The sequence below is a fragment of the Talpa occidentalis genome, unplaced genomic scaffold (genome assembly GCF_014898055.3).
Source record: "Talpa occidentalis isolate TD23 unplaced genomic scaffold, MPIMG_talOcc4v2.1 talOcc4.8, whole genome shotgun sequence".
NCBI classification, from domain to species: domain Eukaryota; kingdom Metazoa; phylum Chordata; class Mammalia; order Eulipotyphla; family Talpidae; genus Talpa; species Talpa occidentalis.
The window spans coordinates 96,817,018-97,105,375 of NW_023605194.1; the positions used below are offsets into that span (position 1 = coordinate 96,817,018).

General features: G+C 41.3%; 4 protein-coding genes across 6 annotated transcripts; 2 read left to right on the top strand and 2 right to left on the bottom strand.

Moving 5' to 3' along the window:
* The first annotated feature begins 8,894 nt into the window (after positions 1–8,894).
* DOCK5 (dedicator of cytokinesis 5) lies at positions 8,895–184,228 on the top strand. Its single transcript, XM_037497137.2, is given in 53 exon segments — positions 8,895–9,097; positions 55,208–55,291; positions 70,535–70,575; positions 77,034–77,089; positions 79,479–79,575; positions 89,433–89,581; positions 92,144–92,279; positions 93,656–93,813; positions 96,144–96,225; positions 98,750–98,879; positions 101,466–101,538; positions 103,871–104,013; positions 106,088–106,213; positions 108,951–109,075; positions 110,526–110,624; positions 114,082–114,154; positions 116,380–116,483; positions 117,477–117,657; positions 124,898–124,995; positions 125,223–125,312; positions 126,723–126,823; positions 129,105–129,239; positions 134,872–134,983; positions 135,943–136,013; positions 137,410–137,516; positions 139,567–139,703; positions 140,559–140,654; positions 141,979–142,077; positions 145,299–145,393; positions 146,870–146,948; positions 147,753–147,853; positions 150,720–150,778; positions 151,121–151,275; positions 152,360–152,445; positions 154,288–154,447; positions 155,464–155,504; positions 156,221–156,311; positions 157,073–157,192; positions 160,791–160,880; positions 162,349–162,453; positions 167,241–167,382; positions 167,900–167,981; positions 168,960–169,044; positions 169,477–169,563; positions 171,368–171,515; positions 171,518–171,543; positions 172,490–172,573; positions 173,213–173,350; positions 175,595–175,761; positions 177,807–177,975; positions 178,611–178,749; positions 179,665–179,753; positions 180,381–184,228. Coding segments are annotated over 53 exon segments (5,589 nt in total). The 5' UTR covers positions 8,895–9,054; the 3' UTR covers positions 180,486–184,228.
* A 3,953-nt stretch (positions 184,229–188,181) lies between these two features.
* On the bottom strand, positions 188,182–191,455 carry GNRH1 (gonadotropin releasing hormone 1). The gene is made up of 3 exons (XM_037497235.2): positions 191,252–191,455; positions 190,113–190,205; positions 188,182–188,370 (listed from the first exon to the last, which is right to left on the bottom strand). Exons 1-3 carry the CDS (start codon positions 191,390–191,392, stop codon positions 188,329–188,331), a joined length of 276 nt encoding a protein of 91 aa, XP_037353132.1. The 5' UTR covers positions 191,393–191,455; the 3' UTR covers positions 188,182–188,328.
* Positions 191,456–196,443: 4,988 nt separating this feature from the next.
* On the bottom strand, positions 196,444–218,962 carry KCTD9 (potassium channel tetramerization domain containing 9). Of its 2 annotated transcripts, XM_037496060.2 has the most exons (12): positions 218,882–218,962; positions 215,380–215,501; positions 212,879–212,922; positions 209,152–209,248; positions 208,488–208,546; positions 208,174–208,302; positions 206,055–206,122; positions 205,872–205,967; positions 205,048–205,197; positions 199,863–199,968; positions 199,036–199,169; positions 196,444–196,658 (listed from the first exon to the last, which is right to left on the bottom strand). In XM_037496060.2, the coding sequence occupies exons 1-12, from the start codon at positions 218,927–218,929 to the stop codon at positions 196,542–196,544; spliced, it is 1,170 nt and encodes a 389-aa protein (XP_037351957.1). In that variant the 5' UTR covers positions 218,930–218,962; the 3' UTR covers positions 196,444–196,541. The 2 variants fall into 2 exon arrangements, with proteins under 2 accessions (XP_037351957.1, XP_054546613.1); XM_054690638.1 differs by lacking the exons at positions 196,444–196,658; positions 199,036–199,169; positions 199,863–199,968 and adding an exon at positions 200,818–201,087.
* Positions 218,963–219,226: 264 nt separating this feature from the next.
* CDCA2 (cell division cycle associated 2) lies at positions 219,227–260,457 on the top strand. 2 transcript variants are annotated; one of them, XM_037495841.2, is made up of 15 exons: positions 220,024–220,116; positions 220,526–220,592; positions 220,691–220,861; positions 222,499–222,653; positions 230,099–230,249; positions 232,072–232,271; positions 234,159–234,243; positions 236,339–236,547; positions 238,555–238,639; positions 239,098–239,342; positions 240,489–240,567; positions 240,998–241,086; positions 243,975–244,112; positions 251,789–251,960; positions 254,555–260,457. In XM_037495841.2, exons 1-15 carry the CDS (start codon positions 220,075–220,077, stop codon positions 255,736–255,738), a joined length of 3,072 nt encoding a protein of 1,023 aa, XP_037351738.1. In that variant the 5' UTR covers positions 220,024–220,074; the 3' UTR covers positions 255,739–260,457. The 2 variants fall into 2 exon arrangements, with proteins under 2 accessions (XP_054546612.1, XP_037351738.1); XM_054690637.1 differs by lacking the exons at positions 220,024–220,116; positions 220,526–220,592 and adding an exon at positions 219,227–219,614.
* Positions 260,458–288,358: the final 27,901 nt, after the last annotated feature.

Sequence of the window (288,358 nt, forward strand, 5' to 3'; positions counted from 1 at the left end):
TGTTATCTCCAAGGAAGTTAAGTTCAGAAATATTGCCTGAAATGAAGCCAAATTATTCTGAGATGAAGCCATACTTACAGATTGGAAGGCTACATAATAAAAATTACTTTAATAACATGGCCTAGATTTTAGCATTAAAAGTTTGTTGTTTAGCTCTCATTAATAGGCTTTGCAATCACATAGTTGCTTGCTCCAAAGAACTTTCAAATTTAAATTTTGCTATCCAAGTGGACAATTCCTAAAACTTTGAGTCTTTTATTGTGACAATAACAATTCTCTACTAGGGCCTCCCTGGTGGTGCAAGGTGTTAAGATGCAACCTATGAAGCTGTCTGCAGCCTCTACAGCATGAGTTCAATCCCCGGCTGGCCAGGGAGCAACCCACACGGCGCAGTAGACCTCTTCTGACTCGCCTGCTGCTCCCCTCAGCAGTGTACTTCAGTCAATCTGTCTGTTCTGTGTTCCCCACTGTCTCTCTGGTGAATCCTCTCACCTCCCCACAACTTTGGCCTGTACCCCAGCTCTTGTATGCATAAATAAATAAATACATTTTTTTTAAAAATTCTCTACTAAATGTAGTTTCTCCCAAAGGATAAAAAGGTTGACAGTCAAAAACACAGATTTTGAGGCCAAGGACCCATTAAAGTATTATTAGCTACCATCACCATTCTGTGCAATAGAAGTTTATACCCTTTAACCTACTTCCCCCTCAATTTGCCTGCTTCACAGCCTCTGGAAATCATCTTTCCTATTCTCTATTCCGAGGAGTTGGGTTCCTTTTTAGATGCCACATATAAGTTCTATCATACAGTATCTGTCTTTCTCTTCCTAACTTATTACTAAGAATAATGCCCTCAAGGTCTAACCATATTATTACAAATGGTAGCATTTCCTTCCTTCTCATCACTGAGTAACATCTGCTGTGTCTGCATACACGTCTTTTTTTTTTTTTTTTAATATATATATATTTTTTTTTATAGAGGCATGTTTTATTTATTTATTTATTTGTTTGTTTGTTTGTTTTTGTTTATACATGCACTGGGTACAGTCAGAAGCGCGGGAGGGTGAGAGAATTCACCAGAGCCAGAGCGGGGAGCAGAGCAGGCAGAAGGACCGAAGTACACTGCTGAGGGGAGCAGTGGGCGCCAGGAGAGGTCTGTGCGCCATGTGGGACCCTCCTCCGGTGGCCGGGGAGCAGCCAGGGATCGAACCGGTGCCGCAGAGACTGCGGGCAGCTTCGCAACCCAGCGCTCAACCGCTGCGCCACCGGGGAGGCCCCTGCATACACGTCTTTATCCAGTCATCATTTCCACGTCCTGGCTGTCGTGAGTAACGCCACCGTTAACGTTCTTTGCTCCCCTGGTTAGAAGTCTGCTTGGTTTAGCAGGTGTCCAAGCTGTAGCTTGTGCCCTAGGGTCTTGTAGAAGTTTAGTTAAGTTTTTATTTATAATTTCTATCATTCAGAGAGGCTAGGCCAGTAGACAAGTCCCCAACACTTGCTATTCTCAGAAATGCCCACCCTTTGACATCAAAGGCAATCTTTTGGAAAACCTATTTGGAAAACTTCTCTTCCCAAGACATCTATTCCAGAAGCTTTTCCTTATATATACAGACTTCCAATGGGAAAATTCCACATTGATGCCTCCCTTTCTATTCTGCATCCTTTTCTTGGAGCTCCTCCCCTCAGCCTCCTCATCTTCTATAAAGGTGACAGTGGAGGTTTAAAGCAGAGGTTGGTGTATATGGCACCTCAGGCCAAATCCTGCCCATCACCTGTTTTTCTATAAACTGTAAGTGACGGATGTTTTTTACATTTTTAAGTGACTGGAAAAAATCCAAACAAGAATAGTATTTCAGGATACAGGAAAATTACATGAAGTTCAAATTTCATGTCTACAAGTGGTTTTATTAGAACACAGCCATACGCTTTCATTTATATACTATCTATGTCTGTTTTCCCACTGCAATTGCAGAATTGACTGGTTGTAAGAGACCATATGGATTATAAAGCCTTAGCTATAGATCAGTGGGCCCCTTCCAGTAAAAAGTACACTGACCCCTGACTCAGAGCATGGGCCAGCAAGCCAGTCTGCCTGCAGTTTGAAATAATTCTGCCAAAAACTGACTATGCGGGCAATGTGTTAATATTTTCTGAGCCACAACTTCTACATATTTAAGGTGAAGATGACAATAGTTATTTACCTCCTTAAGTCAAATGGGGAGTAACCAAATCAATTTACAATAGTGCCAGGCATAAGCCATAAATGTTAGTTATTATTGTTCTTTTGCAGCTGGTGACTATACAAAATATTAAATAAAATATTAATATTTTACATATTAATATTTAAAATTTAATATTATATAAAAATTCTGGATCGAGTATTTTTGTTTCTTCACTGACCACAACTTAACAGGATGAAAAATCAGCTGAATAGGATAGTTATCTAAACAATATAATAGTGTTAGTGTTATTTATCAAAGAGTTGCAAAATAAAACTATTCCTGTCCCCCCCAAAATTCAAATTTAGGCTTAAACTAACTTGTTCCTTTTCTACATAATCCAGGGATTTCAGAACCAAGTAGTTTTGTTTTGTTTTGTTTTGAAGAAGATTAAATAGAATTTTTCATTTTTATGAACCTCTATGGTGAATTTCCATGTAAATATATAATTTTATATAGTTAAATAATATCGTGACACATACTTTTAAGCACTGTTACAGTTTACTTTCACTTAGTGTATTTCATAATTTTTTCACATTGCTTCTTGGTTTTCAACATCTCTTGTTTAGAAGAGTTTTATGACGATAATTTTTCACCATATGTAGGAATTTTTCAAAGTATATATAGTCTAGAGAAAATCAAATAATTTTTATATCTTCTCACCTAAATATCAGTCCAGTTTTCATCAAACTAATGACTTCCAATTACTCGCAGCATCCACTTTTCTCAAAAGTGAGCTTCGAACCCATATAAAGGTATGTATGCCCTGTTTATTTTAGTTTGTATTTATACCAGCTTGCTTTTTTAAAAGATCTATATTATATCTGTATGCATTAATTGAAAGAAATCCAAAGAGGATTTATCAGCAAATACCATTCAGCAGTGGGTCTGGAACAGCCATTCTAGGGGCAGTGACAACCCCCACCCCCATCCCCAACCCAAGCAGCCAGGGAGGTCAAGTTCCTTCCCAGGGAGCTGCTTTACGACGATGGTGTGTTTATCACATAGTTCCTGCTTTTACTTCATATGATTTTTCTTTTAGGTTTTTTTTTTTTTTTTAAAAGATTTATTTATTTATGCATACAAGAACTGGGGTACAGGCCAGAGATGCTGGGGCGGGGTCGGGGGGTGGGGGAGTGAGAGGACTCAACAGAGACAGAGCGAGGAACAGAACAGGCAGACTGACTGAAATACACTGCTGAGGGGAGCAGCAGGCAAGACAGGAGAGGTCTGCCTTGCTCTGTGGTTTTCTCCCTGGCAGACTGGGGATCAAACTCCTGCTGCAGAGGCTGTGGATTGCTTCATAGTGCGGTGCTTAATAACCCCTTGCGCCACCAAGGAGGCCCTTCTTTTAGGTTTTACTTGTCATTTGGTATGATTTGGTTGCGCCACCAGGGAGGCCCTTCTTTTAGGTTTTACTTGTCATTTGGTATGATTTGGTAGGCTATACTTTGGGTCTGGAAATGCCCAAAAAGCTCCGTGTAAATGAATAGTAATTGCTTGTTGCTTTACTCTGTTTCAAATTAAAAAAGACTTCATAGGAACATTTTACTTTCTGGGAGTGGGGGACACCCGTATTTTCAGCACAAAACATTCTAGAAACAAAACTAAAAGCTTTTTGTTGTGCTGATGAAAGGATCAAAGTGGTTATGATGTGTTTTGCAGTTTGGGTTTGGAGCTAAGCAATCTCAGTGATGGGGACAAGGCTATGAACAGCATCAAGGCACTGAGCAGCCTCTCCCCACTTACCAGGGAAACCAGACTTCCAAAGCCACATGGCAGAGCCAAGGACAGATCCAAAGACATTCACCAGCCAAGTCATTTGAACACTCGTGAGTAAATAGTGATGTGAGTTCCGGGGGTATATGAAGGAGTTTCTGGGGCTGCAGAAACCATTTCCTTTGCCCTGTTTAGCTCACAGGCCCCAAATGACAATGAATAAAGCCCACCCTGTCCTGAAGCATTTGCCCTTAGAGGCTTGCAAGGTACTGCTTAGAACCAATTACATTTTCTTTTTTTGGATTTCCAGCAACTATTCAGCCTTAGGTAGGATCAAAGAATGAGCCCTATCCATCTAGGGGGAAAAAAAAAATGCTTTTTAACCCACCCATAGCTTCTCCCAGAGAGGCAATCAAGCTGACAAGATTTGGCAAAATAAACTTGGTAATCAGCAGAGGAGGTGAGGCAGGAGCCAGTTGTCTTTACATGTCTTTAAGGGAAAGAGGGAAAGATGTCATATTCAAGTCAAACTAACTTCCAAAACCATTTATCCTCACTTCTTTCGCCATGCCACCTTAAAACAGAGCACGTAAGGGACTGTGTATAACTGTGTTTGGGGTTTTGGAATCTGATTATCTGGGTGGGACATGCTTTATGTTTCTTCTGAAAAGCTATCAGAAGAGAAAGAAAAGGCTATTCCTGGGAATCGTGCTGTCATTCCACCTATCCATCTGGTTGGCGCTAATTTTAAGCCTCATTATAATAAAAGACTTTGAATAGCTCTGCTTTTATGATTTAAATGGACTTTCAAATTGGGGTTTAACCATCTGATATAAAAAAGTGGGTGGACTTCAAGCTTCAGAGGGAAACGAATAAACATAATGAAAGCTGTAATTAAAATTTTCCCGGTTTCCTCCAACCCTCTTAGCACAATTATTGTCAAGCTTGAAATAAACATTGCCTAAATTCAAACCTCAAGTTTGGGAAAAAGCCCACAATACAAGGGTGTGGTGAGGCAATTGAAATCATTTAAATATAAATCCAATTCCATGGATGAGCATTAACACCCAGATGTGTATTAAATTTAAAATTTGCCAGTGGTTAGAGAGTATCCATCACCCAATTTCTTTGAACACAGATGACAGCAGAAACTTTGGGAAACCCCTATTCAATAATGTAAAATGCCACAGCTCCTAATGGCCATGTGGAGCAGTTGCCAAGGAAGGTGTGAAGTGAACCCTACAGACATAGGAAGGAGAAATTCAATAAAGAACAACTTGGTGAAGAGTTGACAGAGATGTCATTACAGATGACAGAGAAAGTGGCAACTCTTCAACAGTTGCTCAAGCTCCAAATCTTATAATCATCGTTGGTTCATCTTGTGTCTCATAATCTGAGGGCAAGGTACAAGATTTCTGAGATAATGAGGTAGTTTTGGTGGGGAGCAAACTTTTTAAAAGCATATGCTTATGAAAATGTGCACTATGGGGCCCAGTAACTTCAGAACACCCCCCACCAACACACACACACACACACACACACACACACACACACACACACACATTGCCCTCCTGCTGGTTCTCCCTTCAGTATATTCTGGAATCCAACCTCTTTCTACCTCTGTCCCCAGCATCTGGATCAAACTACCTTATTTTTGCCTTAATCACTGAAGTAGCTTCCCATCTCTTTCACGCTCCTACATCTCCCTTGTTCCTTCACAGTCCAGTCATACCACAGGAGGCAAATTATATCATGTTGTTGGTTGGCTCAGAGCCATCCAAACTTCTCTACTAATAATAGAGAAAATCCTTGCTATGTCTGTCATGGTCCTGTAACAGGGTGGTCCCCAGGAAAGGGGGAGGTTCCAGGTTTCCTATCACACCCAAGGGAGGGTGGAGCTGAGCAGGGAGCGGAAGAAGCTGCAGAGGAGACTGAGGAAGGAAGGAAGCAGGATGGGGAGCCAGAAGGAGACCTGGAGGAGGCACATGGAGCCGAGAGACACAGGAAGAAACTACACTTGCCTTTTGGTCGTGGACGGGGTGACACAGATGTGGGTGAGAGACCTGTGGGGAGGTGACAGTGGCGGTTTTTGTCTTGATTTTGATTTTGCTCTTTTTCTTCCAGACTTTTGTGGTTGTTTCTGATCCTTTCCTGTGGGTCCCCACTGGAAGATGCTTTAGACTTGTGACAGGCTTTGGGGCCTTGTTCTGGGCCAATCCTGCTTGGGTGGACTTTTACCCACGAGGGGACCGGTGACTTTGGGTGCTTGACTTAGAAACTATATTCTTTGCCTTTTCTGTATTGTTTCCTAATTGTGTTAAAGTTCCTTCCCATTAAAGTCTCATATGTTTTGTGTTGATGCAGCAGATGGCAGAACCTATTTAGAGCAGGCAGATTTGCGGGGTCTGGAGTGCCCCTCTCCCCTCCCTGTAACAGTCCCATGAGTTACCTCTTGGACCAAGTTTCCTCCCACGCTCTGCCCCTTACTCAGCTTTCATCACCCAGGATTTCTTGGGGTTTAGGGGTACCTGCCAAACATGCCTGCAGGCCATTGCATTTGCTGTTCCTAGAATCCTCACTTCCTTCAGGTTTGCGCTTCAACTCACCTTTAGAGATGCCCCCGCCCAGCCTATTCAATACAAAACAGCCCCTCATGCGCCCTGTCCATTTTGCTTCGGGTTTTTCTCTGTAGGCTGAAAGTGACTTGGTAGAGGCTTGTCTACTGTCTTACTCCACTGGACTGTAAGCGCTATGAGGTAGGGGCTGGACTCTGCTCACTGTTGGGCCCTATTCTTAGAACAATTGTCTGGATGAGCATTTAACACTTGGATATGTATTAAATTTAAATAATAGGTACATACGTGTGGAAAGAAGACAGAATTATGTAACCTGGGAAATAAGGTTAATCATAACGTCACTGGCAGAGAATGAGAAATTATTTGGGGGGAAATAGTGGAATTCCTTCTGGATGTTAAGTCTAAAATGAGAGATGTCTTAAATTAATTATCATTATACTTTGTGAATAAATGTCTATTTGCTGGCAGCAAATAATTTTAGTCCTGGGTGTTACCCACTACTAAGGGGACTTTATTTTTCAGTTTCAGGCCTACCTTTGCAAAATGTTACCAAAATTCAAATACACTGATTCTTCAACCAAGTTTCACTATTTTATTATATGTTCATTTGATCTTCCTTCTTTCATGTAGAACATGAATAGGCAAGAAACCTTCGCAGACTCCAAGGACAATACCTTTCTTTCAAGCTACATTTTCTCAATGAACAAAAATAAACTGTTCATTGACTCTGACATTTTACTTCTGTTAAAAAAAATTTACAGAGTTAGAGATCTAATTGGCTTTATTGAAGGATTCATGAAACAGATAGCATCCCATCTAGATCTTGCAAGGACTTAGACAAAATGGGAAAGGTGGGGGGGGGGTAAGAAGTTATTTAGCAAAAGATTATTTCATGTAGTCTCCTTACCTAGTGGGCAGTCAGGGAGGTCTTATCATGCACCCTGGTGCTGGCTAGCAAACTCCAGATTGATTTAAGAATATACTTAGGGAGGGCCTCCCTGGTGGCACAAGGGGTTAAGTGCAACACTGTGAAGCTATCCACAGCCTCTGCAGCACAAGTTTGATCCCTGGCCAGCCAGGGAGCTACCCACACTGCGTAGCAGACCTCTCCTGTCTCGCCTGCTGCTCCCCTCAGCAGTGTATTTCAGTCGATCTGCCTGTTCTGCTCCCCACTCTCTCTGGTGAATCCTCTCACCCCCTGCACCTCTGGCCTGTACCCAGCTCTTGTGTGCATAAATAAGTAAATCTTTAAGAAAAAAAAAAAGAATATACTTTGGGGGGGGGTTTGAATCTAAGACTCCACCTTGGGTGTGTTTTTTCTATTTTAACACTTCATGTATGGGGCAAGGGAGGTCTTGTACCTCAGATCCAAGTTTCCTTTTTGAGGAGGAAGTGAGTTCCAGGAGGGGAGATTGACACAGGACAGGGGCTGCCTCCTCCTTTTCATCTTTGTCAACACAATATTCAGTGAAGGAGAAAAGACTGGAACATGCCAGGTCCCTGTCGTGCAGGGCTGCTTTTTGGATTGCTGCTCTGCTGGGAAGCAGAGGTCAAGGGGTGTATTCTACTCCCCCCCAGCAAGAGGATTTGAATTTCTTCAGTTGGGGAGGAGGCCTGAGGTTTTGGGGGTGCAAGATTTCCAAGTTAGGGTTCTCTAGTGATTTGCCCAAGGAGGATATACACTCAGAAACTCTCCGGCGCTTCCGAGGAGACCGGGTCCCTCGTGCCAGTTGTCCACTCCCAGGAAGACACTCGCTCCTGCTTGAAGGCCGCCAGCAGTGGCCCCGGGGGCGCGGTCCGCCCCGGAGTCCACCAGCTTCCGGCTCTCCCGGAGCCAGTTAAAGCTCTAGGGGGTGAGCGCAGCGGGCAACTGCTCCTTCATTCAACAAATATTTACTAAGCGCCCGCTGAGTGCCAGGCACCGGGGTGCCCCGGGGCAAGCAGCCACTCTTACTAATTCATTCCACTTCTTCAGCCCAGGGGCTCCGGCGCGCCCCGTGGGAGCGGACCCCGTACTCCTCGCCCACCCGCTGCCCGCCGCCCGGGGGTGCCTGGAGCCCGCAGCGCAGCCCTCCCGGCGCGCGCGGGGGGGACGGGGCGGGGGAAACGCGCCCGGCGGGATCCAGCCTCCAGGGTCTAATCCGGGTGGAAAAGGAGGGGTGGAGGGGGTGGCGGGGGACAAAGCACAAAAGGGAAGAAGCTGCGCCCCAGTGCGCCCTGGACGCGGCTCCCGAGCCCGGGGGAGCGCGCAGGCGGCCTCGGCGGGCGGAGGGCGCGGCGCCGGGAGGGGCCGGGGCGGCGCCGGGAGGGGCGCGCGGGGCGCGGCCGCGGGGCCCAGCAGGTGATCGCGGCCGGGACCCGAGCCGGAGCGAATCCCGTGCGGGCGCTGGCGGCGCCGCGGGGCGACGGCTCGCGGGGTCCGGAGAAGTTCTCGGAACATGGCGGCGCAGTCCGGGGCGCGCAGGAGCGCGGCGCGGCGGCCGCGGGCGCCCCAGGAGCTGTAGCCGCTGCAGCCGCCGCCGCGGGGCGAGGCCGCCGCCATGGCCCGCTGGATCCCGACGAAGAGGCAGAAGTACGGGGTCGGTGAGTGCGCGCCCTCCGCGCCCCGGGGCGGCCGCCGCGAACTTCGCGGGCGCGGCTCCTGCGGGCACAGGCGGGCGGCGGGCGGCGGGCGCGGGGCCGCGGGGGGCGCGCGCGGGCGCTCCGGCTCCCACCGCCTGCTGCTGCCCGGGGGGCGCAGTCGAGGCGCAGTCGAGGGGTCCGAGCGCTGCCCAGAGCCCTGTTAGGAAGGTCACCCCAGGATTTGGGGAGTGAGGGTGCCTAAGAGCGAGGTGGGGCTCCGGGACGGGTGATCCTGCAGCGGAACCCCGGAACGTCAAAAGCTGGGCGCTCGCCTGCTCCTGATCTGGGCGCCCAGCTCTGGCGCGCGCCTCCCCGCGCGCCCGCGTGGGTTGCTCCGCAGCCTGAAACCGCCGCAGAAGGCGGGATGCGAGTGTGGCTCGCTGGCCCCTGCTTTCGGGTTTTCCTCCCTAAAGCCCCTAAGTGAGGAGTTGAGGAGACAGGGCCCCCCCCCCTGTTTCCTGCCAGGGACTGGGGTCCTGATAACAGTTGGGGGCCGAGTGGGAAGCTGAGTTGCGGTGTGGGGTTGATGGAGAGGCAGGAAGTGTGTGGCGGGGCGCGGGGTGGCCACCCCGGCGCTGACGGTGCGGACGCTCATCCCCCTGAAGGCGCCTGTATGGAGAGGTTTGAAGATCTTCTGAGTCTAGGTTTTGCCCTGGGATGAGAGGAGGACATTGTTTTCCGAAAACTCTGGGGCAGCTCCGGTGCTGGACACTTGGCATTCGTGCCAGGGCTAAGGGGTAGCTGTGGGCTTGGTTTGATGGCGACTCGCTGCAGGATTTTGACTCAGGTGATAGGCTTGGTCCTTCCCTTTTTATCCTGGAGGAAGGCGCCTGGAGTTTCCTTCTGGTTAGACTTTGCCTTCTAGCGGGGCGTCTGCTGTGACGGTGCAACTGCAAGCACTTCCCTAATGTCAACACAGTTGAACACACTTTCCCACTTCCTCTCAGGTTCATTCATTTGGCCTATTTGTAATTTAATCTACTTCAATCCCTTCCCTGCCCCCAGTTTTCTTCATCTCACCGGTGAGTAGGAAACTGTCCCTGAACTTGCTTTCTGCTTTCTGAGAGCAAAGTTTCAGAGATACTTTTGACATCTCTAGGTGCTCTTCAGCTGTAACTATGAGTGGGTTATGTGTGTGTGTGTGTGTGTGTGTGTATATATAAAACCACAACAAAAAACGCTTGTATTAAAGAATTCTTGCACTGTGATCCTTTATGTGTGTATGTTGAAATTTCTCCGAATGGAGGGAAAACTAGAATGTAGGTGAATTAAAGTTCTTTGTTTTATATGTGTATGTATATGTAGATATAAGATTTTTGGAATAAATGGAAATTTTTCAGGAATGCGTGCACTTTGCTGTGGCCACACTCAGAACCTGGTAGGTGCTGTTTCTCCTGCCCCTGGCAACCACTTTATATGATTTGGTCACAGGACGACACACGCGCACTCACACACACATGGTTGCCTAATCAGGTGCAGGTTAGTAAGCAGCCAGCAGTTATGGCAGTGAACACACACACACACACACACACACACGGTTGCCTAATCAGGTGCAGGTTAGTAAGCAGCCAGCAGTTATGGCAGTGAAGTGCTCTGAAATGGAATCCATGTCTTCGCTTTTTCGTATTATTGAGTACTAACTACCAAATGAAAGCATATTTAGCAGCGCCTCATCGTTAGGTTACTTACCGAAAGAGTTATCAGTTCTAATTCTTGTTTGACAAGATAAAAACCTGTTTGCAAAACTTTCATGACTTTGGCCTAATTTAGTGCAAAGCGTGTTTTTTAGTGCCATAGCCATAGGAGCAAGTTCAGTTTATTTTCTCTTAAATTTTCATTTCCTGTTCTGGAGTCAGGTTATGGAATTACTTACCATCAGTCAAGAAAAATATTTGAGCTGCATTTCTAGGGTATGGGTGGTAGCAAGATTGCCCCAGTACATAGTTGGGGCACTTATGTCACTAGACATAATTAGATAATTCATCTGGATTTGACAAAGGACCCATTGGGAGGGTGGATTAGCTGATGAGCTAAATCTCCATTGTTTACTCCTAAAACACCTTGATTTTTTTCCCCCTCCCTGCATGGAGTCCTTGCTGGGCCTTCTTGGGTAAAGTCTAAACTGAGCTCAACTTTCAAGGTTCCTCTAATCTGGCGGAACATATCTTTATCAGCCTTATCGCTCAGGTTTCTTTCTTTAACCCTCCAGTGCAGACACTGCCCTGTTGCTCTTGTGTAATATTACCCTGGGGAGATTCCCTTCTTTGGAACTTTGCTCCTTTGTCCTCCTTCCTTGTCCAGAGTGCCCTCCACCGCTGCATCCCACAATCCATTTCTCCCCCCAGGCTTAAATCCCTTCCCAGTGACTCCAGAGTTGCTGCTCACCTCAACCTCACAGACTTGCTCACAATTCCTGCATTGTCCATACCTTATTTTGTCACCTGTCCTCTTACCCTTGGGTTCAATGAATCAGAAGGTTATGGTTTTGTATTCCTGTCACGGAAGAGGTCTATGGCACACCTCGGAGATCTGTCACGTGGTTTCCAAGTCACTGCAATGAAGCAACTGTTGTAGTAAAGCAAGTCACACAAATTTCTTGGTTTCCCAGTGCCTATAAAAGTTATGTTTACACTATACTGTAGTCTGTTGAGTGTGCAATAGCATTGTGTCTTAAAAAACAATGTCTATACTTTAATTTAAAAATACTCTATTGCGAGGGCCTCCCTGGTGGCGCAAGGGGTTAAGCACAGCACTTTGAAGCTATCCGCAGCCAGTGCAGCACGAGTTGGATCCATACAGGGAGCTAACCCACATGGCGCAGCAGACCTTTCCTGTCTTGCCGACTGCTCCCCTCAGCAGTGTATTTTCGTCAGTCTGCCTGTTCTATTCCCCACTCTGGTGAATCCTCTTACCACCACCCCCACCTCTGGCCTGTACCCCAGATCTTGTATGCATAAATAAAACTTTAAAAAATAAAAATACTCTATTGCTAAAAAATGCTAGCCATCATCTGAACCTAATTTTTTTTTGCTGATGGGGAGGATCTTATTTAAAAAAAAAAGCAGTTATCTTTGAAGTGCAATAAAACAAAATGCAATAAAACGAGATACCAGGAATACAGTGTTACTGCTTGTCCTTTGCATGGGGTGATGTTCTAAAGCTGATAAATTCTACTATCCTTTAATGCAGTGGGTATTTTTTGGTTTTTTGTTTTGCTTTTTTTTTTAAGCTATTTAGGCTTTAGCATCTCACTTGCAGCAATAAGAGTTTTATTCAGTTAGGTGGATGAAGTGAGAGCCTTCAGACTTTTTATTTTTGTAAATTAAAAAAAATAGGTATGCCGCTGAGAAAACAAGGAAGCATGGAATAGATGCTTTTACAACTGGGAAGATTGACTTCTTGGACCTTCTGGGGGGGCAGCTGCCACATCTTAGAATCTGTCAATCTGATTTTGTTTCTGGATGAAGGAAACCTATGATAGCCATTTTGAATCATTTTAATGGTTCAACATGTGAGGGCAGTGCTCTGGTCTCAATTTGACTTGTGCCCAGCAGTTAACTGTCTCTACTGTCTTATTTTATTTTGGTGCCGTTATTGGTTCTTCCTGCCATAGCCTCGATTTTCTCCAGGGGCTGAAATGCAATCTGTCTGGGCTTCCTTAGTACTTAAACAGCACTGTTGGCTCAATCTCTAACATTAAGTGGGTCTAAATGACCAGTGTGTGTTGTCAACATCAGGCAGTGAAAGGACCAATGGTCTTGCTTCTTTAAAATCTGGCCCATTAGCAGCCAGTGTGAAGAGCTTAGAGCTGAGTGCTTAAGAACAGGTGCTCTTCCCTGGAGTATGGGCAACTTGTTTCTTACTTTTTCTTTCTTCTCTTTATTTTCTTTTCCTTTATTCTTTCCCTTTCTGTCTCTCAGTTTTTGTTTGTTTGGTGGTGTTTGAAGATGCAGAGATATAAAATACCTGTTTAGATTGTGTGTAAATATTAATGATAAGTATGAAGATTATGCTTCTGATTCTTGAAATATTTACTTTTAATCTCCCAAACAAGCTACTAACTATATCAAGAACTGGTCCAGATTATATTGATGACGGCTTCTTTGCAAAACAATTTATCATTTATTGGAATTTGGGATAGATATTTTTATAATGTGATAAAAAGTAGTTGGGTTTCTTTTACCATAACTCATCATCTGCGTATGCCCACTCAGTCTAAAAGCATTTAACTCTGTAGCTCCTGAAATGCTGGTGTAAAAATTGAAACCAGTTCTTGTAGCTCTTTATTGATGCATTCAGATAAATCTTTTAGTTCCTTGCTGTTCTTCCTCTCCTTAAGCACCGTAGTCAAGTACTACAGGTGCAGTGCTGGTGGTGAGATGGGTCTCAGATGTACTTCTGTTTCCTTTGCAAGATAAGAGTTTGGTACCTCAAGAGTAAAGTGAATTGCTTAACACAGTTCTACCAGTTTGGTTGCATGGATCCCTTTTACCATCTGGTTGAGCCATTGGATCCATTTCTCAGAATAATATTTTCAAGTTCATAAAGTCAGCTACAAAGCACTGAAAATTAAACTAGTTGTATTGAAATGCAGTTACCAAGATATTTTTTAAAATCTGTGATACTGTAATATATGTGCTTCTTTATTATTGCACTACATAGCAAGATCTGGTGACAGGTCCATGAACTGTAATACTCTTGGATTAGTAGTATAAGCATGTATAGTTTTCCAGGATAACCTAAGTATGTGTGGTTTCCCTTGGTGACACTATCACAAGTATTGCTCGTACAGCTATGATTTATGGTGTATAGTCATAATTGAAGTAAACACTAAGTGTCAGTTAGGAAATAGGCTCTTTTCGTCTATGGATCCTCTGAATTTGACACAGACTGAAGAGTCCTTGGCTGAAGATCACACAGATGATTATAGAATCAGAAGAAGCAACAGCAGTTACAGTTACTGATCATCTCTGTAAGAGGCATTATGATCTATAGTAGTGATGAACTGAAGACATAATATGTTTTGATAACTTTGAGACTAAGAATCCAAGGAAAAGAATACTAAAAGCTTACCTTCTGACAATCATTATCCCAAAACTTTTATTTCAGGGATTCCCTGACCTTAAACATTTTTTAGCAGTACACATTTCTCCCATCACCCGAAGCCAGAACATTCCTATGAAGCTTTGTGTAAGCCAATGTGGTGTAAAGTGAAAAAGCAATTACCAGTAATTTATATGGGAAGCTTTTTGAATGTTTCCAGAATAAACCTATCAAATCATACCAAATTGTACAACAAATCTAAAACCACACTAACATGTAGTCTATATAAAGTAGTTCCAGGGAAGGAAGTCTAGGGTGTTATTCTGGCTGCCTGGGATGCCTCTGCAAGGGCTTCCTGCACAATCGACATTAAACGCTGTCTTCACTTTTCACCTGTTGTAAATGCAGAAGTATCTTCGATTTCTTTTGGGGCAAAAAACAGGTATTAATGTAGGACTTTCATAAAGCAAAGTGTCCATGGTACAACTTTCAAGAAGCTGGGGATACCTGTACTTATAAGACATTACTGAACTGTTTTTGCTCCTTTTCCTGAGCGTATTTTCCCAGATGCTGTATGAAGTGTGATATGGCAACATACTGAACATACTGAAGGCAGACACAAATAAAAGAATCTGACTGCCTTGTTAGAAGTCAGACATAGAGGAGATTTACAAATGTGCAAAACTCAGCCACTTTAATAACTTTTTGTATGGAAAGTTAGTTTTTGGTAATAAGAACATAGTACTTTGTGAAACTGTATTAGGTGTTTTATAGTTACTTTAATGCACAATTAAGTATTTTTAAATGTCATTTTGAATGTCTAGTGTGGTAAAATAGAGATCGATGAAACCCAGGTTAAAAAAAAAAGATTCTTGAGCTTCTTAGTAACTTTTAAGAGTGTAAGGGAGTTCTGGGCCACAAAGTCTGAGCAACGCTGCTGTTTTCCTTTGTTAGATCATGGAGTAATGCTGTGATTCTCAGGTTGTCCCCTTGTCCAGATAAGAATACTGAGGGTCATAGAAGAAGATAAATTTCTCATCTGTGGCCACATGATTTCACTGTTAAACCAAAACTCCATATGTGTTTCCTGGATTTTATTGCCAATCTGTCACTGTGTGTCTACTGTGTTCATGACCCTTGGTAGAGGCTTCATGCCTTTTTCCATTTGCCTTCCATTTCATTATTTCCCGTGTTCTCTATGTTGCCTGTTTTTTCTTCCTTTTAACCTAAAACAATTATTAAGCAAAAAAAAAACCAAAAAAACAAAAAACTTTACACCTTTCACATTAAAGGAGAGCCAGCATCATTTGCTAAAGAAAGAAGCATCTGTAAAAATGCAGGTAACAAAAATAAAATGGCAGTGGAACAGATACTGTTGGTAGTCAAAGCTTGAGTGCAAGGAAGGCCTGCATTTTCTCTCCTAAAGAGAGAAAAAGTTTTATTTGGTGCCCAAATAAAACTTTCTGCTTGCTGTACCCTTGATTTTTATTACTTGTGGTAGTCCTGATCAGTTATGTCCCGTGAGCGCTGGGTAAGTGCATTCTGGATGCTGCTCTTAGGGGACGAGCAAGGTCCAGTTCCTCTGACCCTCTGACCGCATTGCCATCAGCTGATAGTGCATAACCTTATTTCGTGTGTGTTTCTGTTTAAGCTTGGAGACTTTATTTATGTATGCATTGATTCATGGCCAACAGCAATATAACTTGTCTGAACAGAGCTTATATAACAAGCATTTTTTCTATTCAGCAACCTTTAGCCTTTTCGTACTTAGGAACACTACCCAGCACTTCGACACTGTGCTTGGGGGCTATTTCAAACAGCAAAATCATCAACAGACAGCACAAATGAGAAAAACATGGCACTAACTTGAAGGCAGAGAGGTGTTTGTTTACAATGCAAAACAGGAGGCCAGTGTCACCTTGTTTGACCTCAAGCTGGAGGTGAGACTTGTGTCATTTTAGCCCTTCTTACACTCATTTGTGAGTGAATGAGAAATCACCAAGAGCATTGAAGTTGGGAGTGTAAATTCATTTTAGCAAGTAGGAAAAATTACAAATACAGAATTTATGAATAATGAGGGTCAAGGTAGTTAGTTAGATAAAAAGAGGATTGACAGTAGAATCATTTCCTTGTGTTGCTCCGGTCTCCATATGAATTATCACTCATTAGAAAGCTCCTTCTGAGAACCTCAGCTACAGGTAGTGTTACAGAGCAACCCCAATATAAAATGGGTTGCCTGAATGTGGGTCCTCACCAGCACGCTTAAAGGGGGGACTTATTAATGCTAAACTGCAGACACACACGAAAGGAGAAAAAGAGGGAGATAAGTTCCAAAATGCATCCTACCTGTTCTGCTGACCTGGAATCCCAATGACCCACGAGCTGGCAAAAAAATGGGCTATCAGGCCAAGAGAGACCCCGGCCACATGGCTGGTTAAATACTCAAGCAAAGAATGTAACTGCTTACCTCTGCCCTCAGGTCCTCGCAACCTTCCCTTTGGTGATCATGGGATTTGTAGTTCCCGGTGTCTTCATGGAGTGGGGTGGAGTCCACACAGCCTGTATGGAGTTTGCTCAGGACATCCTTTCCCCCTAGCAGTAGTTCTGTCTTTGCCCACACTCTGCCTGCCAGTACCTGTCAATGTCTAGCCTTTCCCCCATTTTCTTCTCATGATCTATAATTATCCTAGTTGTCTGTGTGTGCTGTTTCCCATGGTAGGAACTTCATCTTCTTCATTGCTGTACCGCAGTCTGGGAAATAGCACTTGGTACATGATCAGCACTCAGTAAATAAATGATAAAGGAATAAATGAATCCGAAGCCATCATCTACCTAAATGTGCCCTGTCTACTCTAATTGGGAATTTCCTCTACAGAATAGGCTGCGCATGCTTCCGATGAGATAGAATCAAAAACCACAGGAAAATGGGCCTCTCCTGGTGGCGCAGCGGTTGAGCGCTGGGCTGCGAAGCTGCCCGCAGCGTCCACAGTGCCGGTTCCATCTCTGGCTGCCTGGGAGGGTCCCACATGGCGCGACAGACCTCTCCTGCCGCCCGCTGCTCCCCTCAGCAGTGTATTTCGCCAGTCTGCCTGTTCTGTTTCCAGCTCTGGTTCTGGTGAATTCTCTCACCCTCCCGCGCTTCTGACTGTACCCAGTGCTTGTATAAATAAATAAATAAATCTTTAAAAAAAAAAAAACAACACAGGAAAATGAACATTAAAATGACATATAGGGCCTCCCCGGTGGCGCAGCGGTTGAGCGCTGGGTTGCGAAGCTGCCCACGGCCTCTGCGGCGCCGGTTCGATCCCCGGCTGCTCCCCGGCCACCAGAGGAGGGTCCCACATGGCGCGCAGACCTCTCCTGTCGCCTGCTGCTCTCCTCAGCAGTGTGCTTCGGTCCTTCTGCCTGCTCTGCTCCCCGCTCTGGCTCTGGTGAATTCTCTCACCCTCCCACGCTTCTGACTGTACCCCAGTGCTTGTATAAATAAATAAATAAATAAATAAATAAATAAAATAACATATAAATTAGATTTAATATGTTTAAGCAAAGGCTTGTGAACACTGAGGGATGAGAGGGAAATTGAAATCTTATATGTCAAATTATTAGGTAGGAAGGGATCCATGGGGATTTATAGCTGCTTCCTCCTCCTCCTCCTCCTTTTTCATTATTTATAGATGCTTCTTGGAGGGAGTTGCAGTGTGTGATTGTCTCAATGGAAAGGAAAGCCTTGAACACAATGGTGAGTTGGGGTAGGAGGTTCTGAGCCTGTCTCTGTTGAGCACATAAGTTGGAAAGGAAAGAAGGTGTGGTCTAATCTGTATTTCAATTCATTTGTTATTTCCCATTACTAAAAAAGAGTTGAGATGCTTTACAATAAGTACAGATATGCTGTGTATGGAATAATTAAAGGAAAAAGATAAGAGGACACAAGTAATGTGGAAGAGAAACAGGAATTTAGTGTGTTGCCAAGAATTTTGAAGCAAAAAGTAGTAGTTTCTCAAATTTTACTTCATCTAAATTTTTTTTTTTAAACTATTTTTTTTTTTTTAATAGAGGCATGTTTTATTTATTTATTTATTTGTTTGTTTGTTTGTTTATACATGCACTGAGTACAGTCAGAAGCGCAGGAGGGTGAGAGAATTCACCAGAGCCAGAGCAGGGAGCAGAGCAGGCAGAAGGACCGAAGTACACTGCTGAGGGGAGCAGCGGGCGGCAGGAGAGGTCTGCGCGCCATGCGGGACCCTCCTCCGGTGGCCGGGGAGCAGCCGGGGATCGAACCGGCGCGGCAGAGGCCGCGGGCAGCTTCGCAACCCAGCGCTCAACCGCTGAGCCACCAGGGAAGCCCTACTTCATCTAAATTTAAAGAAGGTTTTTTGTGGTGGTCATATCTGTCACCATGTTAGCTGAAACTTTAATTAATTGTGGTTCCTCCTCATTTAAACTTCAAGTGACAAACCCATGGTGTCTGGGATTAAGGAATCAAATCTCATTGCGATGTCTTTTTCCATAAAGCAAAATTCTTTCCCAGCAATATTCAATATATAACAATATAAGCCTACAATTATAAAATATTTAGTACTGTCAAAAGGATAAGAAAGGAAATTAATTTTCCTTTGAAATTTGATTTTTCTTTTCCATTTCAATCCTTTAAGAGTTGTAATTGATTTATAATAGAATAGCAATAGAATTTGGAATTTGGCCCATAACTGTGGCTCGACACTAAATACTTTCAGTGAAGGGAAAAATGGTTTCACCTTGATCAAGAAGGTGAAATCACCCAGGTATGTCTGCTCTCTGTAAATATTAGAGGATGTTAAAAATTTGGGGGGGGGGGTCCTTTTGGTCTGTAAGTAGTTTCCAGCATACTTTAGGAATAATGGGATTTTATTTTAAGCTTTAAAAAAATGCTTTTGAGGCAAGGTAAGAAATTATTTTGAGGCAGAAATATGGGTGAGCAAGGGAAAGCAGAGGAGGGTCGTGTTAATTTTATTTTTCCCAGTGATGATCAGGCCATGTCCCCTGGGAGGCTGGGCCTGCAGTTGGGACTCAGTCAAAGGACATCTGAATTGTTGGCAGCCAGTCCCCAGAAAGAGACAAAAATGGTCTTTGTGTCTCACCATGCTCTGTGCCATGCAAAGCTGCTGTTGTTCAAATGGCTTTATAGTCATGGATCTCCTTTTCCAAATGGTGCCATTTTCGCTTAGATTTTCATACCTGATTAAACTCTGGGACAGTCCGTGGCAGATGAAGTAGTTGTGCCTCTCTAAGAATCTTAGGTGTCCACTCTTTGTCCTTTAAGCCAACTTGAGGGAAGGAAATTGCAGCAGCGATTCCCAGTCAAAAATAGCTCTGTGCTGACTCACCAAGGTGAGTAAGAACAAATCCTGCTGATGGGCTTGCACCTGGGGCAGGATGCCCTGCACTATTTCTTTCCGTGAACCTGAACAGCACAGCCCTGGCTGCATACTAGCCTTTCCTGCCAGGACTTAAGAATAAGTGGTAAGACTCAGCTACAGAATTGAACATTTTGTCCTTTCATATGTAGAATCACACCATGTTAAGAGCTCAATTCTCTACCCAGTACCTCTTGGGGAAAAAAGGTGCCCCACAGGCACAAAATGACAGTGAATGTCACATGGCTAGTAGCAGATTTGTGTTTCAACTTGTCTTCCTGCTGCTTCCTTTCCCTTTATAACTCTATGTATCTTCGTCATGTCTAATTCCAGGTCTGAAGAGTTAAGTCCTCCCTTCTCAGTCCTAAAGGGAAAATTCTTGTGTTTTACCTCAATTTTTCCCAGGTGGAAGTTTCAGATAAAGTCCAGCTATTAAATTATATCCCTCCTTTTTTTACACTGAGGTATAATTGACATATTAGTTTCAGATATACAACATAATGATTTGCTATTTGCATACACAGGTTTCCCCTGTTATCAGAAAGTAGAGTTCTTATGAAACCTTTCATAAGCTGAAATGATGTAAAGTGAAGCAGCAAATACTATAATTTGTTTGGAAAAAAATTTGAGCAGCAAATATTATAATTTATATGGAAAAAATTGAATGTGCCTAGACTCAAAAAATAATTTACCAAATATTAATTCCTGAAACCTAAATCACACTAAATATACACAGTCTGTGTAAAGTAGTTTCCAGGCAAGAATTTTGGTGGTCCTTGCTGCTTCTAGAAGACTGTTGCCAACAGTCCTGGTGTTATTGGTACTTTTCAACTTTCGTTGTAAAAGTGAAAATCCTCTTTGGGTTTTTTTTTTCCCCACTAGCTAGAACAGGTACTAATGTAGGTGTTTTGTGTAAGCAAAGTAATATAAGAAGTTTTGAAAACTTATGTATTATCAAAATGATCACTACAACAAATCTGGTAACATTGTCTTACATAGTTACACATTTTTTTCCTTGTGAAAGAACTTTTAAGATCTACTCTCTCAGCAGCTTTTCCATATACAGTACAGTATCATTAACTGTAGTTGCCATGCTAGATATCCCATCCGCATGAGTTACTTACGTTATAACTTGACGTTTTTATCTTTTGAACTCCTTCAGCCATTTTGTCCATCCCCCACCTTTATCAACCATCAGTCTGTTCAGATCCCAGTTATATTCTCTGTAACTATGAGTTCTTTTTCAGATACCAGTTATATAAAATGATACAGAACCTGTCTTTTTCTGTGTGACTTATTTCATGTAGTTAATGCACTCCAAGTCACCCACGTTGTTGTAAATGGCAGAATTTCCTTCTTTTTATGACCGAGTAATATTCCATTGCATATATGAGTGCCATATTTTTTTTTATCTATTTGTCTGTCAGGGGATATTTAGATTTTCTTGTCTTAGCTATTGTGGATAGTACTGCAGTGATCATGGGGGCGTATAAATCATTTCAAGTTATTGTCTTTATGTTCTTTGAATAAATACCCAGAAGAGGAATTAATGGATGATAGGGAAGGTCTATTTAAAAATTTTTGGGGGGGTCTCCCCTGGTGGCGCAGGCGGTTGAATGCCGTGCTGTGAGCTCTCCGCAGCCTTTGCAGCACCGGTTCGTTCCTGGCCGGCTGATGAGGGTCCCAAATGGCACAGCAGGCCTCTCCTGTCTCGCCCGCTGCTCCCCTCAGCAGTGTATTTCGTCGTTCTGCCTGTTCTGTTCCCTGCTCTGTCTCTGGTGAATCCTCTCACCCTCCCGTGAATCTGGCCTATACCCCAGTTCTTGTGTGAATAAATAAATAAATATTAAAAAATTTTTTGGAGGAACCTCTGTACTGTTTTCTATAGTGACTACACTAATTTACATTCCTAGCCGTAGACAAAAGGGTTCTGTTTTATCCACATCCTCATCCATACTTATTAATTCTTCTTGATTATGATTCTTCTAATGGGTGTGAGATGGTATCTCATTGTGGTTTTAATTTGCATTTCCTTGATGATTAGTGATGTTGAACATCTCTCCACGTACTTGTTAGCCAACTGTATGTCTATGGGAAAGTGTCCATCTAGCTCCTCTACCCATTTTTAAATTAGATTGTTTGGGGGGTTGTTTTTTGTTGCTGGTAAGTTCTTTATATATTTTGGATATTAAGCCCTTATCAGGTACTTGTTTTACAAATATTTTCCCACATTTGGTAAGTTTCCTTTTCACTTTGTCGGTTTCCTTGGCTGTTCATCTTCCCCTTCTTAAGTGTTCTTGGAAGGAAGTGTGTTTTAGAGGTTTGGGCCTGCAAAGTGGAAGTCACATCGTGGTTACAACTTTCAGTCCTATTACTGGCCCCAGTGGCCTTTGGTCCAAGGCACTTTTGGACATGATGTTTGTTGCAAAATGAAGTAGAGTGACATTCTTAGGACATTGCAGCATATTTGAGAATGAATGTGACTGGGATTTACACATTATAAGGGGTGAAGGGAGGGTGATATATTGATCATAAAAGATTGTGATACTGACTGGGAAGTGAGAGTAGGATACCTGGGAGTGGTATTTTTTTAGACCTGTATTTTGAAGAAAGCGAAGATGCTTTATTCTGAAGACTTGACCTAGGAGAAGTTTGAGTAAAACTCCCCACTCTCATGGTGAATTCAACTTCGCCTCCTTTGTTCTCCTGGTGAGAATAGACAGCTGGCCCCTAGGAAAGAGATGCAGCCCCAAGTCATGCAGTCAGCCTTGGGGACAGAGAATGTGTCTGTCTGCCTGGTTTTCAGGGTGACCCAGGGGGGCTTTGAGCTTCCTGCAGAACCTGAGCAAATGTATTTGGCATATACCCTTGTTCTTTCCTATGATGCACTGAGAAGGCCTATTCTTCAAACTGTGACATCATGATTCATTTTAGATAGTTTCTGCCTCATGGGATTCTGAGGTAGTTTCTGTGATCTTACATCATTATATAAATTTTCTCAATCAACGGATATTAGAAGCACAGTTATATATTTTTTTATTTTTACAAAGGGATTGTGAGGCTCAAAATATTGGAAACTTTGGAATAACTGACATTTTAGTGTACTGTGTCTTATAATAATGTTGTGGTTTGAGTCTGTTGTGGTTTGAAAAAATTCAATTAGAATCAGTGTAACCTCTATCAATATTGGTTAAAATGCTCATTTTGAGATTCCATTTTTATGAGTTTGTCCTATAGATGTACTAACATGGGGAAAGATCTATAGACAAGATTATTCTTTACAGCATTATAGCAGAAACATGAAGAGAGCTTAAATGTTAGTTAAGAATGGTTTTAGTACTTTATGGAACACATGGTAGAATACTATATAGTCATTAAAAAGAATCAGACTTTATATAGCTGAGGAATGTGTTCCTGTACCTCTAACTCACAAACAGTGTTGTAAGCTAATGTTACTGCAGATGTAGACACAATGCCAGCTTATAAGAAATAGTAGCTACTGGCCAGGATGTCTGGCTATAGGAAGATTCATGCACTTGTGGGGTATAAATTGGTACAGTCTTGTCACATTAAAGGGCAGGGCACGGAGGAGATACGGTGCTGAGAAGGGTGGGGACCAAGACTTTCCTGAGATGGGGAACAAGAAGCAAATGATTTATTTACATCTCCGAATGGTCATTGTTGGACATCCAAAGTCAGTCCCCATGGAGATTATCTTTGATTACAGATTTCTTCTGGGGTATAACTGAGTTTCTGGTTTTATTGCTTCCAGGAAGCCCTGCCCAGAAGAATGGGTCAAATTAATCATCTACATGACCCTAGTCCTCCTTCACTGGCTGGTGGATGAGGAAAGTAAATGTCTGTTTTAAGAAGCAGACAAGTGGACATGCACATTCATAGCAGAAGGAAACCATCCAGGAGTGGAGGCTGACTGTGATGGATGAGTAAATGAAATGTCTGAACAAGAACTGCTCTGTGTCTTCCCAGATGAATGAGGCTGTTCCCTGCACAGGGATCTGACACAATGGATAGGCAGTTCTGTAAATGCCTATGTTTGTTTCATCTTTTTTTGTATTGTATATTAAAGCATTAATATAGTTTTCAGAAGTATTTTCAGAAGTAAATATAAAAGCAACTTCTCATCTTTATAGTTAAAACAAAACTCTGAATTTGATGAGAAATAGAAGACCGTGTATTCAGTAAAATAAACAAACAAACAAATAAATAAATAAATACAATCAGTTTGGAAAACTGTTTCATAGTTCCCAGCAAAGCTAGGCATAGCACACACCTGCCCTATGACCCAGTGGTTCCACTCTCAGGAAATGAAAATACATTTTCACAAAAAGTCTTACACGAAATGTTCATAGTAGCTTTTCAGAATAGCCCCAAGAAGGAATCCACACATATTTCCATCAACAATTGAATAGGTGTGTACATTTAATGACCCCATACAATGAAAAACCATCAGGCAGTGGGAATGAAAGATTTGCTTATGCATGCAAATAGCTAGATAAATCTTAGAAAAATAAGGCTAAGTGAGAGAAGTCAAACTTATAGAAGTAATCTGTGCTATTCAGTGTGTGTGTGTGTGTGTGTGTGTGTGTGTGTGTGTGAGAATAGACAAAGCTAATCTGTTTTTAGAAGTTAGGATCGTGATTACCGTAAATGTCTGCAGGGGACGGAAGAGGATGGATGTGCTGGAAAGGACGAGTAGGGCATCTTGATTTTTGTGTTTCTTCTGTTTCTTGACCTGAATACTGGTTAAGTGGGTATATCCAGCTTGTAAAAATTTAGTGAAATGTACATATATGTGTATTTTTTGTAGCATATTAAACGTAAAGCTTTTAAGTTTAAAAAGAAAAAAAATGAGGCAGCTTTATATACAAACAGTGTACATAGTATTAATTTTTTCATTAAACTAGTACCCATGTAGTATCCACTATGTGTCAGGCACTGTTCTAGGCACTGAATACAGTAGACAAAAGGAAGTGTGTGTTTGTGCACTTCTAAAGGCTTGGCTGTTTCTGAGCATATACATAAGAAATTGTCCATTGTTTTTTGGAAGGAATGGTGACTGGATATCAAAATAAAAAGGAGAGTTTTATTGAATATTTTTGTACTTTTTTATTTTAGAATTTGGGCACTATGGATATATTACCAGTTTAAATGAATACATAAGTTGAATTAAAGAATCCTATTATTAATGTATATCATGACTTAAAGGAAGCAGCTGTTGTCACCTCTGCTTTTTGGATCCAGTAACTGAAATTGACCCTTTTGATGGTTTGCCCCACACAGGATGTCTTGGCTATGTTTGGAAGTAGGTCTTCTACATTCTCTCAAACTGTGCAGAATCTTGTTATTCTAGCAGAAATCTTACTTTTTTGTTCCTGTATTCTTGGTGACCACCTATAATTTAATGCACTTGCTTTCAGTTCTTCTTTGACAGACTCCATTGTTTGTAATTGGGAGCCAAATGCAAAGTTTCACTTCGATTTAAGGGAAAAATGAAATTTCATGTTTATACTAATCTCATCTCTTTATAATACTAAAATTTTAAACTTAATAGATATCACATCTCAGTTTTAATTTGTTGGTTGTTTTGTGTGTCTAAATGGCTATCTCATGGTGCATAAATTTTTAGTCTTAGACTGTGAGTCCTCCATCTGTTCAAAGACAATCGAGTATGATGTCACTGTCTTATTTTGATAAGGTCATGGCGTACACAGCACTTGGTTTACATTACATAAATTTAAGGATTTCACTAAAGAAGCAGAACATTTATGTATAATTATTTCCATAATGACATCACTAATCTGATATCCCTTTAAAAAAGTCATGCTCTAAGTTATTAAGGAGTTTGAGGTATAGATGTTGATTTGCTCAAATCATATGATAAACCAACATCAGAACCATGACTAGGGCTTTTAGTCCTATAACCTAGAGCTAGCGCCTGATGGTCAAATCAGGCTGGAAATCAGAACTGTCAGATAGATGCAGGAGCCATTTGCTGCTCAGTGACATTTTTTAGAGCAACTTCTATCAGCTGGGAATTTTGAAGTGTAAGTCTCCTAAGTTTTATTACTCTTTGACTCTGTGAAGTCATACAAGACTAGAAGCCAAGTGAAAAGGTAGGGGTAAAATCGGCACACTTCCTGGTACAACGGGCCATATGTGATCATTATCTGCAAGTCTGCTGGGCAGGAGCCAAACAACGCCCCCCATCAGCCTGGCAATCAGGCACCCTTGTTTGCAGACCATGTTTGGTTACTAAGTAGTTAATGTTGTTTGACTTTGAGCCAGTCCAAAGAAGTCCAGACTGGATTCTAGTGTATTTCCAATTTCAAAAGACTTTATGACCAGGTGGGGTCTGCAAAGTCAAAGTCAAGTCCAGGAAGATATTTGAACTCCCAGGACCTCAGTGATGAGGGTTTTGTTCTCTGGTCCTTAGTTTTTGAGGGCCCACTCACCCCGTGACTCAGAGAATCTGGGTTCCTAAGTAGTATAAATAAATGATAAATTCACACAGAATGAAATAACGAACATGGATGTCAGGCCAACTGGAATTTGAACCCCAACTTGCTGTGGCTAGCTCACCTCACTGTTCTGAAGAAGCACATGTTTGCAGAACATCTGTTACAGTTCAGTGGTTCATGTTTGGGTGTGTAGTTTATGTAAGATGAGGAATGTGTAGAAAACATAGAAAGTAGGCTGAGCCTCGTGAAGGCTGCTTCTCTCCCTGTGGCCTGACAGAGTGCCACAAACAGAATCTTCACCCTCGTGAACTCATAGGTGCCTGTGACCAGTAGCCTGGACCAGCCATTCCTGGTCTCACCACATAGATTATCATAACATCTGAGGGCGGGACTCTGTTGAGGTTATAATCCTGAGGGACGTGCTTGTGCATCTGTAAACCTTTCATAAAGAATACTGATGGCTACGGGAGCTGAATACTTGTAACCGGGCAGGGTGAGGGGCATCCCAGAACCACCAAACTTGCCTGCTCTAAGTGGGTTCTGCCATCTACCTCATCAAGACAAATCATACTCTAGTGTGTAAGGCTTTAAGGGAAAAGAATGTTGTGTGCCACAAAGACAAGGGAAAGAATAAATAAAACAGTTTGCAAATCGAGCACTCAAAATTACCCTCCCCCTCGTGGGTAGATGCTTAGCCAAACAGGGTTGGCCCAAAGCAGGGCCACTGAGACCCAAAAGCCTGCTACAAGTCTAAGGTACCTTCTGGTGGGGATGCATAGGAAAGAGGCAGAAAGGGGCCCAGCACATCTGGGATGGAGTGTTACAGAGCAACCCAGATATAAAACGGGTTGCCTGACTGTGGGTCCTCACCTGCACACTTGAAGGGGACTTTTTAATGCTAAACTGCAGACACACACAAAAGGTAAATAAAAGGTCTATTTACAAGGAAAGGGGAGGTGGGGAAATGAATAACTCAGGGAGAAAAAGAGGAAGGTAAGTTCGTAAATGTGTCCTACCCATTCCACTGACCTGGAATCCCAATGACCCACTGAGCTGGCGAAAAGCAGAGCGCACCGCGTGGCCAAGAGAGAGACCCCCAGCCACATGGCTGGTGACATACTCAAACAGAGAACATAACTGCTTAGCTCCGCCCTCTGGTCCTCGCAGCTCTCCCTTTGGTGATCATGGGATTTGTAGTTCCCAGTGTCTTGATGGAGTGGCGGGTGGCATCCACAAAGCCTGCATAGAGTTTGCTCAGGACATCCTTTCCCTCTAACAGAAGGAGAAAAATCAAAATCAAGATAAAAGCTGCCATTGTTGACCCTCCATAGATCGCTCACCCCTGTCTGTTTCAAGTGTTTCCATGTCAACCAAGTCTCTGGTGCCAGTCCAAGGGCGAGAAGCAAGCACAGCTTCTTCACATGTCTCTCTACTCCTGTGCCTCCTCTAGGTCTCCTTCTTGCTCTCCATCCTTCCTTCCTTCTCCCTGCTCAGCTCCACCCTTCTTGGGGTGGGGCAAGGAACCAGGAATCTCCCTTTTCCCTGGGACCACCCTGTTACATACCTAGTTATTTTTTAGACCCTGCCATGCTTGGGGAGAGGCTGGTACCCCGTTCCTCTCTGACCACGTGAGGGTTGCCACTCATGCTTGTTTTCAGGTTGCCTGAGCTCACAGATTCAGAAATGGCTTGTGTCTGTAGAATTCTTTTCATGTTTGAACTCTGATCCAATCCACAAGTCTGGGAAATTTTGAATCTGTCTCTTGATTTTTTTTCCCTGAATTAGATAAGAGTCTGCTTGTTCTGGTCAGATTTTGACATGACTTATTTTAGAAGCAGGGGCTCACCTGGTGAAGCACACCATCCTCTCATCTCCTTTCTCCTTTGGTGGTATTTTGATTCTGATTTAATGCAGTGACATAGCACACGCTTTAGACCAAGAAAAGAGAGACCCTCTTATTTGTTGCCCCAAAGACTAAATTTTTAAGAATCACATCAGAGTTTGTTGGGGGGTGGGGGTTTTATGGACGCATGGAATTCTGCTTTTTTTTTGCTTTTCCACTCCCTTCTTCACTTTTGTTTTGATTTCTGTTCAGTCTCAGGGGCTAAATTCCATGTTGGAGAGGCTTTACCTAACAGTTACAAAACCCCAGGGAAGGGATAGTACCCCTGGGTGCCTATCAAGAAATGGCAGCTGGAGGAAATGAAATGATATCTAAAATGAAACATGTATTCTGCCAGAGTATGGCTTTATCTTCTTGCATTTATCTTCAGCCTTGAGTGACAGAGTTTTATACTTTTGAAAGATTAGAGGGCTGTTTTGTTTTTTGCTGTTATTAGGCAGTCTACTGTATTCTTTTGTTTGCCTTAGTTCTGAGAATTTTTATTGTACTAGTTTTTAACTAGTTTGAATTACTTCAGCAATTATCCATTTCGTAAAGGTCACTCCCTTGTCTTTTATATTCTGGGGCATGTAGAGTTTGGGGAATGATGGGTGAAATGAAAACAACAGAGAACTATTGAGACCAGGATTAGGGAGCTGGGCATGTATTTCTGTCTCTGTTACAAAGCGCAGTCAGCACTTGACTCTAGCTGAGTTTTCCCATCTGTAAAATAGAGATAATGTTTTCTACTACCTTCCAGATTCTCAGAGTGTGAAGAATCTTCAATTAAAAAAAAACCCAAATTAATTAAGCACTGCTAATAAAACCACATTCATTGCCCCCCCCCCAAAAAATCATCTACAGTTGATATGCCATTGAATTTTCTGCCCAAGGCTTACTCAGGAGACTGTCTAGAAAAGGCTTCCTGGAAAAGAAGCCTTTTCTTCATATGTCAATTGTCATTTGATCCATTTCCTTCTAACTCCTCGGCAGCTTTTAATGCCTTTCAGACAGTTAAACGATCCATAACATGAAGGTACTAATTTTCTCCACTTGACACTGAACTTGTGATCTCGTTCATCTGGTTTCTAGTCCTGAGATTCTCCCAAACACTCCGAGTCATCTTTCCCATAGTCTAAAAGGGGATCAATTTTAACAGAGGATTGAGTGTTATTTACAGCATGACCTTGCTGTTGCCAGTTCCAAGTTTAAGCCCTGACTTCTCCCACCTCTCGTAGACCTTTGCACCTAGTGAAAGTCATACACACACATACACCAAGTCTTACTGTTGCTGACTGGGTTGTCAGGGCTGTTGGGGAACTCAGGAGTTAGCAGGGCTAGAGCTGTAGAAGCACTTCTCCATCCCTCAAGGCAAGGGGAAGATGTGTTTTCAGTAAACTGAGGAAATTAGCCCTCTCTTTTCATCACTTCTTACTAGGTGCAGGATCACCAGGAAGATGCTCCAGTTTGGTGCCAGACTCGGCAGTAAAGCCTGTCACCTATTTGTGGTTTCCTGTTGCTTCTAGAAGTTCTTTAGACTATTGCAAGTCTGTTAAGTGCACTTAATTTAAAAAATACTTTTTGCTTAAAGATGCTAAACTAACCATCACCGGAGCCTTCAGTGAGTTGTAATCTTTTTGCTGGTGGAGGATCTTGTCTGTGTTGGTGACACTGACTGATCAGGGTGTTGGCTATGAAGGTTGGGGTGGTTGTTGCTAGTCCTCAAAATAGGACAACAGTGAAGTTTGCTGCGCTAGTTGACTAGTCCTTTCAAGAAAGAATTCTCTGTAGTATGTGCTGCTGTTCATAGCATTTTACTCACAATAGGACTTTTTTGAAGTCGGAATAAATCGGAGGCATACAGCAGGGCAGGGGGTTGGGGCGAAGGAGGGGGGTTAAAATGGGAGGGAAAAGCACAAGGGTCTATGGTGATGGATCATGGGTGCTACAAAACTATGGGGATTACACATGAGGGGAGAAATCAAATACTTACAAAAAGTAGCAACTATGTAAGAAAAATAAATAAATTTAGTTTTTAAAAATGATAATTTTAAGAAATGATAATTATCTAGTGGAATGGAGATGTTAGCTAATGTTATAGTAATCATTTTATGATATATAAATCTATCAAATCATGATATTGTGCACCTTAAATTGATATTGTACAATTTCTATGTCAATTGTGTCTTAATAAAACTGGAAAGAGAATAAAGGAAAAAGAAATGAAAAATAAAGCTGGTTATCAATCAAAAATGTAACATTTTATATAATATTCTAAATCTCTTATTGTCCTATCAGTAGTATTCACAGCAACTCACCGGGAATAGATTCCATCTGAGGAAGCCTTCTTTGCTCATCCAAAAGAAGTTACTCTTCATCCATTAACCCTTTGCACTCCGAACCATTCTGGACATTGGCTACCAATGTCCCCTGAGAGGGGACAGCGGAGTGCAAAGGGTTAAAGTTTTATCATGAGATTATAGTAATTCAGTCACATGTTTGGGCTCCACTTGTAATTCTCATTCTCTTGTATTGTTACTTCTAACATAATTATAATGGTAACGTGAAAAATCACTAATCTCATATCCCATAACAGATATAATAATGAAAAAGTTAGAAATCTTGTGAGTTACCAAAATGTGACAGACATTAAGCACGTTTATGCTCTTGGGAAAATGGTACTTGCTCAACATCGGGTTGCCATAAATCTTCAATTTGTAAAAGACACAGTATCTGCAAGGTGCTAACCAAGGAGCAGGTGTATGCTTAGCACTTGGAAGGCTACAGAAAGCAAGGGAACATATATCCTATTCAAGGGATCCTGATTATAATGAATCAAAGGACCCCAGAGCATGAAGCCATAAATAGCTCTGGTGAAGGGCTGAACAGGAAAAGGGCCACAGAAAAGTACATTTTAAATTGCACGGGTTTAGCGAAGCAGCCATTGTTCAAATCGAGGGAATTGGGGAGGCTTTAGGGAAGAAGTTGAACAAGATGGGTGTGCAAGTCTGGGAAGCCTGGGGTTATGGCCCCGTATGGGCACAGGCTGGCATGCAGGTATTTGTGGCAGATGGGTAACGAAATTCTTCATTCTGACTGGAGCAAAGGGTGGGTGAGGGGAAAAGAGGGAAAAGACATAGATTATATAATGTCAGATTGTTGGGGAGCATTGTCTGCCTTGATTTTTTTTCTTTTCTTCCTCTTTAACTATTAATACTGCCGTATGGTGCTGATAAACTGGCGCCTGGGGGGTGGGGAAGCCCTAATTTGTAGCATCTGCCAGTATCTGTAGTGTAAACACTCCCACTGTGGCCAATGTCAAACTACCAGTGGGTTAACAAATATTCACAACATTCCTGAAAATTTAACAGTTGACTGTAGCGTGGCATAGTCTCTACACTGGTCCGGGCACAGCATCTGGGAGACCTCAGGAAGGCTGAGGTAGCCATGCTTTGCTGCATGCTCAATTCCTGTGGCCATGGCTGACTGGTGAGTGGTGAGCATGCCACCCCGGGGAGGCCAGTCATCTCTGGGCCGAGGACAAATGGTGTGGCACAAAGGAAGTTGAGTCAATGAGAGCCCCTCTCTTGGGAGTTTGTTTATTTTTTTATAATTTTTTTTTCTTGGTAGCTTGAGCAAAGGAATTCCAAGATCTGATTTGCCAGCAAGGCAAAAACTGAACGAAAGTCATTTGAGAGAGTTGTATCCACAGCAAAGTGAAGCACATGGTGTCCAAAGATTTGAATGTAAAAAACCATGTGGAGACTAAGGAAGCTGATTGTTGGAGAAAAAGGAGCAGGACCTCCCTGTTGACACAAGGGGTTAAGACGCAGTCTATGAAGCAATCCGCAGCCACTGCAGCACAAGTTCGATCCCCAGCCAGGGAGTTACCGACATGGCACAGCAGATGTTTCCTGCCTTGCCCGCTGCTCCTCTCAGCAGTGTATTTCAGTCAATCTGCATGTTCTGTTCCCCACTCTGTCTCTGATGAATCTTCACACCCCCCACATCTCTGGCCTGTACTTCAGTTCTTGTGTGCATAAATAAATAAACCTTAAAAAAAAAAAGGTGCAGATGTGGAAAGAGACCCAATAACTTAGGGGAGGAGACCTCCTAGGCCTTAGAACTGTCCTTGTTCTCAGCAGCTTTCTGATTCTGGGTCCCAAACACCCCTTGTCTCTAGGAAACCTGAGTGGGTCTCTGTTGTAGTAAGTTAACTAAAAAATTGCTATGACCCCCTCAGAGAGTCCCCAGAACTTTCTGTGAATGTTATTTCTCAAGAGGAGAGGCTAGCTGATGTGCTTCTGACTGAGGCTCAAATGTGCCTCTGTCCTTTTGTTTCTTTACACACCCTCCCTCCTGTACCCGCTCCCAAAATCCTTGTTCATTATATTTTTTCATTCTTTTTTATTCCAGTAGGACTGGTTTGGAGTTCACAAAGTTGAAAAAATAACCAGTAGGGCATGTGGTGGTGATATTTCGTTGGCACTTACCATTATAGAAAATCATGAGAAAACTGGAGCCTGTAGCAGCTGAAGGAAAAGGACTTCTTTATTTGCTGAGGGCATCTGGTGAGTTAGAGTATCTGAAGATGCCCTGTACTGCACTAGTTTGAAATGCCATTTGAAAGAGGCTTAGGGCAAATTTGAGCCATACCCCTCTCTCTGTTCTCACCACACGCAAATTTGTGAATAATTAAATTGTTAGGAAAGGAAAGGAATGGTTAGCTGTTTTTGCCTCAGGCTTAGTCATACCCATAATGAAGTGGCTACTCCAAAGTCCAGTGGTCCACATGGCAATCGGGCATTGTGAGGATGGATCCTCCCTCTCTAAAGGATACGGGGGAGAGGCACTGCTTGGGAACCAACAAATAGATCTTGCTTTACAGCTTTGTCACCAATGGTTTGACTTTATGGAAGTTGCTTCTTTGAGGGCCTCAGTTTCTTCATCCATAATGAAGAAATTTGCTGAGAACTTTTTTTTTGTTTGAGAAATAAAGCTCCTTTGAGATTAATAAGAACTATAAATCCTTTCCACTGAAAATTGTGCATGTATCTGTAGACAAATTTAACTTAATTTTAGGGAGTTTATAAATCTTCTGGGATTTGTGAACTGCAGATTAAGAAGAAACCTGTTATTAGATGATGTCTGAGCTTTATTCTCTCTGTAAGATTGCATTTTTCTAAGATTTTTAGATCCTGGAAGGAACCTGAAAGTCAGTAACGACCTTTTCTGTCACAATGAGAGGCAAGACTCTTTGAAGCACTTCGAGAAGAAGGCTTAAAGAGCAGGGCTGGCTTGTCTATTTTCCTCAGAATTCATAACCTTTAGACATGTGTTTTATAACCAGGAAGGAACACAGTAAATTAATAGCATATGTAGTATAATGTGAGTTAATGATAAGGGTTATGAGCTATTGATAAAGGCTCTTAATATTACAGAGAGGGATGGGGAGACAGCTATATTTCAGTCATGGTCAGAGGTCATTTCTCTGAGTTGTTGACATTTGGAAAGAGTTCTGAATCAAAGAGAATGAGCATGCAGACTTGGGGTAAGAACCTTCCAGGGAGAGTGCGTGGCACAGCTGAGGAACAAGTAAGAAGGGCTCGTGTGACTGGGACTGAATTAGGGAAAGGAGCAGGAAGTGATTGGTAGGAGGGATGGGCAGACTTTGGGTGGGGGCAGTTCTATGTCCACTTGACAAACAATTGCATATACCTAAATGACATCTAATAGTTCATGCTTATTCCCTTAGTCATCCATTCCTTTGATATATTTTGTTCGTTGTCTTGTTGATACAGGCCATGAACTAGTTGAACAAGACAGGGTCCTCAAACTTTGTGTGTCAAAAAGTACCCAGACAGTTTTTGAAAAGCAGCTTCCAGAGCTCTAGTTGTGACCAGAATCTCCGTGGTGTGGAGCCAGGCATCTGCTGTGTTTTGTTTCAGAAACTTCCCGATGATTCTGAGATGCAGGTCTGGACCTGCTTTGGGAGTACGTTGGAATAAGAGACCCCCATCTTCAGGGAGATGCAGTGGGCAGAGGGGCAGAATGATGCCTCAGATGCTGCGTGTATATGGGAGAATGCGCCGTGTTTAATGAGTGAGCAGAAAACGTGCTAAAGAGGGTTTCAGACGAGGAAGTGAATACTTTATTTTTAAAAAAGATTTATTTATTTATGCATACAAGAACTGGGGTACAGGCCAGAGGTGCGAGTGGTGAGAGGATTCACCAAAGACAGCAGGGAACAGAACAGGCAGATTGACTGAAATACTGTTGCTGAGGGGAGCAGTGGGCGAGGCAGAAGAGGTCTGCTGTGCCATGTGGGTTACTCCCTGGCTGGCTGGGGATCTAACTTGTGCTGCAAAGGCTGCGGATAGTTTCACAGTGCTGTGTTTCAACCCCTTGCGCCACCAGGGATGCCCCACAAGTGAATACTTTCTTCTGGAGAGGTCAGGGAGGGCTGAGAAACAACTAAGCCAGATAGCTCATCCTTGCAATGGGGATATCAGAAACTACCAGCGAGGGCTATAAGGACAACGTGAGTAAGTGCCCGAGCACTTTCCGGACAGGGTCTGGCACACAGTAAATGCTCGGTAAGTGTGACCAATTGCTTGAGTGGTGTCTTAAAGAATGAATAGACTTTCTGAACTATAAAATACTGTCTAGTTTATCATCTAAGAAACTTTTTGAAAAATAAGTCTTCCATGTAAAGAACCATTCATATAGAAACAACCATTTATTAACAAATAAAAATACTGGCTGTTCATGTGACAAATGGTCCTGGTTAGCAAGGGGATCAAATTTTTCCAAACCTAAATCCATCTGTATAACCTTGTGCAGGAAACATTTTGTTCCTGACACTGATTGGTGTTTAATCCAATCCATCTGAACCTTCGTTCTTTATTGTTTCACTTACTTTGAAGACCAGCTGTGGGCCAAGCATTGTGCTCAGGGCAGTGGACAGATACTTTGTGCCCAAGATTTGGAGCAAGTTATTACATTCTCCCAGGGAAGCAAGAAGTACTCACAAAAGTGAAATTAAGTGGGGTCATCTTCATTGCCTAGGTATTGTCTAGAAAGAGGGCTAGATATACATCTGTCTACAACATCTGGATCCCATTTCAGTTGGAAGGTCTGTTTTGTAAGGAAATATCCAGATGTGTCATGTGACCGTGACCAATTCCTTCAAAGTAGTTAGAGTGTCTGAATCATTTTGCTTATGTGGATGTTAGCAAGTGAGAGAGTTGAAACCCCCCTTGTGCTGGACTGAGGGAAACCCCAGAAGGAAGGCTCTGAAAGGCCCGTATGGGCTTCAGCACTATCCTCTGGCTAGGCTGACAGAAGCCAATGCCCTCTTCCGCTTTGCATGTAAACGCTTAGCTGAAGATGTTAGGATTTAGCTTTGTTTAATTCACCCCTGAATTCTGACTGCCAGGACTCTGAATATGGTTCATCTGCAGTTTAGAGAATATTCCCGGTGGTTCAAAGGATAACTTCTTGATTCCAAGAAAAAGGCACGGTTGATTCTTAGCATGAGCTTAGCATGAGCATTACAGGTTGCCCACAGTGCTGTGGGTGGGCGAGTTTGTTTGAAAAGGCCCCAGACTCGGCTCTTGGTGGTGTGTGGGGTGTGTGGGTTGGAATGCAAGATGGAAAGTTAAACCCTGGGCTCAGTGGGAGTCTAATCAAGAGAGAAGTTTCCTGTGGATAGGGCCAGGCCCACAAGCGGGGGAGGTCTCTCTATTTCTGGCCTGAAATGAAATGGCAATATAGAAGCCTGAGTTGTTACAGCAACTTCCTCCGGGTAGCCATCCTGTTCAAGGCTCCTCACCTAGACACAGCTGTTTGCTTCACCCAAATATCAGGAGCCTGAAAAAGGCATGAATGTAGCAAAACCAAGCATAATCCCTAGGTCTCTCGCCCTTCTGGCTGGGAAGGCCCTTCTGGCTGGGAAGACCGTAGCTTTTCCTTTGTATTGTGCTTAAGTTGAGCCTCTTTTCTGAACCCTTTCGAGACAGGAGAAACTGGAGACCTGGGAGGCAGAGCTCATTTTTATACTCTAGTTTGGGTTTTCCTCTTGCTACATCAGGGCTTAATTAGAGCTGTCTTTCAAGTATCCTTCTGGGAGGAATAAACTTTCTTCCTGAATACCTCCCAGCACCCCAAGGAGAGGTAATAATGCAAATGAAATGCATATCCAGAATTGCAGTCATTCTAATCCTGACATCATAAACACATTGATTCTTGAAAGTCACTGCAGTGGACCTGGCAAATGTCATGCCTCTTACAGTGCCCGTGCAAAGCCACCTCTTTAGGGCTTTAGAAGGGAGGAAGGGGTTGTGTTTGAGGAACAAACCTGTTCACCAGGTGATTTGCTCCCCCACCTACTCCTGTGCTTATAGAGAACAAATTCTTCACTTCATCTTGCTAGTTCCCCTTTTGATTTTAACCTGGGTACCCTGTTTGTGCTCCCAGTGAGCTTGGCGAGCAGGAGGATGTAGAAGAATGATACAGGACACCACGTTGGTCCTGCAAGTGGGAAGTGGTTTCAGGATAAGCACTCTGGGGGTGTGAGCAGGGCAGATGGTTTCTGAATACCTCTGTAAAGGAGAAGTGGCATTTTCACACCTGAAGGTAGGTTCTGTTTGATCGAGTAGTTCCTGATTTCAGTCTCATGTTGATCTCTTCAACCTCTGCTGTATGGTGTTCAGCCTTGGCATCTTGACTTTCGCACAGTGATTCTCATTCAGGAGTGTCCAAAGCAAGCCCTCGCTGGGGTCCTGTCACTTGCCAACCCCCTCCAGCTGACTCACAGATAAGGTTTCTGATCTTGAGGCCCCTTCGCTAATGGACATTGGGTTGAGCCATGGGAGAGGCCCGTCCATTACAGCTGCTCTCTGAGGTGATGCCACCGGTCAGAGGACCAGAATAAAATGCCTTGTCAGTGTCTGAGCCCCTTGTCACTGTCTCCCTGTGGCCAGCTCCTGATGCCTTTTTACCAGCAGCAAGCTAGTGATGGGAATGAAGGACGCTCTCTGATTCTGGCTGGCTGTCTCTCCCGCACCACCAGACAGAGCTTTGGGAGGAAGTAGCGTGATCTATGCCCGGGGCTATGGGGAAATGTGCAGGTCCTTGAGCTGGGGAATTCCTGGACACTGTTCTGAGAGGGAGTCGTCCTCTGCGAAGACTACGGGTATGGTTGACCAGACCAGGGAATGTCCTAACAATGGTTCAGCTGGACTCTTTGTGTTAGTTTGAAAAGCCTGGGGGAACTGGGTGGCCAGTTTGATTTCAGCTTTAAAACCTGGATAAGCTAGAGTGACACGGGGATCAGTATACTCTGTGGGAACAGAGCTCCTTTCAAGAAGAGTTACTGTGGGGGAGTGCAGGGGTGGGCAAGGGGAGGTGCCTTTTCTCCTGTGTCCTGGATCCATAGAAATTGAGGAGATCGTGGTTTTGAACTCTCAGTTTTCTGAGTGGAGGCGTTGCTGTGCCTGTCTGTCCAGCGCCCAGCCCATCCTTAGGCACAGAATAAGGCCTTCATGGTGACTTACACATTGTGTTATGGTAAAAATTCATGGAAATTGATGGAGGGAGCACCTCTTCAGAAGGCCAAAGATAGGAAAGAGAGGAATTATCCTTCCCAAGCAGCTCAGGAGAGCAATTTCAACCTATTGAATTTCTTAGACTTCATGTTTCTGTCTCCAGCATTCCTGACTACTGTGTATATCACCAGGACACAGCCTTTTTTTTTTAATTTTTAAAAAAGACCACTGACTAAGGTAATCTTGTCGTATTGTTAAAGAACTTAAACAATAATTGAAATTGACAATTACTAACTTCTCCCCCCATTTGGGTAAAGTCAATATTTATTGTAATTTATATATTAAGTAATTAAAAATAATAAATCTCAAATTTTTTTCTTAATCTTTTGGACCTTGGGGACATTTCATATATACATATATGAAAACATTTCTCATATATTATTGAAAGCATTTGATACACATACACATAATTTCATTAAATAATTGGAAGGAAATTTTTTTAAACCTTTTGTGTATAAATAAGTAATTACATTGATGCTCTCCATACTCCTTAATCATCAGCATGTTAGAAAGGAGCAATTGAGGTTATTGAGTTTACTGAGGTTACTACCAGTTTACTGAGCTTGGTAACTCATAGGACTAGTCCTGATGAGTGGGATTATCTTGTGTGAAAGTTTTGGGCTCTTCATGTGCTTTGGATAGTGACCTCCAATGTGCTAGATTGCAGCATATAGTGCAGTTCTATTGCCTTCAGTAACCCAGAACACAGAAGTCAAGTGTGGGTGCTGGGGGAGGATGTGTTGGTGGAGGATAATGACTCAGGTTGGCTGGAGAGAATACTGCTGTCCAGGCCAGCACTTGCAAGGAGGGGCCATGTCTTGCTCCCAAAGCGCCAGGAGATAATTTTAGACGGTGCAGTACACAGTGTTCATTCAACATTGAATCATATAGCGAGACAGCATTCGGCTTAAATTATCTTCCAGTACTTCCAGTTTCACCAAACAGAAAGTCTGGGTGTTATGTGTAAGTGATACATCTTAAAATTCACAGTCTCTGTCTTGCAGGCCTGTAGCTACTGAGACTGCAGGTGTGATACTAACGCTTTTCTCCTCTTTCCAGCCATTTTGTCTTTCTTTTTTCTGTGCTGTCATTTTCATGTTGGGAATTTCCCTGCAAATGGCAGCTAATCCTTGATTGTTTGATCATATGGAAGGATGAGAAATTCAGAACTGGCCATTTTTTGTGAAGAGCTTCAAATGCCTTTATCTATAGAATTGTCTCTGAGCAATTCAGAGTCCCCCAGAAAAGAAAATCTCATATTTGTGCAGAATAAGCCTGGCTTCTAGGGCTCTTGGACATCGGTGGGAGTAGAGGGCTGGGAGTGGGACTTGGGGAGGTGGGGCGCTCATCACGAGCACAACTTAGTATGGAAATTTCTTTGCCCTGTTTCACTCTAGCACCTTTCTTGCCTGGTGTCCCTGAGTTTGGGAACATTTCTCATTCGGTTTTAAAGAGCATAAGCTTCTGTCTCCTGTGGGGGTGGAGAAGGGATTGCCATCTGGAAGTGTGGAGGGGTAGGGATGTCACTCATTTATCCAGCCTCTCAAATTTCCCCCTTTTGACAGCCTGCTTCGCTAGTCCCTCCACAATCAGGGTCAGTCAACCCGTAGAGCTTTATGGATTTGTAGGTTATTTTTCAAGGCCTCTACTATTGTTAGGTTTCTATTTTCAAAGGAAAATATCCAATAAGTGGAATTACTAAATCAAAGAGTAAGAATATTTAAAATGCTTGAACCTTTTCAATAGCTTTTAGCTAGATTTTGCCACTTCGATTCCTTTTTTTTTATTTTATTATAAATTTTATTTTTACATTCCCCATACAATTGCGACCCCCTTATTTTGACCCCAATCCCTCCCCTCCCCGCCCCTCACCCTCCATAGAGTGTCTCTGGTTCATAGTTGTTTGTTGATTTTGGTTTTTACTTTCTTATAGTTATTCTTTTTCCTGATCCCTTACTTAAGTTTTCTAGATTCCTGCTATGAGTGAGACCATCCGGTATTTTTCTTTGTCACTTAGATTCTAATGCCACTGCTAATCATCATTATAGCCATCACTGCCATCACCACCATCACTACTATCACCACCATGTCCATCACCATTATCATATCTGTCACCATCATCACCACCATCCCCACATATCCGTCACCATCATCATCATAGATGATCACTTGCAAGAACTCATTTCACTCTACATTCTCATCTCATCTAATGCTCATAACAATCGTGTGCAAAAGTCATAGCTGTTGGTCAGTTTGGCAGAGGAGAAAATGAAGGTTTCAGAGCTGAGGTTTGTATCTGGAGCCACCTGACTGCAATTATGCTGAGCCTATCAGATCACCATCCTCGGGGCTGGCCTGTGCCCCTTTTTTGCCAGGCCTTATCTTCAGTGAGTGATTCATTTTGGGAGTGAAGAAATATGCACCAGGTCTTATTCTTCCTTCCCTTCTCCTTCCAAGTCAGCAGGAAGTGTTGACTTAGTCTGGGGGCTCCTTGCCATTCCCTGTTTTCCTACATATAAAAATGATGTGTTTGTGTCCTCGCTTTCCTCATGCTGGTCTGGTCTGCACTGCACTATCGGAAGAATTCCTCAAGGGCCTGGCATGTGGATAGGACTTTGGTTTGTAGCGTGGATGCAGACTTTGCTTTTTCCAATACTATTATTATATAAGAGGGGTCTGAAAGGCAGATTATACCCTTGAGGGGCCCCCCACTCTACCCCTTGCAAATAGTTCCCAGACCTCATCTTTAAAATAAATGGGAATATAACACATTTGGTCCTATCATGTTCACTTCTGGATGGGTAGGTTTAATGCTGCTAGGACACAGGTGGGCTGTGTCTCCCCTGGCCTCGGCCCTTCGTTTTCTCCAATATAAATAAAAGAATTATATGTCCTGTGTCTAGCAGTTTCACAACAGTTCCGTGAGAATAAGTAAGAGGATCTCTATAAATTTCTCTTTTCCCCTCTAATCAGATAGGATGAAGACCAGGAATCATAATTATTGCCACATTAGCACACCAAGGTAGAATGCATTAGAAGCCATTCCTTTTAATCTAATCTCTCTTTGTTCCACCTGTTCCTACTTTCTCCAGAGCTCCTACTCCACCCTGGGGTGCTATTATGTATTTTTAGCTGCGTCAGCTGAAGGCTTTCGTGAAGGCCTTGGGGCACAGTGTGTCCTTTCCTGGAGCCCACTTCCCATCTACAGGAGGGATGACATGTTAGAGGATATTTGCCAAGAGGTGTCTTCCTACCTGGTCCGCTGACAGCCGCCTGCTCAGCCGACCACACACTGTGCGGTCCTTGGCCGATTCCCTGTCACCCACCCCAGGAGTTCTGCTGTGGGGCCTTTGCTCTGCTCAACCGAGTGTTGCCCTAGAAGGCCCTGACCTAGGGGGGCTAATGGATCCATTATTGTTAGGGCTTAGTTGTTTGGAATATGCTTTCTAAACTAAGTATGTGTGCCACAGTGTTTTAGACTGAAAAAGGGACTTTTTAATATTCTTAACAATAAAGCAAAACGGATGAAGTAAGATGAGTGATCGGAATGACTCGCTCTTACCATCGAGAGGAGCCATGTTTTAGTCTGCTCAGGCTGTTAGAACAAGCCCTGTAGACTGGAGGCTTCAACAATGAACTGTCATCTCTCACAGTTCTGGAAAGTTGGGGAGTCTGAGGTCAGGGTGCCAGCTTGTCGGGTTCTGGGCAGGGCCCTCTTCCTGGCATGCAGATGGGCTCATCTCTCTGTGTCCTCAGTTGGCAGGAGGGTGAGGGTGGAGAGAGAGCTGGAGAGTACCTCATGATTTCATCTAGGCCCAGTTATCTCCCCAAACCCCATTTCTAGATACTATCATGTGAGAATGAGGCCTTCAAAGAGTATGTCTTTTGGAAGAGACACAAACACTCATTCCACGGCAGATAACTTCTTTTGAAAAAAAGGTCTTTGAATCGGTCAGAGGGCAGCTGGAGAGCAAGATGGGAGGGCTCAGTAGACTGGTGGAGAACTGTGGGTGTCCTGACGACGGGTGTGGTGCATCTGAAGAGGTGTGAACCTGTACCTCCGAATCATACAGTGTTGTAAGCCAACATTACTACAACCAAAAAATGCTAATAAAAATATTTTAAGTGTATCTTTATGTTTTAAGATGGACTTAGGTCCTTTTTGGTAAATGGCTTTTAGATGCATCAAAACCTCCTGAAAATTAAATTTCTCTCTAAGTGGAGAGACTGTGTGTCACATGTATGAAGAACCCGGACCTACGCAGCCTGTCACGGTTGAGACTGGTCATATGTGTTTCCCTGACCATCTGCACACACATCATCCCCTCCTCTTGCTCAGCCTTGCTCTCTGCAGCATCACCTTCTCATTCTGTTTTGGTTGCTGCTGTATCTCCAGCAACTAGAACAAGGCGAGGTTGCACTCAGTTATTATTTGTTGAATGACGCAATTTTATCTTTAGTGGTTTTCACCTGTCCTACATTGTATAATATCCTTGAGTTCTTAATATCCTTAGTAGTATCTATGTATTTACCAATGCTCCTTTCTAACCCTACGACAAATATGAATGTTAATTTACCCATAAGAAAAAGAGCAAAGAAGTGTGGCCACTCAGAATCTTACTCCCTTGTGATTGTAAAAAGCACAAATGGAGTAAGAACGAATCTGTTTTTGACTACGAGAGAAACTTTAAGATGGGAAGGAACTTGCAGGGATCAGCTTAAGGCTCTTCTGTATTGAGAGATACAACTTCATCTTTTCCTCTATAATTAATTAGATATAAAAAGTTAGAGCAACAACCTGTGTTATGTAACAAATCAGACAATATAGAGATGTATAGAAATAGTGGCTTTAGCACCCTGTCCCCTCCCTGGGCCACACCCGCACACCCCTCCTCCATTGACTGATGTGAGGAGGGTAGTCTCTCTGGCAATTTAACAACAAAAAGCCTCAAGTCACCAAGTTCAGCAATAGACAAAGGACTTGAGTACAAAGAGGACATACACTTGGCTCTCAAGCATATGAAAAGGTACTCAACATCACTAACCCTTACAAAAAAAGTAAATCCAAACCCAGTGATATATTACCTCATACCCACCGGGAGGGCTACCATCAAAAAATAAAAATAAATAGAAAAAAATAACAAGACTGGTGCAGATGTGGAGAAATTGGAATGTAATATGGTGCATCCACTTTAAATAAGTTCCTCAAAAATGAAAAAGACAGTTATTGTCTTAGCCAGCAATTCCACACATAGGTATATGCCCAGAAGAATGGAAAGCAGGGTCCTCAAGATGTCCGCACACCCGTGTTCATAGCAGCATTGTTCACAGCAGCTAGAGGGTGAAGCAACCCAGTGTCCATCCACCATGAAATGGATAAACAAAATGTGTCTACCTACAGTGAATCACTATTCAGCCTTAAAAAGACGGAAATTCCCCCTGGTGGCACAAGGGTTATTAAGACACAACTTATGAAGTTGTCCGCAGCCACTGCAGCACGAGTTCAGTTCCCGGCCAGGGAGCTACCCACATGGCATATCAGACCTCTCCTGTCTCGCCTGCTGCTCCCTTCAGCAGTGTACTTCGGTCAATCTGCCTGTTCTGTTCCCCACTCTGTCTCTGGTGAATCCTCTCACCAACCCCTGCCTCTCTGGCCTGTACCCCAGCTCTTGTATGCATAAATAAATCAATCTTAAAAAAAAAAAAAAAGACGGAAATTCTGACATGTCTACATGAATGACTCTATGGACTATGCTGAGTGAACTAGGCCAGCCACAAAAAGCAGATTCCTTTACATGGGTTATCTGGACTCAAATTCGTATAGAAAGGAGATGCTGGTTATCAAAAGTTGAGTGGGGAGATGAAAGGGGGAATTAGTTAATAGGTACAGAGTTTCAGTTTTGCAAGATGAAAGAATTCTAGAGACTGGTTGCACAACAGTGTGAAAATGCTTATTAACACCAATGAACTGTACACTTAAAAATGATTAAAATGGCAAATTTTATGTTATATGTATTTTACCACAATTCAAAACTTTTTTATAAATTAAAAAGGAAGGTAGTCTGTACCATCCATACTGTCTCAGTGCTCACGTGAGCCAAATGTGGTATATAGGCTGCTTTTTGCTTCCTGCTTACTTGGAAAAAAAAGTGGGGTGATCATATTACGTGTATTACTCAGCAACTTGCTTTGCATTTTGTCTTTCTTTTTAATCCATTTAACGACATATTACATATGTCTTTCCAGGTCAGTGAATATACATCTGACTCATATGTTTTTCAAAAATGACTCATTCTCCATAGGATATGTGTACTGTGATTTATTTAACATTTCCTTTCCTCAGACCTTCAGTTTATTTCCAGTTCGGCTGCCACTGCAAACAATGCTTCATTCAGTCAGCAACTTTATTTGTATTTCCTTACATATCATTGCTATACTTCTGCTGAATCCAAGAGCAATTGCTAAGAGTATTACCAGGTTATTTTCTAAAATGTTTATAAAGTTCACATTCACACCAGGACTGTGTGACTCGTTAGCTTTTTACTGTAGTACAGGCAGCCCCTGCTTTTCCAAAGTTCAGATTTCACCACTTTGATTTTAGTAAAGACCTAGATTAGTACCTGTCTTCTCTAACAGAAAGAAATCCAAGAAGGATTTTCGCTTTTACGAAGAAGGGTAAAAAGCAAAAATGAGAGTTCAGTGTCTGCTTTGCAGCTGAACACACACCCCGCAAGGCAGGGGGGGCGTCAAATAGACCCTAAGACACCTTCTGTAGGTTGTGCATTTACCATATTCATTCTTGCTCTTGCATTTGGTGTTAGGATTATGCAGAATAGTGTTTTAATGCTGATAATAGCTGGTTCTCCTCATGGTAAGTGTTTTAGGAATATTATTCAGTCTCCACAGCAGCCCTGTGATATAGTTATTACTCATCCCTTTGACATGCGGAGACACTCCAGGCAGGTGAGCAGCTAAGAGCCCAGTGTAACTGCCCGAATTCCAGATGGTGAAGGAAAGACTAATGGTAGTAGCAGCAGAAACAGAGCAAGTAAGAGGATTCCACAGATGTCAAGTCTGAATGACTAAGGAATCAAGTTCCCCATCATCTAACTAAAATAGACTCATTGAGTTTTTCCTTACAACACCATGCTCTGACATTGTAAAAGGTGTCCTCTGGGCACAAAAACATTAATTTGAAAGGAAACCTGCATTAATTTGAAAGGAAACCCATATTTATAGCAGCATGATTTACAATAGTTAAGATATGGAAGCAACCTAAATGCCCCCAAACAGATGACTGGATCAAGAAGAGGTGGTATATGTGCACATGGAATATAAACTCATGCCATTCGCAGAAACATGGGAGGAAGAAGTATCAAAATGGGAGGGGAGAGCACAAGGGACCATGGTGAAAGTTCATGGGTGATGTGGCGATGAGAGATTTCTGGGACTACACTTGAGGAGAGAAATCAGATACCATTAAAAATGAACAATGATGTAAGAAAATTAACATGTTTAATAAAAAAAATGTCCTGTGGGGAAAGAGACTAGTTTGGGAATGTGAGTAGGGAGTGGGGATATGATATAATAAGCATGTGATATGTGGATCATAAAATGTGTTACCTCTTGGAGGTATGTGATTTCACCCTTCTCTATTTGTGCTTCACAGAGTAAGAGTAGAAGTTAGAATGGAAACACTTTCCATTGGGAACAAATATAGTGACTGAAGGTCACTGTTTAATGACTCATTGTATTGAAATAAAATATACCACACTAATGCCAAAGACTAGGAAATATATTTTCCACTAGCTTTCTAATTTTAAATGCCATAAAAAGAGCAAGCCTAGATTTCTGGCTGGAAAATGTTATTTTGCTATTAACATTTAGATTGGGCTGTAAATTAGGTTGTTAAATTTTATGGACCATATTTTCTTCTTATGAACACTCATGCCTAAAATATTTTGATGCTTTGAGGATAACTTGAGAGGCATGCTGAATTGGCAAAACTTTTCCATTCTACTTTTAATTATTTGGAAATGTATGTGAAAAGAAAGTTGTATTCACATGCACTTTTTAAAAAAATAAAATGATTGAGTTAAATACAATCTGAAATTAAGAGTTTTCATGTCCTCTAAAATTATATCTTTTATTTTAAAAAATATTTATTTATGCATACAAGAACTGGGGTACAGGCCAGAGGTGGGGGGTGAGAGGATTCACCAGAGACAGAGTGGGAAGCACAACAGGCAGACTGACTGAAATACACTGCTGAGCGGAGCAGCAGGTGAGGCAGGAGAGGTCTGCTGTGCCATGTGGGTAGCTCCCTGGCTGGGGATTGAACTCGTGCTGCAGAGGCTGTGGATAGCTTCATAGGTTGCGTCTTAACCCCTTGCACCACCAGGAAGGCCCTAAAATTAACTCTTAAAAATGATGTGTTCACCTTTCTTCAGGCTAGAGGAAGAAGTGAGACTTAAAGAAATTTTTCTGTCTTTACATTAGATTGATGTCGTCTATTTGTAGCATGAAAGAAAATTTTGATTGCATATATATATACCTATGAAGATAAGTAAATCATAAAGTTCACTCCTCATGTGCATAGACCTGATGCTGGCTTGCTTGTCTAGTTAATTAATTGAATAAGTGATAATCAATCTTTAACTCTACTGTTTTAATTTGTTTTGTTTTTTTTTTTTTTTTTTTTTTATTTTCTAGAGGCATGTCTTATTTATTTTATTTATTATTTGTTTGTTTGTTTGGTTTATACATGCACTGGGTACAGTCAGAAGCGCAGGAGGGTGAGAGAATTCACCAGAGCCAGAGCGGGGAGCAGAGCAGGCAGAAGGACCGAAGTACACTGCTGAGGGGAGCAGCGGGCGGCAGGAGAGGTCTGCGCGCCATGTGGGACCCTCCTCCGGTGGCCGGGGAGCAGCCGGGGATCGAACCGGCTGCAGAGGCTGCAGGCAGCTTCGCAACCCAGCGCTCAACCGCTGCGCCACCGGGGAGGCCCTACTGTTTTAATTTGAAGTAACAGTTCAAGTACCATTGCCAACACTGAGTATTGTTGTTTTAAATCTTGCTGATTTTATTTCCTAAATTTTATTTTAAAAAGTACAGTAGTTTATTATAGAAATCACTAATTTGAGTCTTGACAAAAATTATTCCAGCTTACTCATTTCTGTTTGCCTTTAACATGATTGTAGCAAGATGCTTCATTTTGATTCTTAGTTTTCTTGTAAGTGAAAAGAGCGATTGGATCTAGAATTTCCATTAAAGTCTTCTGGCTTTGAAAGTTTCTAAAGTTTGTTTTTTAAAAAGAAAGATTTTGTGGGGCTCCTCAGGTTGTTTTGTGGTATCAGAAGGCACTTTTATTGAGAATGACTGAAAATGAATATGATTTCAGTTTCAGTTCTGCCGTGTACTCATGTAATGATTGTAGAGTTAGTTAACATTTACCCAAGGGTTACTATGTGGAAGGCATAATTTAAGTGCTTTATATTCATTATCCCTTAATCTTCACAAGAACCCTGTATATGAGATGCTGTCATTATGTCCACTTAGGGATGAGGACAATGAAGCGCCAAGTTAAATGCTCTCCTGTGAGAATCAGTGCACGCCGAAGGGTTTCTCAGATCACCTCAGTTTCTAGCTTTCTCCTCAGTTGTTGGCTCTTCTCATGCCCCCTTCCCTCCTGCCGGATGTACATGCATTCTCACTGTGCTTTCAGTAGGATGAGCCTCTGGTGTAATAACACTGAAGGAACTCGGACTCAGGTCTGAGCCCTCCTGAGTGTGACTCATGGGGTCCAGGGGGCCTCACTGAGCTTGTTCAAGGGCAAGCCCTGTTGGGAAGTAACTGCTGTTGCATTAGCATTTTCAGGTGGATGGTTTTTAATTTTTTTTAGATTTATTTATTTATGCATACAAGAACTGGGGTACAGGCCAGAGGGGCAGGGGGTGAGAGGATTCAAGGGAGACAGAGTGGGGAACAGAACAGGCAGATTTACTTAAATACACTGCTGAGGGGAGCAGCGGGCGAGTCAGGAGAGGTCTGCTGCACCATGTGGGTAGCTTCCTGGCCGGGGATCGAACCTGGGCTGCAGTGGCTGCAGACAGCTTCATAGGGTGTCTTGCGCCACCAGGGAGGCCCCTGGTTTTTAATTTTTAATTGATAATTTATTGATGGGTCCTTGACATACAACATTGTGAGTTTCAGGTGTGCAACGTAATGATTGACATTGTGTGTGCCACTGGAGTGATGTCCCCTCAAGGCTGCTGTCTATTCTTAGTCTGCTCATGCTTGCAAGACTACACCATTGCCTGCATCCAGGGACTTACTGATTTTCTTTTTTTTAATTAATTTATTTTTTAATATCCTTTTACTTTATCACAAAGTACACACAACAGTACTCTTAGAAAAACATGACTAGTACTTCCACCACTAATGTAATTACTGAGAATAGTTTTATTTCATATTTTCCATATTCAACTAATCTATTTTTATGGTAATATTATGAACAATCTGACATAACAGTCATATACTATATTCATAGCTTTTTAAAAAATTTTATATTTTTACATCATTGTTCATTTATTTTTAAGATTTATTTAAACAAGAACTGGGATACAGGCCAGATGTGTGGGAGGGTGAGAGGCTTTACCAGAGACAGAACGGGGAACAGAACAGGCAGACTGACTGAAATATACTGCTGAGGGGAGCAGCAGGCGAGATAAGAGAGGTCTGCCGCGCCATGTGGGTATCTCCCCGCTGGGCAGGGTCAAACCCACACTGCAGAGGCTGCAGACAGCTTCACAGCCCTGTGCTCAACCACCTGCTCCACCAGGGTGGCCCTCATTGTTCATTTTTAAGCAATGTTTGCTTCCCCCTTCTCCCTCCCCATCAGGTGGACTTCCTGATTTTCTAACTGGATTTTTGTGCATCTTGATCACCTCACCCATTTCACTCCCTTGAGGTTGATATTTTTTGAATAATGGGTTTTCCAGTTTGACTGTGACTCATTCCTTTTCTCAATGGTCTGTGTTTTGTCTTCAATCATGAATGTGTGGAGAAAGCAGTCACTGGCCATGCTGGCTGTCATTGTTCTAGATTCCACAGTGATCTCTGACATTATCTTCATATTTTCTATTCCTCAATTAAGATTTTTGCCCATAACCTAGATGCAGGAAATGTATTACAATGTGAGATCTGACCAGTTTTATCTTAGATCTGCTCAGTTTTTATTGAATCAGAACATATATCAAGAAAAAAATCTGATAGTAATACCTTACTGGACGGAGGAAAGATGTTCAGACTTGTTAATAAGTTCGTTTCCCTTTTTGTACTTTAGCATAAAACTCCCTTAATTGCATTTATATATTTTACTCAAGAAGAAAGAGATCAATTGGAAAGAATATAAGCTAATGGAACTATAAGTGTGAGTGGCATTAGAATGTGTACCTTTAATTTTATACTCAGATTGAGCACCCTTAAGTGAATACAAGATTGAGGTATTGTTGGTATTCTGACAATACCCTAGTTCCTCAGTAGAATCACTGCGGAGGTGGTTGGGAGGGGCAGCAAGAAAATGGTTAAAAAATTAAAATATTCCCTGACTTTCTACGCTGCTTTCTAGGGGAGATCTGTATTTAGCTGCCTGCAATAGTATGGCTCTACTATCATTCAGGTTGCCCGCACTTCATGGTCAACAACAGCCTTTACCATGGAAGTGCCTCGGAGGCCAGCTTGTTCTGTTACCTCTGCAGTCCTTCCTGACTCCTAGTTTTCATCAAATGGCTTCTACTGGCTTGTTGGTGAAAGTCGAGTGTCTGTCTCTGAGGATGTGGGTGTCAGCACACTCAAAGTGGGAAGCTGGATGGGATAAGAAAGGGGAAGGGGTTTGGGAAGGTGGCTGCATTCACCCCTCGTGTCTACTGGGTTTTAGTCATAGACCTCGGGACTCTGCTTATGTTGTTCCCTTTAGGTTTCACAAAACCACATGAAGAGTATAGTGTTACCTTCATTTTTAGATGGAGAAGCTGTGGGCAAAAACTGTGTCTGTAAAGCATAGACTCTTGTACTGTAATTTTGAATGGCCTTGTTGGATCTTTCCTCCTTTAAATATTTCATGTAAATTTAATTTCATACTTTTTTTTATTTATTTTATTTTTGTTTTAAAGATTGATTGATTGATTGATTGATTGATTGATTTATACGTACAAGCACTGGGTACAGTCAGAAGCGCGGGAGTGTGAGAGGATTCACCAGGGCCAGAGCAGGGAACAGAACAGGCAGACTGATGAAGTATACTGCTGAGGGGAGCAGCAGGCGGCAGGAGAGGTCTGCGCACCATGTGGGACCCTCTCCGGTGGCCGGGGAGCAGCCGGGGATGGAACCAGCGCTGCAGAGGCTGCGGGCAGCTTCGCAACCCAGCGCTCAACCGCTGCGCCACCGGGGAGGCCCCTCATACTTTTTTTTATTTTTAAAGATTTATTTATTTTTTATTTATGCAATAGCTGGGGTACAGGCCAGAGGTGTGGGAGGGTGAGAGGATTCACCAGAAACAGAGTGGGGAGCAGCACAGGCAGAAGGACCGAAGCACTCTGCTGAGGGGAGCAGCGGGCGTGACAGGAGAGGTCTGCTGCACCTTGTGGGAATCTCCCTGGCCGACTGGGAATCAAACCGGTGCTGCAGAGGCTGCAGGCAGCTTCACAGTGCTGCGCTCAACCCGCCGCGCCACCAGGGAGGCCCTCATACTATTTTAAATGAGATGACTTATAGGGAGCACTTGGTACTTGTGAGCCAGTCAATAAACAATAGTTGGGTTGTGAAATACCTCTCCAATTTAAATATATTTATCTATTCCATCCATAAATCTGTGCAATTCTTGAGTTAGAGATTTCTAAGGAATAGCCAATAACTGGGTTTATTAAATTTTCTATTCTTCTAAATGGTCTAGAAAACAAAGTTAAGAATCCTGTGAGAGCTTGCGCCTGTGGTGTGCTGTGGTTAGGATGTAGAAGTTTCTGTCCTCAGCAGTTGCTGCTGGCATGTTTACTTCTGTGTATAGAGGCATTTGAAAAGATTAGTTTGGAGCCTAAATGGAATTATCAACATAAAAAAATTTTTACTTCTTGGGGTCATACTCGCTATTGAGTCTGATTCTCTGATTCATATAGTAGAATAGAATTAAAGAACCAGAGAGAAAAGTCCACTTGGCTTTTTTAGGACACCATTGCATTAAATCCAGGGTAAGAATCAAAGGTGAGATCGACCTGATTTATTATTCTAGTACTAGTGGCCAAAATCAGGAAGATTAAGTAATAATAAAAGGAGTAAATTTGATCTTTTTAATATCCTGAATGGATTACATCTCAAATAGTATACAGTACCTCAATTTATGTTGGCTATAGCTTTGTGGAGTCTACCCAATGACTAAAAATATTGTACTGTAGTTATTTTTCAGGGTGCTATCATTTGAGGATTCATGAAAAAACCTAATTTATTAGAAAGATTATATCAGTAACCCACAGTCTTAACATCAAAAGTGATCCTTAGCTGGGACCTGCAAATCTCTTTTACTGGTTTCTTATTGTATAATTCCAGGACCTCAAGTTCTTTCCTTTTTTTTTTCTTCTCATATAAACATGGCAAGAGAAAAAACCAAAGATTTGGTAAAGTGCAAGCTATTTCACATTTGTAGACATAATGTCTTGTCTGCTCGGCTCTGCCAAATTATACTTTTCCTGTTATAAACAGTAAGCTGCTCGGGAAGAATTCCAGCTATTCGTCTTTCCCAACCTTGCACCCAGCAGCCAGCAAGGCGATTTATATACAGCAGCTCCCCAGTCTTGTTTAATTTCCTCAGACAAAACAAGAGATTGCCGTGGTGCCTGCTAGTTCAAAGTGGGCACATCTTGTTTCTCTTGCCTCTTACCATCACCTCGTGAGTCAGAGTTACTGGTCCAGAGCCAGGTCTACAGATGAGAAACTGAGGCCCAGACTGAGTAACTCATTCATGGTCGTCCATGTGTAAGTGCCAGAGTTGAGTCTAATTCCATTTTGTTTAACACTGAGTGCTTGCTTTGCTTCCCCTTTATTTTTCTCTGTACTAGTCATTCACATTCTAGGGAGAAAACATTATCTGCTGAGTGTGTCAGTTGTGTGCCTGTTCTCAGAATAGCATAGACTGACAGCATGACCACTCTCACTGATTTATATGATGAAACTTATTTTGCGCCACCTCCCTGGTTAGGTGTCAGCACTATGTAGCCACTGCAGCATAAATTCGATCCCTGCTCGGGGAGCTGACCCACATGGCGCAGCAGACCTCTCCAGTCTTCGCCTGCTGCTCTTCTCAGCAATGTGTTTCAGAGGATCCACCTGTTCTTTTCCCCACTCTGTCTCTGGTGAATCCTCTCACCCCCACACCTCTGGCCTGCACCCTAGTTCTTGTATTCATAAATAAATAAATCTTTAAAAGAAACTTATTTTTGGAAATAAGCGTCTCATTTAATGAGAGAAATCTAAGCTCAGACAACATATTGAGAGACTATTAGATGCTTCTCTTTGTTTCCAGGTTATTCCAGGGTATATTTTCCCCATATGAGTCCCTGGTTATCACAGGATCTGCTGCTTTCATAACAGCTTGTTGCTTATAAAGCTGATTTACTTGGAAGCAAGATGCTTACCCTTCTCTTTCCTCAGATGGAAACTCAGTTTCTTCATTAAATAATGGGACACATGACATCTATTCCATGCAGTGAGTATATTTATTATATATGGAAGTGAGACCATAAAATACCATGGAAATTGGAGCGTACTAGAGGGCGAGAGAGGCCATGCCCTGCAGTGTAGAGGTGGCATGAACAGATGACAACTATATTTTGTTGGTACTTGGGTCCAAAGACATGAAACAGATCCTATATATGCCCTCTGACTTGATTTCTCACTCTAGTAAAACATTGCTGAAGAGATGAACTTCCTATGTGAGTCTTTTAAAAAAACCTGACTAGAAAAGTTAGCTTCTCTTATGTACGACTCATAAAGTGGCAAGAAAGGTGATTTGGATACACCTTTCCTCAGTGCTGGGAAAGTCCGGCTGCTGCTTCTGAGAAAAGCAGAAGTGTCCTCGAGTTTGGAGAAGCGGTGAATAATTTAAGAGACTGGCGGATTTTATAATGTTACTTTTGGGCCTTGAGCACCTTTTGGGGATCTAATCCAGGGCCTTAAAATGTGAGACACAGAAGTAACATGTGGTGGGTCCCTATTCATGAGGGCTTGCCTTCTTGTAGATGGCAGACTGTGACACCAGGTTACCTGTGATTAAAAACTCAGTCTGTGCTGGATGGAAAAATTGAGTGGGACATGAGAAAAATAGCCTTGTAGGGTGATAGGGAGTCAGTCGTCATTGTTGAACTGAAATGTTGATGTGAATTTTGAGTTGTTAGGGAGAAAAAGGTGAGTTGTTGTTTCAGGTGGAGTAAACCAAGACTTGAATGCATAGTTTAGGAGAGAAGGTAAATGTCTTGATTGAAGCAGAAGGTAGAATGTGGCAGTTAATGGCAACAAGCATGGGTGGATAATTAGGACTGGGATTAAAAAAAAAAAAAGATTATCAGGCTTAAGAATCTAGGATTTAAGGAGAAAAGTTGAACTCTGTATGGAGGGTGGGAGGGGAAGAAACAAGGCTGTGTGTGTTTATAACAAAACTTGGTAGGTATTTTTACCTGGAGCTGCTTTTGAGAACCTCTGCTTGCTTTCCTAATGACTAAGAATGAGGAAGAGTCGATGCTTGGTCATTGCATGGGACATTGTGACATAGGGACCTCTACTTCCTCTTGCATTTGAGAGGCGGGCAGGTAGACGCAACCTGTTCCATGGAAGACAGTGAATGAGAACCAGGGAAATCCAAGAATGTGAGGACTACCTTTTCTGCAGAAAACCAGCCAAAAACTTAGTGGGCGAAACATTTGAGTCAACTAGCAGATAGTAGAGGTGAACCTCTCAACTAGCAGCCATGGCCTAGTGACCCATGAGCAGGTCCAGGAATCAGAAGCTGATTCTTACTGTTAAATTTTGTACAGTTTCTCCAAATTCACCTCATCAGCCGATCCTTCCTTGTTCTGAATTCATAGTCTAGTTCAAAGTTTAATGGTAAACAAATTCCAGCATAATTTGCCCAGGTCTCTGTGCCAAGATAACAGAGGAACACCATTTGAGTGACTCCCTTAATGAAAAAGAGGCCACTTGAAAAAGATGTGGCTGCAGTTAGTCTCCTTCCTGTTCACTGATAGACTGTGATGTAACAGGCAACTGCCAAGCTGCAGATATAAGATGCACTGCAGACCCAGGAAGGAGCGGGGGATACCATCATAACCGGCAGTGACAGGGATATCTTTCTCCCCTTTTGAATGATCCTTATGGGATCGGTCAGATGGAGTGAGACCCCGTCCTCCAGTGCTCATCAGAACTTCAGAGATGGGGGACATCGTGGGTCCCTTGGATCACTGAGTGGCTAGAACCGAATTTCTAAGGTGGCCCTTTTTTCCTGGAAGGAGCAAGAAAGCAAGGGCAAGAAATAAAGCTACTTTAAAAAAAAAATCTTAATTGAAGTCTCATTTACATACTTGAAAATCTACCCATTGTAAATATACAGGTCATTGTATTTCAGTAACTCACAGAGTCGTGTACCCATCAACTCAATCCAGGTGTAGGCTTTCTCCATCTCCCCCAAAACTCTCTATTCAAGACATTGCATAGAAATGGGAACCTAAAATAAGGGTTTTTGTGGTTTGTTGGTTTGGTTTATTTTTTTGCATATGGTTTGGATTTCCATGTCCCTGATGACTAATGTGTTAAACATCTTTTCATGTGTGTATTAGCTACCCTTTGTGTGTCTTGGTAAAATGTCTATTCAGACTTCTTACTATTTGTCCTTTGTGTGTATGTGAGTTATAAGTGTTAATCTATTGGTTTTCTTGGTCTGGCCTAGTCATTGCCAGTGTAAGAACCATGATAATTGAGGTCATCTTGATCTGGAAGTACTGGGGCAACCCAGTTCCCCTGGGTACCTGGAAATGGAACAAGGGGCCACCCCTGCACTGCACCTTGTGTCAGTCTGTAATTGGACAGTATATGGATTGAAAGTGGTCATTTGGCTATGAATTACTGTGTCAGAGGCCAGGAGATGGCTTGCTTTATATCCTTGAGAGCCTAACCTCTGTGGTGACACAGGCTGGCTTGTGTCAGAATGACAAAGGGACCATCGACAGAATCCCACAGTGTGTTTTCTTTGTAGCCTGATGTTTGCTATCATAATTATCACAATTATTTCTGTGATAATATATTTAATATCTTTCTTCCTCTAACAGATCGTGAAATCTCTGGGACAGGAACCACAGCTGTGTGTTCTGTCACTTTATTACTGCTCTCTAATACAGTATGTTGTTCATAGCAGGCAACTAAGCCAATATTTGTTGGGTGGAGAAATGACTGTAAAACACCAGTAGTGGGGCTTGGAAAGATATTCTCTGCTTGAAAGTGGGTGACTCACTTGAAATCATTAAGGAAAGAGTTACTTGTTGAACAAATACTTCATTAACTACTGAATTGTGATCTAATGATTTTCACTGTCGCTGATGCCATGTCCACCTTTTATCTCTCATTTCCAGCGATCTACAACTACAATGCCTCTCAAGATGTGGAGCTGTCATTGCAGATTGGAGACACAGTTCATATCCTGGAGATGTATGAGGGTAAGTCTGGATGGCCTTCTGCCAGGCTTGAAAACAGTGGAAATTACTTATTAATAAGATACTTAGAGCAAACATCAACATGTTTTACTTCCTGAAGTGGTGCTAGTAAAAATTCAGGAAGTACTTGGCTTATGTGATTTTGTACTAAGGGTGATTTCAAAATAGTCTGCAGAATGCGTAAGTGCAAACATGCCCAGACACCAGAATAAAGAATGTGAATTTGTGAAGGTGGTGATTGTGGAGCCTCAACCACTGGATGCAGGAGACCAGACCAGGGCTGTCTCCAGAGGAGACATGTGGGCCACTGGGCTGGCAGTAGCTCAGAAAAAGTGCTGCTGATTAAGTGGGTCTTTCTGCTCAGTCCTAAATGTTGCCAGGTTGGGGGAGAAATAAGGCTGGGACTTACTGGTGTTGCTGAGATTCTTTCAGAGAATTAGGTCAGGACTGCAGCAGGTCCAGAAAGCCCTAGTACATTTCCTCCAACTGGGTCAGCCTGGGGGAGATGGTTCCAGTTAACCTGTTAGTGGCCTATGGGGAAGTACTGGGGACTCTTCATTTGTCTGAAAAGCAGAGGTTGTGTCTGTGTCTACCCCAACACACCTTCTAGCTCCAATTCAAACTTTTAAAGCTAATTCCTCCACTCTCCCACATTTCTAATCCAACGCATTTAGACCAGAACAGCCTACTGAGGTTGAGTATCAAAACAAAGAACAAATTTTTGCACCCATTTTCTCTCTTAAAATTGGTGGGAAATTCTCATAATGAGTGGGAAAGCTTGGCAAATTTTCTCATGAGATAAGCCTTGTTAGAACAGAAATTCTAGATTTTCAGGGTCTGGCTCCCCATGTAAATGCATATGATGGTGGAATGGGAAAGGTGGTTGTCTAGAATCTAATGCAAATTCCTAGGGCAGGACAGGAGAATGCAGCCTATAGGAGAGGAGGTAGGAAGCCAGAAGGAAAGTAAGCTGTCTGCTGATTGTACAGAGGACTCTGTCATTATTGTTCCTCCCTTTACTTTTGGGCAGAGGGCTAAAAATAACTTTCTCCTTTCTATACAACTCAAAGTATAATGATACAACACCCAGGGACAGGAAAAGAGAGGGGCTGTTCCCACTCTGTCCTCTCTTTTGCTTTCTTTATCACCCTTAGATTCAGACAAACAATAATTTCATGGCACCCCCTTTCAGCAAGACGCTAGGTCAGTCCAAGTATTTTGTAAGGACCCCTTTGCATATGGAAACCATTGTTCCCTTAAGCCTTACTAGGTTGTATCTCAGATTAATCCACTCTATCTACTCTCTGTGCACACACACATTTTTCCATTATATAGGTAAAAGGCTTATTTCAGTTTTTTTAGTTCTTCAGTGTGAGCTTGAAAATAATGAATATTTGAGGATTGGTGAGGTTCAATGTTCTATGGATAACACATTTTTTCAAATGCTAACTTTTTTCCTACTTTTTGTGTTACTGAAATAACTGTTAGATGTTACACCATGATTGCAGTTTATGTCTCTTTACAATGATGTCAATTTTTTGCTTTATATATTTGCAGACCTGTTTTAGTTGCATACAGTTTTAGAATTGTTATATTAAATAATTCCACCTTTTACTTTATATTTATTAAACCCTTTGTCATTATCTCCCTCTAAGTGATACTTTCTGCCTTGGTTTATTTTGTCTGAAAGCCCTCTCAGGAGCTGTGCAAGAATCCAGTTTTTGTCCTTCTGGCTCCATGAGGCCATCAGAAATGCTGCTCAGCTTCTCAGCCACTCAGAAAGCTTTTCTTAATTCAGCAGAGGCCCCAAGATGAAAATCATACCAAATGCTGGCCTCAACTTTATAACTTTATAACTGCTAATTCTTTACTTTACAATGTTAGCTCTTCAGTTTGTGTGTGTGTGTGTGTGTGTGTGTATTTTCTAATTGTCCTGTGGCATGTGGAAGGGAAGTGTAGAGAGTAGATCTGAAATAAAGCAAATAACATCTTGTAAATACATATTTAATTTTTTTCTTTTTTATGTGACCCCGACATAGTATTTGAAGTAGCTGCCTGAAGCACTTTGTCCTCATAGGATTCACATTAACGGTAATTTTAAGTATGTGTTTTCATTGGCAGTCTCCCGACTGACCAATGAACATTTTTAACTAAAGGTGGGACTCCTACAGACCAGGCTAAGGTGGTCATTGAACTTGGTTGAATGCAAATATAAATATGAACACACACACACTCACATACAAATGCATCCAGTGCCAATACCCTCCAGAGCTTGAGTTCAAAAGCCACAGTCTTCCCAGTGGATTGCCACGCTCACAGTGGTATGCTTGCCCGCAGTGCTGGCAGTCTCACAAAACTGTTGCTTTATCAGTGCTGCATCTTGAATATGACGATTCAGGTACTGTAGGTCCTGACAGCAGGAAGCTGATTTTCTTATTAGTTGCTACAATATAGTATTTCCAGCTGTGTTATTCTCTCATCTCAAGGAAAGATGTCAGCCAGTGCCTGTTCTGTAAAAGCAGACATGTGTCAAGGTGAGAATGGACAGATTTAGAGTATGAGCCTACTCATTTTATTCTGCACCAAGGGGCATGTCAGCTTTACAGAGATTATTATATTGGGTTAAGTTTAAAATTGTTAATTTTTTAGAATTATTTTTGTATTAGTGGCTGCCTTTCCAGATGCCATGATGGGTTCACAAATCTGCTAAGGACTTAGAATTCTTGGCCGGGTTCTCAAATTCCTTTAGTACTTCAGGTCCTTCAGGACTCAGTGGGGGCAGGACTGCTTTGCAAACATTAAACACCATGGAAATGCTGAGTAATAACTTGTGTTCTATCCCTCCTCCCCTATCTCTTTTTTCCTTTAAAAAAAAAATAAACAAAATGGAAAACCGGAGTACAGCCAGGTGGAATTTAAGAGTAATGCTGGCTTGGTGTCATGGCCTGTGGGTTTTTGTCTTTAGCTTCCGTCAGATCTGACTCCTGGGCCACCCCTCTGCACACTGTGCTCCACCCATCTTTGAGATATTTGCATACCAGACCTGTGTGTGTATTTCCGGTGTGAACATGAGCCCACCCCTCTGAAACCCAGACATGAAGCATTCTTTTTCTGCCCACCACCCACAGCTGAATACCACTTAGATTGTTCCTTTTGCTGTTTCCTGCCTGTGGTTGCATGAATCATTTTGAAAGTGGTAGCTCCTTGAAGGTAAAGCCTTTTCTTTTATCTGCAGTGTCATGTCTTGCATAGCCCCTGGCATACAATGGGTGCTCATTGAAAGTCTGTTGAATGAATGAAGATAAAGTAATAGACCAAAGCAAACTAATATTAGAGTAAGGCAAACTTGTAGAGAGTTAGAAGTGAAGAAGTGTGTGCAATGGAGTAAGGGGGAGGGGGATCACTTTCACAAAACTCCATGAATTACAGGGAAGAAATACCTTTCTTCCTCTGTGAGGGAAACACAGGGTCTCCAGCATTTCTCAGTCCTTTGCAGATCGCAGACTTTGGAAGGATTTGGTTATTGTATAGACAAATGTACAAATTTTTGTGTGGACATATGATTTCATTTCTCTTGGGTATATTACTAGGAGCAAAATTGCCAGGTGATTTGGTTGACTTTGTGTTTGATCTCTTGCGTAAGTGCCATACTAATTGCTTGAGTTTTGGCTCTTTAACAGGAGACCAGGATCTATAAAAGAGAGAGCTTCGATCACTAGTTTCTTTCTGTGATCTTGTCCTTGAACTTTGCTTGTTACTAAAAATTGAGGAAAGGGAGTAGAATTGACTGAGAAGCTATATTTGGCTCATCCTTTATAGGTGCCCAAGTATTATTTGCCTTTAGTGACTTTTTCAGAACAGAAATTCTTAAGAATCGAACTAGGTGTTCTTGCTCTTCTTCTTGGCCTGGCCTGCCTGTAGACATTGCGATGTCTTTATTTCCTTAACCATGTAAGGGACTGGTAGAGAGAAAACTGTTCTGGACTTTCAGTGTTCTTTTCTACTGCGGATGAAAGAGCATTGGCTGAAAGAGCATTGGCTGAAAGAGCATTGGCTGAAAGAGCATTGGCACCTGGAGATTCCAGTGGCGGCCATTTATTCATACAGCAATACTTGCTAAGCGCTATGTGCCATGTGCACCTGCTGAGCACAGTTCTACACACTGAGATCACCTGAGTGACAAAGCAGCAAGGTTCCTGCTCTCATAACCTTATTTCTATCCTTCCTTAGAGGGCTGGAATAAAAGCAAATGAATAAAATGAGTAAATTTAAAAAAGTTAGATACTTATAAGAGCAATGGGGAGAAAAGGATGGTCTCACAAAGATCAGGGGTGGGTGAGGGTAAAGGAAGGAGAGGAGAACTTGAGATGAGATGGTTTTTTTTTTTAATTTTTTTTAATTAATTTATTTTTATTTATTTATACAAGCACTGGGTACAGTCAGAAGCGCGGGAGGGTGAGAGAATTCACCAGAGCCAGAGCGGGGAGCAGAACAGGCAGAGTGATGAAATACACTGCTGAGAGGAGCAGCGGGCAGCAGGAGAGGTCTGCGCGCCATGTGCGACCCTCCTCCGGAGGCCAGGGAGCAGCCAGGGATCAAACCTGTGCTGCAGAGGCTGCGGGCAGCTTCGCAACCCAGCGCTCAACCGCTGTACCACCAGGGAGGCCCTGAGATGAGATGGTTTTGTTCCTATCTAGGTTTAGCAAGACTTGGCGTGCAAGACACTTAAATTTTCTATATATTTATGGTCATTTCATCTAAAATTAGGCCACTGTTTCAATTGAAACTGCTTTCAAAAGTAAAGTTTTAGCATCCCTATTACCAAAAGCCCTCCTCTGCTGTGACTAACCAAATTCTAGTCACAAGTAATCCTATGCTCATGGTATACTGACCCACTAATGGGCACTGATGACTTGTGTTTGGTTCATCCATTGGTTAACTCATTTTCAGTTGCAGAAGCCACTCTCATGTGCGAGGGAGAGGGTGTCTGGCATCAGCAGTGGTTTCTGGGAACAAACATAACACCAGTGGAAATATCTAAATGAGACGATGTTGCAAAGACATTCTTACTCTACAGAAGGTAGGCACAGCATTAAGTTTCATGTTATTTCAGTCAAGTTTGTAAAGACCTACAGGGTAGAAGTGATAGCATTGGAAGCAGAGGAAATGAACAACCTGAGAGCTGAAGGAAATAAGAAGCATTTGTGTATATACAGGAGATCCCTGGTATACCTGAGTTTCCTCTGTATAGAATGAGGCCTCCATCAATTTTTAAAATGCACCTTAATAAAGAAATCCACTTCAGGGCCTCCCTGGTGGTGCAGTGGTTGAGCGCTGGGTTGCGAAGCTGCCCGCAGCCTCTGCAGCGCCGGTTCAATCCCCGGCCGCTCCCCGGCCACCAGAGGAGGGTCCCACATGGCGCGCAGACCTCTCCTGCCGCCCGCTGCTCCCCTCAGCAGTGTACTTCGGTCCTTCTGCCTGCTGTGCTCCCCGCTCTGGCTCTGGTGAATTCTCTCACCCTCCTGCGCTTCTGACTGTACCCAGTGCTTGTATAAATAAATAAATAAATCTAAAAAAGAAAAAAAAAATATATATAAAGAAATCCACTTCATTCTAGTATGAGAGGAAGTTAAATTGGATTATTAATTGAGCACTACATGTTTTCAGTCTCATCTTTATAAAGTAGGCTTTTTTGAATAAGGACTGACAGCAGCGTTAGGACAGATAGGTACAGTTACATGGCCCTTAATTTTGCCTCCGGGCTGACAAAACTTTTAACAGAGGGATGAAAAGGAAGAGAATTTATTTGATGATTTTTGCTAATGAGATGCTTAATAAGTATTTTTCTGAGATGCAGTAAGTGGAACTGAGCCTTGAACCATGTGATACAGTCTGATCTCATCAAACTAACTCAGAATGTCCTTTAAGAAAATGAACAGTGGGGCCTCCCCGGTGGCGCAGCGGTTGAGCGCTGGGTTGCGAAGCTGCCCGCGGCCTCGGAGGCACCGGTTCGATCCCCGGCCGCTCCCCGGCCACCGGAGGAGGGTCCCACATGGCGCACAGACCTCCCCTGCCGCCCGCTGCTCCCCTCAGCAGTGTCCTTCGGTCCTTCTGCCTGCTCTGCTCCCCGCTCTGGCTCTGGTGAATCCTCTCACCCTCCCGCGCTTCTGACTGTACCCCGTGCTTGTATAAATAAATAAATTAAAAACCAAAAAGAAAAAAAAAAAGAAAATGAACAGTTATCTCCTACCATCCTGTATCTCAATCAGCCTGGTAGCCTTGACATCCCTTCATTGTTTCTCTTTTTATTCATTCCCTCTTTATTTGGTCATAGATGAATGAGAGGCAAAGGAAATCAAATTTGATTTTTAAAAATCAGTTCTTGATAGCATGTGTAAAAGATTACTGAGTATAGACTGAAATAAGGTATTCTGTGTATTTATAATTTTCATTGACTTTTGTTACCCCATTAGTCAAGATCACTGGATGTTATTATAATACAGGATCCATAGGCTCACTGCGTTCAAGATAAAACAACCACGTTTCACAAACAGAAATGGCAGTGAGCCCCACAGCGTGGATGTGATGATGAGGACCCAAGGCAGGCACTTTGGCACATTTACCTTAAAGCACATTTGGCCGTGGGGCACTTTGTTGTGTGTGTGCTGGTCACTTCCCACATCTGTTTGACCTTTACCTTAAGTACAACTTGTCAGCTGCTACTGCTGGCGACATATGTTCCTGAGCTGTGTTATTTAAAAGATGTATGCACAGTAGGAGTGTGTTTACAAGAAAAACTAATTAAAATGGAGAGCCTGCAAAAAATCTATCTCAGATGTAATCTTATCAAAAGAGAGAATGCCTTCTGCTTTTCTTTTCCAGATACTTCTGAGTGTGGAATCTTCTGGGATGGAGGTCAGAACCCTTATCTGAGTGGTGCCTTCATTCAGTTACTCATTCATGACTGGTATTTGAAATTGGCCCATTTGGTCAGCTGCCCATGAACCTAAGGAGACAAAGTCAGCCTGAAAGCAAAGATGTTTGCAGGAATGTTCTGGAGGAGTGTTCCCACAAGCTTTTGGGGTCCTATAAGTTTTGGTCTCCAAGGGGTTTTGGAGGTTTTTTTTCCATCTCATGCACACATGCATGCCCTCTCATGGCTGCCACGCACTGCTGAGTCATTCACGTTATTTGGTGTATATATATTTTATGAAAAACTCCTTAGGTGTCTTATCCCCATTGGAGAACACAACGAACACATTAAATCATTGTGGGGCTGGGTCAGACTCAGGTAAGAGCAGAGTAAGAGAAAGTCCTTGAGGAAAGTTCAAAATTGAAGAATAAGATGTTTAGGGTAAGAGAAACAGGAGTAAGATATTTCTCTTGGTGCTTGTATTTGGAGAGAGAAATTTAAAGGGATGCCTCTGATTTGCTTATAGTGACATAAAGAGTAACTGATGATCTTGAAGAGCATGTAAGGAGATTTATGTATCATAATATTCATTCTGGGCTAGAGTGCCCCATTTTATTCGACCCATTTTATGGAAAGTGTTGTAGGAGCTGAAGGTACTGCCTGAAAAACTTACATGTTGACAACGAGTCTCAGAACTTCTGTGTGTTCCCTGCCTCACCTCCATGCACCATCCAGGCTGCAAACAGGTGTGAACTAGGCAGGATGGGGAAGATTCTTGAGAGAGAAAGCTTGTCAGCCTCACCTTTCATTTCATGTATGTATCCCCAGTGTTTGTCATTCAAACAAGTATACTGAAGGTCTGAAACACTGTACCTTGCCAATTTTGTCCATCCTCTAAGTGACAGGGACAGTGAACACTAAATTCTTTTATATATATATTTTTTTTTACATCATTTTTCATTTTTTTACAATGTTTGCGTTCTTTTCTCAGGTGTCGTCCCCATAGAATTTCCACCAGCAGTTCACCCGTGCACCATCACTATAAGTGAAACCATCCAATATTTTTCTTTTTCTTTCTGACTTATTTCACTGAGCATAATCCCTTCTAGATCCATGCATTCTTAACTTTGAATACTTGTTTAGTTTTCACCATGTGAGTTGCTATGATTTGAATTGAAAGATATGGGGCCTGTGGAGAAGAAGAGTGGATTTTAAAGAAATTAGCACTACTGTCCAACTGACGGCGCACTGAACATTTAACCAGGCCTGAGATCATAGCCCTTAGTGCTTTGTGGGCTGCATTCAATCTCTGTTTGGGTCCATGTTTCTCCATGATGCTAGCCGCTGTCATATGGTTTCTCTATCACTCAGGTTATTTCTTCTGTTTTTTTCTCATTCTCTTTTCCTTCATTGTCTTTTCTGTCATTTTTCTCATGGCAAAGTACTTACTCTGTTGGAAAATTAAAATTTACCTTAGTCCCTGTGCCTCTGGAGTGAAGCCCCACCTGGCTTGGTATTCCAGCTGCTTTGTTTGCTTCAGTTTGTTGTCAGTAGTTTAAGAAATAACTTAGAGAAGGTTCTGCCCCTTCCAGAGAACACAGACACATCCCTCAGAAACAACAGAGAGCTCCAAATAACCCCCTGTTGCTGGCGGCACAGCCCCTCTGAGTGAGGGACTCTCCTGGCTCTGTCATTGGGGCCCATCAGTGCCACATTTTTCTGACCTTTTTATACTCCTCTGTGTGCCAGACATGAGCTAAGGGCTTTCAGACACTGAATGTCAGTGCTTATAATTAATTAGAAATTAGACTTACTGAACCTTCTTTGATAATGTGAAAATCAAGGTCAAGATACTTGAGGGTGTTCACACAGCTGTTACATGGCAAGCAGTGGTTCCCACGGGGGTCTTGTGGGCGTCAGGTGAAGGGTTCTTGGAGGAAAGAACACTTATGTTTTGATTGTAACAGTGGGTTTTCCAAAGGGGGTAAGGTTCTTTTGCTCTTTAGATAGCTGTCAGGCAGGCTTAGCTTCACCCCAGATGTGCCTGAAGTGGGATGAGCTTTCTGAACTGACCTTCCCCCCCGTGGCTCCTCTGCCCTGACCAGGGAGTCTCCCCACCACCCTCCCAGCACACTGTAATCCCAGGCCACTTTACCTCTAAAACCTGGATGCCTCGTCTGCCCTCCCTACACATGGAACCCCTGCCTATTTTCAGTTGCTGACTTGGCCGAGCAGGTAGGCAGAGCTTTCCTACGGGAGCACAGCTGAATCATTCTCTCACTCCCACCCAGACATACTGGTCCTCCTCCCCTAAGCCACACCTTCCAGGTAAGAAATACTGAGGTGGTGGGCTACCATTGCCGACAGCTCCTCCAACCCCATGGGTGTGGCAGGCAGGTCAAAAAGGAAAATATAAGCAGAGAGGTCTCTGGAGTGACCTGACATCCCCAACCTGAAGCAGGCTCTTCCCTGAGCATTCATGGCAGTGAATGTGCAACTCGTGTCCCTGATTGTTTTCTGCTGCCTGTGCTCCCAGCCGGGAGGATGTGTGAGTTGAACCCAGGGGTCATGGCCCTTACCCTCTAGGAACGGTCCACGTGGCTCCTGTTTGTGCTCTTGCTTCTGATGCTTTGCCATGGGGACTCAGTGCTGTCACTGCTGCAGCCTCAGACAATCTCGTCACATCCTGGACAGCAGATCCTCACCCCTGACTGGTCAAGTCCTCTAAGTGAGGCCAATGGTTCTCTTTCAGAGTCAAAAAATACAGCCTCGCTCCTTTGTTTTCAGGGTGCATTCCTTTAAGGAACTTGAAGCAAGTGTCTGGTGACCCAGGCTGCAAGGGCCCAAGGGGCGGTTCTGAGTGTCATGCTGAGTGTCACTCTGGAGGACATCGCTCATTGCACTGACTCATGCTCTAAACTAAGCATGAGGTGTTGGAAATTTCCAACACCTCACCCGGGATGAGTTTCCTGTACACTGGGGCCTCCACTCTCCTTGAGAAATTCAGGGAGCCTTTGTTTCTCCTCTCTCTAGCTCAGTATCCTTCTGAAGAAACTTAAGTGGTTTCATGAAAAGAGCAGCCTGCGCTGAAATTCTAGAAATCCTGTAAGCTAAACATGCATATTGGTGTCTTTGTCACCTGTTGTTGCTCTTCCACTAGGCATTAGATTAGAAATTCTTCAAGATCAGGGGTTGAAGTTTATATAGTTGCTTCTTGAAGAATATGGGAGTTAAGAGTGCCCAGCATACCCCCAAGTCAGAAGTAACATTTGACTCTCCCCAGACTTACCTACTGCTAAGTCTGTTTTGACCAGAGGCCTTACAGATAATACAGTCAATACGCATTTAATTTATATGTTGTGTGTATAATATACAGTATTCTTACAATAAGCTGTAGAGAAGAAAACCTTACCAAGAAAAGCATAAGGAAGAGAAAATACTTTGTGAGTTTTATATTGAGAGGACTCCATGGCCCAGTTTCCCTTCTCTGGGTGGCAGTGCCTTGAGTAGAATCCTGTTTGCTGTCTCCCCAGCATGGCGTTGGACACAGAGTGGTGTAAGGGAAAGAGCAGACCTGTGTTTGTATCCCAACTTGGATAGTAAGTCCTGGTTGGCTTTGAACAAGTCTTTACTATCTTTCGCCTATGTTTCCTCTTTTTCTAAATAAGGGCATTAGATTTCAGTAAAGTCTGAGTTCCTTTCTCAAAATTCCATCATCTACTGGCTGCTTATCTTAAAGACAACCTTGCACTAAGATAACCAACATGGAAGATGGATTATTTCACAAAAAGGTACAAAGGCATACACTTATCTTTAACTCTCTTTGTATTCTTTTGTTTTCTACCTTTGACTTTATTAAGTCACCAGTGAGCTGATCACTGCATTTGCAAAGTGAGTTCCTGGAACCCGAAACTCTAGGAGGTAGTAACTATGTTTTACCCACAAAGTTCCAGCCACTAAACCATTTCTCTCTCTCTCTGAGGGTTTTGCATGGTCTCTTTCTGCTTACTAGCTTCCCTGGAGGTACCCTTGGCATCCCTTTGAGGGACCCTCATTGGGGGGTGGATAACAGGCTACATCCATGGAAACCAACTGGTTTGCATGGCCCACAGGGGTTGGAACCTTTGACATTAGCCTAATTAACTGTTCTTTACCCACTGATCTACCAGTCCAGGGACACTAAAAGAGAAGCAACAGGATTTAACACCTGCTTCTCTGCAAGCCCCCCAATTTGCTCCCCCCAATCCTCACACACACACAAAGTGGGTGCATGTAAACAGTGACTCCCTATCCGACTCTTGCCTTTAATTCCTAGGAGGTGAAAGATAATTTATTTCTGAGTACACAGTGTGAATGCCCTTAATGCCAGTGAACACTTCAAAATGGTTAAAATGGTAAATTTTATATTTATATATATTTTACTCCAACTCAAAAATAATTTCCTAATCTGGGAGGAGAGACACGTAGCATGGGGCTAGAAATAAGGAGAGATTTCACAAAACACTCCATGGCTTACATGTCTGAATGATGCTTTCCTGGTTCAGAAAATCTTCAGAGGCCCCCTCAGTAATTGCCTTCCCAGTCTTCAGCATATACATAATCCTCTCTTTGTGTGCCAGTGTCTCCAAGCACTACCATTAAAGGCCCTTTTGTATTTAATTATTTGTTTACAGATCTATTTCCTTCCTCCTTGAAAACAGTGTCTGGCACACTGGTGTTCAATAAGTGTTTCATGCATAATGAATGACCACATCAGCGATGTAAAGTCCTACTCTCCTAGCGTCTCTTTGTTGAATGAATAAACAAATCTTCAATCCGTGATCGAACTTTTGGAAGTAACAAAACTCCTTCACAATCGGTTTTAGAACATGAAGCCAGTAATTAAGAGGAATAATATTTCACAGAGGCAAAAAAGTAATGGAGAAATTGTTCTATGATTTTTCGCACACGATGCACCTTGGTTTCAGAGGTCAAGTCAAACAAAATTATTCAGTAATATTTGAGCAAAGCCATTATCATTGAATTCTGTTATTTGAAGGTGTTTACTTTTTATACAAGCACTGGGGTACAGGCCAGAGGCGCGGGAGGGTGAGAGAATCCAACAGAGACAGAGCAGGGAGCAGAACAGGCAGAAGGACCGAAGTACACTGCTGAGGGGAGCAGTGGGCGAGACAGGAGAGGTCTGTCGCGCCATGTGGGAATCTCCCTGGGCTGGGTGGGAATCGAACCTGTGCCACGGAGGCTGTGGACAGCTTCACAGCACTGCGCTCAATCCACTGCGCCACCGGGGAGGCCCCTGATAGTATGAATTTTTATAGTTTTTAAAAATTGCAGTCAAGAATCTCCCTGGTGGCGCAAGAGGTTAAGACACAACCTATGACGCTATCTGCAGCCTCTGCAGCATGAGTTCAATCCCTGGCCAGGGAGCTACCCACATGGCACAGCAGACCTCTCCTGACTCGCCTGCTGCTCCCCTCAGCAGTGTATTTCAGTTAGTCTGCCTGTTCTGTTCCCCACTCTGTCTCTGGTGAATCCTCTCACCCCCCCCACACCTCTGGCCTGTACCCCAGTTCTTGTATGCATAAATAAATAAATCTTTTTAAAAAATTGCAGTCAAATTTATATATAACAAAATACATTCATTTTAGAGATACAATTCGACATTTTTTTTTCTTTAGTGAGGTAACATTAGTTTACAACATTGTGCATGATTTAGGGGAATAGGTTCTCCCCCCTCAGATTTATGTTCCCACACACCCCCCACCATCAAAGCACACAGAGTCCTTTACCCCACCCCACTTTGTTTCCACCCATCCTCCCTCCCCCTCTAGCAGCCTTAATTCTCCAGTTAAGTTTCTAGGGTTTGCTTTGCTTTAGTTTTGTCAGTTTCTTTTTTGTTGTGGGTTTTTTTTTTCTATGTATATTCTACATATGAGTGAAATCATCTGGTGTTTATGTTTCTGCTTTGGATGTAGTTCACTTAGCATAATCCCTTCCAATTCCATCTGTGTTGTTGCAAATAGCAAGAGTTCATCTTTTTGCATAGCTGAGTAATGTTCCTGTGTGTGTGTGTGTGTGTGTGTGTGTGTGTGTGTGTAGATAAACAAACAGGATGTGATGTGCATATATATGTAGAAGTATTTGTCTATTCATCTGTTATTGGGTACTTAGATTGTTTCTATAACCTGGCTACTGTAAATAGTGCTGTGAGGAACATAGGCGTGTATGCATCCCTTCAAGTCAGCGATTTTGGATTCATCAGATAGATATCTAGCAGTGGATTTGCTGGGTCATATGGTAGATCTATTTTTAATATTTTGAGGGACCACATAAAATAAGCAACTCTGACAAAGGATTTAAGAATAGTTCACATCAGAGGAGACAGATTTTTATATAGATTCCACAGTCTCAGAAAAACAGAAATGACTGGGTCTGGATAGAGGAACAATCATTATCATAGTATCACTTTTGATATTCATCTGGGTTGTTATTAACTTACTTTTTTAAACTGTCATTTTACCTAAATGTAGGTAAGAGAAAATGAACCCACCATCCCCACTTACTTTATTTTAATAATGCACTAAGTTAAGCATGTGAGATTTCAACCAGTTCACGTTCCTCATTGCTTATAGCTGCTTGTTGATATACCTCACTACCTCTTTGCTGCATCCAGAAGCACATCATATTTAACTGTGATTTTCTTGCTTTAACTACTGGAATTAATTGGAAAAGTGTGTTCTTGCTTGTATCCAGATTTGTAATGTGGAAATAAGCAGATAGACTCTTGAACTATTATCATATTCCTTGCAGTTATTAACAAACTTATGGAGTCCTCCTGGCCATATATGACTAAAGCTCCATAATGTTCTGCTTTTGTCTACCTCCAAGGAACATGCACTTCACTTTTACAAATTCAGCATGGTAATTTTGTGCTTTTAGGTAGGGGTTAAACACTACAATTTTACAGAAGGTTTTTAGAAGGTAAGTCTTTTTTTTTTTTTTCCTCAAAAATGACAGGTTTAGGAAGCATAATTCTGTGATGAATAGCTGTAAAAAAAAAATACTGCTTACTGAAGTAAAGAAACATTCCTCTCTGAAGGTGGAGCAGAGTCTGCATTGTACCATCTTGGCCACCGAGAGCAGTGTGTAGCATGGCATTCTTACAGCTGGCCTCTGCACCCTTTTGCACTAATTTGGACACATAATGGGCTAGTGTTTCCTGTTCAGATATCTTTTTTAACTGGGACCTTGTTGCAAACCTGGAACAATTCTGTAACTCCTAGAACTCATTCTGCCTGTAAAAAAATGACAATTTATGAAAATATTAAATCTGTACCTAAAGAAGGTAAATTCAACTTTCTACCTGTAACATGTCCGGATAGATTGTGTTTCTGTTTTCTGGATGATTTCGTATGGAACAAATTACAAGAGTGTACTGGATCTCTATTGGCAGGTGCTTGAAGTTTCCATTACAGCTCACATCTGCTCATTGTGTGTATATGGCTGCTTTACACTTTGTATGACTTACATCACCGTTTACTTAGGCAGGATAACCACACCGATGCCTGATGAGATGGGGAATGGGGAAAATTATTACAGTGAATTACCCATAATAGGTTTTCAATAAATATTTAATATGAAATATCTGCTATGGGCAGATTTAATTGTATATTCCATGAGGTAGATGGTGGGGAAGTAGCCAAAGGAATATGAGTATTTAATGGTATTTTAAGAAAGAAGTTGAAATCTTTATTTATAGCCTCATTAACTGAACACATAAATTTATTTTTTGTTGGGCGGGTGCTTATAACAGTGCTAAGAATTGTTTAAAATATTGTACTTGAAAAGTGGATCTTAACCTGGTAAACTGAGAGGAGGGACTTGGGGAATGAGAAGGAGAAAATAAGAGAGTAACCCAGCCTCTCTCAACAGCTTAATAAAGTCCTTCAATAAACGTTGCTGCATGATGAGCATGGACTTCCATCCATTCTTATGCATTCTGCAAGGCACCCAATACTATGAACATGGTCATTTAAAACTTCTCCTCCCTCCTCCCTCTCCTTTGTCTTTGTTGCTCTATCCTTTTTGCAATGGAGTAGATATGAGACATAGTTGCAAATGAATTTTAATTCTCTATTAAGGAAAAAAAGTCTAAAATAGATGCAGATTACTACTGTGTAATGGCTCAAAATGTGCATATTCTCATATATTGTCTTCTAATTGTTTCTTGGACTCCTTCCTAATATTCTAGCAGAATACGAGGATGTACGTTGTTAATATCTTTGTGTTTTCCCAGATAACACAAGGCTTTGTTTTCTCTTGTTTCCTAACAGGTTGGTACCGAGGATATACCCTCCAAAATAAATCTAAAAAGGTATGATTTGTCATTCAGTTCTTTCACTTTGAGCCCTGTCAGCTAGACTTGTGTTGTGCTGATCCCTTTATCTGCTCTCTGCAATCTCTAGACCTAGTTTACTTTCTCTTTGGTGACTAGTCTTTAGATTTGAAAACAAATTCTCTGACCTCAATGCTCAAGTAAAATAGTGCAAACCCCAAAGACCATATATCCCATCAGCCAACTCATGGGTAATGGCCCAGGGGTGAGTTCACACAGCAGGGAGGGCCTCTGTGGCTTCTCCTTGTCTCTCAAGCTCAGCGGGATGGTGACGCAGTGACACTAACACTAGCTGGATCTCTGTTCCAGGGAGGGGCCCCTGTTTTGCCCTTATCCTCTCCATTGAGTTCCACTTGATTCTTACCTTCCTTGCAGAAGCAAAGGCCTCCTATGATTTCCTAGCATTAAATTCTGTCTAGGCAGTGTCTTTGTCTGCTTTGAAGAGTGGATAGGTGGGTGCCTAGTGAGGCTCTCAATATCAGAGTCTGGTTTGTGTTTTTAATTTTTCTCTATTTTTTTTTTGAAAGCCCTTAATTAAGCTTCAACTCACGCTTTAGGAGAATTATTTCAGTAGGAGTTTCTTTCAGTTCTATATTATAAACTGTTCTATATTACATTAGAGTAGTTTCAAATTGAGTCACTGGCCTCCCTGGTTGAGTCACTGGCAGCGGTTGAGCACTGGGTTGCAAAGCTGCCAGCAGCCTCTGCAGCGCCGGTTCGATCCCCGGCCACCGGGTGAGGGTCCCACATGGCGCACAGACCTCTCCTGCCACCTGCTGCTCCCCTCAGCAGTGTACTTTATCAGTCTGCCTGCTCTGCTCTCCGCTCTGACTCTGGTGAATTCTCTCACCCTCCTGCACTTCTGACTGTACGCAGTGCTTGTATAAATAAATAAATAAATCTTAAAAAAACGAACAAACAAATAATTTGAACCCACAACCCTGGTAGTACATCATGAAATCAATACGGCATGCAAGGACCAGTATTTCCCCCCCAAAAAACAAAATCGAAAATGAAAAAAGAATGGAAAGCTATGGTAAGTATTGTTTCATGAAACTTTTGGAAGTGAATATATTTTTGTGTGTTTTTAATTATATTTTATATAGAGTACGTACTGAGTGGCTGTAAAAATTTATCTCATCATAGTCAAAAAGTTTGAAAAACACTGACCCTAAGGATTCCATTCTCCAGTGCCAGAGCCACTAATAATCAAGCGAAAGAAAATATATCAATTATGTTAATACCCCTCAGTTTATTTTTTTTTAAAGATTTATTTATTTATTTATTTATACAAGCACTGGGTACAGTCAGAAGCGCGGGAGGGTGAGAGAATTCACCAGAGCCAGAGCGGGGAGCAGAGCAGGCAGAAGGACCGAAGTACACTGAGGGGAGCAGCCGGCGGCAGGAGAGGTCTGTGTGCCATGTAGGACCCTCCTCTGGTGGCCCAGGAGCAGCCGGGGATCGAACCGGCGCTGCAGAGGCTGCCGGCAGCTTCGCAACCCAGCGCTCAACCGCTGCGCCACCGGTGAGGCCCCCTCAGTTTATTTTAGGTGAGAGCAGCACTGTTGCTTTGACACTGCCTTTGGGTGACTTAGTATGTCAGCACTTTTCTTTTGAAAGAGCAAAGTTGATATGCTGAATTATCTCATAGTTCATATGCAAAATAGAGACTCAGGAAAGGGGTGAAGAAACATTTTGGAATCAATAGGTGAGTAAAAAGAATAATAACCCAAGTTTTTTTTAATTAATTTTTTAAATTTTTTACATCACTGTTCATTTTTAAACAATATTTGCTTCCCCCCCACCCCCTCAGGTGTAGTCCTCATAGAGTTTCCTTCCCCAGTGCACCCGTGCACCATCACCTCAGTCCCCTGTGCTCCTCCCTCCCTCCCTCTCATCCCTCTCCCACCTCCTCTCCTGCAGGACGTCTCTGATTTATGATTGTCTGTTTTGGCTTTGTTGTGTTTTGTACTGAATAACCCAAGTTTTTATCCTTGAAACATAACATGACAGAAGTAATCCTAGTACACACCTCATGAAAGAGCTTGGGACCCAGAAAAATCCCTTTCTACAGGTCTAAGCCTTGAAAAACCAGAAGTGTGCTGGTCAAGTTTTCTACCTGGTTGACTATTAAGTCACACTGAGTCTTTACACCTGCATGTGTGCACACACACACTTTGTTAACTTTGGGAATTCAATAATCTACCTAAATAAAGGAGTGTTTGCTTGTAATGCAAGTATCAACTCCCATCATTTTAGTCTTTTATCACCCCCCCAAATTCTGATGCTGAATTTTTCTATCCATATTTACATTCTTGGGCCACATGACTTCATTAACCAGCTTAATTATTTTTGTTTAGTTGCTGTGGACTTTAATTTAGTTCCAGGGGAGCTAAAAATGGCAGATGTTCTGGAATGAAGGAGCGCATGAGAAGATTAAGGCAAAGACTCCCCTTTCTTTTGAGGTCCTTGCCTAGATACAAGTGCCCACTGAGCAGCCACCCCTGCTGCTTGGTTTGGGGTTACCCTACCTGTGTTTATTTTGCTCATAATGATGGAGGTGGTAGTTATTTAAAAGCACAGAGTTACTCATTTTGAAGTTCTAAATTTATTAAAGGGCAAGAATATCTCTGTCAGCTAATTTTTAATCCTTATTTAGAAAAACTTCATTTTAAAACATAAACCAGAAATTACTATCTGTTGAAGTTCAAGAAAAAACAAAATTCTTGATTTTTAACTGGTGAACATCAGTTGGGTTGAAAGAAAGTCTCAGACCAAGTTTCCTTTCCAGAGAGTCTACAGTGTGTGAGGGTCCTTTTTGAGGACAGAAGACCTTGGTGTCTAGAGCATCCTGTGGTTTTCTGGCATCAGAATCCATCCAGCCAATACCATACCATTGTTGTCTACTTTGAAAATTGGATAGGTGGGGCGCCCCACTAGGATCTAAAGGACAACTTCTGAATGTAAAAAGACTTCTTTCTGTATTCATTTTCTTAAAAACCTTATTTAAGCTTTTAGCTCACCCTTTCAGTTAAAACTTCTCTTAGTTCTTGGTAATGAAATGCTATAATTCACTGAAATGATGGCATAAACAGGGGCTGTGCATTTACTTGTAGATTTTAAGTGGAAAAAAACTTTTTTTGTGGGTAGATCCAGGAAAAATACAGGGAATTCAGTCCGTTGTCAGGAGTCATGCTTAAATTTGGACATCCCTTCATTAAAAGATCCAGTCTATTTGAAATGTTTTCTGAATGCTGGTCTTTTTGTTTTGTTTTCATCTCCCAGTCTTTTGGAGAAGAGTTACTTGAAAGGGTTATTATTTTAATGGAAATTTTTGGTTTCACTTGTTAGCAAACCTACCCATTTAGAGTGGTAATAAAATGAGCTTGTGGTTTTACAAATTGAAGAAGCAAAGCGCTTTGCAGAAACGAATTATTGATCCTGGCAGGATTGTGGGAGGGTGGATAAAGGCAATCACTACAACATCATTTGTTCATTTTTTAACTCAAGTGAGTAGGTTGCATTGAGAACAGAAAAGCAAAACGGGGAGATATGCTATAAATCAGAAATCTGTTACCCAAGTTTACTTTGATTTTCTCTGTGTAGATTAGCTAAGAAAAATTACTTTACCAGATCAATTCAATGATTGTCAGTGGACATTTGCTCTCCTGGAAAGATGATGCTTACAAATGACAGAGTAGTAATACCACAAAGTAAATATTCTCTTTTTTTTTTTTTTTTTTTAAAGATTTATTTATTGATTGATTGATTGATACATACAAGCACTGGGTACAGTTAGAAGCGCGGGAGGGTGAGAGAATTCACCAGTGCCAGAGCGGGGAGCAGAGCAGGCAGAAGGACTGAAGTACACTGCTGAGGGGAGCAGCGGGCGGCAGGAGAGGTCTGCGCGCCATGTGGGACCCTCCTCCCGAGGCCGGGGAGCAGCCGGGGATTGAACCGGCGCTGCAGAGGCTGCGGGCAGCTTTGCAACCCAGCGCTCAACCGCTGTGCCACCGGGGAGGCCCTAAATATTCTCTTAATAAGAAAACCAATATGTCTTTACACCAATAAAAATTCCTTGCTTCAGTGCCACTATTTATAATCCGGAATGCTTCTGTCTTAGATCCCAGTTATTATGGAGAAGCCAGTTGTCAGATTTTTAATGTAATTTTAATTGGTCCTTTACCATCTTGATTTGAAAAAAATCTCTGCAAAGACATTCCTTGGGAATGTTACGTTCATCTTATTAACCCTACCCAACACTCTGCTTTTTTATGTATTATGGACTTTTTTTTAGAATGTTGTGGAATATGCATGATGTAGAAGTTATTTTCACCTAGTTTTATTTTTATTTTTTTAAAGATTTATTAATTTATTTATACAAGCACTTGGTACAGTCAGAAGCGTGGGAGGGTGAGAATTCACCAGAGCCAGAGCGGGGAGCAGAGCAGGCAGAAGGACCGAAGCACACTGCTGAGGGGAGCAGCGGGCGGCAGGAGAGGTCTGCGCGCCATGCGGGACCCTCCTCCAGTGGCCATGCGGGACCCTCCTCCAGTGGCCGGGGAGCAGCTGGGGATCGAACCGGCGCTGCAGAGGCTGTGCACAGCTTCGCAGCCCAGCGCTTAACCGCTGCGCCACCGGGGAGGCCCTATTTTTACCTACTTTTAAATGTACATTTCAGTGGTATTAAGTACATTCACACTGCAGAGCAGATACTGCAGCCATCCCCACCCCCAACTGTTTCATTATCCCCAACTGAAGCTCTGCCCATTAACTACCCTCTAACTAATATTCCTCATCCCCCACCCCCACCCCTAGTACCTATCATTCTACTTTCTGTGTCTATCAATTTGACTACTCTTGTTACCTCATACAAGTGAAACCCTACAGTATCTGGTATTTTATGTCTGGCTTATTTCCCTCTGCATCATGTTCTCAAGATGAGCTCTGGACACCCAAGTCTGCTTTTCCACAAAGCTAGTAACCAACAAAACATTTACCTCAGCTTAGCAAACAGAAAAGCACCCTTAGCAATTCACTGCTCCAGAAATCGGACCCCAAAAGAATTATAAATATGTCGAATTTTTGTATTGAACAATTTGATCAGTTTTCCATAATTGCTCTGAATCCTGACTCCGTGATAAATGAGATCAGTGTTGCCTTGCGTCAGCGTGTGTTCTGGGTCTTATCAGTACCAGGACTGGCATAGTGCTTCTCACTCACGCCCCACGCCTCCCCTTTCTCAGAGCAGAGGGGGAGGTCTGTACTTTTTTGATTCTGCCTGCCTGGAGGGGAAGGATGGCCATTTTGCTTCTGACTCAGGCAGTGTCAGGATCCACCCAGCATCACCCATGCTGGGAGCAGCTCAGTCTCAAGTTTTCTTGTTGTTTCCTGTTTTACTGGCAAAGGATTAAAAGGGAGAAAGAAGAGTGCTGTACAGCTAAATACAGTGCATGGTGAAGCTTACTCGTTTTCTGTCTCTGATTACAGGTCACTGGGTAGACTGCATCTTTGACCCAGTCCTCCAGGCATTGGGGTGTCCCTCTTCCACCATTGTGGTCAGCCACCCAAACACAGAATGCCCATAGGGTCACCCCAACTTTTGCAGGCATAGCGCTAAGAGCCATTGAGCCAACAGTGCCCATTAAATGGGATCCTTGCCCCCGCCCCCTGGCCTGGCACACCAGGTCTCTAAAACAAAGTGCCTTTTCCAGAGGGCAGTTTCTCTGTTTATGGACAAGCCCATCATACATATAAACAGCAGGAACACTTGGAATTTACTAAACTTCATATCCATGACTTGCTTCCTGTTAACAATTTGATCAGGTCTTCCATTTTTCAGTTTCTGTGGACTGACTTTTGTCTTTCTCTTAAGCCTTTCTGGGCCTTCGATTTCCCTTGGACCTTGTCACCTCATAGGGATTTCGAATAGAGAGCAATTTGAGACCGAGAAGTACTGAAAATAATCAAATAACTAGTACTAATTGATTCTGGGTGCATTTGGTTTATGTGAAAGTGCTGAGGAAGATTTACTGTAGGAAATCACTGTAATTTTATGTGGTCACTAAGTACATAGCCCTCCATCTAGGAATTCTCTGAAACTCTTAAAGGGAAGCATCTGTGGCATAGAGGATCTGCAGAGCTCTTAGCAGCTGACTCCTCACTGACTCTCAACTGACCCAACCATGGTTGCCTGTCCTCTTACGAAGCATTTGTCTCTACTCTCTGAACCCACAGCTTAATTGCTGTCTTCTCAGTGTTTTAGCTAGGCTTTCATTTGATTGCCAGCGCAGGTAAGTGACATCTGGCAAGCCCAGTGGTACAGGTGAGCAGTGATCCAGGTGTGCTTTCTTCCCCCTACCTTCTTGCTCCTGTTGTGCTGCTTATTTTGGGCTGAGATTTTTATGGCTATGTAACCAAATTTCTTCTCTTTGTAGGGCATTTTTCCTGAAACATATATCCATTTGAAAGAGGCAACTGTGGAAGATCGAGGGTGAGTTCTAATCTAGAGGACTCCTAAAAAAATGGTAAAGATGTAAAATTATCATTGAGAAACACCTTATGTACATTACTAGTTCACTTACCTCCTCAGTTCCACTTCTTATTATGAGAAATGAATAAAAAATTTTTCTGGGCCTCCCCGGTGGCGCAGCGGTTGAGCGCTGGGTTGCGAAGCTGCCCGCAGCCTCCGTGGCACCGGTTCGATCCCCGGCTGCTCCCCGGCCACCGGAGGAGGGTCCCACATGGCGCACAGACCTCTCCTGCCGCCCGCTGCTCCCCTCAGCAGTGTACTTCGGTCCTTCTGCCTGCTCTGCTCCCCGCTCTGGCTCTGGTGAATTCTCTCACCCTCCCGGCTTCTGACTGTACCCAGTGCATGTATAAACAAAACAAACAAACAAACAAATAAGTAAATGAATAAAAACATGCCTCTATTAAAAAAAAATTTTTTTTTCTGACGTAAATCCTTTCTCTAGTTATCATTCCTCCTCTGCCCCCTTCCGCAGAGTAGCAATGACAGAGGTAGTGATCAATTTTTCCCTCCCTCCTGCCCTGCCTGTTCTCCATGTGTGCACACGTGCAAATGAGTATTGGGTGCTCTTGTGCAGATTAGACCCAAGTGTCCCCAGTCTAGGCACACTGGGAGATAGATGAACAAGCCACATCCTGTACTTACCAGCTCAGGACCTCGGGCGAGTATGTCAGCCTCAGTACCCCTCAGACTTTTCCTCTGCAAATAGAGGAAACAAATCTGGCCACATATTGGTCACAAACTTGATGTGAAATTATGAAATAATGTGTGTGAACGTGCTCTGCCAACACACTCCACTAAGTTTTGGATGTGCCTATTTCTTATGTATTTTGCCATTCGTCCTGGCAAGTGCTGTCTCTGTGGCAGCTAAGAAGGGCGAGGCACTCGGCCTGCAAAGGGAGAGAAAGGCCACCGAGTTGGCCGGTAGCAAGCATTAAGAGGTGAGAGTGAGAGCTGGGAGCAGAACCGCAGGCCTGGGGTGATAGAGAGCAGGCTGCTCACGGAGTCACGCAGACTCAGAATCTACAGAACTTGCTCGATCATCAGGTCTTCACTTCATTTCACAGCCAAGAGATGGAAACATGCCCTAATTCACACAACTCATGGGGAGCAAAATCAGGACTGAAAACCAGGTGTCCTGCTTTCCTGGAGAATCTTTTCAGTAGGTCATTCTTATGCTATCTCCAGTATGACCAGCACATTGGTGGCATTTTTTCATGAATTAGGGTTGTCACGTGAAATGCAAAATGCCCAGTGAAGTTAAACATTCAAAGAATAGCAAGCAATTTTTTTTTTAAAAGATTTATTTATTTATTTATACAAGCACTGGGTACAGTCAGAAGCGCCGGAGGGTGAGAGAATTCACCAGAGCCAGAGCAGGGAGCAGAACAGGCAGAAGGACCGAAGTACACTGCTGAGGGGAGCAGCGGGCGGCAGGAGAGGTCTGCGCACCATGCGGGACCCTCCTCCGGTGGCCGGGGAGTGGCCGGGGAGCAGCCGGGGATCGAACTGGCGCCGCAGAGGCTTTGGGCAGCTTCGCAACCCAACGTTCAACCGCTGCGCCACCGGGGAGGCCCACAGCAAGTAATTTTTTTCAGTATGTCCTGGATATTTCATGAGACATACCAAAAAATTATTTTAATATATCTGAAATTCAAATTTAACCGGGCGTCTTCTGTTTTCACTGAATGCATCTGACAAGCTTACCACGAATCCCCATTCATTTGCTTGCTTTCATTTCTTCTTTTTTTCCTTTCGCTAATCATAAAAATACCAGAGAGGATTTATGTAAATAAATGTCAAGCCTGCCTTGTTATAAATCTTCCATGAGTAAGTAAGGACTTGGGTACATGAACATTTTCTGTTCTGTGAAGTAGCTGATGAGAAGAAAACTGGGTAAGATTCTAGAAGTGGGCACCCCCTCCACCCTCACAACTGGTCCTGTGTGCAATCACAAACCTCAGGACCCTCATGCCATTCCTGCTTCTTCACCTGAATTCCCTAATGTTAGCTGCTGGGCAGAACCAGCTAACATACAGGATTTCGCTTCCTCCCTGCAAGTCACTGACGCCTGCCTGACTCCCTTAGAGAAATGAGGAGATCGAGGCTGAACCCCAGCCAGTTTCATGGCAGAAAGTGGGTTCATTTTGAGACCTGTGGCACTGAGTTCCTTTTCTTGTCTCAGATACTTAGATGTAAGTATCTGAGAGTGACCACCCAGAGTGACCCCAGCGGACAAGTTTTACTTGATTTCAACTCAGCCAACCCATCCCCATCTTGGAACTTGGGGAACAGACTCCAGGAGGAAAGGATCCACCCTGAGTAAAGGGAGCCTCTGTCTGCTTCTCTCTAGGCAGAACGAGACAGTGATTCCTGGGGAGCTGCCGCTGGTGCAGGAGCTCACGTCCACGCTGCGAGAATGGGCTGTCATCTGGCGCAAGCTCTACGTGGTAAGTTTCCCCAGGCTGGGTGCTGGCCTCGTGGTTCCTGGGTCCCTAGCCTGTCTGTTCTGCTGTGAGGTGCTGGCCCCTTGTCACTCTCAGTATGGAGTGGGGTGCATAACGCCAGGACCCCACAATGACTGATAACCAGCGGTTCCCATTTCCGAGGAACTGGGTCACTGGAGATAGGGGGTGATAGAGGAAGTGGATGTAATCATTCCGTCAGTCTTTGCTCTGCTGACAAGCAGGTGGATTGCAGAGTAATAGGGATGATGACAAACTCTTATATTCCGTACTAAGTGCAGGAGCCATGATTGCTCACAGCACTCTTACCCAGCAGTACAGTTACTCGCGGCAATTTATCAGCAAGGATCCTGTGGGACCTGCTCTTCGCCTCTGTGTGTGGTGTGTCCCAGTGAGTAGGAACAGGCCAGTGTCTCAGTGCCCAGCCAGCCATGCGTGGCTCCTGTGAGATGGCATCACCTTGGCCAGCCTGCCACAGCACCCCACACAGACACCAGCATCTGAGTCATGTTCGAGAGCCCCAAGACCAACTTCTTTTCCCAACCAACTCAGTACTGTTTCTCACAAACATTGATTTGACCTCAGAAAACTAATAAGGTAGCCACTTGGGTGGGCCATTTTCCAGGAACCAGTGTGTTCTCTCCACGCTGGACACACGCAGTATGGTCAAGATAAGGAGGCTTTAGCATTTAATCCTCAGACCGTGACTGCGTGGGGTGGCCATCGCAACAGACCCAGAGCGCTCCATGTCGGTCGGCGGCAGGCTTGTACTTGTCTCCACTTTAAGAAGCTCCTTCCTTGACATTGCAGTGCACAAACACTGTTTATGAACTGTCTCCCCCTGCCTGGACACCTGGAGGATAGGTGTCCCAGAGGCGTCATTCTGGAAGCTTCTCCCAGGTCCCACGGCAATCAGGATTCCCTGAGATGGATGTGTGTGCTCTCATTCCATGTGAACGAGTTCAGTGTGGTTATAGACCCTGGCTGGGAACCATTATCTTTCTCTTTTGTGGCTTTGTTATCTAGGTTTTTGTTCAGTTATGTGTGGATTCTCTTTGTTTTTCTCTGTTGGTTTTAACTCTCAAAGGCCAGTCTTGATAAGTTATGGAAAAACCCCACTCTGGACCTTAAATTCTAAAAAGGGTAAGCAGCAGCTCTTTCTAGCGTAACTTCTAAGATTTAATGTAAGATATTTCATTTTTATCCAGGGCTGTTGTTTCCCATAATGGATTGCAGCAGTAGCAATTACCACCCCCTGGGGTGGACAAGCACATGATTTCTCCCTGCCTGCCCATCCTTCAAGGCCTAGTTTAAATTCTTTCTTCTTTATAATGTGTCTACTAAAAACAACAACCCCTAATGCTTCCTTCTGGACTCCAGGAACCCTTACTGCTGAATCCATCATCTGGTCCATGGGCATCCTGCCATGTAATGCAAGTGATCTTTTTATCTCTTTATGTTTAATTGGGGAGAGAGTGATCTGTAAGTTCTTAAATCACAAACTTGGGAGGCCAGACATGTTCTTTTAAGCCCTTTGGCCTACATCGATAATCTTGTATCGAAAGCACTCTCTGGTTCTGGTCAATTGATTGGTTAGTGGTGGATATAACAAGTTTGATGGATGAGATATTGCATTTGCATGGCTTAGTTCCTTAATATGTTCTTTCTGGAAATTGGTGAGTGGTGAAAGATATGAGATAATAAGTACTGGGAAATGAGATTTTTTGTAGGAATTGAGAGTATGAAGGAGGTAGATGTTTCTTCTTGCTAAAACACAACTCTTGTGCTCAGTTATCTCTGTCCATGCACATCCACAGGTAATTGTGCCAATCCTACTATCTAATAGAAATGAGAAATAGGTGAGCTGGGGAGGAAGAAATATGATTCATATATTTGGGTTTTCAGAATTCTTAGAAGTTAGTGAGAAGTGTGGGCTGGGAATTTCCTGTCAGTTTCACTATTTAATAGCAGAATTGGGTTCTAAGCGAAAAAATATCCATGCTCACTCAGAGGGCAACATGCCTCCCATCTAATTCTGGCACCTAACAAAGTACTTATTTTAAAATGTCTTGAGTTACTATTGGTTGATTAGATTAAAAGACATTCATTCTGAGAACTTTGTTCACTTGATAGGGCTAAATAGTCTGCTTGATACATGCTCATTCATTAAGAAATTCAATTAAAATGGATTTGTTATTCATTGTGACTCTCTGTTTTATTCCTGTCCCTTGCTAAAACACTTCATTTGAGATAGAGTTTCTGAATTTCTTTCTCAAAAATTTGTGTAAAAGTAGTAAGTTTCAAATGTTATGCCTCCCTGGGCAAATAAAACAAAAGGAACCCAAATCTATAGTTTCCATCTCTCCCCTCCCCTATTCACACTTCTTAAGGTGTTTTTGTTATATGATTCTGTGTGTAAATTCCATGAGTCTGTATAAAGATAAATACAGCTTTTACTATGAATATCAGTACTTGAATTATTTCTCTCATGCCTTTCCTCCCAAAGATTAAGAAATCAGGTATTCTAGTTGATGTCCTAAAGACAGCTCTGGCGTCTCAGAACCTCCATATTTCTCTAGAATACATTTCCTAATTCCATTCCTTTCAGCATAAGTTCATGAGAAATTTATGTAACAGATCCAGAGTTTTATGTAAGGGGAAAATGCAATCCACTAACTGGATTAAACCCAGCTCTGGAGACATAGGTAGTTATCCTGACATGGAAAGATGTTTGTATAGCTACAATTTGTTTTCAGCAGTCACTTTGAAACCTCAGGAAATAACCATAAATAGGTTTTAAGTGGAGGAAGAGCACTTGTTCAAAGTAGAAAGAATAAATGAAGACCCCTTCCACCCCCTGCCATGTTCCTTCTTCTCTTTTTTTGTCTCAAATTTAATTGAATTGCCAGTCATTTACATAACTATGTCATCTGGGGGAGTACAACTTCATACCTCCATGTGTGCACATACTTCTCTTACACTGTACCGTAGCTCTACCTTTCCTCTCTATCCCCCTCACCACCCCCAGCTCCAGTATATTTTTCACAGTCTCATACTTATTTTTGCCCTGCTTTGCCAGTTTATTTTCCTTGATAAATGGTAAATAACCAAATAATATATTCTTCCAATGAGCGAAACCATCCGGTATCTGTTGTTCCCTTTCTGATTTATTTCACCAGTGTAACTACCTTAAGATCTATCCATTTGGTTCCCAAAGCCACTATTTCATTTTTTTATAGTTAGTAATATTCCATTGAGCATATATTCCACAAATTTCCCACATTCCTTCTTTCTTTTTTGTTAGTATTTTTTGTCCATTTGGTTACATATCCTGGGTGGATATTGACCTTATGCTTCTGGAAAGCTTGGTTTCTTGCTGCAGACCCTGCCCACCTGGCTCTATGAACTTGAGCAAGTCACTTCCAGTCTCCACGCATCTGCTGGATGTTGTCTGCCTAAGTGATAATAAGTCTGCCTTGTTTACTCCCTCGAGTTACAAGAGGTGGCTCTGGAGTCATTGTGCAGAGTGATCCTCAAGGACTCTGCACATGTGAGCAGGACATTATTGATGTGGTCGCTGTCGCTGGAAACAGTAGCCACTCTGCTCCTCCTCCCTCTGCCCAGCCTGTGCTTGGTATCTCACTGGCCAAACTCAAGACTCTGAAGCTCCCTTCACGTCCCCCCTTATCCAAGGCCCCTTCCTTTGTCTTGTGTTATCATCTTAGGTGGAGTGACCTTGAGCACTCAGTAACAGACTGTTACTCACCATAGATACTGGCTCCTTCGTTCAGGTTCAAGTCTAGAAGGCATGGGTCACCCTCACTGCTGTTCTTCAACTGGAGCCTGTGTACTGGGTGTTTTCAGTGGTAGATCAGAAAAGGAAATTTTGTGAATGAGGTGGTCACTGTAAAAGAGCAAGCTGAGGATGTCAAGGTTAGGCAAGCAGCCAGTGCTTTAAATGCCGGCTCCCTCCCTTACTTGGTATGTATGTTTATATTCACAAAAAATAACAAACCCAATAATAGTTACTGCAAACAGACCGGAACGGAAATAACTCAGATTCTGAAGACAAGGATTTTAATGTGGGATATACCACTAGCTGATCCTATGGCTTGAGACAAGTCCTTTGTTTGATCTCCTGGTTTTATTTTCCTCATCTTAAGTGGCAATAATATGTTGGGAATATTTGCTGTAAGAATTCAATGGATAACCGACAGCGCCTAGCACACTGTTGTCAATAAATGACAGCTCTGACCATCCCCTTCCAGCATTACTTCATGAAAAAGCCGATTGGTGATGAAAGTGTTAAGAGCCGAATTAGGCTGCACTGTGGAATTTTGCTGAGGTCATTTAAGGGTGTGCTTCCCCCTGTCCGGGGGTCATTCACTTGTCCTCCAGCTTGAGATGGAATGGACTCCCTTTTAGTCCTGTAAGGACTTTATTGCTCCAAGTCGATGGTCAGTTAAGTATTCTCTCCATTATTCTCGCTGTCTCAGGATCTTTCAATTTTTTAAACCTCGGTAAGTAGATCCAGTGAACTGAGCTTTGGCCTTCTCTTCTTTCTGGCCCCATACCTCTCTGTTCCACATGAGTTCCCCCAGCTAGAAGGGCAGATGCTTATGCATTGATTTAGATACAATTGGATTAATAGAAGACTTACGTTTATTCCGGTAGCAACTCAGAAAATACACACAAATCTACATCCCACATCATAACATCAAATTACTCAACTTAAAAATTGACAAGATTGTGTATATCTTTAAAGACAGTGGAACAAGAATTTTGAAAGAGAGACTGTCTTGGAAAATGCTGAGATGTTTGGTTGTTACAAGCATACTCTATAACATTACAACCTGAGATTTAGCCCAGTGCTGTACTCCAGTTTCCAGTTGGAAAAATGATTGGTGAGTTGTCAGTGAGGCTAATTTGTCCATATAAGTTTGGGAGATAATTGTGATCCTGTATTCTTATGGCAAACAGATTCAAGAAGAACATGGTTATAGCAGATGGTTAATATACATTGTTGAATCAAGTGAATTTTATTGCTAAAATATAGCTCATAAAAAGGACAGATATCCTCTCATTTAAAATTTGCTAGCAAGCTAGAACTATGTACTGGTGCATATTTCCATGAGGCTCTCCAGCAGAAAGAGTGCCTGTAGCTCAGGTGGGGGCAGGGAACTTGCCCAACACATCAATCAGCCCTTCTTCCAGGCCTTGCATATCCAGGCAGATTAAAGCCACTCAAGTCTAATCTTTTTGAACTGGGAGTTATTACTGGAGGCTGGAGCACATGCTCTGAAGTGTAATTAAGCTGATCTCCTGGTCTGAAACCATCATCTGATTGCTTTTTACCAAGGACGGAAAATTCCCATAGAAAACTTCCTTTTGTTTTTGGACATTTTATCTGTGAACTGCAAGCCCTTTGCAGCTTGGCTCTCACGAGAAGCACAATGAGGAGACTTGGCAGTGAGCGGGACAGGGCAGGGAATTGGGGGGCGGCTTGTGGGTGGGCTTCAGTTTCTCTGACTTTGTTGCCTAGCTTTCAGGATTTCTTGCACTACTTCTAGAGGCAAAAATTATGTCTTACTGGCACTTTTTTTTTTTTTTTTTTAAGTAAAGCCTTTGTTAGGCAATGCCTTCTCCTGACAGAGGAAAGGCACTAGAACAGGCTGGGAGCATGGCGGGACAGAGGCTTCCCACTTTCCTGGAGCTGGAGGTGTCAGCGCAGCATGAGGACATGCAGCAAGTCATCTGTGTGGACCCAGGAGTTACATACGCTCACAAAAGTCATGCGATTCACTGCAGAGTCGCCCGAGAGTGTGGGTACCTCAGGGGTGAGATGGTTCAAGTCAGATACAGTTAATCAGGAAGTTGCTTGGAGGAGTAATTGAGTTTAATGTCTCAATCACAGACTTGAAGGCGACACTGATCCTTGCAAATGGACCTTGGTGCCTGTCCCTTTATTTTACAGATGGTCATATCCTGGAGGGAATAATTTGCCCAAAGCCAAGTAGCAACTTAATGATACAATTAGAGTAAGAGATCAAATCCCCATATTCCAGTCCAGCACTCTTGTTTCTAAATCACAAAACTTGCACTGAGGAGAAAAGGTTAGTGAACAAAGGAAATATTGGCTATTTTGCAGATAGACAGGTAGAGCACCAAAGGAAAGTCTTGTGAACTGTGGTCTGCATTTTGGAGGAAATTGCAAAATAGAACCCAGGTTTTCTGACAACCAGTGAGGTGGCATCATTGTCTAAATAGCCCCAAGATTTTGAAATACCCAATGGTTGACTTCTGTATTTCAGAGTGTTAAAGGCAAAGCTCCTTTTTCTTTTGACTTTGTTTATATCAGATATGAATAAATAAATATATACATATGAAACAGAAATGTTAGAAGTGAGACTTCAGAGATCTATAAAAGGGAGACATTTAAAGCAAATCCTGGCAGAGGCCATGACAGGAGCAAAGATGGAGACACAGAGGCTCATGGTCTGAGGGGCAATGCCTGAATCCCATGCTTCCCCAGGTTCCCTGAGTGTCAGAGGCCAGCTATTGCTGAGCATTCTGCTTATAACAATCTTATGAATGTGGCAACAAAATCCATTTCTTTAAAGTAAACGGGATAATTACTTCCTTTGGTGTGTTCCAGCTTGTGTCTTCAGAATTAATTTGGCACAATGAGCCAGAGAAGAATGGCTGTCTTCATCCTTCTTTGGTGGGAGAAACTGGCAAACACGGCTGATATGGACAGGCAATAATTAAATGCCTTAGATGGTGTCTAATGAAATTGAGGCTGAGAACTTTTGAACATGTGCCCCAAACAAAGCACTGTCTCTATTAGAGGATCCTGAGCCCTTAATCCCTCCCCCCACACTTTTGTTAAACAACATTATGAGAATATCTTCATTAAAATTGGAAAACGTTTAGGGCCTCCCCTGGTGGCGCAGTGATTGAGCGCTGGGCTGTGAAGCTGCCCACAGCCTCTGCCGCGCCGGTTCGATCCCCAGCCACCAGCGAGGGTCCCACATGGCGCGCAGACCTTTTCCTGCAGCCCACTGCTCCCCTCAGCAGTGTATTTCGTCAGTCTGCCTGTTCTGCTCCCCGCTCTGGCTCTGGTGAATCCTCTCACCTTCTCGCGCTTCTGACTATATATACCCAGTGCTTGCATAAATAAATAAATAAATAAATAAATAAATAAATAAATAAATCTTTAAAGAAAAAAATTGGAAAACATTTAAAAAAAAATTCTAACCAGGAATAAACAAGTAAGTTGTAAGAAAAAAGAAAGAACCTCTTTTCTGTCTAGATGTTTTGGAAGGCAAAATTTTATGGGCTTAATTTCTCAGCCTTTTTTTTTTCAGTTTGTAAGACAGTGAGTCGGAAATACTTAATTTAAAATTAAATGGAAAAAAAAAAAGGGCAGGATTTTTACCATTCCTTACTAGAAATAGGGCTTTTAAAAGTCTGATTTTTCTGCTTTTCTAAAGATTGGCTGATGAGAAAGAAGCTGTTTAGAAAATTCTTAAGGGCCTCCCCGGTGGTGCAGCGGTTGAGCTCTGTGTTGCGAAGCTGCCCGCAGCCTCTGCAGTGCCAGTTCGATCCCCAGCCGCTGGGCGAGGGTCCCACATGATGCGCGGACCTCTCCTGCCACGCCTGCTGCTCCCCTCAGCAGTGTACTTCGGTCCTTCTGCCTGTTCTGCTCCCTGCTCTGGCTCTGGTGAATTCTCTCACCCTCCCGCTCTTCTGACTGTACCCAGGGCTTGTATAAATAAAAAAATAAATCTTTAAAAAAAAAAAAAAAAGGAAAGAAAATGCTTAAAAGCATTAAATGTAGGTAGTTTCAAATTTTTAAGAAGCTTCACATTCATTGTTTTGGGATAAAGTGTTACTAGAACATATTGCAATCACAGATAAATGAGTTCTTTCCTTTCCTCTGTGTACTCAGAGAGCTTCCAGCTTCCATTAGGCTTTATCGCATTCTGCTAATCTCACTGCCAACCTCCCACTGCCCCTGCTTCTGGGCTGACAGCTCCTTACATTAACTCTTTGTTCAGGAGTATCTTGGGTCTATTTGATGGCTTGCCCAGGAATTTGTCCTTGGAGTGGGGAGCATCAGTGAAGAGGAACAAGTTGCTCAGCCATCAACAAGTGTGAGTGTGTTTATAGTAGATAATATTGCCCTGTAGCTCAGAAGCATATGATTATATAAATATACCATGACAGTTCACTTATCAATAAAAATAAAGTGGACATAAGTAGGTAGAATGATAATGGATTTATTTCAAATAAATATATCTCAAAAGTGATTGCCAAAGCAGTTTCTCCTAATCACTATCTTCAGTGCCCCCTTCGCCCGTACACACCCTATCAAGCTGCCATGTTTATTTTCCCTGTTGTACTTTTTATTTCTTTTTTGTTTTTAATAAATGAATTGATAATTTCACAAATGAATGCCACAAAGAATGTCCACTTGTGTTGTAGGTTTTATTCTTTTATTTTTATTTATTTATTTTTAAAGATTTATTTATTTATTTATACAAGCACTGGGTACAGTCAGAAGCGCGGGAGGGTGAGAGAATTCACCAGAGCCAGAGCAGGGAGCAGAGCAGGCAGAAGGACCGAAGTACACTGCTGAGGGGAGCAGCGGGCGGCAGGAGAGGTCTGCGCACCATGTGGGACCCTCCTCCTATGGCTGGGGAGCAGCCGGGGATCAAACCAGCGCTGCAGAGGAGGCGGGCAGCTTCGCAACCCAGTGCTCAACCAATGCGCCACCGGGGAGGTCCTGTTGTACTTTTTCTTAACTTGAAATTATCTTGTATATATGTTTCAGCATTTACTTACTTGTTATTCTTTTTTCCCCTCTCTTGTGTGGCAGGATCATAATTTCCAGCACATAGTAGATGCTCATTGACTATTTTAAACAATATATAATGGACTGAAACAATTGTGTACATAAAACCAAGACTGTAGGACACAGACACCAAGTATTAGTCTTTTAAAATGATTGAGGTACAAATAATTAGTTGTTCACTGGTTAATTTGGTTCTGTTATAGGGCATTCTTACTGGAGCCCAAAATAATGATTTAATCTTTCTAGGCGTAACAATTTTCTGGATGGTCCATCATTATTCTGGGGAAGCAGATTTAAAAATAAAATTTTTATTTTTATTTTCCCCTCTTCCTTACCTCTGAAACTGCAGTTCTTTTCTATGCAAAAGATATTGGTGCATTTCACTCATGTACACTTTGTAGAATGTCTACTTGGTACCAACTCCTAGAGATACGAAAACAAACAAACTCATTGTTCCTCATTGTCCTCTTGCAACTTACTCTCATTGCGGAGAGTAAAACAGGCTGAGATGTCCAGGGTTCTGGGTGCTGGGACAGGAATAATTTTCCATCTGTGGGAGGGACAGCCACCCCAGAGTTATGGTTTTGAGGAAGAGACTTCTAAATTGAAATTGAAGAAGCCAGAATTAGCAGCTGGTTGAGGGTATAGTGTGAGAGGTGTGAGGAGGAATGTGAGTTTGGAGGGAGAGAAGAAAGTGGTTCCCTTAGGGTGCATGAATGGTTTGACCTACTTAGGAGTTCCAACCACCTGTTCCTGCTGCAGGTGCTTATCCACTTCTAACACAGAGGAAGGAGTAGGAATCGCTCATGGGAAAGCCATCCTTATTAATATATATATTTTTAAAAGTCCCCTCTAAATGCACATATTACTGTTTGACAAGATTAATTGGATAAATAATACCTTACAAAGAATCAAGTCTACAGGTCCTCCCATCCTCATCATACTTTTTTTTTCCTCTTTCTTCCACCTCATTTTCTCATCTTAGAACAACAAGGTCACACTCTTCCGCCAGCTGCAGCAGATGACGTACAGCCTGATCGAGTGGCGCTCCCAGATCCTGTCTGGAACACTCCCCAAGGACGAGCTGGCAGAGCTCAAGAAGAAGGTCACAGCCAAGATCGATCATGGGAACAGGTAAACCAGGGATGACTTCTCCCCGAGAACTCAGAAAACAGTGCTTGCTTCATGCCAGGGGCTCATTATGGCTTTGGAGTTTCCAAAGCATCGTGTTTACAGCTCTCTTTTTGAAACATATTTAATATCATTGGGAAAAAAGTTGGCAGTGGCCTCCATGGGCCAGCCCTGCACTGGGTTTCCGACTCCAAGGAGATGACAGATGAACAGGGGTGATGGGGATGAGATAGAAGTGAGTTCATCACTGAGCAGATCAAAAGGCACTGAGCAGCTTGAGCCATTTCCAGAGACCTGGGGCTCTCTCTAGTTTTCTTCTGTCAGACTCATTCTCTTTCTCTCTGTTTTCTTCTAACGGACATTGTTTACAGCATGTAAAAACCAGATTTACCAGAATCATGAAATGCTTTTGACCTTTGTGTGTGTCTCCACTAACCTGTCAAGGGCTCCTCACATCACTAGTCGTCTGATAACCTCAGGCAGATAACGTAGGTTCCAGATATTATTGCCTTTCAGAAAAAAGAGGAAATTAGTCAATTATCAAATCTTATGGTGACCTGGGACTCCTGACTGACTTTTTAAAAGACTGGGATAGTTCCTCATTAGTTTTTGTTAATGATTCATTTGACATATTTGGTTTCATTTTCTGTATTTCTCGAACTTGTACACATCCAACTTTTTCCTCCCCATTTACCTACTCTCCTATTTCAGAACTCTGAGATATACTTCAGAGAACTGTTAAAATATGGCTCTTTATTTCGCTTATTTAAATGTTATAGACTCAGACAACTATATTCAAAAATAGCTGGCATAAACATAGCACAGATGACTCAGATTCAGCTATTATTTGTGAAATATCTCCTATGTGCACTTGACATGTATTACGTGATTCTATCCCCTGTGAGGAAACCATTATTCCCATTTTATGGTTAAGGAAACAGACCAAGTGAGTGTAAGTGATTCACTTTCAAGTCATATAGATAATAGGTGGGGAAGCTTAAATTTGAATCCTGGACTTTTCGATTCTATGTCTGATGTTCCCTATGTAAGGTAAGAATGTCACTGGTCCAACCATAGACCTCTAATCATGAGGGCTGCATTGCCAGTTGGGCAGGGCAGTAATGGGCCTCCTTAAAAAGCTGGCTAACGCGAACCAGGCAGCTCCCCCTTGCACATATTTTTTTGGATCTGGCCACAATATGGCATCACCTTGAAGGACCCTAATCTCTGGCCCAGAAAGTTAATGTCCCACAAATAGCAGAGCATGCCTGGCTGCTTTCACATTCCAGCCCTTGGAAGCAGCTCAAGGAATTAAGCTGTTCCGTCAGTGCGTCAGTGATCCCATGTCTGAGCAGCCAGCGGGACACGTCGCTCATGAGTCTGGGTGGCCTGCGGGTCTGACTGCCATGGAAGGGAACCTGCCAGATTAAATCAGATGATGAAGATGCTATAAAAGGAGGAGGGGAAGTCGGCATGTTGTTTTCTTCCCAGAGACTTGGCACATTTTACTGTCATCCCTGAGCTTGCTGTTGCACATCCCCACTCCCAAATCGCTGGTGGCTGGAATGCACGCTGGGCACTCGCAGCAATATCCTGTTTCCAGCATCGTCCCGCTTCCTTGGAAGCAAGCAAAACTTTTTTTGCATGTACACTCTGGGCACCAAAGCCTTGGTGAGGATGGCACTGTGTATAGTCCACATGGCTGTGTAGCCCTCAAGGCTGCAGCTGGACACAGCAGCTGCTTTCTTGTGCCTGTTGCTGCAATAACAACAAACACCTATCCAGAGTGCACTGTAGCTACATGTAGTTTATGTGCTTTACACATATCTCATTGCATTCTTGCAACGTAGGGAAATTGAGTTTCTGTGGACCAAATGATTTGCGTATCACTATATGAGTTTGCCTAACATTTTCATTAGTTTTCTAATGTTGTTATGTAGGAAAGGGCAGAAATTGAAAGAAGAAAGGGCAAGTGAATTGTTCTTGACTTTCCAGCACCCACCCATTCTATGATTCTTCAGGACTCTTTCATGGGCACTCTTCCTTCAAGAGTCTGTTCCTGTGAGGACTGGCTGACCACGCCTTTCTTTTTTTTTATTTTTAATTTTTAACTTTTTTTAAACAACATTTGCTTCCCCCCACCCCCTCAGATTGAGTCCCCATAGAATTTCCTTCCCCAAGGCACCCGTGCACCATCACCACAGTCCCCTGTGCTCCTCCCTCCCTCCCTCTGATCCCTCTCCCTCCTCCACCCCTGCAGGATGTCTCTGGTTTATAACTGTCTGTTTTTGCTTTGTTGTGTTTTGAACTGTTATTATTTTTTTACACTGATGTCCTATTTGGTTCCCCTATATTCCTGCTGTAAGTGAAACCATCCGATATTTTTCTTTTTCCTTCTGGCTTATTTCACTGAGCATAATTCCTTCTAGCTCCATCCACGTTGCTGTGAATGGCATGAATTTATCTTTTTTGATCGCTGAATAATATTCCATTGTGTATATATGCCACATCTTCTTGATCCAGTCATCTATTTTTGGGCATTTGTGACCACTCCTTTCTTTCTAGAATGCTTGGATTAGATCTGGTCGTGCGAGATGACAATGGGAACATCTTGGACCCAGATGAAACCAGCACCATTGCCCTCTTCAGGGCCCATGAAATGGCCTCAAAAAGAATTGAGGAAAAGATCCAAGAGGAAAAGGTACACTTCCTCACATGAGCAGATTTGGGCCACTGAGGTTCTGTTTTTCTTTGTTTTTTTTTTTAAATTTATTTATTTATGCATACAAGAACTGGGGTACAGGCCAGAGGTGCAGGGCGTGAGAGGATTCACCAGAGACAGAGTGGGGAATAGAACAGGTGGATTGACTGAAAACACTGCTGAGGGGAGCAGTGGGCAAGTCAGGAGAGGTCTGCTGCGCCATGTGGGTTGCTCCCTGGCCGGGGGATTGAACTCATGCTGCAGAGACTGCAGACAGCTTCATAGGTTGCGTCTTAACTCCTTGTGCCACCAGGGAGGCCCTTTTTTCTTTGTTTTTTAATGAGAGAAATAGAGTCATTGACAACAGAGGTAGAAATACTGTTAAAAAAAACTATTCATCTTCTCATTTGAAGAGCAAAATAAAAAAAGAATAAAGAAGCTGTGTTCTGACATGGAAAGATCATGCAGATATATATTCAGTGAAAAAGAGCAAGATGCAGTATAGTGTGTACCGACATTATTATTTGTGTTTCACAAAGGAACACATGTGTATCTCTGCACACATGTGGACTGGCTCTGGAATGATGGGCAGGAAATTGATAATGAATGGATGCCCCTGGAAGAGCAAGGTTGGCGGGACCTTCTTACTTTGTAACCTTCTGCATTTGGGGCACATTTTACAATTTCCAAAATAAGTAAAATTTAGAAAGTGTTGGAAAGATTTTGACATTGGTAATTGGACATTAAATAAAAATAAGAAATGTAGAGAAAAAGTGAAAGTAGAAATTCAGCCATATTATGACTGCCCAGACACAACCATACTGATATTTTGGTTTCTAGTCTTCCACTGCGTAAAGTAAAAGATTTTTTCATTCCTGTGCATTAAGGAAAAGATTTCTATTTTTCTTTAGTTTCTAGGTTTTTGTTGTTTTTAGCACAATTGTGATAATATTTAATTGTGTTTTTAAATCAGTGGTTAACCACCCTTAAAGGTACAACCTTTCTAGTGGAATCTCTTCTTTGCAATGAGTTATTCCCCCCAAAAGAGATAGTGAACCAATGATTTCTGTGCTTTTGTGGTTCATCCAGAAACTATCACAAGAGATGAGAACTTCTTGAAGCTGCTAAAAACATGAGCTATCACCTTAGCATTATTGCATTACTTGAGATCAAGGCCCCAAACAGGACAGTCTTGGCATCTAAATAATAGTGATTATATTTTGCTTAGTCAATCATTTATCCACTTACATGCATGTTCTCAGTAAGTGCTTCTCTTCTTGGTGGAAATTATTTTTGTCTCCCATTTGCAGGGTAATGTCTTGCCAGTATCTCTCATTTGCTGAAATCAAGGTGCTTTTCTCGTCCTCTTTGTTCAGTCAATGTTGCAGAGCCTGGATCTGAGGGGCCAGTCCATCTTCAGCACCGCCCACACCTATGGCCTCTACGTGAACTTCAAAAACTTTGTCTGCAACATCGGTGAAGATGCTGAGCTGTTCATGGCCCTCTACGACCCTGACCAGTCCACCTTCATCAGGTAGCAGACTCTGAGGTCATCTGCTGCAGCCTTGTGACAATAGCCGGCCTTTGCCTACCCCTACCAGAGGGCATCTTTGCTGAGTTTGAGAAAGGAAGGATTTCTAGGCAGAGGAAAATAACTTTCTTTGGGCTCTAATCCTTTCTACATGGCTGCTGAAGCAGGGCAGCAACTGCTTGTGTTCTCCTGGGTCTTAGAAATCCTCTAACACTCATCAGACACAGAGGCAGCACAGAGAATTCAAAAGACTGCAGGATGCCCAGGCTGCTGTGGCAGAGTCGAGTCCCAGCCTCACTAGACCACCAAGGGCTGTTGTCTCAGGAAGCCGCAGCAGGAACTGCGCTGACCTGATGCTCAGGCAAGCAAGGGAAAAGCTGAAAAGCGGCAAATTGCTTGCAAAAATGGATTTAAGGAAAAATGTATTAAGGAGAAAAGGAACAAAGTGAGAAACAAACAAAGTGAGAGACTCCCAGCTCCTGGACCAGGGCAGGTTGGGGCAAGGAAGCTCCAGTGAGTTGTGCCTCAGGGAATATGCACCTTCTTTCCCTGATTAGTCTAAAGCCCCATCAGTTCCTTTGTGATTGGTTAGTGCTGGGTGGTCTCACTCACTCTGCCTTAAAGTCTCTGTGCCCAGAATTAAGCCTCTGTCCCAGCCCATTAATCTTAGCATCCTTTTTCTTTATCGTCCTTGTTGGGCAATATCTTGTTACCCCTAGTCCTGGGGTGTTTGATTAGTTCCTTTGGAATTTGTTGCCCTTATCTCTGGAGCCTTCCTACTCCTCCAGGGCCCTTCCTATTCTATTCTGATCCTAGAAGCTGCCTCTTGCCCTATGGCTCAGGATCCCAGACTGCTTCTGGGACCCTCCCTAGAGCCTGACAAGGTCTGTGCTGAGGTCTGCAGAGCCTACTGTGGACCACCGGCTTCCTGACCCATGCAGACCTTGCTGAGGTGGGTTAAGCTTAACCCTGCAAGGGGATTGCCAGTTCCACAAGGCAGACTGCAGGATGCCCATGGCCTCTGAGCCTTGCCTTGCCCACCTGGCTGGGCTGCAAATTCGGCATTTTCTAAGGCAGGTGAGGTCCCCCTCCTCTGGACTTCACTAATTTTAGCATGTGCTTTTATCTGAGTTTCCCTTACAAAGTGATTCACTTTGTTCTGTGACTACCTTGCTGTGGGTACCTGGAGGAGATGAGCTCAGCCTCCTTACTGGGCTGCCCTCTTGCCCACCCTCACTAAGTGCTGCTCTTTTATCACTTAAGATCCAGGACTGTGGCCCTGCCTGTTATTATTAGCATTACAGTGAAGTGGATCCCTGAGACTATAGCAATGAAATGGGCAAGGGAAAAAGGACTTGTTGCCAAAGAAAAAAAGTGAGAAAGATGCACAAAAGAAAGATTAAAGGGTTCAGATATCTCTGTTTAATTTACCTTTGAGGTGAGGGGTGATCACAGAAGATACCCTTTTTCCTTATATTTTTTCTCAATGATTAAACAATAGGAGGATAAAGTGTAATATTCACTCTTAATCCCTTCTGCAAGTTCCCTGACCACCCCCCAAAAGAATCACAGATTATCATTTTAAAAATTTTCTGTGCAGTTAACGTATATATGCAGTTTCTGCTCCATTCTTCAAAAAAAAAAAAAACACATTTAAAAAACTACAAAAGTATTTTGTGAATTTTTTCACTAAGAAAATATCCTAGTGATTATTCCATATAGTTTCTTAAAATGTTGTCAATTTTTAATAAATAGTTGCTGGCATTACATTTGGTTTGCATATAGCATAAACATTCATTAGTGTATATATAAAGATTAACAGACTTATTTTTTTCCAATGCATTTTTAAATTGTTTCTTAATGTTGCTAAAAAAAACTCTTTAGGAGAAATTCCTGAAACAGTAAAATTTTTATGTTAATAATATTTTAATATTATTTATAAATACTGGTATATCTGTTTCAAATTTAAAAAAAAAAAAAAAAACCAAAAAAAAAGCCAAAAGACTGCAGGATGGGGGACAGGGGAGGTGAATTGGCAGAGCACAAAGGATTATAAGGCAGGGAACTACTCTATATGGTGCTATAATGGCAGATAACGTGCCATTAGACTTTAGTCCAGAGCCACAGAATGTATAACACCAAGAACACACCCTAATGTTAACTATGGACTTTGAGTGATTATAATATGTCAGCTTAACTTCATTATTGTTACAGATGTACAACTCTGGTGCAGGACTGGTTACAGTTGTACAACTCTGGTTGTGCTGTCTGTGCTGAGGGCAGATCCATCCCCAGGTAGCCCCTCATTAAGACTTTTCTTTTCTCTTCCCCAGTGAGAACTACCTAATTCGCTGGGGCAGTAATGGAATGCCCAAGGAGATAGAGAAGCTCAATAACCTTCAAGCAGTCTTTACTGTAAGTCCTGCCTTGTGTTTAACCATTTTCTTTATCCTGTTAGCAGATGCACATAAGTATGTGGAGAACATAAAAAAATATGAAAATTAACATTATCACCCACACTCATTCATTATTAACACCTGTTTTAGAGCACCTGTAAGTAGCCAGGCATTGGCTTGGGCTCTTGAGACCTGTGTCAGTGAATGAACCAGAAAAAAAAGTCCCTGTTAGGCCTCCCCTGGTGGCGCAGCGGTTGAGCGCTGGGCTGTGAAGCTCTGCAGCGCTGGTTCTATTCCCAGCCACCGGTGGGGGTCCCACATGGTGCGCAGACCTCTCCTGCCACCCGCTGCTCCCCTCAGCAGTGTATTTTGTCACTCTGCCTGTTCTGTTCCCCTCTCTGGCTCTGGTGAATTCTCTCACCTTCCCGCACTTCTGACTATACCCAGTGCTTGTATAATAAATAAATAAATCTTAAAAAAAAAAAGTCCCTGTTGTCAAGGTGCTTTCATGCTCATAGGAAGATAGTAATAGACAATAATCAAGTAATGAATGATTGTGTAAGATGTCAGAAGTCCCAGTGCTTTGGTGGAATGGAGAATTTCCGGGTTGCCCTTTAAAGGAGGTGGGTCAGGGCAGACCTCTGTGTGAGCTACTTGAGCAAGAACTTGAAGTTGATGGGAGTGAGCTTTGCAGATAAAGGGAAGAAGCATTCCAGGTGGGGTTACAGCCAGGTTACAGCTGGGGCAAAAGTGGACCTAGCTGGATTTTTGCTTTTAAAGATTTCAGAAGACTTGTCCTTCTTTTCCTGCACTTCTCCAACGTAGGAGGAATGTTGCTATATATGGATCAAGAACAAGGAAAAGTACTGGACTGTGGGTGGGGCATGGGGACTCTCTTTCTTTTAGATTAGACACTTTCTAGGAGTTCTCTTACTTTTTTATGATATTGGTATTTAAAGAGTCCTGAAGCTGTGGCCCTCTGGGTGGACAGTTCCACCCATAGGCCTCAAGGAGATACTTGCTTCCTTTTATCCTTTTTTCCTGATGCCCACATCATATTTATCTCCTTATTCTCTCACCATGTTTATGGCAAGGGAAATGATAGAATAGTAGCCCCCATAGAAGTTCACTTCATTCATTCATTCATTCATTCATTCATTCATATTTCTGTTAACAGCCCATCCCAGAACATACGTGGTCTGATCACTGTCCTTGCACTGAACTATCTATTCTTTACCCCATGGTAAAAAAAAAAAATCATGAAAACATTGGGTATGTTATTAAATTATTTCTGATGTTTAAATAAATGAGATATGTGAACTCATTCATAGAGTATCTTGTCTGTTCTTAGGAATACGGGTAAGTTAGCACATAAGCCACAAAAAACAGATAGTTCACCTGCACATGTCCCATTAATCAACACATCCAAAAACTCTCAATGGAAATTCCTCATAAAAGAGATGTATGATTACAGAAAGCAATTCATGTAAATGTCTGTGTTACAGACGGGATTATTTGGAAAATGAAATGAAATATCATCAGTGTGTGTGAATGCCCAATAAATGTCAATGTTTTGCAAGTTTAATTTCATTTGACACTGAAATGCATCCTATACTCAGACATGTCTGGGCAGGATATGAAGTAGCAATGATAGGTGTCCTGGCTTTTAAAACACCCTGCTTAAGTTGATAAAGACTTTAGCTTGAATATGATCTGATTTCTAAATATGAAGTAGGAACTGGGAAATAAAAAATCCTTTTCTGGATGCAAAGTTACTTTTCTCTGACACTATGGTAGTTCTTCGGTGGGTTTGGGGAAGAGAGGATTGTTTCTGGTATTTCGGCCTTAGGAAGTCTCGTCTTGTTATAGGACAGGGAGAGGGTCAGCCCAAACCCCGCAAACCTGCCTATTCTAAATGGGTTCTGCCATCCGCCGCATCAACACAAAACATAGGAGACTTTAATGGGAAGGAACTTTAATAAAAACTAGGAAACAATACAGGTGAGGCAAAGAGTCTAGTTTCTAGATGAAGCACCCAAAGCTACCCATCCCCTCGTGGGTAAAAGTCCATCCATATGGGAATGGCGCAGAGCAAAGCCCCAAAGCCTGCTACAAGTCTAAAGCACCTTCCAGTGGGGACCCACAGAAAAGGGTCACAAACAACCGGACAAGCCCGGAAGGAAAAGAGCAAAATCAACATCAAGATAAAAGCTGCCATGGTCACCTCCCCACGGGTCTCACCCACATCTGTGTCACCCAGTCCACGACCAAAAGACAAGCACAGTTTCTTCACGTGTCTCTAGGCTCCATGTGCCTCCTCCAGGTCTCCTGGCTCCATCCTGCTTCCTTCCTCAGTCTCTTCTGCCGCTTCTCCTCTTCCTGCTCAGCTCCACCCTCCCTTGGGTGGGGCAGGGAACCTCCCCCTTTCCTGGGGACCACCCTGTTACAGTCTGAATGGCATTCTGTTAGAGGGAAAAGGAAAGTGACACACTGACAGGTGACACAGGGTGATCTCCTTTCATGTGTTCTCTTCCTCCCCTTAGGACCTCAGCAGCACAGACCTAATCCGGCCCCGCATCAGCCTCGTGTGCCAGATTGTCCGGGTGGGCCACATGGAGCTGAAGGAGGGCAAAAAACACACTTGTGGACTCCGAAGGCCCTTTGGGGTAGCAGGTACAGAAGGACCCACAGACAAATGTAAAGGGGTGCAGCTACTTGAAAAACAGTGTGGCAAGTCCTGAAAAAATTAAACAGAACCCATGATCGAGCAGTCCCACTTGTGGGCATATACCCAAAAGAACTAAAAACAGGGTCCTGAGATATTTTTACACACATGTTCATAGCAGAATTATACACAGTAGTCAAAAGGTAGAACAACCCAGATGTACATTAACAGAGGATAGATAAACAAATGTGGTATATCCATATAATGGAATATTACTCCACCTAAAAAAGGAAGGAAATTCTGACATGTTACAACGTGGATGGACCATGCAGCGAGTATGTTTAGAAAAATAAGCCAGTCACAAAGACAGATACAGTATGATTCCACTTACACAAGGTACTGTGAGTAGTCAAATTCATAGAGACAGACAGTGGGGTGTGGTTGCTGGGGGTTGGAAGCTGGTACATGGGAAGTTAGTTTTAATGGATACAGAGCTTCAGCTGGGGAAGATGGAAACATTCTGGCTGCAATTAATGCATTTTACTTAGAAATGATTAAATTGGTAAATTTTACCATGATTAAAATGTTTTTAGAGAAAAATAGAGATGAAGAGAAAAGGGAGAGAGAGAAGGATGCAGACCCAGAGACAGTACAACATGCACCTGCTTCTCATCATCAGAATTGGACACCAGCATTTACTGCCTGGGGCTGCAGTTACCTTCCCTTGGATTCTAAGTCCTCACCTGCACTTCCCCCCTCATGTTTTTTTCTCCCTCCTATGTATGCCCAGCAGTCCTACATACAATTGTGTATATTCAGTCTAAAACCTCAGTTGTGACTATTGGAATCTCCCTGCCTGAGGCCACATACTGATTTCAATGGAATAAAATACTCCCTGAAAAGTAATTTGCCTTTCTAGGAAATTACTTTTCAAAGGCAACCTTGTTTCTAACTAGTTTCTAACTATTTTCAAAGAGGGTCCTTAACTTCAGTCAAACCCCCACACCCTTCTAAGAGTCCCTATGTTTTGCTCTGTAATTTGTTAAATTGAGGAAATATATTCTTAGTTTTACATTGACATTTGCTCACTAAGAAATTTTGACAGTTATCTGCAAAATATCCTAGTTCCACTCTTGGATCGGGGACCCAGAAACTCCATGCTGTCAGGTCAACCTTGTAGGTTACGTGCACAATGAGGTGGCTTCTCCTCCCATAAGGCCCTTGGTCTGTGCATCCCTTGAAGCCTGGTGCACCCCACCTGCTGTTCAACCTGTCCCAATCTCTGACCAGAGAACTAATTCTCTGACTAGAGAACTAAAATGAAATCTCAGAAAAGGCAAGGAGCCCTAACCCAGACCAATGTAATCATCTCTCCAGCAATTTCTTTATTGTTCCATAAAAGAATTTAAGTCATATTCACTCAAAATTGACCAGGGAAATTCCAACATCAAGTTTGAGACCTTTGTTTTCTCTGTGTGTGTGTGTTCAAGGTGTTGATAGTGGTGGAATGAAGAGGAGATAAATTTACTCTGCACGTTGATGCTGAACATCAGCAGAGTTTGGGTGTAACTAGATAATGTTGACAAGCCGTGTGGTTGGAGGAGTCAAATACAAATTTTGTGATTTTTTTTCAGGGTTCTATTAAGAGCTGAATGTCATGCCTGCTTCTACACCTTCCTTTCACCAACATTAGTATTCCCTAAGCCTTGCACACTGTGCTATTTGGTATACTTTGAAAAGGCATTACCCTCCCTTAGTTTTTCATATGAAAGTTGTCTCATATCTCACTATTTCTTTTCATCTTCAAACTGCTTATAAGTAAAGTAGATTGTTAGTTGTGTTTATGGCCAGATTGTAATTTACTAACCAAGGGATTCCCTCTTGCCTAGTTTCAGCAGCTATAGAATAATGCTAATTGTTTTCCCACTGGTAATAAGTAGGCCATACCTGGCTTTGCTAGGTAAAACTTCTGACCTAGGATAAGATACTTACCTCTCCTGTTCTCAGTTTCCTCATCTCTTAATTTAGGGCCAGCACTAATGTTTGTAGAAATAAGATAATATGTGCCATAGGCTTAGAACAATGATGTATTAATTGCTCTTCTTGAACATGAAGAAGTAAATCACTGGGCCATCAGTTCTATGCTGCTACTGCCCTGGCTTCCCCTCATTTATGTGAAACCAGGTGAGAATATGTCGAGTCGAAGGGAGAGATGACCACCTCAAGTCTTGAGTTTCTCCCCAGATCTTTAATTCTTTTGACAATCCTGCCAAAAATGTTTTCTCTGGATCTTACTCAAAAGTAATCCAGTTACAGGTTTCACAAGAATTAGCAACTCAGTCTTGTAGGGTTTTTTAAAAAGGGGTAGTCTGCAGGATGAATATGAGAAAAGCTCCTGCATGAGCTCCTAGTGAATTCCTCTTCTACTTGGCTGGGAATATGGAATCACCATTAGCAAAAAAATAAAAGAAATGCCCCTACTTGGTCTCTTTCTTCCTCCAGTGTTTTGTGTTTGCCGAGACTGTAATTTTCCATAGTAACTTAGTGAGGCCTGAAGCAATTAGTTTCTTCAATTACATTTATCTTTTTCCTAGTGATGGATATTACTGATATCATACATGGGAAGGTGGATGATGAAGAAAAACAGCATTTTATTCCCTTTCAGCAGTAAGTACTTTGGCATTTCTCCCAGGTGACTTGAGACCTGTATTAGCCCTTTGGATGATGTGTTAACACAGAATCAGGTGCTAGGCATCATTTGCTCAGGCAGGGAAGGAAAGCTTCAAGCTAGAAGATTGTCAGATAGGAGCTGACAGGAGACTTCATGCAAAATCCTTTGTACTGGACTCTAAATTTAAGAGGGTAAAGTGAACTTTCCTATTTCTATAGAAATGACCGTAAAAGTATTAAGTAGCAAATGGGGATCTGCATGGAAACCAGAGGATAGTACCGTCTAATTGTCAGAAATGTCAAAATATAGCTGTGCTTTATCTTATGGAGCAGGGGTTATAGAAAAACAGGAATCACATTGGACAGTCCGGGGCTTCTCAAACTGTAACACACATGACTCCCCCTGGGAAAAGGCAAAATGGCACCCAGTACGTCTGCACCCAACAAACTTCTAGGTGGTGCTGATGCTGCTGGCCTGGGGACCACACTTTGAGTTGCAAGGATTTTGGAGGTGCAGGAGTGAAGGACTGACTCATCTCCAAGTGGAGGAAAAGCCAGCCTGGGGGTCCATGATATGAAAGCTATATAAAGTATGTAATATGTACATATGATGTACAGAATGATAGGAATGATCACATTCATAGATATAAAAGTTATTCTGATTGACATACAATATTTAATTACAAATATATATATATATAAAATAACATTCACAGGTACAAAAGTTATTCTGCTTGATATGTATATTTGACTATCAAGTAGGACCAGCATTCATAAATGAGAACATTATTCTGCTTCATATACAATATGTCAAATAGCAATATATATAGATATGAAAGCTGTTCTATATATATAATTATATACATGATGTTTCCTTATCAATGTATCTAAAATAGGAGCAGTGTTCATGAATATGAAAGTATCTGAAATAGGGCCTCCCCAGTGGCACAGTTGGTTGAGCGCAGCACTGTGAAGCTGTCTGCAGCCTCTGCAGTGTGGGTTCGATTCCTGGCCGGCCAGAGAGATACCCACATGGCGCAGCAGACCTCTCTTGTCTCGCCCACTGCTCCCCTCAGCAGTGTATTTCAGTCAGTCTGCCTGTTCCGCTCCCCACTCTGTCTCTGGTGAATCCTCTCACCCTCCCATGCCTCTGGCCTGTACCCCAGCTCTTGTATAAATAAATAAAATCTTTAAAAAAAATCTCTAAAATAAAAAAAAGTATCTGAAATATGTACCAGTATATTTGTTTCAGCTTTGAGGTGGGCTTCTTCTCTGGTTGATGTGCCGCCCTGCTTGGCCCCTGTGCCAGTGCTTGTCTGGCAGCCATGTTGAAATCGCCCTGACAATGCGTCACCCACAGAATACAGTGCTGCATTTCGGAGGAGCTGAGTCCTAATGTGATTACAGCTCGCTGTGCAGCCAGCAGCCTCTCTAAAGTGTTTATGATGCAAGTTTCAACCGCTGGCATTTAACTCTCTAAGATTTATGGTAAAGTTTTCCTCCATTACTTACCTCAAGAGCTTTCTAGAGTATTCTATTTGGAGAATGTGATATGAGTATCTACCACACTGTCTAAGAAAACAACAGCTGAGATTATAACAATCCCAGTTTTCAGTAACACATTGCAGTATGATTCCCCCTACTGTAAGGGTACAGATCTGAACCCTCTGGGAAGCTGGCCCGAGAATAAAACCACCACAGAGAAGACTAGAGTCTTTTGTCCTGCGCCAGGCTGATACTAGTTCCTGATAGCATGTGTGCTGTTAGTAGAATGGGGGCTTTGATGGAGCCTCAGCCTGATTTGACCATTAAAGTGAAGCTTGTTTGCTGCTACTTGTCCATTGTCATCATAAAGGAACCGAAGAACACCCTCTAGATGTCTCTGCATGCTCTGCTCTCATATGTTGACACAGCCTCAGAGGGAGACTTTCAAGTCACATGACCCAGGTCCATGAAGCCAGGAAGGGGACTCTTGTGGAACTCACTGTCAAGTGAAAGCCAAACTGGAGGCTGGGTCTCCGGTCTCTCTTCTGGCCCTTCTATCCCATTGCAGCAACCCTCTTCCACCTTGTAAAGGCAATCAGCCATTGCCTCTGATTTTAGTGGCTAACATTTTGTTTGTTCTTGTTTTCCTTCATTGCTGCAAGTCATTTCCTAGATGAAATTGGGGTCTAAGATAGGCGCCCAATGAAAAGTAAAAGAAAGTAGATAATCTTACAATTAAGAATGTTTAGTATTTCTGTTTCCTAATTATTCCCTTAGGAGCCACCACTCTGAGACTGTGCTACAAACTTCCTTTTTTCTTACCTCTCATTTCTGTCTTTCCCAGAATTGCGATGGAAACGTATATCCGGCAGAGGCAGCTAATCATGTCACCGCTGATAACGTCCCATGTGACTGGGGAAAATGAGCCGCTCACTTCAGTCTTGAATAAAGTGATAGCAGCAAAGGAAGTGAATCACAAAGGACAAGGTGCACAGTCCTGTGTTCTCAGCTGAGAGGGGACCTGGGGGCGGGGGTGACATTCACAGTGAGTTTTTGGACTCCTGCCCCTTCATGATGTGTCTCTGATACAAAGCAGACCTCAGCTTGCTGCTGAAACCATTGGACACTGATGAGCTCTGAGAAGGTGCCAGCACTGAACTGAATCACAGCTGTAGTTTCTGAATTTTATGGAACAAATTTTTACCCCATGAATCTTTCCTCATTTTTTTTCTACCCTACAATCCCAACACTGACCTACATAAATGCACGAAGATATTGATGCACAATTATGTTCCACTCTCTGAATATGTTTATTCCTTTCCAGTTCCTAAAATTGATAGGAAGGAGACCAAAGTAATACAAATGAATATGTATCGATATAAAATAATAGACTAACTAGCAAAACTTAGTATTTTTAGTAATTCCATTTATTGTTCTGTTGACACAGTTTTAATTAAAAGAAGTTCTATGAATTGAAACTGCATTTTAAATTCAGATAATAAAGAAAAATAATTCAAAATTTTAATTTAAATCCAAGGGTGGTGAGGATTTTGGGATAAGTTTGATTTTGAATATAAGTCATTTTTCCCCCTACCATCCTGTAACTGCCTTCCCAAGTAGAAGCAATCAGGACACATCATTTTCAGCATATTTAGTTTCCCATGCATTTATACCTGTTCAGCGCATGTCGGTAATCATTAAAGAATCTGAAAACTACTTAAAGTATTTCTGTTACTTTAGAGCTCGTACTCTAACAGTATATTCAGTTAGGGTGGAAAACCTTTGTACTAAATAGATTGCTGTGTATGTGCAATTACTTAAAAATCAAACAAAAAATAACTTCTGTTTCTTAACAAAACAAGCACTTTTCAAATATTTTTATGCTCTTCAAAAATATTTTTTGTGGTTATATATTATTCCATCATTTGGATTTAAGGTAATGAAATAAACACTTGAGTGCTTCCTAATTTGTCATCACTATATATTTAGATAGCTGTACTATAACTACCTTTATAAATGAAGTTTTTTCCATACTTTGAACTGTTTCCCCACAAAATCTCCAGAAACTGGATTTCTGGGTCAGATGATTAGAGCAACCTTAAGCCCAGAGATATACTATCACCAGATTGTTTTTCATAGATTTCTACCAGTAGATATTAATTACCATCTTGCCTGCTTTGGTAAGTAGTATTTAAAAACCTTTGCCAGTTTGAAAGGTGAGATGTAATCTTCATGGTTCTCTTGCATTGTAAAAATCTACTTAAAGATGAACTATCTAGTTTCATATGTGTTTGTGAGTTTTCTAAAGTTTTTATTCTCAGTTTTATGAGCTCTTTATATAAATGAAGATTACACTGTCTTATTTATTAGCACATTTCCCATTTTTTGGTTTGCCAAGTATTTATAAGCATCTTGTACATTGTTGTAGATTGTCTATTTATGTTCTATTTGTTTGCCTGCATTTCAGTGTTTTTCTTCTAATGAGTATAAACTCATAATATCCTATGAATTTTTGTACCATTTTACAGTATCTTTTACATTTTGATGAATTTCAAAATTTTCAGTTTGTAGATAATTCTTTTGCTTTTGTGATTTCATCATGTTTCTTAGGAAAATGTCTGATTCTCAGTTTTAGTAAGAATTTTACCATATATTTGATTGATTACTATTTGATTACTATTTTACCATATATTTGATTGCTGTAAAATACTTAATCCCATTGTTTTTACTAATTTTTATATCTTTTCTACCACTACTATCATTACATTTTCTATAAATAGTATTGCTATAGTTGTATAGTCCTTGATTTTCTGATAAGTGCTGTCTTTACTACTTGTTTTTTCCTCAAAGCAAATATCTGTTTATGTCTCAGTCTAATTGTCTAAGAAGTCCTGGTGTGCTTTTGATTGGAGTGTCATTAAAATTATAAGTTAATTGAAAGAGACTATCATCTTTATAATAAGACACCTGTTTATCAATACAATGCACATACTTTCTCAGCATTTATGGTATGTTTATTATTTATTACACAGAACTAAGCTTATCTTTTATTTCTTTAAAGGACTTTGGGTGTCTTTGAAGCTATTGCCCGGGGACCTCACGCAGGTTCAGAAGAATTTTTCACACTTGGTGGACAGATCAACTGCAATAGCCCGGAAAATGGGCTTTCCGGAAATAATTCTTCCAGGTAAATGCTTTGCTTGGCACTTATTCTGCATCCTCTAGGGCATACTTTCATGCAGCAGCTACTTGTAAGAGGACAGTGGCAAAGTGGATCTGGAGATTTCATTATCTACAGTCAGACTACCAAGCTAGTGGGAGAGACCAGCAGGGTTGATACCTCTCTTCGTGGCTTGTAGATGGCCACCGTCTCCCTGTACCTTTACCCTGTATCTTTTTTTTTTTTTTTAATAGAGGCATGTTTTCTTTCTTCCTTCCTTCCTTCCTTCCTTCCTTCCTTCCTTCCTTCCTTCCTTCCTTCCTTCCTTCCTTCCTTCCTTCCTTCCTTCCTTCCTCCCTTCCTCCCTTCCTCCCTCCCTCCCTCCCTCCCTCCCTCCCTCCCTCCCTTCCCTCCCTCCCTCCGCACTGGTACAGTCAGAAGCACCGGAGGGTGAGAGAATTCACCAGAGCCAGAGCAGGGAGCAGAACAGGCAGACCGAAGTACACTGCTGAGGGGAGCAGCGGGCGGCAGGAGAGGTCTGCGCGCCATGCGGGACCCTCCTCTGGTGGCCGGGAAGCAGCCGGGGATCGAACCGGCGGCGCAGAGGCCGCGGGCAGCTTGCAACCCAGCGCTCAACCGCTGCGCCACAGGGGAGGCCCTACCCTGTATCTTTATCTCTGTTCAGATTTCTTCTCCTGATGACATAAGTTATATTAGGTTAGGACCCATCGTGTGCCTTAATTTTACCTTGATTACCCTATTAAGGCCTCTCTCCAAATACAGTCACACTCTGAAGTCCTGGAGGTTAGAACATCAACATAAGAATGAGTCCTCCATCCTTCGCTCCTGTATTCTCTCCTTGGCAATCTCTTCCACTCATTTGGCTTCTGTGGGTTACTTACCTCTAAATTCATATCTCAGGCACTGAGACCATTCCTTTGAACTCCATTACCATAGATCTGACTGCTTTGCCTACCCCCAGTGGGATTGCTCTTGAGCTCTAACTGGTTAATTCTAACTGAAAATCCCAATTTGGAATTCACAATCCTGTGCTTCTACACCTTGCCCTTCTATTGAGTTTTATCTAATAGAATGGTACCTGCATCCATCCAGGTGCATTAGTAAGACACCTGAAAGTCACCCTTGACACCCCCCCTTTTTCCTGACACTTCATCCAAAATTAGTGGCCAGTTTCACCTTTTAAAGAACTTTCAAATCCATCCCCTTCTCTTTATCTCCATTGCCACTACCTGAGTTTTAACTGCTATTATCTCTTTCCTAGACACCAGCCTTAGCTTCATAACTAGTTTTCCTGATTCTGTTCTTTCTTTTATAATCCTTTTTTTTTACACTGTAGCATGAATGGTCTTTTATGAAAACCCACCTGATTTTTCTCCATTGCTGAAAACACTTTGATGACTTCTTTTTAAATCTAGGATGGAGATCCAAATTCTGAACTTGGCCTGCAAGTCCCAGAGAGATTTGTCTTTTGTCTGTCTCTGTAGCCTCATCTCATTGCAGATCTCCCCTTTCCTTGTCAAGACTTCTGTCAGTTTGTCTTCTACCTCTGGGCCTTTGCACATGCTACTCTCTCTTTTACTCTCATCCCTCCAGTATCAGCTCAAAGGAAAGATTCCCACATCCTTCAGATAAGGTTGGAACATAGTGCTAGCTTGTTCACAGAGCCTGGCCTGTTCCTTCATTTGTTATGATACATTTAAGTGTGTTATTATCTCAATACTTTTCCCCACCACTAGACTATGAACTGTATGTTCATAGTGAGACTCACCATCATCTTCCAACAGCTAGCACAGTTCCTGGTACAGAGTGGCTGCTCAGTCAAGTTTTTAAATGAGTAGATGGACGCATCATTCTCATCTGATTGTACTATCATTAATTCAACCAATTGTCAATGGCTATCTATTGAGAATGTTTCCAAGTTTTCACTTTCATCAAACACACCACAGAGGATATCTATAAATATTACTCATGGAGTTACTGTAGCAGACTTTTAATATAGGTTGTCAGTATCTTCATTGACAAAAATATGTCAATTAAGATTCCAAATTGTAACATAACTAAGTCCCTTTTCTTCACCCTCACTGAATGTGGCAAAATCTTAGTTGTTTTTCCACTCAGATAATGATGAAAAACCAATGCCCTGAAAGTGAACCCCTATTTTCTGATAGTGCTGTCAGGTTTTATTTCTTACACTGGGAGACACCTTAATATAGTACAATTAAATGTTTGTGCTGGTAAAAAATGACTCTGGAATTGGTAAAACAATTAAGCTCAGTTATATAAACAGGAAGTAAACTACAAGTTTCAGAAATTATCTGTTTCATAAGGTTGTTATATGAATTTTAACAATTAATGCGTATAGACACTTTGAACAGTGCCTGATACATAATAAGCATTCAGTAAGCATTAGCTTCATTATTCTCAGATGTGTTAAAATATCACTCTCCAAGGCATTACTGAACAAAAATCTGCCACTATAAACTAATAAGATATGTTATTATTAGGTAATAATTATTTTAAATAAAACCAAAAATTACTACTAGAAAGCATTAATCTTTTTAAACTATATTTGAAAGACATCTAGGCAGGTAAGCAGAATTGAAGTAAGCTGAAGAGAACAACAGTACATATAAAAAATCACTGTATGAAGTCAGGGCCTTTCATATTTTGCCCATCTATTATATCTGTTATGTGCTAAAAATTAGAAATGACTTCTCTCAGCACGTTTGGTTGTTATTTGTAGGAGATGTCCGGAATGACATTTATGTCACCCTGATCCATGGCGAGTTTGACAAAGGGAAAAAGAAGACGCCAAAGAATGTAGAGGTCACTATGTCTGTGTATGATGAAGAAGGCAAGCTCCAGGAGGTGTGTGGTGTCACCCGAAAAGTCTGCTGCCATCACATGCTTCTGTACAGGACAGTGGACTTGACCTGATGTTAACTGGGTGCATTTGGTTTTTCATAATGAAAAGTATGAAATCTAGTCAAGATGTGATAAGCAGTTACCAATTTTGCCTATAAGCCCATTTAGATTCTTCTTTTCATATTTCTCCTGTGTTAAGAAATACTTCAAACCACTGATTATTTTATGTGTAAAATTCTGGTGCAGAAGTTCTGTGTTATTTTCAAGGTATTTAGCAACACTTACAAGCCAGGTCAGTTCCTCTGCGGCTTGAGGGAAGTGGTATGCATGCCCAGAGGCACTGAAAGGCACATTCCTCAGCTGGTGACAGAACCGAAGGAGACTTGTGCAATAGAGAGCTATTAAAGCAGAGGAGCTCTGGGCTAGCATTCAGCTACCACTGCTTTTTATTTTTGTCATCAGGAAACTCCAGTCCCAAAAGCATCCGTTACTTTCTCAGGAAAAGACAGGAGTGGGTAGAAGAGCCAGGAATGGACCCAGGTTCCCTGACTTCCAGTGCAGAGCTCCTGCAGCTCTGTCCTAGGGAGTAGTTAGTCTTGATTCTGAGACATCAAAGTGAAGCATGAAAATGTGGTGGCTACAGGGACCTCTCATTGTCCCAGCTGAAATCTGGCTCCTCTTATTGAGTCATAGTTATCTGGTTTGGAATCCAAGAATCAAGCCCTCCGTCCACTCATGTAGGTTCTTGAAAGCACAATGAAGTACACAACCTCCTCGCTCCCCAGGGAAATGATAATAAAACAATTGGCTAAGTCAAGTCATATTCTGTGATGAAGTGATTAATAGAATGCTGTGAGCCCTGGCTGCAGCTGACTTATTACTATAGCCCTTGGACCACTGAGTTCATTTCAGGTGCACACCTTCTCCTGGTTGGTCATTTCATCACTGTCCTAGCTGGCTGGACGGCCCCTTTAGAGGCCTGGGTGTACTAAGCTAGCGTTTCATTGCTAGGAACAGACACAGCCTAAGTTTAAATTAATGTCCACCAGGTACTCAGAAAACCGTATAGACAGGAGGAAAGAATCATTTCCCTCGCAGGGCAGTGAGTCTGCACATGTCTGTCACTCCCGGTCACCTTCACTAGGCCTGCGGGTCCTCAGAGAGGAATGAAAGAGGGTATCGTGTAGGATGGAAGAGAAAATAAAAGTTACAGCAAAGAGGAATGTTAAGATGGGGCTGGGTTCCTACATGACTATTCCACTTGTCTGCTGAGATCCTCACAGAAAGTAGTACAAACTTATTCTTTCTCTACTCTTGTCCTTCAAAGGTGATCCTTGCATGCCTCAGTGCAAGGCACGTGGCGGTCATATGGTGGGCAGGAGACTCATGTAGAGTGCAGTATCTTTTCTAGATGATGTTTTCCCCTCCTAACTTTTTTCCTTTCCATCCAAAGAAAGCAATTCACCCTGGTGCTGGATATGAAGGCATTTCAGAGTACAAATCAGTTGTGTATTACCAAGTCAAGCAACCATGTTGGTACGAGACAGTCAAGGTGAGAAGGTGCCGTTTGTACCCCTGTCCTATGTTAGCCTTGTTTAGATTCATTTCTGTTCTTCACCCGCACGTTATTCCTACCTTATCCTACCTAGTTCTATGGTGTGAAATAAGAAAGGAATCTGTAGCTATAATTTTGTATGAGAGCATTGATCTTTATTAAACTCAGAACTTTTTTTTGTTTTTATTTATTTTTTAAATTTAATTATTTTATTTTATATTTTACATCCTTTTACATTTTTGCTTAATATATGCATTTTCATCTTGGTTATATTCCCCATACAATTCCCACCCCCCTTATTTTGACCCTCTTAATTCTCAAAATTAAATGTGTAGAGACTGGAATAGAGAAAGTTGTGGTTCTAACAGGCTGCCAGGATGGTCCAAAACAAATGGAAATTTTCACCCTCTGCAGGCAGTTCCCTTGGCCTTTGACCTTGGCCAGTTTCTTCTTGGCCTTTGACCAGGCCTCTTTTCAGTTTAACTGTATGTATTAGCAATTCCAAAGTGCTTTTCAAGTCAGTCACAATAGCCCAGCAGCTAAAACAATCAGGTGTTGTAATGCCTGCTAACTAATTGGGCCCCAGGACTCCAAGAAGTTTAGCAACTTCCTAAGATCCCAGAACTACTTAGGGTCAGACCTGAACTGGAGCCCACTTCTGAATCCCTGGCTGCACCGGTTCCTTCTGATTGTCAGGGTTTTATGAGCTCTTTCATAGAAAATGCAGGGGGGAAAAGCCTCCATTAGGGCCTTCCTGGTGGCGCAGCGGTTGAGCGCTGGGTTGCGAAGCTGCCTGAAGCCGCTGCGGCACTGGTTCAATCCTCGGATGCTCCCCGGCCACTGAAAGAGGGTCCCTAATGGCGCGCAGACCTCTCCTGCCGCCCGCTGCTCCCCTCAGCAGTGTACTTCGGTCCTTCTGCCTGCTCTGGCTCTGGTGAATTCTCTCACCCTCCCACGCTTCCGATGGTACCCAATGCTTGTATAAATAGATAAATAAATAAATCTTAAAAAAAGAGAAAAAGAAAAAGACATTTCTCCTTAAAAAAAAAAAAGCCTCCATTAATATCTCATTTCATGGGTGACCATTTTTTTTTTTAATAATAAATTTTATTTTTATATTCCCCATACAATTGCAGCCCCCCCATTCTGACCCCAATCCCTCCCCTCCCACCCCGCCCCCTAAAAGTGTCTCTGGTTCGTAGTTTTTTGTTGATCTTGATTTTCACTTTCTTATAGTTATTCGTTTTCCTGGTCCCTTATTTAAGTTTTCTAGATTCCTGCTATGAGTGAGACCATCCGGTATTTTTCTTTTTCTTTTTGGCTTATTTCGCTGAGCATGATCCCTTCCAGTGCCATCCATGTTGCTGCAAATTGCATGTGTTTATCTTTTTTGAATGCTGAGTAATATTCCATGGTATATATGTACCACATCTTCTTGATCCAGTCATCTATTTTTGGGCATTTGGGTTGTTTCCAAAGCTTAGCTATTGTAAACAGTGCTGCTATAAACATAGGGGTGCAGGTGTTCTTTGGAATTGATGTTTCTGTGTCCTTTGGGTAAATACCTAGGAGTGGAATTGCTGGATCCTATGGAAGCTCTATGTTTAGTAGGTCCAGAAATCTCCACACAGCTCTCCACAGTGGTTGGACCAGTTTGCACTCCCACCAACAGTGCAGAAGAGTTCCTTTTTCTCCACACTCATGGGTGACCATTTTAACACAATTTTATATACGTCCAATGTTTTGAATTATGGTGTTTATACAAGCATATTGTACTTTAAGAAAAAAACCTTGTTTTGAGGCATTAGAAGTCCTGCAGAAATGTATTTTTAGATACTTACATAATATTTTATTATATAATAGGTCCTCAGTTAACATCATTGATTGGTCCTTGGAAACTGCCACTTTCTTTTATTTTATTTCTTTTTTTAAATATAAACCAGAGACACACTGGTGGGAAGGGGAGGAGAGAGTAGGGTCAAACTAAGGGGGGGTGGGAATTGTATGGAGACTATAACCAAGATGAAAATGTGCAAAAAAAGTGCAAAAAATGAAAAATGATGTAAAAAATATATAAAATTAAAAAAATAAAAAGTAACATTTCAAGAAAAAAGAAAATGCACTTTAAATGAAAAAACATAATGAAATCCGGTCCTCAAATAACATTTCATAATGTTGTTTCATTCAGCATTGGCCTGGGTTGTTTTCTTCCTCATCAATATTAGAACAGGATGACGAGTGGACCCGCTGCATGATTATGCCACAGTTTACTTAACTGTTCACCACAGTTGTCTGCTCTTTTTTTGCCCTGTGCCTCCATTTTCCTTGTCCCCAGTGTTCTACATTTTCCTTCTGTTTTAAAGACCCTAATCGTTACCACATCGGCAGTGTCTTACAACCTGAAATGTTCTTTGTGGACTTCTTTTTCCTGTGTCATACTTGAGAAAATACTAGAAATTTGAAATATCTTAGAATATATCCATTCTCAGGATCTTAAAAATAACAGATGATCTCCTCTTGAGATTCTTTTGGTTTGAAATTGCTAAACTTCCTTTGAGTAAAATCTCATGTCAAGACTTCTCTAGAGGAATTAGTGCTGTGATGAGAAACTAAAAGCAAGCCTGGTTCTATGAAATACTGTGAGCATAAAGTAATGTACGTATATGTGTGTGTATATATACATACATATAAACTGTTATATATATTAATTATATACAAACTATTAAGTACATGTAACTGTTATAGGACAGGGAGAGGGGCAGCCCAAACCCCACAAACCTGCCTATTCTAAATGGGTTCTGCCATCCGCCGCATCAACACAAAACATAGGAGACTTTAGTGGGAAGGAACTTTAATAAAACTAGGAAACAATACAGGTAGGGCAAAGAATCTAGTTTCTAAATGAAGCACCCAAAGTTACCCATCCCCTCGTGGGTAAAAGTCCATCCATATGGGATCGGCCCAGAGCAAGGCCCCAAAGCCTGCCACAAGTCTAAAGCATCTTCCAGTGGGGACCCACAGAAAAGAGTCAGAAACAACCAGACAAGCCCGGAAGGAAAAGAGCAAAATCAACATCAAGATAAAAGCTGCCATGGTCACCTCCCCATGGGTCTCACCCACATCTGTGTCACCCTGTCCACGACCAAAAGACAAGCGCAGTTTCTTCACGTGTCTCTAGGCTCCATGCGCCTCCTCCAGGTCTCCTTCTGGTTCCATCCTGCTTCCTTCCTCAGTCTCTTCTTCAGCTTCTCCTCTTCTTGCTCAGCTCCACCCTCCCTTGGGTAGGGCAGGAAACCTCCCCCTTTCCTGGGGACCACCCTGTTACATAACTATTAATATATTACAAATAAATATTATAATTAAATGTTAATTACATGAATACATATTACATATTATATATACATATCTATTAATTATATTAATTATATAAACAATAATTACCTATTTTGCGCAGGTATCTATTGCTATAGAAGAAGTTACTCGCTGCCATATAAGATTTACCTTCAGACACAGGTCGTCTCAGGAATGTGAGTATTAGGAGATCTGTGACATAGTTCCATTTAAAAAGTATCTGTTATTGCTTGACAGCACTTTTGTTCATCTGCAGAATAAGATACTTAGAAACTAGATACTTGGCATCTTTATTTCAGGATTGATTGGTGCTAAGGAATCAGAAAAATGAATTTTTCTGGCCTTCCAAGAACTGTTTATCATTTATACCAGAATTTCCCGCAAATGTTCTGTGAATTATATTCTATGAAGATGAAATGTTCTGTGAATCCTAAAGTCCCCTGCTATAGTAGAAGCTCTATGAATGACAAAAAGGATTTTGTAGAAGCTCTATTATGACAAAAAGGATTTCGTAGTCAGCTGGGGTAGAAAACACTGTGTGTTCTCTCCTCCCAGACTCTGTTGAAGATTCCATATTCCTGCAGCAAGAAGGCAGCTTAATTAACTATCTCCAAGCTAGTGTCTTTCTTTCTTGAAAGATTATTTTGAGTCTTAGATCACAGTTCAGAAGATGCTGTTCTCAAATATGAACAAAGAAAATTGATTTCATATTGATCTTGAAATTACTTGACATTCCGTAAGATTGCATGTAAATGAAATCCTTCATTCCAAACTGAATGTATTGAACACCATCTACATAGAAAGCGCAGGGTAGGCCCAGGGTATGCAACTTCAACTAGGACACAGCCAGTTCTGTGAAGCGGCTCTATGATCTACTTACAAAGGTGAGCAAGGAAATAAACACTTAATCTCCGAAAAGTATGAGACATGCTGCCAGCAGAAACCAGCACACAGGACTTATCCTTTCTGAGGATTTATGCATGAAATTTTCCTACCTCCTCAATAGTGTGTAGAGGTTAGTCCATTGAAGGGTGATGGTGGAGAAATATGTTTGATAACTACAAAATAAACTCAGCAGGACTGACAAGGGGGCAGTGAATACAATCATAATATTAGTTGAGCTTTATAAAACTGCCAAGTTTGTAGTTCGGCATAGTCAAATACCAGCAATTTCATACAGCTCCACATAATGCTAAGAAAACACTTAACAAATATTAAGTCAAACTCTATTTGTACACTCTTTTATATATAACCATAATAATCTAGTAAAGTTTGTTCTACTTTTATCCAAATTTATATATAGAAAAACAGATTAGCAACTTGTCCAAGTTCACAGCACTAGTAAGTGACAGCACCTGCATCAGACACCTTGGCAGACAATCAGACAATCAGGCAGTCTGATTCCAGGTGGACCTGAGCCAGATCATGAATGATGAAAGTTATTTTGAGACAGGTTATGGGGGATCCATGTAAGGTTGTTGAGGTGGTGGTCGTTTGGTATATGTTTATAATAGCTTTATTCATAATACCTCTCCCATTGGACATGCCCAAATGGCATCAATAGAAGAATGGATAAACAAATTATAGTACAATCATACAATGGAATACTACTCACACTGTTAGTGTCTGAGACTTTGATAACAGGTCATGAGTTACCCCAGCCACCAGCATCCGAGTAGGGAATACCTGAAAACCAGGTATCCTGCTTATTTAGGAAGCTAGGCCCTCCTCTCCAAATGCTGCAAGATACACATACCCACGCTTCCTTTGTACCTAGGCCAATATTTTGGAAGGACTAGAAAGGCAGAAGCTGTAGATGACATCATAAACCTTAGTGCATAATAAATATTTCACTGAGCCTGTCTTAAAGCAGGAGAATTGGGATATCCCATGAATGGGTTTTGGAGCAGGTAGTAGACCTTATTTGATATGATTTTGGAAACGCATTCTGGTGCAGTAGTGTTGGGTAAAAAAAAAACAGTGACAGGGAGTATAATTATGAAAATCTCACATACAGAGAAGAGATGAGGGTGGCTTGAATGCAGCTCAGAACAGAAGGGATGTAGAGAAAAAAACACTGGCTCCAGGGTGTTTAGTATAGAGAGTTAACATGTGGATGGAGTCAGTACCCACATTTCTGATCGGGATGTTTGGGTGGATGGTGGTCTCACGCATTCAGAAATGTAGGAAAAGGAGCATATAGAAGATTTCAGTTGGGGAAATGTGTCTTTGAGGAATCTGTGACAGTCACAGTGTATATGACTTATTGTAGCCTGCTAAACTATGCTAATGAAAGCATGATTCAATGTCACACCCCAGAACAAATCGTGACTCAGCCATGCTAGTCTTCACTTCCTTGTTTCTTTCTTCTCTGCTCAGACACATATTTCTGTCTTTTCAGCCAGAGATAAATCGGAGCGAGCATTTGGGGTGGCCTTCGTGAAACTGATGAACCTGGATGGCACCACTCTACAGGATGGGAGGCATAACCTGGTGGTATATAAGGTGCTACTAACAAAGCAAGGCTCAGAGAAGGCTGAGGAAATTATGTTCCCTCTGAAACCAGTTCTTAAGGCTTCCTTCAATTTTGTGTATATAAACATCAGAAACTTCTCTAGAGTTATATTGTATAGCTGCATTAATGTGTAAACTCTAGGAACCCAGATGGTTAAGGTCACGTCCACTACACAGTCTCCCATTTCCTTTCTGGAAAGGACAAGTTGCATTGTTACTCAGTCTCCTAAGGAACATCTCTCCTCATGTGCAAATGGTATCTGTGGTGGTAATAATCAAAGGGCTGCCCTCCTGCCTTCCACTCTGGATGTCATCCTGTGCAGTGTGGACGGTTGCTGTTGGACTTGTTTAGGGTGTGTAATGGGTGTGATAGGATGTGGTTTTCTTATCACAAGAGCCAGGCATCATTTCTTTGCTATGGAACCTTTTTTCCTTCTCTAACAATTTTGTCTACATTCTTCCCTTCTAACAGCTGCAGCACTATGGCTTCTACTGAGATTTTATAATCTAAAGTGTAATAGATGCTAGAAGGTCTCATTTTTCCAACAATATCACACAAATTTTTTTGACATGCATCTATCTGATGTTCATTTTTCTTAACAACTCTGTAGTTGATAGTCTTGGAAGGCACGGCAACTTAATTCTACCCAATCAAGCCATCAACTCCTTGAAGTACAATTGAGACGAGTTACAAGTTCAGAAAAATGAAATCCAACCTTATTCTTTATTACATTTATTTACTTATATCAGAGATAGGAATTTTCTAGTTTATAACTTATTCTACTTTCATTCGGCATTGAAATTATTTCTGGATTCAAACTCTGGAAAAGTATCACAATGTCTGGGAGTTGGGAAGGATCTAAGCATAATTTAATAAACCCTTTTTATATTGGAAATGAATTGTGCTCACAATAGAAATTATTTTTATTTGCATGTAAGAGATTTTGCCCATCATTTGGTCTTCTGAACATATTTCATTTTCAGGGTGACAACAAGAAAATGGAAGATGCTAAGTTCTACCTGACCCTTCCTGGAATCAAGGTAGAGACGGATGATAAAGAGGCTCCCAAAACCCCGACCAACTCTGCTGCTGCAACCAAGGATAGCACAAAGGACAGCTTTCAGATTGCCACCCTCATTTGCTCTACAAAGCTCACCCAGAATGGTAAGTGTGGGGCCGTCTTCCTGGGCTCTGTTGTTACACTCTGGACCACATGGGTCCATGTCTTCTGAGAAGAGTGCTGGCTGTTTTGGATTCTTCTCAATGCTCTTCAAATGATATTGTGGATAATACTAATCGAATAGGTAAGCTCCTTTCTAGGCTTCATTGTCTCTTTCTTTTTTTTTTTTTTTTTTTTTTTTTAAAGATTTATTTATTTATTTATACAAGCACTGGGTACAGTCAGAAGCACGGGAGGGTGAGAGAATTCACCAGAGCCAGAGCGGGGAGCAGAGCAGGCAGAAGGACTGAGGTACACTGCTGAGGGAGCAGCGGGCAGCAGGAGAGGTCTGCGCGCCATGTGGGACCCTCCTCCGGTGGCCGGGAGCAGCGGGGATCAAACTGGTGCTGCAGAGGCTGCGGGCAGCTTCACAACCAACGCTCAACCGCTGCGCCACTGGGGAGGCCTCATTGTCTCTTTCAAACAGGATAAAAGCATATGGTCTTTTGGGGTTTTGTTTTTTTTTTTTTTTTTGTTTGCTTGTTTGTTACCACCTATCATACTCCTTCACAGAGGCAAAAGAAATTCAAAAGTGTTATATTTCTTTCTTTCAAAACAGCAAAGAGCTTTAATAACGTGCTGTGTGTAATATATGTAACAAGAGATGGCAAGAAGGGGGGAGGATACTGGCAAGGAAATACCAGTTTCCTGCCAAAACAGGTAGGGCCCAGAGCAGGGAGGGTTTCCTGGTAGAGTTCCATTTGTCCCCCATATAGTTTCCTCTTTTCCCTTTTTTCCCCCAAGCAGTCACGAAATTTCCATAAAACTGAGTCATAAAATTGACTGCTGAGTAGTTCAAATAGGGCTCCATTTTGGTCTTCCTTGAAACCTCTGCTCTAAGTTTCAGCTTCTCTGATGTGATCATGGCGCTTGCTTGCCAGTACCAGCTTCTTGTTGATTTAAACTATGTAATGTATAAGGGGTTCTGCGGAGCATAGTGAGCCAAGAATTAGCTGCCCAGGGGACATGCGTTAAAAATTGTACATCTCGGGCCTCCCTGGTGGCGCAGCGGTTGAGCGCTGGGTTGCGAAGCTGCTCGCGGCCTCTGCGGTGCCGGTTCGATCCCCAGCTGCTCCCCAGCCACCGGAGGAGGGTCCCACATGGCATGCAGACCTCTTCTGCCGCCCACTGCTCCTCTCAGCAGTGTACTTCGTCAGTCTGCCTGTTCTGTTTTCCGCGCTGGCTCTGGTGAATTCTCTCACCCTCCCGCGCTTCTGACTGTACCCAGTGCATGTACAAATAAATACATAAATAAATAAATAAATAAAAAACATGCCTCTATTGAAAAAAAAAAAGAAAAAGAAATTGTACATCTCACATGCTGTATAGGGGATCCATTCCTTTGGCCTCTTAGAAGATTTGGGTGAGGAAACTGGTAAGGGCTGTGCCTTAGGGAAGTGCAAAGATAGACAAAACAGTTTAGATATCAGGTACACGCAAGGATCAGGTGTTGGTTGATCCTTAGAGAGTGTTAATATTGTTTGTTTTGATGAATCATGGTTGACTAGGGAATAAGGATAGAATTTCCACCTGGACAAGTGGCTAGACTCAACAGAGTGAAGTTTGGAGCTGACAGAAAGTAAAAACGGGGAAGTAAAAATGGGAAAGTGAAAGTACGGGAAAGTAAAAACACATGCACCAAAAATTAATCTAGAAAGAAAAGGCGAAAGTGTGTAGATAGTGAAAAGATCCTGGGTTGCAAAGGGCTTGAGGAAAGGTAAGAGAGGAAGGGGTGAATAGGCAGAGCACAGGGGATAGTTAGGTCAGTAAAACTAGACTATGTGATGCTGTGATAGATGTATGGATACATGTTCTTAAACGTTTGTCACAGAACATAGCACACAGTCAACTGTCATGTAAATTATGGACTTGGCGTTCACAAACTAAGTCATATTTGCTCAGCAGTTGTAACAAATGTACCAGCGAATGCAAAGTGTCAATACAGGGGAACCTGGGAAAGTGGAGGGGTATATGAAAAGGCTTCGTACTTTCTGCTTAATTTTTCTGTAAACCTAAATCTGCTTAAAAAATAGTTTCTTCATTTCAAACAAACAAAAAATAAAACCAGAAAACACTGTGAGCTTCACAGAAGACATGCCACAATTGCATTAGCGACAGCACAATAATAATAAGTGCGTAATAAACTGCTGACATGGGATTAAATGGTACAATATTTATGAAAGATTACTTTGAAGGTGTATTAAAAACTTTTAATTTATTCAGATCCTATAATCCAGGAATTTGATCCTAGAAACTGAAACTAAGTAAACAGAGAGAGAAAGGTGCAAGGATTTATATGTGAGAGTGTTTTCCTGTTAATTCCCAATAGGAAAATAGTGAATCAGACCAAAAATCCTGTAGTTCAGGTCAGTTTAAGTTATATAATGATATAATGATAATTATATGTATACATTATATATAATGCATGTATTTCATATACATGTAACATACAACATGTATTTATGTTCTATATCAATATATTAAACAATGATAAATATATGTATAATGTTAAAATAGATGCAGATGTCAAATATATTTGAAAACTTAATCAAAGACATGAAATTTTTAAAACTGTTGTGTATAATTCCAGTATTGGAGCCAGTTGCCTAGCTTCAAATCCAAATTCTGCCTTACTAGTGATTTTATCTTGTCACTTGATCTCTCTTTGCTTATCTTCAAAATGGGGGTAATAATGGTATATATTTCAGGGCCTCCCTGGTGGTGCAGTGGTTGAGTGCTGGGTTGCGAAGCTGGCCCCAGCCTCTGTAGCTCTGGTTTGATCCCCGGCCACTGGGTGAGGGTCCCACATGGCGAGCAGACCTCTCCTGCCACCTGCTGCTCCCCTCAGCAGTGTACTTCGTCAGTCTGCCTGCTCTGCTCTCCTCTCTGACTCTGGTGAATTCTTTCACCCTCCTGAGCTTCTGACTGTACCCAGTGCTTATGTAAATAAATAAATAAATCTTTTTTAAAAAATGGTATATATTTCAAAGAGTGAAGTAAATTTAAATAAGTAAAAGCAAAAGAGCAGTGTGTCATCTATCACAGAAACTACATGAGCTATTAGAAACTAGAATTACATAAAAGCTATTGTTATCATCATCATCCATACATAGAAAAACTCCAAAATTTTGAGCAGTTTTTATTTTGATCACTCTTTTTGGTATTTTCCAAAATTGTGAATATGAAATGTCAAATGATATATTTAAAAATATGGTCGTAGACAACATAAAGCTTTAATGTACTTGGGAAGGATGATCTGGGACAGTCCAGAGGAACAGCCTTTATCATGCATCTAATAGATTATCCTTCCCAGAGCCTAGAGTTCAAGAGCAAGTAACAGAAGTTTGTAAAGTTATAATGAAAAGCAAAAGGAATGTCTGCTAAAGATAACCAAATTGATACAGTGTTTATTATCTCCTAGTAAAAAAATTAGCATGCTTTGTATGACCACACCTTACAGGGGAGATCCTCTACTTCCAAAATACTAACGGTGGCGTAAAGCCAGTGGTGCTATAGAACAAAATTAGTTTAAAAAAAACGTACTAAGCTTATTGACAGTAGCAAGACACTTGATCTGTTTTTACATACGTCAACCATCTTCTGCATGTTCTAAGCCTGTGCTGTCTCGCCATAGCAGCCTTAAGCCCTTTGTCACTTGTGAAATTTAAATTAATAGGATAAAATCAAGGCTAGAAAGATAGGGAGGACAAGAAAGGCACCGTGCCGTGTGCACCACAGGGAATGGAGCCTTCTAAGGGACAAATAATAACCCCAGGCAGTTCTTGTGTTTGCTCTCTTCTTCGTGGATGCAAATTATAAAAAACCAGTTTAATTTATTCTGAGGAAGAAAGAGCTGAAGAACATTAATAAACCACTAAGTATATCAGGGCGTTTACTGACCAAGAGGGTAGCTGTTTGCCTTTCACACAGGAACCGTGACCACAGGCGTTTCCCCTTAGTCTTAGGAGGGCTATTTAGACGCAAAAGGTTAAAAGCCATTGACCTTTGGTACAAACAGATCTTGTCAACTCTTTATTATTTTTTTTTCAAAACTAGGACAGACTGATTTGATGGGATCCTTTGTTGCTCGCCCATACGGACATTGAGAATAGATTTGCTATTCCAGGCAAGGAGAGAGGAATTCAAGACCCTGCAGGGATGGGGCTCGAGGGAGAGGGGCAGTGTTGTTCACAGCAGCATCTTGTTTAACCCCCCCCAACACTCTGGCATATGAAGACTCCAACTTTGCCATTATTAGCTTCACTTTATTGAAAATTGAGTCAAAGGACTCGTATTTTGCTTAAGCTCATTAAGTGGTCGATTGGGTCTGAAAATAGACATTTAGAACTACAAAGCATATATTTTCCCTTGTCTTTCTCTTTTTTAAAATTTCGATTTCCTTGATCCTCTCCCAAATCCTCTAATCTAACGTGGGTGTCACTGTTCAGAGTATCCTGGATTCTTACATACTGCAGACGGGAAAGTAAATTAGGACTACTTGGGATAACATTGAATGCTGTCTAATGTGCTTAAAGATGGTCCTGACTGATGAGCCAGTTCTATACCCCAGAGAGCTGGTAAATCTGGGCACCATGGACATGGGAGAATGTTGTCTCAGAATTTTTGTGGTAGCAAAAAAAAAGAAACCCAGAACCCCAAATGTTTATCAACAGTGGAATAAATAAATCCCATTTAGTGCAGTGCACGCCATACAATGGGATAAATGCTATTCGGCCATGAAAATAAATAGAGCGATATGCACCAGCCTGTATGAATCTGAAAAACCCAGTAAGTCCAGGACTCTAAGATTGTGCCACTGCTTCAGTAGCCCTGAGGTCTCTGATTGACCAAATATATTCCTAAGCTGAGCCATGTAGGATGCAGATGTCTCTAGGCAGCAAATGTCTGGGCTGGGGAGTGAATTCTTTTCAGGCACTTGACTGCAGAGTTCCTAGGTCACCATTCACCCCAATGAAGTATCTACATCCTTTTCTTTTGGCAGCAACAAGCCCTGTGAAGTAAAGAATGGAGTGGAATCATTAACTAGTCTGTGTCAGAAATAGGAGATGGGAGATAGAAGCTGACTGTCTAGTGGCTAAGCCTAGCACAGTGCCTGTTATGTACTTACTGAATGAATATGTTGAAGAATTGTATCGAGCACACCGCAAGTGTCTTCACTGAGACTGGTTCCCCTCTCCATCTGTCTATTCATCCATCCATTCTCTCTTCACACTGGCACAGAGCACCGACTAGTGGCCTAGCACTATGCTGAGGTGTCAGAATGAGTGACTTATGCTTCCTGTTCCCAGGGGATTCAGAGCTGTAGGAAGAATCAAAGAGATGCCAAGTATATCTTTATGACTCCAGAAGGAACAAAGTTTGAGATGGGTCTTGAAATATAAGTCGGTGCTTACAAATACATAGAATTATAGTATTTCTGGGCAATTCAGACGAAGGGGAAAATCTATGCAAAGACACAGAACTATTTCAGAATATGGCCACTGAAAGGTAAAAGAGAATGGTGGGTTTGGGGGCTCACAAGAGGGTATCAGTAGGGCATTACTGCTCTTTGGGTGGTGTTGGGACTTTATTCTATTGATAAGTGAGAGTCTTAGGCACTGGGTTTTGGGGGCTTCCAAGGGACTAGACAGTATGCAAGCCAATAAAGCAAACCTCAAGCAAATTTACTATACAAATGAGCGGTATTCATTTGCTACCTTTTATATATATTTATACAAGTCTATTGATTAAAAAGGGTATATTTCTCCTTTCCTTGGGTAATGCTCTGTGTAGTAGCCGTAGCTGGGTATACTAAACAGCATGATAAAGGAGCTGCAGTCAGATGCCTGCTGTTTCCCCGACTCTCTCAGTAGCTCGATTTTCATTAAAGCTGTCAGTGACTTAAAGATCCAAAATCCCACATTTTTAATCTACAAGCACCTCCAGATTTTTGTCCTAGACTTACCCTAAAGGCCACAAATCTGTTCTGCCTTCTTTTGAAGCAGTAGTCTATCTGATTTGCTTATCTATTTACTTCTTTGGAGAACTTTTGGGCAGGGGTTAAGGTGGGCAGAATTTGAGAGAATATCAAGGACTTTTTTTTTTTTAAAGATTTATTTATGCATACAAGAGCTGGGGTACAGACCAGAGATGCGGGGTGTGAGAGGATCCACCAGAGACAGAGTGGGGAACAGAACAGGCAGATTGACTGAAGTATACTGCTGAGGGGCACAGCGGGCAAGTCAGGAGAGGTCTGCTGCGCCGTGTGGGTTGCTCCCTGGCCTGCCAGGGATTGAACTCATGCTGCAGAGGCTGCGATTGCATCATAGTGTGGTGCTTAACCCCTGGCGCCATCAGGGAGGCCATGGACTTGTTTTTTTAAATCAGATAAATGTAATTAAATTGTTTTTATCCCACTTGCTGGGAGTTGTGTCACCTAAAGCAAGTAATTCTGTTTCACAAAATCTCAGTTTCTGCATCTCAGAAATGTGAATGGATGTGATGTTTAAATAATGCATGTATGTAAATTACCTATTCCCTTTGAATTCACCAAGATATGTGTGGTGATAAGGGACAAATTAAACCATGCAGCAAATTAAAGGTAGGAAAGTTACTGAAAAGGGTCTCTTTAGGTTTAGTCTATGTGGCTGTGATGTCATTATATGAGAAATGTGAGGCCTGCTCAGGTAGCATTTTAAGCTCTTGACATTGGTGGTAATTTTTTTCTCTTTGAATTTTGAGGAAGACCACAGGGTTTTCTCTGATTTAGACAGAAGACAGCAAATTAAAAGAATTCACACGACATTAGCCACCAGAGTGATGATCTTTTCTAAAGAGTATTTTTCAGAACTGTGGGGTTTTTTGTTGTCTCTTTGTATGTTTGTTTTTAAAAGTTATTTATTTTTGCATAGAAAAACTGAGGTGTAGAGTTGAGAGGATTCACCAGAGACAGAGTTGGGAGCAGAACAGGCTCCCCACTGCAAAGGGGAGCAATTGGCAAGACAGGAGAGGTCTGCTACACCGTATATGGATTATCTCCCTGGCTAGGGATCGAACTCAGGCTGTCCTGGTTATAGCTCTAAGACTTAACCCCTAGGCCAACAGGGAAGCCTGTGTCTTGAAATGGTGTGGGCTGCTCTTCCTGATCAGTGTCTAATATTTATGGTTTCTGGTCATTCTTTGTAGTTGACCTGTTGGGCTTGTTAAATTGGCGTTCCAACTCTCAGAACATTAAGCATAACTTAAAGAAGTTAATGGAGGTGGATGGAGGAGAGATTGTTAAGGTATGTTTATATACTCATAATAATAATTATACCCACTGTATCATTAGTTCAACATTTTTAATTAAACTGATCTTGCAAATAGAAAATTTACTCACATGGGAAAGCAAGTGTGCAATTTTTTAAAAATGCTATTTTTCAACCTAGTCTGTTGAAACCTACTTTCCCCCAATTTTCTGCAGTTGGAGCTGAACTGACAGCACCAAATAACCTGTTTTTCTTATCTTCAGTTTTTGCAGGATACACTAGATGCACTTTTTAACATAATGATGGAAATGTCCGACAATGAAACTTATGACTTCCTTGTGTTTGATGCACTGGTAAGCAATTATACATATTTACTAGTATTTATTCTATAAATGTGTAGTTTTGATATTTCACTATTATTAATATTGTGATGAATAACCTCTTGCTCAAATATTTATATGCATCGCTTTGATTATTTCTTCAAGCTAAAGTCCTAGAAGAAAAATTAGAAACAATTGACATATTCACAGCTTTTATTTCTTTGATTTTTGTTACACCACAATTTTGATATTCTTTTCTCATTATGGAAAAAAATGTGTCTTTATTAGAAATCACAAACAACATTAAGTCTCTTTAAATTGCCTAGTCATTTAAAAAAAAAAAGCAGAAGATTGTGGCTTGCTGTGTTTCCTGCAAGGGAAACTGAGTTCATGAGTCACTGGTGAACCTTAGGCTCATGATTTTCAATATACAACCCAGCAGACAATTAAATTTGTCACACAAACTACATAAACACACAATCTGTTCTAAAAGCTGAAATCCAGACAGGGATAGGCGATGTCATAATTTGGGAAGGCCAGGAGAGATGGTGGAATGAAGAAAACTGACATATCGAAACAAAGCATCGTTTTCTTGTTTGGGGATTCAAGAATAATGCCGAATTTTATGGGAATGTGGCAGCCATGGGAGAAGGTAAATTGCCGCTTTAGGTCACTCAGCAGTTGGGAGGAACTTGTAAATTCAAGAAGTAGATAGAAAGTAAAACCTAAGCATGTGAGATAGGGGGTCAGTGCCCTCAGCCGAGATCATGCTGGTCAGGTTTATGGGGAAAACTCCGGGTCCTGGGCTCCCTGGGATGAGAGAAAACTGGAGAAAGCTTCCTGTGGTGCAGAGCAGCACAGTGGGCATGTGTGGGAGTCCCAGGCACCTCTTCTTTTGAACTCTTCTGTCATGAGTGGGTGCAACCCAGTTACTTGTAGGCTGGCCCTGGTCATGAGAAGAGGGTCAACACACAAGGAGGAAACTGAGCCGGGGAGTGGGGCAGAAGCCTGGTGCAGCTCAGTTATTGGAGGGATGCACAGTGTCCTCAAGAGAAAAATGTCGTGGGATATTTCTGAGCTGCATCCTTGAGGGGCAATGTATTATGCCCCCAGAAAACCTCTTTCCGATCCTCCTTCCTCCTGTCCCACTTTCACCCCAGGCTTACCTGCCGTGACTGCTCTCTCTGAGATAGTCAGCGTGCTGAGGCCAGGGACATTTTCTCCTATCGGTTTCTTCATAGCACTCAGCACAGTGCTTGACATAGTTGACTTTCTGTTTGTGTTATATTAAAAAAAAAAAAAGACGGAGACTTTTCATTAGGTCTGAGTAGAGAAGAGGGAACTCTGCAACACTGAGGAAGAAAGAAAAGGCACCCCTTTCTAGTGACAGAATCCATGGGGGATGTACATTGTTGCTATTTATATTTTTCATCTCTGGCGCAGGTATTTATTATTTCACTGATAGGAGATATCAAGTTCCAGCATTTTAATCCTGTCCTTGAAACCTACATTTACAAGCACTTCAGTGCCACTTTGGCATATGTGTAAGTATGACACCGGGATCTACCTGCGTTGCGGTATTGGGTGTGTACTCCTCGGGCTGAGGATTGACACAGGAGAGGGACACAGGCCTAGTAAATGTGCCTTAAAGTGCAGAACCATGCTCTATGCTTGCTGATGGAAAGAGGGGACCACCAAACATTCTGTCCCTGGAAAAGGTGCTAAGTTTAGGACTTGCCTTCAAGAAGTTACAGAAGTGATAAGGCTAAATTTCTTTAAGAATCCAGAAGAGTGTTGGCACCAGTCAGAAGCAGAATGTCGGACAAAGGCCTGTCCTCAGGTTCTGGGTATCTACAGGATTAGCATGAAGCCTCAGGGGAATCAGACAGTGGACTGAGCAGGATCAGGTCTGATGGGACTGCAGGTCTTGTCCTCGCCCTAAACATCCAGTGCTTTGTAGAATGTATTAACACAGAGGATGTGAGATAATTGAGGTGTTTTGGGTTTTTTTTTCCTAGAACAGAATGGCCTCTACCTTTCCTGTAGAGACCCTCTATTTGTCTTTGGTTTATGAGTCCCACCAAGGGGAGCATCTTGTGCTTACGCTGCACTTGCCCTTGAGCACTCTACTCACCACGACCCATGTGTGCGGCCCTGCACCCACCCCCTTGCATTCCAAGGATTTTCCAGAGCAGTGTGATAAAGAGTGACAGGAATGTAGAGATTGGGTGATCTTTCTGACTGTGAGTTACACCAGATCATCCCCGTTGCTATCGGCTGGTCCATAAGAGCAGCTGCTGACCTGACCAGTTAAGTCAGACCGCTGATCCCTGTCTCCTTTCCTCAACTAAACAAGAATGTTCTTAATTTTATTTGCAAGGAGGTTCAGAAAGGTTAAAAAAAAAAAGAAAACCCAACAACATAAATGAGGTGTCATGTAGCATAATTAACGATTAACACAATGTGTATCCTGCCCCCGGGCTGCAGAAGCAGCAGATACACGCGTGATGAAGTCAGTAACCTGACTTTCCAAGCAGTGGTAACTTCCAGCGAGGAGTCTTCTCTGTGGTCTTCATTACTCAGAACCAAATGCAACACTCAGGTGTTAGTGACTGGGACTTGGTCAGTTTTCCATGTTTCCTGTGGGATGTTCTTAATCCTAGGAAAACTCAGTTTCCCTTCAAAGTGCAAGTTAGCATGAGCTTAAGACAATGCCTAGTGCAAGACTAAAGTCCCACAGCACTTTTATCTGCTGAGAGGCCCAGAACCATGACTGCTAGTCAGGTGGATCCAGAGTCACAGGAAGTGCCTCTTTGACATTCAGTGCAATTTACCTCTGGCTCCTTTTTTTTTTTTTTTTTTTTTTTTTTTTTAAGATTTATTTTTATTATTTATACAAGCACTGGGTACAGTCAGAAGCATGGGAGGGTGAGAGAATTCACCAGAGCCAGAGTGGGGAGCAGAGCAGGCAGAAGGACCGAAGTACACTGCTGAGGGGAGCAGCGGGCGGCAGGAGAGGTCTGCGCGCCATGTGGGACCCTCCTCTGGTGGCCGGGAGCAGCCGGGGATCGAACCGGCGCTGCAGAGGCTGCGGCAGCTTCGCAACCCAGCGCTCAACCGCTGCGCCACGGGGAGGCTCTGGCTCCTTTTTTATGCATCCCAAAGGGTTTGGCCAGATTGCAGGCCATTAGACTTCTTTTAGGTGGCTCCTTAGGCCATCCCTTACTGGAACAGCTGAAAATGTATGTGTAACATACCAGTGATGAAAATATCCTTGCAATTTGAATCCATCAACTCTTTAATTTCTTGATTGTTTTAAAAATTCTATTAAAGGAAACCATCCTCTCTCTCTTTAAAAATGTATTTATTTATGCATACAAGAACTGGGGTACAGGCCAGAGGTGGGGGGCGGGGTGAGAGGATTCACCGGAGACAGAGTGGGGAACAGAACAGACAGATCAATTGAAATACACTGCTGAGGGGAGCAATGGGTGAGTCAGGAGAGGTCTGCTGTGCTATGTGGGTAGCTCCGTGGCCGGGGAACTTAAGCGTGCAGCGAATAGTTTCATAGGTTGTGTCTTAACCCCTTGCTCCACCAGGAAAACCCCATCCTCTTTCTAAGTGGAAGGGAAACTCCAAACCCAGACTGCACTGAGGAAACTGAAGTTCGAAGTACTTAATTTCCTCATTTAGGGCATATTCTTGAAGAGCTAATTGTAGTTGTGATCTACTTCCCCTGTCAGCCAAGTTCCCTTCCCATATAACTTACCCCAAAACTCAGAGTGCCACTTTGCCTCACTGACATTTTTTCTTTCCCTTTTTTAGGAAACTCTCCAAGGTACTGAACTTCTATGTGGCTAATGCAGATGACTCCAGTAAGACGGAATTGCTTTTTGCTGCTTTGAAAGCCTTAAAGTACTTGTTTAGGTTCATCATCCAGTCTAGAGTACTCTACCTGAGGTAATGATGACAAAAATAAGATGCTTCTGCTTTCAATTCTTTCCTTATATAGTTTTCTTTAAACCCCATGCTCATGTTGAACTTTGTGAGCAGTTTGGTTATGCACAGAATTGCTAAATTTCAGAATTTTAGAGCTAAAGATGGAGAACTATGAAACTGTTAGAGGCCATCCATGTGAAATCCTTTTGGATCAATGGAATTTCCAGAGCAGTAATAGCAGCAAGACCTGGGGACCCAGGTGGCTAAAATGTGTAGCTTCTGGAAGCCTTTGGTGACACAGCTCTAGAGAGCAGGTCCCCTTGGCAGGGTTGATACGGTAAGGGAATTCATTGCAATGTTGAACGTGTAAGTGTAGAATCACGACCCATCATTGGTGATAGAGAGGATGGAGACAGATGTTTGGGATGCATAAAAAAGGAGCCAGAGGTAAATTGCACTGAATGTCGAAGAGGCACTTGCTGTGACTCTGGATCCACCTGACTAGCAGTCATAGTTCTGGGCCTCTCAGCAGATAAAAGTGCTGTGGGACTTTAGTCTTGCACTAGGCATTGTCTTAAGCTCGTGCTAACTTGCACTTTGAAGGGAAACTGAGTTTTCCTAGGATTAAGAACATCCCACAGGAAACATGGAAAACTGACCAAGTCCCAGTCACTAACACCTGAGTGTTGCATTTGGTTCTGAGTAATGAAGACCACGGAGAAGACTCCTCGCTGGAAGTTACCACTGCTTGGAAAGTCAGGTTACTGACTTCATCACGCGTGTATCTGCTGCTTCTGCAGCCCGGGGGCAGGATACACATTGTGTTAATCGTTAATTATGCTACATGACACCTCTTTTTTTTTTTAATTAATATATTTATTTACACAAGCACTGGGTACAGATGTTTGGGAGAAATGTTTCCTGCCTTGTGTGTTTCTTTGTTGAAACCATGTTTAGCTACATTTGTTGAAACTAAACCATAAAGATAAAATAATTCCTAGTTTGAATTCCAAAACCAACAACTCCATAAAAAAAAAAGAACAAAAAAAACAAAACAGAAGAAACCAAGAATGAAGAAGTAGCTAAAAATGTCTACAACTCCAATGCCATCCTGACCCTTCAGTAATAACTGGGTTTCCAAACTGTTCAAATTTATTTTTTCAGGCAGAAGGTAATTTTCTTTATATTTGAGCATTTTTTGAAACTTTGGATATTTTAGAAACCATAAACAAAATTAAAGGTAAATAACCTGCAAAAAAAGCATGATGAGATCAAATTGTAAGCTTTACTGATTAAAGACTCTAATATATCAACAAAAGAATAATAAATATCCTTATATAATACAAAGCAAAAACATAATTTGCAAAAGAAAAATATATAAACAGTCAATTAAATTGTAAGAAATATTTACAGTCACTATAAAAATGCATATACACATACTGTCTTTACTTATATGGTGGCCCCTTGGTGGGGATTGGCTCCAGGATTTCTGTGAACACCAAAAATGTGCGTGCTCAGGCCTCCCCTGGTGGCGCAGCGGTTGAGCGTTGGGCTGCCAAGCTGCCCGCAGCCTCTGCAGCGCCGGTTTGATCCCTGGCTACTGGCGAGGGTCCCACATGGCATGCAGCCTCTCCTGCTGCCCGCTGCTCCCCTCAGCAGTATATTTCATCACTCTGCCTGTTTTGTTCCCCTCTCTGGCTCTGGTGAATTCTCTCACCCTCCCATGTTTCTGACTGTACCCAGTGCTTGTATACATAAATATATTAATTAAAAAAAAAGAAATGGGCAGAAGAACCCATTTTATAAAAAAAAATGTGGGTGCTCAAATTCCTTTTATAAAATGTATTTGTATATAACCTGTAAACATCTTACCATTTACTTTAAGTCATCTCTCATAATACCTAACACAATGTAAATATTGTGTAAATGGTTACTTTATTGTTAGGAAATAGTGGCTAGAAAATTTTTCTCTATGTTCTGTACAAACACAGCCATTGTAGACCTAACTACCTGTATATATTTTCAGTGCTTGGTGGTTTAAATTGCAGATGAGAAAGATTTTTAAAAATCTTTGTCCTTTGATGGACACTGGACAGAAATTGACCCAGGTATTATGGTGGTGGGAGAGAATACAGGGACTACATCTGAGAAGAGAAATCAAATACTGTCCAAAAATTAACAGTGATGTAAGAAAAATAGTACTTAATGTAAAAATAAACTTTAAAAAATTGATCCTGTGTAGTAATGCTAATAGGTACATAAATTCTTAAGGACAGGAATTTGACACTATAACCAAAGAGAAGAAAAATACAAGAAAATATCATTTGTTATTTCTCCCCCTACCACCACCACCACCCACCATGTTTCTCATTAAAGAAACGCAGGGACTGGGAACAGTTCTTGTGGTCAGCCTTCTCCCATTACTTAGATCTGATGGGCACAGCAGTTTTCTGGCTCTGCAGGGGATGCAAATGAAATGCCACTGGGTCCCCACCCCACTGTTGCCTTCACAGAGCTGAATTCCCCTCCTGAGTGCCTTACTGGAGTTGACCTCAATTAGGGTGACAATAGGGGAACATTTAAGTTGTGAACTGCCCTCCATAGGACTTTAAGAAACTTGATCTTAAATCCTCTCAGGGTACCAGGTATTGTTCAGGCCACTGGGGATCTAGAAGCCCATGAGACAGGTTACTGCTGCGATGGGGCTTGTGGGTTACATAGAGGTTATCAAGGCAGATAGTAAAGGAAGAAACCCCTCTCATCGGTTCAGATGAATAAGGGCCACCAGGGGAGGTGTGATGTGACAGTCACAGGATCCCTGCTTGAGCTGAGCTGGTTACAGGAGGCCTCTCTGGTCACTGACATGCTTGAAATATCTCTGTCCAGACCCTTCATGCTTGAAAAATGCATTTTGGGGGTGCCTCACTGGTGGCGCTATCAAGCTATCACCAGCCACTGCAGCGTGAGTTTGATCCCGGGCCAGTGAGCTGACCCACATGGCGCAGCAGACCTTTCCTGACTCGCCTGCTGCTCCCCTCTGCAGTGTATCTTAGTAGATCTGCCTGTTCTGCTCCCCACTCTGTCTCTGGTGAATCCTCTTACTCCCCACACCTCTGACCTACACCCAGTTCTTCTGTGCATAAATAAATAAAAAGAAATCTTTAAAAAAATGCATTTCTGCTGAAAAATCTACTGATAATCTGATTGGTGTTCCCTTATATGTTATTACACTTTTTCTTTTGTTATTCTGTCCTGATTGTTGGTTCTCGACAACTTTATTATTAGGTGTCCTGGTGTAGGTCTATCTGGTATTATTTTGTTTGGAACTCTTTGGACCTCTTGGATCACAAGTTCTGGTTCATTTCCCAGAGTGAGTTATTTTCAGTGGTTATTTCTTTAAATAGGTTTTCTATGCCTTTCTCTTCTTCCTTGACTTTTGGGATCCCCATGTTATGGATATTATTATTATTTTTTTTTTATAGAGGCATGTTTTATTATTTATTTATTTATTTATTTATTTATTATATTTGTTTGTTTGTTTGTTTTACATGCACTGGGTACAGTCAGAAGCGCGGAGGGTGAGAGAATTCACCAGAGCCAGAGCGGGGAGCAGAACAGGCAGAAGGACCGAAGCACACTGCTGAGGGAGCAGCGGTGGCAGGAGAGGTCTGCGCACCATGTGGGATCCTCCTCCGGGGCGGGGAGCAGCCGGGGATCGAACCGGCGCCACGGAGGCTGTGGGCAGCTTCGCAACCCAGCGCTCAACCGCTGCGCCACCGGGGAGGCCCATGTTATGGATATTATTTCGCTTTAACGTTGTCCCAGAGGGCTCTTATACTGTTTTCATTTTTAAAATTTTTTTCTCTACCTTATTCTATTATTTTTTTTGTTCTCCAGCATTCATTAATTCTCTCCATTACTTCAATTTGCCCAATATTAAGACCCTCAATTGTATTTTTTAAGTCATCTATGGTATTGCTTAACTGCATTAGTTCTGAATGTAGCTGTCTTGTATTTTTATTGCCTTTATTCTATTATTGCTTTATATTCTCTGTTGTTCTTTCAAGTTCCATCAGCATTGCCAGGCTCTGCAGCTCTACCCAGTCAAAGCTCCTTGTAGGGTTTTTTTGTTCTGTCATTTGTACTGTGTTCTTCTGTCTCCTCGCTTTTCGTTTTATATGGGTTTTAGTAAGGATAAATTTTCAAATGTTGGTTTTGCACTTGTTGGAGTAATTGGGGATTGGTACCGTTAAAGGGTAGTATTTTAAAAAGAGAACCCGGGAATAGGCATGAAAGGATCAGCTCCTAGAATCAAGAATCTCAGGTTCCTGTTGAAAAGATTTTCTTTGGGGCTGGGGGTGGAACAAGTGTTCTGGATAGTTCAGCCTGGACTTCAGCGATAGTCTCGTCTATAAGCAAGTTCAGGTTCTCTGCCATGGCTTAGGCTACAGCTGTTCTGTGTTGTGAGCCTCAGATTCAAGCCAGTGGCCCTAGCTCACTAGCTCTGTGCCCTCACCTCTGTAGCTCTCCCACAATGCACCTGCAAGTCACCTCCACCCTGGGTGTCTGCCCAAGCACCCGCTTATCCAGTGCAATGCTGGGTCTTAGGAGCCATGATGTTGGGATGTGCCCAAGTCAGTAGCTGCAGGGGGGTTTGCACTGCGGCCCCTCTTCCTCTTATGGCTTGTACTGCCCCATTATTACTTTAAACAAAGTTTACTTAGAGTTTTCCGACCCCTTTCATTCAGACTGCTGCTCCTACTGTGTGTGCTGGTTATAACTTTTCCCTGAAGGGTTTTGTCTTTGTTTTGCATCAGTTTTGTTCACGTCTGGAGGAGCCAGCCCATTGTCTTCATGCTACTGCCATATTGGTGGACCCTCCGGGCAGGCTGCTGTCATCCAGAGTAGCCTGAGTCAGTGCGTCTAGGTGCCTTGTATCCTGGGAAGGCCCTGCTGGGCAGCAGGTCAGCACCAGCCACACAATTCAGTGGCAGATACTGGCTGACTTGTAGGCTGGGCTGGGTTTGGAATGGTTTCTGGACAGAGGAGCTTCTCTTCCCATTATCAGATACTTCAACTCTAATGATAAGGGCTGGCTTATTTGAGGCAGAATTAGAGTAAGATAGAAAAGGAGGATGAGGGAAGAGGGGCGGAGGGTGCTGGAGGCAGGAGTGTGGCAAGTATGGTCATCAGGGAAGTTAACTGGAGGGAGTCCCCTGCTTCTTGCACATTTTACTGTTGTGCTGAGGAAGACAGCAAGGTGGGGCTCCTCATACTCCAGGCAAACCAGCTTCCTGCCATTCTCTCCTCCATGTCAGAGATGCCCACACACGAGTATGCTGGAGCCCACACCAAGACTGGGGCCTCAGACAGCTGTAGGGGGAACTTACCTGACTGGTCCATCCTAACGGACCAAGCAGAGAACTCTGCGGTAGGGTTTTACGTGCAGTGACTTCCCTGCTTTTGTCCAGGTGATAAAAACTTCTCGGCCAATAGGGCTTCTCCCTGACACCACCGTCCAGCACCCCCTGCCTTCTCTTCACACAGCTTGGAGACCATGAGGCACGGCCCTTCTGACGTACGGACAGCAGCCTGATTTGAAAATTTCATTAAAGACAGAAAATCTGACTGCTTTTCTCTCTTTCCTGTTTAGATTTTATGGGCAAAGCGAAAATGGAGATGAGTTTAACAATTCAATCCGTCAGTTATTCCTCGCTTTCAATACGCTAATGGACAGGCCTCTGGAGGAAGCTGTCAAGATAAAGGTCAGCGCTGCGTCATCATGTGTAATGTTTTTAATGCTGTTGCAGAGGAAGTGCTAGAACCGCCTAGACTGGCCATGGCGGGAAGAAGATAAAATGAACTATAATTCATGGAAAGCTTGTGAATTTTAGGGTGACTCCTGAGAAGTAAAGGGAAAACCTCAAGATTTAACTTTCATGTGCATTTGTATTTTCAAATGTGAGTTTGCCAAAGGCAGGTTACCCTCGTGGACACCCTTCAGTGGCTTCCTGGCCATTGATTGTGGTGATGTTACAGGCAGCAGGTTTTTATTTGTTTGTTAATTTTTAATATTTATTTTATTGGAGCATTCTTCACAGCAAAATAAAAGACATCTGAGAAGTTGACAGACCCTAAAGTAAGGAAACATTTCATATTTTAGGACAGTTGGCAGCACTTTTTTCCAGCTTTTTGAATGAGGGTCTCCACATTCTCATGTTGCATGGGCCTTTACCAACTATAGGCTTTGACACACCGGGTGCACAGACAGCAGGTTTTTATTCTAAGTTGTCCCATCCTTCCCAGCTACCCAGTGACACCATCTTCATCATTATCAAATTTTTTAATATAAAATACATAATCTCTGAAGATGCTTCCTTGAACTTTATTACACTTTGCTTTTTATGATGAGGTTGTGAGTGAAACATCGAGATTTTTAACCTCCTCCTGGAGGTTAAAAAAAAAAGGTTAAAAAAAAAGAAAAATAAATTCCCTCTGGATGGTGCCTATTGGTAGTTAAGAGAAGAGGCTGTGCCTCCTGACTCCGCAGGAGAAAGAGTTAGGGGCTCACAGAGCAGCCTCAGCTTCCCTCCCCATTGTAAGAGCATCTGTGTCCAGTTCTCTGTGATCCAAGCACAGCCATCTCTTCCTGGGGTCAAGCAGAAAATTCTGTATTTGTCCTGCTTGGCAACTAAATGTACCTTTCATGTCTTTTTTTTAACAGGGGGCAGCTTTGAAGTACCTTCCTAGCATAATTAATGACGTCAAACTTGTGTTTGATCCTATGGAGCTCAGGTAAGTAGCAAAAGCATTTTTTCTCAATCGTTACAGAGAAGCAGCGCCCCTGCTTGCTGTACATGCTCTTGGTCTTTCACTGAAAGCCTTTTTTTCTCAGTTCTGTGAAAGATATAAAAGGAGATACAAAGCCTGCCCCTGAGAGAGGTTTGCACTTTCTCCAGGGGAGCAAGACACACAGACATAAAATTAACTACAGAAGAAAGTACATAATGATACACTTCGAGCCCTATTCCTCAGTACCCCAGGAATGCAGAGTCAGGCATTCATGGACATCCGGGTGGTTAGTGAGAGAAGTTCTGTGTAGGGTGAGTGTGGAGGCTGGTCTGCAGAGCAGGCATGAGCCTGGATGTGCCTGGGCAGTTCATTTACTTATTTATCTATCTGTCTATTTATCTGTTTATTATATTTATTTTCTTACGTCATCGTTAATTTTTTGGACAGTATTTGATGTCCCCCTCAGGAGTAGTCCTCGTAGTTCCCCCCCCCCCACCACAGCACCCTGCTCCGTCACCACAGTCCCTTGTGCTCTCCCCTCCCCTGTTTTGTTTCTTCTCCCTCTCCTTCCCCTACTGTGTGCCTCAGATCTATGGTCAGCTTGCAAGTTTCGTCTTTTTCCTGACGCTTTGGTTTCTCTATATTCCACATGTAAGTGAAACCATCTGATATTTATCTTTTTCTCTCTGACTTATTTCACTTAGCACAGTCCCTTCCAGCTCCATCCGTGATGCTGCAAATGGCATGAGTTTGTCCTTTTGACCGCTGACTAGTATCCCATGGTGTATATATAGCACATCTTGTTCCAGTCATGTGTTTCTGGGCATTTAGGTTGTTTCCATATCTTGACAAATAGTGCTGCAATAAACATAGGCGTGCCTTATGTTGAGTGTTGAGGCTGGTCTGCAAAGCAATAAGGCTGAGCCCTCTAGTGAGCCTGGAATGCAGTCTCTGCTTTACTTCCTAGAGTTGGGCTCTCAGGTCATTTGGGAGAAAATTCCAGGTAAACCCCTCCATGGCCACACCTCAGAGTAGTGGGAATTGTGTAATGATGCCTTCAACTTCACAGTATGAAAACACTGCTGGGGCCTCCCCGGTGGCGCAGCGGTTGAGCGCTGGGTTGCGAAGCTGCCCGCGGCCTCTGCGGCGCCGGTTCAATCCCCGCTGCTCCCCGGCCACCGAGGGAGGGTCCCACATGGCGCGCAGACCTCTCCTGCCGCACGCTGCTCCCCTCAGTAGTGTACTTCAGTCCTTCTGCCTGCTCTGCTCCCCGCTCTGGCTCTGGTGAATTCTCTCACCCTCCCGCGCTTCTGACTGTACCCAGTGCTTGTATAAGTAAATAAATAAATCTTTAAAAAAAAAAAAAAAAAAGAAAACACTGCTGGGCTTTCTCTTGCAGTGAGCTGTTCTGCAAGTTCATTCAGAGCATTCCTGACAACCAATTAGTTCGCCAGAAACTCAACTGCATGACCAAGATAGTAGAGAGCAACCTTTTTCGGCAGGCAGGTAAGTCTCCACTGAAACTGCTGCTTACTGAGATTCCAGTCTTGCTACTTCTTCAGCCAGCACTTGGCTTTGAAAATAAAAAAATGTCAGTAATGTCCTTGCCAGTTCCTTGTTGGTACTTAAGGGCCTCCTGGGAAACTGGTTTTAAAGAGAAGTTGAAATCATTATTTCCAGTCGTTTCTAAAAAAGCAAAATCACATGGTGTTTAACCCTTTATTGGGACAATCAGCAGTGTTTCACTGACTGGAGATCTTTGTCTTCAAAATAGAAACTTGAGAAAGTAACAGACAAACAGGAAAGATGGACCTTTTACACAGACATCTTCCCCTGTACTGACTGGTACTTGTACCAGGGGCAGTAGAGAGCTAGATGCCTCTGTGCTGACCCAGAGACTCCCTCACTCCATGCTTAGTCATGTCACATCTGTAGCTGGAAATCAATCACGATGGAAATATTTTTACATCAAGGAGATTGGCAAACACTATAAATCAGAGGATTTGGGGAGGGAGCAGTGGCAGGTCACCAGCATCCTGCTGCTGGGAGAGCAGGCAGGCATGGAGGGGAAGATGCTTGCTAGCATTGATACCTTTCATTTGGTAACTAGAGTGAAGCATGTAGCCGTTAAGTCTAAATCACCATGTCCTTGCCCCAGAAATGATACAGGTAAGAAGTTCAATACCCAGTCTTTCCCCAATAATCCTGAGATTGCTGGAGTGGGCAACCAGGGAACTTCTGGGGCTGCCACAGGTCAGGGATGTCCTCACATTTATATTTTGTGGAGGGTCTGAGGGCTCCTCTGAAATAGGTCAGGTTGAGTGGATGGGTGGTGGCAGACCTTCTTGGCTGTGCCCCTAGTTAGTTATGTAAAACTGGACAAATAAGTGACTTCTAATTCTCAGCTTCCATTTCTATTGAAGCAAAGACTTGAACTAGATTCAATCAGTGGCCTCTTTGGTTCTGATGTTTTCTGACCTCATGAATTTGTGCTCAACACTTTCAACTGTTACAACACAAGGTTGGAGGTAGTGTGAAATGATAGTGAATGTTCTTCAGTAGAAATCATCATTCCTAGGGTCTCCGCTGGTGGCACAGGCAGTTGAGCACAGCACTGTGAAGCTGTCCGCAGCCTCTGCAGTGCCAGTTTGATCCCAGCGGGCCAGTGAGGGTCCCACATGGCATGGCAGGCCTCTCCTGTCGTGCCCGCTTTTCCCCTCAGCAGAGTATTTCAGTCAGTCTGCCTGTTCTGTTCCCCACTCTGTCTCTGGTGAATCCTCTCACCCTACCACGCATCTGGCCTGTACCCCAGTTCTTGTATAAAGAAAATAAATCTTAAAAAAAAAAAGAATCATTCCTAAACATCTCAATATACCATGATAATCTGCCTCTGAGGATGTTGAAGGGACAAATGAAACAGTAAAGGTGAGGCATTTGAGCATGCGCGAATAGTTCTCATCAGAGGAAGTGATCACATTGTTGACAGTCATTTCTATGAGTGTCCAGACTATCTGTCATCAAAATAATGTTTCATAATAGTGAAGATTTCAGAAGGAAAACATAGTAGGAAGATAGGACCCTACTTTACTTCATGAAGTCCGTGTGCCTCCATGAACACAGAGTATCTCTCTATAAAACACATTGAAATGAACTAATGAAGTTCAGTATTTATAGGAATTTTATAGTAAACATAAACTACTACGTGGGAAATTTTCAAAAAAGGTTTTTAACAAATCACTTGCTTACTGTATCTCATTTCATATATATACCTTTTAAATATATAGTTGGCAATTTTTTAAAAGCTTAAGAAACTGTTAAATATGCTTAATATTTTGCACATGTACCTATGATTGGATAATTTTTATAGTTCCTACAATCCAGTTAAAGGGCGGAAGTGCCATAGCCTGAGCGCTTCTCTTACCCTGGAGGGACTGTGCACCCCAGGACTGATCCTAGCGCTCTAGGCACTCACTGACCCAGAAAGAACTGTCGTGGGGAGCCGGGCCCACCAGCAGGGTCTGCTGCTCCCGGTGACTGTCCGTGTGTTCTCTCTCAGAGTGCAGGGATACTCTGCTGCCACTGCTGATAGACCAGCTCAGCGGCCAGCTCGATGACCGCTCCAGCAAGCCTGACCACGAGGCCAGCTCGCAGCTCCTGAGCAACATCCTGGAAGTGCTGGACAGGAAGGACGTGGTGAGTCAATTTGTCACTGACACAGACCACGGCACACACGCTAGTCCCTTTGCTTATGAAAAGAATGACTCCCTGGCCGTGCTCTCAGACTTGACCCCGCTGGCTTGGAATCTGGGCCCTGGAGCAGGCTGCACCTGCTCTAGAGGTGATTCCGGAGGTTTCTCTTGCTTGAGCCTGCTCTGCAGATCTAGGGAAGGCCTTGCTGCTGGTGACCTTTCCTTTGTGTGTGGAGAGAGAGGGCCAGCCCTCTGCTGTCTCTTCTAGAAGGACACTAATCCATCTGACCAGAGTACTGCCTTCATGACCTGCTGGACTGCCAAAGGCCCCAAATCCAAAAGCATCCATCATAACATCCACACTTAGATTTTGAACATAAACATTCCATCTATAACAATCTCCTTCACTTAAATTTCTTGCTGTTTTTCCTTCCCACACAGAAGGTGCCAAGAGCTTTGTATTTTTGCCTTTTTCTTTGTACACATCGGCCTAATTGTCCTGGAAACCTGACCTGCTTAGTGTCAGAACTGAGTACCTCATGCTCCTGGGAGTCCCCCCGCAAAAGTGTCTGTTGAGTCAGTGGTTGCCATGAGCTCACAGAGGGGGGTGATCTGGTGATTAGGGGAGCCTTCTTCCCTTGCCTCCCCATGCTCATCTTTTAAATGTTATAGCTAATTATTTTCAACTGATTCCTTACATGATATATTCTGTGAAACCATTTGCTCCTTGTGAAAAAGAAACTGCTTTGTCAAGAAGAGCCAGAATGAGGTGTGAGGGGAACGCATGTTTCCAAGATTCCTGAAAAAAAGGTGACACTAACGCTGCTTAGAAGTGGTGACATGTCTGTGTCTCCCTCAGGGCCCCACAGCGAACCACGTCCAGCAGGTGATGGAACGGCTTCTGAGAAGGATCAACCGGACCGTGATTGGAATGAGCCGGGAGTCTCCCCACATTGTGAGTAACTCTGCAGGAAGACCCACTGCCTCAGCTGCTTCTCTGTATCCTGCTAGTCTGGGGGGAGACTTTTGGTACCAGAGTCTTGAGACCAACAACCCCTGGGCCCTCAGTGCTTTGTTCTGTGCAGCACAGTTCCCTTGGGAAATATGGAGATGGGGGCCAGGGAGTGTCTAGGAGGTGACAGGCCACCCGAATCTGGTCCATCCTGAAGTTGCTCTTGATTCTAACACTGATTTTCTGTTGAGGGAAAATGATCCAACAGTGTGTCAGGAGGCAAAGGGAGGAGAGTTACAGGCTTTTGTAAATACAGAGCACGAGGCCCATTCCTGGGGAGTCTGCTCAGACATAGTAAAAGTTTAAAAAAAAAGAATGGGCAAGACCTGTTACACATTAAAGCAGAGACCTGCTGAGACATAAGCAGCCCCTAGGTCGGCTGCTAAGTCTGTGCCCCCGTGGACTCTAAAGTATTTGTTTAAAGAAATTTAAATATTTTAGTTAAGGAAATTGTCTGCCTTTGTGACCAGAAAATGAGGGGTTTGGGGGCTACATTCAGCATTTCCTCTATTAGCCCTAGTAATTTAGTTCTAATGTTCAATGTATGCCCGCTCTGTCTGCATCTGCCCTCAGTAGAATGATACTAGAAGTGGTAATACTTCAGCTGTCATGATAGCAACAGTAGTAATTAGCTGGTGTGTGTGTGTGTCTCTGCTCTCTGTTTTTGTGTCTGGGTGTGCATGTGTGCATCAAAAACTGTTTTAAGCACTTTAGGTTGAAATTTCATTGAAACCTCCCTCCAGCCCTATGAGATAGTTCTGCTAGCTCGGTTTTGCAAATGAGAAAACGTGCAAGCAGAGGTTCAGAAACCTGTCCCAGGTTTCCAAACTACCAGATGACAGAAGTTGTGTGTGGAACCAGCAGTCAGTCTGGCTGCAGAGCACATGCATTGTTGTCAACCATCCCCGATCCCAGGCAGCTAACAAAGTATCCTCCCAACTGTAGTTGCCATAGCAGAACTGTGATAACCCAGCACCCCTAACACTGCCCCTGTGCACTGGCTGAGGTGGCAGAGTCAGTGTCCCTTGACCTACAGACTCCACACACCATGGCCCTGGATGGGATGAGTGAGTCCTGCATACTCCTTAGCTCAACCTGGAAAGGAGGTCATTTCAATGAGGGCTGCAGGGCACGCGTGCCCTGGGGACCTTTTAATAGGGTCCTTGCTGAAGTAATTGGATGGTGAATGCTGAAGTTTATGCACTCGGGTCTTGCTTGCTCAGTTGGTGGTCAGAGGAGTCTTGCATCTGTGTGCTCTATATTCCAGGGGAGTTTCGTGGCATGCATGATCGCTGTCCTGCGGCAGATGGACGACAGCCACTACAGCCACTACATCAACACGTTCAAAACGAGGCAAGACATAATGGTAGGTTGTTCTCCTTGGGTTCTGCTGGCTTTAAAATTTCTTATATTCAGCAAAAAAAAAAATAATAATAACCAACTGAACTTCATGAGTCCGAGCTGCTTTTCCCAGTCCTCATCAATGCTGTGTGACTGTCCAGTGATTACAAAAAGGAAAGTGCTGATTCTTTCTCTGTGTGATAAGATTTAAAGAACTTATAATATGTATACTATGTGGTCCTCACTCACCCCAGAAATGTCTTGAATTTAGAGAGAGCCTGTATTTAGAAATATTGGGGAGATCTTTCTTTGATCTCAGAAGAGAATAGTGTCTCATATTTGAGGACCAAGTTACTCAAGCTAAGGCAAGGGTTTTAGGAGGCAGAGGTGTGCAGTCTCCTGAGATTGATAACATCACTTTCAGTATTCTCAGAAAGAGAAAAAAGAAGAGGTAACACTAGTCCTTTGTAACATCTATAAGTCATCTTCTGTTGAAAAAGAATTCTTTTTTTTTTTTTTAAAAGATGGGTATTTTTAAAAATATTTATTTATTTATACATACAAGATCTGGGGTACAGGCCAGAGGTGTGGAGGGTGAGAGGATTCACCAGAGACAGATTGGGGAGCAGAACAGGCAGATCTACTGAAATGCACTGCTGAGGGGAGCAGCGGGCAAGTCAGGAGAGGTCTGCTGCACCATGTGGGTAGCTCCCTGGCCAGGGATCAAACTTGTGCTATAGTGGCTGCAGATAACTTCATAGATTGCGTCTTAACCCCTTGCGCCACCAGGGAGGGCCTGTTGAAAAATAATTCTGTTCTCCTATGCTTTAACCTCAGTGAGCCTCAATTTCCTCATCTTTTTAGACAGTACCTTTGGGGTTACTGTGTTGATGGAATCTATACTTGGAAAATGCCTACCTTTGTGCATGGCATGTAGTTAGTGCCCATGAAGACCAGCTATTTATAATTTTTTTATTGTAAACTAAAATTAATATGAAAATTGTTTAGTGGCTTTGTTTTTCAGATTTCCTGCAGGAAGCAGGTAGAATAGGGGCAGTACTAAATTCAAATAGTTGAGCTCTAGTATTTAAGGAAAACACAGGCTAAGTCTTGTTTTCCAGAATAGTGGTGAGCTCATCCCTTTGTATTACTTGGTAACCGAGCATTATTATGCCCAGGAGGAAACTAATCATTGGTATAGAACTGCTGTGTTCAGCTAGGCTTTCTGTCTTTCAGTACTTTTCACTTTCTTATGCTGCCTGCTGAATAAGTCACTTGAAAGGCAGATGTTGGGAAGTGGAGATAAAATGAGGTCTCAGATTTTCTGTGAGTTGCCTCTATTATGCCACTACTGTTTGCAGTATACTTAGCTTATCTTACCAAGAGTTGGATATAGAGTGAGCTTCAGAAGCAGAAAACTGACATCTAAACCTAACCCTTGCCTTCAAAACTGAATTCTCAGGCCTCCCCAGTGGCGCAGTGGGTTGAGCGCAGCGCTGTGAGGCTGTCTGCAGCCTCTGCAGTGCCGGTTCGATTCCTGGCCAGCCAGGGAGATGCCCTCATGGTGTCGCAGACCTCTCCTTTCTCACCCGCTGCTCCCCTCAGCAATGTATTTTGGTCCGTCTGCCTGTTCTGCTCCCTGCTCTGTCTCTGGTGAATTCTCTCACCCTCCCGCGCCTCTGACCTGTACCCCAGTTCTTTTTTTTTTTTTTTTAAATTTTTATTTTTTATAGAGGCATGTTTTATTTATTTATTTGTTTGTTTGTTTGTTTATACATGCACTGGGTACAGTCAGAAGCGCGTGAGAGAATTCACCAGAGCCAGAGCGGGAAGCAGAGCAGGCAGAAGGACCGAAGTACACTGCTGAGGGGAGCAGCGGGCGGCAGGAGAGGTCTGCGCGCCATGTGGGACCCTCGCTGGTGGCCGGGAGCAGCCGGGGATCGAACCGGCACCGCCGAGGCCGCGGGCAGCTTCGCAACCCAGCGCTCAACCGCTGCGCACCGGGAGGCCCTGTACCCCAGTTCTTGTATAAATAAATAAATCTTTTTTTAAAAAAAAAAAGTGCTATGAAAAAAAAAACTGAATTCTTGTTGATTCGAAAGAAAAAGTTAATAGGTGGACACACTTAAAATATACAATGAAAAAAAGTTAAAACTCAAGAACTATGTCTATGATCTCAGGCCTGAGGATGAAAGAGATGACTTGCAGGGAACCAGAAGGTTTGAGGGTAGCACAGACTTCAGAGCCAAAGTTGCTCCCTTCCCTGTGCTGCTTGGCATCCAATGTGCATGTAGCTAACAGGCCTGACTGGTGTCTCAGAGGAATATTGTCAGAAATAGAACCAAGGATTCCTGCCTCCCAGTAGTAGGTTCTAAGCTTCAGGATACCATAGCTCATAAGCTAGGCCTGCATGGTTGCACCAGAAAAATGGGATTGGATTTTCACTTCGGGGATCCCCTTGGAAAATGTCCAAATTTAGTAAACTAATAAAAAAGCTCTCAAAATTTTTTAGCTTTAATTTTTAGTTCAGTTCTATTTCTGAGTTAATTTTTTGCTCACAGTCCCCTTTTGAGTAGAAGTTTGTCTAATTTTTTCACTACTGTGTTCTGTGTGCTGATGTTTTAGTTATCAGAGACATCAGGACCCACTGCGATAATCTCTTTTTAAGGACCATTTAGGGCCTTGTATAGCCAGGAATAAACATTCCTGGAATAGATAGACCCATAACTCTGTTTCTTATTTATAGCATTTTTATTCTTTTCTAAATAATAGAGGAGAATTGGACTCAGAGTTTTAAAAGTATCAGTTTTCTCCCAGTTGTAAATGAATTCATTTTTAAACATGACAGATATGCTGCTACACTTGGCAGTACAAAACTAAAGACATTATCCTCTAACCTTGGGGTCTGGAGCCCCAGGTTTTCTTCCTAACTCTCTTGGTTCCTAGTTTCCATGACCCTTAGCAAATCATTTAATTTTTCACAACTCAGTTTTATCATTTGTAAGATGTAAACAATTTTCTTGTCCCTGCCTTCCTTATCAGTTTGTATGATGTAAGAATCAAATGGTACGGTGGCTGGAAGAAGGCTTTTGCTTTTCCCTAAGTCCTTATTGAGGAGGTCGGTGGCTGTTGTGGGACTAGGGCCGTATTGTTCTGATGTAGTGGTGCTTCTTGTCATGTGTTAGGGGAAAAGCTTACGCATGTAATCCAGTTTCCCCCCAACCATTCCTCCTCTGTTCTCTGCAGGACTTCCTCATGGAAACTTTTATCATGTTTAAGGATCTGATTGGAAAGCATGTCTATGCCAAGGACTGGATGGTGATGAATATGACCCAGAACAGGTGAGACTCTGCCTGCGAGGGTCTGGTATCTAACCGTGTGACCTCTTAACTAGCTGTTAAAACTCTGACTCACATCTCCTCTCTGTAAAGACTGGATCTTTCTTCTTCCAGCTTCCCAGTTTATGTGCTCATGTTCTGGTTTCCCCTGGAACATGTTCATTATCACGCTTATGTTCATTATCAACAACAGCTCAACCATGGTCTCTTTTGGTGGTTCCAGAGGGCCTCCTTAAACCTGGCAATCAAGGCCTCTGAAGTCCAATCCCCTTGCTCTATCTGGCCTTATTTTCACTATTTCCCTCTATGTATACCTGTGCCCCAACCCAGCTGGCCTATTCCTGGTCCTTGCATTGCCCTGCATGTTCATTTCTTTATACTGATTCTTCTGCCTGTGGTATCTTCACCACAATCTCTGGTAATCTACAGACCACCCACCCATTCCTTCAGATCCTTCTCCAGTGCTCTCTCCAAAGGGAGTCTTTCTGACCTGATTGTCATCTTCTCTGCCTTTTATTATTACCTTTTTCACACCCCTCACTGAATTTTCCAAATTCTTGGTTGGGTCTTGGGACGCTCCCCTCCAAGTTTTAATTTCTTAAGATCGAGAATCTTGTCTTGGGCCTCCCCTGGTGGCACAGGCAGTTGAGCGCCGCACTGTAAAGCTGTCCAGAGCCTCTGCAGCGCCGGTTTGATCCTGGCCGGCCGGCGAGGATCCCACATGGCACAGCAGACCTCTCCTGTTGCGCCTGCTGCTTCCCTCAGCAGTGTATTTCCTTAATCTGCCTGTTCTGTTCCCTGCTCTGTCTCTGGTGAATCCTCTCACCCTCCCACGCATCTGGCCTGTACCCTGGCCAGATGTATGAAAATAAATAAATTTAAAATCAATCAATCAATCTTTAAAAAAAAAATCTTGTCTTACTGGGCAGAACCTGAGCCATACTCTGCAGTTGATGGTCTCCAACAAATATGTGTGGGATGGAAATGAATTGAAACAAATATTGGAATATTTTAAAGATTATATTAAAAGATCTTGAGAATTTTTAATGAGATAAATAAAGCAAATCTTTGTTAGGAGTATCATTGTTAATGATTTTGATACCGGATTAGAAAAACCCTTCTCAACTATGTACAGATTAGAGGGAAAAGTTACATCAGAAATCCTAGACTTTAAGAGAAGCACCAGAAAAGAGTTCATGGAGCCCTGGTCCCAGGCTCTGGAGACCTGGTGTCTTGGCTTACTCTGTCCTTAACTGCCTAAATTTAGATGCAGCCTTGAGTGGCTCTTGAAGTCTGTTATAGAAACTGACCTTTAGTGTCCTTCTTTGTGGACTGTGTTCCATCATTGGTCTCTAAGTGGAGATCAAAAGGTCTTCTGTTGCCAAATCCAGGTTTGATTTGGCTTATTTCTTAACATGGATAGAAAATATCTCAAAGAGCATCAAGCTGCCATCTTGACCCAGCATTTTCCTCCTCCAGGGTTTTCCTCCGTGCTATAAACCAGTTTGCTGAGGTGCTCACAAGACGCTTTATGGATCAGAAAAGCTTTGAACTTCAGGTAAGCGTCTCAGCCAAAGAATGAGAACTGCTTCATTTAAAAACAAAATCATCTCAGATTTCATCATGTTCAAAATGGAAAGTCAAAAGTAGAGATTAATTATACATACATACACATACAGGTAGATGTATATGTAAATATATATGTATGTAATACATACAGATAGATATATGCACACCCATATTTGTATGTGTCTCAAAATGGAACCAGACTGTAGAGTTCCTTGATAAGCTCTTAATTCACTTACTTTTTTGCTAATCTCTTCAGTGATGTTAAATATTTTCACAATATTTTTAATGGCTGAATACGGTCTATTATATTACTGGCCAAGATTAGTTTCACTGAAATCTTAGGAACATTCATATTGTGTCCATCTTTCTGTTATGTTAAATACAGGGTGAAGGCCTACCTTGCCTCAAATATTTTTAAATACCCATAATTATTTTGCCAGGATAAAGTCATAAAGTATTTACTAGTTCGAAAGTTGGGCAGAATTTTAAGGCTTTTAATAGATATTGCCAAACTTCCTTCTATAAATAGGTACATTTCTCGGCAACAGTGTCATTTATTCCAGAAGTAAAGATAAATAGAATAGTTTGGATTTCTTTAAATGCTTAATGTTAGTATTAAGTATCAAAACTTTGGGAAATGAATAATTGAAACACAAGGAAGAAAAAGAAGTCTTCTAGATGTTATTTTATTTATCCCTGGTGAGTGACTTCCTGCCATGTGGCACTGGTTTACTGTGGTCCTCATTAATGTGATTTTCCATCTCTTTTCACCCACACAATGCATTTTGAACAGCTCTGGAACAATTACTTCCATTTGGCAGTAGCATTTCTCACCCATGAGTCCCTTCAGCTTGAAACCTTCTCACAAGCCAAGCGCAACAAAATTGTTAAAAAGTAAGTGTCCTCTTCTGTTTGCTTAAGATAGGGAAGGTGATTCTTCCATTTTATTCAGAGCAGGTATTTGCGTTTTATGGACATTGCTGTTCCATCGTGACCCCTGTTGCCAGTAAGATAGGTCTTAAATGATTATTTAATAGACCTCAGATTTCCCCAGAGTCACATCTCTTTTCTCAAGGCAGTCCATTCAAAACAGGCCATTCATTTTCCCGTTAACCACCTATTTCATAGAATCTGTAGCTGGAGAGGCGGAGATGCTAGCCAGGACTCCCATGTCATAACAGCCCCTCCCATCTGCTGGCCCCTTATCCAAATTGCAGACTTGGTGCCTCTCTCTCTGCTTTGATGCAGAAGCTCTATCTCTCAGGCATTTCTGCAGAGAAGCCAAAACTAACACATCCCTGAAGAATGCCCTCCAGAGTCCTGGCTTGGAATTCATAATGGATTTATGTGCAAGAGTGTTGAGGGATTTAGGGAAGCTATTCATTGCTTTCATCTCAGGTCTGTTTCCAAGTTCATTGAGAACCTGGAAATTCAAAGACTATGTAGTTAAAATTACAGTGTGTAGTTAAAATAAGACAAGCCATGGAGTAAAAAAAAAACTAATGATAAATTTCTCACTTGAGAAATTTATTATTAAAGGCTGTGAAATTTTAGTTCCCCTTACTGGAATGTCTGGGATACTATGCAAAGTATTTTGGATACCACTTCTTCTGGTTCCTCCCTAAATCACTGAAATTCGGTAGCTAGGAGATTGAGATTTATTGACTGTGCTTTCAAAGATAAAAGCAAAACCTGTTTTTTTTTTTTTTTTTTAAATATTTACCTGAGGGGTGTGGGAATTCAGAAATAATTGATTTTTAAGATGGATCCCTTGATCTCATTCTTTAGAATATCTTAAAAATTTCCCCACAGCAATATCATTTTTTTAAAGGATAGGTTTAATTTTGGTTAAACCCACAAGTGAAGTTAGCTCACACTAATTCTGATAAGTGAAGTAACTAGTTGGATTAATGATTTAGGATTTGGTCAAAGAAAAGTGTGACTGTAGATACAGTTCATGTAAAAATACATATTCATATGGGTTAGAATAAACATTGGGAAATAAAAATCAATTATATTAAAGTTATAGAAATGTGGATGGATTTTTTTTCAAGGCCTCTCTTAATTTTAGTGAACAGCAGCACCAGTGGTATCATGTGTGATCTGTCATGTGTCCAACATTGACCATATATATAACAGTGAGATTAGATTAGGCACTTTTTTAAAGATTTGTTTATTTATTTATGTATACAAGAACTGGGGTACAGGCCAAACCAGAGGTGCAGGGTGTGAGAGAAGTCACCAGAGACAGAGTTGGGAGCAGAACAGGTGGATCTACTAAAATGCACTGCTGAGGGGAGCAGTGGGTGAGACAAGAGAGGTCTGCTGTGCCCTGTGGGTGAACTCAGGGGATCAAACTCAGGCCATAGAGGTGACAGCACTGAGACTTAACCCCTAAGCCACTCAGGAGGCCTAATTTTAGGTATTTTTGTTAAAATGGAATATTAGGAGAAATACTTAAGTATATATACATTTTTTACTGGTTTCTGAAGGCATTTCCAAAGGGAGATTTTGGAAAAAAAAAAAAAAAAAGAACTGTTGAGTACATGAGTAAAAATTCTGTCAACACAGTTACAAGACGGGCCCATCATAGGCCATTAGAGTTCCCTGGACGCATTCAGTATCTACTTTGATCCACCTATTTCCACATTTCCAAGCCTCTAAGTGACTCATGGCAAGTGGCAGGGAGCCCCCGAATATGTATCCTTAAGGAATTTCCATGTGATTCTGATTCACCTCCATCCAAGACTAGTCTAGTTCTGTGTGTGTCTCTGCTTCTTTTTTCATTATTAACTGCTATCAGGAGGCTTTTTAGAATATTTTTCTAATCATATCCCCCATGATATATTAATACCCCGGATATGCCTTCTGTTTGTGCTTTATATATAAAAACAGTAAACTATCTGTTTACAGTATCACCCACCTTGAGATTATATGGTCTAGTGCTTCCTAGTGTGAGCCTTGTGAAGAACATACTGGCCAGGACACGGGCCACTCAGTTATAAGTGAATAAAGTCAGCATATTTGTTGGACGTCGGTCACATTACTGTAGGATTTGCACCTCGTGTGCCGTCCTTGTCATTGGTGTAGTCTATGTTTTATTTCTTTGTGTAATAACAACTGGAGTTTTTCTCACCCTTGTCCCATCAGGGAGTCTATGCTTTTGTCTTTCCAGTTACTTCTCAGCATTTGCATTTGGCCCTCAGACTTTTTTTTTTTAATTTTTTACATCATTGTTCATTTTTAAACAATATTTGCTTCCCCCCACCCCCTCAGGTGTAGTCCCCATAGAGTTTCCTTCCCCAAGGCACCCGTGCACCATCACCTCAGTCCCCTGGGCTCCTCCCTCCCTCCCTTGCATCCCTCTCCCTCCTCCTCCCCTGCAGGATGTCTCTGATTCATAATTGTCTGTTATTTCAAGTCTCCTTCCCTCCTTGTGGCTGGGTTTTCTCTGCAGAGGAGGGAAGGTTTGTTTAGGTATTAACCTCAACTCCCCCCACCTTTTTTTTTTTTGGTAAGACGCCCTTTTATTTGATTCTCACTTTTCTCATTTATGAACTAGTGATAATGTCCCCTTCACAATATGTTAGAGCTAAATAACATTTAGCATCTTCTTTTGACCTCATCTCTCTAAGTGACCTCAAAACTTGCCTTAAATGGGACCTAGGGGAATAAGGACTCTTTTTAGTCTTCTTGCTTTTTATCATATATACCTGATTCCACTGCAAATTCCTTTCTTGGTTTATGATCTTCTTCCTAGATATGGAGACATGAGAAAGGAAATCGGCTTTAGAATCCGGGACATGTGGTATAACCTGGGTGAGTGTTGACCTTGGATGGGCATCACAGCTGCTGTGTGATGGGCATCCCCATGATGAATTCTTTGTTATTTTAATTCCAGGAATCCTGAGAATTATTAGTCTCTGTCTGAAAGTGAAATCTGACTTGTGGGTTTCACACCCTCATCTCTACTGGGACTTTGACAATGAACTGTCTCTTAACTATGACACCCACATGTTTTCAGAATACCATATTTAGTCACTCACCTTTGAATTGAGTTAATTTACCCACATAAACATTTTTCTTTTCTTGTGGGCGCTGTGGAGGAGGTTTGTAACCTTTTACTTCCAGCTCTTAATGTTGCACTTATTTTCATTTCAGGTCCCCACAAGATGAAATTCATCCCATCTATGGTGGGATACATTTTGGAGGTCACACTGACCCCTGAAGTAGAGCTCCGGAAAGCCACCATCCCCATTTTTTTTGATATGATGCAGTGTGAGTTCAATTTCAGTGGAAATGGCAATTTCCACATGGTAAGAATGGCAGAGCTATAATCTTACTAATGCACATATAGTCCACGCTTACTCATTTTCTTTCCATAAAGAAGCAGTTGTCCGAGTAATACATATCAATGTAGATCTTGAAGCTCTTTTAATTGATTTTCATTTTGTAAATATTCCCTCCAAGGCTACGAGCCATCTTTTTTGCTGGACATGTTTCCTACAGCAGCAGCCAGTCACTGGACAGTTAAAATTTGACATCATGCCTTGCAATCCTCTGTTACAGTGTAGCTGGGGGAATAATATGGATTGAGGAAAAACCTTCTGTAGTATAGCTGAGAGAATGATGCAGAGATTTCTAGATTTCTTTAAGACCCCAGTTTGCCTGCTAGGTCTTATCTGTCCCTCAGTTTTCTTGCCTATACAGCATATCAGTACTGATGGGGAGATTTTTGTAGTTTCGAAGCTCTGTAAAAGCAATTCTAATGCCAACAACTAGACCAAAAACAAAAATAAAATACAAAATTAGAATCCTTCAATTATGTTTGTATGCATAGTTGAGACAGGAAAATAATTTTAATACATTAAGTGTATTAAGTATAATTATAAGTAAATAAAGTCAACATAGTTTCTAGACACCATCCACATTGCTGTGGGAATCATACCTCATGTACCTTCCTTTTCCTTAACATTAGTTAATGAAACATTATGTTTTATTTCTTTGGTTAACAGCAACCAGAACATTTGTCAGTCTTCTCCCTTCAGGAAGTTTATCCATCTCATCTTCTTTTAATGTATTTTATGTTAATTTTAATTTAATAAAAATTAAATAAAATTAGATGTTTATGTAAATTAAAAATATGTTAAATTGTGAATTAATCATTTAATATATGTAAAAGTAATTTTTTCTGTAAATGTGAATCAAACAACAAAGGCTGGTTTAGAAAGTAGGACCTTGGGGCATAATTGATGGGATGCCGGGAAGTGGGATCTTCTGTGTATTTTGGGAAACAGCTCACAATTCAGTAAAGAAATTGAACCGAATCTAAAAGGTGGCAGGTATCGTTCATGTCCTTCTCGAAGGATACAGTCTCCTTTGAAATTGTTCTGCTTTCAGTTTGAGAATGAGCTGATCACAAAGCTGGACCAAGAGGTAGAAGGGGGAAGAGGAGATGAACAATACAAGATCCTTCTGGAAAAACTGTGAGTATTTCAGAATCCAAATATCACATTGATTGTACCATGTAGTGATGGAGAAAAACAGTCTTCTGCTGTGTCATAGACTAGCCCAGGGGTCCAGAATCACCAGGGTCACTGCACAGGGGGTCACAGAGTTTACTCCATCCGCTGCTAGTGCTAGTTTATCTGATGTGCTGATTCCTGGGCCCGCCCCGCCCGGGAGAGCAGAGCAGATGGAGGTGAAGCAACGTGTGCAGAGTGGTGGCATTGTGCCCGGTATGTGAATTGCTCAACTTCAACAAAAGTGCTCTCACCTCTAATTATGGCTCCAGAGCAACAATTTAAAGGAAAAGGGGGAAAAAAAATAGGTTTCAAGGTCCACTTTACATTTCAAAATACTTTATGCCTCTTAAGGACCTCTGAGAACAGGGTTCCATCTCCAGCCAGGTGGGTCTTTGATCTTTCCACTGCCCTGCCCTTTCTTACTCCACTCCCCTCTCCAACATATTCTTCCTTCTCTGTGCTCACATTATCACCACTGCTCCCCACCCGCCCCACCCACACTGAGACATACTCACCCTTCCCCCTCGTGCCTCCTAATTCTCCTGGCACGTCTGGAATTACAAAAGAGTGGTTTCAAATATAAAAAGTGATTTGAAAACACTTGCATGTTAGGATTAGAGAGGAATTGTGCTTCAAATCCTGTTTCTCTACACACTAGTTTGATTTTGGATGGTGGGTTGACCTAATGTCACCTCTTTTTTCACCTACAGAAATGGCATCTCTAGCTGGTTTCGTGGTGAGGGTTAAATGAGGAGAGAGCATCTGTTACAGGGCTCCTGGTGAATCAGTGCTGACTGCTCTGGTGTTCATGGTTGTTACTCTAGATGATTATTATCTATAAATTGTGCCGTCACCCAAGGTTGGACTCACTTGGACCACAGCTGCTCTGAATTATTCATTTCTTGTTTTCTCAGAACATTTTAAGATACTGACCCACCATATCACCTGCTGGAGTATGTGCTGATTGTTTTGTTACCTGCCTCTTTGGAGGGAGTAGGATTTAAATGGAAACATCACAGACAATATATCCAAAATCTACAGTTAATTCTTGACATAAAAGTCTTAATGTTGTTTGCTTCATCCCTCCTGGATCCACTCACTGAGAAAAATATACACTAATCCAGCACCCAAGAGTTTTCCTAGACTGGACTAAATCCTTGGACCCATTTATTTTTTTTTTTAATATTTCCTATTCCCCAAGTTTCCTTCCAATTATCTGAACTAAGAGATCCTTATAGAATCTTTGTACTATGTGTGTCTAAAGGGAGGGAACTTAGACCAAAAGTTAGCCTTGGTCTAACTAATTTACAACTGCATGTCTTTCCTGAAAGTAACATTATTATCTGAGGAATCCATGCCCGAATGTTTACTAGATTCCTCTTAGGTGGGCATCAGTCCCAGGTTTTCCAGAATGGCCACAGGATGCCTTGCAGTGCAGGCCTTAGGGAGAAAAATGACATAGGAAAGCTGGTCTCCTTCAGCTTGAGTGGGCAAATAGCAGACACAAACCTTTTGAGCAAAGGTTGTCCTTTCTGTCGTATTGACAAAACATAAATACAAATAGGAGTTCCAAGAAAGACACTGCTCTGGGATTCTAGTGAAGGTGCATTTGTACTGTACCCAAAGAAAATGTAGAACTTGAGTCACTGAAATGCAACAGAAGTGAAGGCCCTGTTGAGGTAGTGTTTCCTGAAGCCCGTGTGCCCACTTGTCTGACGCTGCCTGCTGTGTAGACCTCAAGGGCTCTGGTCTGGAATGAAGTATATGACAGATGGGCAATTGCCTCTACCTCTGCCTCCCCAGGCTCCTGGAACACTGCCGGAAACACAAATACCTCGCCACTTCTGGAGAAATATTCGTGCTCCTGGTCAGCAGCCTCCTAGAGAATCTTCTGGACTACAGAACCATCATCATGCATGATGAGAGCAAGGAAAACCGCATGAGCTGCACCGTGAACGTGCTGGTACGTGCCAGTCCCCCGGGGTGGTGGGAGGGCGCTGCCAGGCCACCCCGCGCCCTACAGCACAGCCCTGTCAACCTCACAGACACAGCGGTGCCCTGGAGAGCCCTCTATGGAGTCTCCCTCGTAGATAAGTGGAACAGTGGACTCCACTTAGGATTCAGAGATGCCAGCAGCCACTGACCTTTGATAAAATTGGAAATGGGGATGGGAAAGGCAGCATAAACTCAGGACTCCACTCTTTTTTTTTTTAAGATTTATTTATTTATGCATATATGAACTGGGGTATAGGCCAGAGTTGTGGGGGGTGAGAGAATTCGCCAGGATTCACCAGAGTGGGGAACAGAACAGGCGGATCTACTGAAATACACTGCTGAGGGGAGCAGCGGGCGAGTCAGGAGAGGTCTGCTGCACCATGTGGGCAGCTCCCTGGCCAGGGATCGAACTCATGCTGCAGTGGCTACCCACAGCCTCATAGGTTGCGTCTTAACCCTTTGTGCCACCAGTGAGGCCCTCCATTCTTTCTAAAGACCATCCTCAACCAATCTCTTTTGTCTTGGTTATTTGTGGCTGCTTTATTGTTGGAATTCCTGGGCATCGATGAACTTGTGTCGGGACATACCCCATCAGGTCAGCACTGGTTCCTGAAGTCCCTGCAGATGTATAACCCTGTGGCCTGGACTCTCCCTGGACACGAACCTGTGACCGCAGACCTCTGAGGTTTAGGCTGCCTTGGTATAATCCAGAAACCTCCCTCCCCAACTCCCTAAGAAACAGTATCAAGTGATTTGAGTTCAGCAGGCAGTCAACACCCTTAAAAGATCTCCCTCACATGTCTTAGAAACATGGTTTTAAAAAGCAGTTCTTAAACTTCTTTTTAAACTATCACTTCCTTTGCTTGGTGAGGGGAAAGGTGGTGGTATTTGTTCAAAGGAAAGAGTAAACTCTTCAGAAAAGTGACATTGGTGAAAACCAATAACCTTTGACTTTGACCCTTTGACTGGGATCTTCTTTTGTAGAATTTTTATAAAGAAAAGAAGAGACAGGACATATTCATAAGGTAAGTTGAAGAAAATTTCTGCTTTTGTAAAATTTTGTGTTATGGTTTTATTACTTGTTTCTTCAAGAAACAAATAACTAACCCTAAATACCGTGCTTGTTCCTCTGAGAGACTCCAAAAAGTATGTGATATGCTAGGTAGGTTCTGATGGGAAGATCATTTTTCAAGGGACAACCTTTCTTCAAGAATATCTTTATATCTAAAAGGGCCAACTCTTTAGTCACAGATAAGTGCATTCCGAGGGAGCATCTTGGGAGGGTGGTGTCAAGATTCATGGGCAGAAGAGCGGGCAGGTGATCAGGCAAGGCTGCTGGAAGGGGGCGAATGGGGACGTTCATGAAATTCTCTTCTATCAAGAAAGGTTAGCCTGGGGTCTATGACAGGCTGAAGCAAACTTGGACATAAACTCTATGTATTTTCTCAGAACAGATGCCCTAACTCTCATTAGCTTCCCATGGGGGTCCATGACATAAAAAATTTAAATGCCCCTCCTGTGGACACAGAGCTCAAAGCAGAATAGATGGAGTAGGAGAGACACACACAGAAAGCAGGTCAGAGCTCAAAAGAACAGGAGGTAACACATTCCTTTTCATAAGAGAAATGTGGGCTCAGATGAAGCTCAGGAGAGAGACAGGAAGGCAGACTGAGATCTGGTTGTAGGATGAGCTGAACGCCAAGCACTGCCTTACAAACGGCCTCCCTTCTCTCCTAACTAGGTACTTGTACAAGCTGCGGGATTTGCACCGAGACTGTGAGAACTACACGGAAGCGGCCTATACACTTCTCTTGCACGCTGAGCTTCTGCAGGTAAGAGCATCAGGGGCACTCATCTTAGAGGGTGGAAGACAACACACTGTAGCTGTCTTTTGGGACTAAATCCTGTAGACTTTGTGGTTCTGATGGGAAGATCATTTTTCAAGGGACAGCCTTTCTTCAAGAATGTCTTTATATCTGCTAAATAGGCACTGCTAATTTTCAGATCCAGGTTAAGAAAATGTCAGTAATTTATTTAGAAATTCTTAGGAAACAGAACTTAACTTATAGGTCTCTAGTAATTGGCTCACTGATTAAAGAAACAAAACATACATCAATAAAAGATATAAATAGATTCATCTCACTGCAGAAAATGAGTTGTAAATGAATGTAGTACCATAGGAAGGTTTTCCTATTTATAGTCTCTCACTAAGTAAAATTACACTACAAATAATAAATACACGGATACATCAAGGATCCTAAACAAATATTTCTAGCTCCAAATATTCCTCTAACTTTAGGTTCATGTATAATTTATGAGCAGCGGCCATGGAGGCTGGCTGCCTGACTTTCCTGGGAATGCCTGGAGAATTTGTCCATTTAGGTCAACACTTGTTGCGTGGCTGGCATGTCTGTGTGTGTATGTGGTTTGGGTGTTTGATAAATAAGCTACAACACTATGAATCAGTCAAAGATATACTGAACTATTTCTATAACTTTTTTGTCTGAATATTTGTTACACTAATCTCCTTTGACTAACTTAATTAATAGACTTGTTACCTTAATCTCTTCTGTTCCTTCTATTTGTCTTCCAGTGGTCTGACCAGCCCTGTGACTCCCAGTTGCCTCAGAGGGCCAATTACAATGTTTCTACCCAGCAAGAGCTTAAAGAGAAGTTGTATCAAGAAATCATATCTTATTTTGACAAAGGCAAAGTGAGTGTTGGGCTGTTAGTCTTGTAATAGGGAAAAGGAAAGTGACTGCAGTGCTGGATGTGGTTCTGGTGCTAGTTACCCAGAGTGATCCAAGACCCCCCCCCAGGTTAGGGCACATTCCCCAGCCCTAAAGCCTCCCTTCTGGTGCCAGCACAGGTTCCCAGGCCACCCACTCTTCTGACTAATTGACTATAAATTTGGGAGGTTGTCCCATGACTCCCTCAGGTTTGACAGTATGCTCCAACAACAAACAAAACTTGGAAAGATGCTGTATTATGATAACAGTTTTACTATAAAGGATATAAATCAGAACCAGCCAAATGAAGGAGCATAAATGGCAAGATTTAGGAGGGTCTGGACTACAAAGCTTCTGTGTCTTCTTCCCATAGATTTAGGACATAACCTGATTTGGCAAACTGATGTGTTCACCCACCAGGAAGCTCATTTAATCTTTGTTGTGCAGTTTTTATGGGGGTTTTATTACATAGGCTTGATTGACTGAATCATCAGTGGTGTGATTAAACTCAATCTCTGACACCCCCTCCCAATCATCTAATCACATGAGTGATGAGTCTGCCATGACTAGTCCTCATCCTGAGAGTGTCTAGGGGCCACCCTGTGTCACCTTTTTTAGGGTAAACTCAGATGTGGTAAGTGGTCCACCATGAATAACAAAGACACTTCTGTGTCTGGAGACATTCCAAGAGTATAGAAACTCCATCCCTGAAACTCAGGACCAAACTCTTTATTATACAACAGTGACTGATGACTTATTTTTTTATTCCCTGTGTATCTTTGAATTCTGATATTTTAGTGGGAACAAAAGTGACTACGTAAGGTAACAAAGGTAATAAAGATCAGTTATCTTGAGAACACTAAACTCAATGGAGACTAGAATTAGCAGCTTAGAACCCCACTCTGCACAATCATAATTTTACCTCTTAAGAAGGTGTTGCTGGGGCCAAGAGCTGGTACCATCCTTTACTATGTATTTTCAAGAAATTGTTTGCTAGCACCAATTGCACATCCCATATCCAGGTTACTGTCTTTCTCCATAGACTGTAGGGTAACATGCAAGTTAAATGCCTGTGGGAGCAAGAAGGTAAAATGAACATAAGATGTGTACCAGGAAGTTGTAGTCTGTGATCTGCTGGAGAAATCATGTCTAATTGATTGGCTTTTAAATTAAAAAAAAAAAAGAGGGACCTCCCTGGTGGTGCAAGGGTTTAAGATGCAACTATTGCAGCACAAGTTTGATCCCCAGCCGGCCAGGGTGCAACCCACATGGTGCAGCAGACCTCCCCTGACTTGCCCACTGCTCCCTTCAGCAGTGTACTTGGTCAGTCTGCCTGTTCTGTTCCCCACTCTGTCTCTGGTGAATCCTCTCACCCCAACACCTCTGGCCTGTACCCCAGTTCTTGTATGCATAAATAAATAAATCTTTTAAAAAATTCTAAAAAAAAAAAAAATGAAAGGGCAGGGAGAGAAAAGAAAAAATTGCTGTGCTAACCTAGCAAAACATCCCAGATTAAGGTAGTTAAAGGAACCTACATAGTTCCTGTGGTTTCCTGCCACCTTATCTGTTTTATCAGTGGAACATGTTGGTTAATTAATAAATAAGCCAATAATCATCATGATAAAATAACTAGCATGTGTTTAGTGCTAGTTACTATCTTAGGTGATTCCCAGACATTTTTCCTAATTTAATTCTTCCCCTAACCCTACAGGTAGATCACTGTGTTGTGTATATTAAGTACTTGGGACTTAGAGAACAAGTTTGTTGGGTTCATCATTTTTTGGTCTCTGCATTCCTTTATTTTCAAAATCATCGAGGATCTCAAGGAGAGCTTTTGTTCTATGGGTTATATCTTTTGATACTTGTAGGAATTTTAAAAAATTAAATATTCTTGCTCTTTTGTTATAGTAATTTATTGCATATTAATCATTTATTTTATGAAAAATTACTATTACTGTATTTTCCAAAGAATTAGTGTGAGTGGTATTGGTATTGTTTTACATTTTTGTGAATCTTTTGAACTTCTCACTTAATAGATGGATTTTTATAATCTGCTCCTGCATTTAACTGATAGTGACATCATTCATTCTGTACCCTTTGGGAAGCTCCACTGTATGCACATGAGAGATGAACGTAGAGGAAGGCAAACAGTATGAGTTTTTTAAAGAAGATAGTGTTGACCTCATGAGTCCCCTGAAAGGGCCTGGGGTACTGTCAGGGACCAGGGACCACATGTTGAGAACCACTGTGCTAGGAAAACTCCCTGTCTCTTACACAGTTGGTGTTTTCTGAACTGAGGAGAAAGCTGGACCCCAATTCTGCTGCCTCTGGCTCCCCATACCAGCCCCAGCCCATCTGAAAAAGGTTTCCATTAGGAACATTTCACAGACTTTTCAGTGACCTAGGCTGTGATATTTCACAGGGGGCAAATTCGGCTGATGATAGTTTTACACTTGATCTTAGCCAAAAGGCTGAGAAGCAATTGGCTAATGATGATTTTAAAATATTTAATTTTAAAATGTTCTACAACTGTATGTGAACTTCACATACATTGCTTTAGCAGTCAAAAACAATGGAAGGAAAATAGCATCCTTTTAACAAGAATGAAGTAGAAAATGACCGGATATTATGTTTTAATAGTACCTAAGAAATCTTATGAAATACCAAAGTGATTGGCAGGCCCAATCTGGGATGCAGCCTCAGACACCAGATTGTGTATCATGCTGTAACTTACATGATCACACATGCTCTAAGTTATTTCCCAAAACTCTGCTTGACTGAGTAGATAGTTTAGTTGAAACAGAGAATTAATGTCCTAAATTCAAAGTACAATTTCTTAAATTCCAAACAACAGTACTATGAGCCTCTCTTCGATCCCCCCACCCCAAACAGCCTAACTCCAAACACAGATTTACACACCCCAGGACCAGAACTAGAGCCCACACTAACTTTACCCTCTAATAAAACTCTCACATGCTCAGGGCCTAGGTTCAGAACCGGTTCCCTGGCTTTAGTGCTTTGCCCTTTAAACATGCTTTGGAACACTCAGTGTTCTTTGTGTTCTTATAAACTTATTTACCAAAGATGCACCCTAACAAAGCAGCCAGTCTATAGTAACTTTATATTGTCAGCAAGAGGATTAGTTGATCCAAGAGATGAAGCTGGCTGGAAATATTTGCAGCAACTCACCTCGCAGATTGCTCCTAGCCAGTGACTCTCAAATGGCTTTTGCTGCCAGGTGAGTGACTACTTTGTTCTTTGCTTTTTTTTTTTTTTTTTTAAAGATTTATTTATGTATGCATACAAGAGCTGGAGTACAGGCCAGAGATGAGGGGGGTGAGAGTATTCACCAGAGACAGAGTGGGGATCAGAACAGGTAGATGTACTGAAGTACACTACTGAGGGGAGCAGCAGGCGAAACAGGAGAGGTCTGCTTTGCCATGTGGGTTTCTCTCTGGCCAGCCGGGGATCGAACTCGTGCTACAGAGGCTGCAGATTGCTTCATAGTGCAGTGCTTAACCCCTTGCACCACTAGGGAGGCCCCTGTTCTTTGTTTTTAACCTAACTTTTCTATTTCTAAAGATGTGGGAGAAGGCGATCAAACTTAGCAAAGAGTTGGCTGAGACTTACGAGAGCAAAGTGTTTGACTACGAGGGCCTTGGCAATCTCCTGGTGAGTCTGGGTCAGATTTCCTCATGCCAACAACAGCCTCGCTAAGATCAGTGAACACAAAGCTGTTTCTGTGAGCTTAGGAAAGTCAGGATAAATTTTGTCATTTACAATGGAAACAGAAGCCTTGTGAAAGGAAAAGTGAAAAAAGATGAGGTCCCAAACCTGTTCCCAGAGCTGGTCCAGGTTATCCTCCACAGAGGGTTCCTGTCTGCACGCCTGCCCTTTCCCTGTGCTTCTGTTTCTCTCCGGCCCCTCCTCGTTCCCAGCCCCTGTACTCTTTACCTCTCAATTACTCTGCCTCTGAACACCGCCCATATTTTAGATGACTTCTGACATCTTCTGTTTATCCAAATTACTCATGTGGCCCACATCCTCAGGACCCGGCTAAATGAATGAATTGTTCACCTTTGTGCCTTGTTTTATTTTTTTAAGAGTCCCACTCTGCACATTTGTTTCATTGGGAAGTACTTCTACCACCAGCATACTCTACTTTTACTGTTCCCCGAATTTATGTATTATACCTGGCTGTAGGCACAGGCCAACTACTTTGGAAAACAAAGCAAAACAAAAATAGCCTTGTAAATGCCCAGTGGTAGGTAAGCACAATATTCTGTTTGAAGAGTCAAAAAAGGTAGGGTCACCCATTGTCATGTAATATTAATGTATTTGGGGAGATGGCTTGTCAAGGTCACTTTGAAAAGAATTTGCTAATATAATGTATTAGCTCCTACTGTCACAAAAGAATAGCTCATTGGTTCCATAAAGTAAATTGAGCTGAGCTGTTAATAATATAACATGTTACTTTTGTAAGGAGACTACTGTGATAAAAACTTGCACCTAGATGGAGTGGGAACAATCATGCTGGCCTTTGTAGGTGGGAGGGACTCGGGCATCCCTCAAAGGCCTTGGTCTGCTGCCTGTTTCGCTTTCCTTAAGAATGACTGAGCCTTGTCTGGGAAGCCTCTCCCGTGTGAAAAATTAAAGACAGGGTGGTATGAAATATTGAGAAACAGAACAAAGCTCCCACCTTCTGGCTACCTGTAAGTGAACCAAGGACTTTAATCCAAATCACCTGCAGGAAATGGAAGGTTCCTTATGTGGTTTTCTCTGTCTCTGCTTAAGTACAGCCACCCTCTGTGAATCTCAGAAAGTGCTTCCTAACATTGTAGGGGTCCTGAACCCCTTTGAAGAAAGCAGTGAAGTGTGAACACTGTCACCTTCACAGAACACTTGCACACACATCTTTCTGTGCACAGCGTCAGAGGTTCCCAGACTCTCCAAAACCCCGTCTTGGATCCCAGATCCAAAACCTCTGCCTCAAGAGAAGGCTAACTCTTTGACAAGATGTTTCCCAAAGACCTTTTATTTCTCTGTGTTAAGTGGGAAACAACAAAGCAAATAATCTATTTTTTTTCCCCAATAGCATCCTTGTAACCTCTCTTGTAACCTCCTTTGTTTTATTTTCCAGAAAAAAAGAGCTTTGTTTTACGAGAACATCATTAAGGCAATGAGGCCTCAGCCCGAATACTTTGCTGTTGGATACTACGGACAGGGCTTTCCTTCTTTTCTGCGGGTAAGAAGCCCCAGGGTGGTCTCCAAAGCCATTAAGCTGTGGAGTCTGAAGGAGGGAAGGTCTTCACCTCTTTTCCAGATGGGCCTAGTGTGTTAGCAGCTGCTGACCCGTGTTCTCACTGTGGGAGGTCGCGGAGGGAAACCACTTCCTGAGCAACCGCCTCTTCACCCCACACCCCGCCTCTTCACCCCACACCCCGGCTGCCTCTGCTCTTCTGGCAGCTCTTTTGTTAAGTGACTTTTCCCAGGTGGAATGGAAAGGGAAAAACAACCATCCTCTCCACTGGTCTGCTGCCACGGGTCAGGCTGGGGAGAGTGTGGATTGATATATTCAGTTGTTTATTTTATTTCCAGCCAGAGCTAGTTTAAAAGCAAAAAGCCCAAGGACAAGACTACAAGAGTTCACAAAAATAAATAAAAAGTTTTGTTATAATGGTGAAAAGACTGTGTTTTCCCTCCTTTCCTTCCCTTAGTTTTCTCTAATACTGATTCTACAATCTAAAAAACAAAAAAAAGCCTCCTGTTTCCTACCAACAAAAAAAAGCCTCTTAGAACTGAGCTATGTTTAAAGGCTATATTTTTTTTAAATATTGATTTATGTATGCATACAAGAGCTGGGGTACAGGCCACAAATACACTGCTGAGGGGAGCAGCAGACAAGACAGAAGAGGTCTGCTTTGCCATGTGGTTTCTCCCTGGCTGGCGGGGGATCGAACTTGTGCTGCAGAGGCTACAGATTGCTTCTTAGTGCAGTGCCTTAACCCCTTGCGCCACCAGGGAGGTCTAAAAGCAATTATTACTTATCTTACTTCCCCTAATTGAAAAAAAAGTGGGGAAAAACCAATTTATATTCCTTTCAGGTTGTTCAATCATTCATTCATTCATTCATTCATTCAATAACTTTTTTCTGTAGATACATACTAGTCATTTGAGGTACAGTGCTAATTGTAAGATTCCTCTCCTCTAGATTTTATACCCTAGTAGGTGAGGTGTTAATTAAATAATCACACAAACAGGGCCTCCCCAATGGCGCAGCATTTGAGCGCCGTGCTGCGAAGCTGTCCACAGCCTCTGCAGCGCCGGTTCAATTCCCTGCCGGCCAGGGAGAACCCCACATGACGCACAGACCTTTCCTGCCTCACCTGCTGCTCCCCTCAGCAGTGTCTTTGGTCCATCTGCCTGTTCTGCTCCCCACTCTGGCTCTGGTGAATTCTCCCACCGTCCCACGCTTCTGACCTATACCCCAGTTCTTATATAAATAAATAAATAAATCTTAAAAAAAATAATCACACAAATGTATACTTGAAACAGAACAGGTAAAATATTCTGTGCTATAAGAGTCAGTTAACCAGTGAGTATTCACCCAAGTGAAATAAAAACCTATACACAAATCTTGTAAGGGAGTGTTTTAGCATCTTTATTCATATTCATCAAAGATTACACACTACCTGTGTTTCTCAACAGGTGACAGTATAAACAAACTGTGAATAAGTATATAATGGAATACTACTGGGTAATAGAAAGGAATGAATTCCTGTCCACCCCTGTGGGTGAATCTCAGCTGCTTTGTGCTTAGTGAAGGAAGATAGAGTTCAAAGATTTCATTCATTGATTTTATTTATATAACACTCTGCTCAAGCCAACATTTGCTTGAGGGACAGAGAAAGGATCTGTGCTTCTCTGGTGGTAAGAAAGGGTAGGCTACGAATTAGCATGGGAAATATTTAGTGGCAATGAAACTGTTCTGTGTCATGTCATAGCCATGACTATGGCTACATTGACCAAAACTCACAGACTCTTACCCTAAAAAAGGAAAATTGTGTAAGTTTTCACTGAGTTTTGTAACAGTCAGGATAGACATAGCCATTTGAAAGGTGAGCTGGGAGTTAAAGAGGTAAAAGGGAAGGAAAGAGCATTCTCGACAGAGGAAACAGCAGGCAGAAGCTGTCAACAGGGAGAAATGAGAGAAGATGAGTGTGGTGGGAATGGAGGGAGCTGGGGTGAAGCAGGAAGTATGCGAAGAGCGTGAAGAACCTTGGGGTCATGTTGGGTATTTTGTCTGCATCCTGAGAGTAACAGGAGTCACTACAGACCTTTCGTGTTGGCAAGGTTATCTGGCTTCAGGATGGAGTGGACAGGAACTGGACAGATTAGCTCCCAGAGACATCGCAGGTGTTCAGGCAAGAGATGACCACTTGGAGAAGGGAGGTGGTTTTAGAGAGAAGTGGCAACAGTGGTGGAGACTAACTGATGGTGGATGGGCTCTATGGATGACATTCTGGAAAAGGGTGTCAAGAATGATTCTGAGGTTTCTAGCCTGCATAGTTGGGAAAGCAGTGACAGCATCCACCAAGGGGGCAGATTTGAAAACAAACCAAAATCCCGGAAATTGTGGATCTTATATCCTAAGTAGATCAAAAAAAGAAAAAGAAAGAAAAAAAAGAAGTAAAATATTCAGTGTGTCAGATGATCCAGAACAATGCCTCATACAGGAGAGGAGTAAATAAGCATTAGGGAGAAAAAGAGAAAGGTGGATGGAGAGGCTGGCACCGGGGTGGTGTGCAATTTTAAATGAAGGGACTAGGAAGTTCTTTACCGAGAAAGTGATATTTGAGCCCAAACCTGAAGGAAATGAAGGAATGAGCCAGGTGGCTGTTAGGATGAGCAAGGATACCAGCGAGAACAGCAGATTCAAAGGCCGTGAGGCTGGAGAGCAGCAGGGACATGAGGGTAAATAAGAGAAGGGCGCAGAGGGCTACAGGGACTAGATTGCAGAGGGGCATTGAAATATTTATAAGTTGATTATAAAAGTTGGTTTTGGACATACTCCATGTGAAATGAATTTGGAACAATTCAAAAAATGTGGGTCAGCAATTTGATCTATGTATCTGAAACTCAAAGGAAGGTTCTCAGGTGGATAGAAAAGTTGGAGTCATTTGTATGCAGTAAAACGGTGGTTGTGGTTTTTTGACCTGTAGGTTCGAGAAATAATGCCCACAACAAGGACTGTTTTGAGAATTAAATATATAGCATATACTCTATATACTCTATAAAGTGTCAAGTGGTTTTTAGTTGTTATGTGTTGTCAAAGTCTACTTCAACACATAAAATTTGTAACTTAAATGCCTCTCTATGTCAGAGACTATTCCCCCAGATTCAGAATCTTCTTCCTGTTCCAAAGCTGCTAAGCTCAGAATAATTGTTGACTTTCCTATCTCCTTTCCCTTCTCCAAATGCCACATCCTGTAGCTTCTCCTCCCCCATCAGCTCTGTCTCCCCAGATTCCTACAGTTGGACACACACGTACTCCCCTGTGTCATATTATGTTATCTATGTTATCTGCACTCCTGCTTCCATCATGCTGTTCTCCCCTTCTAGAAGCTCTGTGAATTCCCTGCAGCCTGTCATGTTCTGGCTCATCCTTCCAGCCCAAGGTTCTTTCTTCAGACTAACTCCATACTTTATGTCCTTGAACCTTATCCTTTCCACTTCCCATGCCTGATTGTCCTCCCCATCTGTCCTTCTGTCCATCTGTCAATCAGTCACATGCGTATCTTCCTTAAAGCTTCTTTCTTTCCAGTTGAGCCCACTCGTGCTGAGTTTCTGGATCTCAGTTCCTTCCACAGCCACTGTCTGTCTCATACAATCATGTCTTCTTTACCCTCTGATCCCCTGCCCACCACATGTTGCCTGAATGTTAGTACATGTTAGTACTGCCCAGTACATGTGTCAGTCACATGAATCTTTCTGAGTTTGGAAAAATATTCCAATATATATGTCCATTTTCATTGTCTTCAGTGTTTAGCCAAGAAAGTATACTACTTATGCTAAGATAATCTTGTTTACTTGTTTATTTCTCTTCACTGGGAGGTAAGTTTCTGACAATGAGGCCACCATTCTATCCCGAGTGTCTAGCCTGTTTACTGTTTACTCCATACATATTTGTTATATAAATAAACAAGTGCTTTTTAAAACACATTTAACAGGGCAACATCAGCCCAAGTTTTCATTAAAAATGCATGTTGCATCTGAGTGACTAGCAGACAAGCAGAACCCTCAAAAACCAGCTAGGAATTAACTAGACCGGCAGCAACATCTTCCCAGACTTAGGAGAGTTTTTTAAAAAAAATCCAATTTTACTAGTTTTATAAAAGAGAAAACAAACTCCAGCTAGAAATGGAGAAAATAAGTGTTTAGTGCAGTTATTTTCTATGAGGTATTGATGTTGCTGTTCTTCTTGTGTTTTAAGACTGGCCAAGGGACTGTTGGGGATTCTTCCTGGCCTCTTACCTGTCCCTTTGCTGTCTTCTATTTTCACGTTCTCAAAGGCAGCACTTCAAAGTGCTGTTACTGGATCATGATGAGATGAGAAACTTGTACCTGAATGTAAATGAATGCTCCTTCTTCCCTCATTCAGAGTGTTTGGCTCTGAAAAAGGCAGCTAAATTAACAACATACCCAGTGAGGTCATGGAGCTCCTTTAGAACACAATCTGTATATTTCCTTGAGGATCAGTGTAGACGGTTTGTAGCCCTGCAGTTGGCACACTGGGGTGTGGGCCGCACTGTGAGAAGAGCCGCTTGAGGTTGTTTTTCATGCTCATGACTTAACTCTGCAAAAAAAAAGTGAGCTCTTGTCAGTAGTAATGGTTGCTGTGGGGCACATAGTAGGTATTCAGGGAGAACTTGACTATGGATTGCCCTTTGACTAGGGAATAAGTGACTTGCCCAGCATCAGAATCTTCACTCTTTATTTGTAATTATTTGTCTTGCCATCTCTGACCTGCAGAATAAAATCTTCATCTATCGGGGGAAGGAGTATGAGAGGAGAGAAGACTTCAGCCTGAGGTTGCTCACCCAGTTCCCCAATGCAGAGAAGATGACCAGCACCACGCCCCCAGGAGAGGAAATCAAGACATCCCCAAAGCAGTGTATCCTTGCCAAAGGGAGTGTGACCTAGATGCTCCTTAGCCTGGTCAGGCTGTGGCGTGCCCAGCTTCTCTGGCAGTTGTGTTTGTTGGAGGTGACTATCAGCATCCCTGGTGCAGTAACCCGCTGTGGTCCTGGAGAAGCAAACAATACCCAAAGATACACTTCCTACTGCTGGCTTTGGAGTGTGGCTATTTCAAGGGGATGCTTGACCCAAAGAAATTATTTCAGACAGATTCTAATCACCCATATCTAGTCATCCTGATGTTTCATGGATGTCTATTTTCCTGTGGCCAGGTTGTTTGCCAGCTTTCTGACCAAAAAATACCTTTGGGTTAATTTTTAAATAATGCATCTTAGTGATACAGAGGGAAATTCCATTTTCATTGTGGTTCTGGCATTTAGTAGAAAGGAATGATTGACCCCAGTTCCATCTCCGTGTACAAAGCAGGAGGAACAGGCATCTGCCTATGACAGCTTCAAGGCTCAGCCCTTTCTCCTCCTTAACCAGTGACTCAGATATGCAGTGTTTCACAGTGAAGCCAGTCATGAGCCTGCCACCCAACTACAAAGATAAACCAGTTCCAGAGCAGATCTTAAAGTAAGTGGGCCTTTTTATTTTGACTTGTTAAAAACATTTTTCACTCTTGCTTTATTGAAAACTACATCAAAACCAAAGCCTTAGATGCATTCTCATTTGGAAGACCTTCTGTTGTCTCAGTCCACTGGGACTGCTCTACCAAAACACCACAGACTAATGACTTACAAACAACAGACATTTATTCTCACAGTTCTGGAAGCTGGAAGTCCCAGATCAAGATAACCAGCAGATCCAGTGTCTGGAAGGCAGCTTCCTGGTTCATAGACAGCCACCTTTTCATTGTGACCTTACATTGTGGAAGGGGCAAGGGAGCCCTCTGGTGTGTCTTTTTTATAGGAACACAAATTCCATTCATGAGGGCTCCACTGTCTTCACCTCTTAAAGGCCCCAGCTCCTAAGACCATCACACTGGGCATTAACATTTCAACAGATGAATTTCTGAGTGGACACAAACGTTCAGACCATAATAATTGTCCATTCCATTTTTAGCATAAGCGCTTGTTGGTACTCAGAACAGTTTGAGGGTTTTGGGCAGAGGGCGGGAAGTCAGGAATCTCACACTTAGATTTTGGACCTCTGGCTCTTATTTCCACTCAGAAGCATTCACTGCCTAGGGCTGAGCTCTCCGTGCCTGCTGGGTTCCCCAGCAGAAGCCCTAATTCCTTCTCCTGAGAAGCTGCTGAGGTGTTACTAGGATTGACAGAACTGTTATAAAACTATACAAGTGAGATCATAAATATGGACATAAATATTATACCTGTTTAAATTGTGAGCTGTGAAATAACAAAATTAAATTAACATGTCATGAAGTCAGATTGCACACAGCCTCCAGCGACCTTGTTGAGGAGACTGTCAGTTTTGACATAGCTCAGTGAATCTGACTCAGACTGTGTAAGAGGTAGTACAGGTTTTGTTGAAGTCGTATCAAGGAGTGCCTATTCCAAAAGAAACTATAGCAAGTGGCTGTATCTTTCCCAGTTACTACAGAGCCAATGAAGTACAGCAGTTCAGCTACTCTCGGCCGTTCCGGAAAGGAGAAAAGGACCCGGACAACGAATTTGCTGTGAGTCCTCCCCTTGTGTCCTGTAAAACAACATGAAATTGACATCCAGACTGGAGGCCTTTTGCCTCACTGCAGAAAAGAGCAGAAAGCTGACAACCCTGGGAGAGAGATTACATGCTGACTACTGGGATGGCACACTGTGATTTCAGTGGAAAACTCTAGATTGGGAGTCTGGAAACTAAACAATACCCCTAGCCTGCTGCCAATGTGATATCACCTGAACTAGGCTCATCTCTCCGCTCTTCACATTTCTACCTAGAGGGTGAAAGGGCCCAAGTAGATGATCCCTTGCAGCATCCAGAATCCTTACATCTTTTGAGAAAATAAAGTCTGTTCCCTAAGGAGTCATTTGAGAATGAAAGCTCTGCTGTACCAGGGATTTTGCTGTTTTACCTGAAAACTGACCAGCATTTTCTGTCTTTCCTCTGCCAGACCATGTGGATCGAAAGGACCACATATACAACTGCATACACCTTTCCTGGGATCCTCAAGTGGTTTGAAGTCAAACAGATTTCAACAGTGAGTCATTTGAAATTGGAACTGGAAAAAAAAAATCTGTGGCCAAATATAATAACAGCCTTTGTTAAAAATCCTCCTACTAGCTGGCCAGCCTCCTCGGGCCAACTTCATTTTCCAAAAGAGAAATAAAGACACACTTGTGTGCTAGAACTCCTTGTAACACTGATGTGACAACACCAGCGCTATAGGTTCCTCACAGTGAATGACTCTTTGATGACCCAATGAGTATTGTCTCCCATGGGGCCTGCCAGCGCCCAGACACATTTTTGGGATGTCATTCAGATTCTTCTCTCCCAGAATCTTTCCTCTTCTTTTATTCTCAGCTAATCACATCACCAGTCACCCTGGACTCTTCCATCTTCATCACCCAAAAGCTGCCCAATTTACCATTTTAACACTTACTAAAATCTCTTCTTCATTTCCAGCCATCTTACTTTTCTCATCTTCCTAGTACCTCGTTCAACCCCAAGGCTCCCGATTGGCCTCCCTGCCTTGTCTTCTTCAGGCTCCCTTCCCTCACTTCCTCAGGGTGTGAACTCTGTGGGGGCAGACCTGATCACGGTATCTCTGTGCTTAAAACCCTTCCTCAGCTCCCCATGTCTCTAGGGTCCCATGTTCTTTTGCAGACACTACAGGGTCCTTGTGACCCAGCCCTTCTACCTTATCTTCTGTGGAATCTGCTGGAACTAAAATGTTCATTCCTTGCTATTTCAGCTGTCCTTGACACTGTTCATTTTTTTCTGCCTAAAATGTCCTCACATCACCACACAGATTACCTCCTGTCCAGATTCATTTTAGGCACCAGCTTCCCCAGGAAATCACTCCTGAAATTCACAAGCTGGATTTGATGCCTTTTCTTTATGGCCCTTGATAACTAAGGCTTAATTCTAAGGCATTACCTTCCATATCTTCATGTCTTGAGACCCCACTAAAATCATAAGCCTGTCCCAGCCATGATTTATAGGTTCATCATGTTTGAAACCTTGGTGCACACCACAGTACTCTGATAAAACAGCTGTTCAGGAATATGTCATGAACAAGTCTGAATTGCAGTTCCACGTGTTCCACATCAGCCATGATAAGTTATTATTCTTCAGGTCAAGTATAAATGATATTTTCAAACCAGCACTTATAGATGAAACTTGAAATGTCATGCTGGCTATAATAGGTAAAATGAAGAGGTCGTGGGGTTTCTTGAAACCTGTTTTGAAACATTTCCATAGAAGGACACGTCTCACTAACTCCATATTGCATCTCACTTCATTTTCATCCAAAATTCAGCCTATTACAATCCATCCTATTATTTCTTACTTCTGTTAAGCACGGGACCTATACTGAAGTCACTTGTGTATCCTCTGACTGTATGACTTTTAGAATCACTTTCTTCTTCTCAGGGAAGAAGCATTAGCCTCTCACCAATGAATGTTTTTTCTGTGCAAAAATATTTCCAATTAGATACTTGTTATTCTATTGTTACTGAGCTTCTCAAAATCAACCTAGGAAGTTTTGCACAAGAAACCATCATTCTGGCTCCATTTTTTTCTCTCAATATTTTTAGAGAGACTTTGCCCCAAGCAATAATTAGTACTGTAAGTCCAGTTTTTAAGTCATCGTTGTACTCTCTCTGGAGACTTTCAATAGCTTATTTTGCAATTTACATAAGTGTGGTGTCCTTGAAAGTAATCCTGACAAGCACAATCACTCTGTAGGCTGGTGGGTGTTTTATAGCTTTGGAGGGGAATATACAGGCTCCTTTCATTCTTTGCTGGGGGGCCGACTAAGTGCCCTGCCTGCTCTGTCACAGGAGGAAATCAGTCCTTTGGAGAACGCCATAGAGACCATGGAGCTCACCAATGAGAGGATCAGCAACTGCGTGCAGCAGCATACCTGGGACCGCTCCCTCCCCGTGCATACCCTCTCCATGCTGCTCAGCGGCATTGTCGACCCTGCTGTTATGGGGGTTTTTCCAACTATGAAAAGGTGGGTGCAGGCTGGCATCCCTCCCAGACTCTAAGCCCCTGTGAGTCTCAGTACCTCCCACAGAGGATGGTGCAGCTGGTGAATTTGTCTATCACACCTTCTCAGAGATTTTCATTCTCCCTTTTTTAAATGGGGAGATGAGATGAATGAAAAGCTCAACTCCTAGAGACCCTCAATCACCCAACCACTGTCTGCTAAAGAGTTACCCCAATATAATTGAATGGTCGACCTGGTAAACCTGAGGTTGACACCCCACTACTGCCTTTCTCACTCCCTTTCTCCCCTGAGAGGTGGAAAGCTTACAAGTGGACTCCAGACCTGAGGGTGCTCCAGAATCAGGCAATGTCTGTGGGAAAGGCAGAGCCACGTTCCATCAGAGTTAGCTTCTAGCAGCCCCCACCTGACAAGGTGTGCCATAGCTGTATGGACAGATTCCAATTTAACTGTTACTACACTTAAATGAGTTCAACTGAGTCTTGCTGTCCATTTTTCTGGAAAAACATGCCAGGAGTGCTCAGGGCATGTGAATCCATCACATAGGGTTTGGATGTGGCACCATCTTAAAAGGGGGTTGTGCATTCAGTAAGAAGAATTCAGTTAAGTATAATTAATAGAGACAGGATTTTTAATTATTAGGTATATCTTTATGACCAAATAATTTTGGGGTCCTCTTGAATATAAATAAATTTGACAATTACACCCCTGTGGGCTAGCCTGGGGAGTGGGAAGGAGACAAATGAGAAGGCGACTGGGCATCAGTGGGCTGACTCTTGCTTCCGTCACACACAATATCCTAGCAAGACCAGGGGATCACCTCTCTGAAGCCTGCCTTCCACTGACCACTCTGTGTTCTTGGACCAGATGCTCAACCTGTCTGGGCCCCAGCCTTTGCATCTGAGAAAAAGGAGCGTGTGCTAATTCTCACTCGCATGTCTTCTGCTTTCAGGCTTTTTTCACAGAAAAGTACTTGCAGGAGCATCCTGAAGATCAGGAGAAGATTGAGCTGCTCAAGCAACTGATTGCATTACAGGTATGCCTCGGGCAGGTGTGGGGCAGACAGGGCTCCTTGGTAGTGGCCACAGTGCAGGACACCAGTGGCGCAGTGGTTGAGCGCTGGGTTGCGAAGCTGCCCGAGGGTATAATGTACAAGCCCACTTTTAGGCCTACTTTTTTTTAATGCCATAAGGAAACACCACCTATATTTATTTGTTTGGCCTGGAGACCTAGGAAGGCACCTCTTTAGAGTGCATGCTGTTGAGAGGTGCCATCCAGATTCCCCAGTTGGTTTCCCAGCCTGTGCCTTCTGCTGAGAAATGTTGGCTCCTTGGCCTCAGCTTTCCTCCCTCGCTTTTGTGAACAGTGGGAGAAAGTGCAGCCAGGAATTCAGTCTGAGGCTGAAACCATCCATTGCTTCTCCATAGAAGTGGCCTTCAGCTCAGGGAGATTTGTCTAATCTGTTGGCCTTCCCTGTCTGGGGCCTGCTTGTGACCTTGGTGTGTAGCTTCTCTGCATCCCTGACCTGAGGGCCTCCATCTCCAAGCCCGACATGGAGGAGCAGCATTTCAAAGCCTGGGCCTGCCACTTTACCTGCTCCTCCTTTCACAACCCCCAAATCTGAATGACCACTCTTCCTAAATCATATTTCATTCATCTCATGTCCCTTTCTAAGATGCCTTTGCTATCAGAGGGAATCCGCATCCACGGAGAGAAGCTGACGGAGCAGCTGAAGCCGCTGCATGACCGGTTATCTTCCTGCTTCCGGGAACTCAAGGAGAAAGTTGAAAAGCTCTATGGGGTTATAACACTGGTAGGCACAGAATTGTCTGTTTGTTTTTGTTTTGTTGTGTTGTGTTTTGTATTGTTATTATTTTTTCCCCTGACATCTTATTTGGTTCTCCTATAAGTGAAAAACATCCGATATTTTTCTTTTTCCTCCTTATTTCACTGAGCATAATTCCTTCTAGCTCCATCCACGTTGCTGCGAATGGCATGAGTTTATCTTTTTTAATTGCTGAATAGTATTCTACTGTGTATATATACCACATCTTCTTATAAACCAGAGACATGCTAAAGGGGAGGAGGAGGGAGAGGGATCAGAGGGAGAGCCACAGGGGACTTTGGTGATGGTGCACAGGTGAAGGAAATTCTATGGATGGTGCACGGGTGAAGGAAATTCTATGGACTCTACACCTGGAGGTGGTGGGGCTAGCAAACATTGTTTAAAAATGAACCATGATGTGGTGGCACAGTGGTTGAGCACTGGGTTGCAAAGCTGCCCGCAGCCTTTGCAGCACAGGTTCGATCCCCAGCCGCTGGGCGAGGGTCCCACATGGCGCACAGACCTCTCCTGCCGCCCACTGCTCCCCTCAGCAGTGTACTTTGTCAGTCTGCTTGTTCTGCTCTCCGCTCTGGCTCTGGCGAATTCTCTCACCCTCCCATGCTTCTGTCTATACCCCAGTGCTTGTATAAATAAATAAATCTTTAAAAAAAAAATGAACCATGATGTAAAAAATATATAAAAAAAATAAATAACACTGGCAGGTTTTTCCTAATTTCTTTACCTTTAGTGCTATTGACTCATTTTGCAGATGCCAAATGAGTCATGGTAGCATGGGCTTGGCATGCCAATATGGGGGCAGGTAGGAGAAAACTAGTCAACATTGACCTTCAACTGCCATTTTGCTAGATAGGGGTTCTCAAACTTGACCCACCTTCAGAACCACCTGGAAAGCTTGTGACAAGACAGGTTTCCAGGCCACCTTCCCAGAACATTTCATTCATTAGGTTTGGGGTGGGGCTCAAGAATTTGCATTTCTAGTGTGCTCCCCAGTGGAACTGATGCCAGGGTCTGGGGTCCACACTGTGAGAACCAACCACCTGCCAGAAGAGGGTGCTTTCTAACCCCAGACACTGGTATTTGTCCTGTCTAACCCAATTCTTCCCCCCCCCCCCACCTTGGGGTGGAAAATGACTTAAAAAAAATAATTTACTGTAAGAAACCCAATTCTAAAATTTTTCCAAATCTTCTATTTTTTTATTTTGATGAAAACTTTACTCTTTTCACACCTTTGAAGGAGAGAAAGACTTGTTAGATCCACTTGCAATGCATATTGCTGATTTCATGATTTTTTTTTTGACAGTTCTAACACCATTTTTCACAGTTACAATTTTTTTTCCTCTTGAGAAGTTGGGTGGAGGAGTGTATGTGCCAACCTCTTCTCTCCAAAAGTTGGCTGTAGGCTTGTTTCCAGCTTTATTTATCTGCTCCTTCACCTTGCTCTCTTTAAATGTCCTAATGTTTCATTCCCTGATGCTCAAATTCTCTTTCCTCAGTTCCGAGCTCTGAACTACTTTTCTGTACTCTTCTCCCTACCCCATACTTCCATCTCCACTCCCCGTTTTTCCCAGAGTATCTTGTTGATTATCTTTTTCATTTGCCTGAGAGTTTCTTCATGTCTTCCTAAGAATTCGCCTCCTGCCTTACTGCCAATAAAGGCTTTTCTTCTAGGAACATTTGACTCCATCACAAAGACTCTAACTTTGACCCAATGAGTTTAGCTGTTAGTAAAATGAGGCCAATCTTAGCATGTAAATCTGATAGGGTGGCATGTGAAGATAATCATTTCTTCTGGTGCCATCTTTTAAGAGAGATCAATGCTCCTTTATTCCCTAAGATTCATCAGATTGAGTTTCAGATCTGTAACTTCACTCTAAAATTCTTCTCTTAGGCCAATATTCCATTTTTTACATGACCAAAAGAAGCTAAACTGGAGAAGCAAAGGTTTTCCTATTTTATTGATAAATAATGCACATCTTTGTCCTCTTTCATATGTCTGACAGTAACTGATGATGCATTTTTCCTTAATCTTAGAAACAAAGTAGGTTTAACTGAAGTTGTATTTATAACTGAGAAAATAGGTCTCTATGGTATTTAGCCACCGAGGCAGTACAGGCACAGACCAATCGGGATGAGGTGCCTTTGCCACAGACAGCGGGGATGGGTGCTGCACCAGTTCTTCTGGGCTGAGCAGCAGGATCGTATCTTCTTCAGCCCCCCAACTTGACTGAGAGGAAGCAGAGCCGCGCGGGGTCTATGGTGCTGCCCTACATCATGTCGTCTACTCTGCGAAGATTGTCCATCACCTCGGTGACTTCCTCTGTGGTTTCCACTTCCTCAAACTCATCAGATAATGCTCCTTCCAGACCTGGGTCTGATGGGTAAGAGTTTGACCTTCAGCCTTCAGGAGGGGTGGGATGACCTCTAACTGAGGTTTGCTTTTGGCCACTGCAGTGGCATATGGCCAGTGTGATACATCTTTGCCTTCAGGGAAAGAATTCAGGGTAGGTGGCTTATTCTCATGAATCTTTTGTTTCGTTCATTCTCATGAATCTTCGTCATGAGGAATATTTTTACTTACATAATGATGACAACAATTAGGATAAATGAAAAAAAAACCTCACCCATAACACACATCCTGTCACCCACCCTATCACATATCAGTTCAATATTCTGTGTTAATTTATAATTATTGCTTGATTTTTTTAATCTCAATTTTAAAGACTTCTGTAATTTTGAATAGGTAATGTAATCACATGACATAAAACTCGAAGGTTCAAAGTCATGCAGTATGAAAAACCCTCTTTCAGTCCCCAACTCCCAATTACCAGTTCCCATCTCCAGAGGCAAGTGATGTCAGCCTTCAGGTGCCCAATGTGCTCCCGGCAGCTCTGTATCCACACACAAGCAATGCCTCCAGGTGTGTTCTCACCTGCAGTGTTTTCTATGAGTAGCACCATGTAATACTCCCTACCCCTTGCTTTTCTCACTTATGTACCTTGAAGATCAAGCATTTCACAATTTCCGGTACTTCTGCACCTTGACACATTCAGCAGGTCCCGTGGAGGGGCCCTTGGTTGATTTTAATCTTTTACTCGCACAATGGTGTCAGTGAGGAACCTTTCAAATAAGTTAGTTTGTGTGTGTGTGTGTGTGTGTGTGTGAGAGAGAGAGAGAGAGAGAGAGAGGGAGAGGGAGAGGGAGAATAGTAATATGAGAAAATCTGAGAGAGAGAGAGAAAGAAAATAGTAATAGGAGAAAATCCCAGAGTGCAGTTGCTCTATCAAAGACATATAGTTGCACTTTTCAAAATTATTCCCAAAGTGACTCCCACAGTGAATAGCAGTTGTGCCAGTTCACAATCCCTTCAGCAACGTGCAGAGTGCCTGGTGACCCAGACCTTGTCACCCTTGTCACTTGTTAAGGTCTGGTTCATCTTTGGATGTTTGCCATTCTGGTGTGAATTTATAGTTGTGTTATTTCTGTTTAAGAGTAAAATAGTTAATATTTTACCAATTGTAAAATTAGTGTATGTATGTGTAAGAACTTTTCAAAGTACTAAAAACTTTTAAAAGAGCAAAATGCTTGTAACGACAGCACTCAGAGATAAACACTGTTAAAGTTTAGTTATATATTATATGATATGAATCAGTATATACACATACATTGTATGGAAGTGGAACAGCATTGCATATGCCATTTTTTTCACCTACTACTTAATATACATGATGATGATTTAATGTCATTCTTTTATTATTAGATATACATCAAGACAGCTGATTATTCCTAAATTTAAAATTCCCTATTATGGCAATTACCTGTCCATATGACCTGTCCAAATGGCCCCTCCCTGGAAATCAAATGTTTAGCGTTTCTTAAATTATTTATCCTTCCTTTTCCATTGACACAGATATCTTTACATAATTGCAACTATAACAGATATAGTTTAGTGATTGGCTTTTCTACCTTTTTACTATAAGTAAATCCCATGTTGCTGAATAATCTTTACTGTCAGTTTTTATGGAGACAAATAAAGAAACTGAGGATGAAAAGATTATCTGCCTGGGGTCACCCAACAAGTAAGTATATGTAGGATTTGAACACAGGCTGTCTGGCTCCCAAGTGTGTGCTAAGTACATAAAGCAACTATTTATTTTTACTATGTGAATTCTCTGCCTGTAAGTTTAAGTAGACCTTCTCTTACTGGGATAGAATAAACATTCACTAATATTTTCTCTCAGTACTTTAATGGTCTCATTTCTGTACATACATGCCTTGAAATGTTGAAATGATTGTTGGCATTTCAGGCTTAGACCCTGAGAGGGAAGTGATAGGTCAAGATTCAGTTGAGTAGGCTTTTCAGGAGTAAATGCTGACTGCCGGCTGACCAGTGTTTTGTGGCTTTGTCCTTGGTCTTGGCTGGTAGGTCAATTCTGGAGCCACTTCTGGAGCGCAGGGCCTCATCAGGTGCCAGAGTAGAAGATCTGCCCCTCAAAGAGGACAATGAGAACCGGATCAGCAAGTTGAAGAGAAAAGACTGGGGCCTGAGCAAGTCCCAGGTCATTGCTGAGAAAGCACCGGAACCTGATCTGATGGTAAAAAAAAAAAAAAATGTAAAGCCCTGGAGGTTTGCCACCTCCTCCCTCATAGCCAGGCACCTTGCCAATCACTTCATAGCCTCAAGTCATGAGACAGAAGCCTGGCTCTGGTCTCAGGACACAGCAGCCTGTGGTGGCGTCAGAGCTCAGAGGGGGCTAAGAAAAGCCAGCACAGAAAATCAACTCTCTAAATCAATATTGCTGCAAGATCTTGTCTTTACAACATAAACATGTGGGTGGATGCTTGGAGTTGCCGTTCTCACCGCGTTCCATGAGTCAGTTCAAACGTTGTCATTTCTCGTCTTCTAACTTTAAAAAAATAAAAATAAAAAAATAAAACCTACTTCTTCTATAAACCACATCAAGTTGTTAAGTGTGGCAAGACCACCCTTCCCTGAGAATCAGAGCAGCTGATTTCCAGTCTAAATGACACAGCCCAACTGTGGTCAAAATCAAGTGTGTGGCCAATGAGAAAATAATGCCTACTAGTGTCTCCACCCTGGGGCCCAGCACACTCTGTGATAGGCTTAAAAATGGCTCCTGGAATGGTGCCTTTTAACAAGGTCCCATCTAGCAGCCAACCTTTGTCACCATAAGAATATTGTGTTGTGTTGTGTTTCCCCCTGTACTAGAGCCCGACCAGAAAAACACAAAGGCCAAAGAGTCTCCAGTTGGTGGACAGCCGGCTGACACCATTTCATGCTTCTTCACCTTCTCAGTCAATGCCCCTGAGTCCGCCTCCACTCACTCCTAAAGCTACCAGGACCCTAAGTAAGTTTTCCTATATCCCTCACACTCCATTCCATCAGGAATAAATAGAATGTGTTGATGAAGCTGGGGAATTTTTAACCACATCTGCCACAAAATATATGAGACTGTTGTAAAGTTGGTTCCGTTGGCGTGGTGGGAGTACACAATTGGACTAGAATTTGGCAGAAGCCCTTGGGTTGCTAAGACGCATTAATGTGTTCAAATCATGATCCGAAGGGCTCACTGACCCTTGTCCAGCTGTGAAGTTATAAATGAGGTGGATCTGGACAAGGGCCAGACAAAAATCAAGTAACTTATGAACTATTAGGTAAATAGCCTGTATTTTATAAAGAGAATGGTTCAAAATAAGGACGTGTAACAGATCTGTTGCATATACTACTTAGAGTCAGGCTTGGAGAGTGAGCAACACACAATGCTTGAGAAGAAATTACAAAGTACTTTTGAAACAAAGGCATAAAGGAGGGGTAAATCACTTGTGCCAAATGGGAGGCAGTGGTCAGCCGTGAATTAAATATTATCACGTAGCTTCCTGGAGGGAATGGATATTGTGCCCTTTAAATGACCAAATTCAGTTTGTTTATAATTAACCAATAGTCACGTAACAGGACTTTTTCTGAGCACCTGGGACAGAAATGCCAGAGAGCAGTGTAAAAAAGCTTCATTCTAGAAAATACTCTCATTTTCATTATAATAGTGAAAACCTTCGACAAAAGATTTTTAGTTCAGAACTTCTTGTAAAGCCATTTGATGAATGGACATTTGTTACAAGGGGTAAGAGCTCCTTTCCATTCAGAAACTGCAGACATGACCTTTGTAATTTGGCCAGGTTGGTGTAGGTGTTACGATGGCAAATGGGTTCTGTGAGATTTCTTATAAATTCTCCTCTCTGCCTTCATTGCTTTTTATCATTTCCAGGCTCCCCATCTTTGCAGACAGATGAGCTGATGACTGCTACTCTCCCACCTCCCCCTCCCCCCAAAAGCAGCCAGAGGAACTCCGCAGAGGTAGGGGACAGAGCTGTCATGGGAATATGACATGGGAACACAGCATTGGGTTTCCCAAGCTTTTGAGTAGGCAGGTTTTTCCAGAACTTTGTCACTCTGATTGACTCTTGGTTCATTCCTGAAATAACAGGAATGAATAGGATAGCAGCAACATGCAGTTATCCTGAATAACAGGATAGGGGAATTGTAAATGAGAAAGAAGATGGACAGGTAGACCTTTTCATCCAGGTGAAGGGAGAGCTTCTCTGTACCTTACCTGGGTATGGGTGGTGAACTAAGAAGTGAGTGCTGGTTCACATTGGAAGAATTTACTTCTTCTGAGTGAGTTTTTCTGTAATGATCCCTGATGGGTTTCCATCATTCATTCAACAAATACTTGATGAGTGTCTGCTCTTTGCGTGCCTGGCACCCACGTGCCAGGCTACAGCAGTGTTGGTATATTTATGATTAACTCAAGGAGAACAAGGGAAGACACGTCAGTCTTATTTCCCTCATCACTTTGCAAAGACTGTGCAGATAAATTTAGATCAATTAGAAGCTAAAGCAGAAAGTGAGAAATGTGGGCGGAAAGACAGAATTGGTAGAAAGATAAGACGCATTAATGCTTTCCTGTGTCTCCCCCTTCAGATCGCTCCCCCACTGCCTGTCCGAAGAGACGCCAAAGCCCCACCCCCACCCCCTCCAAAAGCTCGGAAATCTGGCATCCTTTCTGCTGAGCCTGGATCCCAGTGAGGATCTTGTCTTCCCTCCTGGGCTTAAAACACCTGGGAGAGCTGACGCCGGGGAATTCGCCTCCAGGGGGCAGTGTCTGCAACTACAGTGCTCCCTGCTCACTTCCTTTTCTGCCTGGGATGAGGTACACCAGCTCAAAACTGGTTTTGTTCTTTTGAAATCTTTCTCTTTGATCTGTGCCTGATGCCAGACCACGTGTCTGGTCCATGTGGAATTTCAGAACTTGCCACATCCTGCGCATTTCTCAAAGGAGAGACCTTCCTCGCCATTATGAAGTTGCAGTCTCCATTGTGGAGGCCATAGGTCCTTTCTGTGCCAGAGAAGTTTGGTGATGGCGGCGGAGCAACCCATTGGTGTTTGGAGGAATTTCTTGTTTCCTTCTGAAAAGCTGTCCCTGAGACATACTCAATCCTATATAAGTACTGGAAGAGACAGATAACAAATACACTTTGGGTCTCAAATTAGTAGACCCTTCTAATGTGACTCCTTTGAGGAAAACAACTTTTTATTGGAGAGTGACTGCTTTCAAATGTTATTGAAAAAATATGGACTTTGTCCTGAGCCCTGAACTCCTACATCCCTCCGACCCCACCCCTCCCTGGCGTCCGACCTCGTCACACTCCTGACTCATGGCCCTCACTGTACCACAGTCGCTCCTACTTATAGGGACTCCTGAAGCTCTTTCTTTTGCACACACTTTTCTTATCCTTTTGCCTCCTTTGAGCACAAATCACTGGATTTAAGGAACTTAGAAGCCTGGGATCAACAGTTTCTCTTCCAGATCCCATTTGGATGACTCTGCAGCCCCCATCTGCAGCCTGATTTACCCTGGAGAATACAGTGCAATATCCCCCTTTGATTATTTATTCGTCTTGACTGTGGAGTTAATTTGATGACATGTTTATGGTACTATTGCCAGTACTTCTTTCAATAGACAAAAGGGATGATGTAAATGAGCAAGTATTATCTACACAGACACAAAGCAGCCACACAAAGTTAAAGGGCATTTTGAGCTGGAAAGGCTTTAAAGCAGATACAAGCAACCCCTGTGCCTTGGAGATAGTAGTAATTAAGTCTAAACACAGGAAGTCATACTCTAGAGTCTCACTAATAACCCAGCTTGCTAATTTAGACTTTATCCTGTTACCACTTAGACCCAGAATGCAAATTTGACAAACACTTTACTACCTTCCTCTAGGTGGGGCAACAGTGAGAATGTCCCAGATATGTCTATACTCTTAGGTATTTATAGCAAATAGAAAACTTCTTGATTGTGCACCCCCCTACCAGGGGTCTCTCACAACGTTGCCCAGAGCCCCCTGTCCTTCTCGGGAGAGAAGGGATAGTGCTTTCAGCTCCGGGAGTCTGGACCTGCTTTCTGGCCTCTATGTGTGCCTACTTCACCGCCATCCCTTTGTGGGGAGAGATCCTAATTCATCACAGGGTTAGGGAAGCAAAACTCTGAGATGTGTCCAAAAAGACGCCCTAAATTAGTGTGCGTGTTCCAGAAGTGGTGAGGGAAAGTAGGTCCTTCACCCCTACAGCTCTCCCCTCACACGCCCTCTAGAACCTATGATGTGGTATGATGGAAAGAACCTGAGCTCTGGAATTAAACCCATTTGGTTGCCCATCATCCCTGCTATGTCATCTATTAACTTTGCAAACTCCTACAAAGCATTTGAAATTCGCTGAGCTTTCATTCTCTCGCCTTTGAAAAATGGCGATAATATCTGCCACACAGGTTTTATGAGGGTCAAGTGAGATTGCAAATTACCTTTTTAAAGGTAATTTAAAATGTGAGTGCAGGTTCGTTGTGCACATACAGTCCCTCTCCCAAAGGTGGGATCTGTTGGAGTTTTTCCATAGTTATTTATGACTAGAGACAAGAAGTTAATAAGAACTGAAAAGGATTTTCAGTGGAAAGAGCCCAAAGAAGAAGGAAGGAAGCAACACAGGAGTTATTCAGGGCTTATGTGGAGCCTGGAGCAGCTTCTGAGAAGTTGCCTGACTGGAAGGGATTCCTATTCCCCACCCTACTTTTCAGGCTGCCATTAAAATACAAAGATATAAACTGAGTCACACACATTAAACAAACAAGCAAATCAAGCCAGTCCCTTGAGGCTGGGAGGGTGAGTCCTGCAGAAGGATCTGTGAGCGGAGGCTGGGAAAGTCTGATCCACCAGCACCTACCTAGATACGTTCCCTTTTTTAATATTATATATTTTCCATCTGATTCACTTTCCATATTAATGGCAATCGTAGGTCTCTCCTTCCTGAACACAAAGAATTCCAGGTAATGTAAATAATAAATTGCAGGAGGCATTGGAAGGTTTAGGTCCTTGGGAAGCCTCTGGGTAAAAAGAAATCATATTTGAGAAAAGTTCATAAATAATGTCTGTCCTGAAATCAAAGAGGAAGACTACAAAGAAATGTCTTATGATTACCTTAAATATTGGAGAGATAAGGGACAGGAAACAAAGTAGTGGCCTTTATATTCTTTGAAAAGAACTCTGGGGTATTAAAAGACATTGAAGGGAGCCCCCAAACTCTCACAATGTGGTGGATACTGGTTTATGAGATTTTTAATTTTTTTTTTTTTTTTTTGCTCTGTACTGGGAACGTGTCTTGATTTCAGACTTTTTTTTTCATTTAACATATATTGAGCTCTTACCCATCGCCGCAACCACCACACTAGACCCTCAGGATGCAGAGTGCTTTGTGTTGCAGCGCAAATAGGCCTGTGTACAGACGGCGGTGACGTGCAGCTGGGAAGTGAGTGGTATGAGGGAAAATCTCCTCAGGAAGGGCAGCTGTTTGCCGCCCCCTCCACTTACACACCTTAACTCCAAATTGCAGTCATTTTCCTGTTAGTAGAGGCTGCTCCCACCCCAGAAAAGAAATCAGGCTTGGAGATAACAATCTGCTGTTGTTAACTTTCCAGGCTCCAAAGTCCTGCCCCTCTAATTACCCCCAGATCATTAGGTGATTCTTATTTAAAAATTGAGATGTGACAAATCTTCGATGTACAGATGGATACATTTTTACATAGATACACAACCTCTGTCACCATCTCTCAGGACAGACAGAGACCACTTCCTGTGTTGTTGAAGTTTCCCTCATGTCTTTCAAATTTGTTCCTTCTTTCCTCTTACTTCTCAGGTATAAGAAAAGGGGAGAAAAACCCCGCTGTTAACACGAGACTGTAAAGATTCTACCTGGACCTCAATTTCCTCATGTTATATATATGTACACTCACGTGTGTGTATATATTTGAGGCACCATGATTTTTAGAAACCTTTCAGTCATACCTTTCTTTTTTTCTAAGTGAGTAAAAAAGAAAGAAAGCCAGAAGGAAACTTTAAGTTTCTATGCAAAGACTTTCAAGTCCATGCATCATGACCAAGTAGCATTTAAAAATTATGTGGAAAAGGTAAGTTTCTCTTGGGATGAGTTAATAGCAGAACCATCAACTTTAACTATCTACAAAAGGAAAAAAGATGATATTCCTGCCATCGATGATGTCAGGCTGATTCTTAAAATCCAGCCAAAGCTGGTCTTCAGCCTGTGCTGCCCAAACTCACCCATCTATAGTCACTATTTGTGAGTTGTTTCAACAATTTGTCAAAAGTTCTGTTGTAATGATTTTGTAAAAGTAGTGGGTTTCAAACATGGACAGTAAAAGAATATGTGTCGAAGTAGAAAATTTTTGTTCATATTTGCTATTATTTATTTTTTAAATTAAAAATGGAAATGTATTTTAAAGTATGGTGTGTTTAGTTTATTGTTACCCTATGTTAATGAAACAAAAATCATTTCTGGACTTTTCCTTATTGACACCTCCTTTGTGACATATCACACTCAAGAGTCTCTGTGGCCTCACTAGAGTCCTGTTAATTTAAACTTGTACCATGGAATTGTTATAGGGCAGCCCCGATACAAAACGGGGTGCCTGACTGTGGGTCCTCACCCGCACGCTTTAAAGGACTTACCAATGCTCTACTGCAGGCACACGCGAAAGGTTAATAAAGGGTTTATTTACAAGGGAAAAGGAAATAAGGAAATGTACAACTCAGGGAGAAAAGTGGGAGACCAAGTTTTAAATGCGTCCTACCTGATCCGCCGATCTGGAATCCCAAATGGCACTCTGAGAGCTGGCCGCGAGCCAGGAGCCGTGAAGCCAGGAGGTGAGCGACAGAGCGAAAGACCCCAAAGCCCATGTGTTTGGTTTTTATACCAAACCTGGCTGCTGCTTAACTCCACCCTCAGGTCCCAGCCACCCTCCCCTTGGTGGTGACAGGATTTGTCTTTCCCAATGTCCTGATGGCTTTGGTCTGGAGTGGGGGTGGAGTCCACAAAGCCTGTATGGGATTAGCTCAGGACATCCTTTCCCCCTAACAGAATCAGAGTCTCTTTTGCCTAAAAGCCATGAAAACTTCAGACCCTGGTTCTGCCCCACCCCGTCCCCCTCCATCCGTCACTTTGTCACGCGAGCTGACAATTTTCTAGTAAAAATTCATTCAATTCTCACAGCTTCTATGTCTTCACCATTCGCTACTGATAATTTGATAGAGGTAACAACAAATAAAGAGGTTAAAAGGAATGTCATAACTTACAGGGAAAGGATAGGAACTGAGTCCCAAATGAGGATGAACAATAGTATTACCTAGAAGAAACTACAACCCCAGACCCATTAAGTCAGAATTTCCAAGAGAGGAGAGTGAGACCCAGACACTGGTTTTTGTTTTGCTTTGTTTCCAAATCCTCACCTCATGTTATTTCAATATAAAGCTAAGGCTGAGAACCATTATAGCGTTCAATAATTGAAGTTCAAGGTGTGTTTCTTAAAATTCCCGCTAGTGGTGGGTCCGGCTAGAGAGAGCAGCTGTACCTCAGAATAGCTGCCTTGTTTTAAGTCCTGGGTTTATATCTTAGATTTGTTTTTCTTTTTTTGAGAAAATGTTCCAGTATTTGCAAACATGTGCAATCTATTGCTTCTTAGAGCAAAAATGCTCCACTGTCTCCATATATAAGATGCTTGTTAAAAATGCAAATAGTGTGAGCCCCCGACTGAATCTATTAGCCTGGGGAATCTTTGGGTTTAGGGTCCCAATGACAAACACTCGAGAATTTTCCACTGTCAAAATGTGCAAGTGCAGTTATCTCATGCAGTGATTCTTGGCTTTTTTTACAGTCATCTCTAGGATTCTACATCTAAATCCTATGCTAAAATGGTCTTTGTTAAAGTCATTCTTTTGCTTTTTTGATCATTTAAGGCCTTATCTACTTGAGAACTCATCTCATTAATTGCATCATTTGGTATGTTTCCCTTTTCCTTTATTTTGAGGGACTACAGACTCTTGAAGCTAGATTGAGATGAGTTAGACTTTTTCAGATTCAGGAAAATGTCTATATTAAACGGTATTTTCACTCTCCTTCTGCTTAGTAATTTGGCCATCTGTAGGGTAAGGAAAAATGTCAGGCATTTCTGCCCTCCCGCCATCAGGATAGATGATGGATCCTTGCGGTCCTGAATGCATGCCTGATGGCGGGCACCTGGAGTAGGGTGTGGGCATAGGTAGATGGGATTCACCTGGGCTGAGACTGGGCTTTAAGGGCGGCGTCATGGGGATGCCAACAGAAGCTGAGAGAGAAGCAAGAGAAGCTGAAGCCGAGAGAAGGCCGTAGAGCCCAGATAGTAAGGATTTGCTGGGGGCTGGGAGGCCTGCCAGTCTCCCACCCCCCCCAGCATCCCTGCCTGCCATATGCCTGGTGAACCCCAATAAAAAACCTGCAGAACCACTGAGGAGTCTGATTCCTCCTTTACCCGGTCTGCATGGGATCAGAAAACCTGCAGTGTGGCCATTCCTGACCCTACACCATCTGAGACTCATACCCAAAACATTCCTGTAAGCTGCAGATGACCACATGCCATCCTCAGCCTCAAACATCCTCATCAACATCCCCACACTCATCAGGGTGTGGGGCCTCAGCCCCAAGCCTGCCCTGGTCTCAGGCAGATGAGAAAGCAGGCCACAAAGCCCATATGTGGGGAGCAGGAACAAGTCTTTAGCACAGCAAGAAGAGACACACAGCATGGTCTGTGTGCTGGCCTGGCGGGAGCAGCCTGAACCAGTGTTTCAGGTGGCGGCAGCCCCGACCCAGCCCCAGTGGTGGCAGGCCCCTATGGCCCCTGGGCTCTCTTGGCCCCCTTGTCCCTGGCAGCAGTGGCAGTAAAGATAGAAATAGCAACCGTGGCGGCGTCCAGTAGCAATAGCCCCTCCAGACTCTGGCCACAGCAATGGCCCATCAGCCCATCAGTGGGTGGCAGTCAGTCAGTCAGGGCTCCCCCACCCCCACCCAGGAGCCCTATTAGCTTTTATATGATTAAAAGACAAGGCCAACACAGCACCAAGTTTATTTATTTTTTTAATTTATTTATATAAGCACTGGGTATAGTCAGAAGCGCGGGAGGGTGAGAAAATTCACCAGAGCCAGAGCGGGGAGCAGAGCAGGCAGAAGGACCGAAGTACACTGCTGAGGGGAGCAGCGGGCGGCAGGAGAGGTCTGCGCGCCATGTGGGACCCTCCTCTGGTGGCCGGGGAGCAGCTGGGGATCGAACCGGTGCTGTAGAGGCTGCGGGCAGCTTCGCAACCCAGTGCTCAACCACTGCGCCACCGGGGAGGCCCAACACAGCACCAAGTTTAAGCCTAGTTTACATTTTTACGCATATGAGCTATACATCAAGGTTATATTATTGTAGGGTAAGGCGAAAAAGTATCAAGCTTTTCTGCCCTCCCGCCATTGGGATTGATGATGGATCTGGGGTCCTGAATGCTTGCCTGATGGCAGGCACCTGGAGTAAGGTGTGGGCATATGTAAGTGGGTCCACCTGGGCTGAGAGGCTGGGCTTATAAGGAGGGCGTCAGAGGGACGCCAGCAGAACAGAGAGTGAAAGAGTGACCGGAAGAGAACCAGCAGAGAAGCAGAGGCCATGAGAGAGCGTGGGAGAGCTCAGAGAGAGTGAAGATTTGCTGGGGGCTAGGAGGCCTGCCAGCCTCCCTGCCCCCTGGTACCCTTGCCTTCTATGTACCTGGTTGAATCCCAATAAAACCCTGAAAAAGCCACCAAGGGCTCCAAGGACTCCTCCTTTACCTCATCTGCTCGGATCATACAGAACCCGCCCAGTGGCCTTCTTGCCTCTACAATTATTTACTGCTTTCTTCACATGCAGACTACATCTCCAGGCTACATGTTATCTACTAGGCCACCTATGCTGGAAGGTCATGAGAAAAACAGCCTGAGAAACTTGGAGAAACGACGTTTTTTTCACTTGCCCAGTAGTCTCTTTTTCCTTGGGGTCCTCTCAGCTTCTAGTTGACTTTCAAAGGAATTGGAGACATTCATTCTAAGTGCGAGGAAGACTTGGGTATGGGCTATCTACTGGAGCACACGGAGGAAGATAAAGCTACGGCCCCAGGGAAAACTATAGCTGAGTGAGCTTTTGTGACCGGGCCCATTATGCGACTAGTCTCATAGGCACAGGGCTGTGCAGGAGCTATGAGATTCCTGTCCTGAACAATAATGTGTTTTCCACTCATCTGCCCTCTGTGGACTCACTTAGGAGGAATCCCTGGGGGACCACAGTGTCCCTCCCCTACCAGCGTTGGAGAAAGACTTAAAGGTAATGCCACTCAATTCACACCATGGAACTTTATTATGAAATATGTGCTATTTGGCATAAGAATTTCTAAAATTCACACAATTAACTTACAGCTATTAAATGGATCACAAATTTCAATGCTAGAATTATACTTGTTTTGTCAATCGTTGGGACTCAACGGATTTAAATTTTCTTCTGCCCCTTTTCCTCTTCAATCAGTCTTTCCTGAAAAACAGGTAACAAATATATTGAAATTGATTTAACTAGCTGAATTTCATTACGTTTTGGCATTTTAATTTCTAAAATATCAATATAAAAAGAATAAGCTCATTGGTTTTTGTGCACTAGACAGTACTGAAGGGATACAGAATATAGCATCTCTTTAATAAACAGAAAAGCTACATTAATGGCTTAAGGATAAGATGTGAAGAAAAAAGGGAAAGAAAAGTCAGATTTGTTGATTTGCTCTTAACCTAACCTTTGCTTCCACTCCTTCCTTCTGAGGTCCTGCTTGGGAAATTTCACTTCTCATTTTTATGATGTGGTAAACAGGATTAGAGAAAGAAAGGAAATAGAGATACCTGTCATTTTCTTTGTTCTGTGGGTGGAAATGGAGAAAATGGAAAGAGTAGCTTATCATCATGTGTGATTTCCTGACACTCTCCTTGCTTTCGGGACGATCGGTAATGAAGGGCAGTGCCTTCTGACGAGCTTGAATGGACAACATACTACTCCAAGAACATCCATACTGATTTCAAGAGTCAGCTTCTATATTCAATTCTCTTTACATATATTTTAAATATCTAAAACCATGTTAGTAGATTTCCATTTTGGGTGGGAATCTGGAGATCATCAAAGTGCTGTCAGAAAATTGGGAACCAGTCCCGCCATTATGGAAAACTGTGTGGAGGTACCTAGGAACACTAAAAATAGATCTACCATATGACCCAGTGATTCCACTCCTTAGGAATCTACCCAAATACACAAAAACACTAATTCGAATGGAAACCTGCTCTCCTATGTTTATTGCAATATTTTACTGCAACAGTGTATTGCAACTATTTATAATAGCCAAGATATGGAAACAACCCAAATGCCCCCAAATAGACTAATGGGTCAAAGTTGTGTTATATTTTCACAATGGAATATTACTCAGCAATTAAAAAAATAAACTCATGCCATTTGCAGTAAGATGGATGGAGCTATTGGGGATTATGTTAGCTGAAATAAGGAAAAAGATAAATATCAAATATCAGATAGTCTCACTTCTGCATGGAATACAGAGAAATCAAACAAAAGATCAAACAAAAGCTCAAGAAAAGTCAAAACTAGCAAGCTGACCAGAGACTGAAGCATACAGCAAAGCAGGATCAAAACAGGGGAGGGTTGAACATACGGGAATATGGTGATGGTTCATGGGTGACATGGTGGTGGGGGAACTAGAGGGACTACAACAACATAAGACAAAAATTTTAATTAATTTTAAAAAACTAAAAAGAAAATTGGAAACCAAATATGTGACTGAATTATAAATTTACAAGTTTGGATTTTTTTATTTCAAGGCAAAAAACAAAAAAAATAGAGCACTGTTTTTGATCTCTACATTTTCCAAGGTTTGGAAAAACTATATCATCCTAAATACAATGGAAGAATCTGGTCAAGAGTCTAGGGGGTTTGTTGAATATATTTGAAGAGCTGATATAGAGCAATGGGAAGAAATTTGTTTTGTCAGCCCAAAGGCTAGAGCTCAGATGAGGAGAAAAAGTTTACGGAATTGAGAAAGAAAAAGATAAGTCCCAATGGACTGTGCTGTCTCGCCACTGAAAAGAAGGGCCACGCAATCATAAAGCCCCACACGGAAGAGCCTGGCAGTCGGGAGGGTAAGCCTTGTACAGCCTGACATGTGGTTGTCCCACCCAAGGGCCTTTCCATCTCAAAAGCTCCATGTTATTATCAGTGTCACTCACCAGAGCTCCTCTCAGATCCCTGAGGGGAGAGGGGGGTTGGCGAATGGTGCATTCAAAGCGAGGCTCTACTAGTTGATCAGACTCCTTGGCTACCTGAAGAAAAAGAATGTTATTCTTGGAGATGGAACTAAAACTAAAATGGTATTTTCTAACCTCCCCTCCACCTCTGCTCCCCCGCCCCCATTGTCTATGGAATGCGAGGTCAAGGGAACTATAGGACTGAAAATTTGTGGGGTTGGGGTGGGACTTTATCGTTTTGAGTAGAGTTTTTTATTTTCTAGTTTTTACTAAACATGTCATAGTTAAATGAGAGCTGCTTCACATATATCTTTACTTATAATAGAAATTATCTTTATTATTTCTCCACAAAGAAGGCTTTTTTTCCCCCCAGTGGAAACCAAATTGTTTTAAGCTTCTAAACCTGAGTTTCTCATCCTCAATACTCATCCTTTAGGGCCTAGTTTCCTATTAACTTAAAAATCAAAATAAATTTTTTTGTGAATCCACTAACCTTTTTTGAATTAACTAGATAACATATACGGCCCCTTCCATGTAATCCTCATGTGACCCCAAGATTTCCCACTATATAGATAAAATAAAAAATAAGTCCCCTCTCTCAGTGATAATAGTTCTGTCATCGATATTAAATTGAACGCAGCAATTTTCCAGGATACGATTTTTTCTCCTTGAGATTACTAACTGCATGTTTCTAGTGGTCCCCAGCTTCTTAGCTTAAATGGCCATTATCTGTAAAGTTATAGGGCATGCATTATTGAAAAGGATACTTATTTTTAAGCTGTAAAGTATATTGCTCGCCTAGTATCCCAGAAAGTCTAAATAGGTGATGAAAAAAAAAAAAAAACATACCACACACACACAAGCAGAAATTCTAGGATTTTCTTTGCAATACAACATACTACATTGTACTGGTTCCTGTATTCTCTTCAAGGAGTTCCTGCTGTTTGCTTCCTTAGTTCTGTCTGAATTGAAAGGAGTGAGGCTTGCCTTTGTGTCTCATTGCCCCTGGAATACCCGAGACAGAGCCTCTAGCAGCTGTACAAGGGCACACACTGAATGTTTAGCATAGTGGAATTGAATCAAATAAGCTACATATTATTTGAAAACTGAGAAAAACATACCTCTTGGAAAGAATCGATCAAATTTTCAGCATTTCTCTTTCCTCCAGGGCGCAATCCGTAGGACCAATGTTGGCTAGAGCAGCCCATCACACATAAAGTCAGCAGAATAAGCCCAGCTAGAATTTTCGGAACTGGTTCCATTCTAAGAAATATCAATGCAGTCAAAAAAGACCCAGAATGCGTGGAGCAAACAGTAGAGACCTCTTATGTAAAAAAGCCTAAAATCTGTGTCACTAGCTCCACAGAGAATGGAAGGTAGGACTCGTCTACAATTCACACGAAGACACTGAAACCTGCGTTACCAAGTTCTAGCCTTGAGATTCCTAGCACTAGGGGCAAAAGCAGTATATACTTTAAACTCATCTGTTCATTACTTTTTAATATAAAGCTAGTCTATTTTTATTTTTTATTATTTATTTGGCTATCCAAACTCCAGGATTCCTGCCTTGTCAAGTTCACCTTTTTGCCTTAACATTTTTTCCATGTGATTGCTTTTCAACTATGCCATTCCTTAAGTAGAGAGAATTGGGCCATTTGCTCTGAAAAGTAGCTCCTACCAGGAGTCTCTGGGTAATATAGACTTGCTTGACATTAAATGGCTACACCATGTTACTGGTGGCGCTTTGTTGAGTGTCTGTCCTTTAATCTTCCGGTGGTTACTTCTGACTAGACCATCTGTGAGAGTGAGACAGGACTTAACACCTCTCACAGCCCTGAGTCACAGACCAGATGCCTCCTTGGCCACAGGGGTCAGAAATGGTCTCATCACATATGGTATTCTCACAGAGAGTCTTCAAATTAACTTTCATTTGATGGGGAAGAGACTGGAGGCAAAATCAAACACTGGTTGATAAGCTGTTGCAATTCTCCAAAGCCTGGATCTCTGAAGGTCAAGGTTTGTTTAGACACCATCACACTTGGACTCAGCCCTTAGGGTATAAAATGCCCCATAGACAGAGTATAGCATGCAGTCTAGAAACCATGTTAGAAATAGAAAGCATTTTACCTGTTTGTGGGCAAAGAGCCAAAAGAATCCCAAGCTGTCTTTGGAGTATTGAGTTCTGTGACTTTTCTTTAGCTTTCTTTTTATATGAAACTTTTCCAGGATCCTGCAATCTTCCCTGCTGGTTAATTGTACTGCACATGGACTATGCTTTTTTTGTTCAAAGTCTTTTTTTTTAATCCTCACATAAAGCCCTTTAATGGTGTATGTAATTGGAACACCCACTGGTGTTTTTGTTAACTTACTTAAATCTTGTCCATTAAAATCTCAGCTAAAACTTTTATAGCTGGGTCCACAATTTAAAAGAGATTAAAATCTAGCTGGGTTGGACTCCCTTGAGGAAACTGACAGACCTAGCAAAGTTCAAGAAAATAACTGTTTTAGATTAAGTGAAGTTAAATGCATACATAAAAATGTTCACAAGAGAGGCTTTGTAATAATCATAGTAAGTTGAGTCAAGATGCCAGGGAGCTAATCTCAACTCTTTGATTCCTCATTTGCAAATATAGGGATTTAGACCAGATCATACAGCTGCTGCCAGTGAAAAAAAATCTGATTTACAAATAGTAATGTGATTATTGGTACTATACAAAGCCCATAGTTTCATAAAGCAGATTATGTGAGCTTAAAAATTTGCCAGTCTTCTGCACACCAGATTCCCTCCTTGACTTATGTTGAAAACATTGTACAGCATCAAAAAGGTAAAGAGATGTTGGAGGACTCCCTCATTTACCTGGTCACCTCTGCGGAGGTTGTCAGAACATGATTGGTAGAGAATGGGATCAACTTTAAAGTATAATTGCAAATACAAGGAAATAAAAAAAAAATTATGTGATGAAGTATTGTTTAAATTATTTTAACTATTTCATTTAGGTACTTCCAATAATTTAAGTACTATTTTGAGAGGTAGAAGTGGAAATTCATCCCCCTATAACACAAAGGTAAGACTTCTTTTCAACAATTATGTTTGAACAGTGTTTGCTTAAACTGTCCAGTTTATTTCCTGTTTGCCGATGTGCTTTTCAAAAGTGTTGCCTAAGCAGATTTTGGTTGGACTAATGAAATGGGATTTAAGACTTCTGAACCTTATTTTCTGGTTAATTACTAATTCCTGGTTAAGTATCGCTGTATTTCTTGCATATTATTTAAATTCATACTACATTTTTGGAAAATGCTTTAAAATTTTAAACAGCCACACGGCCTTTGAATTCAGCCAATATGCTTTATGTCTTGTAAAACTTCATTAGTATTATCTTACGTAACAAAGATCTCAAGTACAAATAGTAAATTTGTTTAATTTTCTACAGTATCAAATATGCAATTGATTTTTGATGTTTAGTGACAAACTGAAGTTTTTAATGGTTCTAAGGATAGGTCAAATTACCAAGAATTGGAATTTAGTAAACTGAGTTTAAATAACAGGACTTTATAGATGTTATTTTTTTTCTAAATTTAGAAGTTCCCTTAATTTTAGAGTATGCTTTCACAAGAGCGACTTCATTTTCAGCATAAAAAGAAACACTTCAAAATTATCAAAGTGCAACAAAAATAATCTGATGATCTTGCTGAATGACAGATGAAAATCTTTTTGCCTAATGTAAAATCTCAGCAGGAAGAACCCAGGGTGAACTCCAGCTGACAAAAGTGAAAGGTTTTGAGAATTCTTGGATAAGTTGTTTTACCAGGAAAATAAAACTGCTTTTCTTGTAGAGGTGTAAATTTCAATTTTAAAGATGATACTTTCTTGGAAATTTAATACAATTCTAGGACTTTTCATATATTGAAAATGATCTGAAGTTGATTTAGGGATAGATTTACAGTTTAACAATCAATTCACAAAATGAACAACTGGAGAAAATGTTCCAAATAATGATTTATGATGGTAACCCTCTTAGGAAAACTAATTTGCAATGTTTCTTTCCCACAATTTCTTTGAAATTATAGTTGTAAGAACCAGACTAAATTATAGTATAAATTGCTCTAGACAATTATAGGAGTAATGAGTTTTTTTACCCATATTGATAATCTAGCTAATTTAGATTCAAAACCTTTTTTTAGTCTTCCCCCCATCAACTTTATTTTTACAATGTATTTCAACATTAGGATTAATGGAAGTCTTCTCTTTGAAAATTTCTCCCCTTCTTAGTTTTCAGGTAAGAACGTTTTAGAAACAGTGTATTTAACCAACTTAATCATGGTAACAGGTAATATTCTTCAGGTAAAGAGTTAACACAAATGAATTATTAGAAAGTAGTTTTTTCTTTGGTTGATGCAATGAAACTTCTTAATGTAACTTTTATCATGGCTGATTTTAAGAAGAGGATCATAAAATAATTATACTTAAATAAATTTAATGCTACTATCATCGAGACTAATCCGTAAGTGTTATGCTGTATTTCTTTGTCCTACTAAACTGCAGACCCACAGGATGGGTCATGAATGCACAGTGAAGGAATGTAAGCAAAATATGGAAAAGTGCTGAATTTCAAAAGCAAGACAAACTCCTTCTCAACATTTCACATTGTTTATTAATGCTTATACATTAGATCCAAAATCTGCAGTTTCTAAGTATACCATGTTTAGATCTTTCAGATCCTTCTGCAGTTTTAGGTTATGTCTACAGAGGTACCCTTAAGTGGATGAACAACTTTCTATAATTATTGAAAATATAGTACAGAGTGAAATGATTTAAATATAATTTAGGCACATATTGATTATGAAAATAGATATCTCTCATAACAATACTTCTCTGTCTTGGTAAAAATAATAAAGCAAAGAAAATAATTCATTTCTGAAGTTGCTTTCCCCTCCCCATAAAGGTCCTGTCTCCTCCTATTATGCATATGTATCCTTTACTATTAAGGAAAGCTTTGCATAAGTGTGTATACATATATGTGTATGTGTCTATATATGTAGAATAAGCTACGTAAATACTGAAGAAACGTCATTCTCCCAAAGGAGACAGTGGTTTTTAATGATTCATTGCCGCAAACTGATGAGTCTGTAGAAATCAGAGCTCACTCGGACGCAGCTTATATTCCTGCTCCTGGATAGACACAAGGTTATTGGTAAGGAAGTACAGGCCCTATCACTGCTGCTACAGATGACGTATCAGGAAAATCAGGATAAATTCTATTAAAATAAAACAAAACCAAATCAGAACATAGTCAGTAAAAGAACCACAGGTGCAGACTGAGTGGAATTACATTTTGGGCCAAATATCTTTATATTTACGTATGAAGTTTTTTGGTAGTGATAATCAAACTGTCAGTTTAAAATTCCCTCATTCCCACGGAGGCCTTCAGCTGCAATTATGTTGACATCTCAGATAGTTTTGTCATATTCACTTATATTTTCTAGCTAATATTTTAGAATTTAACACTTATTTCTAAGCTATTTAAACAATTTGGCATCTGTATTAAATGAAATTAATAATGCACCTCGGTTTTTTTTTTTGGTTTTGAAATATCTTTTTATGCTTATTTTGACTAAGAGGAAATGAGGCCAGTAGTGTAAATAGATAAATTTGGTGTTCAGTGGAACTTGCTAAGAATGCAGTCCTAAGGAATGTTTATTTAAAAGTTGTCACTATAGGTAAATTCTTCCATCCTGACGGTTCCACAGTACTTTCTGCGGACAATGATGTATTTCTTTCTACTCTCTTAATCGTAAGAATAGAGGATTTCTTTCATGGAGTTGCTGTTTCGTTCCAAAAAATAACCGTAATGAAAATGAACCTGAAAAATAAGCCCTGGGGACTCTGATCTCACCATATTCACATGGTGTGATGAGTATTTATTTAAAGTAGGGGAGGCATCACTAAAGCTATTTTAAACCTGAACAACCTTTTTAAGTTTTTCTTAAAGTTTAACAATTTAAATATCCATACTGCATCTAGAGATTCAATAAATATAATTGCATATGTTGTGCTTTTCATAAATTAAAATCCTCAAATGCATTTTAAACCAAGATGGTGTTTCCACATCATGCCTATGTATAAGCAAGTATAACAGATAATATTTCTGGCTGCAACACCAGACAAATCCCCCTACCAAACTCAAAAGGCAGCAACCTAATCTAGTTTCTCTATGTCTATTAAATGAGTGCTCCTCTGTTAAAATCAATGTGGAAAGCCACTTTCCCCTTTATGCACTGCTGAGAACAAGCATAATCCTCTGAATGGTTTCTTATTCCCTTACAGTGTTATTTCTTCTCAACTGAGTGGGTGGAGAAATTGAAAGTGGTAAGAAAAATATTTTTCATCTTGGGCATCTGGTCCTAGAATTCTCATCTGACACTTTGTGACATATGTAGTGGTGTCAGCATCTCTTCAAATATAGCTCCCTTCACGTTGGAACCTCTCAGGTTGGCTTCTTGAAGATCACACCCAGATAGATCACAGTTCTGTAAGACAAAACAATACTCAGGGAACTGAGGTTTATCTGTTCCCTTTCAAAATGACTTGTGGGGCATATTAGGAAAATGTTCCTATATTCTACAACTCAGTTATTTCTGGGGAACTTCCTTTTTTAGAAAATGTGTTTCAGATTTTCTTCTATCTCCACCAGTTTATGCTTAGGTTGACCACCACAAATATAGATATAAACAAAAATTTCAGTGGAAGCATGTCCTTTCTGTTTACTTAATTTAGAATTTGAGAGCCAATGTAGTAAATATTTTCTGAACAATCCCAGAGCAATGATGATGAAAGACACGAACAGGGAAAAGACTATTAAAAATCTGGGAGAAACAGATTTTATTTAATATTTAAATTAAATAAAAGATTTTCCCATTCCCCAATCTTAACATTTTTTAAGGCAGGGAACTGTCTTTTTTTAACCCCAAATTTATGTGCATATTTCAATGAGTTTTAACAAATGAATACAACAGTAACCACCACCACAAGGTGGTGCTTTTAAATTCCTGTTAAGATCACAGGGTGACAGATGAGACAGATTCTGCCAAAGACCCTGGGGATGATGGGGCAATAATTAGAGAAGGGTGACTTGCATAACATTTTAGGAGGACAGAATGTCAGCTGCTGTCCCCTCCCCTCCTCCCCAGTCAACCTGGTCAGTTTGTGTAATCAGCTAGGCAGAAAGAGGCTTTAGCTATCTTTACTATTAACTACATAGTAACTAAAATCAAGGGGGAAAATCTTCTTAGGTGATATAATACATAATAACTAATTAAATAATTGTGCCCATAACAGGTTTCTGCCTTCAGCCTTAGGATGGTTCTTTTCATGCCCGTAAATTTGGGGAAGTGGGGAGGGACTGTGGCTGAAGGCTATCAAAAGAACAAGACAAAAACATTTTTTAAATATCCATTAAAAAAAGATTAAAAAATATCTATGGCAGGGCCTCCCTGGTGGTGCAGGGGTTAAAGACACAGCTCTATCAAGCTATCGGCATCCACTGCAACATGAGTTCAATCCCTGGCCACTGAGCTAACCCACAAGGCACAGCAGACCTCTCTTGTCTCCCCTGTCGCTCCCCTCAGCAGTGTATTTCAGTAGATCTGCCTGTTCTGCTATCCACTCTGTCTCTGGTGAATCCTTTCACCCCCCCCACCTCTGGCCTACACCTCAGTTCTTATATGCATAAATAAATCTTTAAAAAAAATCAATAGCAATCTAAATTTTGATATACTAGTCACCACAAGCCAATCTATGACAGATTTTCTTATACAGAGCTATACTATAGTAAGATATTGATATTCAACATGATAGCCATTAGCCACATGTAGCTATTTACATTTCAAATACAATTAAATAAAAATTTTAAATTCTTTTTTTTAGTTGCACTAGCCACATTTTAAGTACTCAACAGTGAACAATGACTGGTGGCTATAGTGAAGAGTACCACTGAAGAACACATCTAAATGTAGAAAATGCTACTTAAAAGTGATAGTCTATATAGACTCATCAACAGCTATAGGGCCTGTGAGTTAAATCTGCAATTCAAGATAATATGTAGAATATAATTCACATGAAAAAGATGATTGGACAAAATTAAGATCTCAAGTTGAGTTTCAAGGGGAGTTTACTGTCAATTTAGAATAGGCTTTTCCTGAAGTTGAATTTAAGCCTGGATACCATTTAAATTGCCTCAAGTAGTTCAGGCAATAATCTGGCCCTATTTAATCCTTAAAAAAACCACAATAGGGCCTCCCTGGTGGCGCAGCGGTTGAGCGCTGGGTTGCAAAGCTGCCCGCAGCCTCTGCAGCTCCGGTTCGATCCCCGGCTGCTCCCCGGCCACCAGAGGAGGGTCCCACATGGTGCGCAGACTTCTCCTGCCACCCGCTGCTCCCCTCAGCAGTGTACTTCGGTCCTTCTGCCTGCTCTGCTCCCTGCTCTGGCTCTGGTGGATTCTCTCACTCTCCCGCGCTTCTGACTGTACCCAGTGCTTGTATAAATAAATAAATAAATCTTTAAAAACAAAACAAAAAAAACCACAATAAATTAGATTAATACAGCTTCTATCAAATTCATCTACTTGAAAGAAACTCAAGGAAAGGAGGAGAAATGAAATCAACTTAGACCAAATGTCAGGAGAATCCTCAAATCTGAAACTGGCATCAAGGACTCAGATAACAGAATTTGGCTCTAGAATTCAAATTTGTTTAAACAAGCAGTTGAAAGGAAAGCAGCCCCAGTGGTACTGGCATGTTAGCTGGCAGTTTTTCCCAGCCAATTACTTTGTTTAGGTTTGCAAAAAATTTTGCATGAGGTGTTAACTTTTCTTGATTAACAAAAGCTCTTTAAAAATTGGTGACTCACCTCTAAATCAGTTCCTGCTAGAGTTGCTCCCCTGAGGTTACAGTTCTTCAACTTAGCATTTTTTAAGGTAGCAACTCTCAGGTTAATTCCTGTCATTTGACTTCCTTCCATATCCACACCTTTCAGATTAGCACCTAAAGTGAACACATTTGGAAAGCAGTTAAACTTATATTTAGTTATCTACCTTCAAACACTGCAAAAGGACCTATTGGAGGTGAACAACGAGTCTCTTTAATTTTCAAAAATGGCTCTATGAAGTATAAATAGTGCAGAGTTCACTTTTAATGATATATTAATGTTGTACTATAAATTAGGAATGCTTTTTAGCCTATTGTTGGGGTGAATTCAATTTTATCTCATGATAATTTGCTCCTGTATTAAAATGCCTCTAAGTTTATTACAAGGGAGGAAAGGTCAACATCTTCTAAATATACAAATAAAAAAGTGTGTCGTTAACATACAACCAAGGAATAATGAATTCGTAAACGAAACATTAAATCTAAAATGACAACAACTACCTGGCCTTGTGCAAAGTGAAACTGTTAATTTTGCTCAAAGCAAGAGATTAATGGAAATTATTAGAAAGTGAAAGATATTGATATTCAAATCTGCAACTAAAGCCTCATTAAATATTAGAGTGGCTATCCCCCTGAATTCTCAATGTTGATTAACACATGACTGAGACCAAGATATGACATATCCCATTGCAAATTCTCCAAGTATGAAGACAGAAAATCTACCTCCCATGTTTTATCCATGAACAAATTTTGCCAGGCATTTTACTTTTTGTTTCATTTTAGAAATGTTAATTATAGACAGAAGCTCACCTTCTAAATTGGCTTTAAGACCAGAAGGATCTTCAAAATTACACAGTTTCAGGGATGCCCCTTCTGCATTAGAACAGAGCATCTTGACTCCCTGGAGATTTGCACACTGGCAAAGAAAAGAGTTAAGTCCATGTATTAAGGTTTTTGTTTGGGAAAGAAAAAAATTGGCTCACACAGTAAGGTAAAATATAGAAAAGGAGGAAAAATGCTCAATTTGATATAATCACTGAAAGGTCCAGGCAGGAAGACAGAATGCAGGAGCCAACCAGGAAGCCCACCTGGGGGGCAGGAATGTGGATACCTGCCTGGAGGACTCAGACAATGAGCCTCCCCCCTCCCCCTAGAGTCTCATCTCAGACAAAGAACCTCTACCTGCCCTACAAACTTTCCCGCCGTACGAGCCCAACTACCCACCTGACCTCTCCTCGCCCTATAAAACCCTGCTTCCCCCTAACAACGTGCGGGACTCCACTGACCCCCGCCTTGGGTCTGTGAAGTCCGCCCCGGGCGCAATAAACTTTCCCTCCCTTTGAGAAATGTAGCCTGGCTCTCCTTTTCTTTACCGCGCCGAACCTTTCAATCACTTTCTGTTTACAATAGTAAGTAATTGAACCCAGTAAGAATTGAGGACTGCATTAAAAAAAAAAAAAAGCTCTGTAAAAGAATGGTTTATTTTAAAAGAAACAAAAGCCAGGCCTCCCTGTTGGCACAGGGGTTAACAAGCTATATACAGCCACTGCAACATGAATTTGTTCCCTGGCCAGGTAGCTAACCCACATGGCAGCAAACCTCTCCTATCTCACCCACTGCTCCCCTCAGCAGTGTATTTCAGAGGATCTGCCTGTTCTGCTCTCCACTCTGTCTCTGGTGAATCCTCTCACCCCCTTGGACCTCTGGCCCCAGTTCTTATATGAATAAATAAATAAAAATTTATTTTTTAAACATTTTTTTTAAAAGATTTATTTATTTATTTATACAAGCACTGGGTACAGTCAGAAGAGCGGGAGGGTGAGAGAATTCACCAGAGCCAAAGCGGGGAACAGAACAGGCAGACTGACAAAATACACTGCTGAGGGGATCAGCGGTCGCAGCAGGAAAGGTCTGTCGTGCCATGTGGGACCCTCGCCGACAGCCGGGGATCGAACTGGCACTGCAGAGGCTGAGGCAGCTTCGCAGCCCAGCACTCAACCGCTGTGCCACCAGGGGAGGCCCAATAAAAATTAATCTAAAAAAAAAAAAAAAAAAATCAAAAGCCAAATTAACAAAAGCACACCCAACTTACACAAAACATAAGCATTTCATAAAGAAATTGGGAGTCAGAACTAGGACATCCCTATTTGTATTTTTAAATACAGGTCTGGGCATGATGATATGATATTTGCAATCTATGGGCAACAAAGACATAAATGTGATAGGGAGATGGATTTTCCTCTCCTTATTATCATAGGAAATCAATGAAATTCTTGATGTTCAATGATGCTATTACCATCACATTCATTTCAAAGGTCAGAACACTTAGGCTAGCAATTAAAGGCACCTTTTAGGTACAAAACACCATTGTTTGGTCTTTCTGTACTAACCATTGCTAAACAACATCGGCAACCTTGAGCATCCAAATAAGTGGAAAACGTAGAATGAAAACCTACAAAATGTTTAAATTTTAAGTTATGTAAATCCCTCTCAAAGAATTCGATGCCATCAGATCTAATGCTAACAACTACTGGATAAGTCAGGAAACTATAAAGTTGACATTAACTTTAGACTTTTACAAATAGTTACCGTCCAAGCAGATAATATGTTCTAAATGCTGTAAGGCAATATATGAATAATAGTGCTTCTATTATTATATTTACCAATCATATATATTTGTTATCTACATATTATATTCATTCTACATATTACATGTATATATATCAACCACATTGGCAAATATAAAATTTTAAGGCTCATCAAATTATGTTATATCCATACCTATTATGAAAATTCTTTTTTTAAAGGTGCAGTTTTATTCACCTACAGTCAATTCTCGTGAAAAGGAGATAAACCATAGACCATTTCAAATCACAGATGACTGTTAAACACACTCATTCTCACCTATACCTGTGTCTTAACACAAGATAGAACAGAAGTTCAGAATAACTAAAACAATAAGGATTTAGGAGGACCAAATTAACTAAAATAGCCAGATTTTAAGTACCTGGAAATATAACAAGAAGCTGATACAAATAAATAAATGCCTCTGGTTTTATATATTATGCTCTCTGTAAAACACACTGTAAATGTTATCAAAGTTCCCATGGTTATTATATAAGTAATGAATGCCCTATACTTAAGGTTAACCTATAGAATGTCACAAAGAAAATATATATAGTGAAAATGAGTGAAGCTTGATATCTTTACCATGGAAAGAATCTCACCCTCTATTCATCAAAGAGTAAGGTGGGTCCCCAATACTGAGATTTTAGAACTCAGCTACTAATTAAATTATCACTGCACCCACAGGATCTGGGCTGTTTTAACTTATCAAGGGGCAATGTGTTTGATGAGAACAGGTTATTTTTTTTAATATGATAGATATTAAAAATTGCCCTAATACAAGAGATGAAGTAAATATTAATAGGTAAAATGGTGAATTGCTTCAACATGATCTGTAAAGACATACAGACAAAACAAAATTGGTTGGTGAAGGTATAAGGGGAATTCATTATAGTAGTCTATTTTGTATATATTTGACATTTTCCAAATGAAAAAGTCATTAAAAACTAAGGAGAAGCAAACACATGCTTTAGAGTCTCATTCTAACTATGAAGAAACTAGCTTTGGGACTTGAGTAAATGTCAAGATTTTAGTTTCTCAGTCCATAAACCCGCAAGTTAGACTTGATCACTCTAAGTCTCTTTCCAGCTCTTAACCCACTCTCTAGGTCCTGACTGGGACAATGCAATAGATATGAACAGCTGAATTCTTATACTTGCTTCTATGCAGCAGGCTAGAGTCGAGCATGACAGGCAGACCATGTGGAAGAAACAGTCTAAAACATGCCGACAGAATAGGTTGGTTTCTATGGAGAAGTTTCACAGTCCGTAAGGGAAGGAAGCAAAAAAAAAAACCATGAATTGTTTGAGGAATTCAACATGAGTGGTAAAACCACTATGGGCATTCTGTATGGCACGGTGCTTTAGCACACATTATAATGTGGGCACTGCAACACATCAGGGTATTTATCAGTAGTCATTTTCATTGCCAAGGACAATAAAATTAGTTTGAATTTCACACCCTACACAGTGACTCTTCTACATGAGCCATTTTTATTATTGATAATTAAATCTAAATTCTATAGCACATCACTTTACCAGATACATACTCAGTTGACAGCCCTGGAATAACATAGGGGTTAAGGTGCTGACCCCCATACAGTCAAAAATCCATGTGTAGGGCCTCCCCTGGTGGCGCAGGAAGTTGAGCGCAGCGCTGTGAAGCTGTCCGTAGCCTCTACAGCACCTGCTTGGTTCCTGGCCGGCCAGAGAGTTTCCCACATGGCATGGAAGCCCTCTCCTGCCTTGCCTGCTGTTACCCTCAGCAGTGTGTTTCAGCAGATCAGCCTGTTCTGCTCCCCACTCTCTCTGGTGAATCCTCTCACACTTCCACACCTCTGGCCTGTACCCCAGTTCTTGTATAAATAAAAATCAATCTTCAAAAAAAAAAAAACTTAAAAGCTTGCTAGCTCAGTGTTGACCGGAAGCCTTCCTGAATAACACTCAAGCAACACATATTTTGTATGTTATATTTTATATTGTAGTCTTACGATAGCCATAAGCTAGAGAAAAAATGTTAAGCAAACTGTGAGGCAGAAAAAATACATTTATTTATAGCACTGTATTGACTCAATACTGTAAGTTTGTTATGTTTATTTTTTTATTTATTTTTTTTTTTAATAGAGGCATGCTTTATTTATTTGTTTTGCTGGTTTGTTTGTTTGTTTTGTTTATACATGCACTGGGTACAGCCAGAAGCGCGGGAGGATGAGAGAATTCACCAGAGCCAGAGCGGGGAGCAGAGCAGGCAGAAGGACCGAAGTACACTGCTGAGGGGAGCAGCGGGCGGCAGGAGAGGTCTGCGCGCCATGTGGGACCCTCCTCTGGTGGCCGGGGAGCAGCCGGGGATCGAACCGGCGTCGCAGAGGCCGCGGGCTGCTTCGCAACCCAGCGCTCAACCGCTGCACCACCGGGGAGGCCCAAGTTTGTTATGTTTATAGGAAAATCTGCATTTAAGTAGACATGCGCAGTTCAAACCTGTGTTGATCAAGAGTCAACTGTATACACCCCTTCAAGCTTTTTCTTAATGCTGTTAGTCTCTTGCCTACTTTGCTACCAATGTAATCCTTCATCATAAAATGGAACAGGGGAGTGAAAAATAACTCAAATATGTATTTGCAATTTTGTTACTAGACCTGATATTAACTTCATGGAAAAATAGGCTGCAACTAAGGAATGAAATAATAATTACAGTAATTCAAGAAATACTTACTAAATGATAACTAAATGCAAGGTATTAAGTGCTGTTAACTCAAGACAGACACATGAGTCTTATATTAAGGAACATTAAGTTGTTAGTAGATTTCACTATTGGTTCTGCATATATCCTCCAACCCCAAATTAATATAGGTAACTGCTACATAAATATCTCTATAGACATTTGTACACACACATACATATAAACATATAAACACATGCACATACACACACATATATGTTGATAACGAGCCACTGAAATGCTAACTTACACAGAATGATGCATACTATGTTTATTTCTCAGTATCTGCAATACTCAAGTAATAATATTTTCCCATTTAAAAATGTGTTTCAATAGAATATATCAAGTCTTTTTTAGCTTTACCATTGTAATTCACAGAAAACTGATAAGCAGATTATATCAAGGAGATCAGGGTCTAATTTCAAGATTTAATTTCTTATTAGTTGCTAAACCTTTTAGGTCTATGCTTAATAAAGGATATCCAAGTTGCAAAAGTAACCCATTTCACTTTCAGACTCTTCAGTTTTACTGACTTAACAAATTATCTGTTTCATGTAAAAGTTTCATTAAGAAACAGATAAATCTCTGCTCTCTGAAACTGTTCAACAAGCTAAAAACTGTATTTTCTTTTGTAACCAAAAATGATTCTTACATCAAGCACTGATCCAGAGAGATCAGCTCGTTCAAGATTTGCACAGCAGAGATTAGCATGTGCAAGATTGCATCGGCTTAAATTGGCCATTTTGAAGTTAATGTATCGAAGGTCCAAACGAGAAAGATCAGCACCACTGAAGTTTAAACCCTAAAATTAAAAAACAAATTGTCACAATATTTTAACCATCTGTTTGTATTAAATTTAATTATTATAGTTAACTACCAAGATCTTCAGAAATTGGCAGTTCAGTCATTTGTACTCTATTACAAAACACAATCAAATGGAACACAGAAACACAAAATAAGTGTCTTTAATGGATTCTTAGTAAAAGGAAATGCAGACTGGCTATACCTCTTATATGTGCAGGAAGTTTTTAAAGTGGGATCTCTGTTTGCCATGAACCTGATTAATAGCATTATTTTAGTTAAATTTGATTGCATTTAAATTATTTAATTCAATAATTCAGTTTTATTTTTAAAGAGTATTGTGGTTTAAAAAAATCTTTAACGCTATCACACATAAAAGTGTCTGCTACTGACTAGTCACACATAGCAACTGCAATTAACAATTGAATTTTATTTTATTCACTGCAATTTTCCATGCAATATTCAAAAACTGCTACATGAAACATAATTAGACAATAAAAAAGGCTATTACATCTCTTTTGCTAACCATTCTGAGATTCTATCAATGCTATTAACCTATAATTAAACAATGTCTTGCATGAAAAAGGAAAATAAGGCAAAACAAAAATCTTAAGAATGTAAAAGTTTGCTCACCAATTTGCTGATACAGTAAAAATGTAAGTCTGCTTTAATTACCTGGCAACGCAATTCAGACTTGGTTGGAGTAGCTAGCAGAAATCGGACAAATTCTTTTCGAGATATTGGTGAATGATCCTCTGGTGGTTGGGAATTCTTGAAAAAGATATTAGGAAATTAATGGAGCATTTTGGGAGCTAGCAATAATAAATGTATATTGACTAACGTAAAAAGAATCTTTACCTTTATAGCCACTTCTAGGTGTTCAATCAATGAATCAATACCAAAAAATCTGGCTTCTTCTAATACACCTACATTGATAAAAATGATTTGACTTTTACAGAAAACCATTTTAATGTTTATAGCATTCTTCAAGTTAAATTCTCACAGTTGAACTGAAATTTAACAAGTGAGGCTATCAATACAGAAGAAAAATAACATGTTTAGAACATATACATATAATTGAAAATATTTATAAAATATATTTCTCTAAATAGTTTACATTCAACAATAGAAAAAATGGAAAAGTGAATTAGAATTAAATCATCTCACATTTCAAAGTTATTTCTGAAAATTAGGCCACATGCAAGAAATTATAATATCACACATTCTTAAAACATTGGTAAAGTGATATGATTATGAATCTAATAAAAATAATTAGTTTACCTAATCTTAATATTTCACATATTTTTTCCAAGGTGGCAGATCTGAACAGGATAGTCATAAAAAATTACTGAATCAGAAAATTACATACACAAACAAAAGTCAAACAAAAGACAAAAGTATAATTGACCAACCTTTTTTTTTAAGAGAATCAGTTTTTAGAATAGGTTTCTAAATAACGGAAGGGATTTTATGTGTCATTTACTATTCTTAATTTGGTTTAAAAAATATGCACATTCCTTATGTGACGTGGTATGTATGCTTTCTCATGTCTGTTAATAAACATCTTCATCAGAGATGTGGAGGTAAACTAGGAATCCATTCTCCTTCAATCAAGGCCTCAGTCATTCATTTGGCTAAGTCCATTTGTTCCCAGGAATGCACAGATGGTTTAATATACATAAATCAATAAATGTAATATAGCAACAAAAGATAAAAACTCATATGATAATATCAACAGATGTAGAGAAAGCATCTGCTAAGATTCACCACCATTTATATAAAAACTCTAAACAAGATGGCACTGGAAGGAACCTCCTTCAACATAATAAAGACCACACATCACAAATGGTCAGTATAATATTCAATGTTTAAAAACTTAATCAAGGCTCAAAACTTAAGTGCACACTCCCAAATGGAAGCTGGAGTAGTCAGGCGTGTTTTCTCGATATCACCACACTCCCCAACAGACCAAATTCAGTCTCTTGGAGTTCTACTGAACTTTGACCACACATAGCCACTGCTATATAAGGGCTTTCATCTACATCACTACCATGAACTTTCACAAAAATATTTTTAACGTAGCCAGGGATGAGTGGATTTTTGAAACTCTTTTTTAAAGTTGTAGAGGGCCTCCCCTAGTGGCACAGGCGGTTAAGCACCGCACTGTGAAGCTGTCCGCAGCCTCTGCAGCCTGGGTTAGATCCCGGTCGGCTGGCGAGGGTCCCACATGGCGAGTAGACCTCTCCTGCCTCACCCACTGCTCCCCTCAGTAGTGTATTTCGTCAGTCTGCCTGTTCTGTTCCCCGCTATGTCTCTGGTGGATCCTCTCACCCTCCCGCACATCTGGCCTATACCCCAGATCTTGTATAAATAAATGAATCTTAAAAAAAAAGAATGCAATTAAAAAAAAAAAAGTTGTAGAACTGAGATTCTAGTTCAGTGTTATGTTTCCAAAGTATAATTTTTCCTTTTAGCCACTTTACTTATAAATATAAGAATGTCCAGCAGTGCCTGCTGTTCCCCTCAGCAGTGTATTTCATCAATCTGCCTGTTCTGTTCCCCGCTCTGGCTCTGGTGAATCCTCTCACCCTCCCATGCTTCTGACTGTACCCAGTGCTTGTATTTAAAAAAAAAAAAAGTCCATAATTTAAAACAAAAACAAAACAAACAAAAAAAAAACCACCACAATCACACTTTGATGAAAAAAGTTTTTTTTTAAATAAATCCTTCAAAATCCCTGGTGAGAGAATCTAAATCTGCTTAAGATCTAAAATTGGAATTTATGGGTTAGATATATCTATGCAAAAACCTGTATTTTATATTTATATGTATTCGTATACTCATTTTTATCATTTATTTGAAAATACAGAAAAGACATACTTTCACTTTATGAAAATATTGTATGTTATTTATCAAGAGCAAAAAATTAAAAATGCTAAACTTAACAAAAATGGGAGGGATTATATTGAAAACTCACCTAATAAATTAATGCCATCATTTACAATGAGTTGTCCATGACGCAAATAGTTCAAAATGGGTTCAAAGTACTCGGGACTTCGATCAATTAAGAAAGCTCCTCTATGATCTTGCTTATTCCCCCAGACACCTGTGTTACCCATTACATGAAGAAAACCCCCCACAGACAAAAAAAAAGTTAGAAATTTATGGAAAAAAATTGTGCAACATGCCAGTGTTGATTCTTATCATTTAAAAATGTAGGAGGACAGGAGATACACAGTCATCAGCTACAAGCAGATCACACCAAATGTGAGAACAATGTGTTGTACTCACCTTTGTCCTTAAACATGTGGGCCAGCATACTGTCGGGTTCTTTATTCACTAAAGTGCTCCTAAGAATTCAGGGAAAAAAATTGATTTCTCCTTTTGTCTTTATAAACAAATATATTTAAGTCAAGAGTATATTCGATCCCAGCTGCTCTCTCAAAAAGATGCATGCTATAGCCTGGTAGAAGTGATGCTGGGAAACAAAAACGTGCAGTAAGTTGCCATTTATCAAAATCCCTTCTAATCTGGCACTTCCTTTGATTAAATAATGTTTGTTTCCTTTAATTTAAATACTAATCTATCCTTCCAGCATGCTATTATATACAATATTCTTGATCTAAAATTTTTCTGATTTTGTTAACACAATCAGTTTTAGTCTCTACAAATCTCAATATTGTTAACTTTTACTGGGGTTACACATATATATTACTGCTATCTAGAAAGCATGTTTTAGAACATTGAATTCATGCTTTTATGTTTTCTCTTGAATGACTTGTGAGCTATTTTTCAACTTCTGAAAAAAATACTTTGCAAAAATGATTTCAGATCACATAGTATATTGAAGTGGCATTTGAATTATCTTTTAAGAAAATCAGCAAACTGAAGAAACAATTGGTACACACACACACACACACACACACACACACACACCAAACATACACACACCTACCGTGTAGTTGTAAAGTACCGCCCTCCAACATTTAATGTTAGCCAGTCTGTGTGAGATCCCGACAGCCCTTCAGGTAGTTTAGAATCTGTCTGAGGATCTAAAGATGACATGTAGAAAATAACAAGAACATTCAGATTAGGGATTTAGGTAAGCTGACAATAGCAAAAATTTTAAGACTAAAAACACACATATAAACATATCAGAGTTACTAAGACAGCAAACCCCACACCCATGGACAGTATCTAAAACAAACTGGGTGATACAATATTTCCACCAATACAATTAGTATGTTCATAGCATGTCTAAAAGAAGAAGTGAGAGAAATAATAAAGCATGTGATAAACCCAGGATTCTAAAGTAATGCATAAATACTCTCTTTGAAGTGACCAAGTCCATTGAGAACAATGACTGGAGGTAGAAGGGGTAAGACCATAACAGTCAGTGATGCAAGTATTCTGCTGAAGACCTAAAGAGGTGAAAAATAAACCCTCAAAACTCACCTGTTAAAACTACCTTCTGGGACAAAGTCCCATATTAAGGAGAACACTTTGGGAAAAGAATCCAAGATGAACAGAACAGTGCCAAGAGAAACAAATACATATAAAAGTCAAGATCTAACAGAAAAAGGGTTATATCAAGAGGCAAGTTCCATATTTTTCACACTTCACAAAGCAACAGAAAAGGGAGTTCTGGAGTCATGAAATTAGAAAAGCTCTCCTAAATCATTCCTCCCTGCCCAAATTAAGAAAAATTAATTTCATGTAAAAATTAGCAATTAAGGATTGAGATCAAATCATATACAAACTTTTTATAAGAATAAGTACATCTCTAAAGACAATGAAAATGTCAGAAAGTAATGCCCGCAAAAATAGACAAAACTGCAATATTCTAAAACATGCTAAAAGAAATAAATAATATAAAATATGGAAAACAACATAAGCCACAATTACAAAATTCAGAATGAGGCGAGAGAACTCAGAAGAGAATTAGAAATTAAAAAAAAACCTTATTGGAAATGAAGACTAAATTAAAAGAAATACAGGACTGAATAAACACAACAGATAATACCTTAAGGGAAATAAAAGATAGAGAGGAAAGCTTCAATACCCAAAAGAAATGAAAAAAATTACGTAAGAAGGGTGTAATAGAAGATTTCAAATATAGAAGGCAGTGTAGAAGAAGTCCTGAAAGAAAAAATGTAAAGCCAAGGAGACAAAATAAATATAAAATTTAGGGACATGAATCTCTGGGTGACAGATCCAAAAAGAAGTATAAATTAGTAACAGCCTGGAAAGAGCCAAGAGACCACTAAATTTATAACCTTAACCCAGAAATATAACTAGAAGGGAAAAAGGAAGCTCACTCCCTCCCAACAAACCCCAGCATCTGGTAGTGAATTTTGTGAATAAAACCTATTCATTTTAACTTATTTATATCTTACCACAATTTTTAAAAACAGTCTTTTAACTAGGGATCCTAGGAAAATTGGTTGAATCCTCAGATACTTTTGAAAAAATAACTCCTTTTATTACTATGAAGCATGAAGTATTATTATGACAGAAAATAGCCCCCCCCCCATACTTGAATCATTATTTATTTTCACTAAGAATTAATCCACTCTTGGAATTAAAAGCAAGCTTTTGTTGAAATAAATTTATTCAAGAAGTTATGTTCAAGAAAAACTTTCTAAAATAAAAAGTTTGACATTGCGCATTGAAAGGGCGTAATCCATGTCTGCCAGCATCAAACCAGAACAACCTAGAAATCCCAAAATAATCTCCCAAATTACTGTACTTTAGAAAAAAATCTTTTGAGGGGTCTAGGAAAAATAAATACATATGAAAGATCAGATATTTTTGACACCAACACTTTACCAGAATAAAATGGAGTAACATACTTAAGATATTTAAAGAAAGAAAATATGAACCAAGAATTTTTTTAACAGTTTCATTGAGATACATATATACAAATGGTGTATGATAAACTACACATCATTAAAGTTTACAGTTTAATAAGTTTTGACATGATTTTAGATCTAGCCACACTGACTTTAAATATAAAAGCCACAAATTAATATTAACACACAGCTATCGAGAATCCTGGAGATATTGGAATAAGAATTGGAGATATGCTTTAAATACACTTGAAGAAGTAAAACTAAGTGAAGGTTTTAAGCATATAATGGCTATGTAATCTGATAATGTAGAAACAATAGATTTATATTTCAAGTAAGGGTAGAAAGGAAGGAGTATATGCAAATACATTTTACTGTCTTTACTAATCCTATTGGTAAAGTACTGGGACTGTTACTTTGACATTTTTTGTGTTTTGTGTGGAATGAAGTGAATGAATAATTAGTTGATATTATAATTCTATCATTCCCTATGTCCCTGACAATCTTGTTACTGATATGGAAAAAGTAGACATGGAGAGAAGACAAAAAGGGTTAATAAAAATCTTAAAATCCTGACTATAAGCCAGGAGCATTGTGTGAATCCATGAGATATTTTATCTATCTATATATTGCTATACATGATACAAACTTTGTATCATATTACACATTACTTATCAGTTTTATCTCTAGTTAGCCATACTTCAACTACTGCCCACTTCAAGACTCATTAACAATGATGACTTCAGGAGCAATGACTCTCCCTGGCACAAGATTATGTTTTGAAATGACACATCCCATTAAAAGAAATCTAGGCTCCTTGGGAGAAAAATAAAATCCACCTGGGTCCAGGACAGAAGTATATGAGTACCTTGTTAATCCAGGTAATAAGAAAGCTGTAAGACTAATGGAATTGAGTTAAAAGGACTTAAAGAGGTTTACACCGGCTAGAGGTAAAACAAGCTGTAATTAATAAATCCAGAGGATAAAAAAAAAAAAAACCAAATATCTTTTTAAATCCAGAGTTGATAGTAATAAAACAAATATTTTATATTATTTGTTTGTTCATATGTATGTAATGAATCAGCTAAGTGACCGCTGCCAGCCAGCCACCTGATGGATGAGTAAACATGAAAGAATTTTGTTCACAGTTTGAGCTCTGTCTCGGTTGAGACAGAGAAGAGCATACATTCCTCTTTATCCCAAAAACTGCCTCTATGTATCAAACTGTGACTACTTCAAGAAATATTAAAATATTCAGGGTGTGATTGTATGGAACTAAGTATCCAGACACTTGTTAAAGAATATTTACCTTATTTAACTCTTCAACTCTTTCTTTGCACAACTGTATAAGCTTTCTTCCAAATCAAAAGGTGGTATATGCTTTTGTGTATGTGTGTATGGCTGATACCAAGTCTTTTTTGATGAATTTGATGTGATCACTGTGAAGGATGGTCAAATACTACTTATACAAGCAATTTATGCTTAATGATACATAAAATAACACTTAGAAAAATGGTGACCACTACCAGCAAAGAGAAAATTTCAAACAATTGTAATTTCTAAAATTAATATTACTCTATCATGTCATAGTTAATGGATATGTGCATCCAGAACATTTTCGAGACATGTAAAAGACAAATTATCCATACTAAATATGATATTAAAATTAAAATTTACTTTAACACACATAATACAGAATCCACAAAGGTTTGACGATCTGAACACTGCCACAAGATAACTTTTTAAAGATCAACAAACTCAAGTAAAATATTTTCCATTTCACCTTTTTTTTAATTGTGGCTGATAAAACTGGTTTTTAAGGAAGTCACTTACCAATAAATGGTTCTCCTTCACACACAAACAAAACATCATCATCCCTAGGAAAATCAAAATTTAAAAAGCCACCATCAAAATCCAGAATCATGTTACTGATGTGTTGACAGAGCAACTACTCCTTAAAATTATGAAGCATTCTATAGTCTAGAAGATAGGCTTTGTTATCCATCTATACTGCAAAGAAGTTGACTATTTTCTAATTTCTAGTATTTTGCCTTACCCTCTGACTTAATTGCCTTTGGATATAATTCAAAAAAGATCCTGCCCAAGAAAGCACTTTTAAAATGGCAAAAATAACAACCAAAAAAGGCCACCTACAAATTCAGCTTTCTCATCAACTGGAGATTGTATTATTACACTTAAAGGTTATGTTTACAGCCATAGCCAACTTTTAAAAAAAAATTTTAACCCTAAATAAGTTATTTAGGTTTTCTACTAAATTGTGAGCTGCTTTGTGCTTTGGAAATGAAAATAAATTTTCATATTAAATCTATGAAAAATATGGGCATATAATTGCTGTAAATACTGACCCGCTCTATACCCACCACACTAACTGTAATGACTGTGCATATCCATAATTCTGGATTACTGGTGTATATCATCATTCCCTGCCCCAACTATAGTATAAATAGATGATCAGAAATTGTACTGTGAACCACAAACTATTACACAGGTATGTATTTCATAGTTCAGTATTCAGTTATGAGCTTCCATGCTGTAGAAGTTTTAATTTTCTAGAAGATCTCATAAGAACACACTGACTTTTTCTTAGCAGCAAAGTCTGTATTTAAAGAGAAAATTAGGTTGATTTAGATCATCCAAAAATGTGACTCAGTAATCCACAAAAACTGAAAGAGGCTGGAAGATAATATAAAAAACAAGAAATCTCCTAATTTGTTTGGATTTTAAATGCAGTTTATAATCATTTCTATTTTTTAGTATGGAAATTTGTTTTCTTATAAAAAATCAACTTCTAAATTGTGTGACCTGGGCAAGTCACGTTACTTCTCGGATACCTAATTTCCTTATTTGGAATATAAAGGGACTGGAGATGATTAATTTCAAGAATAGTATAGTAAGAGGTCATTCTACCTGGGTTTAAACAAAAATTAAACTTTATATGCTATAATAATTTAGAGTATCATTATCCTCACACCACTAATTAAAATTAAAACTCATGCTCTGCCAAATTAAATGAGATATCTTAGGCAAAGCAATTACATTAACTGGACAGTCAGCATTTAATTTGTTTTCCTTTCCCATCTTCTTTGTTAAGTCTCTTTGTGCTCCAAAAATCTGTGATCCTATGAGGATGTAATGAGGTGAACTAGGTACTTGTTTTAAAGAGATAAATCTACCTGGGATATTTAAACAAATAAATGAACAATCAAACAAAAAAACTGCTACTGCAGTAAATCTACAATCCTAAAGCATGTTAAATAGAGCTCCAGTTCTGAAGATAGACCTGCATTTGATTTAGTGACATTTTCTAGCTAATGATTTGACAAAGATTAAACCTTTTAATGCTTCAGGTGCTTTACATTTTACTAAAAATTCTACCATATATAGCAAATTCATTAAAGTAGCTCTCTGTGATGTTTATAAAAATTGAAAGCATTCTAAGGAAAGGTACAATAAGCAGCAGCATATAAATTGAAAGCAATCAACTAGATTTCTAACACTAAGAATGTATGTCTTAGTAGATTCATCTCTAATAACATAAAGAAGAGATTCTTTCTAGACATAAATGAGCTATACAGAAAGACTATCAGGGGCTTCCTTGGTGAACAGGAATTAAGTCTCAGCACTATCACCCCTACAGCCTGCGTTCTATCCCTGACGCCTGCTGTTCCCCTCAGCAGTGTATTTCAGTAAATCTGCCTGTTCTGCTTCCTACTCTGCCTCTGGTAAATCCTCTCACCCCCTTAACCTCTGGCCTACACCCCAGTTCTTCTATGAATAAATACATAAATAAATCTTTTTTTAAAAAAAGACTATCGGGGCCTCCCTGGTGCTGCGGGTTGAGCAGGTTGAGCGGGTTGAGCTCGCTACTCTGTGAAGCTGTCCACAGCCTCTGCAGCGCGGGTTCGACTCCCAGCCGGCCAGGGAGATTCCCACATGGCCAGACAGACCTCTCCTGTCGCGCCCGCTGCTCCCCTCAGCAGTGTCTTCAGTCCGTCGGCCTGTTCTGCTCCCCGCTCTCTCTGGTGAATTCTCTCACCCTCCGGCACCTCTGACCTGTACCCCAGTTCTTATATAAATAAATAAATCTTAAAAAAAAAAAGCCTATCAATATGTTGGGGGAATGTACTGAAGGTTTTCTATCTAATCAATATACCGTAAGTTCAAGTAATTTAAATTCCAAAGAACAAATTCTAGGCATGCATTTGCCAAAATTCTTTATTAGCAGTGACTAATATGAATGCTTAAAGGAAACAGCAGAGCAGCAAGAAGCTGAGGACACAGCATAGGCGGTTTACAAAAAAGGTGAAGGTTACCTGATCAAGGCGATATCGTCAATCAGTCCACCTTTCCCATTATACACACTGGTGGCTTTTATGCCGAGTTTACTGCTGGCCACAGACAGCAAATCAGATAAAGTTCCATATACAGCAACCACCTGTAAGCACACAAGATTAATTTGAACAACTTACACAGTGAATTTCACTCCATAAACAGAACTAAAAAATCAGATTATCATATAAAAGCAGATTTTCGAGTTTCTTAACAGTGTCTCTTCTTCTTCTATGGCGTAAGTATTTACTTAGTGTCTAACATTACTGAAATCCAACACTAGAGAATAAGAAATCATCTTTAACTGAAAATAATCTACAATCTTAAATATGTTAAATAGAGCCCTGATTCTGTAGACATGCGTTTGAATTTAGATTATGACATTTTCTAGCTGTTGACTTGAGACAAATGATTTAAGCTCATTTAACCTTTATGCTTCTGTATAGTTAAGTCTTTTCCACTGACATATTAAGTTGAAAAACAAGCCACACGGTATAACAGCAACTCTAAAGTGATATTCATAAAAGTACTGAAAGTGGCTGTCTTTGGATAATGGAATTATGGCTGACTTATTGTCTTTGTGAATTTTTGTTTTGATTTCCAGATTTGTTATGGTGAACTTGTATTACTTATGCAATAGGGGAGAAGTTATCATTTATTTTAAGACACTTTCACAAATAAAAATTACTTTAACAGCTGACAATTCATCTAGCAATTTAACACTTTACTTTAAATGAAATTATCAAAAGGCCATTAATATGAGAAAACAGAAATAAAATTAATACAAAGAATGTTACAATTCTGTAAGTGTTGTAAATTTTTAAATTTCCATTAAGTTGGGCCAAAATACGAATTCTTCACTGGAGGTTATTTTTGACATTTGTTTCTCAATTAGATCACTTTAGTTTGATTCTTTTGCATATATTAGCAAATAAGATGGTATTATAGTGCAAATACAGTTTCTATAAACTAATTAGGATATTAGATTTTAAAGAGATATAGATCAATATATAAATGTAAAGCATATGGGAAAAGATTTTAAGCTTTCTTTATAGAACTTTGGTGGGAAAAAACAGCAATAGAAAATTTGTGATCACGGATGTGAGCTCTGTTACATGCTCAGCTTTATTCCTCAGAGAGAGGCTGAACATTCATAAAATGATGATGCTTATTGTAGCTATTTGCTTCATGGGCTTTACTCCCTGGTGTGGTGTGAACTTGAAATTCCCACATCACTGTGATTATCTACTTTAATAACCTACACACTCTCCTTAAAATGGAAGCAGTCTATGGAATAAATCGAGAAGGACGTTTATTAAAGTATATGATCAGTGTTATACTACTTTTTAACTTAATCCCTTCTAAATTTCAGATGCCATGATAAGAGAAAGTTACCTTTTCACAGGGAAAGTAAATGACAGACTTATCAGCTTAGTGGTTTTAATTTGCCTTTAAACACCATTTCCAAATTATAACCTGTTATTCAAATTAAGAAATTAAAACAAGCACATGAATTCATTTTTCTCATATCTCCAAAACATCTGATACATTATATAATAAATAGCTAAATACGATAATCAAAGTGATCCATATTCCAACTGGCAGATGGGAAATCAAACTGTATCACAGTAGAGCTTCCTTTCAGCTCCTTTGTCATGCACATCATGTTATGCTCAAGTCACTCCTGGCCAAACACAGCCACCTTATAGACATAAAAATGAAGGCTGTTATGTGTTGTTATCCTGCTCTCTTTTGTAAAATAAGAGTAATTATAATGTTATTTTTCAACCAACTGAAGGAAGAAAAAAGTTAACACTGACAGGGCTTAGAATATGTTCTCCAGTTTAGTAAGGATTCTGATATGCCTTAGTTTTAATAATGAGTTTACAAATATTCTCCAGCTTGGGTTTTCATGATCTTTGTAGCATAAACATACTTATCTTCAGCTACTTGAGATGCTTTTTCCCCAATCTGCTGAGGTACTCTGGCTATTTAAAGCAAATAAAATTTAAACCCCCAAATTTAACCTAGTTAAAACTAGTTTTAAAAAATCTTATTAAAAATAACATGGCAAGACTAACACAGACAATCTTGAACAAAAACAGGATTCAGTTTCAGAAGAGATTTAGAGCGTAATTATTTATAACTGGTTAAAACATCTAGTCTTTCATGGAATAACAGAGATGTTTAAAAGGTCAATCAGAGGCCTATTTTTAAGAACATAAAACTTTAGATAAACTGAATCTTTCAGTAGCAGCAAAAAGCCTTAGATTAGAAGAAATCCTGTATTTTGAAAAAATAAAGGATGTTTTCAAAAAAACAGATGAGTAGTACCTAACGACAGACAAAACCGGTTTAGAAAAGGTTAATAATGGTCACAAAGTAACATAAATCTTGTGACGCATAATCTGAGAGAGTATTTATAAAAAAGCAAGAACTTGACTTTCTCCTAGTTGTTTTTCTATGAATATAACATTTCTAAGGTCAGACGAAAACAAAGTTACAGTCAATGAACTGGACTGGAATCCAAACTTTTAGAGCACGTTTACTGCAAAGTGCAAAGTCAGCTGGAAAATCTTTTTCTTTTTTTGCACGAGGGCACAAATATGCTAGTTAAAAATTTACGTTTCCAAAATACGCAGGAAATCAAGCATTCTGAGGTCAATTTCCCTTTACCTGAGCCAGAATTACCTCCGGATAGCTTTTGGCTACATCGAGCCCCTGCCTCAGGCACTCACATTTTCCCAAGAACCCGAACGCCCCTCGGGGTGGGGTGGGGCGGGGCGGGGGCTGGAAGGAGCAGGGTTCCCCTGCGGGCCCGGCCGGGAGCGCCCCGAGCTCCACGCCCTCAGCAGGGCCCAGCGCGCGGGGACTGCACCGCCCTGGCAGTCGGGGCCAGCGCCTCAGGTCCCGTGAGCAAAAAGTGGGCTCGTCAAGTACTAAAGTCCCAGCAGGAGTTTGGCGGCGGCGCCCGTGGGCTCCTAAGAGCAAAGGGGCGGGGGCGTGAGGGAGGCGTCAGGAGAAGGTCCCCTAACTTTTGATGCTGTTTGACCTCGGACGCCAGAGTGTTTCATTGACTCACTGGCAACGGCTGAATTCCTTTCACCTGACCCCCCCCGGGTGCCTGAGCCACCCCTGGAGGAGACCATTACGCAGCGCGAAGGTGGAACCAGACACTTTCTCGGGCCAGGGGCGGGGGCGGCGGGGTTCGGGGGTGAGCGCGCAGAGGCGCCCTCAGCACCGGGCGCTCGGGACAGCGACCCGCGCCCGGCCCGGAGCCGCCCCGCGCCCGCTGGCCGTCGCGGAGCGGGGCCGCGGGGTGACGGGCAGGCGGGGCGCGGGGGAGGCCGGGGCCCGCCAGCGCCTCCAGGACGCCGCGCCCCGCGCGCCCGGCCCCCTCCCGACTCGCGCCCCCGCCCGGAGCCCGCCGGGCGCCCGCCGCCCTCGCCCCGCCGGCCCCGCGCCCGCCGCGCCCCGACCCCTTACCTTCCCGTTCCGGGGGCTGCCGTTGAGGAACAGGGTCACCCGCCGCATCGCGCCGCCCGCGCCGGGTCCTGGGGGAGCCGCCACCCTCCCGCCCGGCTCCCCTCCCACCCGCGTCCTCTCCGGCCCGTCCCCTCCCGCCGCCCACTCGGACTCGCCGCCCTTCGCCACCTTCCTGCCCTGGCGGACACCGACACGCACGACGCGCGCACACCCCGTCCCGCACCGGCCCGGCCGGTCCCTTCCCACCCCGCCCCTGGGCGCCGCAGCCCGTCTGGGCCCTTCCCCCATCGCGCCAGACGGACTCTAAGCTCCGCCAATCCACCGGCAGCGCCCGGCAGCGCTCAGCCAATCATCACGCGGCCTGGGGCGGACTCCCACTAGCCCCGCCCAGGAGGAGGGAGGGAAGAGAGGCGGCCGCGTAGTAGACGGGAAGGGTTATCCGTCAATCAGAGCCGAACCTGGAGCCTAACGGCGGCCAGAGCAGCTACTGAGCAAGCGCAAACTCAACAGCAGGTAGCCCTCATCTGCATACGGAGGCGGGGTTTAGGGAAGAGGTGGAGAACTGGAAATGACCAACCCCAGTGAGCGTCTGCCGGATGTAACCCCGCCCACTCTCTCCGCCCACAAAGGAACGGCGGCAGTTGGGACTGGCTGATTGGGTAAAAACCTGCCGGACATTCTGTCAGGATTGGTGCAATGATTCTTTTCGAAGTTTGCAGCATCCAATCAAAAGGTGAGGATGCCTTTCTTCAAACACCGTCCAGCGGGTTCCTCCGCAAGATTCTCACGGAAAGTAGTCCCCGCGGGCTCGTGGCCGGCGCCGCGCTCTCCGGCCAGGGTGGGCTGAGGCGCGCGCGGCCGCCTCTCCTCGCCCGCGGGGCTGCGCTGCCCCCGGGGACAGCGCGCGGGGGGCTTGGGAGGGTTCTCGGCGCGCGCGGACACGTGCGGGCGGCGGGCGCGGCGGAGTCGCCATCGCTGAGTAACGCCGGGCGCCGCGGGGCGGGGCCGGGGATTTGAATCGGCGGCGGGCGGCGGCGGCGGCGGGGGGGATGCGTGGTCGGGCTGCGGGGCCCGGGCGAGTCTGCGGCCTGGGCCGCCCCTGCCTGGCGGGCCGCGGTCGCCTCCAGAGCGCGCCCTCCGGCACCGGGGAGCCAGACCGGCGCGGGGCGGCCGACGGCCACCTGTGGCCGAGCATGGAGAGCCGAGCCCGAGAGGCGAGCCGAGCCCGGAGCGAGGTAGGGCGGGCGTCGGGGGGGGTTTCAGGCTCGGCGCGGCCGCTCGGGGGTCTGCCGCTGGGCCCGCTCCCGGGCCGAGTGTCCTCCCGTGCCCTGCGCCGGGCCCATTCGCGGGCTCCTGCAAACTGCAGGTCCAGGGGTCCCCGCCACCCCCCGGGGTAGGGTTCCTGGGCATTTGCAAACCCGCATCCATCCTGAGCAGGGACGCCAGGGGATCCAGATGTTCCCTAAGGTCGAAAAGCAAATGGCTTCTAGCAGTTTCCCTTTTTATTTTGAGTCCCCAAAGTAGTCTCTGGACGTCTGTTTTCATGGCAGTGTGGAGTGCATTGGGGGTCAGTCTTGGTTGAGGATTTCGATTGGGTCATATTAACTTTGAGGGTAATTTTTCGTCGCCTTTTTAACTGTCTAGGTGGATACCACTTCCGAAGGCAAGGTTTCACTTCCTGAAACCAAAGAATCTGCCATTAATGATGGTGGTATGTAGTGATCTCTTTCTGGCCTCTCTGTGGAGTTGCATTCTCGGGTATTGTCTTGATATGGACAGTTCACCTTCATAACATGTTGTCTCTTTCAGAAAAGGCCTCTTTCACGTTGGGCAGTAAATTTGTAACTCCTCATAAGGAAGCAGCAGAAGTGACTCCTAATCTTTGCACACCAGACACCTTTAAATCGCCTATGAACTTTTCCACTCTAACTGTAGAGCAATTGGGAATCACACCTGAAAGCTTTGTAAAAAACTCTTCAGGTAAGAGAAGCTGTCATTCTACTCCAGTGCTTTTAAAGTTTTAAACATAACTTTAAGAGTTTTGTATGTCTGTCTAAGTTGATTGCCTCTGCAGCCTTCTTCATTAAGGAGACATGGCTGCATGGAACCACTGGGGTAACATTGCTAAGTGAGAGCTGTGGTTCTCGCCCATACTGGAGAAGGATGTGTGTGTGAATTTTTAATAGTTTTTGACATGATGCATGGGATATAGTGATTACTTAAGTGATGCCCTTATGTTCAGTGATGTCTGGCCTAAATTAGAGATTGCTGAAGGGCAATTAAGAAATATATAGAGGGCCTCCCCAGTGGCGCAGCGGTTGAGCGCTGGGTTGCGAAGCTGCCTGCAGCCTCTGCAGCACCGGTTCGATCCTTGGCTGCTCCCCAGTCACCAGAGGAGGGTTCCACATGGCGCGCAGACCTCTCCTGCCTCCCGCTGTTCCCCTCAGCAGTGTACTTCAGTCCTTCTGCCTGCTCTGCTCCCTGCTCTGGCTCTGGTGAATTCTCTCACCCTCCCGTGCTTCTGACTGTACCCAGTGCTTTTATAAATAAATCTTTTTTTTAAAAAAAAAAAGAAAGAAATATATAGAACATTGAAAGATTGGGGTATGCCTCCTTCGAAATCACAAATAGAAAATGGACTTGGGCTAATCTCCTTTAAGGAACCGAAATAAAATCCATTTGTGAAATCTGATTTAGAGAAGAAAGGAAAATGAGAATGGAATTAGAGAAAAACATTCTAAAAGTGAGGATAAATGAGGGATTTGAAAATCAAAGTCTCCACCTAGGTAACACATGAGTGAGGCAAGACCAGAGTGACACACCATTCTCTATTCTCATCGAGAACATCACAGGTAGACCTTTAAAAAGGTGGATTTATTTTTTATGTTTAGGTGTATGGTCAGAATTCAGGGTGGTGTGCTGAAGGTAGGTAGGTATCTACGAGAAACAAAAGATCTGGAGGAATGAAGAGCGTGAGCTTACCTGTGCCCAGGTAGAGAGCTTTTCTCTTAGTCCAAGGCCAGCCGTGACCACCTCTGGGCAGAGAATGGGAACCTTAAAATGTGCTCTTGTGTTTATCCCAACATGTGCTTTTGTGTTTATCCCAACATTTGCTCTTGTTTTTTTTTTTTTTCCCCAATAAATACCTTCCATGTGCCAGGTGCTGTTGATAAATAAATCAGCAGGGCAAATACCCCTGCCCAGCTGATCCTGTAGGAGCCACTTTGCCCATAATTCTCTAGATTTCTGTACCACCTGCTTATCATGTTCCCTCTCGGAGCGGTATATCACTGCAGTTCAGGCCCTGGTTTTTTCTTGTATTGATCCAATTTAAAAGAGAGTCTTCAGTCTCATGTGGTACATAGAGAAAACATGCAAACAGAAGAACTAAATAAAACAGAAATAAACTTTTAGACTGTATGAGCAAATAGCCACTGTCGGGGCCCACAAGGATTGGTAAAATTGGATATTAGCGATCCATTGTATAATGGAGGATGGAATTGGACTTTTACTGATGAATTTGATGACGTACATACATGTTGATAATTTTAGTGATGCACACCTGAAACATAAAATGTTATGATGCAAAGTTACTAAAAAGAGAATTTTCGTTATAGGAAAGTCATCATCCTACCTTAAAAAATCCAGACGTCGCTCTACAGTTGGTGCTCGGGGTTCTCCTGAAACAAATCATCTTATTCGTTTCATTGCTCAGCAGCGGAATTTGAAAAATGCAGGGAAGTCTCCTTTAGTGCACAATTCCCCTTTTCAGGTATGATTTTTCTTCTGGATTTTGTTTTAGATTCTTCTGGGGAAAATGTTTTAGCTTAGATCTGGAGAGAGATTTTTCTTTCTATGGTATAGAGAATGTGCAGTTAGCATAATGTGATGTTGAACATGGATTTTAAAAAAGTTATGATGGGCCTCCCCGGTGGCGCAGCGGTTGAGCGCTGGGTTGCGAAGCTGCCCGCGGCCTCAGCGGCGCCGGTTCGATCCCCGGGTGCTCCCCGGCCACCAGAGGAGGGTCCCACATGGCGCGCAGACCTCTCCTGCCGCCCGCTGCTCCCCTCAGCAGTGTACTTTGGTCCTTCTGCCTGCTCTGCTCCCGGCTCTGGCTCTGGTGAATTCTCTCACCCTCCCGCGCTTCTGACTGTACCCAGTGCATGTATAAACAAAACAAACAAACAAACAAATAAACATGCCTCTATTAAAAAAAAAAAAAAGTTATGAGATACTAAATGGCTTTCCAGAGGAGTTTTCTATTTTGCAAACTTTTTTCTAGTTAACGTCTACTTTCCTGTGATGAGGGAAGGCAGTGTTTCTGGACCTTTTCCTTTTAATCTGTTTTCTCTAAGTCGCTAGTTTTTTCATGACATCATGTGTTGGCATGGAGGGGTAAGAGTCCCCCGGAACAAAATAATATGTGGGACAACCTGATGGCAGGGAGAAAATTATTTGTCTGATGATGGGGAAGACATCAGATATTTTTTTGAGATTTTTGCAAGTATACAGCTTCTAAAAAAAGTTGAAAGTATTTAGTAGGATTTACATAATGTTTCTGTAAAGGCTTACTATGAAAGGCATAGTGCCAGCTTACCCTTCTTGAAGAATGACAACTTTTACTCTTTTGATATTGGACTTCCTATTTTAAAATACCCTTAGATTGCAACTGCTTTACCACTGTACATGAGGCTGTAGAGGATAGTACAGTGGTTCTCAAAGTTTGTCTACAGATCCCAGCAATCCTGAGTCCTTGAATCCTCTGCATATCCGATGAATTTTACTCTACCACCACATTGGAATTGCTGTTCTAATCTAGTGTAGAAATCTATTTTGGAAATATTTTCCATCAATTTTGGAAATGTGACTGTACAGAGGTCAAGCAAGATTCCACTCATTCATTCATTCAACAAGTATTTTGGTTCCCCATCCTTTATGTGGCCTGCTTTTTCGATTCTGGAAGCTCTGTTTCTGGTATTATAAAATTTCATGAATGGGTGTCTTTCATTTGGATTGTTGAGGACATGACAGTTCTATTGGAAGTTTTCTTCCTCATTTTATGGCATCTCTTTTCCTACAGATTCCATTTTGTGGCCTGGCTTTTCAGACTCTGTCTCATGCTTAGCTCTTTCTCCAGATGGCTGTGATCCTTCATTATTCATATTTAAAAGTAGAATACTTTAAAAATCTTACTCGGAGCTCAGTGTGCAGGTTCTGGGTTTGTGCTTTCTCTCATCACAGAAAAGTGGATATTAACTAGAAAAAAGTTTGCAAAATAGAAAACTCCTCTGGAAAGCCATTCAGTATCTCATAACTCTTTCAACGTCCATGTTCAACATTGATTTCCAGGTGGGACAGCATTTCCACATGGGACAATAAGTTCACTTTTTCATTGGAATATAGTGAAAGTTTCATTGTTTGTTGGGAAAACTTGGAAAAATTCCAGTTATGGTGCACAGCCTTCTGCCTTCAGCTCTTCCTAGAGTTCAAAAGTCCTGAATATCTGTGTCCCCTCGGAAAAGCAAAGGCTCCTCTCCCCCCTGTTTTGGACGTTACAGCACATAAAACTCTCTGTAATCAAAAGTTGTGAGGAAAGAGAGACAAGCACAGATTATGTGATGATAACAGCTTGATTATTGTTATAATTAATTTCATATAGTTAACATGGGAATATTTACAGTTTAACTGATAATTATTTGGTTATCTGATTTGTTAAAGTCTGCAGAGGGTATTAAAATTACTATATTTCACGGTTTAGGGTTATTTGATATTCAGTATATGGGGGTCTTTTTTGTTGTTGGCAGGCAAGACATACTGCTCATTGTAAAAAATGAATTATGTGCATGAAAAAATACTTGTCTTAGTCAAACCATAAAAAAACAGCCTTACAGTTTGACATATTCTGTACTGTCTCAGCCAATATATTTATAAATACAGAGATTTTAAAAAGGGTATAGTTTATGTAAAGTTCAGTGATAAACCTTTCTTGTTTGTGGAGGGATCTGTGGGTTCCAGGGCTGCTGCTAGTTTCAAAGTTGTTTCTGTTGTGAGTCCTACCTATTGCTTTTGTTTAGATACCAGAGCCTCATGGGGGGTCTGCAGCAGGTCTGCTTGTTTCCTGTTGTCAAACCACACTAAAGAGCTTCTCTTCATTTCAGCTTCAGCTCTCAGGCCTAAGTCATTTTTTGTTGACATTCCATATTTGCTTTAATTTTTTTCCTCTCATTTTTTTAAAGATATATGTATCTGCATGTTATTACCACAGCCAAATATATCATGACTGTACTTAAAGAATTACTTGAATATATATTTCTAGAATCCAGGATTGTTAAAAAATAAGGACTTTTGAGTTTTTGTGAACAAGTCACTAATTGGCCTTTCACCGCTGAGATTTGCCTCTGTTGTAAATGCCCTTGAGGTTTTTGTTTTAGTGATTATTACAACTTAATATTTCAGTTCTCATTCCTTCTCTTTCCTTGATCAACAAGTCCACTGAATGCATGAATAAAGCAATTTAAGATAGTTACATGTTCTAATCTACTGACATGTTCTCAGATCAACTAGTGGAACATTTTGGGTTTTTGGTAAAGTATAAGGGCCTATACGCTTAAATAATTCTGCAGATTTTCTCCATCTCAGGGGAAAAAAAACACTTTAGAGGGGAAAATTCCAGCATTGTCTTGTTTTCTTTATTGAGTGTATCAGCATATACAAGGGCCAGTCCAGCATCCGGGTCATTGCAGGTCCCGACTTCTATCACGCCAGTGACCTAGTTCTCTCCCCTGCCACAGCCACCCTCTTAGGCGGCACTTGATGGTGTGTCATTGTTGAGATCTTTCTCTGCGGTCTCTCCCCACTGCGTTTCATCTGTTTAAGTTGCCTTAATAGTTCTCTCATCGAAGCCTCCTAAACTATTGCTCTTACCTCCTTTCATGGTTTTCCCCCACATTATCTTACCATTTCCCTACTAGAGTCCATATTCCAACGGTGTGAAATTTTCTCACCAGTACTTTTCTGAAGTTTTAAGAATTTTATATAAATATAGGTATCATGTAGGCAGGTATTTAAACAATCAACTGGCCCTATAGGGTTTTTCTTTCTTTTAAAAATAAAAACAGCATCATATAACTTCCTTTTCCTCACATTTGTCCTTTTTCAGAGCTTCCATTTTCTTCTTTTTTAGCTGGTGCTTTTGGTATCTCTCTCTTAATACCATGCTGCTTCTGCTATTTCGTAATCTTTCAACGTTAAGCATTAACTGTAGATTTTCACCATGGACAGTGAAGAATTACTCCTCTTCTTCATACCTGTGGGTTTTTTTTTCCCCTGCATAGAAGAACTGGGGTGTAGGTCAGAGTTGGGGGTGGTAAGAGGAGTCACCTGAGACTGAGTGGGGAGCAGAACAGGCAGATTTACTGAAATACTCTGCTAAGGGGAGCAGTGGGCAAAACAGGAGAGGTCTGCTGCTCCATGTGGGTTAACTCCCTGACTAGAGGTAGAACTGAAGTTGTAGAGATGATGGCGCTGAGACTTAACCTCTAGGCCACTAGGGAGGCCCCTTTTGTTATACACATACATACGTATTGCTTCCCTTCCTCTGTACCTTCCCTGTAGCTTGGTCACGCCAGCATTAGATGTTTACAGTATTGTGGCCATGTATGTTATTCTGAGCTGATTTTTCTCCTGCAGTTAAGGATAACTTCAGTGTCTCTTAACTGTTCCTAGACCCTTGTGGTGTCCCATTTCTGTGCCTCTCCATTACAGTAAAGGTCTGTGCACAGGACTTGTTCTTCCTTCCCTCCCTCTACTGCTGGCCACTCCACTAGGGCTTTTGTTTCTGCCATTCACTAAAAGGACCTGTCATCATTGGCCAGATAGTCTGTGCTTTGTCAAGACAAAGATTAAATCTAGGTATTCTTTTTTAGTAAGAAGAGGTAACTTTAGTAACTCTTGGTAGGTTTTACCACACTCTCTTGAAAACACTGTTCACTTGGTTTCTGGGATACCACACTGACCTGTGTCACTGGTCATTTCTACTGTTTCATTTGCTGGTTCCAACTATTTTTTCAATTTTTTCCTTAAAAATGCTTGAGGTAATGCTTCCTTTGCCTTTTTTGCTTTCCTTAAGCAGTCTAACCCATTCTCATGGCTTTGAACATCATCTATAGATTGATGGCCCAAAATTATGTGTAACTGGCCCAAAGCTCCCTAGAACTCAAGACCTGGAGATAATAGTTGCCTAGTCATCATTTCCACTTGGGTGTTCTAATAAGCATTAGACGACCACAACCAAGCTACAGTTTCTACTCCCCACCAGTTCCTCTAGTCCACTTCCCCAGTTAATACATGCCACAATCTTCCAGTTACGCAAGCTACTCTAACCTGTCTGCTTTGTTCATTCTTCCCCATCTCCCACATCTAACTTGCCATCTTTTGGGCTCCATTTCCAACATCTACCTGCAATTCCTATGTCCCTGAAGCTCCACTTCTTCAGCTCTACTGTGATTCCTGCCTGGGTCACCAACTGCTTTCTTCTAACTACTTTCTTTACTTCCCACCTTCCTTAATACAGCCATCATTTCACTGAGCAGTCAAGGACACAGTTAAAATAGAAATCAAGGCATTCATTCATTCTGCTGCTTAAAAACCTTCTCATGGGACCTCCATGGTGGTGCAAGGGTGTAAGCACCACACTATAAAGCAATCCACAGCCTCTGCAGCACGAGTTCGATCCCCGGCGGCCAGGGAGCAACCCACATGGCACAGCAGACCTCTCCTGTCTCACCCGCTGCTCCCCTCAGCAGCGTTTTTCAGTCAATCTGCCTGTTCTGTTCCCCACTCTGTCTCTGGGGGATCCTCTCACCGCCCTCCCAATCTCTGGCCTGTACCCCAGTTCTTGTATGCATAAATAAATCTTTAAACAAAAAAACAAACTTTCTCACTGCTTCCTGTGAAGAGTAGAATTAAATCGAAGTCCCTTCTTAAAGTCTTTATTGCCCCCTCTGTTCTGAGCCCTGCCTGACCCGCTCATCTCCCCCACTCCTGCCATTCCTTGGGCAACCTGACCTTCCTGCCACAGCCTGTTTCTGCTGGAGGCCTTTGTTCTTGTTCTTCAGAATGCCCTCCCACCCAAAATATCTTCTCTTAACCACTAATTTCTCATTATATTGTTTTCAGTTGTGACTTAGGTAGAGAGCAAGCTAAAGCAGCACTTTTAGTTAATCACATTATTTCTGTTTTCTCAATAGCAGCTGTGCCTGAAACTATATTAATATGTTTTCAGAATTTCACTCAAGAAGGTAATTTCTCACCTGTATGCTGAGCTCCTGAAACCGTTTCTGGTACATGGAAGGAGAGCTATTGCGTGACCAACACAATTGATGTGACAAAAATACCAAAAAGAAGTACATTTTGAATGTTTCATTTGCTTTTTACATATGAACCTTGTTCTCATTCTCTATCAGGAAATAGATAAGAAACAGTTTTGCTAAGGGAAATTTTAATTTGTTTTAAGTAGTTTTCAAAGTGCCTCAAATTATGAATGTCCTGTGCTGTTTATGTCATAAAGGTTTACATCATCAACTACATTTGAATTTCATATGTTCTCTTATTATGTAATAGCATTTGTTTTATGAATGTATTTAACTGGGAAAAGAATCAAGCATGTGAGAGATTCACCATCAAACATGACTTCAAGATCTTAACTGATTTTCTTCCATCCCTTAGAGGGAGGTAATTTTTCACTTTAATGTTTACCTGCTGATATAATTTTTTCAAATTGTCACTGTCTCCAAATAGTGGCACTATGTTTGTCTGAATGTTCAAGGAAAAAAAATAAAATAAAAAAACCTGGATAAAGAACTTAATTGCTAATTCATTTCCGTGGTAAACTGAATTCTTAAATTGTCTATTGCTTGGATTTATCCGACATTTCTATCCCAGTTAGTGTGAATTTCTTGACTCTGGCTAAAATCCTGTTAGCATAATTTCTAGAGCGCTCCTATGCTTATTAGACCAACAGTTTGGCTCTGTATTTTCAATGAATGGCTTTCAGTTCTAAAGAGGTGAGGTTTCATGAAATCAGGACCACTTAGCTGGGGAAAGCCAAAGGAGAGAGGGTAGATGAGAGGGTGGGTATCTAGCAGAAAGGATGTGTGGATGGCAATGAGTAGTTAGAATAGCTTGGATTCAACTCCATAACCTGGGACCTATGCTTGACAAAGGCATCATGCAGATGATTTTCAATAGTTACTTTTAGCAGACCTTTTGGTAAAAATTTCCAAATAGGCATGTTCTTCCTTTCCTTCTTCCTTGTCCCAGTTCCGGGATTCAGTTTTTTCTGGTGTTCTCCACGTCTCTTGGACTCACCTCTCTCAAGCATTTGTGTGGGAAACATCTTTCCTGCAAATTTTTTTTTTTTTTTTTTTTTTTTTTATAGAGGCATGCTTTATTTATTTGTTTGCTGGTTTGTTTGTTTGTTTTGTTTATACATGCACTGGGTACAGTCAGAAGCGCGGGAGGGTGAGAGAATTCACCAGAGCCAGAGCGGGGAGCAGAGCAGGCAGAAGGACCAAAGTACACTGCTGAGGGGAGCAGCGGGCGGCAGGAGAGGTCTGCACGCCATGTGGGACCCTCCTCCGGTGGCCGGGGAGCAGCCGGGGATCGAACCGGCGCCACAGAGGCCGTGGGCAGCTTCTTAACCCAGCGCTCAACCGCTGCGCCACCGGGGAGGCCCTTTCCTGCAAATTTGATCTAATAAGGCTGTCTAAGGTTTTGTGTTCTAAGATATGAACGAGAGCCAAAAATAATCCTTTTTAAGAGTTGGTTGGTCCCCAGATAACTGGGGATGTGTTTTGTCTGGTGCCTTTTGGAAGAGTTTCCCATTGCCTCCAGACTTGTCTGGCTCATGGATCTGTTTGCATCAGCGTTGACCATCCTGGAGCTCCGCAGCCATGTGTGGCGTGAGGCTCTTCCTCTTTGCTCAGGTTTTGCTAAAAATGGGAGGCGCAGTAGGGAAACTGCAGTGATGTCAGTGCACATCCCAGCTAGCTGTGTGAGGCTCCAGGACGGGGGTGGGGTGCTGCGCTCCACTCCCCAGTTCTCTTTGATCTTTGAAAAGCCTCTGTGCATTTAGTTTTAGATTCAGTGTTTATAGGCCTCAACTATAGAAACTTTAATTTGACTTATAATACCCTCTTCATATCTGTATTTCCACAGAGCAGCCCTGGTCTGTATCGAAATGTTAATTCTTTAAGGGAACGATTATCCTCCTTCCAGTCAGCTTTTTGCTCCATAAAGGAAAATGAGAAAATGACTGACGACCCTGAATTCTCAGAGGCAGGAGGAGAGTTTGAGACAGCAGACATGCGTAAGTAGAAAGAATTCAGTCACTTTGAACTTACTTGTTTACATGGGCCTCTGCTATATATAAAAAAAATTAATTTCATAGTGTGAAAGTAGCCCTTCATAGCACAATTCTATTTCTAAATGAAGCCTGACGTTAAACTTTGGGACATTTCATACAAAAATATGGATTTCTAGGGGGCCTTCCTGGTGGCACAAGGGGTTAAGACGCAACCTATGAAGCAATCAGCATCCACTGCAGCGCAAGTTCAATCCCCGGCCAGGTAGCTGACCCACATGGCGCAGCAGACCTCTCCTGTCTCGCCCACTGCTCCCCTCAGCAGTGTATTTCAGACAGTCTGCCTGTTCTGTTCCCCACTCTGTCTCTGGTGAATCCTCTCACTCCCCACACCTCTGACCTGTACCACCCACTTCTTGTATGTAGAAATAAATAAATCTTAAAAAAAAAAAAAAAAAGAACTGTGACTATAAAAGGATTCAGTTTAAAAAAAAAAAATCTGGATTTCTGGTTTTTCTTGGGGGAAAAGCCCTAATATCAAGCATTCCTAAATGTATATTTCCACGTTAAGTTTTAAGTGTTAAAAATGTTGGGACTGATTAGATCATTTTAACTTATGAGCTAATTTTGAATGTGAAAACCTTGATATTTAAAGGATTATTAAGTTTGGCAAGCACTGGTACGAATATCAAGTACCCAATGACTTTATAAATTGATGTGTCTAATCTGGGCATATTCTTGACCATAACTTATAGGTTGTAATTCATTGGGTTATTTATTTTTTAAAAAAGATCGATTTATTTATACAAACACTGGGTTACAGGCCAGTGGTGCGGGAGGGTGAGAGAATTCACCAGAGACAGAGTAGGGAGCAAAACAGCAGAAGGACCGAAGTACACTGCTGAGGGGAGTAGTAGGCTAGAGAGGAGAGGTCAGCCTCGCCATGTGGGAATCTCCCTGGCCATCTGGGAATCGAACCGGTGCTGCAGAGGCTGTGGACAGCTTCACCGTGCTGCCCTCAACCCACTGAGCCACTGAGGAGGCCCTCATTGGGTTATTTTATCTGCCACTTTTGATTTTCTAAGTACAAAGCATTTCAAACACCAGAATTAGACAAAATCTTGTCCTTACTGTAACTGTCACAACCTCTGCACCCCAGTGTTCCAAATGATTCTGCTTTGGTTTCTTGAACCATCTTCAAATACATTTCAGGACCTGCCTGCATGCAGTGTGCTACGGAGACTTAAGTCCAGTTCTTCTACTTCTTCTGTGCGTGATCCACTACCAGTACTCTTTGTATATGTAGTTTGTAATTTATGTTTTCCTGAATTTTTAAGTATTTTATTTACATAACCACTAGAGGTCTGCTGATGATTAAATTACCTTTTTGTAGGAACATGATTTGTTACCTTTAGGAAGAACTGAGGCATGTTGTGGCTTTTTCATAAAATCACACATAATATAAGCAAAGCCAGCATTAGAATAGAATTACTACCATTAAAATGTTCAAAAGATTTCATTGTAAATGTGAAGACAGAATAAGGTAACATCTCAAAAATTCCAGTGTATTTTTTAGCATGACTTAGTATAAAGTCTGAAAAACATTATTTCTAGCAGTTAAATTTATTATTTTTTAGTAGTCATGTTTTCTTGCCTTTCAGTTATACTAGCTTTTTTGGATAAAAGAATGTATTAGATGTTTCTCTTAATTAATAAACTCAGACATTAAATTTTGCTATTATTATGATATATGAAGTTTTAAAGTGATGTTGTATAAGAAAATATTTATGCCTGTGTTTTTTGGTTATATGTTACTTTCTATAAAAAGCCAAAAAACAAAGTGTCGGTGAGTGTCAACAGTCTGAGTTCCCTGCGAAGTTATCATCCAAACGTCGGAGAATATCCTCACAGAGCAACTCTGAAGAGAGTCTAACTGATGCACTTAACCTCCAGATCTTCAGTGTTGTCACTTCTGCCAATACAGACAGAATATGTGCTGCTGAAACATCTCTTGCCAAAGTTTCCGAGGTAATTCACTTGCTGGAAACAGAAAAATGAAGCTTTGGCTTTCTGACCAGGCAGTTTTAAGAATGTTGAAAGAATGCTGAAACCCTTTTTCAGTGATAGTAACTAGTTCTGCTATATTGCTATATCACAGGTTTTGAATTACACACATGCTTGTGTGTGTGTGTGTGTGTGTGTGTTGTGTGTGTGTGTGTCCTAGTAGTTAATGTTTGTTGTTAGTTGGTTTGTTATTAGAGACCATTTTGATAAATGTGTTGCTTTTGATTATGAAGAACACTTTCTGAGAGGAGATTAAGTCCTGTGGTCTCTGCCTATAGGCTGCTGTTCTGGATGCTCATGGTACAAGAGTGAGAATCACATCCTGCCATTGAGCTGAGGGAGGCAGACAGATGAGCGTATTGTTTACACATAGCTGGTAAATTAGGTGAAGATTACGTATGGACGGTGCTCTTTAGGCTGAGGATCTTGCACTTCGGTATTGCTGCCCTTAGCTGCTATAATCCTGGCTAAGAAGAAGGGTGCAGTATAGCAATTAGTTTATTTGTTCACTTGTTTCAAGTAACTGTAGGGGTTTTTGTTGCTTGTAACTACCTATAGCCTGTCAAGATGACCAAAGACACTAACATGAATTAAATAATATTTCTGAAGATTCTTGACCTTCACTCTAATGTCAGTGGGGAGCTGGTTCTCTCATGGCTGACTCTCTCTTATACTGTTAGTCCAGCAAGTTCCCGTTTCTTCAGTGAGAGGAAACACCTAATGCCATTAGCATTGAATCTTTTGCACCTTCTCTGTCACACAGGTGCAGCACCTTCCTTTTGATCTTATTTAGACTGACATAATAAAAATGATAGTCATTGAAGAATCTTCAGGATCTAGTAGGTTTCATCTCTATTTCAGAGTTATATTATAATGTCTTCTGCTGGATTCTAGCTAATATGTAAAATAATCACCCGACAGTACCAATAATAATTGTTCCTTAGAATTTTGATTGGGGCCTCCCCTGAGGGCGCAGGCAGTTGAGCGCAGCGCTGTGAAGCTGTCTGCAGCCTCTGCAGCGCGGTTTTGACCCGCTGCTCCCCCCAGCAGTGTATTTCAGTCAGTCTGCCTGTTCTGTTCCCAACTCTGTCTCTGGTGAATCCTCTCACTCTCCCGCACATCTGGCCTGTACCCTGGTTCTTGTATATATGAATAAATAAATCTTAAAAAATAATAATAAAAATAATTTTGGTTGTTTGGACATCAATCACGATGCAGAAATGATTTCCACATGAATGTGAGTGTGGTTTCTATGCTGGTCACTAACAGTTTTCCTATCATAACTGTTGATACCTTGTGTTGTTTGAATGATGATTGTAAAGCATTTCCTCTTTAAAGAAAGCACTTAACATAATTTTCGAGACTTCAGTTGGTAGGGTAAAAAAATATGTCCTATCATCTTTTCCTTCGGAACTGAAAATTGCTTGGTGGAATGTTCAGGAGGCAGTTAGAATGAATACAGTAGTTCCCTTATCCTTGGGACATCTCCTAGGAACTCCAGTGGCTGCATGAAATTGCTAATAGTACTGGACCCTATATGTTCTGTTTTTTCTTGTATGTACATATTGGTGATAAAGTTTAACTTATAAACTAGGAACAGTAAAAGATTAACAGCCATGCATAATAATAAAACAGCACTTATAACAATATACTGTAATAAAAGTTAAGAGATTATGGTATCTCTCAAAATACCTTATTTTGTGTAATATTTTTCAGCCTCAGTTGACTGCAAGTAACTGACATTTCAGAAAGCAAAACCACAGGGCTGCTATAAGTAATAAATTGAATTTTTCAGAAAGCAAAACCACAGGGCTGCTATAAGTAATAAATTGAATTTTTTTCCCCCCCAAGAAATCTTCTGAGTCTTGTTTAACACAATCTGGATATTTGGTTGAAGAGTCTGTTCCAATTTTAAATCTCACAGAGGCTTCAAGTGGTAAGTATTTAATTTTTCCTTCGTATATGTGCCAATTAACCCCTTGAAATATTTGTTGAGTGTATACCTTTATGTGGTGAACCTATATGCTAACATTTTAGAAAATGAAGATCATTACATTTTAGGAACTCATTGGCTAGCAGAAATATTTCAGAATTCTCATTATGTGAGAGATAATATTTTCTTTTTTGACTGCTCTGAGTAAGAATTAGTAAAATATTTCCAAACCGATAGACTCTATGTATTGTTTATAGTGAACAATAGACTGGACATATTAACAAGGAAGTTTCTTAGAGAAAATGGTACATGTATTTGGGGTTTTTAAGCATGTGAAAAGGAAATAGCATTCAAGACCTAAATTTGCATTGCTTTTCCCAAAGTCATTCTGCTTGTACTGAACAAAAGTCACCAGGAAGGTATCAGATTTGCTTTCACTCTACCTGTGTCTTTATCTTTAAAGTGAAACTTTATAGACGAGTACTTGAGTTTTGCTTTTTATCTGTTCTGAGAATCTCTTCCTTTCAGTTGGAATATTTAACTCATTAATATTTATAAAGTCATGGTTGATACAGTTTGATGTAAATCTGGTTTGTAATATAATTTCTGTTTGTTCTTTGTGTGTTTTTTTTCTCTGTTTGCTCTTTTTTGGTTTTATTTGAAAATATCTTAGATATTCATTTACCCGTTACTTTTTAAACTATACCTCACTGCATCTTGTTTTTTCCTAATGATTGGTTACTTAAGGGATTGCAATATACACCCTGAATTTTTTACAGCCTACTTAATGTTAATTTTTTGCATCTTTCATGTGAAAATTAGAAACTTGACAGACTAAATCTAGCTCCTATCTGCCCCCCATGTCTTCCTGGTCCATCACACCATAACTAGCTAGCATCTATATCACAAGATGCTATCTTCTTGCGTTAAGTGATCATGCATATTTGGGAGCAGACAAATTGATCTTTATTTCAAATGTTCTTCATTTCTTGTTGAAGAACTGAATTATCCTCTGATATCATTTCCTTTCAATCTGAAAAAGAGCGTCTTTCAACAATTGTCGTGTCCATCTGCTTGGACTTGTTAACTGTGATCATACAATGGAGCAGACGATGGGTGGGTGGATAAAGCACGGAGTTGGGTTATGAGTTTGTTTTCTAGATAAAATAAGATGCTTCACCATATCTCTTTGCTCTGTTTCATGGTACTTTGTAGTAGAAGTGACATATTCTTTGGTCATAGTTATAGAATGTATGAAGCATAGTCAATAAACACTGCCATCATGCCAGACACTTTCCTATCTGAGTGGGAACATCACAAGAGCCAATATAACCATGTTCAAACTTCACTGGCCTTAATATTGCGTGAGACAGAGAAAGACAAGTCTTGATTAAAGGAATCTAGTGCTGAATTCAATGTTTTAAACTGGTTATTTGGCGGCACCCAGAGTTGGCTTTGTTGCCAAATGTAAGCACATTACACGATGGTGCAGAAGTCAGAAATCATGACCTGACAGGAGACTGGAGGCAAGGCTTTCAAATCAGTCTCCCTGAGGATGTGACTTAGGGTAGAAAATACAAGTTGGTAAAGTCTGATTTTTATTTGGATTGAGACTCAGCACCCTTTACTTCTGAATTTGATAGATCTAAGCATGAGTGGGCATATTTGTTCTGTCTTCCATGGCTATTTTCTGGCCAGCCAGTGAGATCTCATCCCAAGGACAGTGAACACTTTTCTGGGGCTGCACTAGGAAGCACAGCTTGTCACCTTAGGAAAGATTGGTGTCGTTTCCCCCCCCCCTTTAAAATGATAGGGGTATTTTTGTCCCATTGTTGCAAGCCCACCTTGTTCTTGGAGGATAAACAGAAGCAAGAAAAGACCACCATGACCTTAATGGTTTCAGGGTGACCAGTGCCATTACTCGGTCTTCTTTATATATTTCTAAATGAACTGCCAGAGGTTACTCCCTGGGCCAACTGTATTTGGATTGAATTTCTTAATAGCATAATAGTCCCTTTGTAAATACATAATCAGTTTGGTCTAGTACAGACAGACTCAGATGCTGTCCCCCTCTTAGAGTCACATGTTTATTTTGAAGGAATCAAGGTTGCTAACTGCGCAGAGGACAAAGGATCAAGTGGCACTGTTTCATTTGGCAAATTCAGGGAAGTGAGCACAGACACAGGCCTGGGAGTCAAGTCCCCAGTTGCTCCATTGTGCAAGAGGGACATTCCATCCTCAGAAACCTTCATACTTCGCTCTGTGCTGAAGAAACCTTCATTGAAACAGTTTCAAGAAAGTCTACAGGTAAGGATAGAGCTGCATTTCCTAAAGCAAATTGTATAAGAGTTCATTTTGCTTTAAAACCAGTAACTCTAAAATGTTACATGTCATACTGGTTTCAAAGGAAATGTCTTGCCCTAATTTTTCCGTCGTCTTTTTTATAAACAACATGAAATATAGTATGTAGAATCTATAGGTAAACTATATTTCAGAAATGTTTCATAGCTATGTGTAAGTTTATTAGTAATTTCTATCCAAAATATTTCATCTAAAAATCAAATATATGGTCTTTTATAGGAATGCAGTCACTAAACCAGGCTAGATGAGAAGTACGTTGATGGGAACGAATTAGTATTTTTTTACTTTTTTGAGTCATTTCTATTGACTATTCTGGCATATATTGTATGTATACAGCAGCAGAACTTCAGACAAGGTTTAAGTTACATTTTTTTTTTTAAAGATTTATTTATTTATTTATACAAGCACTGGGTACAGTCAGAAGTGCGGGAGGGTGAGAGAATTCACCAGAGCCAGAGCGGGGACTAGAACAGGCAGAGTGATGAAATACACTGCTGAGGGGAGCAGCAGGCGCAGCAGGAGAGGTCTGTGCGCCATGTGGGACCCTTGCCGGCGGCCGGGGATCGAACCGGTGCTCCAGAGGCTGCAGGCAGCTTCTCAGCCCAACACTCAACCGCTGCGCCACCGGGGAGGCCCCTGGTTTCCTTATCTATTAAAGGACAATGTCAATAACTACTTAACAGGCTAATTAGAGATATATGAAATTAACATCAGTGTCTGACAAATGAGAAGTACATTTTTTTTAACCCATAGGCATTGTAACTATGCCTAAAATTGTATGTTTCTAAAGCCAAAATGAACTAGACTACCTGCAGTCTACATTGGAGATATGGGCAGATATTTTCAATGTTTAAACTGTTGATTTGGGTCTCTTGTCACTGCTGGTTCATATCGTTATTTGCTTCTTCTTGAAGAGACTTACTATCTTAATGGTCCACATAACTTTTGTTAACAATTCTTCATAACCAACATCACATCCTGCCACTAAAATCATGAGGACTTTTATAACTGATGATTTTTTTTTTTTAGTGAGCTGCCCAGAGTTTGTAGGTATACACAATTTGAGTGTTTGTGAATGGCTTCAATTAAATATAAAAGTTAGCATGAATTTTGTTTCATGAGTTTGCTTACTTTACAAATTCTGATCCATGCATTTTCCTGGTCATGTCTCACTAACTTGGGAGATAGTTCATTAAGGGGGTTTGTTGGGGCTGGACTGTTACTTTGAGGAGTTTCTGCTCTGGGTTGGGTGCTCTGGGGAAAGTGAGTAGCTCTGGAGGACAGGGCTGCTTAGGGGTTAGAGAAGACTGGACAAGCAATGACCACTTAGTGGTGACTCATCCAGCCTGCAGCCCTGGCTTTTTCTTGCTTTGTGCCAGTGGCCCTGTGTTTCCACTTGCCCCATCTTTTTCTTTGGGGTTAGCACTCGCCCTTCCTTACCGTCTTGCCTACTAATCATGCCTACAAATCTGCTATAATCTTGTAGGAACACAGAAGAACAAATATTACCTCTGTCCTTGTTCCTTTCTTAAGAGTATGGTATTGTGTGCTTCTCATGTTTAAAAGATCAAGTAAACTACGATTATACCATTTACTATTTAATGTTTTTCTTTTCTTAAAATTCTTCCACCTCAGACTGTAGTCTGTCTCATCTGACACCATGTACTGTAAGTACCTAGAATTCTAGTTAGTCACTCATATTTTCATTAACTTTATTTTCTAGCTAAAAAATGAGAGAATGAATTTAGTGCACATATGGGTTTCTATTTCATAATTTTGGCCTAAAATATAGTTTACTGTCATGGTGGTTTAAGCCAGAACAGTTATGGAAGTAAAGGTAACTGCAATGCTATATGGTTCATCTTTTCTAGAAAAATTCCAAGTTTCCATTCTTAGTGACTATATATATGTTTGTGTATATTTAACAGCCCTCATTGGTGTATACCTTTTTAGGAACACTGTGGCAATCTCTGTGAAGGTGGGACTCATCCCAACTTAATCTCAAACCTTGTAAACTGTTGCAAAGAACAAAAGGCAGGTAAGAAATTCCTACTCACTTTGAAGCCCAACAAGGATATCATTTTCTTGTTATTGAAAAATCCTATGTAGTAAATGGTATTTTCAGTAATCTTTAATGACTTGATACCTCTGAAATTATAGGGAAGTGAAGAACAGTTGGGAGGGACAGAATATCTGAAGTTTCAGAATTACTCTATCCATTTCATTCATCCCTTTTTGCTTAATGGCAGACCTGGTAACGGAAATTAATAATGCAGTTCTCAAAACTTTTAAGATACTAATGCACACAGTTAAGTTTCAAATCTCTTACCACTTTTAGTTAAATGGTGCTTACTATTTTGTTTTGTTTTTTTTTTCCTCTGCACACTGTGTTTTATAGTCTACAATAGCCAAATCAATGCTTTAAGATTCTAGGATATGCTTTTCAGGAATAAGTACAACTTAATTTTTAAATATATTCCTATTTATTATCTGTAGACAGTCAAGAAAGTTATAAAGTACCGGCCTTTCTAAATATGAGGAAGAGGAAGAGAGTTACTTTTGGAGAGGACCTAAGCCCTGAAGTGTTTGATGAGTCTTTGCCAGCAAACACTCCGTTGCGCAAAGGCGGAACACCTGTTTGTAAAAAGGACCTGAGTGGCCTCAGTCCCCTGCTACTTGATCAGTCTCCAGTTCCTGAACAGTTACCGCAGCCAAACTTTGATGACAAAGGGGAGAATCTTGTAAGGGTGAAAACAGGTTTTTTTTCCATAAGATCATTTTCTTGAGCAACAATTATCCTTTGAAATCATAAAATGGGCTAAATGGTGTACCATGGTATAAGTTAATAATTTTTTTTATTATCAGTTTCCTGTTAAATATAATATGGTACTTAAACATAGCATATTTTGTGAAACTTAAAAGCCATTGTAAAATGTGCCATTGTTTTAGGTATCACTTAGATTTTAAAAATGTGTAAGTTAACTTGACACACCATAAATGGTATGATCCGCTTATATTTCAGAGATACTACAATGAACAATCTAAGATTGTGCCAAGAGCAAGTCTTAGCCTTGATATATGAATCTTTAAGGAAGATATAATGCTAATTCTATATATAGCTTATAAACAGACTGAGAACAAGGGAATACTTCCCAGTTCATTAATGTCAGCACAAACCTTAGACTATAATCAAGCAGACGTTATAAGAAAACTCCAGGCCACTATCCTCACAAACACAGTAATATATAAAAAGATAACACATCATATGTCTCTGAGATTAAACCCAAAAGACTTAAAGTTGGTTTAAAATTTTGAATGCAATCCATAATTCACTTTATTAACAGACTAAGAAAAACTATATGGGTATCTCAGTCGATGCAGAAAAAGCTTTTGACAATTTTTATCTAGGAAAATCCCACAACTACCATTACGCTGGCAGTCAGGAAAGAGATAGTTGACATCTCCTTTGATATTGTCATTTTACTCTGACATTCCTGTGAATGATACTGTAATACTAGGTTGTGTTTTTAGTGGAATTTCTTATTTACTTTATAAGAGCCTTAGGTCATGGGGTTTTAATAAATCGAAAGGTAACATCTTAGTGACTATTGAGGCTACTAGTTTTATTTTATTTTTGGTGGATTATATTAATAAACATGGTTTCATTAAAGATGATTGTTACATAATATAAAGAATAAAAGAATATTATTATAGCTCATTTATTTTGCTTTGACATTTTTCCTTAGTCTTTTATTGATCTGTCACTTTTTATGCTTATAACAACTCTTCCTACACAGATAAATCCTTATTTTTGGGGGGTACATTACTGATGGGCCCATTGAATTTAAAGATGTGAAATTTCAACTTTATTTTTTCCCTTTGTTTAGGAAAACATAGAACCTCTCCAGGTATCATTTGCAGTTCTGAGTCCACTTAGTAAGTCTTCAATCTCTGAGACTCTTTCAGGTAATAATATTTTTCAAACTTGCAGATGTCATTTTCAGTAAATTTTCCTAAACTTTGTAAGATTAAAGTATTTTTATGCTTAGTGTCCTTTATGCTGTTTCATTATTCAAATGTAGCTTGGAATAAATGGGTATCTGTGAAAACACAAACATTTAGTGTGATACAGTTTAATGTGTTATTTTAGCAAAGTAATATATTGTGCAGTCTCCATCAAAAATCACGAAAGTTCTGCATGTTTAGTAAACTTAAAATTTACAAAATTGTTTTGGATATCAAAATTTATTACTCTTACTAAATATTTATGTTTAAATATGATACGGTGCTAGAAGCAAAGGTTGGCACCCAAAAGAGTGTCCAATGTGTGCAAAAGGTGATAGATTTTATAACTTTTTGTTAGTAACACTAATTTTACATACATCTTGTTCAACAGGCACTGATAACTTTAGTTCTTCAAATAACCAGGAGAAAATATCCCCTTGTAAAGTTGGTACAGTAACACGGACCTCTAAGAGAAGAAGTGTAAGTGTTTACATTTCACATAATATATTGTTTTTAAATCTTGCAATAGATTTTTTCTTTTCATGTCCAAATGGTTATAGATAAATCTGAGTTTGATCAATGTCATTAAGAGCTAATACCTTCTCCTACCTGGATTATAATGCAGAGTAATAATGTTTCTCTCATTTGATTTTAATTCTGTTAGAGGAAAAATCCAACAAAACAACGTGCTTTGTTGCTGCACCTCCCCCTGCAGTGACCTTTAGGGCTAACCATCCACGCAGGGGGAGAACAGCATAACACCCTGAAGCAGAGGAAGTACAGCAGAAGTTCCCTGAAAAGGCAGAAGCTTATCAAAAGATAACAACCACCAGGAACCACTACAAGAATGCTAAAAATCTTATCCCCTCTTTCTAGAACTACAAACTTTAATCCCTTATTTGTCTTTCTAAACTTCCTTCTTTCTTCTATAAAAGTCATTGCTTGTTATGTAGATCACCTCCCTGATGGTGATAGACTGAGCCCATGAGCAAGCTGATTTCATTGATATTCATTGTCCCTGTGCCTTTGGAAAACATGTATATTGGTCACAAACTCAAAGAAAATTACACTCAGATTTTCACTCTTGAAGTGTGTCTGTTTGTCATTTCTTTCACCAACGCCCTGACCACCCTGCACGCTTCTCTCAACCCTGAGGTGGCCTCATCATCTACTGCTGTGCTGGTCCCCGACACTTTGTAGTTTATGTTAATACAGAGGGCAATCTGTATGAAAAGTTTGTTTTGGATCTATGTAATTTTATGAATTTTGTTGAGGTGCAAAGGGGAGACAAATGGCATATAGTTACCAGAGCCAGAAAATGGGATAAATACAACATTTTAAAAAGCTATACTTTATTTCACCTGTTTTCAATATGAGATTAACTCCTACTGAATCTGTATCTTTTGCTATTGTATTAAATTAAGATAAAATTGCATTTTCATGTGTAACATCACAGGGCATAAGCATTTTGTTAAGGTTTTTTAGATAATATTGTTGGATAATAAATTCAGAAGTCAAACTTAAAAATTTTAATAATTCATGATTTTCCCCCCCATAATCCAATAGAAATAAGGTGTAAATTGTAGTTGCTCAACAAATATTTGATGAATGAATAAATGAAATAATTTTTTTTAATAATAATAAATTTTATTTTTATATTCCCCATACAATTGCAGCCCCCCCATTCTGACGCCAATCCCTCCCCTCCCACCCCGCCCCCTAAAAGTGTCTCTGGTTCGTAGTTTTTTGTTGATTTTGATTTTCACTTTCTTATAGTTATTCGTTTTCCTGGTCCCTTATTTAAGTTTTCTAGATTCCTGCTATGAGTGAGACCATCCGGTATTTTTCTTTTTCTTTTTGGCTTATTTCGCTGAGCATGATCCCTTCCAGTGCCATCCATGTTGCTGCAAATTGCATGTGTTTATCTTTTTTGAATGCTGAGTAATATTCCATGGTATATATGTACCACATCTTCTTGATCCAGTCATCTATTTTTGGGCATTTGGGTTGTTTCCAAAGCTTAGCTATTGTAAACAGTGCTGCTATAAACATAGGGGTGCAGGTGTTCTTTGGAATTGATGTTTCTGTGTCCTTTGGGTAAATACCTAGGAGTGGAATTGCTGGATCCTATGGAAGCTCTATGTTTAGTAGGTCCAGAAATCTCCACACAGCTCTCCACAGTGGTTGGACCAGTTTGCACTCCCACCAACAGTGCAGAAGAGTTCCTTTTTCTCCACACCCTCGCCAACATTTGTTGTTGCTAGTTTTTTTAATATGTGCCATTCTCACTGGTGTAAGATGGTATCTCATGGTAGTTTTGATTTGCATTTCCCTGATGACAAGTGATGTTGAACATTTTTTCATATGCCTGTTGGCCATTTGCATTTCCTCTTCAGAGAAGTTTCTTTTTAGCTCTTCTGCCCATTTTTTGACTGGATTCTTTTCTTTGTTGTTGTTAAGTCTCATCAGCTCTTTGCAGATTTTTGTGATCAGTCCTTTATCATTAGTGTTGGGTGCAAAAATGTTCTCCCAGTTGGTGGGGTTTCTCTTTGTTTTTGTTATTGTCTCTTTTGCTGTGCAGAAGCTCTTTAATTTGATGTAGTCCCAGCTGTTTCTCTTCGCCTTCACTATCACTGCTTTGGGTGATGTGTCTGTAAAGATGTCTTTGATGTGCAAATCACGTAGTGTTTCGCCTGTATTTCCTTCTATATATTTTATGGTTTCAGGTCTTATGTCTAGTTCTTTAATCCATTTTGAGTTGATTTTTGTGTATGGTGTGAGGTAGTGGTCAAGCTTCATTCTTTTGCATATAGCGACCCAGTTTTCCCAGCACCATTTATTGAACAAACTTTCTTTGCTCCAATGCATAGTCTTTGCTCCTTTGTCAAAGATTAGTTGACCATAAATCTGTGGGTTTATTTCTGGATTTTCTATTCGATTCCATTGGTCTGTAAGTCTGTTCTTGTACCAGTACCATGCAGTTTTGATGATGATGGCTTTGTAGTAGAGTTTGAAGTCTGGGAGTGTGATGCCTCCATTCCCTTCTTTTTTCTTCAGGAGAGCTTTGGCTATTGGGGTTTTTTGTGATTCCATATGAAATGAAATAATTTTTAAATTAGTTTTTCTTCTTAAAATAATTTGGTAGAGTGTATATGCTTCTTTGATAGACCAGAAATTAGTACTGTTTCCCCAACATGAGGTTAAGTTGCTTAAAATATTGTTAGTGAATTTGTAAATGAAAAGGAAGTGGGATATAGAATAGTAGGAGCAGCACGAGAAGGGAAATAAGTGTGGAAATATACTTTAAAATACACTGAAATGTAGTTTCTTGTGTCTTATGGTATCCCTGCTTTTAATTTTCTTCATAGAAGTTGATCGATTTTACAGAAGAGACTGTTTGCAACTTACTTAATACAGACACTCAGCCTTGTAAAGAAAAGAAAACTAGAAGGAGGAAATCTCAAGAAAACAAGCGCAACAATAGAGCACCTCCTAAAAGGAATCAGGTAATGTGTGTCTAGAGGTAAAACAGAGTACAAGTGCTGTGTTTTGAATGGGGAAACATGGAAACGAAATTTTTTCTTAATTTTGGATCAAACATTTTAAAATCATCTTAGGAGGTATGGAAAGCACTGTGAGAGAGGATGTGCTGGGTTGTCAGGACTGCTTTGGGCATCTTTGTGTTCCCTGCATCTGGTCGTGTACAGAATGTCCTCAAACACTGTTGCTTTTATTCCATGGCTTTTCATTGTAATCCTGATGAGAAAGACTGGTGTTGGGCAATGTCGAACAAGATGTTATTCACTGACCTGGTTTGTTATTTGTGGATGCTCTTAAAGTGAGGTTTTCCAAAAACCTAAGTGAGGACTTACATCATCAGCACTCAAATGTTAAAATTGTTTCATGTTTTTTAATGTTATTTGATCTAACCTCTCCACTCTACTTGGCAACTCCTGTAAGTTCTTAAATAGGGATGAGTGTACCATCTGCCTCTTGTTTGACTTTGCTGCTGCCAATGGCTGAATCACTTCCCCATATTTAAGGAAGAATTTGAAAACTAAATCTCAGTCTTCCTCAATACTCCAGAGCCTGTGCCAGCTCAGGTGGCTTCCCATTCCTTTGTGTTTAGCTGACCTGGCACCTTAACTTGGTTTTCGTCTTCTTTCGCTTTAATGATCTAGACCTGCCTCTGCCCTAGAAGCCTGTTGGTACCTCAGACCTTCCCACTTTGAATGATACACCTGAGCTGTCCCCATATGAGCCCAGCCTCTTTCCCGTCACTTCCTTCCTTGCCTGCACTAATCATAATCATCTGCCCCGTTTACTCTCAGGGTTTCAGATATCCCTTAATTTCCTGTTTCCCGGTTCATCTTAAACTGCATGCGCAATTTTCCACAAATCGTGTCAATAATCTTACTTCTTTATACCTTTCCATCTGGATAAATCTAACCATATACCCCTCTCCCATCTAACTTTGCCCTTGGAGAGAGTCACTCGGTTGTGACTATGAATCCATTGTTTCATATATTCTCTGAAGTCAGGTCTCATTCTCTGCCACTTTGCCACTAAAATTCAGTGCGTCCTTCTTGGACTGCATCTCAGCAGTTTTTGACATCATCAGAACACTCCTTTACTGTCTCTGCCTTAGGTTTGTTTCCTTCCACCTGTTAAACCTTCGTGTTTCCTGGAGTTCTGCTCTTTGCCTTCTAAATTGTTTATTTTCTGGGTGATTTCCTAGGCAGTGTGCTAATGGCTCCCAGATCTTCCTTATCTGTAAAACATATATTCAGCTGTTTACTGGACAGCTCTTAAACCATACTGCATGACCTCAAAAATCAACATTTTCCAATATTAACTCATCCATTTCATCCCAGTACATTCCCACCAAAAAACAGTCATTAAGCTTTCTTCCTGCTCCATAATAGAAAAACTGTTGCCCCTCTTAGTTGAAAAAATGCCACATATAGCCCCAGTTAAGCCAAGCCAGAAGAACCTAAAAAGCCCCATTTTGAGGTTAGTCCTTTTTTTTTTTTTTTTTTTTTTTAAATATTTATTTATTTATTTATACAAGCACTGGGTACAGTCAGAAGCGCGGGAGGGTGAGAGAATTCACCAGAGCCAGAGCGGGGAGCAGAGCAGGCAGAAGGACAGAGGTACACTGCTGAGGGGAGCAGCGGGCGGCAGGAGAGGTCTGCGCACCTTGTGGGACCCTCCTCCGGTGGCCGGGGAGCAGCCGGGGATTGAACTGGCACTGCAGAGGCTGCGGGCAGCTTTGCAACCCAGCGCTCAACCGCTGTGCCACCGGGGAGGCCCGTTAGTCCCTTTTTTTTAAGTTACTCACTTGTTTGAAAGATTCCTTGCTGAAAAAATACCTATGTGTTCAAAAATACTGCCCACAACTTATATTGGTATATTAGAAATTGATTTTTTTCCATCTATACTCCTAAAGAAAAATACCTTAAAAAAAAATAGTGCGGGCCTCCCCAGTGGTGCAGTGGTTGAGCACTGGGTTGCGAAGCTGCCCACAGCCTCTGCAGCGCCGGTTCTATCCCCGGCCACTGGGCGAGGGTCCCACATGGCGTGCAGACCTCTCCTGCCGCCCGCTGCTCCCCTCAGCAGTGTATTTCGTCAGTCTGCCTGTTCTGTTATCCGCTCTGGCTCTGGTGAATTCTTTCACCCTCCCGTGCTTCTGACTGTACCCAGTGCTTGTATAAATAATAAATAAATCTTTAAAAAAAAAAAAAGTAGTGCACCTATTTCTTCACATAAAATCAGTAGCCAGAAAGTTTCAGAAGAGTTGAGGATTAAGCTTTGTATCAACCCCTGGCAGGACCCCACTAAATTAAAATCATTAATTTGATTTAATAAAATGTATAGACTGAGTGAGAATGACAATGAAAGAAGAGGTGTTAAGCAGCAGAGGACAGCCTTCAATGAATTTGTGGACGACAAAGCAGATGGGAGCATGTTGACAGATAAAAGAGGTGGAAAGATTTGCAGCCCAGAATGTTGTTAGGAGGGAACTGGAGAGGCGCTGGGAGCCGCCTGCTCATGGAATCCCAAGAGATCCTGGGCCCAGTTTGTTAGGTACAATGGATGGGGAGAGTGAGAAGTGGTGAAAAACAGAGATTAATTGAAGTCCCATTTGTGAAACAATTAAACAATTTGTACCAGTTGGCACCCCATCCCCTTCTACTCAGAAGCTCAGAGCAAATGTTGTCACCTAGGTTAAAGCCCTCATTCTGGTATTTGGAAAGTCCCCCAGTCTTGACAGGCAGCTCCTACCCTCATGCAAAAGCTGCCCTCGACACTCCCCATTCTACGCTGCCCTGTGCCACACAGTTCCTAGGAGAATTTCCATGCATGAAAAAGACTAAGGGAAAGCAGAGGAAATCCACACCGATTTATCCAATCTTTTCTTCCTGATAATCAGACAATTGAGTAGAACCAGTACAAGTAAGAATCAGTACGAGTAAGTTGAAAAACCAACCCCAGATTGAAAAGTTTTTTGGGGAACAGAAAGAAGCAAGCTTTATTTTAAAAAGTAAGTGTTCTGCTGTACTCAGATTTAGGAAAATATTATCTGCGAGAACTAGAAAGGGGATAATAAAAAGCAAAGCTGGGCTTAACTAAATTTGAATTGGGAAATGTATGAACTTCCCCTCCCCATTTAAAACTTTCTAACTCGGGCATATGGCTTAGAGGCAGCAAGCATCCCTGGTACCTGGATTGTCATCTCTGAATACCATTTCCATCTTGAAGGGGTCAGGGTTCCTCAGAGAAATGGCTGCTCTCAGATTTACAACAACAGGTAAAGAAAATGTACCAATGTGTGTAAGGAAGGAGGGTTCAGGGGCCATGTTGACAATAAAACCATCTTGGAGGAGCTTCCAAGGACCAATTTAGGGCAGCGTGACCATCAGAAATAATGATGGCAGGGGCCTCCCTGGTGGCGCAAGGGGTTAAGCACCACACTATGAAGCAATCTGAAGCCTCTGCAACATGAGTTTGATCCCCCGCCAGCCAGAGAGCAGCCCACATGGCGCAGCAGACCTCTCTGGTCTCCCCCGCTGCTCCCCTCAGCAGTGTATTTCAGTCAGTCTGCCTGTTCTGTTCCCTACTCTGTCTCTGGTGAATCCTCTCACTTCCCGCATCTCTGACCTGTACCCCAGCTCTTGTATGCATAAATAAATAAATCTTTTTTAAAAAAGAGAAAGAAATAATGATGGCAGTGGAGTGAAACACAGCATCAGATATGAAGGAAATATGATAATTGAAACAATCACAAGTCTTAAAATCTTTGAAGCTGTCTAGGACCCCAGCTTACCTTTCTAAAAGCTGGAAAATAAAGTTTGAGCTCTAGTTCAGGTTAACAAATAGCTGGAGGGATGTAGGAGAATTTCAACTATTCTGTTTGTGAAAGCTGTGAAATGTTAAGTAGCAACTGTAGGTAAAGAGAGACCTGTCAGTCAAGGGGACCGTGCAAGACCCTTCAAGTGTCCTGCTTTGGGCAGTTGTAAAGGACATTTATGGGCCAGTGGGCGAAATTTGAACTCAGGAAATATTATGGAAAATCGCTGTCTTTGTTTTCTGTGTTTAAACTTTTGATTTGAGATCATGTTTTGAGATGAAGTCTGTAAAAATTATAGAGTAGTCCCTCGCATCCTTTACATGGGGTCTGTCAGTGGTATCATCTGCAAAACTCTCCCACAGTGTCACATAGAGCAGTATTGTGCTGTGTTCATGGTGCGGGTATTTCCCATCTGTGAGGCTCTCTCTTGCCTTTTTATAGCTGCGTTCACCTCCGGCGCCTGCCCCCACTTAGCTCTGCCAAGCACTAAACTGGTCTCCATTTACTTAGTTTTGCCATTTCAAAAATGGTGTGTAAATGGCCCCACACAGTATAACCCTTTGGAACTGACTTTTTTCTTTTCTTTTTTTAAAGATTTATTTATTTATACATACATACATACATACATACATACATATAAGCACTGGGTACAGTCAGAAGTGTGGGAGGGTGAGAGGATTCACCAGAGCCAGAGCGGGGAGCAGAGCAGGCAGAAGGACCGAAGTACACTGCTGAGGGGAGCAGCGGGCGGCAGGAGAGGTCTGCGCGCCATGTGGGACCCTCGCAGCGGCCGGGGATCGAACTGGTGCTGCAGAGGCTGCAGGCAGCTTCACAGCCCAGGGCTCAACCACTGTGCCACCGGGGAGGCCCTGGAACTCGCTTTTTTCACCTGGCATTATTCTCTGGAGATGTGCCCAGGTTGTTGTATGTCGGTAGTTATTTCTTATTATTGATGAATAGTATTTATAGCTATTATAAAAGGGAGAAGATCACTTTTTTTTTTTTTTTTAAGATTTATTTATTTATTTATTTATTTGTTTATTTATTTATTTATACAAGCACTGGGTACAGTCAGAAGTGCGGGAGGGTGAGAGAATTCACCAGAGCCAAAGCGGGGAACAGAACAGGCAGGTGACGAAGTACACTGCTGAGGGGAGCAGCGGGCGGCAGGAGAGGTCTGCGCACCATGTGGGACCCTCACCCCGTGGCCAGGAATTGAACCAGGGCTGCAGAGGCTGCGGGCAGCTTCACAACCCAGTGCTCAACTGCTGCGCCACCGGGGAGGCCCAGAAGATCACCATTTTGCAGTGTATTCAGTAGATGTATATTAAGTCATCATATTGTGGTATATTCCTGTTGGCTAATGACTGTGAAAAGAACATAATTTTACTCATGTTTTGAAAAGTTTTTCTAAGGTTAAATGTACTTTCTTTTTTCTTTCATTCTTTCATTCTTTTGTTCATTTGTTGATGTTTTTGAGTAGTCGCTTTGTGTCAGGCAATGCTATAAGCACTGGGGACCCAAAGATTTCCAAAACCCTATAAAATGGAATTTCTTTTTCCTTACCTAGCAATCAGAAACTGTCCTAGGAGCTACAGTCTCTGAAGACATTGACTTTGTCAGTACGATAACTGACCATGTATTGCCTGTACCCATAGCAATGCTAAGGGCATAATTTGATATTAATAGTATTTCCCGCCCTCCTCCGCCCCCCAATGCCAGTTCAGAAAGTAGTAGGAAGAAATTTAAATTTAAAAGGCATGTAAAAGAGCTCTTTAACACATAGCTCTTGTTCTGGGTCAAGCCCTCTTTTCACCACTTCATATATATCTACTTCCTGAATAATAAGCACTTTTCTGTGGTTCTCTAGTGAGTCCCATTTCACAGACAGGAAGAAGAAAGAGAGTGATCTTAGAGATAACTGCCTAAGATTATGAAAGCAGTTAGGTGGCAGAAGCCAGGGTCTGGCAGACCTGAAGGTGTCTGACAGCTGAGCCCAAACTTCTCTTCTGCCCTCATCTGTAGAACCCAAGTTAAGATTTTTCTCTTGGTTTCTATTTCCTTTGACCAAGTTATCCTTTCTCCCAACTTCATCAGAAGTTCCATGAGTGGAATATTTGATGGACACTATTTAAGCTGCCATTTTCCTTATGTATATAGAGATTATTTGTACTGAGGACTTCTCAGAAAATTTAGTGCAAAGTGTATATTTAAATCACCCAGAGGAACATTTATCTTGCACAGTTCTAAAGTTATTTCTCCTGGAAATATTTTGTTTAGTTTGACAGGCTATCTATAGATCTCAAGGAACATAGAGTTCTGTGTCATAGCTATACTCCTAAATGTGTCTACTTTCTGCACCCTTAGTTTCACTCAGATATTCTATTCTGTCACCCAAATGATCTTTCTGAAATGGAAATGTTGTCATGCCATTAGTCACCAAATGTTGTCATGCCATTAGTCACCATGCGGCGAGTCCTATGTGCTTTCAGGCTCATCCTTGTAGCTCACGAGGGCCCTGCTGCTCTGTTAGCTCCTGTCACTTCCGTGGGAATACACCTGCGTGCATGTTACTTGTAGCTTTCCCCTGTGCTGCCCCACTCACACCTCTTCGAGTGCCATTCTCTTCGCTTTGGGAAACCCTCAGCTCCACGCCCACAATTGGCTGAACTAATTCTCACTGATCTAAGATTTGACGTAGACATTACCTTTTCTGCGGAGTCTGTCGTGAGCACCTCCTGTCAGACACGCAGCCAGGTGTTCGGTCCATAGCTTTGTCGTGCTGTGTTTGTTTTATTATCATTAGCTCATAGGCTATGAACTTCCGAAAGACCACATGTTCTTTGTTTTTGTAGCCTATTCTTAGCAAGTTCTTACATACACATAGCAGTTTCTCAACAAGTGTTAGAATGGATTCCATTTTCTGGAAGCATTGATTATTAAAAACATGTTCCTTTTATTGACCTGAAGTCTGATGCTCTGTTTGATCACATTGGATAGATTTCTTTCTTTCTTTTTCTTTTTCTTTTCTTTTTGCTCATGAGTCTTGCTGTAATCTCAAGTACAGTTTTTGAGTTTTTCTATAGTTTCCATATGAAATTTTTTACGTATAGACATTAGCTCTCAGTTGCTGATGTGGTGATCAGAATTAATATTGCATTCCAGAATTTATTAAAGCAATTTGAGGTTTAAACACTATTGACAAATCTTTGTCACTGATCTTCAACTTTTGCATATTAAAATCCATCTTTTGCCTATTTGCTTTAATCATCTGTTGTTTGAATCAGCTCGGCTATGTTATCATTATTGAGTTTCATGTACACATCTATTGTTTTTTTCACCCAGATCTATGAAGGGAAAAATCTCTCGGAGCTTCTAGTAGAGAACTCATTCTAGCTTAATCCTGAGTCATCCTAACAATATCCTGGTTAGAAGTACCTTTTCCTTTCTAATACATTTTTATTAAAAATTTCTTATTAAAATTTTATAATATAAACTTTATGACTTTACATCTGTATACAGTGCTTTATCAACAATATCTCCTGTCTTAAGTGTGTCCTGCTCTATGGCACCTAATCTATTTTTCACTTATCCAGAACTTATTTCAGTAAATACTTTGTGGAAACACAGAAAGTTACCCCTCTATTTGAGAGTTCTGCTTCAAACTTTATTTGACTTTATGTAAGCTACCTAGCTTCCTTCCCCTTACTCAGATTCCTGCAGTATTCAATGGAGTAAGTTGGCCTTAAGTTTTTTTAAAAAATTAAAGGGTCAAAGTTATACTTGATGCTGTACTTTTCCCAATTACAGTGTTTTATTACATTTTCACAGGCTTTAAAAAGTTCCAGAAAGAAGAAAGGAAAAGGAAAGAAAACTGTTCAGAAGTCTTTATATGGAGAAAGAGATATTGCTTCTAAGAAACCTCTCCTGAGTCCTATTCCTGAGCTCCCCGAGTTCTCTGAGATGACACCTTCAGCTCCCAGTACCCGAAGGATGGGTTCAGGTAGCCTGTCCTTCTGTCCTTCACATTTATCCTTTCATCCTCTATTGCTATTTCACTTCCCTTTTCCCCATTTTCCCCATTTACTATGTAAAGAGAATATAGCGTTAAAAAAAAAAAGGCAGCTTTTCCTCATTACCATGAGAATGTTGAGATAAGGAAGCAGTGGTAATTGTCATGTACTCACTAGACATTTTTCAAAACTAGATGGAAGCTTTGGATACTCTTCCCAGAAAAACTCAAGAGACAAGATTTTGCATATAATTTTAAAGAAATAATTTCCTTTCATTCTGTTTCTTTTTGCTTCTTAAAAGCATTTTATTAAAATAAATTCACTGGAATTCTATTAAAAGTGAACTGGGGGATGGCTCGGGAATAGGTATATATTCTGCGAATTAAGGACAAAGGTGAGAAAAAATAAATTTGTCCCGCATTTCAGTCAAGATGGCACTACTAAGCATCTTCTGGAAATGACATTTATTTATTTATTTATTTATTTTTTAAATAGAGGCATGTTTGTTTATTTATTTATTTATTTGTTTGTTTGTTTGTTTTTGTTTATACATGCACTGGGTACAGTCAGAAGCGCGGGAGGGTGAGAGAATTCACCAGAGCCAGAGCGGGGAGCAGAGCAGGCAGAAGGACCGAAGTATACTGCTGAGGGGAGCAGCGGGCGGCAGGAGAGGTCTGCGCGCCATGTGGGACCCTCCTCCGGTGGCTGGGGAGCAGCCGGGGATAGAACCGGCGCCGCAGAGGCTGCGGGCAGCTTCGCAACCCAGCGCTCAACCGCTGCGCCACCGGGGAGGCCCTGGAAATGACATTTATAAAGTGAATTTAATTACTCTGAAAGTTTTGTTTAAAAACATTAAATTAATTGATATCCTGATTAGAATACACCTGGTTCATAATGCCTGGATTTTACATTGACTAAATCTTGCTGAAAGTAATGAGTACGTGCCCTTTTGATGTGTTCATTTTGAGTCATTTTACAAGGCTGCCTTTGTCAATCAAATATATAAAGCCTCCGTTCCATTTGTAATGTACTATATAGGATTTACAATATATCCAAGGATGAATATGATAGATGCCACTATGGACCATTGTCTTCTACCAGCTTTTGAGAAAAGCACAAAAGCTTAAACACACAAACAGTGTCCGTTCATACACATGCCCCTCCAGCCTCCAGGCACCAGTGGGGCAGCGCTCTCCTTTCCCAGCCTCTTCCTGTGGCATGCCTTGGGACCAGGGTCAGCCACCCCACCTCTTTTAAATCTGGCCTAATGCCGCTTATCCTGTAAGTTTTAGCTGTGCTGGCTGCCCTTTCAGGAAAACTCTTGGTTTGCATTACATCTTTCCCTCCTGCTTTATCATGACCTGTCCACCTTGCCCTGTAAATTGCATTCCCTGAGACTGGAAACTGAGTCAGATTTCATTCTGTCCTTAGTCCTCACAGAAGTTTTTCCAAAGATGACTTAGTACGTATTTTCTATCTTGCATCTAATTAGAGAATTTCTTTTAAAAATACTTGACGCGTTCATCTATAACTCAGAGTGTCTGCTGCGGGGTAAAGCAGATCAGGTCCTCCCTCCTTCCCCTGCCTTTCTTCTCTAGTATGTTAACTTCATGAAAAATACATAAATATTTATTTTTAAAGTTGTATAAAGAGTCCAATGGACATTAATTGGTTGACACTAAGTGGACCCTACTTTTTCTCTAGCTTTATTTGACATGATTTAAAGTGCCCAAGTTATGGCTATACCTTTTTCAAATTGGAACATAAAGTTTTAGCTTTGGGGCTTGTGTTTTGTATTTTCCTGTTTTGATTTGAAAACACTTTTATATCCATTTAATTTGCTGTTAAAACCATTATTTTCTGATAACAAGATAGAGGTGTTTCATCTCCTAGGTCTGAGATTTAGGACTCCTAAAGCCTGAATGCTCTTCTGCTGCTTTAGGCACTAATCTCAAAAACCTCGATGGTGGTTTTCCACCTCTCACATGTCAAAAGCATGGCATATCTTCCTGGAAGATGAATTTTAGTCAGATTGAGGAAGCAGGAGATTTTAGAAATTTGAAACAAATGTGGAGTAGAGACTTGAGAGCCCGTTACAATTTATATTGATTCAACACAGGGCAAAAGACCCGGTGTCTTCAGAGCCCTTCCAGCCAATTCCTCAGTTCTCCCAGAAGCCCAGGTTTTCTTTGGAACACCGACAGAGAAGTTTCAGAAGCACAAGGTTGTCCATTTTCAGTAATTCATTTTTGGGGAAGTGGGAAAGTGGCTCCCTCACGCTCGCCGACCTTGTAGTGTGGAAAGTACATTAGAACAGAGGAAGCAATTTAAGATACAGTTCTCATTTTCATGGTCTGTGGTTATGTGCTTTTATTAATTCATGCATTAAATACATTATTTTCTTAACCTGTGGGTTGGGAAGAACCGAAAGGAAGAGGAAGATGAGAGATGGGTTGAGTACAGTGGTCACATTTGTAGGTCTTGATGTTTGAAAAACACAGAATAGAGTAGGGCAGTTATTGATGTATTAAAGTTTATTTCCATTGTTAGTTTTAACTACATTTAAATTTATTTATGCCCATAGATTATTTCAGCTTAAATGGTGAACTTGAAGAAGTGCAAGTTCTTAAAAGAAAGAATCTTTTGCCTCAGAACCCAAGAGGCGTGCAGTTGATCCAAGGCTTTAATCAGCAGGATGTGTCTGAATTCTGCAGCTCCTACGTGCACGACTGCTTGCCTCTTGTTAGTGATACTCTTGGTCAAGATGCAAATATAAATACTATAAAAGTTAATGAAGATAAAAATATTCCAAAAGCAGAAATTGAGTTGGAAAGTGAAAATGAACTTCAACCTGGGACAGAGAATGGAAACAGTCAGATGTCTTGTGCTGTGATGGACCAATACATCATGTCAGATTATTCAAAACCTGGTTTTATTCAGCAGTCCCAGGAATTTGTTGCTGGTGAGCAAAATACTGGAAATCTTTTCCAAATTTTTAAAATTTCAGAAGATAAAAATATAAAATGTGAAAAACAGGATGTCTTACTAGCTTCGGAAGGAGAACTGTACACCCAGCATTTAATGCCTGACTCACAAAAAGAATTTGATTGTCCAGAAGGTATCTGCATTGATAGTATAAAAGAAAGCCACAATGGAAGTGAGGGTTCCGAAAGAAACAACCCCAAAAGTAGCAGCAGTGTGAATTGTAGAGAAAGGAAGCAAAGACGACGTTCTGCGTGTTACTCCCATGGTCAGAATTTATATTTGGAGAAAAATGAAAATCACCACGCTGGTGTGAATGACTCTGTCGAAATTGGTTTAGAAAATGCTGAATTGTATAAAGATTTATCTGACTCCATAGAGCAAACCTTTCAGAGAACAAACAGGGGCACAAAAGTCAGACGGAGCACCAGGCTGCAAAAAGATTTGGAAAATGAAGGGCTTGTGTGGATTTCCCTTCCATCTCCTTCTGCTTCCTGCACGTCCCAGAAAACCAAAAGGAGAACCATATGTACATTTGACAGCAGAGGGTTTGAAAATCTGTCCTCCAGGAAAGAAACTCTGCCCTCTAGACAGAAACCAGGTATGCTGCCCTCTGACTCGGGAAAAGAAAACAGTGAGGACTTTACTGCCATTTTGTCTGATTTACCAGGCAAGAGGAGGAAGAGCTTTTGTACATCTACACTTTCAAATACTAAAAATACTACTCAGTCAAAATCCTACAAAAGAAGAACCTCTTTCAGCCAAAAAGGAGAAAATTCTAAATGAAATTCAGAGATGTAAAGCAAAAACTGACATTTGCTGCCGGACACTTGACAGGAGAGAAGGTAACCATCCATTGGGAGAATCTCAGTCTAGTTCCCGTCCTGTGTTCAACTTCAGTGCTTTACAAATTTCAAATAAAGTCATATGAGTTGAACCTACTTTTAACTAGTTATAAGTGAATTTCTTCATTCACAAAATATTCTGCTAAATATGTCTTTCCTCCCCAAAATGGCAAATGCTTTATTAGTATTTTGCAAAAAAGATGGTTTGGGGATCCAGCGCCCTATCTCTTACTTTTTATTTCACATTAGTACCTATTTACCACTGAAGGTAGTGACTCCAGGGTAAAAAGCATCTTTTACAATTGACTCATTTTATCTGGATGAGAATTTTCTTTAAAATTACAAATTGATAGAATTATGGTAACTTTGCGAAATTGAATGTAATATAAGGTCGAAAACGAAAAGGAAATGTAGGGCAAGATGGGAGTTTTATTTTAAAACACTACAAAAAAATTTGCTTAAAAGTTGAACAGGAAAGATGGAAATTACAAAACTAGCTTTCCCTTTAGGTTAAAATTCAGAAAACTTATCATGTTGCTTTATCTTGATTGAAATCTTACACATGAAATTTTAGAAAATTCTTTCAGTGGCAAGAATATTGTAAATCTTTATAAATAACTAATGTAAGAGTCTCTTTTTCCTTCAAACGAGGTCCTTACATGCGTTGGTGGGTGAAAACTGGAGGATTGGTCTTTGATGAAAACATAGCAGTTTAGTTGAAGACTCAGCTCCCTGATTACTCATGTTTGTCACAGGTAACTTAGGATTCAGTTCTCCATTAAAAAAGCTAAAATCCATCAACTCGTAAGGGTCCTAGAAAATTAATTTACTAACTTGAACCATGGTGCTGGGTTGCTGATTTCTTTGTTAAAGTCGCATTTTCCAGTACTTTTCCTGTACCAGTATTGTCACATGTCTCTGACTTTTAGTAAAGCAGCAGCAATGTAGCCTGTCCTATTGTGGTGACAGAGGTTTGAATCTAATCTAAATTGCTGTATAGCTGGAATGTATGAATGCTCATAAATCATTGTATCATTAAACAATTGTCTTTGAAATCCTTTAAATCATTAAACTCTCCATCTTGCCATGATAGCAGAAACATGTTAACAAATAGAGCTCTCTATAAATAACACAACAGGGAAGAAAACTCCTGCTGAGAGGCCCATTTCCTCTCCTTAGATAGAGACTATTTGTTACCTTCTTGGCACCAATAGGTCTGGAACTCCTGCTGCTAAAGACTAATGTATTTTACATTAACACTCAAAGTGATCCCCAATTTCTCCTGCTAAAGGGTGGATTGTTTAAAAATTCTTTTTATCTTTACACGTAAATTATTTATTGATGTTTGCCCCTCTCACTTTTAGAGTTTGGTGTAGTTGGCATATCCATACCACTGAAAACAAACTGAGAACTGATAACAGAATTAACTTTTTGTGAAGCTTTTTGGTTTTGATAATTAAAAAAACATTCAGAATTGTAAGATGCTAGAAGGTTTGCTTTAAAAAAAGTGTTCTCTAATAGAAAGGCTGAATCTATTGATTGTTTTCTCCCCCTTTTTACTGTATATTTCATATGGTTTTGATTGTATTGTGTATTTTGAAAACTTCACATCTTGTTTTATTCTTTGAAAAGTGCTAATGAGGATGAGGAAAACATTTTGATCTGTGACTTTTGACTTGATTTTTAAAGTGTAAAATTGTTGTTTTCTAGTATCTACAGTTAAAAATATAAATGCAATTTAAAATATAAATGTAAGTTCTGTTGGTCTCAGAATGTTTCACTTCAAACATTTCATATAAATGTTTTGTTGTTTGTAAATAACAAAGAGGCAGCTTTTCTGAAAGGCTCAGGTCTGACAAATCAAAACAGCTTAGGCACATTTTTCTCCTAGTCTCACTTGCATCATATTTGCAAAAAGTTAATGATTCCATGCTTTATGATGCCTGTTTAAGCTGTTTGTTTTATTAATGGTTAGATCAGAATAATGTCTTTCTGCCCAATTTTTTTCTAGACTTCATTGTAACCCCTGCCTGACATTTTGTCCAGAATGTCTTCTTGTACTTGTCCTGCTCCTGTAGATTCTTGTTTGCTCCAGAAGATGGCAGCAAGACATCTGACGTTCTCTGCCTGTGTGGTTACCTTAAAGCAGGGCAGCTAGCTCTTAATTGTCGCTGTGGCAGCTTCCCTGTCACCTTGTTTTGACTCATTTTTATTACAAAAGTAATATGTTTACCGAAAAAAATAGAGAACCATGCAAAATTAAAAACTTACTTCCCCCACCCCATGCATGCATCCTATAGCCACACCTTCCTCTCCCCAGCTTCCTATTCTGGATACCACTAACTGGTGTCCACCCTCCAGACCTCAGCTGAGTAAACCTAAATAAAGGTTCTGAATTTTCTAGTGGAATTGTTATAGAGCAACCCCGATATCAACCGGGTTCCTGGCTGTGGGTCCTCACCCGTGCGCTTTAAAGGGACTTTTGAATACTCTACTATAGACACACACAAAAGGGTTAATAAAAGGTTTATTTACAAGAGAAAAGGAAATAAGGAAAATGTACAACTCAGGGAGAAAATAGGGAAATAAAGTCTTTAATGCGTCCTACCCGATCCGAGGACCTGGAAACCCAAAGTCACTCTCAGAGCTGGCCGGACGCTGCGAGCTGGTTGAGAGCCAAAATGGGGGATCCCCAAAGCCCACATGTCTGCCTTTTGTATCCACCTGGCTGCTTAACCCCACCCTCAGGTCCCAGCCACCTTCCCTTTGGTGGTGATGGGATTTGGAGTTCCCAGTGTCTTTGGCTTTGACCTGGGGTGGGGGTGGAGTCCACAAAGCCTATATGGAATTTGCTTTGGGACATCCTTTTCCCCCTAACAGAATCATTACATGCACCTTCTACAACTTGATTTTTGAATTCAACAAAATGCTATGGGCATTCTTAGGGACAGCCGTGTTGCTACTGCAGAGCCCCTGCAAAGAATTCGATACTTTGAAAATCTCTAATTTAGCCATCTCCTTACTAATGGATGCAATTTTTGCCTCTAATTTTTTTTTTTTTTTTGTTATTGAAAATTGTGTCACATTGTACTTATGAGACCGATTCTTTTAAATTAAATGGTTCTGAAGTTCTTGTCTGTAGAGCTTACCTGGCCAAGTCCCTTTTTAAAGATTTTGGCATCCTTGTCCTTTGTCCTATTCTTCTGCCACTTACTGTCATTTCGCTTCTATTTTCTTTCACTGCCCTCATTGGCACTTAAGCTGTAGAATTGAGGGTGAGGTTTAGAACTAGCATAAGAAGGAGGAAATTATTAATACCTGATTTATGCTTTAGATTGAAAGAGCTGTTTGTTTTTTTAAGTCAGGTTGATTGAGGTATAATTAAAGTATGATATTTAGTCACCCTTTTATATCTTTACTTTTTGCAAATCCATATGACCCTGCAGCTACTGCCAGAGTCAAATAACAACATTTCCATGACCCCCAAAGAAGTTTTCTCCTATACCTCTTTACAGTCAGTCCCCTGGCCCTAGAAATCACTCATTTGATTTCTGTTCTCATAGCTGTGCCTTTTTTGGAATGTTTTATAAATGAGGTCACAAAGTATATGTCTTTGTGTCTGCCTTTAATTTAGCACAATGCTTTTAAGATCCATCCATGTTACCTGGTGTAACTAGTTGACTCCGGTTTATTGCTAGGTAGCATGCCACTTTATGGGTGTACCAGTGTTTATCCATTCATTCTCCAACTGATGGATATTTGTATTTCTATTTTTTGACTATTACAAATAAAGCTGCTATAAACACTGACATATGGATTCTTTTTTACAGACACATGTTTTCATTTATCTTGATAAATTCTTAGGTGTGGGATTCCTGGGATGTGTGGTTGGATATATTTAATGTTTTAAGAAACTGCCAAGCTTTTCCATAGCTTCCATGGCTGCTCCATTTTGTGTTCCCACCTGCAATGCTGTTTCAGTTGCTCCATGTCTTCAATTTCCCTAATGACTGATCTTTTTTTGACTATTAAATCTTTCCCTGTGCTTATTTGCTATCCTTTTCATTTCTTCTTATTTGCTATCCTTTTCATTTCATTGAAGTGTCTTCAGTCGTCTACCAGTGTTTTCCTTTGTTGTTGTCTCACTGAGTTTTGTGTTTATTTGGGACAATTGGATATGTCTTACATGTATTTTCTCCCATCTGGCTTACTTTATTTTCTTAACAATGTCTTTTGAAGAGAAGATTATAATTTTGTTATGATCACATTACCAGGTTTTTGAAATGGTTGATGTTTTTGTGTTCTAAAGAAATCTTTGTCTGATTCAAGGACACAATGATTTTCTACTGTTTTCTTATAGAAGTTTTAGTTTTACCTGCCATTTAGGTCTTGGGTCCACTTGGAGTTAATTTTTATATATTTAAGATAAGGGTGTTTTAAAATGGAAATCATTACTGTTGAAAGTTTATGCATTCTTCATTGAATTACAGTGGCACCTGTGTTGAAATCAGTTGATCTTCTGTATGTTTAGGTCTATTACTGAGCTTTGTTCCATTGCTCTTTATGTCTGTTCTTAAACCAACATCATACTTCTTGATTAAAAATTTTTTTTTCTTTGCTGTGAATCTTTATTATAGTTTATGCTTAAAGTTCTTGAGGGAGAGGAAGCTGAAAGAAACGAAATGAAGTTTGTCAAAAATTAATGAAACCTTGGTTCATTCTTTCATAAACAGATTTTTCTTTTTAAAATTTTTCTTTATTTTATTTTTTTATAGAAGAGCTGATGTGTAGACCAGAGATGCTGAGGGTGAGAAGATTTACCAGAGACCACTGAAATACACTGCTGAGGGGAGCAGCAGGCGAGACAGGAGAGGTCTGCTGCACCATGTGGGTCAGCTCCCTGGCAGGGCATCGAACTCTCAGGCCCTGGTGGTGACTGCACTGAGACTTATCCCCTAGGACACCAGGGAGGCTCCATAAACAGATTTTTCAGTAGTTTGGTTTAATATAAAAATATTCACTGTCTTTACTCAGAAAGTAGCCTTAGCATTTGAGAATTACAGATTTCTCAGTCCCCATCCAAAAGTAGAACACGAAACTTTGTGTAATCTGAAATGGTGTAAAGTGAGTAAGCAATCACCATTTACTTTTAAGGAAAAATTGTTGATTGTTCTCAGACCCAAAAAATCTATCAAAACAAAGCACATAAAACTTACCGTAACACGAAAACATAGAAAAAGCAGTGATGGTCTAACATGCTGCCTGCATAAAGTAGTTCCCAGGGAAGGAGCTGGGTGTTGCCATTTTATTGCTGGGGTGTGTGCTGCCTATAGAATGACTGCTGGAAAACGATGCTATTTTAGCCTTTTGTTATAAAAGCAAAAATCCTCTTCGAATTCTTTTGGTAATGGAAAAACAGGTATTAATGCTGGACTCTTATAAAAGTGAAACAGCAGAATGAACTTTTCAAAGGTAGGGGATACCTGAACTTCTTGGGAAAATTTCCCTGCACCACATCATCCCAGGTAGGCAGATGATGGATCTGTTAATTCATTTTAGGTATTTATTCAACAACTGTTAATGTGCCAAGCCTTAGTTTCTAAATGTGTTCACTGCCTTCAGGATGCTTGGTTTTCTCTTAGGAGGCAGAATTATAAATACATGGGTATAATTAAAAATGTCTCACACGTCTCAGCCTCTGAGATGACACCAACTTCAGATCAGGTAAGTTCGTTTCTGAAATAAGTGCTTGAAAAAGTTTGTTAATAGTTTTAGTGTAATGGGGATCCGAAAGGCACATTTTATTCCAAACATCCTGTATTATTCACTGAGTTGGCTTCATACACAATTTTGGTTTAAATGTTTTTCTAAATTTCCCATTCTGACCTGTGAATATATCTCAAAACAAAGCATGAATTTTGAATTAGAGATTGTGAATTGCACATAGAAAATTTTAAAGAAATCTCTCAAATAAATACTTAACCATTTTCATCTTTTGTACTAACTACCAGGTTTCTTTGTAGTGTCTTAAGGGTTTCACTTTGAGTTTGGAATCCTATGTCAAGTGAGCAGGCTTGGAGGAAATTAAATTACAGTAAATAATGGCACATACAAAAAAAAAATAGTGGGCTTTTTGGTCTTCAATTTATATGAATATTGTTCCATAGCCTTGTCTTGACGCTGGAATGGACTCATTGCTAAGGTTTTATGACTCAACAACTTCAAGTTTCTCTAGTATTCTACTGACATTTTCAATTTTGTGCATTTGATACTTTTTTGTTTCCTTTGTGAAATTTGTGATCAGACTGCCAGTCATAGCGTAGGTGAGCAAATGAGTCGTTACTGCCATTCCCCTGGCACACATTTTTGTCCCATACCTTCAACTAAGATCTTAAAGTGATTGGGACCTTAATTTTAACATTTATTAGAAATGTTTTGGGAAAATTTTAGGATATTGAGAGTTAAATATACTTCAGAATGCCATTTTTTGATACTTTTAAATACACCCCTTATGTGAAAAGAGAAATTAAATGATCATGCACATTAAGGAAAACTGCAGGTCTGTAGCTTGGGATTTCATCACAAAATTTCCAGTGACTAGTTAGAAAGCTGATTTTCTTAAATCTCACTTTTTCTACTTTGCCTCATCGAGTTCATGTATCCCAACATACTCATTAGCTACAGGGTTTAATTTACATTCTCTACAATAAAAATGACCTGCAGGGGTGAAAACTGCTTGAATTTTGTTTTTAAAATATAACTCAAGAAAATTCAAATTATGTAAATATTCTTGATATTCCAAATGTTTAAGTGTGTGTATGAATTTTTCAGCTCTGAAAGGTAGCTAACTCTGACATCTATTTACTTCTAGTAGTTTCTTTATTCTCATGACTTTATTCACCCACTTAAATTTACTTTTGAAAGAAAAAATTAAACTTTGGTAATGTTAGGTAATGTAAACTATAGGGATTTGTTAGTGACATTTCTATTTTTATCATTGAAAAGCTGCATTTCCAGAGTTCTAATGATCCCAATGTTTATGTGTAAACATGAAGTAAATAACTGTTAAATACATCAGGTATTTGCAAAAAATAGCTTCTTCCCAATATATGATCCAAACAGCAAAATATCTTTTTGACTATAAAACTGGTGTCAAATAATTGAAACTTCATTTAAAAAAAATGAGTCAAAAACACTTTTCGGTCAAGTTAATTGAGTTCAGATACCAGGCACGTGAATGTAAGTGAATTTTTTTTTTTTTTTTTTTTTTTGCCTCGCATTTGAACAAATGTATTCATTTTCTCATTGTTCATAACAGAGCTGTAATCCAATGTAACCTGTCTTTTCTTGTTGTTAAGTATATGTTGGGAATGAAGATTTCAGAAGTATTCCCTAACTCCAACCTGAAAAACCTGGTGTTAGTCTTGGGTGATTTCCAGTGACCCTGTGACTCCCTCCTTCCTGCCCCCTGTGTAGATTTGGAACTGGGCAGCCATTTTTGTTTTTGGAAGGGAAAGGAGACAGATATAATGAATGACTTTTATTGTGCAATATTTCAAACTCTCTTGAATGCATTCGAAGGGGATGGAAACTGTTCTGCCCTATGTCATAGCCAAAACAAACAAAACATATTCCCTAAACCTGGATGTGTGTTTCTCTCAAGCTGGCAGTAGTTAGAGCTCAGCTCTCAAACAAGAATTTGGTTTGACAATTTTTAGCCCTTGTTCAACTGACTATTTAGGATAGGTCACAGCCAAAGTAAATACTGTGGGGAAAAATTAATATACATATTTACAGCTTGCAGGTCGCATTTTTTTCTTAAATGTTAGATATTTATCTCAAGGAATTGCATTTGTGGTAATACTTTTAAATAGACTGCTTTTTTGCTAATACTTCTTAAATGAACTTCTCTCCAATAATAGTGACTCCAAATGTAAATACATTCTACAGAGGTCCCTAAAGAGTGATAAATTGTTGAGTTTAAGTATTTAAACACTAAGCATCTGAGAATTCTAAGACTATCAGACCCAGCAAATATGCAGTAAAACCCCCTTGATGATCGCCTGCTCTGGCCTCTACAGAATCTGTAGTGAGCATTGACTCCTTTATGATGACCTCCAATGCCTCTCCCTGACTCCAGCCACCCCCACTTAGTTGTTAGAGTTCCACCCTTTGGATCTGTGGGGAGAAGTCATTTTGCACAATCAAGATAATTCATTTTGTAATGCACCATCCTGCTTCATGACCCTGGCAAATTTATTAGTCACAATAATTTTGAATTTATGGTCATAGATGACCAACAACAGGCTCTTGGTTTCTGCCTTAACCAAGACGTGCTGGAAATGCAAACGTTAAAGCCAGGCAACGTGTGTCTCAAAGTGATAGCACAGACTCAATCCACCTCTCTGGCTAGAAGACCTCTCTGGTTTGAAAAACAGAATTCTGACTTCCACCAAGTATTCTGTTGAACAGTATCAGACATCAGTGGGAATGGAAATGAGCCAGTGGATAACTCTGTTGCCCATGACCTTTTTATATAACACACTACAGGTAAAGCGCTGCCTGCATCCTGCACTTCAGTTAGAAACAGGGATTGTGGAGTCCAGTTCTGTTCCTTCAACTAGCCTGACCAGCATGGTCTGGACATAAATCACTTTCAGGAATAACTGCTTCATTTTTTGCGGTATGTGTAATTGGCAGATGAGTCGGTATTGCTGAGGTCTCCGGCTCTCAGACTGTCAAGAGGCCAATGTGAGTGGAAGATTCAAAGGGGTTGGGGATACAAACTTCCTGGGAAGAAAGGAGGCTCTTATTTTTCACTTGCAAGTGTTGCTTTAAATTCTTCATATTCAAACTTAACCCATTTTATTTTTAGAGTTAAAAATCATGTACCTTTTCCAATTGAATCGGGGTCTCCATTGTGGCTTCCTTTCTCCTCAGAGAGAAACAAACAACCCAGCTTTCCTTTGAATAAGTCGCCTAAGTCACCATTTGCACGCATGACCTTTCAGCTAGCCTTTCGCCTTCTTGTTTTTTTGTTGTTTTTCTTGTTCATCCACATTATAGTAAATCACATAGAGCATCCTATGGTATTGTCATGCATCCTTATAGAAGCACAAAGCAAGATGTATTTTTGTTCCTGTCTCGTAAATAAGTTGAGTAAAAGGGAAGTGACTTCTCTGTTGGCAGCGCACAATGATAAAACCTGGAAGACAGTGGCCTTCTATACTCAGCCTGTGGTTTATTTTCCTCCTGCTGCCTCCTCCTTCCTCTGGCTTAAGGCAGTAAGGCCACTTGTTGACTGTTCCTGTAAGACTTTCTAGAATCTCTAGAAAGTTGCATCTGTTTTCTTAAAACTAAGTGAATGATGAGTGTTGACTTACCTTTACCTTTCTAACCTAATTTGTTTATGAAGAGGGCACAGGGAGGAGGGAAAAAGCTGGGGGCCATACGACCTAAACCAGAAACTCAGGCTGCATCTGCATTTAGAAACCACACTTTGAACAAGCAGCATTCTGGACTCAGCCATGAACCATTCAGACTCAGTCCTGAGGCCTGTGCCAGCGTCCGGCAGCCGTCCTGTGAGTGTCTGCGTGGATTTATATCTTGCCTTTCTCCAAGAGAGGAAACAGTTCTAGGCCTATCCCAAACACTTCTGAAGCTTGTGTCCTTTTGACATTTCCCTGCCTTCCCGGCTCAAGCTCTGCCATTTCCACAAGCAAAGAGCTGTTACCACCAGGCCAGAGCTGTAACAATATTAAGATGTTTTCCTCAACCTTGTCCCCAGAAAGATACTCTACTTCCAGAAGATTGTTTTCCCCTGAGCATTACATCATGAATTGATTCAGTTCTTGGAGGAAAAAATTGGACGAAATATAATAGATTACCTCCTGGGGAAACATACTTAGGTTGTTAAGTATTCCCACCAGAAAACTAAGAAACTGCTTATATATTACTACTCTGTCCACATTTAACCTTTCACCTATTGCAGCTGAACAGGGTGCATTTTTTGTGTAAAGGTTCTTGTTTTAGCGAGGGTCAAAGAACATTTCTCCTCTTATTTTTCTAAGGGATACAAGTATTCTTTGTTTTTGCCATCACCAGACTTTTGGTGAACACGGACCCTGGAACAGGTTAGGGTGCAAAAGGGTTTCCTTTCATTGTGTAAGTGTTGCCCCCAGTGAGGGGGAGGGGTACCAGGGGGACAGCTAGCATGGGGGGGCGGTTTGCTCAATCTAATTTTCCTTATGGTTTTTTTGGCCTCTGGGACTCCATGCCCGACAGAAAAGTAGGCCACAACTTTCGGGCATTTGGGAGGCGACACCTGGGTTGTGCAGATAGTGTGGCCTGGTGAGCAATATCCCGTGCTGGAGAGAAGGATCCGGATCGAGTTTCCCCTTTGCTGGGAACTGGTTCTCTGAGAAAGATGCGAATGATTGATGAAATAGCTCCCATCCAATAAATAGTGCAGTAAGGAATGTGGGAGCTGTTTTCTTATCCAAGTTTGCGAGTTCGAGTGGAGAAGGGGAGGGATAGAGTTGGCCGCACCGTGTGCTGGCTTCAGTCTGTGATCACTTGGAATGGAAGGAGAATGGAGGGAAGAGCTGATGAACCGGAGGGACTGCTAATAAAAAAGCAAGCCTTTCATCACCAAATGCCCAGCTGGTGACTGGAAGCCAGTCAGCATCCAGAGCCTAGTTAACACATTAGAGGCCCGTGCTGTCGGTTGGCAGTCCCCACTGGCAGAATCACCACCGGCAACTGGATTGGCAGGGCCGGTTTCCTTTTCTGAGGGAAACATTCTAACCGTGTCAGCAAAGCTTGTCTTGCAAGTCTCCACTTGGAAGAGCAGCACAGTCTCACGAGGGCACTGAATCTCCCCTGATTCCTTCAAGCCTACAAGAGCCTCTCCTGGCCCAGCCCTTCCCCCGACCGACCGCCAGCCCCCTGCACTTCTGAGGTGAGCCCTGAGGAGACAGCAGCATGGGGGTCACTAGATGAGGGTACATGGACCTTTCTACATTTTGCAACTTCCTGCGAACATGTCACTATTTTAAAATAAAAAATTTGTGAGAGTACAGTGCTTCCAACAACAAAAGTTTTTGTTTATCCGGTCCCTCATCTGAAAAGTGGGGAAGTTCGTGACAACCCCTTAATGAAAATCAAGCACCATGGATGTGGCTCCACTTGTTTCCATCATCCAGGTTGCTTTCACACTTTCTTGTGACGGAAGCCCGTTCCCTGGACCAAGGGTAATCCAGAGAAGACCGTGCCCTGGTGGACCGTGTCCCTGCCGGTGGCTCTCTGGCGGCTGATTTCCCACATGCCCTTGTTTCACTGACCTCGCTATCCTGCCCACGTGGCATGCGGGAGCTGGGACTTGGGAGGTTAATAGGATTTGCTCAAGATGACATTGCAGCAAAGCTGCACTTAGGCGCTTACCTAACTCTCAAGTTCATGCTTCCTGAAGAGAAGGTTGTAGGTAGAGAGGCAAAGATTTGGGGGTTGGTGAAAGAGGAGGGTCAGAGTTGTACAGGGAAGGTGAACATTTCTCTTTGCCAGATTGGCTGATGTGATCAGGTGTGTCCCTGGTGGGCGGCGGCCACTCTCTGCCTCTGTGCTCCAGAGGCAGTGGTCACTTGACAACCTTTTGAGGGCATCTTCCCACTTGAAGTCTTGCTCTCATGTCCACACCCGTAGCCTCACGCTGCGTGTCTTCAAGAGGAAGTCAGCCCATTGGTACTTGCATTTCAGTCGCAGCACAACCTAATGTATTCCTCACTCTTTTCAGTTTTCCTGTGTCAAATTGTGTTGTGTATGTGGGGTGGTGGTAGTGGTTGTGTATAGCCAGTGAGGTCACTGATTCTATAATCCTGTCCTGAATGCACTAGCTTATGCCAAAATTTTATAGCACCCTGTTCAAAACTCCCAGCTTGTTCTAGTGCTTTCCTAGCCATGGAAATCCATCTGTGTGGTTTCACAGAAAGGGCATATTAGCCAAGGATTGAGGCAGCTCACCAGAGGTTCTCTCCAGAGTCTAGCAGAAGAATAGTTTCCACCAGGAGCGTCTTACCCATCCGAAATCCAATTCTGGGGGTAATTCCAGTTCAATAGACACCTCTTCATCCTGCCCAGGAATAAATCTCTCTGAGTTGTCGACAGCTGCTGCCATGTCTGTCGGGAGGTCTGGGATGTGGAGCTGGCACAGGTCCTACACTGAAGGCTTGGGAGCGGCAAGTGTCAGAAGCAATGTTTATTAAATAATAATTAATTACCATACCTGGAGTCAAGCATAAATTTAGTTGGCATGCTGCCTTTAAGTTGAGAGACTGATTAAAGTCAGGGGTCCCTCCTGCTTCTTGCTTTAGCTCAGATACTGATATTAAGAAATTTAGCTTGAGAATGGGAGTGCCCTTTCAAAAGGAAGGCTGCCCTACTTCCCCCAATAGCTTCTGCTAAGGGCTTTGTGAATCCATCATTAAAGAATGTGTCTTAAACTTCATGATGATTCCATTTCACCTCTAACATGGTCCTATGCCACGGACATTGACACTTTAAAACGTCAATTATAAAATGTCTGGGTGTATTATTTTGCTCTTGTAATTTGGAAGACTTGCTTGACAATCAGATAAAATCACGGAGTAATAGGGACGAAACCCAAAAAAGTCAGGGACTAATTTTTCCAAACATCTCACTTTGTAGATGAGAAAACTTGATGGTAAGGGAGCTGGAATAACTAGTCGTGGTCACACAGTGTCCAACAGCAAGGCTGGGATCTGGGTGCCTGAGCCCCCAGGCTGTCTCTTCCCTCTGTTTGCTGCACGTGGGTACATGATGCTGGTTGCAAGGGAGCACTCCCCACCCCTTTGAGACTGAATGAATGAACAAATTATCAGACAGAGTTGTAGGAAACAATGGCCACATTTAATAAACATACCTATCGAGAATAACGTGTATTGTCAAATGGGGCGCTCCCATTGTCAAGCTATTATGTCATATATTGACATAACATATATATGGCGAATTCTAAAGTAAAGGGGCACAAACCAGAGGTTTAGTGTCTGTGCTAAGGGACCTGGGCATCAGGGAGAGAAGAGGGGTTTTCACCCAACAAGAAGGGAGTGACTCCTCATGACAAAACCTTGCCTCTCAATATTTGCCTGGCCTTAGCTAGATTTGCCCAAAAAGGAGCTCTCCTTTTGGGGAATGTAGACTGGGATAGTCCCTATCGAAAAACAATCCAGGACTTCCCTGGTGTTGCAAGGGGTTAAGCACAGCACTGCGAAGCTGTCCGCAGCCTCTGCAGCACGAGTTTGATCCCCAGCCAGGGAGTTACCCACATTGCCAGCTGTTCTGTATTGTCCTGTATTGCCCGCTGTTCCCCTCTGCAGTGTATTTCAGTCAGTCTGCCTGTTCTGCTCCCCACTCTGTTTCTGGTGAATCTTTTCACCCCCGCACCTCTGTCCTATACCCCAGTTCATGTATGCATAAATAAATCTTTTTAAAAAAGAGAAAAACAATCCAGAGGTTTCTCAATATTAAAAATAGATCTACCATATGGTCCAGCAATTTGACCAAAGAATGCAAAATCACTAAATGCTCTCCTTTTTTCATTGCAGCACTATTTACAATAGCCAAGCTATGGAAACAACCTTAGTGCCCAACAACAGAGCAGCGGATTAAGACGTGGGATGATGGATTTGATAGCCAATTCCAGCCCCAAATTCAGTTTGGGTTTTAGAAAAAAAAAAACAAAGAGAGAATAAAAACTCATGGCAGAGCTTGCCTGCCCAACTCCAGCACAAGATACACTACTAGGGTTTTGGTTTTGAATCCCAAGTTGGTTTCGAAAACAGACTGGGATTGAGTTCCTGCTGGCACCAATTAAGTTCAGGTCTGCACTGGCACCAATCAAGTCTTAGAAACAGCTGGTTTGGAAAATGGACCAATCAGGTTTGAAAGGCGGGCACTCTAAAGGGGGTTAAAAGGGGAGACTTCATTCCACTTGGGAGAAGCTTCAGAGAGAGACTCCTCTGGACTTCACTGGAAAGATCTTTGCAGAGACCTTCGCCTCAGCTTCTTCCATCAGCAGGGCCACTGGCTTATGCTCAGCATCTCTAAAGGACTGTAACACTGCCTGGCATCTGGCACTGCCCAGCCCAAATTCGGATTACTGCCATGTTTTGTTCTTTTGATGCCAGTATCCAATAGTACTTCTTTGAGTTAAAAACATGCAATTCGAGGGCCTCCCTAGTGAAGCTCGCCACAGCCATTGCAGCATGAGTTCGATTTCCGGCCAGGGAGCTACCCACAAGGAACAGCAGACCTCTCCTGACTCGCCCACTGCTCTCCTCAGCAGTGTATTTCAGTCACTTCGCCTGTACTGATCCCCACTCTGTCTCTGGTGAATCCTCTCACCCCCTACAACTCTGACCTGTACCCCAGCTCTTGTATGTATAAATAAATAAATCTTTAAAAAAAAACAAACATGCAATTTGAAGTGAGACCTGAATTTAAATCTCAGTGCCCCACCTACTGTTTTGTTTGCTATATAACTTCAACTCTCTCACCTATAAAACAAGGAGAATAACAACAGCATTTTTCTCTGACAATGACTGTAAGAGTTGAAAGGTATGATGCATGTGAAGGTCCTGGTTGAGTGTTTACCATGTGCTGGAAATTCAATAGCTTCACATACATTTTTGCTTTTAATTCTGACATATGACATAATTCCAGACTTACTGAAAAGTTACAGAAATAGCACAAATAACATTTATTAAGATTACTCAGACTTTTGCATTTTGCTATATTTACTTTCTTTTATATATAAATAGATATGTAAATAGATTTATATATAATGAGTTTTTCTGAACCATTTAGGTAAAGTGGCAGACATAATGCCTCTTTAAAACACAAGAAAACTTACAACAATGATTAGTTTTAAGGTGTCATAATTATGGCAATATAAATACTGGAAGCAGTTCACAGTGTTTCTTTAACTCAGCTTCAATCATGATCCAACCAACCATTACTGAGCATATATTTATGTGCTAGATGCTTTAAGAAATAGTTCATTGACTTCTCTCTCCACAGCAATGTGAAACAGGTATTATTAATGACATTTTTCAGATCATAGGCACTAAGGAGACTCAAGGAGTTCATAAATTACCTAAAGTGAGTAACTAAGACTCAAGAACATTAGTCTTGAGGTCCTTAATAAGTGGTGGATCTGGGATATGAACTCAGTTCTTAGGTTTCTGAGCTCTCAGTTCTTTCCAAAACAATGCTCTCCACAAAACTGACATTCTTTGTTGTCTAATAGACTATCGATATCATTCTATTATAAAAGGAAATAAGTAAAATAAAAAAAGTAAAGCAGCAGCTTTGCTGGAGCCCTGTGGTCAGTGTGTGCTAACTGCTGCTAACCTGGCACACACGTCTGGTCTCTGGTCTGAACCCTGGGGGTGCTGATTGCACAGATCTGATGAGCTTCCAAAACTTTATTTCTAATAATTGCAACTTTTTGCAGTTTTGTGACTGGCTAGAAACAGTTCTTTTAGCTCTAGATACCTTTAGTCAGGTGGTTTTATTTTTAACTTCTAAACATTTTTATTGCAATTCATTTTTCAGCCCTCCCCCAAAAGTCATGGGTCAGTACAACAACCATAAAAAGAAGATATAAACACAACAGTCAAATGTCTCCCACACCAACACTTAGAAGAAACCAGGAATTGTGTGTGGGGTTTCCCAACAGGTCCTACAGCGACTACTGAGGTCTCTTAACAGCATCTGATGTGCCTATTAACAGTGTATGCACAGGGCCTCCCCGGTGGCGCAGCCGTTGAGCGCTGGGTTGCGAAGCTGCCGGCGACCTCTGCGGCGCAGCGGTTGGATCCCCAGCTGCTCCCCGGCCACTGGAGGAGGGTCCCACATGGCGCGCAGACCTCTCCTGCCGCCCGCTGCTCCCCTCAGCAGTGTACTTCGGTCCTTCTGCCTGCTCTGCTCCCTGCTCTGGCTCTGGTGAATTCTCTCGCCCTCCCGCGCTTCTGACTGTACCCAGTGCATGTATAAACAAAACAAACAAACAAATAAATAAATAAAAACATGCCTCTATAAAAAAAAAAAAAAATGTGTTAAAAAAAAAAAAAAAAAAAAAAAAAACAGTGTATGCACAGACACCCCTGTCTGGAAGCACAAACAAGTCTGCTCCTTCCTCATGCTCTGCACCGAGCACAGGTACGTCCCTCGTTAGTCACCTGGAATAACCACACCATGAGCGGTGGCTCCAAGCCTTCATACTGTGGGCTTCTCTGGCTTGGGGAGGCGCAGGAGCTCGGGATGTTCTTGATGATCTTCATGGCCACCTCTGCGCTAGGCCAGCCTCACCGTGGCAAAGGCTCCCTCCCCTGAGAATCATGTAAAGTGCTGGTCTGAGTCTCTTCCGCAACAGAGGTGGCCACTGGACTACAACTCACAGTTCATAAAGAAATAAAGACCTTTGAGAAAAGATAAAAAAGGTAATATTTTTCCTATTATTGATTTTTAAAGTCACTGAAGAAGAGTATTGTGGGTGTATTATCAAAACTGATTGCATTATCTTTTTTTTTAAGATTTATTTATTCATACAAGAACTGGGGTATAGACCAGAGGTGCGGGGGGTGAGAGGATTCACCAGAGACAGAGTGGGGAGCAGAACAGGCAGATCAACTGAAATACACTGCTGAGGGGAGCAGTGGACAAGACAGGAGAGGTCTGCTGTGCCATGTGGGTTAGCTCCCTGGAAGGGGATTAAACTCGTGCTACAATGACTGGCCATAGCTTGGTAGCACTGTGTCTTTAATCCCTGCACCACCAGGGAGGCCCCAAAACTTCTGATTGCATTTCAATGCAAAGTATTAAATACAAAATTGCTGAGTTCAAGTAAGTGTTCAAATCTATGTTTGAAGGAAAGAGAAGACTGATGTCTCCAGCTGCCTGATGGGCAGCGAGGCCTCCTTCTTCCCCAGCCTGCTTTTCTACTCAGGCCTCAGTTGACTGCAAGAAGCCCACCCACACCCTGGAGGGCAGACTGCTTTCCGACTCTTTCCTTTCAAGTCATCATCATCATCATCATCTCTCATCCCAAAATACACACACACACACACACACACACACACACACACACACACACACACCCCAGAGTAAGTCTTGACTAAATATTTGGGCACCCATGACCTAGTCAAATCGACACATAAAATTAAGGGTCACACTACAATTGTTAGGGGAGAAAGGATGTCCTAAAGCTAATTCCATACAGGCTTTGTGGACTCCACCCCCACTCCAGACCAAAGCCAAAAGACATTGGGAACTACAAATCCCATCACCACCAAAGGGAAGGTGGCTGGAACCTGAGGGTGGGGTTAAGCAGCCAGGTTTGGTATAAAACCAGACACGTGGGCTTTGGGGGATTCCCTTTTTGGCTCCCCGCCAGCTCGCAGCTCGGCCAGCTCTCAGAGTACCTTTGGGGTTTCCAGGTCGGCGGATCGGATAGGATGCATTAAAGACTTTATTTCCCTATTTTCTCCCTGACTTGTACATTTCCTCAATTCCCTTTCCCTTGTAAATAAACCTTTTATTAACATTTTGTGTGTGCCTGTAGTGGAGTATTAAAAAGTCCCTTTTAAGCGCGTGGGTGAGGACCCACAGCCAGGCAACACGTTTTATATCCGGGCTGCTTCGTAACACTATTATGGACTATTTGGGACATGCAGGAAGGAAGAAAAGAACACCCGTCCGATTCTGCCATCCACAGATGATTACAACTTTGATTACAATCATCCACCGATGATTACAACTTTGGCTCTTCCTGTCTTTTTTTAGGTATCACAGATCAATTTTTTTTATCACCTGTTCTGTTTAACTAGAGATCACATGTGGTCTCTTCTCCTAAATATTTCGGAAAGTATGTAACATTTCCATCATGCCTCTGATATTACACATAAAATAATGCTTATTAGAAAATCCACCTCCAATATATAAAATACATTGTCCATATGACCAAATAAAATGAACTGATATGTTTCACTCCAAGGAGAGAGAGTCTCTTTTCCTCCATTTCCTTCTGCAGAGGAAACATTCCCAGATGTCCAGCCTATTGCTTTATCCCCAATCTAGCACTGAAGGTGTTAACAGCCCCCCTCCTGCTCCCCGTGTCTGGGGGCTGAGGTGTGAGTGCCCAGGGAAACCCACAGTAAATTAAGGGTGGCAGCCTCTCTGAGGAGGGAGAGGTGGCATGTTCGGTGGCCTTTATCATTCGTTGATTGATTGGATATTTGTGCAGCGGGCAGGGGGATTTGAAATATAACATAAGCGCTTCCTGAGATGTCAGTCCTCTAGCGTTAGTGGTCCGAACAAGGATGTAATTCATCTCTGCAGGTGCTTACTCTAGTATCAAATACTTGAATAACATCATGCCTGTGGAATCCACCGCTCCCAAGGGCCCTATTTGTACTCTGATATGCCCACGTCTTTTCCTATGTGTGTTTTCCTTTCTTAAGGAGCTCTCATTTCCTTCAATAGGATATGTTTTATTTCATCCCTTTTCCTGCATTTACTCATATTAATGTCCCCGCATGCACTGGAAATAACCCGCATAGCCCCGTAAATACGAACCTGAACCGCAGCGCCTGGAATGCATTAGGGTGCGAGAATGGCCTGGAACAGAGTGGAAGCAGCAGTGTCTTTGGGCTGCCTGCCTGGAGCCCACGAGAGTGCTCATGGGGGGCTGTGTCAGGAGGATGTGGTGGCTTCTCAGAAGTGCCGGCAGTGTTGGGAGCTCAGAAAGAAAATTTAGGGTTTTAGATACTTCATTTCCAGCTATGGAGGTCTTGGTTGAAGGAAGCAATGCTTGGCTAAAACGCCCCTCTGGGTTTTGCATTTCTAATATTTGTCTTTCTTAGTGCAAAACTGCTTGTTTCAACTGGCCCCCGCAGATGACTTCTCAACGTTTAGACTCTAAGCCTGCTGGGCTCAACTATGGCGATAAAATTCTGTCTTAGGGCAAAATCTGCTCCCCTTACCTCTCCCTCTCTCTCTTCTTGCTCTTGCTCTCACTCTTTTTCTAGTTCTGCATTTAATGATCTGGGACACTGGTGTGCGCTGGCCAGGCAGTGTTGCTTAGTAGATGAGAAATCTGCTCTAGGTTTCAGGAAAGTTTGCTTTGTTTATTTGCTCCTGCTCCCCCAAACTTTTCACCTGTATACTGGAGTTAGTCATCTGTCTGCTATTTATCTCATGGGAAAATACAGAGAGAAAAGAAAATTTTTGAAAATTAAAAGAGATGGTATAAGCATGTATAAAGGAACAAAAGACTGTGTTTAGGGTTATTTGTTTAGAACACAAAATGAATTTTCCTCCAAGAACTATTTTACATGTGGGATACAGATAATTAGCACACTTCTTCAGTATTAATATGCTGATCACACATTAGACTCTTTTTTTTTTTCAAATGGCATAGGATCACTCTTCCCTATATGTTAGATTCCTGTCTTATCTGTTAGTACAAGTGTAAGGGAGAGAGACCCTTGTCTCAATGTTAGGTGCAGAGACTCTGGAAGAAAGCCTTGAGGATATGGGGAGACAGGCATGGTCAGCTGTTCAGAGTCCTGGGCTGTTATAAGTCAGCAACACGATACGTAGAATATCCTACGAGTAAACTATAATAGATGAATATCACAGTGTGTGTGTGTGTCCTATAATATGATACCGCAAGCGGGGACCCACTTGATCGTGGTGGGTGGCCAGCTTCCCATCTTAAGCTGCTGATTTAGAAATATTTTCTTCTTGCATGAACTGCAGACTGTTAGTTGTGAAAGGACAAGGACAGATATTGTGACCTTGAACCCTGCCAAATAATTTGTCCTGGCATCTTGGGAACCTTGGAAAAGTTACATTTAAATAATGGGGTTCTGGGTTTCCTGGCGCTCATTCGTTCCAAGATAGATGCTTTCTGTTGACTGTGAGTCGGTTGTTGTACATGTTCTGAGAGTTGTTTTCAGCGCATCTTGTATATCTTTTGTTGGGTTTACCTCTAACTTTTCCCTATTTTTTTTTTTGTTGCTATTGTAAATGGTAATTTTAGAAAAAATTTCTTTTTCTCATTGTTCCTTGCCACTGTATAGATGTATGATTGATTTGTTCACATTGCTTTTCATCCTAAAACCTTCCCCAAGTCACTTACTAATTTCAGTAGTTTCTCATAGTTGTTATAATAACTCTCTTGCTTTGGTTCTTCTTAAAGATCTTCTATGTCTCCATTTAGCTTGTTCTGTCTTTCTTCTAGCATATTGGATATATGAAATACCATTATAAAAACTTGTAATTTTTTTTTCTATTGATAATATCATCTGTGTCATTTTTGGTTCAGTGTTGATTGAGTTTTTCCTCCTCCTATGAACTGTATATTTCTTCTTGTTTGTGTACCTGGCAATTTTTGATTGGATGCCAGGCATCGTGAACTGGGTGTTAGGTAACTTTGTATTCCAAAAAATTGCCTTGAAATTTGTTCTGGATTTAGGTAAGTTGCTCTAAAATGGTTTGGACCTTTTAGAGCTTGCTTTTAAACCTTTTTAGGTGAGACTGGAGGAGTGCTTGGTTTCAGATTAATTCTTCAGTGGTTAAGCAAGACCCTCTTTCGTATCCCGATGCCTCATGTACTATGAGATTTTTCCATTCTGGCTGTTTGGAACAGGCACTATTCCTGGCCCTGTGTGTGCTCTGGGTGTTCCTGCTAATCCTTTCAAGTGGTTCTCTTCCTGGCCTGATTCTTTTCCTGGCCCCAGGTAGTTTATCCATACAATGTGCTGAGTAGCATTCAACTAAAAGGCCCTCTACAAAGCCTCAGAATTTTCTCTCTGTGCAGTCTCTGTCTGCCCCCGCACTCTGGCCTGTCAACTCTAGCTGCTTGGTTTTCCCAGATTCCCAACTCTGTTTCCTCAGTTCAGGGAAACTGTAGACATCCCTTCTGCCTTGCTGTGCTGCAGACTGAAACTTCCTCCAGGCAACCAGCATGGTCAATGACTTGGGGATCATTTGTTTCTCATCACTTAGGGATCACTGCCCTTTGTTTTCTGATTTCTTCTGCCTTGAGAACCATTGCTTCATATGAACTGATGGGTGTTTTGTTTGTTTCAGGCATGAGGATCAGTCTAGTCCTTTTTTTCCATTTTAACCAGAAGATGCATGCCCAGTCCCTTGCCTAGGCGCACACATTGCCATTAAATCTCTGTTGGTGGAGAGTGGTCACAGGGCTGTGGCTGGACATTATGGGGTGGAGAAATGGAGCGCTGTCTGAACGACTACTTTCCAACACCCCATGGGCTGGGGAGGGGAGAAAGCACAAATTTTGGTGGCCAGCTAGGTGACTCCACCATAGTGTTCTTGTCCTTATCTTATAGATGAGTCACCTGAGGCACAGTGGAGTGAAAGGAAGCTCCAGCTCCGATATTTAATAGGGTGGTGGTCATGGTGGAGGCTGCCCTTGCAGCCACGGCAGGCTTCAGTCAGGTTTCTGTTCTAGGGCTCCAAAGTGATAAAAATCAGCTGACCTCACAAACTATTACAGTCAGGAGGGATTTTGACTGTGAGAACAATTCTCTCAGTATTCAACAGGGGCTTACATATGTGGTGAGAGAAATTTTTAAAGCAAAAAAGAGTTCTATTTCTAGGGGGTCTAGATTTGTTTTCTTTGTTCAACTAAATCTCAAGTAAGAGAAGGCAATGTAGTGGGAATAATTAGGCGCAACGGGTGGTATAGGTCCAAAGAGAAAAATAATTCATCAACTTTAAAGCAACTCATTTAAAACTGTGAGTGTGGTTTATTTGACCTGCATTTGGGAGCAAATATTAATGAAGAAGTAAAGGCAGCTTATGACTTTTCCAGTTCTTTCATTTCCCACTAGATGTCTTTGATAGAAACTAATTATCAATGCTCTTGATTTAATTTGGAAAAAAATTGGATGAAGGTTTTTCTTAAGTCCCATGTCAGTGTTCATAATCCAGGAGAACTAAAATTAACCCCTGATCCGTCCTCAATAACTGCTCTGGCCAGCAGAGTCCACTTTAGAAAATAAGAAAAATTATTATTATGGTGATTATTATTTTTTAAATAAAAATTTCTTGTGGGAATGCAGGAAGACCAGAGGAAATTTTCCCCAGTGCTAAAGTTGCTTTTATTAAGCCACTAAGCAGATACCAGAAAACTTTCATTAATTGAATCCAAACTAAATTGGACTCATTTTTCCACCTAGATTCCACTCTCAAAAAAAAAAAAAAGAAAGGCAAGAAAACAAGTTGCCGTCAGGAACTTATCCTAAAATCCACTTGCAATACAATATTCAGGATCTATCACATGTGCATCCCAACCAGGTACACTTTGCATAGTTTGTCTGCAGTCTATCCTTAATTAATGGTGTTTTCCAAGGTTATGCCTTCAGTTCTCTCCTTTATTTATTTATTTTTGTAGTATAAAGTTGGGATTAAGAATGTGAGTTTTGGTTTGAATGTAGTACCAACATTACAAGTTTTGTGATATCATCTTTCTAATGGGGAAAACATTAGTAATTCCTCAGAGGGTTGTTTAGATGAACTGAATTAATTAATACATGTCATGTACTAGAGTAGTGACTTGCATAGAAGCAGTACTCAATAAGTGTTTGCTATAATTAATAATGACAATAGAAATAATAATGATAATAATTATTATATCTCAGGATGATATTTTTTTTCTGCTCTATTCACAGCTTCAACTTTTAGCTGCATGCTAATATTGATAGCACCCAAAGAGAAATGTGAAAACATATGTTGATCTATAAGTATGACTCTTTGTCCCATGGTTTCAAGTCTGCTGGAATTTTCTTTCTAGTGATCTTCGCTCCTGAGGGAATCACAATATCATTTCTGAGTAATTAACTATACAAATGTAAGGTTCCACATCTTAAATCCTACTACTGCAGGACAGTGTAACTCTGACCATCAGGAGCTCAAGTCATCAGACTTGATTTTGACATATTCCAATGAGGTCAGAATGTTTGTCCTATATGCAAGGCCTCCTTGCCAGTGGAATCACTGGGCCTGGATGACTTAATATCTGTCTCCTTATCCACTAGGAGATTGCTGTGACTTACTCTTAGAAAACTTTCCACCAGCAAATCCATCATGCTTCTTCTCTCTGTTATTCTTGGTCACCATCCAAAGATCCTCTATCTCTCATCTTTATAGCTCTCTGCTCCCCTCCCTGATCCACCTTTCACTGCTCTGCTTTCCAAACCTTCCTTAGTCCCACAGAAACAAATTGTCTGTCCCCAACATTTTCCCTAAAGAGTCCCTCCATTCCCATGCCTTGACAGAAACCCGATTGTCATCTAAGGACACTGTGTTCCTTGGTAGTTATCTCAAATAGATAATTCTCATTTTCTAAGTCCACACATTACTCAATGTAGACGAAATGCCCTGCCTTCTTCCATCTTTTGTGCTCTCTCTTCTGATTATTCATCAGCTATCCTCCTGACAAATACCCTGCATTCAGTGAAGACAGTAGTGTGGGTCTCATGATCCTGATTTCTACTCCAGTCTTGTTCATTCCCATGACCTTTACCCTCCTCCGCATTAGCCACTTTTCACAGGCATACCATGCATCCTGTCATAACTGATACCAGTTTCATCTCTGAAAAGACCGTTGCAGACATTCTCCTGTCTAACAGGACCTCTGACTTTTATAGATCTCATATCAGTAAGGGTTCCTTGATATTATGGTCTTATAATTGTCCTCATTTAATCTCTTGAAGTCCAGTTCTTCCCCTATTCAAAGTTTCCTTTATTTCCTACTTAGGTAGGAAAATGTTCATTGAGGGATAGCCTTTAATTGGACTAGAAATAAGCATCTTGTCAAAGGTTGATTAATATGATCCATATCATATTTATGGGGTAACAATCATATCCATATCAATATTTAGTATTGTCACCTTGAAAGTCTTTCCAAAATTCAAAGTCAGCTTTGTGGTTGGGTTTGCACTCAGCTTATTTTGGTATATATCATGCAATGCTAAGGCAATTATGGAAGTAGCATGTACCTGCCTGCAAAACAACTCTGTAAGCGCTAGAAGGGTACAGAGTATTTCATACTTGGTTCACATCGTAAACACATTGGTATAATCTCTCCATATTTCTCTTCTCAAACTCTGATGGAAGAGAAATGTGACCTATTTTATTACCTACTTCGTGGGATGTTTTATTTGAGAACACCTCACTAATTATGGATCGTATTAATCAACCTTTGACAAGATGCTTATTTCTAGTCCAATTAAAGGCTATCCCTCAATGAACATTTTCCATTACTGGAGGACTATGGGAAGTGGTCTCCTTAAAAAAAGTGTTGGGGGATGTGGAGCTTGTTAAGCATTGAGTGACATATAGAAGCAGCAGTTTTGGAATAGATTGCTGAGTTCAATTAGCCCAACTTCTATTCATTTCATAACATCTATTCTTCCCAAAAGAGAGTTGGATCAAGTTGCTACCATTCACCTGAGAACATGTGCCCTGAGCAGTGTTTACCTGCAGTCCTCCCACAAGGTGGCCCATTCAGAGGATGGGCTGCTGTTGTTTGCATTGATTCCTAATTCCATGTGGGTTTACTTAACTGAGAACAAATATTGAGGGTGAGAAAATCTGTGAGAGTTGGGGTAACAATCTTGCCCCCCAAAATAGGCAGTATAAATGACACAGTATAAATGCAGCACTCTGGTATGCGTTTTTATGAGACATCATTAGAAAAATTGGGGTTTACAAGCAATGAATCTTTCTGGTAACTGAATGTATTCCATTTTATACAGCAAAGCTTAAGAAACAATTTTAAAGCATCTTAGGAGACAATTTCCAAAAAGTATTTGCTACTTTTCTTCTTTCATTAACTAAGAACTTTGAGAATTATTTAACTTTTTGGATGATGCCCTAAAGTCTTTATTATGTGCATCAGTCATTGTTCTAGGCCCTCAGAGTCTACTGTGCTGGGAAGAGCTGTTTGCTCCAGTACTAAATGGCCTATTGGCTTCTATTAGTTTTGTTTATGTTTTTAATCATATCCAATATCTTTTCTAGATTCTGTGCTTCCCCTGACAGCTCTTCCCTGCCACATCCTGCTCTCTCCAGATGAGCTGCTATGAATTTAGTGTGGGATGAGAAACCAGAAAACCAACAGGTAATTGGGAGAGGTAATTGTTGAGGGTTGGGAATTTCTAAGTGAGGAAATCCTCTAGTGTATGGAATTAAGGCTTTGCAGCTGAGATGCATTTCTTCTTTACTTTCCCCGTTACTTCCACAGCGTATCTCAGATTCCTGTGACCTGCACCATATTACCTATGTGTTGATTCTTAGAAATTCTAATAGAAAATCACTTTAATATCTAGATTTGTAAGTATCTCCCCCTGCCCCATTTTTAAATTGTAGTAAAATACACATAACATGAAAGTCACTGTCTTTATCATTTTAATTTTAATTTATTTATTTAATTTTACATTTTATAAGGACAGGTTTATTAGGAAAGGAGAAGACATTTGCATAGACACAAATGGGCAGAAAGAGCTGCTGCTTTGGAAAGGGAAAAGGTTCATGGAAAGAAACATTGGCATAGTCACGGCAAGCAGGAGAGCCTTCATTTTATTTATTTATTTATTTAAATTTTTTTTTATTTTTTACATCACTGTTCATTTTTAAACATTTGCTTTCCCCCACCCCCTCAGGTGTAGTCCCCATAGAGTTTCCTTCCCCAGTGCACCCGTGCACCATCACCTCAGTTCCCTGTGCTCCTGCCTCCCTCCTTCTGATCCCTCTCCCTCCTCCTGCCCTGCAGGATGTCTCTGATTTATAATTGTTTGTTTTTGCTTTGTTGTGGTTTGTATTGTTATTTTTTTTTTTTACACTAATGTCTTATTTGGTTCCCCTATATTCCTGCTATAAGTGAAACCATAGCAGGAATTTAGAAGACCCTAATAAGGGATCAGGAAAAAGACTAATTATAATAAAGTCAGAGCCTACATTTCAAAGGCGCAGTTCAGCAACACTAAGCGGGTACCTGCTGCTGTGTTGCTCTTCCCACCCAGATCTCCAGCACTTTGTTCATCCTAAAAAGCTAAACTCTGTATCTATTAAACAATAACTACTTATGACTCTCTCCTCCCAGTTCTGGAAATGACCATTCTACTTTCCCTTCTTCTCCTTTCCTTTTCTTTTTAAAAATAGCCCTTTAGATTTGAAAAGTTCTTTTATTGATGCCTCTCATTCACATAGTTTACATCCTCTCTAGAACATGCTTTGAGACTCCTTAAACATTCAATATTGTTTATCTCAGTTTATTTTCTTATCTGTATAAAGGTAGTACCTTCAAGGACTGACTTTATAAATTTTTAGGGAATAAGGATGATAGCAAACACAAAGAAAATAACCAGAGTGGAAGGCAATAGTCTGAACCAGATCATCTTCACCCAGGGGAAATGTGTGTGGTTGTGGGCAGGTTGAGGCTAGAGGTACAGACAGGATGTCCTTTTTTTTTTTTTAAAGATTTATTTATTTATGCATACAAGAACTGGGGTACAGGCCAGAGGTGTTGGGGGGTGATAGGATTTACCAGAGACAGACCAGGAACAGAACAGGCAGGCTGACTGAAATGCACTGCTGAGGGAGCAGTAGGCAAGTCAGGAGAGGTCTGCTGTGCCAGGTGGGTAGCTCCCTGGCTGGGGATCTAACCTGAGCTGCAGAGGCTGCGGACAGCCTCCCAGTGCTGTGCTCAACCCCCTTCGCCACCAGGGAAGCCTGCAGACAGGATGCTCTTGAGGGAGGGGTAGCCCAAGAGCATGGGCACATAGGAGAGGGGGAGCCATCTTGACGCTATTTGGCTAGAGACACAGGCGCAGGGATGGAAGGAGGCCCAGAACGGAATGACTATGGACTGACTCAGGAAGGCAGATGACCTGTATCAGCATCTTCTACAGTATCACTCCCTCCTTCCCTCCTTCCCCTTCTTATCCTGGAGCAAGAAGGAGCCAATTGGGTCACTGTGTAGGTTTCAGTGACTGAGTAAGTGAGGCCCCATCTACTGATCTTGGCCACGTTGTCCTGGAGTGCTTCCCATCGTGAAGAGGAAGGCTCGGGAGGAATTGACCTGTTCAGTGTTTGATAACAGGGCAGATTGAATATTTTAAAAGACCCAAGGGAGCCAGGGTGGGGGCAAGGATTATTACACATGAAGAGAAATTTGGATACCCCAGCAGATATTTACCAGCTGTATCTTCAAAGAAGGATTAATATTGGTTCTCCCCAATATTTCCTCTGTTTGGCCCTACAAACTTAGAGACTTCTTTAGAATAAAGTCTTAGAATAGTAGACAAGGAGAAATAGAAAAAAATCATCTGATATAATCTGAGTTTTCAGATATACAATTATAAAATCATAGCGCTAGGGCATAAAAGGCCTTTAAGAGTTTTAGTTAACTATATGCTGACTCAAGTGTACCAACTCTAGCATTGCAGAGAACATAGAAAATTTCTGTGTTTTCTATTCTAACTTCTCTTTCATTTCTGTTTCTATTTATTTGAGTTTTCTGTTTTTTTTTCTTTGTGAGCCTAGTTAGAGTTTTGTCTGTTAATTTTTTTCAAAGAACCATCTTTTGCTTAATCTTTTGAGCTATCTTTTAAATTTCGATTTCATTTATTTCTGCTCATTTAGTGTGATTGTTGATATATGAGTGTTGGCTATTGCCATTTTGTTTGCTCGTCTTTTTCTAGATTCTTTTTTTAAAAAGATTTATTCATTTATGTACACAAGAACTGGGGTACAGGCCAGAGGTGTGGGGTGTGTGTGAGAGGATTCACCACACAGAGTGGGGAACAGAACAGGCAGATCAACTGAAATACACTGCTGAGGGGAGCAGCAGGCAAGTCAGGAGAGGTCTGCTGCGCCATGTGGTAGCTCCCTAGCCGGGGATCAAACTCGTGCTGCAGTGACTTGAATAGCTTCATAGGTTGCATCTCAATCCCTTGCACCACCAGGGAGGCCCCTTCTAGATTTTTAAGAGGGCCTGCATTCTTAGTATTCCTTCTTAGGATCGCTGTTGTTGTGTCCCATATGTTGTTGTAGGTTGTGTTTTCATTTTCATTTGTCTAGAGGTATTTTTTAATTTCTTCTTTGATTTCCTCACTAACCCAATAGTCATATAGCCATGTGTTTTTAGTCTCCACATATTAGTGGTTTTCCCTTTTTTCTTTTTGTGATAGATTTCTAGTTTGACACCATCATGATCAGAGAAGATGCTTGGTATTGTAATATTTCAATCTTCATGTATTTATGGATACTAGTTTAGTGACCCAATATGTGGTCTATCTGGAGATTGTTATTTTTCTGAAGTGTCCTAAATGTGTAGAACTTCCACTTTTTCAATAGTTGTTGTATGTAGGGAGAACTGAACTGCATCTTCTGAGTCAGGGGTAAGAATGGGCCTAGAGGAGTCCACTCACTGGTAAAAACAGTATTTATGAGTGCCTAATATTTGTGATACTCCTGAAACCTGATCACTCTGAGTTTTTAGACTCACATCTCTGCTGGTGGTGGGGTCACATTGTTACACGTCACAGGATCAACTTGAACCCTGAGGGGATGTAGGAAGGTGAGTACCATCCTGTTCTCTTGTCCTCTTCAGTGGGAACCTGACCCACATGGGCTATCCCAGTTCCTTGCATATATCTAACCTCACTTAAGGGTGCATCTCCACAGTCTCCACACTAATCAATTCTCCCCCCCGCCAACATGTTTATTTATTTATGCACACAAGAACTGGGGTACAGGCCAGAGGTGTGGGGTGTATGTGTGAGAGGATTAGCCACGGGCTAAACATGGGAACACAGTTCTGAGACTTTTTTTTTAATCAAGAGAAGCTGTAGTAGATACAATTTATTTATTTATTTATTATTTATTTATTTTTAATTTTCTTACATCCTTGTTCATTTTAACTCTGAGATTTTCATGGAAGGCTCTTGTCCTGCCTACACTCTAGGACTGTCTCTTTACCCACCTTTTGTTGTATGAAGAAATTGAATTTCTTCAGAATATCCCTTCTGATATGGCCAGCATTGGTCCCCAATATCTCAGAGGCACTCTAGTTTCACTCCAAGTCACAGAATCCTCTAGATCCAGTGTCAGCCTGAGCTACTTTCAGATTACCTTCCCAGAAATGAAGCAGGGAACCTCCTCTGATGCCATCTTTCTATAACCCAGCTCATTTTTTTTGAAAACAGAGTTTAGGATTTCATTGACTTTTGGGTTCAAAATCAAGTGAATACAAGCTACTGCCTCTCCATTGCTGTAATAATATTTTTTTTTTCTTAAACACAACCAATTTTAATTGCTCATCTTATGTTACACAGTTCTTAGTCCCTACGTGTTAAGGGGCAAAGTAGGGTTGTTTGAAGTTTTTAGATGACTACAGAGATCAAGTAGAGCAAAAGAGAGTAGAGCAACTGCACACGAGCCCAAGATGGTCACCAAAGACAGATCCTCTTTGGGCCACTGCGAGGCAAATTGCAAGAATTGGCTTTGTGAGTTCCTCATCATGTAGGGAAGCAAAGCATGGGGGTGGAGCGGGCGGGGTGGGGGGGCTATAATTGTAGGTTGAAACTTGGAAACTTACCATGGAGAAGGGCAAGAAGACAAGGGACTGAGGAGTCATCCTGGGGGTCAGTACTAGCAAGAGCCAAGGGATGAGATGAGAGATGTTGTACATGTTATGCTGACCACAAAATAAACCAGTTCTAGAGACTGGAAGGCAAATTCTCTCTGGTGCTCAAAAACTTATGTTTCTGGTGATCATGGAAAATGGTGGAAGTTGGGTTTCTAATAGTCAAAGTTTTCTTGGCTTTACCTCATTTGATCTTTTAAGGAGTTAAAGGGGATGTTTGTCAGTGTGGGCTCGGGCAGATTCTCATATTGGAAATTTATTAATGTTGGCCCATTGTCTCAGACTGAGAAATTTGGAACCTGAAATCTGTTATCTATCCCTCCTAGTTCCCTGTCATCTGTTGATTTAATAAACATACCATTATTGTCCTCATCTAAGTCATTGCAAATGTTTAGCAGAGCAGTCCAAGGACAAATAGTTCTATGGCACAACATAAAAATCTCCTTTCAGGTTGACAACCATCTATTAATCACAACTCTTTTGAGAACAGCCATCCAAGTGCTTACTAATCTATCTAATGGTACCAGCATTTAGCTTGAATTTCTAAATCTTGACCATAGGGATCTAATGAGAAATGCTGTCAAACACCTTGCTAAATTGTAATTTGTTTTGTAATTCTCCATGCCAGAAGTATAATGAGGGTTAGATTGGCATGATTAATTCTTAGTGAATTGACTCTTGGTGATCACTGCTAATACTTTCAAGTATGTCTTAAAATCATTTCCTTTAAAACCTACTTTGAAATTATTCTAGAGATTTTCATCTAGCCTATTGGTCTTTCGTTTATAGAATCTTTTTTCTACCCTTCTTGAAATTTCGTAAAATGTTTAATCCTCTCAAGCCTACTGAGACTTCCCTTATTCTCCATAGTTGTTGAGAAAGTATAACATTTCACCTTTCATTATTTCTACAAGACCCTGGAGACATAATTTGTATAGACTGGAGACTTGAACTTGCTGAGAGCAGTAAGTAAGGTGTGTTTTCACCAAGTTTGACTTCTCTCTTACAATGTTTGCATTATCTTTTCTAATATGAAGACCAATTTCTTTGAGATAAAATAGGAGGAGAAATAACAGGTAGTTCTACATAATCCATGATCAATTAACCTCAATATCTATTCTAAGTATAAAAATTTCTTATTCTTCTTACCCTTGAATATACACTTTAAAAAAGCCTTTTCTGTTGTTTTAACATAAGCCCTTATAGGCTAAAACCCAGTAAAACACTTACACAGTTTTCATAGATGTCTAACATCATGTTACTTTTAAAATATTATTCTTGAAATTTATTCCAGAGTCACCCAATCACTGTGAGACCTATCTCTATTTAACTCCTGATTTTGGAAATTTAGAAGATTCTATTCCTTGTTTAGCACAAGTATAGCTTTTTTACAACTGCTATTGTCATTTGTTTAAGCTAATAACAAAACAAGCCTACCAAGAAGTGGTAACAAACATACATCTGTCCAGTAAAGGTTCAGAGGGATACTATGTGCCAATGAAACCTGAAACTAAGGGTAAGATACTTTTCTTTATTTAGGTATTTTTTTCTTTAAAAATCTCATGATTCTGGAGCTGATTACCTTTAATTTCCCCAAAATTATACACAGTATTACTGGACTTCTTTTCTATATAATTTGCTCTATCCTGTTGAGAAGTCCTATTTTATTCCATATGAGCTTCCATATCTTGTGGCTACTTAAATTTAAGTAACTGAAACAGAATAAAATAAACCTAGTTCCTTAGTAACACCAGTGATATTTTAAATGCTCAGTAGATCTGAGGCTAGTTGTTTCTGCATGAGGTAGCACAGATATAGAGCATTTCCATGATCAAGAAAGTTTGTTTGGTCCTTCCTGGTAGCGCAAGGGGTTAAGCACTGTGCTGTGAAGCAATCCACAGCCTCTGCAGCACAAGTTCGATTCCCGGCTGGCCAGGGATCAACCCACATGGCCCAGAAGACCTCTCCTGTCTCACCCGCTGCTCCCCTCAGCAGTGTACTTCAGTCGATCTGCCTGTCCTGTTCCCCACTCTTTCTCTGGTGAATCTTCTCACCCTCCTGCATCTCTGGCCTGTGGCCCAGCTCTTGTATAAATAAATAAATAAATCTTTAAAAAAAAAAAAAAAGAAAGTTCTTTTGGACTGTGCTGGTCCAGCTTTTCCTCAAGTCCTTTCAAATTCTTCTCAATCAGGAAGGCTGGATTCACTCGACATACACAGAATTGGCCTTTGTTGTCATTGCAAGTCATTGGATTCATGTTTATCTATCTGGACAGTTTTATTGCAGTGGGCTCCTGAGGCTACAGCCTTTAAGGTAATTTTCATGTGCTTAGTTTAGGCACACTCTTGTGGAGTGATTGCAGTGCACATCAGCTCCTTTATCTCCACCAAGGAACCATGGTTTGCAAATGATTGTGAGCAAATATTTCCCAGATCCCCCTGGTGGTCATTGTAATGACCATGCCTTACAAAATGCTGCCACTTGCAGACAATCAAAATATTTACTGGATAGACACTTAGGATGGGCACAATGCCATAGTGGTTGCTCCAATTTATAGCCACGCCAATAGTGCACACTTTCTTACCATACTTGTTATTTCTTTGTCTTCTTGGTGATAGCCATTCATATAGGTGTGAGGTATTATCTCATTGTGGTTTTGATTTGCATTTCCCTCATGACTAGTTATGTTGAATATCTTTTTGTATACGTGTTGGCCATCTGTATATTTTCTCTGGGAAAATGTCTATTCAGATTCTCTCCAATTTTAAATTGCATTGTTTTCTTGCAACCAAGTTTTATGAGC

What these genes read in the sequence shown, in the direction of transcription:
- GNRH1 (XM_037497235.2), bottom strand. Translation starts at nt 191,392, where the DNA reads ATGGAACCAGTTCCGAAAATTCTAGCTGGGCTTATTCTGCTGACTTTA. An exon ending in TGATCGATTCTTTCCAAGAG is followed by an intron (nt 190,206 to 191,251) that starts GTATGTTTTTCT and finishes CTTTTTCTTCAG; the next exon opens with GTAGCCAAGGAGTCTGATCA. An exon ending in GGGATCTGAGAGGAGCTCTG is followed by an intron (nt 188,371 to 190,112) that starts GTGAGTGACACT and finishes CCTGTTTTTCAG; the next exon opens with GAAAGACTGATTGAAGAGGA.
- KCTD9 (XM_037496060.2), bottom strand. Translation starts at nt 218,929, where the DNA reads ATGCGGCGGGTGACCCTGTTCCTCAACGGCAGCCCCCGGAACGGGAAG. An exon ending in CCACATGTTTAAGGACAAAG is followed by an intron (nt 208,303 to 208,487) that starts GTGAGTACAACA and finishes TGGGTAACACAG; the next exon opens with GTGTCTGGGGGAATAAGCAA. An exon ending in TCTTAAAGCCAATTTAGAAG is followed by an intron (nt 199,170 to 199,862) that starts GTGAGCTTCTGT and finishes TGTTCACTTTAG; the next exon opens with GTGCTAATCTGAAAGGTGTG.
- CDCA2 (XM_037495841.2), top strand. Translation starts at nt 220,075, where the DNA reads ATGGAGAGCCGAGCCCGAGAGGCGAGCCGAGCCCGGAGCGAG. An exon ending in AATCTCTGAGACTCTTTCAG is followed by an intron (nt 240,568 to 240,997) that starts GTAATAATATTT and finishes CTTGTTCAACAG; the next exon opens with GCACTGATAACTTTAGTTCT. An exon ending in TACCCGAAGGATGGGTTCAG is followed by an intron (nt 251,961 to 254,554) that starts GTAGCCTGTCCT and finishes TTATGCCCATAG; the next exon opens with ATTATTTCAGCTTAAATGGT.